Genomic DNA, 212,521 nt, shown 5'->3' with positions numbered 1-212,521 from the left:
CTTCCCTAATGCCTGGAATCTGGCTGTGCGTGGAGAAAGATGAAAGGCTCTGTCTAGTGAGTCCACTGGACTAGAAGCTCCCTGGGACTAGGTTATGTGTTTTGCATCTCCAGTACCTAGCGGTCTGCCTGGCACAGAGTCTATGCTCAGAAAGTGTTTCATTGATGAATGGAGAGACAGGTAGTACATTAGCATGCTGAGTTTGCAAAAAGTCATTAAATGTGTAAATTAGAATGTTCTACCAATTATATGTTATACTACCCTCTGTTCTATATCTCAGTGATCGTCTGTCTGAATTTCCCGCTTTGAACACTAGATGTCCTCTGGGACTGACACCATGACCAGACCCTAGCGATTCAAATCTCTCACCAGCGCTCTCCTGCTGAGGGCTGGGTCCTGTTTCAGAACTTCTGTCAATGGACTGCTCACTGAAACATTACCCTGGCTCCCACGTGACTTATAGCGTTAGCCAGTGCTTGAAACCTACTCCCCCACTGGGTTGGTTCTTCTAGAATTCTGATATTAGCCTCAATCTACTAGGCATTTTACTTTGGACTGCTGACCATCCACCTTGGGAATGAGCTCTTTAGCCAGTTCAGTCAATCCTACCAAGAACTGGCTTCTTCCTTTACTCAGTGACCTATCTCAAGGGTTTCCATGGGACCAAGAGTCATGTGGGAGCATGACAGAGGGAGTGTTGGAAGATGCATTTGTATCTTCAGTATCCTAATGCATCCTCTGGAAATTGGTGGTGTGATGGAATGTTTGATTCTAATTCATACTAATGTATGGCTACGATAGTTACCATGCCTTTACAAAGGGCAATCTGAAAAGTCACTAGGACCTTCTAAGAGAGTTAAAATGGAGCCATTTCTCTCACTTGGTTTGTGCTTCTTTTCCTCTCCTGAATAGTGAATTTCAAAGTTCTTTCATTCCTCTTTACTTTAGAAGACAATGTTGTAGGACCCCTAATCCCGCAAGGTGCTGTAAAGGGGGAGAAAGGGGTCAAGTAAATTTACTGATTAACATTAGTCAATAGTTACCACCTTATGAGGCTTTAAAAAGAATAACCAAAATAGACACTGAAACCATTCTGAGGAGGTAAAAGTAAATAAAGCCGTCTCCCCCGTGACCTTCATTTCATTTCCATTTTGTTCTCCTGATAGTGATTTTTAAGGGTCCCTAATCCTCTTGTATCCTAGAGGGCCAATACTACAGGAACACTGATCCTACTGGATGCTCTGTTGAGGAGAAAGAGTGATTCTTCCATAGGACCCATTCAAATACATTTAGGAAATCTGCTTCCCGTAGTTGGTTCTTAGATATTTACAGTGCCTCTTAGAACATGAAAAGCTCTGTAATAAATTCTATTTATGTCAACTTTTTTCTTTATTTACAAATGTTTAGGCCCTGGAAGACCTTTCCCTATAACTCCTGATAAACTTTGGGAAATGCTCTTGAAATATTTCATGATCCCCTTTGGAGGCTGCAGTTCTTTCCCTCCTCATGTTTGCTGTTCAGTCCAGTGTAATCTTGGTGTCACACTAGGTAGTGAACCTGACATTACACACGATGCCAGTATTTCATAAGAGCCATGACAGCTGAAAGCTTTCAAATGCCAATTGAAAGCTGGTGCCATTTACTTTCACAGCACAAAGATCCACAAAGATAACAGGAAAATTTCTTTTCCTTTTTTTTTTTTTTTTTTTTTGAGACAGGGCCTCACTGTCATCCAGACTGATGCAGTGGCATGATCTTGGCTGACTGCAACCTCCACCTCTTGGGCCCTAGGGATCCTTTCACTTCAGCATCTCAAGTAGCTGGGACTACAGGTGTGCGCCATCACACCTGCTAATTTTTGTATTTTTAGTGGAGATGGGGTTTCCCTATGTTGCCCAGGCTGGTCTTGAACTCCTAGACTCAAGTGATCCTCCCACCTCAGCCTCCCTAAGTGCTGGGATTATAAGCATGAGCCACTGCACCCGGCCAAAAATAACGTGAAAAATTATTTTAGTTCTCTTTCACTCAGATAAAGCATGAAAGCTGATTACTTTTCTTCTTCTGATAAAGGTCTCTATGCTTCTTCCGAGAGAGAGATTTTGGAACAATGGGAAGAGTCTGAATTGAGTCTTTCTGTCCTCGATCATGACCTGAGCAGTCTGTTCACATCAAGAGCACACAGTCTGTCCTCTTGGGGTGCATTGCGCACCGTGTGAAGGCTGCCTAACTGTGTGAGAGCTTGTTCTCCAGATGGGTTAACTGAACCCTCTCAATCTCACAGACTGTGCACATGTCCCTAATTAGTAGCAAGGCTTCCTTCTCCGTTCTCCACCCTTGGAGAACCCTGGAACTGCCCCTACCCCACTCTAACTCCTCTTGTCTACAGCAATGGCTTTAATCTCCTGAGGTCACCCATCACTACCTCCCTTTAATGTACATTCCAGTCACAAATATGGGATAGGGCGAGGTGTGTGGCTCTCATGCAAAAAGCCCACAGGTACAAACAAGGACAGACCTGCAGAAGTCTTTCTTCTGACACCTACATTCTCTCAGTCGTGTACCATATTAGGACCTTGCCAACAGTTCTCTGTCACCTGGTGAATGCCTACTCATATTTCAAGCCTGAATTTAAGTATCAACTACTCCAGAGCCTACCTTGGAAAAATTCCTATTCTTTCTTTTATGTTCCTTGCACATTTAAAACTTGTTATTTATAGTTTGGTTCCCCACATAGAACTGTAAGTCCCTTGAGGACAGGGACCACGTCTTATTTATCTTTGTATACTGACAGTGCGTTGCAGGTGCTTAATAAATAATTGTCAAATAAATGAATTACAGTGAACATCTATCGTAGGAAGGTCTACAAGGTAAAAAGAAGCATAAAGCAACATTCCCTTTACCAGTTTGCTTTCGGTTTAGGTGGAGAGATATGATATGTTTATAGAGAGAGACAACTGAGAGTGCAGGCTGTAAAAGCACAAAGTCAGCAGTGTAGAAACAGATTCTGTGAGTTCAGAGAAGGACTAGCTCACCCAGGGCTGAAATGTTTGGGCAAGTCTTCTGGGTGGTCATGAGTGGTTAGGTGAAATTTGGAGGTGGGTAGGACTTGCATAGGTGGGAAGAGGCACCCCAGGCAGTAGGAATGGCAAATGTGATTCAAAAGGAAAATTCAGACGATAGTAAATAGACAAATTTGGCTAGAGTATTACATTTAACATTGATGTAATAATTTTATCAAATGTACTGTTTGTGTTCAAATTTGTTAGTTGACCCACAATCTTTTTTGAAGTATACTTTCTCCCCCCAGTGCAGGCTCCAGGCTAGCGTCAGGATGCAGTTAACTGCCAAAACTCTTTAGCTACCTTTAACCTGAATCATTTCCACAGCCTTTCCGTGTCTTTTTGGTCTTCAACATTTTTAAAGAAATCACAAAAGAGAAGACCTTTTTATCCCACCTTTTTGAGAGATTTTATCTTTTAGAGTAGTTTCAGGTTCACAGCCCCCCAACAAGCACAGCCTCCCCCATTATCGACATCCCCCCACCAGAGTGATACAGTTGTTACAACCGAGAAGCCTGCATTGATACAGTATTATCACCCAAAGTCTGTAGTTTATATTAGGGTTCACTCTTGGTCATGTACATTCTGTGGGTTTTGGCAAATGTATAATGACATGCATCCACCATTATAATATCATGCAGAATAGTTTCACTGCTCAAAAATTTTCTGTGTTTGCCTATTTGTCTCTCCCTTCCTCCTTAACCCCTGGCAACTACTGATCTATTTACCATTTTCATAGTTTTGCCTTTTCCAGAATGTCATATAGTTGGAATCATACAGTACATAAAGTATGTAGTAGCAGCTACATACAGTAGTAGCCTTTTCAGAATAGCTTCTTTTACTTAATAATATTCATTTAAGGTCCCGCTATGTCTTGTCATGACTTGAGAGCTCATTTCATTTTAGTGCTGAATAATATTCCATTATTTGGATGTACCACAGTAATTTATCTATTCAGCTCCTGAGGGACGCCTTGGTTGCTTCTAAACTTTGACAGTTATGCATAAAGCTGTTATGAACATCCATGTGCAGGTGTTTGTGTGGACATAAGTTTTTAACTCATTTGTGCAAATACCAAGGAGAGTGACAGCTGGATTATGTGTTAAGAGTGTGTTTAGTTATTTTTTTTTTATTTTTTTTGAGATGGAGTTTTGCTCTTGTTGCCCAGGCTGGGGTGTAATGGCACAATCTCGGCTCACTGCAACCTCTACCTCCTGGATTCAAGAGATTCTCCTGCCTCAGCCTCCCAAGTAGCTGGGATTACAGGCATGTGCCACCACACCCAGCTAATTTTTTGTATTTAGTAGAGACGGGGTTACACCATGTTGATCGGGCTGGTCTTAAACTCCCGACCTCAGGTGATCCACCTGCCTCAGGCTCCCAAAGTACTGGGATTACAGGTGTGAGCCACCGTGCCTGGCCTGAGTGTGTTTAGTTTTATAAGACACCTCCTTTTTTAACATTCTTCATTTTGGGTTTGTCTGATGCTTCCTTATGATTAAATTCAGGTTATGCATTCTGTTTCAGAATACTGCATAGGTGATGTTGTGTCCTCAGGGCAATAAGCCTGGAGGCATGAAACATCCATGTGTCCTGCAATGATGATGTCAGTTGTGATCACCCAGGGAAGATGCTGTCAGTTATCTTCATTATATAATTGCTATTTTTTTCTCCATTTCTACTAATAAACAGTTTGTGGAGGGGATACATTAAGGTCTTGTAAACACCCTGTTTCTTTTCAAAATTTCCCCTAGATTGGCTGGGCGCAGTGGTTCATGCCTGTTATCCCCACAGTTTGGGAGGCCGAGGTGGGCAGATCCCTTGAGGTCAGGAGTTTGAGACCAGCCTGGCCAACATAGTGAAACCCCGTCTCTAGTTAAAAATGCAAAAATTACCCAGGTGTGGTGGTGCATGTCTGTAGTCCCAGCTACTCGGGAAGCTTGAGGCAGGAGAATCTCTTGAACCTGGTAGGTGGAGGTTGCAGTGAGCCGAGATTGTGCCACTGCACTCCAGCCTGGGTGACAGAGCAAGACTCCCATCTCAAAAAAAAAAATTCCCCTAGATTTAGCATGCATTGATAATTCTTGCTTAATCCACTTTTTGCTATGGTAGTGACAAAATGATAATTTTTAAGTTTCTGCATGCCACATTTAACAGCTAGCTTTCAGCTTTCTACTGTAAGCAAAACCCTATGTTCTTCACATTGGTTTATTTGTGTTTATATTAATTGCCAGTAGGACTCACAAATTTTTATTTTTTCAATGGCTTATAATTCACTATTGTAGTTAATATTTTGGTGCCCAAATAGTCCCAGTATTGGCCACTGAGATCCGTTTCAAGCTACCTTCCGTGTCTCTGTGATATGCTATCCTTTCTGCTTTCTCAGGACTTCATTTTTTTGCGGCATAGCAATATGTTCCAGCCTCATCTTGCACCTGCTCCACCTCAGTCATTTTCCTAAGGTGCCCTGATTTTTTAGTGGGGGGATGGTGTTAGAGACCAAGATCTTGGTAGGTGTGTTCTTTGCTGCTGGAGTGTCTTTGTTTCAAGGCTTTTTTAGTGAACAGAGTTAAGAAATATATGCCCGCATTTATCCACAAAAGAATGTACACATACATAAATGTGTATGCATATGTACATATACATATTTAAAAAATTATTAGTTTACAGAGATACCTTTAATTCAATCCATCCTCACAGGGTTCTTCCTTGCCTTCCTCCCTTCCATAATTGCATGTCCTTTCTTCCACAGCGTGATTAACAACATTAACCCTTGTACTTATTTGCTCACTCTTATAATAAATCAAAAGTAGTTTAAGAATGCTTTGTTCATACCACTATAGTAAACAAGATTGCTAAAAAAAGGTTCAGGATATGAACTTTTTTTCTACCCCCACTTCACTCACCCTGGTTAAGACTGCAGGTTTATACCTAAATAATAAAATCAGGAGAACTAATAAAAGTATTGCTTAGTAAGGCCAGGTGAGGTGGCTCATGCCTATAGTCTCAGCACTTTGGGAAGCTGGGGCAGTTGGATCACTTGAGGTCAGGAGTTCAAGACCAGCCTAGCTAACATAGCAAAACCCTGTCTCTACTAAAAATACAAAAATTAGCTGGGCATGATGGCTTGCACCTGTAGTCCCAGCTACTCAGGAGGCTGAGGCAGGAGAATAGCTTGAACCCAGGAGGCAGAGGTTGCAGTGAGCTGAGATCATGCCACTGCACTGTAGCCTGGGTGACAGAGGGAGACTCCATCTAAAAAAATAAAATAAAATAAAATAAAAAGTACTGTTTAGTAAGTGTGTTATGCAATAACAGATAACCAAAATGATGTTATTAGCTTTAGGTTATGCAGTGGCACTGGGGCTCAAATTCCTGCCTAAATTGGGGCCAATTTCCCTAAAGCCCATGCCTTTTTTTGTTATATTATGTTCCACAAAGTCACAGTTGACAAGTTAAGTGGGCATAGAATCAGGAGCAGCAAGAAGTGGGTTAGAGACTGAGATGATAACGGACGGACAGCCAGCCAGGCAGGTAGTTTTGGCCATCATGGAGAGAGCACTCTATTTTCTCCCCTTAGGCTGGCCATTGGGCATGATGGACAGATGACAAGGAGCATGCCCTAAGGAGCTGAAAGGTCAGTGAAAGTTCACTGCAAATCCAGGACCTCCCCCACAATAGCCTATTCCACCTACTCTTCGCTCTCAATCCAATTTTAAATACTTTTCTTTGGAAGGGGACATTTTTTGGAACTTGAGCAGCAGCTCAGAAATGTGAAACAAATACCCCACTGTTTGCTGAGAACTTAAGTCAATAATGATTTTATTATTCAGGCAAATAAGAGCTGCAACTCCGGTCATCTGAGCTGGCTGACCAGCTTCCAGCTCTGAAATAGCAATTTCAATGGTCTGCTTTTCTGAGGACAGGGCAAACTGGGGAGATTTGAGGCTGCCCAGTGAGGCTCCTCCAGGAGCCTGACAGGGATTAAGGGTTCAAGAAAGAGTTCAAAAGAAAGGGCACCACAGGGGAGCACAGGCAAGACTGCTGCTGCTCTCTCTTGGTAGTTTCCTTCCTCTCCCCGGCCGCCCTCTGTCTACCACACAGAAGGTTAGTACCCAAAGAACCTTCCAGGGCAAGAAAAGCTGCATTGTTTAAACACTTGTTCCTCCAGCTTTCATCCACCTCCTTCGTTTCCTTTCCACAAATTTCCATGTTCAGTGTTTCCCCTGGAAGACTCAGGCACTGCTGTGGCTCCCACAGTCACCCATGTGGAGAGATGATTAATTGTACACAGTGCCCCAAGTCTCTCAGAAACACCACTTTGAACTTCTCCCTGTCTGCTGCACCTTCCCCCAGTGTGACTCTCAGTGTGTCTGCAGTGACTCATAACCTTTGGAAGATGCCTTAAAGCAGGCTCTGCCCGCCTGGTATTCCTTGACATGTCCCCCTCCTTCTGTGCTGCTCTCCAGTTCTATATAAAGATAGAATGAGGGAACTGTCAGTCTATCTTTCCTGCCCAGTCAAAAACTTCAATCATTGTCACTCCTACTAATTCAGAATGTAAACTTAACTGTTTCTTTTTTGAGACAGTTTTGCTCTGTCACCCAGGCTGGAGTGCAGTGACTCAATCTCGGCTCATCGCAGCCTCTGCCTCCCAGGTTCAAGCGATTCTTCTGCCTCAGCCTCCCGAGTAGCTGGGATTACAGGCGCATGCCACTATACCCGGTTAATTGTCATATTTTTAGTAGAGACAAGGTTTCACCATGTTGGCTAGGCTGGTCTCGAACTCCTGACCTCAGGTGATCCACTTGCCTTGGCCTCCCAAAGTGCTGGGATTACAGGCATGAGCCGCCGTGCCAGCCAAACTTACCTGTTAATTGTGACCTTTTCAGAAGCTATATTAAACTGGTAATAATAACAATATAATGATATCTATGGAGAGCTTACTATGTGCTCTGAATAGGGTGCCCATCTAATTTACTGTCTGAACTGTGATACTTTTGAGAGTGAGAAGGAATACTACTAGTAATTAAGCCAGGACAGCAGCATACATAGAGCAGATCCTGGGCAAACTGGGACATATGGTTTCATAGCTGGGAACTTAAATCAATAATTATTTCATTATTCAGGCAAATAAGGCTGCAACTCTGATCACTGAGCTGGCTGAACTGTTCTAGATGCTTTACCTGGGTTATTTTATTTAGTTCACACAATAACCCTTTGAATAAGGTGCTTTAATTTACAGATAAAGAAACAAATTACAGAAGATCAAAAATCACTTATCTTTAAAATACTAAATCAGGACTTTTGTCTGTAAATCTGTACTCATCCAGAAAAATATCAGTCAGTATTACAGGAAAGATTAAAAAGGTGAACCGACTCTACACCCCTCTTTAAATCCACCCCCAATATACATATACATTTCAGTTATTCTTTATTATTGTTTTGTGAGTTATCCAGCTTGTCTGTTTTACAGATCACGGAGCTGGGGCCAGGTACGGTGGCTCATGCCTTTAATCCCAGAACTTTGGGAGGCCGAGGCGGGCGGATTGCCTGAGCTCAGGAGTTTGAGACCAGCTTGGGCGACACGGTGAAACCCTGTCTCTACTAAAAATACAAAAAAATTAGCCGGGCGTGGCAACGTATGCCTGTAGCCCCAGCTACTCGGGAGGCTGAGGCAGGAGAATTACTTGAAGCCTGGAGGTGGAGGTTGCAGTGAGCCGAGATCACACCACTGGACTGAAGCCTGGGCGACAGAGCGAGACTCCGTCTCAAAAAGAAAAACAAGAAATTACAGTTGTGATATACGTTGAATTACTTAAGAAATATTCTGGCCGGGCACGGTGGCTCACGCCTGTAATCCCAGCACTTTGGGAGGCCGAGGCGGGTGGATCACGAGGTCAGGAGATCGAGACCATCCTGGCTAACACGGTGAAACCCCGTCTCTACTAAAAATACAAAAAAAAATTAGCCGGGTGTGGTGGCGGGCGCCTGTAGTCCCAGCTACTGGGGAGGCTGAGGCAGGAGAATGGCGTGAACCTGGGAGGCGGAGCTTGCAGTGAGCCCAGATCGCGCCACTGCACTCCAGCCTGGGCGACAGAGCGAGACTCCGTCTCAAAAAAAAAAAAAAAAAAAAAGAAATATTCTGAGAGATGAATGTCATATTTTAATATGTGTAATGAATCTGAATACAGTAGCTGTGATTTAATGCACAGGAAGTGAGCCCTCTCAGTGACAGGTCACAGGTCATTCCGTACCAGTTATCTTTCCCCATGATCCAGACAACACAGGTGATGCACACATTCTCCGAACCCTGTTTCAGAACAAGTCTGAGGCAAAGGGGGATAGTGACTTAAGTTCCAGTTGTAGAAGTAGGTTCCATTGCTGAAAGGACCTTCCTCTTCTGTTCATATTCTTGGTCAACTTCCTTGTTTCTTGGCTGCGTCCGTTTCCATTTTGGTACCTACTTCCCTTCCTTTCTACCATTCTTTTTTTTTCTTTCTTTTTGAAGAGACAGAGTCTCACTCTGTCGCCCAGGCTCAAATGCGGGGGCATGATCTCAGCTCACTGCAACCTTCACCTCCCGGGTTCACTCAATTCTCTTGCCTTGCCTCCTGAGTAGCTGGGATTACAGATGCCTGCCACCACACCGGGCTACTTTTTGTATTTTTAGTAGAGATGAGGTTTCACCGTGTTGGCCAGGCTGGTCTCAAACTCCTGACCTCAGGCGATCCATCCACCTTGGCTTCCCAAAATGCTGGGATTATAGGCGTGAGCCACTGTGCCTGGCCTCCAACATTCTTATAGGTAGGACATTCTCCTGTACCTTTGCCTGTGAGCTGGATCCCATCTTTGCCCAGTTCCTGAGACTGTGCTGTATCTGTGCCCTGTATTTCCAGTGTCTTCTGTACTGACTCCTTAGGATATGGACAATCTCATGTCACCTTCTACGCAGCCTTCCGAAACTACTTACCAGTTGGCTCCTTCTCTTCATTGCCAAGCTCCTTGTTGACTCTGTTCCTTTAGCTCTAATATTCTCTTCAGCTGGAAAAAGGACGCTCTGAAACTACTGTAGCAAAGAATCCATGACCTCCTGATTTTCACATCTAATCATCTAATAAAATCTTTACTTCTTAAGCATTTTTTAAAAATTATAAGGTACATTATATAACACACACACACACAGTCACGCACACGTACCAGAGTGCCAAAATCATACATGTAGGCAAAGTTTAAAGAATATCTATGAGGCAGACACCCTTTTGACTTCTGCCAAGGTCAGAAACAGAACAATGGCAGTATTTCTGAAGCTCTCAACCATGTGCTCTTTCCTGACCACGGCACTTTCTTTCCCTCCAGAAAAAAAAAAAATTATGCTTGAGATAACAATTTCCTTTCTTCTTTTTATAATTATATCACTTATGTATCCGTCTCTAACCATTACAGTTTAATTTCACCTGTTCTTGAATGCTATATAAATAGAATCTCATTGTATATATATTTTTTGTGACTGAACTACCTTATGTTTATTCAATCCATTTATGTTGCTACAAGGGATATATTTTGTTCAATTTTATTGCCCTAAAGGATTCTAAAGCATGACTATGCTGCAATTTTTATCATTTCTATCTTTTCATTCTCCAGAGTTCTGAATTCTTACATTTTTGAAGTATTTCTTGTAAACATCATAGAGTTAGATTTTCCTCCATCAGTGTTGTGTTTTAACTGGACCATTTATATTTATTGCAATTATTCATCTCCATCTTCCTCAGTGTACATCTATCATCTATTTAGTCTTTTCTATTTGTCTCGTTTGTTTGGTATTTCTTTTTCGTCTCCTGTTTTCCCTTCTTTTGGATTAGTTGTGTATTTCTATATCACTCCATAAAAGCCATTAAGGCTAATCACAGGTGTTTAGTTCTCTTGTTCCAGGCACTTAGAAGGATCCTACTTCTTTGTCCCTTGTACTTAGATGTGACTACGTGACTTTCTGTGGTCAATTATGTGTGAGTAGAAGTCATGTATGTCCCTTCTTGCAGCAGGATCAAGAGTTGGCCTGCAGGTTACCATGCTTTCTTCCCTTTGCCTCTGTTACTGTGGAATTGTGTGTCAGGATGAAGCCTGTGTCAGCCTGTGTTCCCAAGTGACTATGGTAGGGAGAACCCCTTTGCTGGACCATGATGGACGTGTAGGAGAAATGAGTAATAAATCTTATGCCACTGACATTTTGAGGTTCTTTGTTACTGCAGCACAAGTAAGCCTATTCTAACTGATTCACATTTCACTTATTCTCTCTGCTAGTTTGGAATGTATACACGGTGTCTCTATTCCTTTAATTGTTTATCCTAGAAATTTCAGCATGCATACTAAACATATAAAAATCTATTATATTTTAAAAATCTAATTATTTTAAATATTAATTTTAAATAAAAATCTAATTCATATTTTAAATCATCTCTTGTACTTGACTGAATTTTTTTTCTTTTTTTTTTAGAGACAGGATCTTACTATGTCACCCGGGCTGGAGTGCAATGAAGTGATCATGGCTCACTGCAGCCTCTAACTCCAGGGCTCAAGTGATCCTCCTGCCTTGGCCTCCCAAAGTGCTGGGACTACAGTATGAGCCACTGCACCAGGCCCACTTGACTCAATTTATAACATTCTCAAATTGTTACTGCTGTTGTATATTTAATTTTAATTTTAATTTTATGTTTTTAATTCTATAAGACATTATTGCTTTATAGAGTCAAAAAATTTATATTTGCTCACATATTTATTTGTTTTTTATTTTCATTTATTTATTTATTTTTTTTTAGATGGAGTTTCACTCTGTTGCCCAGGCTGGAGTGCAGTGGCACAATCTGAGTTCACTGCAACCTCTGACTCCTAGGTTCAAGTGATTCTCCTGCCTCAGCCTCCCCAGTAGCTGAGATTACAGGTGTGCACCAGCACGCCTGGCTAATTTTTTGTATTTTTTAGTAAAGATGGGGCTTCACCATGTTGGCCAGGCTGGTCTCAAACTCCTGACCTCAAATGATTCACCCACCTCAGCCTCCCAAAGTGCTGGGATTACAGGCGTGAGCCACTGAGCCCAGCTGCTCACATATTTATTTATCATGCTTTGTTTTTTTTTTGTTTTTGTTTTTGTTTCTTTAGGAGACAGGATCTTGCTAATTTCCCCAGTTGGATTTGAACTCCTGAGCTCAAGTAATCCTCTGACTTTGGCCTCTTGAGAAGCTGGGATTACAGACACATACCACCACGCCCAGCTCTATCATGCTTTCTGTGTTTCATTCTTTCCTGAACTTCAGATTTCCATCGAGTAGCTTTTCTCTTCAGCCTGAAGTATATCCTTTGAAATTTCCTTTAGTGAAGGTCCACTAGTTATAAACTCTATTAGGTTTTTTTTGGTCTGAAAAAGTTTTATTTTACCTTCATTTTAAAGTGACATTTTTGCAGGTTAGATAATTTTAAGTTGGCTGTACTTTTCTCTCAGTCGTTTATTTATTTATTTTTTGAGACAGAGTCTCACTCTGTCTCCCAGGTGGGAGTGCAGTGGTGTGATCTTGGCTCACTGCAACCTCTGCCTCCTGGGTTCAAGCCATTCTCCTGCCTCAGCCTCCCAAGTGGCTGGGACCACAGGCGCCCACCACCACACCTGGCTAATTTTCATATTTTTAGTAGAGACAGTGTTTTACCATGTTGGCCAGGCTGGTCTCAAACTCCTGACCCCAAGTGATCCACCTGCCTTGGCCTCCCAAAGTGCTGGGATTACAGACATGAGCCACTGTACCCAGCCAGTAGTTTAAACATAATAGTTACTGTTTTCTGGTTTACCTGGTCTCTTGAGAAGTCAGAAATCAGTCTGTCATTTAATTGAAAGTAATCTTAAAAACCTTGGAGTTTATCTTTCTGATTATAGTAAATGTTCCTGTTGTGACTCTCATTTTTATAAATGAGTTGCCTAAGCAGAATCCCTAGAGTCATCATTTCTCAGGACTTCTGCACTTCTTCTGCTGTTGGACATTCCATTAGTAACAAAGGAAGATCCTGCAAGTCGCTTTATTGTCCTCTTTGCTATAACCTGGGATTCAAATGTCAACACTTTTGGGTATCCGTGAACATTTACGGACAAAGACTTGAGACTCAGAAAATAGGATACAATCATAAAACTTTTGATGTTAAACAGGAATTGATATTTCAAAAATTATTATTTCTTATGTCTTGTACTTGATATATGAAAATAAAAGCTCAGTCTATATTTTAGTTTGTCTAGGTTTGAATAGCGAATATATACTCCTTTCTAGCCTGAACTTAAACAAGTTAGTGAACTTCTCCAAGCTTGCTCAAGTGTAAAGCAGACATAATACTAGCATCTCTCTCTTACTGTTACTGGGAGTGTTCAAAAAAATTAAATTGCTACACAGGACAATGTAATCCTGTGTTCTATTTGACTTCCTCCTTTCTCTCATTGCCCTAAACCAATCAATCACCAAGTTCTGTAGATTTTTCTCTCTTCCATATCTTTAACTTCCACTGCTTTTCATTCTCACGGCTTATTTAGGGCCATCCACATTTCTCCTAGATCGTTTACTGTAATTGCCTCTTTGATAATCTCTCTGTGCCCAGGCTGGTCCCCACTTTAATCCATTCTCTACTTTACTGCCGGAGTGCTCTTTTTAAATAATAAGTCTGACACCCTATTTAAATGTCTTTATTCCTCAGGATTAAATTCCAGTTCACCCCTCTCCTCGGTCTGGTCCTTCCTTGCTCCCTTCTCCAGCCCCTGTAGACTTCTACTTCAGCCACGCAAGCAATCCAGGGCTTTCAGGGCCCACTGAGCCAGGTCCTCCTCGTTTACAGGCCATTGACGTGCTACTGGATTTGTCAGGAAAGTTCTTTCCCTCAACATTACATAACTCCTACTCATCTTTGGGTATGCACTCAGCTGTGACTTACCATAGGAAAAATTTCCTAAACCTGTCAGAGTGGGGTAAAGTGCTCCTTTGGGATCTTTAGCACCAGGAGTCTTCTCTTCTCCCCTCCCTTTCCTTCCTTCCTTCCTTTCCTTTCCTTTTCTTTCTTTTTTTTTTTTTTTTCAGAGTTTTGCTCTTGTTGCACAGGCTGGAGTGCAATGGCGTGATCTTGGCTCACTGCAACCTCTGCCTCCCGGGTTCAAGCAATTCTCATGCCTCAGCCTCCCGAGTAACTGGGATTATAGGCATGTGCCACCACACCCGGCTAATTTTGTGTTTTTAGTAGAGACAGGGTTTTTCCATGTTGGTCAGGCTGGTCTTGAACTCCCGACCTCAGGTGATCCGCCTGCCTTAGCCCCGCGAAGTGCTGGGATTACAGGTGTGAGCCACCGAGCCTGGCTTAGCTCTAGGAGTCTTTCACGTAACATTATAATTTCCTGTTTATTTGTTTATATTCCTCAACAGACTGCAAAATCACTGAAGGTAGGAACTGTGTCTCACTCACTCTTGTATCCCCAGTTCCTAACACAACCTCAACACTGGGGAAGCCCTCAATTAATGTTGGGTAAGTAAAGGTACTTATGACAAACTATTAGTTAGCATCCAAGTCCTGTCCTGTACTTATGCAACTGATTTTGTTTCAAGGGCACAAAATTTATACTTGTGAAATTTCTTGTTACTGGATATAATCCACTGCTTCAGACTGGTAAGAACTTTGGATCTTGATTCCATCATCCATGTTATTTGCTCTCCCTGACTATCATGTCATCTATTATTGTGATGAGATTTTGCATCTTCATCCAAGTCACCTGAAAATATGATGAATAAGATAGGCCTGTGGAGACAGGTCTGTGTCACATCATCACATGATCTGGTTTAACCAGTTAGGAAGGTAGTCATTGCATTGAGAGACTTTATCAAGTGCTTTGCAGAAGTAAAGATGCAAAATATTCTCCACATTTCCTAATTCTACCTAAGGCAGGAGATTAGATTAGTCTAACATGATTTCCATGTGAATCTGTGCTGTTATTTATTATCATGTTCACTACAAATCCAAGCAGTAAATCATTATTTTTAATACACTTGCCTGGAATGTTTCCTGGAATTAGTGTATTTTTTCTGGTTCCACCTACTTCTCATTTGTTTCTACTTCCTCTGGCCCTTTAACAGGCCAGAGCACCCAGGTATCATATCCAATCCTGTCTTTATCTTAGGGGATCTCTCAAGAATATCCCATTCATGTGCTTTTGTCCCAGTCATTCTTGTGCTCATCCTCATTCTCTGGTTTTGAATATTCTGCAACATACTTGTGAAGTGGCGTCATTTGTCTGGGGTAAATACCCGAGGTTCATCGTCTCCGTCTCGCATCAAGCAAATTGAGAATTCAGACAAAAGAAGTGGGTTTAGGGCCAGGCGCGGTGGCTCATGCCTGTAATCCCAGCACTTTGGGAGGCTGAGGCGGGCGGATCACCTGAGGTCGGGAGTTTGAGACCAGCCTGACCAACATGGTGAAACCCTGTCTCTACTAAAAATACAAAATTAGCCAGGCATGGTGGCGCATGCCCGCAATCCCAGCCTCTCAGGAAGCTGAGGCAGGAGAATCGCTTGAACCCGGGAGGCAGAGGTTGCAGTGAGCCGAGATCGCGCCATTGCACTGCAGCCTGGGTAACTGAATAAGACTGTCTAAACAGCAACAACAACAACAAAACAAACAAACAAAAAACCAAAGCCACCTCAAGAATTACTCATTCCTTGGGTATCTCCCATGTATATAGGAAATAAACAAGTAAATAAATTTAAGTTTGTTTTTCTCTTGTTGATCTGTCTTTGGTTTCAGGGCTCCTCTCCAACTAAGAACTCATAAGATTTCAGTAAAAAAAAAAAAAGTTTCCCCTTCACCACACTGCCTAATTTTAACCTATACATTTTTAAAAACCTTTGTTACATAAATAAAATGTGTGTGAATCAGATGAGGTATGGCAAGGATAGGCAGTAATAAAACATGAAGGCCGGGCGCGGTGGCTCACGCCTGTAATCCCAGCACTTTGGGAGGCTGAGGCGGGCGGATCACGAGGTCAGGAGACCGAGACCATCCTGGCTAACACGGTGAAACCCCGTCTCTACTAAAAATACAAAAAATTAGCCGGGCGTGGTGGCGGGCGCCTGTAGTCCCAGCTACACAGGAGGCTGAGGCAGGAGAATGGCGTGAACCCGGGAGGCGGAGCTTGCAGTGAGCCCAGATCGCGCCACTGCAACAGAGCGTTGACTGGGCAACAGAGCGAGACTCCATCTCAAAAAATAAAAATAAAAATGAAAAATAAAACATGAAAACAAGGAACAAAAGAGGTAGAATTGGCTGTGGGTTCATTGAATGCTGTACCTTCACCTGAATTGCCTGGGGCCAAAAAGCATTTCAACTATTCAGTTATCTCCTTTCCCTTTAATTCTACGCTTACCAAGCAACCTTCTAATTAAAATCTTAGATTGCACTGGTCATGCTGACATCTGTATTTCAGGAAGTGTGACAGTTATCCTTTACATATTAAAAAATATCATTCTAGGTTATATCTGAGTAATCTATGAGTTTCGTTAAGCCCCCCCTTTTTTTTTTTTCTGAAAACAACGTCACAACTTGAGCCAGCAAACCTAAGCACCATGATATGTGATGAATAATTCACCAGGTAAATGCTATATTGTGAATATTATCACACTAAGTCAGAAGGCATTTTGTGTTGCTATCCTTATTTTGTCTGCTTTCAAACATTAACAATTTCCAAATAAAATGTTATTTTTATAACATAGGTCACATTAGTTTTTTTTGTGTGTGTCTTTATCCTCCTTTTCTTCATAACACAATCGTCTAATTGATATATAACTACTTCAAATATAGAACTATTTTCAAAAAGATAATCATATATGGACCTCTGTGTCTGGTCATTTCTATACTCTTGCTATAACTCTAGAAGCTTAAAAATGATCTATGTTTTTTCTCCTACTTAATTACTTACAGAAAATGCTACAGTAGTTTCTTTCTTTTCAGATTCCCTAACCACCATTTTCTCTCATATCTTATTGATTTGGCCAGGACTTCCGAAACAATATCAAATAATAATAAATATTACTGGTATCATTTGCTGATTCTAATTTTAGGAGGATACGTCTAGGTAGATAAATGTTGGTAAGTCCTAGATACTCTTTCTGACTTTTTCGTGGTCAGCTTGGCTAATTGATTACAAAACCCTAAGGGTAACTGCCTGACTGACTAGATTTGGCTCGTCAAATGAAACCCACTAGTCATGCGGATCTAAATACCCTTAGTATAGTAAGGAAACATTTTTTCTATTCCTTTAAAAGATCAACATGCATAGCCGGGTGTGGTGGCTCACGCCTATAATCCCAGCACTTTGGGAGGCCAAGGTGGGCGGATCACCTGAGGTTGAGAGTTCGAGACCAGCCTGACCAACATGAAGAAACCCCATCTCTACTAAAAAAAATACAAAATTAGCCGGGCGTGGTGGTGCATGCCTGTAATCCCAGCTACTTGGAAGGCTGAGGCAGGAGAATAGCTTGAACTCGGGAGGCGGAGGTTGCAGTGAGCTGAGATTGTGCCACTGTACTCCAGCCTGGGCAACAAGAGCAAAACTCCGTCTCAAAAAAAAAAAAAAACAAAAAAAAACAATCAACATACAACATACTTTTTCAATCTTGTCAAGTCATTTGTTTTAAATAAAGTCTCTTGAAGTGATTATGGTTTCCAAGTACTTCTGATTATCAAGACTGTCTGGATTTCTGGGTTTTGCTTTGTTTCTTTTCTTGAGAAGATATAAACCAAAAATAAAATTCTAAGCCCCCCAACAATCTGAATGGACCCTCCCCTCAGGCAAAAGCATTCTAAAGTTAACCTGAAAAACTAGTGCAGGCCATCATGGGAAGGGGGAGTTGGACACACCTCATTATACCCTCCTCCCTTTTGGAATTCAGGCTTAGCTGACCAGCCTTAACATCAACACAGACTTTAAGACTAATACAACAGACTCTTTAAGTCTAATAAGAAACATTTGCAATCTATTGTCTCTGAAGTCTGCTACCGGACACTTTATCTGCATCATAAAACCTTGGTCTCTACAACTCCTTATCATAACCCAGACATTCCTTTGTATTGATTCCAGGTCTTTATTTTATTTATTTATTTTGAGACAGAGTCTCGCTCATTGCTCATTGCCCAAGCTGGAGTGCAGTGGTGTGATCTTGGCTTACTGCAACCTCCACCTCCCAGGTTCAAGCGAGATCCTCCTGCCTTAGCCTCCCAAGTAGATGAGACTACAGGTGTGTGCCACCACACCCAGATAATTTTTGTATTTTTAATAGAGATGGGGGTTTTGCTATATTGGCCAGGCTGGTCTCAAACTCCTGACCTCAGGTAATCCACCCACCTCAGCCTCCCAAAGTGCTGAGATTACAGGCATGAGCCACCATGCCTGGCCAAGGTCTTTAGATAATAATTTTTTTTCTTTGAGACACAGTCTGTGTTACCCAGACTGGAGTGCAGTGGTGTCATCTTGGCTCACTGCAACCTCTGCTTCCCAGGTTCCAGTGATTCTCCCACCTCAGCCTCCCAAGTAGCTGGGATTACAGGCGTACCTCATCATGCCTGGCTAATTTTTGTATTTTTTGGTAGAGACAGGGTTTCACCATGTTTCCCAGGCTGGTTTCCAACTCCTGACCTCAAGTGACCTACCTGCCTCGGCCTCCCAAAGTGCTGGGATTACAGGCATGAGCCACCGTGCCCAGCCAATAATGGCTCTTTCAACCAATTGTCAGTCAGAAAATGTTTGAAACTGCCTATGACCTGGAAGCTGACCGCTTCCAGTTTTCCTGCCTTTCTGAACTGAACCAGTGTACATCTTACATGTACTGACTGATGGCTTATGTTTCCCTAAAATATATAAAACCATGTTGTAGCCTGACCACCTTGGGCACATGTTCTCAGGATCTCTTGAGGGCTGTGTCATGGGCCATTGGTCACTCCCATTTGGCTCAGAACAAACCTTTTCAAATACGTTACAGAGTTTGACTCTTTTCATCAACAAAGGAAAACAACTAAGATGGAGGTGGTGGTGGTTTTAGTCACTGCTGCTGCTATGGGCACCCTCCCACCCACCTCCCAGCAGCGGCTCATTCTCGCAAGGCTCTGCATAAAAACATTCCTCCTCCCCCTACTTTTTGCAGCTTATTGCTTTAGAATTCCTGTGTTATTTGCCAACCTCTTTCTTGTCTCAAAGTATGTGTGGCCCTCTAGTGGAAACTTGGAGCCTCCCGGTATTTGGGAGTTAAGTATCCCCAGGTCTTCCAAGTGAGATGCCAAACTCATTCCAAAACTTGGGGTCTGAATTAGAAACATCTAGATTTCCACCTGTCCATGATAAAAACTGTAAGATTCTCCCTGAGGCCTGAAAGCTTGAAGGGATGAGTAACTCCTCCCTTCTCAGGCCCAGTCCCAAGGCACAAGGCTATTTGTGTCAGCAGCGTGCACCAGCAAGGTAGCCGAAGCAGGAAGACAGCCAGCTGGAAGACCCCTACCCTGGTGGGAAGACACGTACCCCTGAAGATTGAAAAAGAGGCCGTCTGGGTACTGTAGTATGTAGTACATAGCAGTCACGTCAAACTGGGACACTTCCTGTTTACAGGAGACCATAAAACCCCTGCTCTGTTCTCATTTTGGTGCTGACGCCATTTTAGGCCTCAGCCTGCCTGCACCCAGGCGCTCATTAAAACAGCATGTTGCTCCACACCGCGTCGTGTTGTCTGTTGGCTCCCTCTCGGGGTTCAAACGGATACAAGAACCTTACATTTTGGTGCCAAAACCCGGGAGAGGCTCAGGTCTGCATCCCCCGTGGACCTACCCCTCCACCCCGGAGAGCAGGCCACAGCAGCCGGACAAAGGAAGCTCCTCAGCCTCCAGTCAGCTCTCTGTGCGTGCACACCGGTCACTGATCTCGCCTACTGGTGAGTTTCCCCAGGACCCTGGTTAACAGGGAAAAATCCGCATGGTTTCTCTTGGTTTCTCTGGTCCGAAAATCCAACATTGGTCCAAAAAGGCTCTGGAGTGTGCCAAGCACTTGCTGATCATCTGGTCTTAGGGGGACACCTCTAAGCCATTCGATCCCATTCCAGGAATGAAAAAGGCAGCGGTGACGATCGTTCTTTTTATCGTCTCCCTCTGGCCATCCAGGACAGTGTCCTTTTCCCTGTTTTCCCGAGCCAACCCTCCTTTATAAAAAACTCCCAGTCGTCCATTCCAAAAAATAGCCCTCTAGGCTGCCTCATAAAAAAACCTGCAAACCTTAGGCCTCAGCCAAGATATCTGCCCTAAGCACCTTGTCTTTTTTGTAATTCAGTCTGGCCACAATATGAATTGGATAATGGGTCCAAATGGCCTGCAAATGGAGCACTCGACTTCACAGTTTTAACTGATTTAAGCAGTTATTGCCAACGACTGGAGAAATGGGGAGAAATTCCTTATGTCCAGGCCTTTTTGCACTCAGATCACAACCCGAACTCTACAATTCTTGCTTACCTGTTCAAATCCTTCTCCTCCATTCTTGCCGCCCTGATCGCCTTTCTTCTCCTGACCCTACCTCTTTTTCCTCGTTGGGTCCAGCAGACTGCTGTCCACCCCTCCCAGCCCCTACCTTTCCCTCTCAACCGTCTTCTTTAACCTCCCAAGCCTCTTCTTTGTCTTCTCAGCTGCCATCTTCCCAGATGGCATCACCTCCAAACGTACCCACTTCCCTTCCTACACCCCGCCCCCCTTCTCAGGTCAACTCTAGCATTGCCTGTACCCATTCTCTTTCCTCACTGCCCTCTCTTGAGGCCTATAAACCCATCCCATCACCTTAAGCCCCTATCTATCCTCCACTGCCTATCAACTCAACCCCCCTTCCCCCTTCAAACCCTCAGCAGGAACCAACCACTTCTGGCTTCTTCCTTCTCTCCCACCCATACTTGCTTGGGTATCATCTTTGGCCCATGTCCCAACCTTACTTCAGCGCCAGTGCTAGAGTGCCCCCCTCGGGAAGTAGCAGGAGCTAAAGGTATTGTTAAAATTCATGTTCCCTTCTCCCTCACTGATCATTCTCAAATTAACAAAAGACTCATTTCCAGAAGACCCTACCTCTTATATTAGGAAGTTTCAGTACCTTACCCAGTCTTATAAACTAGCTTGGCATGACCTCTACATTACCCTCTCTTCCACCCTCACCCCAGAAAACCAAGACCATATCTGGGCCCTAGCTCAGGCACATGCTGATACACTTAATGACTGGGCTGCCCAACCCACTGGTACAAAGGCAGTCCTCAGCCAGGACCCCCACTAGGATTATCAAGATGGGGCCCCTGGACGCTGCTGTCAAGACCGTATAATTGTGTGTCTCCTTGCAGGACTCAAGACGCAGTCAACTATGAAAAACTTTCAGAAATCACCTAAGGTCCTGACGAAAACCCAGCCCTTTTTCTCTCTCGTTTAACTGAAGCCAGGAGAAAGTATACCAACCTAGATCCAGCCAACCTAGAAGGAACCACTATTTTAAACCTTCACTTCATCTCCCAATCCACCCTGATATTCAGTGCAAGCTTCAGAAGCTTGATGACGGCCCTCAAACCCCACAAGACCTTCTTAATTTAGCCTTCAAAGTCTTTAACAATCATAATGAGGAAAGTAAAAGGCAAAAAACAGGCACAGTTTCAAATGCTTGCCTCCGCCATCAGGGGCCCTGCAGGCCCACGGGGCTGCAGCTCCACATGGAGGCCTCCTAGCAATCCACCTCCACCTCGTGCCTATTTCAAGTGTGGCAATGAAAGCCACCGGTCCAGACAATGCCCAAACCCAGGTAAGCCCACCAGGCCATGCCCCCTCTGCAGAGGACCCCACTGGAAGTTGGACTGTGAGCAGCCCCCGCAAGGACTGCCCCCATCCCTTCCTGAGCCGACCAAAACCTCCTACTGGGATCTCATCGGCCTTGCTGCTGAAGACTGACGGTGCCCTGGAATGGACGCCCTGGCAACTACCATCGCTTCATCTGAGCCAAGGGTAACCCTGATGGTGGCAGGTAGGACAGTATGTTTTTTTTTTTATTAATACCGGGCAACCTACCCTACTTTACCTAAATTTTCAGGACCCACCCAGCCCTCCCAAGTCTCTGTTGTAGGAATTGATGAAGAAGTCTCCAAACCCCGAGCCCCCCTCCACTGTTCCGCTCCCTGAACACCTTTTCCTTCACTCACTCTTTCTTAGTCCTGCCCTCTTGCCCAACTCCACTCCTAGGCAGAGACATCCTTTCAAAACTCCACACTACTCTCCACCTCCACGTTCTCCATGGTACCCAACGCATCAACCCAGACCCCTCCGGAGCTTCTAACTTTCTTCTACTCCTCCAACCTCCCATATTAAAACATGCAACTTTTCCTTATCCCCCAACCGTAGTTAACCCTGCTGTTTAGGATACTTCCACACCCTCAGTCGCAGAACACCACAGCCCCGTCCACGTTACCCTTAAGGAGCCCAGTTCCTATCACAGAAGCAGTATCCCATCCCCCTAACAGCTCTCATAGGCCTAAAGCCTATCATTTCTCACCTCCTTGCCTGTCACCTACTCCGCCCAACAGACCCCCCTTTTAACACACCAGTTCTACCTGTTAAAAAGCCAGATGGAACTTAATCACGCAGTCCAGGACCTCAGGCTCATTAACCAAGCTGTACTCCCAGTATGTCCAGCAGTTCCTAACCCATACACTTTACTTTCCTCAGTTCCCTCCAATACCACCCATTTTTCTCTTCTAAACCTAAAGGTTGCTTTTTTTCACAATTCCTTTACACCCTGATTCCCAAAACCTCTTTGCCTTTATGTGGGAAAACCCCGACACCCACCTTTCACGTCAGCTCACCTGGTGCGTGCTACCTCAAGGTTTCAGAGACAGCCCCCACCTTTTTAGACTGGCCCTTGCTCGCAATCTCTGTACCTTATCCCTAAAACGGGCCACTGTCCTTCAATATGCTAATGATCTGCTCCTGGGTAGCCCCTCTCAAAAAAAAACTGCAACACCCATACTATCTCTCTTTTAAACTTCCTGGCAGAACGAAGGTATCAAGTCTCCCCTAAGAAAGCACAGATATGCACCCCTTCAGTCACCTACCTAAGTTTAGCCCTTGCCCCAGAAACCCGAAGGCTCACAACCAATGGCATATCCCTCCTCCGGTCCCTCCCACCTCCACAAACTAAGCAAGAAATTCTCTCTTTTCTAGGACTAGCAGGATATTTTAGCCTCGAGGTTCCCTCCTTCACTCTACTTGACAAACGGTTATACCAAGCCGCTAAAGGCCCCCTCCGTGAGCCTTTAAACCCTGCACAGCCTATTACCCAACCTTTCTGTCTACTCCAGAAGGCTCTCACCTCAGCCCCCGTCCTCACTTGCCCAGACACAGACCTCACCAAACCTTTTTCCCTCTACACCGATGAATGGCATGGAGTTGCACTGGGTGTTCTAACCCAGCCTAAAGGACCCACCCTCCAGGTTGTTGCCATCTCTCTAAACAGCTTGAAGCCACAGTTCTTGGATGGCCTGCCTGTCTCCAAGCATTGGTGGCAGCTGCTGTCCTCACCCTTAAAAGCCTAAAACTATCTCTCCATGCCAACCTAACAGTTTGTTCAACCCAAAACATCAAAGATATTCTAGCTCAGTGTACTAAGTCTCATCTCTGCCCCACAGCTCCTCCAACTATATGCTCTATTCATAGAAACTCCCCACATCACCGTACTAACCAGCTCCCATCTAAACCCAGCCACGCTCTGTCCCTGTCCTTGTTCTCTCCTCTTTACTCCTCAAAAGAAAAGGAGGACTTCCAGGCCCAAAACCTTCAAAAGCAAGGACCATGGTATGTCAAGGAAGGGCGCTTCATTCTTCCTCACTCTCAAATAATCCCTATCCTCCAAGGTCTCCACAACCCTTTCCATGTCAGTTACAAACTTCTCTTACAACTTCTCCACCCTATTCTCTCTTGTCCTCACCTTTCCAGCCATGTTAAAAAAAATCATCCAGTCCTGCTCTATCTGCCACTCAGTGTCACCCCAGGGCTCCCTCTGGCCACTGCCTTTTCCTACCCACCAAGCCCAGGGCCAGGTACTCGGGCAAGATTGGCAAGTAGACTTCACTCACATCGCCACCCGATAAATGGCTCCGCTATCTCCTAGTCTTTGTCTGTACTTTCTCTGGGTAAGTAGAAGTGTTCCCAACAAGTTCAGAAGGTACAAATGTCATCACACAAACTCTCATCATGCATATAATTCCCCATTTTGGATTCCCAACATCCATCCAGTTCGACAATGGGCCCACTTTAAAGCCAAGTTACTCAAGGCATTTCTACATCCTTAGGAATAAAATGGGTTCTCCACACACCTTACAGGCCTCAATCTTCAGGCAAAGTTTAAAAAGTCAACTCTGTCCTTAAAGCTCAACTCAGCAAGCTAGCTCTTGAAACCCATCAGTCATGGACAAGAAATCTCCCTTTCACCCTCATGAGACTCCACACAACACCAAAAGCACCCTCTTTTTATAGTCCCTTCAAAATCATGTATGGCTGAAATTTTGTCTTAAGGCCTCCATCCTTACCAGACTTGGAGCCACTCAAGAATTACCTCCCTTCCTTAATCCAGACACGGTCTTTCATTCGTAAAGCAGCAAATAAGGCCATGCCTCTCCCTGTCAACAATTCCTTGTCCTCTCAACATAACTGTCTTGCAGGCACAGATGTGTCTCCAGACAATGCAGACAGTGCTCCTGCTACAATGACACAGTAGATACCAACCCATCTTTCAAGAATACCCCCGAAAATTAAAGTTTTCTTTTCTCAGGGTGCTCTCACCACCCACTGTGTCGCGCCTGAAGTAGTTATTGAGAAAGTAATCCCTTTTCCCTTTTTTCTATAACCAAATAGACAGGAATATGAGATTCTCCCTGAGGCCCGAAAGCTTGAAGGGATGAGTAACTCCTCCCTTCTCAGGCCCAGTCCCAAGGCGCAAGGCTGCTTGCTTCAGCAGCGTGTGCCAGCAAGATAGGAGAAGCAGGAAGAGAGCTGGCTGGAAGACACGTACCCTGAAGATCGAGAAAGAGGCCATCCGGGTACTACGTAGCGGTCACATCAAACTGGGACACTTCCTGTTTATAGGAGACCATAAAACCCCTGCCTCTTCCTCAGTTTGGTGCTGACACCATTTTAGGCCTCAGCCCGCCTGCACCCAGGCGCTCATTAAAACAGCATGTTGCTCCACACCACTTCAAGTTGTCTGTTGGCACGTTCTCAGGGTTTGAACTGATACAAGAACCTTACATAAAAAATGGCTATGAAATAAAAGATAAATAGTAAGATAAAGTCCCAGAAAAGGACACGTTAAAAACCTTTCTCCTGTTGCACACTTTGAGAGGAGGGATGTCTACACAAATCAGGACAAATGTAGAACCTTAAGATGAGTTAGCCTTTTTCTGAGGATGATGTGTTCCTGGGACTCCCTAATCACTTTAAAGAACTAGAAAATACACTGGGCATGGTGGCATGTGCCTGGAATCCCAGGTACTTGGGAGGCTGAGGCAGGAGTATCGCTTGAGCCCAGGAGTTTGAGACCAGCCGGGGCTACATACTGAGACCCTGTCTCTTTAAAAAAAAATAGCAATTGGTAAATAAAATCTGTTAATCTGGTGTTACTTGTAGTATTTTTATCAAAGGAGGTACCCCAGAGAATGTAACTCACATGAAGTATCATCACTACAATCTAGTCTGACCCAGAATACAATTTCAGACACCATTACTAAGCTATTATCTCCCCCAAACAGAGAGACAATGAAAATCTAGGCTGATCAAACTATAGCTATCGCCATGTTTAATTGTCTGATTCATCGTTTACCTTGGACTTCAGATCTATACTGTTGTACTAATAGGTAAACTTCAATTTAATTTAAGAAAAATGTGTTTACCCACTCTGTTCCTAGAACTATATTTGATTCATGGGGGGAGTACATAGGTAAGTGTAAGACTCAATGCTTGTGTTCATAGGTAAGTGTAAGACTCAATTCTTGTGTTCATTGCCATACAATTAGTTATATGTCAAGTAAGGGTAAAAGTTTATTTTCAATTCAAGAGATTATGCCCAGTAAGAGCCCCCCACCAAGATAAGAAAGATGCATTAGAATACATCTATATTGTCTTGTTCTCACTGGCCATGAATCATTCATTATGTAAGATCTTTGTGTATCTGAAACCTATTTTCAGTCTTTCTCCCATTAAACATTGCAGCTTCTACTTCTAGTATCACAGAGTCCTGCAAGATTCTGGGAAGACATTCAGAACCTCTTCTGCTGTGAGAGGACACACGAAAGAAATGAGCTCACCTTTCACTCAGTAGAGAACTCTTTGGTAGCTAGAACCTTGGTCAGATCTTTTTCCCCAAACACAGCACACAAGCAGCCCTATGGATTTGGGGGATTTGCTTGTCTTTTTCACTTGAGTTCAGAGAATTATGGAACAAATGAATTTTAAGAGAATTTAGAGATCTATACTAACAGCCTCATTTTAAAATCTTTTTATTCCCTCTTTTGTTTTACACACGAGGTAAAGTAAATTGGTGAAAGTAAATTTCTTTTTTTTTGAGACAGAGTCTCACCCTATTGCCCAGGCTGAAGTGCAGTGGTGCGATTTTGGCTCAATGCAAACTCTGCCTCCCAGGTTCAAGAGATTCTCCAGTCTCAGCCTCCTGAGTAGCTGGGATTACAGGTGCCCACCACCATGTCTGGCTAATTTTTGTAATTTTAGTACAGACGGGGTTTCACCATGTTGGCCAGGCTGGTCTCGAACTCCTAACCTCAGGTGATCCAAAGTGCTGGGATTACAGGCATAAGCCACCATGCCTATGAAAGTAAATTTCAACACTGGCTGAACATCTAGATTACTAGGAGAGATCTGAACATCATGATTAGCAGGTCTACCCCACACTAACTATCTCAGGAAACTCTGGTGGTGGGATCCAGGCATCAGTAGTTTATTTGACTTTTTAAATTTAATTAATTAATTAATTAATTTTTTTCTCGCTCTTGTCACCCAGGCTGGAGTGCAATGGTGCGATCTTGGCTCACTGAAACCTCTGCCTCCTGGGTTCAAGTGATTCTTCTGCCTCAGCCTCCAGAGTAGCTGGGATTACAGGCACCTGCCACCATGCCCGGCTAATGTTTTGTATTTTTAGTAGAGAGGGTGTTAGATATGAGTTCTAAATTTATCTTCAAAAAATCAATATGTCAGTATGTTCAATTGCCTTCTACTTTTAAACTTAACTTCCTCGTAAAGCAACCTTCTTCGATTAACTGCTCCACCCTGACTCATTCCAATTACCTGCTCCACCCTGACTCATTCAGATTACCTGCTCATTCTCCACCCTGACTCATTCAGATTACCTGCTCATTCTCCACCCTGACTCATTCAGATTACCTGCTCATTCTCCACCCTGACTCATTCAGATTACCTGCTCATTCTCCACCCTGACTCATTCCAATTTCCTGCTTTGCCATAACCATTTTTTCCCACCAAACCACTCACCCTGTCACTCTCTTTAAATTAGCCAGTCAGAATTAGTTTAGCCTGTGCCGTCTAACCCTAGCCAATAGGGGAAAGACACAGCAGCAGGGGCCACGTGTGTCTGGGACAAGAACCCCTTCCCCTCCCTTGTCCAAATGTGCACTCACTATTGCTCCATCTGTAAGGGTGCACCCTTCTGTAGAAAGTACATTGCCTTGCTGAGAATTAAAAAAAAAATTTTACATTCGAGTGCTATTTCTTTTGCGGCACCGAAACTTTATTAACAATTTGGGGTTTTGCCAGTGATTACATTCCCCTCCGGGGGGCGGGCTCTGGTTCTCTCTCATGAGAAGGCATGCCCCGCCCCCTTGTGGTGGCCTCAGAGGTGAGAAATCAGGACCCACCCAGTGTGGGACCCACCCAGTGTGAGGAGTAACCGGCGCTCTCAGCAACGCAGAAAGAAACTGGCTAGCAACCTGACTTAAAGGATTCTCACATACTGCAGTGATGACTGTGCGTAGACCAGGGAAGGAGAAGCCGCAGGAGCCGGTAAAGTACTTCCTTGGTGGTCAAATTCTGGAGGGCTAAATGTGTGTGTATGAATGATCACAAACAACCCTACTTGCCGTGTCGTTCGTGTGGATTATGACAAGTCCTACTGCTGGATGGAGTGAGTGGGTCCTCTCCGCGGTTCTGTAAGCCTCCTGTGGCTTAGGGCAGATCCTTCTGTGGGATTTATACCAGTGAGCCAACACTAAGAGGGGCCTAATTCTCCCTTTGGGGAGCAGCCAGAGAGGACAACATGAGTGGGAAGTGTGCAAGGGACCTTCAGAGGGGGAAAGGGAGGAAACAGGTCAACCTTCCAGAGCAGCAAGGCAAGACACCCCTGGTTTAAGGGGTTGAGCCTTCTGCAAATTTCAGGGGGTTGAACCTCATACAAACCTCTGGTAGTAAGAAAAACATTCAGAACTCCCCTTTCCTTTCCCCTCGGGGGAAGAAAGAGTAGTTCCACTCCCGCTGGTCCCTCCCCTAGGGGAAAGGGAAGGGGAAGGAGAGGGGAGAATGGCAGCATAAGCAGCTGGCAGAGGCAGGGAAAGACCAGCAAAGAGGAAAGAGAAACGGGGAGAGGAGGTCAGAGAGAAAGAGACAGAGAGTCAAAGAGAGAGAGAAAGAGAAAGACAAAGAGGGAGTCAAAGAGAAAGAGACAGAGTCAAAGAGAGAGAGAGAGAAGTAGTAAAGAGAAAAGAGTGTATTATATTTGTTTAAAAGCCAGGGTAAATTTAAAACCTATAATTAGTAATTGAAGGTCTTCTCCGTGACCCTATAACGCTCCAATACCACCTTGTTGTCAGTGTAAACAAGGGTATAGCCTGAAAGCACTAAGGCCACTGACAACCCGTAGCCTTCCTAATCAAAAATCCTTAACCCAGTAACCTGTGGATGGCCCAAATGCATTCAATCTGTAGTGGCAACTTCTTTGCTAACAGAAGAAAGTAGAAAAATAACTTCTAGAGAAAACCTCACTGTGAGCAAACCTCATCAGGTCAGAACTATCCTAAGTCCAAAAAAAAAAAAAAAAAAAAAAAAGGCAAAAAGGTAGCTTACTGACTCAAGAACCTTAAAGTGTGAGGCTATTCTGTAGAAAAAGATGACTCAACATTAACCACTGAAAATTCCCTTAACCCAGCAGGTTTCCTAACAGGGGATCTAAATCTTAATTACCATACAAAGGTCTGACCAGACCTAGGAGGAACTCCCTTCAGGACAGGACCATAGATGGTTGCTCCCGGTGATTGAGGGAAAAAGACACAATGGGTATTCACTAAGTGACAAGGAAATTCTTCTAGAAGCAGAGTTAGGAAAATTGCCTAATAATTGGTCTGCTCAAACGTGCAAGCTGTTTGCACTCAGCCAAGCCTTAAAGTACTTACAAATCAGGAAGGAGCCATCTATACAATTCTAAGTTAATATGGACTGAATGAGGTCTTATTAATGGCAAAGAATACTTGAAATCCCAAACTTAAAAGGTTTTCAATAAAAGTAAAGTCTGATAAAAGTTAGCAGTGTATGTATTATCCTAACTTCTAACCTTGTGGCCTTAGACAGTCTAGTCCACAGACAGGAAGGAAGTTCGCTTTGGAAAAGAATGGTTATCATCTTTGAGAAAAAAAAAGGGGGTGGGGAGAATTTATGAAAAGGAATGTTACATGGTAAATTCTTGTCCTAAGATAAATTAACTGATTGTTTAAAGAAAGGGATGTTTGCAACAAGTCAAAAAGTTGAGGCATGTTGAAGAATTGTCTGTGAAAGTCATGAAAAAAAAAGGTGTAAAAGGGAGTTTATGCAAGAAATGTTGTATAATTTAAAAGTAATTAGGCCTCCTGAATGTAAAACTATTGAAGAAACAGTTTATGTGCAAGGTGTGTAAGGAAAGTAAGATATACCTTTGGTAAAAGTATTATAAGGAGGCATAAGAATGTGGATTTTTACCTATATTAAAAGGTTAAAAAAATATATCTGGTTATAAAGGTTTAAGCAAGTTCTGAAACATTAATTGTAAAGGAAATTCTGTGTGTAAGCATATTGGCTAAAGTTAAAGGGGTATAATCTAGTTTTTCTGTGAACTGGACATTAATATAAAAGCACAACAGGTTTTTCTTAAAGCACTAACCTGCTCTTTAACCAAAATTATAGAAGGTTAAAAAGAGTCTATAAAAATCTTACATTACGGTCAGACATTAAGAATTAGATAAATATGTCTACAAGATTTTATTAAAATTAAGTTTAACATTAATAACACACTAATATAAAGGTGAAATTTAGCTTACGTGGTATAAAAGTCATACAGGAAGCATTGTCAAATATAAAATGGTATTTGGCTTTCTTTGGTCTAAAAACTAATAAAAATAGGTGCTAAAGGAAATTTCTCAGTAAGAAGGCACCAAGGACTCTAAAGTCCACTGCTGATGTTCCCACATTTAAAACAAAAGATCGATTTCTTAGAAATTTTATACTTGGTTTATCTTCCACTTTCCTTGCCCTCAAAACTAAAAGTCTTTTAGCACAGGTACCACCCCTAGAATTTCCGGTAAACCAGCACCAGCCTGAGGATCACGTTCTCATCAAAGGGTGGAAAGAAGGAAAACTCGAGCCAGCCTGGGAAGGACCCTACCTTGTGCTGCTAACCACCGAGACTGCTGTTCATACAGCGGAAAGGGGATGGACTCATCACACCCTAGTCAAGAAAGCACCACCCCCTCCAGAGTCGTGGGCCATAGTCCCAGAGGAAAACCCTACCAAACTAAAGCTAAGAAAAATTTAACTCTCTTTCATCTATTCTATTACTCTTTCTTCTTTCCTCACTCTATTGCTGACCATCTAGTTATTAACATAACCAAGTCAATTTCGCCTCAAGCTATTGCATTAGATGCTTGCCTTGTTATACCCTGTGGGGATTGGCCAAGTCAAAGACAGCTCTGTACTTCAGAAAAGTACCTCTGTCCCTCCTGACTCTCCTCAGACTGGGCATTAGTGAACTGGGACCATTTAATCTGGGGAGATTTTGATAAAGACCCCAATGTCAACCAGGAGTCTTGCCCCCCGATGTAGAGCTTTTATGCCGTAGTTGGTCCAACGTTCTGTGGACCACTAAAGAGCAAGGATAGACTGTCCCAACTGGTTTTTGTAATTTCCTAAAACCATACATTCGTTTTACTAGAGGGACAGCCCTGCCACCCAACTGTCAGGTAAACCAGTGCCATCCTCTACAGGTTATTATCTCAAACCCTCAAAGTTCTTCCACTTTTCTAAGCTGGTTCCCTTCTTTAAGTCAGTTTTATGGTATGGGGGCTGAGGTTTCAGGGACAGACCCTACTGGATTCTTTGCAATGTGTTTCTTTGATCCCCCACCACCTGCACCTTCCTCTAAGCCTTCTTCCAAACCCTCTCACAGTGGAACAATTGCTCCTCCTCCATCTAATGACAAGACCAAGATAGCTATCATAGAAGTTAAAGACTTAAAACAAACTGGCAATTAAGACGGGATACCAAGATGCAAATGCCTGGTTGGAATGGATCAAATATTCCATCTGCACGTTAAACAAAAGCAATTGTTATGCTTGTGTGCACGGCAGGCCAGAGGCCCAGATTGTCCCCTTTCCACTAGGGTGGTCCTCCAGTCAACCAGGCATGGGCTGCATGGTAGCTCTTTTCCAGGATTCTACAGCCTGGAGTAACAAGTCATGCCATGCTCTCTCTCTCTGCTATATCCTGAAGTCTGGCACCCTGTGGGTCAGCCCCCGAGGGCCATCCCCTCGGGGATGTTGGGAGTGTTTCATCTCCCAACACTAAGTTCACTTAGTGTCTCTCATGACAGGGAGGAAACTTAGCGTTCCTTGGAGACCTGAAGGGATGCAGTGAGTTTAAGACTTTCCAAGAGCTTACAAATCAGTCAGCCTTTGTTCATCCCTTAGCGGATGTGTGGTGGTATTGTGGACCTTTACCGGAAGCTCTGCCAAATAACTGGAGTGGCACTTGTGCTTTAGTACAATTGGCTATCCTTTTCACCCTGGCATTTCATCAATCGGAGGAAGGAAAAATAAGACATTGTAAAGCAAGAGAAGCCACTTACGGGTCTTTCGACTCACATCTATTTAAATGCAATTGGAATCCCATGGGGAATACCAGATCAATTTAAAACCTGAAATCAAAGAGCTGCAGGATTTGAGTCAATATTTTGGTGGGGGACAATTAATAAAAATGTAGATTGGATAAACTACATCTACTACAACCAACAGCAATTTATTAACTACACTAGAGTTGCTGTTAAAGGAATAGCTGAGCAATTAGAGGCTACTAGCCAGATGGCTTGGGAAAATAGGATAGCCTTAGACATATTAGCAGAATGAAGAGGAATTTGCATCATGATTAAAACTCAATGTTGTACCTTCATCCCAAACAACACCGCCCCTGATGGAAGTACAACAAAGGCATTGCAAGGTCTGACTGCTGTGTCCAATGAGTTAGCCAACAACTCAGGGGTAAATGACCCCTTTATAGGAGGGCTAGAAAAGTGGTTCAGTAAATGGAAAAGGATAATAGCCTCAATTCTTACTTCCCTCACAGCCGTAATGGGTGTACTTATTCTTGTCGGGTGCTGTGTCACACCATGCATCCATGGGTTGGTGCAGAGGCTCATAAAAATGGCACTCACTAAAACCTCCCTTAACTATCCTCCACCTTATCCAGAGAAGCTTCTTCCTTTGGAAAATCAAGCAAAACAACTAAGCCGAGACATGTTAAAGAATTTTGAAGAGAAAAAACTGTAAGGAAATATAAGAGGAGGGGTTGTTAGATATGAGTTCTAAATTTCTCTTCAAAGAATCAGTATGTCAGTATGTTCGTATGTTCAATTCTTTGCCTTCTACTTTTAACTTCCTCGTAAAGCAACCTTTTTCGATTACCTGCTCCACCCTGACTCATTCCAATTACCTGCTCCACCCTGACTCATTCCGATTACTTCCTCTGCCATAACCATTTTCCCCACCAAACCACTCACCCTGTCACTCTCTTTAAATTAGCCAGTCGGAATTAGTTTAGCCTGTGCGTTCTAACCCTAGCCAATAGAGGAACGACACAGCAGCAGGGGCCACATGCGTCAGGGATAAGAACCCCTTTCCCTCCCTTGTCCAAGTGTGTGCTCACCATTGCTCCATCTGTAAGGGTGCACCCTTCTATAGAAGTACATTGCCTTGCTGAGAATTAAAAAGAACATTTTATATTCGAGTGCTATTTCTTTTGTGGCACCAAAACTTTATTTATAACTAGGGGTTTCACCATGTTGGCCAGGCTGGTCTCAAACTCCTGACCTCAAGTGTTCTGCCCGCCTTGGCCTCCCAAAGTGCCGGGATTACACACGTAAGCCACTGTACCTGGCTGGCATTGGTAGTTTTTAAGAGCTTCCAAAAAGATTTATCGAAAAGTCTCATCAAGTTATAAGTAGCAGAGCTGGGGAAAAAACACACTTTTTTTCCCTGACCTTTTATATTACCTGAGCTATATTTATTACACCACTTCTCTGTTTTTGAAAATTCACCTTTCTACAGTAGCAGTCATTAATTGTTGCCTTTTTATTGGAGAGCTAGGCTTCTCATTTATTCTTTTTCAGATGATATTGTACACATCATGACACCTTTCTGAAACCACCTTTGCAAAATTATGACCGAGACAGTGAAACAGATCTAACCTAACTAACTCTATCTTGCTTTTAAGCTTTAAGCTGTCCTTGTTCATTCCCGGGGTAGGCTGAACTAACTTTGGGAGAAACTTGCTTTATGGTTTGTAGTTTAAAACAAAGACAATAACAACCCTTTCCTAAAGCAGACCTCCTTCTTGCCTGGGGACTAGATTCACTTTGTAGGACTAACATTAGCCACAATATTAGAAATTATGGTTTAGGAGTCATGCAGCTGGAGGCTACAAGATTCTGACCCTCCCTAAACTCCTCCTAAGATCAGTGCTTGAGATATTTTGCTGACCCTGCACTTGATGGATCAGCTGGCACCACCCAGATTGATAAACTGGCTCATCTGATCTTGTGTCCCCCACCCAGGAACTGACTCAGTGCAAGAGGACAGCTTCAGTTCCCTATGGTCTTGTTTCCTAACTGACCAGTCAGCACTCCTGGCTCACTGGCTTCCCCCCACCCACCAAGTTGTCAGTAAAAACTCTGCTTCCCTGAATGCTTGGGGAGACTGATTTGAGTAATAATAAAACTCCGGTCTCCCACACAGCCGGCTCTGTGTGAATTACTCTTCCTCCATTGCAATTCCCCTGTCTTGATAAACTGGCTCTGTCTAGGCTGTGGGCAAGGTGAAACCACTGGGTAGTTACATTCCTCCTTCATGAAAAACACATTCCATTTCTTCCACAACCACCTTTTGATTCTGCACCATGTCTAATATTTTTTGTATAGTATTTTCTTTGTTTCTAGTCAGTTAATCTTCTGTGACTCCGTAGCCTTCTACAATGAGACATTAATTTACTTGACATGTATTAATTGGAGACCAACTGTATACATGGCACATGATCAGGAGATATGTGTGAATAAAACACCCTTTCTGTTCTTGAAAACAGTGTAATTTGGGAGACTGAGAAGAAAGAATTCCCACTGAATGTGAGACATGGTATAATAAAGTGTGAAATGCTGTGGAATCACAGATAAAAGAGCAGGCAAGGGCACGCTATTGTTTGACACAGAAGAAAAAATGGTCTCTTGCTCTCCTATTAGAAGTGAAATACCTTTTTTTTTTTTGAGACAGAGTCTTGCTCTTGTTGCCCAGGCTGGAGTGCAACAGCACGATCTCAGCTCACTGCAACCTCCACCTCCCTGTTTCAAGCGATTCTCCTGCCTCAGCCTCCCTGGACCTGGGATTACAGGCTCCCGCCACCATGCCTGGCTAATTTTTGTATTTTTAGTAGAGACGGGGTTTTGCCATATTGGCCGGGCTGGTCTCAAACTCCTGACCTCGTGATCTGCCCGCCTCGGCCTCTCAAAGTGCTGGTATTACAGGCGTGAGCCACCTCGCTGAAATACCACTTTTATAGAAGGCAATTGACATTATCTAAAGCCTTATCAAAAGTCCATGTTCTCTAAACACATCTAGGAATATATGCCAAGGAAGTAATTGGGCAAGGTGTAGTGGATGCGGTGGTGCATGTCCCAGTTCCCCCACTTCAGGAACACGGCACTCATTCCCTCCACTGACTAGTGATGGTGATGAACAGCTAGCTCTCAGCTGAGTCTCTTTCTCTCTGGGAATAGCCCTTTGTGTTGACAGAGGAGAAAAGAAAAAACCCAGTCAGGCAGGCAGTTAGGGTGGGTCCTTGGTTTAATCCTTTCAAACAAAACAACAGCCTGCAGGCACAGATACAGGAATTTGCATAGGGGCTTGCCTAAGACACGCCCACAAACATGAGAAGGGCGACCCAGGTGACTTGCTTAGACATGCCTGCAATGGAAAATTCCGTCCCCTGACACACGTGCAATAAGGGGCCCGCACGCACATTAGGAAGACACGGTGGGGCTACGACACATTCACCCCTTATGCAAAGGAGACTCCCAGCCCTCATGGGTTTTCTATAAAAGCCTTTGCATTCAACTGTAGAAACAACAGTCCTCTTCCAGGTCCCCTCTCTGCAGCGGAGAGCTTTCTTCTTTCGCTTATTAAACTTTCACTCCAACCTCACCCTTGGTGTCCAGGATCCTTAACTTTCTTGGTCATGAGACAAAGAACTTAGGATGATGCCTTGGGCAGCGAGAGACTACTACATTGTGGTGCATTGGCAAGAGTGTAACAGTGGCAGAGAACCATCCTGCTAAAAGTGAAGCCTCCTCCCCAAGGGCAGTCAACATCTAATAAATGGTAACGGGATATAAAGGCTTGGTCCCTTTACCTTAATTCAGAACAACTCTGAAGGTCAATCTAGCTCTAAAGAAAGCTAGAATACCTGTGGGATTGGCCAAGGCCTTTGTTGTGACTGCATCAAAATCCTACCTCTTCTGCCCGATAATGCTTCCTTCACTCCCTCTGCAGATATTGCCCCAAGATTGCTGTGCAGTAAACTTTTTTTTTTTTTTTTTTTTTTTTTGAGACGGAGTCTCGCTCTGTCGCCTAGGCTGGAGTGCAGTGGAGCGATCTCGGCTCACTGCAAGCTCCACCTCTCGGGTTCACGCCATTCTCCCTCCTGTCTCAGCCTCCTGAGTAGCTGGGACTACAGCCACCCGCCACCACGCCCGGCTAATTTTTTTGTATTTTTAGTAGAGATGGGGTTTCACCGTGTTAGCCAGGATGGTCTCCATCTCCTGACCTGGTGATCCGCCCGCCTCAGCCTCCCAAAGTGCTGGGATCACCGGCATGAGCCACCGCGCCCGGCCTGCAGTAAACATCTTAAATGCACATCTTAATCTCAGTGTTTATTTTTGTAGAGAATCTGCCCTATGACACAAGAGTATAAATGCAGACATAGAAGAGTTTTTATTGAAGGCAGTGTACATGTAACAAGTTGTAAATCTTATAAATGTCCCCAAATACAGAATTTGTTTAATGAATTATGATATATCCATAACATGAAATACTATAGAGCCATTTAGAGTAATATAGATATATGTTGACTTGGAATATATAGGATGGAATTTTTTGTGTGTGTGTGTGACAAGGTCTTACTCTCTCGCCCAGGCTGGAATGCAGTGGTTTGATCATGGCTCACTGCAGCTTCACCCTTTTGGGTTCCAGCCATCCTCCCACCTCAGCCTCCTGAGTAGTTGGGACCACTAATTTAATTTTTTTTTTTTTTTAAGTAGAGACAAGGTCTCACTATACTGCGCAGGCAGGTCTTGAGTAGCTGGGACCACAGGTGTGAGCCACCATGCCCGGCTAATTTTTTAAATTTTTAGTAGGGACGAGGTCTCCCTCTATTGGCCAGGCTGGTCTCGAACTCCTGGGCTCCAGCAATCCACTTGCTTCCGTCTCCCAAAATGTTGGGATTACCGGCGTGAGCCACCAAGCCCAGCCTAGGATATGTTTTTAAATAAACTTAAAAAAATTGAAATATACACACAGAAAAAACATAATTACATAGCTCAATAAGTTAGCTCAAAGCAAACAGATCTGTGTTCACCACTATCCAGGTTAAGAAATTACATATTACTAGGACCCCAGATGCATTTGAAGAGAAAAAGCAGAATCTGAAGCAGTGTTACAGTACTTCATATTTTATAAAATCTTACACATAGACAAAAGTGTGGAGAATTACACCCTAAAATGTTAATAATGTTGTAGGTGATGAAAATACAAGTAGTATATTTCTATTAATTTAGCAGGAATTAAAAAAGATACAAAAGATACAAAATTATCTTTTTCAATATTCCATATCTAGGTCACTTGGTAACTTAGAGAAATATATACTGCAACTTCCTAATGAATATTTATTAACTGCTGACTTGTTCCCAAAATTCATTAATTAGCACCCTCTAATTCTGTATTGTAAGCTCCATTACTGGATTTATCTGTAATTTTGGGGTCTCTGTTAATACTATATTCCTGAAGCTTTCTATTTAACTCAGTGAATTGATGATGGAACCACAGACAGACCAAAGTTGCTTTTTCCTACTATAGAAATCAACATAGAATGAATTTATACATTAAATTACAGCACTTACTCTTCATGCTGCCTTAGCTTTACAATAAAAGCTTTAAATTCCTGTAAGTGTGAATACACTGTGGCATTTAGTTTCTTCATAGAAAGATAAAACTTTGTGAATTGTATTTAGTGTGAACATACACAAAATCCATACTGGGGTAAAAATCCATTTTTTTGCTGGTCTTTCACAGGAATTTAGGAGTATGGGGGAAGGGGTATAGGTGAGAACTTTGTCTCTTTCTGTGTATCTGTGTTTCTGCACTAAGGTGTGGGGTTTGTTTTTTCAGTTAGACCAAAGGCAATTGATGAATACACTCACAAAAGTAACTCTGGCTCTGTGAGAAGCATAAAAGTCTTAAGAAACTAGATTTCCTATTAAGATCCAACCTTTCTTCCTTAGAGATATTGAGGGGAAGATCTTTAGAAGGAGATAACATTAAAAAACAGACGGGCCAGGCGTGGTGGCTTACTCCTGTAATCCCACCCAGCACTTTGGGAGGCCAAGACAGGCAGATCACCTGAGGTCAGGAGTTGAAAACCAGCCTGGCCAACATGGTGAAACCCTGTCTCTACCAAAAATACAAAAATTAGCTGGGTGTGATGGCAGGCACTTGTAATCCCAGTTACTTGGGAGGCTGAGGCAGGAGAATCTCTTGAACCTGGGAGGCAGAGGTTGCAGTGAGCTGAGATTGTGGCACTGCACTTCAGCCTGGGCGACAGAGTGAGACTCCGTCTCAAAAGAAAAACAATAACAACAACAAAAAACAAACAAAACTCAATGTTTTAACTGGGAGCCATCTTAGAGATTGTTGTTCTTTACTCTTTAGGGGATAATACTAAGACACAGGGAGGTCACAAGACTTGACCTCAGTCACCAAGTGACCTACTGGCAAAGGCATCAAGACCCAGCTTGTGGAGGGGGCTGGGTTATGTGTGGGGCTTGTAGAAAACAAATCCCACACCTTAGTGCAGAAACACAGATACCCACACTTTTCCTCACATGTGTATGTGCTAAGTAGGATACCCGCTTCTGCTCACATAAAACAACCAGAGCTCTGCTGAGGTCTGCTTTTTAGCATCTGTATGAGAGATATAAATAGGTAAAAGAAAAAGAAAAATAGGAAGTAGAGTTGAGTTTGGGGCAGAACCAGAATGGCAGAGAGAGGTTGAAGATTGGCCCTTCTCCATTTTTTGGGATCTTTCTCTCTCGTCTCTCTCTCCTTCTCTCTCTCTCTCTGTCTCTCTGGGTGTCTCTCTCTGTCTCTCTTTCTGGCTATCTCTCTGTCTGTCTCTCTCTGTCTCTTTCTCTCTCTCTCCTGCAAGGAGCTGCTCTCCTCTCTCCTTTCTTCCGTTTGGACCTCTGTGAGGTGTGTGTGTGTGTGTGTGTGTGTGTTTCTGTCTCTCTCTCTCTCTCTCTCTCTCTCTCTCTCTCTCTCTTGCAAGAAGCTGCTCTCCTCTGTCCTTTCCTCTGTTTGGACCTCTTTCTCTGTGTGTGTGTGTGTCTGTCTGTCTTTCTGTCTCTATCTCTCTGTGTCTCGCTCTTTTTCTCTCTCTCTCAAAAAAAAAAAAAAAAAAAAAAAAAGATTGGCTGTTCTGGAGAAGTGACAACTGTCAGGCCTCTAAGCCCAAGCTAAACCATCATATGCCCTGTGACCTGCACGTATACATCCAGATGGCCTGAAACAACTGAAGATCCACAAAAGAAGTGAAAATAGCCTTAACTGATGACATTCCACCATTGTGATTTGTTTCTGCCCCACCCTAACTGATAGATGTACTTTGTAATCTCCCCCACCCTTAAGAAGGTATTCTTTTCAAGGTCCTGTTTCACTTGCCTCCATAGCCATTGTGGATATTGACGGCCAGGCTGCTAAACCTCTTAAAACTCCCCAACTCTGGTGCCAACTTGGACAACATTCTTTTATGCACTCCTTTTAAGTTATCCCCACCTGCCCACCTCCCTTATTATGTCGAGACTTTTTAACTAAATTATCTGCTTCCCTGACTATTCCTGGGCTACAGCCACACCTCATTGCCACCCTTTTCCCCAGTTCAAAGCCTCCTTCGCATCCTTCCCCTTGTATCTCTCCACCTTAATCCACAAGTATGGGATACCTCTACTCCCTCCTTGGCAACCGATCATGCACCCCTTGTCATCCCATTAAAACCTAATCACCCTTACCCTGCTCAACACCAGTATCCCATCCCACAGCAGGCTTTAAAAGGATTAAAGCCTGTTATCAGTTGCTTGTTACAGCATGGCCTTTTATACAGGTTAGTTCAGGATTTGCACCTTATCAACCAAATTGTCTTGCCTATCCACCCCGTGGTGCCAAACCCATATACTCTCCTACCCTCAATACCTCCCAGCCTCACAGGCCCATTCTATTCTGTCGTTGTTTCATAACCCCTTCCATGTAGGTTACAAGCCACTAGCCCGCCTCTTAGAACCTCTCATTTCCTTTCCATTGTGGAAATCTATCCTCAAGGAAATCACTTCTCAGTGTTCCATCTTCTATTCTACTACTCCTCAGGGATTATTCAGGCCCCCTCCCTTCCCTACACACCAAGCTCGGGGATTTGCCCCTGCCCAGGACTGGCAAATTGACTTTACTCACATGCCCCGAGTCAGGAAACTAGAAAACCTCTTGGTCTGGGTAGACACTTTCACTGGATGGGTAGAGACCTTTCCCACAGGGTCTGAGAAGGCCACCGCAGTCATTTCTTCCCTTCTGTCAGACACAATTCCTCGGTTTGGCCTTCCCACCTCTATACAGTCCGATAACGGACCAGCCTTTATTAGTCAAATCACCCAAGCAGTTTCTCAGGCTCTTGGTATTCAGTGGAAACTTCATAACCCTTACCATCCTCAATCTTCAGGAAAGGTAGAACGGACTAATGGTCTTTTCAAAACACACCTCGCCAAGCTCAGCCTCCAACTTAGCAAAAAGGACTCTGTCAAAAATAGAGCCCAAAAATTCACCAACCAAACAAGTAATTACACTGAACCTCCTTGGACACTCTCTAATTGGACGTCCTGGGTCCTCCCAATTCTTAGTCCTTTAATACCTGTTTTTCTCCTTCTCTTATTCAGACCTTGTGTCTTTTGTTTGGTTTCTCAATTCATACAAAACCGCAACCAGGCCATCACCAATAATTCTATACAACAAATGCTCCTTCTAACAACCCCACAATATCACCCCTTACCCCAAAATCTTTCTTCAGTTAAATCTCTCCCGCTGTAGGTTCCCACACCACCCCTAGTTCCGCTCGACGCAGCCCTGAGAAACATCGCCCATTATCTCTCCATACCACCCCCCAAAATTTTTGCCGCCCCAACACTTCACCACTAGTTTGTTTTGTTTTTCTTATTAATATAAGAAGACAGGAATGTCAGGCCTCTGAGCCCAAGCTAAGCCATCATACCCCCGTGACCTACAGGTATACATCCAGGTGGCCTGAAGCAACTGAAGATCCACAAAAGAAGTGAAAATAGCCTTAACTGATGGCATTCCACCATTGTGATTTGTCTCTGCCCCACCCTGACTGATCAATGTACTTTGTAACCTCCCCACCCTTAAGAAGGTTCTTTGTAATCTCCCCACCCTTGAGAATGTACTTCGTGAGATCCACTCCCTGCCCTCAAAACATCGCTCCTAACTCCACCGCCTATCCCAAAACCTGTAAGAACCGATGATAATCCCATCACCCTTTGCTGACTCCTTTTTCAGACTCAGCCCACCTGCACCCAGGTGAAATAAACAGCCTTGTTGCTCACATAAAGCCTGTTGGTGGACTCCCTTCATACAGACGTGTGTGACACGAACCATGTTCAGTGGGCAGGAATTCAGCCAGATTGGATTGGAGTGATGGAAGCAGGTCAGACAATGGGTCAGAAGGCTGAATTTAGTGACAGATAACAGGCTCCATTTAAGCAAATGTGAGTCTTGTTCTCTAAATGAGATAACACTGGCCTCTCTTCACCTTGATAGACCTGATAGGCTCCCCCATCCATGTGCTTTGTCCCTTGGCAATATGTCCTCCTATGGGAAAAGAGGTACTGTCATGCCATTGTGAGAGTCCTCAAGATTAACAGAAGGAGGAGGCAGGAGATGGCAGATGTGAAAGGAAACATTGCTTTCTTTTTCTTTTTTTTTCTTTTTTTTTTTTTTTGAGATAGAGTCTCACTCTATCACCTAGGCTGGAGTGCAGTGGCATGATCTCAGATCACTGCAACCTCCACCCCCTGGGTTCAAGCAATTCTCCTGCCTCGGCCTCCCTAGAGGCTGGGATTACAGACATGTGCTCCCACGCCCGGCTTATTTTGGTATTTTTAGTAGAGACAGGGTTTCGCCATGTTGGCCAGGCTGGTCTCTAACTCCTGACCTCAAGTGATCTGCCCACCTGGGCCTCCCAAAGTGCTAGGATTACAGGCATGCACCACTGCGCCCAGCCAGAAACATTTCTAAGCAATGATTTTCCTCCAGACCTTGCTTCCTTGATGAAGCCAGCATGTGAGACCTCTTCAAAGAGAGGGAGGCTACTGCTTGGAGCAGGTGTCCTCCTAGAGGCCTCGTCCCCCTAAGAAGGCTTCCCTTCCTCCAGTGTCGCATTGGAATCAACAAATGCCCCCATGGACTGAAGAGCGGGAGGCCTGACCTGCTCACCCACACTCCAGCTGCGCCAGTGAAGGGCCCCTAATGAGACCTCAGTAGGAGTCCCCAATCCTCCAACTCCTCAGAAGGGGTCAGCAGCAAAGCCATCTGTTTTCTCCCACCACAATTCCCAGCAGGAAGAGATGTGGGGGGACTCTAGGGGAAATCCAGACCTAAAAGAAGAGATCAGTTTCACCATAAGTTCAGCCCTTTGAGTGCACATCCTGGAGGCAGTCTCCCCACTTGAAGCATACTTGCCAGCATGGTATAGTGAGAATGCTGCCACAGAGTGGGGAAGCCAGGGACCGAGGATGCTTTCCACCTCTGCTGCCAAGGTGCTGTCTGACCTTGGTCTGCCCCGGCTCTCAGTCTCCTCCAATGGGCGGAAGTTACTTTCCATTGCTTGGGTCTTTTTGTTCCTTGAGTTCAAAGGTAAATGTCCATATTTTCTTTCACGTGGGAGTCCTGGTCAAAAGTTCATACTTTGACGACCTCAGCAATAAGCTCTTAGAGGGGCTGGGGCAGGTGGGCTGTCCCTTAGGGAAGGGATGAGAGGCACTGGTGCCTGATCTAGAGGTGAATGGTGGTGTTGGGTTGAGTCAGGGATAGGAAAAGTTCTCAGAAAATGGATGAAGTCAAGAGACCACTGAACAACCCAGGCTGAAAGGGAATCAGGTCTTCTGTAATCAGGAACCAGAGATAACGAAGTCTCTATCTTTCTATAGACACCCTGGCAACATTTGATTTCCATTTTAAAAGACCAGGGCTGGTCTGTGGGGTGGGAAGGGACCTATGGAGAGTGAGGAAAACTGGTAGTGTCAGGAGGCTGGGATGGTGGCACCAGAGGAGGTGGAGGCCCCCTGTGTGTTCTGGAGACCAGATTGTTGACTGCACCTGGTGTGCTCACAGGCCAGTCAGAGCCACTGTCTGGGAAAGTAGAACCTGTGCTTGGTGGGCCTCAGCCAAGGGCTCAGGCATCAGAACCTCTTTCTCTCCCAGTTCATACTGTGGGGTGGGGGTGGGGTGGGATTGGGGGTGGGAGTGGAAGCCTAATGGACAGAGAGGTGGAGAGTCTTATAAAAGGGGAATAAACACAGGAATGATAGCCAGCACAGCCACGGTTGCCTTTTCCCCTTCAGTAATTGGTTTGTCACATGAGGCAAAACGTTGCAATGTGGACGGGAGACAGAAATTAGGAAAAACTTGCATAATGTTTCACTGGGGAGGGGGTTTCTCAGTTGAGGCCCATAAATGCTTAGTTTTGGATTGGGCTTGAGGGGCTATACTGTCTCCTAAGAGACTCTTTAGCCCATAGGATCATAAAATCTCCCAAGCTCCTGCAGTTCAAATTGACCTTTGCTCCAGTCAGGAAAACTGTGTAGATTGGGACGGGGGCAGATGTGTTTCCTGAGAGAACATGGGAGGGGTGGGCCTTCCCACAGCCTGTCTCTGAGGAGGTTCCTTGGGGCCCTGAGCCCTTGGGTGTGGTGTAGCTCTAACCGTCTAGGGCTGCCTTTGGCTTTAGGAGGATTTCAGGGATTCATTTCCAGGCACTCTGTGAAAAGGGCAAAAATGTACTTCCCTTCATATCCTCACCGAAGCCTGGCAGCAGGCCAGTCACTGGTGCGGTTTCCTGACATGACTGTGGTCTGGGGAGACCACCTTGAACTCTGAAGTTTGTCCTCCCTTCAAAAATTCAAACTTGGGACCTGGATAGCCCAGTCATGCTCAGTGACAGAGAAGTTGGCATTTTGGGAAAAGTACTAAGAAATCTGATGTCTTCACTGCAGAGTCACTTTCTAAGGAGGAGACTCAGGCTCCCAAGAACATGAGGTAGGCCAGTTGCACTCATACCTTCTGGAGCCCACCAGACTCCAGCTCCTTGTTTCTCACCTTCCTGCAATTGGATGTTTCCCCCTCACACCATTCCTTCGCACTCAGGCTTATCACAAGTTTCTGCAAAGAGATTTTGGGGAGCCAGCAGATGCTCTCCCGAAGAAAATGATTCAGCTATATCCACCCTCACTGAGTGAAGTCCTTTTAAATAGGAGCTACATTTTTTTTTTTTTTTGAGACAGTGTCGCTCTGTCACCCAGGCTGGAGTGTAGTGGTGTGATTTCGGCTCACTGCAACTTCTGCCTCCCCAGTTCAAGCGATTCTCCTGCCTCAGCCTCCTGAGTTGCTGGGATTACAGGCATGCACCACTATGCCTGGCTAATTTTTGTATTTTTGGTAGAGACGGGGGTTTCACCATGTTGGCCAGGCTGGTCTTGAACTCCTGACCTCATGATCTGCCCACCTCAGCCTCCCAAAGTGCTGGGATTACAGGCGTGAGCCACCGTGCCTGGCCCTGACTGGGTTCTAAATGATTCTGGATTCTTAAGAATAAAAGACAGACAGACAGACAGTCTCTGTATAGATGTGTGGAAGAAGCCAGACAGGGAAGGAGCTCAGGAAGGAGAGGCTGAGAACTGAAGACGAAGCACAGCTTTTCTGAAGCTGCATTCCTGCCCCTCACATACCTTCAAACGCCCTCAGACTCAGACATACTTCCTCAGACATGGCTGAGAATGAACTCTTAAATGTATCTGTCCCAAATTCTTTAATGTCTGAGGCCACTGAGAGACAGAAGAGAGAAAGAGTCCCCAGACGGAGGGAACTTAAGATGGAGGTCTCTGACTCTGCCACTTCCACTGTAGCCTCTTGCCCAGTTCTGCTCCTTGATCCATCATAGGTCAGCATTAGCCAGTAAGTGGCCTAAGCGCACACGATTCAGGGAAGAGGACTCTGCAGGCCAGAAATGAGCTTCCTACAAAAGAGGAAGAGTTGGTTGGGTGTGATGGCTCACACCTGTAATCCCAGCACTTTGGGAGGCCAAGGCGGGCGGATCGCTTGAGGTCGGGAGTTCAAGACGAGCTGGGCCAACATGGCGAAACCCCATCTCTACTAAAAAGAAAACCCCACAAAAATTAGCCAGGCATGGTGGCAGGTGCCTGTAATCTCAGCTACTCAGGAGGCTGAGGCAGGAGAATTGCTTGAACCCGGGAGGCAGACGTTTCAGTGAGCTGAGATGGGCAACAGCTGTCTCAAAAATAAAAAATAAAAAAATAAAAAATAAAGGGAATGAGTTGAGGGATGTCATCTTGGCTGTTATCCTACTTTATCTTCATGGGCATCTGGGTTGTAGGCAATGGGTGAGAGGCGTGGGACAGCACGGGCTTCGGATCTTTTTTAGCTGGTTCTTGCATTCTTTCCCCTCACTTCCTTCAACTTTCAAACACCACTCCGCTCCCTTTGTCTGCCCCCACTGTTCCGTCTTTTCCTGTTCTAATTTTCCTTTGCCTTCTCACTTTCTGGGGTTCAAAAGGAATCCCGGAATATCATCTATTGTATGTGTGTGTGCATATTGTATGTACGTGCATGCAGGGTGTGTGTGTGCTCGTACATGTGTATTTGGGGGGCTGTGCTGAGCTTTTGTAGCCAGCCTAATGATAGGACATCCTTCAGATTATCTGAGCTTTTCTTGTAAAAACGTCCTTACCCTGTACATACCCACTTCCTTATTCTTCTAAAGAGCTTGTGGAAATGAGCACAGCCACCCAAATGAGAATAAGCAAAGGCTGTTTATTCAGAGTTGGCCACAGATGGCAGGTAACCACCATCACTTGCATTTGGCAGACACTCACAGTAGGCAGGAGAGTGGGAATCTTCACAATGGAAAACAGGAAAGGCTTCAGGGATGCTCTGGTTGCAGGCTGCGGCATGCAGAAGCTGTAAGTGGGCTACTGGAAGCAGGGCATCCTATGTGTTGGATTAGGGATGCATATTGGCTTTCTCTGATTGGTCCTAATTTGGGGAAGCGGAAATAAATATTAGGGAACTTTTCAGTTATTAATCAAGTCCATAAAGAGAGACTTTCAAGCAAGGAAAAAATTAAGAAATAAAATAGGGGTAATCAAGTCCTAGCTGTTTGGGGCCAATTGCTATAGGAGTTGTTTGGCTTCCTGGATTGTTTGCTGTATATAGTGGGTTGGCTTCTCATACTTATTGCTGGAGACTACAGGTCAGAGTTCCATCTTTATATATGGTCTGGTCATTGTTCATTTGTATGGTCAGTCTTTCAGTCCCTCCTTTTGGTCATTCTCTGACTTCTGAGAAGTTGACCAACTCAGAGAAAGTTAGAATTTCACATCTTCACCAATCATAAATTGTTCAGTCATCTTCATAGTGACCTGGATTGTAAGATCTTCTTGATCTTTCTATTGTATCATTATGGCAATCATCTGATGACAGAGTGGCTGCTAGAAGCATTTAAAACTCTGGATAAAACGGAACAGACTAGCATCATGACCACTATCAGAAAAATAAGAAACAATTGATAGTCCCTCTGAGATGCTTTAGAACCAGGAACTCCAATTGCTTAACCTAGGCCAAGAAAACAAATCCCATAAGCCATGAGGACCTTAGAGATCCAAATATTAATAGGTTTTTTTTTGAAGCAATATAGTCTTTTTTTTTTTTAACCTTGCCTGTGTCCTTGACCTAAGTATCACAAGAAGCACTGGCAATGGTGCAGACAAAATCGAAGTGGCCTTCCAACTGTGTGGAATTTTGAATCTCTTCTTCAGTTGTGAAACATGAACCCAAAGGTTGGCTCCTTGGAGTTTCACTGCTGTATCTATTGTTAACAGTATCTGATAAGATCTCTTCCTTTTGAATGAAGTTCAAAAGCAGTTATTCTCTGATTTTTCTTCCAGTAGACAAATCCACTAGTTGAGGATCATGGAGAGGTTGTTTAGGAAGATTTTGTAGGAAGGGGACCTTAACCTGTTGGTGATAGGACCACGTACAATACATGAGTCCCTTGCAGTATCTTGTCATGTCTGCATGGAGTAGGACAGACTCTAGTATTGGAGGTGAAATCTCTAAATGCATGGACCTTCCCGGTATCAACTCATAGGGGGATAACCTATGTGTCTCCAAGAAAGTGGCCTGTATATCCGTAAAGGATAGTGGATATACTCTTGGTCAAGGGAGCTCAAGGGTTTCTGAAATTGTTGCTTATTTTAATGTAAGGATGCCATGGGTCGTTTTTGTGGGTGGTAAGGATGGTGTAGTTTTTGAGTAAGAGTTCTTTTATAAAGGTCGCCTTAAAGTGTGTGCCTCAGTCACTTGATATAAAAGGTGGGATGCCCCAGATTGAAAACATAAAATCAAGCAGCTTGTTCACGGCTGTAAGGGCTGTAGCATTTTGGCAAAGAAATTCTTCAACTCATCCTGAAAACAGACATACAATATCTAAAACATATTCAAATCCCAGGGAGAGTGAAAGCCGGTGAAGTGTCTTGTGAAATAAAATTTAAGCAAGGCCATTGATTTGGACTGGGCTCCTGCACTAAGCCTAACAGATCAAACAGATACGGTGTGTTGTTTGATCTGTTAGGCTTAGTTGTTTACAGGCTTACAATATGTTGCAGCTGAGCTTTAACTAATTGCAGGAGACTCTGTAACCAATTAACCAATTAAGCTGCCTCTGTACCATGCTTCTTTTGTCTCCTATAAATGCTATCAGATTATGTCATTGGTTGGAGTTCTCTGAATTTCCTCTAGTTCCAAATCGTGCCTGATTTTTGAACTGCTTTTTTTTGTTTTGTTTTTGCTTTGTTTGCTTTGTTTTGTTCTGCTTTTCTTTGCTCAAATAAACTCAGCTAAAATGTACACTTGTCTAAGGTTTTATTCCATGTAACAGTCCGAAGGTGTCCAAAGAGGCTTTGGTTTCTGGCCATGTCCCAACTTTACAGTTTTTCCAGAGTTATATTTTTGACAGGTGACACATGACCCAAAAGTAAGCTCAGTTGCCTTTTCAAAGTTTTCCTACCAATGTTTACTTAAGATAGTAACCAATTTGTCTATGCCATAATGGGTGTTTCATGGAGAAATCCAGATAATGTAGGGGAGGAAATATCTTTCTTATTTGTCTTAAGTTCTAAGGCGGGGCTCTGTAACAGAAGGCAGATTAAAAAGTGAAAAGCATACACATTTATTTAATGTAAGTTTTACATGGCATGGAAGCCTTCTGGAAATGAACCAGTCTGAGTGGATGCTTATATACTAAGTTAGACAAAGAACAGTAAATTGTGAAAACAAGTCAAAGGGATATGGGCTAGGGCTGTTAATCGTGGAGAAGTGGCTAGGGAGATAAGGGCTAGTTTAACAAGGTTTATTTGTAGTTTTCTCTCAACCTCAGCTGCCCCCATCTCTGGTAATAAGAATGTCTTCCTTCTTCCACGGAGGGTCCCTGCTACGTGGGAGCATTGTCTCCTGCTTTTAGAAAGATCAGAGTGCCCTTCTTGCATCTGCTGTTTTTCAAGAGCTTTTAATTCAAAATAATCCATATGCCAGAAAGGCATATTTTGGGGTGGTATGTTTTGAACTCCTTTAGAAATATCTACTTGAGATCATCTGGTGTCACCAAGCAGCACCAGGAATTATCTGAGTGAAGAGTACAACTAGATGTTTTCCATTCTTTTTCAAAATCAGGGGCTAAATGTCAATATTTTATAATGGCCTCTTTGAATCCCCCAGAGATTTATCCTTTAAAGGTATAGATAGAGTCATAAGCTTGGTTAAAGTAGCTTCTTTGGCATAATGATCTGCTAGAGAATTTCCTTTAGTTTCCATATTGTCTCTTTTTATATGGACCTCTACCTATATAATAGCCACTTCTCTAGGAAGTGGGGGTGCATCTGAAAGTTCCTTAACTTGCTGTCCATTTCTAATGCCTATTTTCTTTTCTTTTCTTTTCTTTTTGAGACGGAGTTTTTGCTCTTGTTGCCCAGGCTGGAGTACAATGGCACGATCTCGGCTCACCGCAACCTCTGCCTCCTGGGTTCAAGCGATTCTCCTGCCTCAGCCTTCCTGAGTGGCTGGGATTACAGGCATGTGCCACCATGCCCGGCTAATTTTGTATGTTTAATAGAGACAGGGTTTCTCCATGCTGGTCAGGTTGGTCTCGAACTCCCAACCTCAGGTGATCCACCCGCCTCAGCCTCCCAAAGTGCTGGGATTACAGGTACGAGCCACCATGCCTGGTCTTCTAATGCCTATTTTCAAAGCATCTCAAAATCATATGCTATTTCAAAAGCATACCTGCAGTCTGTATATATGTTTGCTCTCTGGTCTTTGTTTAGGTGACAAATTCTAGTAAATGCAATACATTTTGCTATCTGGGCTGATTTTACTGCAGGTAGTAGACTTTTTCTTAAGAAGAGTTTAAAATAGGGGTAGCATAGCCTATTAATAATGTAGGGAACCAGAATATGCCAGCTCAATAATTTTGAGTTGATTATTTTGAAAAACAGTAAATGCAGGAAAAACTCAAAAAACAGGGCTCATCATTTCCACAGCTGCCTCTCCCCTCTTCCTTCCCTGCTGTGAAAGAACTATAAATGTCCTTTTTTTTTTTTTAAACAGTGTCTCTCTCTGTCACCCAGGCTGGAGTACAGTGGTACAATCACGACTCACTGCAGCCTCCATCTCCAGTGTTCTTCCACCTCATCCCCCTGAGTAGCTGAGACTACAGGAGCATGCCACCATGCATGGCTAGTTTTGTATATTTTGTAGAAAAAGGGTTTCGCCACCTTGCCCAGGCTGGTCTCAAACTCCTAAACTCAAGCAATCTGCCTGCCTTGGCCTCCCACAGGGCTGGGATTACAGGAGTGAGCCACTATGCCTAGCCAAGTTTCCCTTTTGTAAGAGAAATTTCCATTTATATTCCCATTTGTATGGATGTCTCCCTTTCCTGTGCCAGGAAGAGGAGGACTTAATCACGGAGGACTTATCAATGGAGAAGACAACCAACTTGAATTTGCTTAACAAACTTTACTAAACAACCCTTATATACTATACATTTCCTAGTCCGCTTGTCGCAACCTCCCCAGAAGCTCAAAATCCCTTTCCTATGTGCAGAGACAAAAGTGACTCCATCTTGAATGCTAATCTACCATGTTGACGTCTGATTAACCATGTCCCGGGAATGCCTCCTGATTTCTACTTTATTTACTGTCTCTAGTGTAGAAACATGTATTCACTATAAATCCTGCCTTTAGATCAAAACAACCTTAACGTTATCATGCAAATTATGGGCTATGACAAACACAGCATTCTTGCCTGTTCTGAAGAGTTGCCTTTCATTGTCTCTATATAGCACGTACCCCTTTTCCCTATGGTATATAAGCTCTGGGTCTGGGGAATAACAGTGCTGAGATTTACATGTCTTGCTGCTGCCCAAGACGACACTTCTGGCTATAAGTTCCCCAATAGAATAAAACACGCTTTACTGACAAACTGAATTTGTCTGCCTTTCTTTAGTTTCTAGGCTCCTTCAGCATTTGGGGCCACTTCACATATGTGGCCCTTTCATGGAACACTGTCTTGTCACTTCTGCACAATTTTCTTTGTCAAAATGGCCTATAAACTCTCAGGTTTAATTGCTTCTTTGAGTCTTCACTTCTTTTTTTATGAAGACTTCCATATTCATGTAGAATATTAATATTAAATTAAATTTTTATGCCTTTTCTCCTGTTAAATCTGTCTTTTGTCATTTTAATTTACAGGGCCCCCAGCCCTCTAGGAGGGTAAAGGAAGAATTGATTTTTCTTTCCTCAGTGTACTAACTTCAAGTTTCAATTCTGGGGTATGTTCCATCAATAAATCATATTAGGTCCGGGTTCTCAATAGGAGTTGCTAATAAATCTGACTGACATGCAGAATGTTTCCTACTGAGGTAAGACAATCAAGAGGCTCCCCTTCTGGTAGGGACAGAGGGTGGCAGAATTCAGTGTGTTGCAGAGATGAGTAGTAATTTATGAGAGGGAGAGAGGGATAGAATCTTATAAGAGGTTAATCGGCTGCCTGAAGTGTGCAGTGAGTTCTCAGTCAGGTGTAATGCCTGTGCTGCGTGAGAAACCAGGAGGTCAAGCAGGGAGTCTAGAACAAGTTCAGCAGAAGCAACAACAAATGTTGCCATGGCATCTACTGCCCTAAGACAAGCGGGGCTATGCCTCTGCAACTGGGTCAAGGATAAGGCTGCAGTAAGGGCTTCTGATGGTTCCCCATTGAAGTGCAATTAAAGCTCCAAGGGCTTGTCTAGATTGCTATGCATAAATAGACAAAATGGCTTCCTGTAGTTTCAGGATTCCTAGGGCCAGGGGCTGTTGAAGAGCCTTATTATAGTTACAGAAGATCTGTTCACATCTGAACTGTGGTTCTGAAATCATCTTGCTGGGTGGAGGCCACTTTTGTGCAGCCACGCCCAGTGCCTTAGTGGGGTCCACCTGACTAACCAAACCATCCCACCAGGCGCCCTTCAGGTGAGTCCTGTGCCTTATTTATGTCTGTATCCCACAGTCTAATGAATGAATGAACACATTCTAACTTGACTATTCAAGAGAATAAAAGTATTATTAAAGACTCAGAAAAATAAAATACAGGTGGGGGCTGGGGGAGTAAGGAAACTGTAGGGGCCAAGGAAAAATTCCCCTTTCACCCTCCAAAGGTTTGCTGAAAATCAACTGACAAAAGACAGATTGATAGGAAAAAACGCATACAAATTGATTTGATCGTAGTTTTACACGACACGGGAGCCTTCAGAAGACCCAAAGATAACAGGGGAAAGTGGGCATTCTTACACTTGGATATCAACAAAGTATGAACAGCTGTGTAGAAATATGACTGGACAACAGGGCGATCTAATGAAAATAGACTGAGTGGGGAAACCCAGCAAGGCCTCCCTGTCTAGATTCTTCTTGGCCTCTCTGAGCATTCGTCCTTTTTTTCTGGGTATGGGGGGCAGGACCCTCTCTGGAATGAGGATCTTACGACCTACAATCACACAAGGTAGGTCAGATAATTTCACTATGGCCACTTTTTACACAGAAAGGCTGAAACAATCTGAATACACAGCACGAAGGGATATTTTGATAATTCTTAGAGGTATCCAAATTGTTACTCAGCAAAAAAACAGGTCTCTTTCTAGGAGGGCATTCTGCTGCTAATAAATATGATATTCTTTGTATTTTTTCCCCAAAAAGAATTTGAGATTTGGGATTTAAGTTTATCTTTAGTTCCTCTACTCAATTCCGACCTACAGGGTCAGTGGTTACTGTAGATAAGAACAGCCCCATCCTCTCGATGCCCCCAGAGCAGGGGTGGAGGGTGGGTGGGAAGTGGCCAGAACTGGGTGAGCGCACCCTAGAGGCCTCCTCCTCCTCCCTATTCAGTTACTCCCCCTTTCTTCTCCAGATCTGGGAAGCCTTCCAGCTGGGGGCAGCAGGACAGCCTCCATTCCCCCCGACCCCGCCTCCCATCCCCGGGAGAGGTAGCGTTGGGAGAATGCCCTCCTAGAAAGAGACTTGGGTTTTGCTCCCTAGGAGCCCTGGAATAGCTTTGGCCAGAATTCCCTATCTCCCATTAGAACCTCTCCTTTGCGTCCTTTGTTAACCTCCAAGTCTACTTGGTGAAAACGCCCACGAAGAAGTAACAAGGACTTTGTTCCTAGTGTGCCAGGTTTGGGCACCAGTGCTGTAGTGGCTTTCTCTGCTGCTCCTTGTGCATCAGCAGACAGATGTGGTTCACATAGGAAGAAAGACTAACGTAGGCAAAGATTTGCTCTTTCTTCAGCAGCCCTAGAAAGACGGCGGCCTGGGTGATTCACCACTCCTTCCTCACGTCCTTGATTTTATTTGAACTGAGCTCCAGATGCTCCTCCCACCCTTTTCCTCTTGGAAGCCAAACCCCTTTGTAATCTGTATAAGGTCCACACCCCGGGAGCTGAGTGATTGCAGAAACTGGCCTTCCATCTCTCTCAGACACCAAGCTGCAGATCCAGGTAAGCAGCCCAAGAGGTGTTCTCAGGTGCCGCTTCTGCTTCAGGGTTGCAGAAGAGGGAGCTAGGGCCAGTCCACAGCACTGAGAAAGATTGGGTGATGCTAGCGCTGAAAAAATGTGGCCCAGGCAAACATCAGCTGGGGGCAGAGGGGTCAGGGTGGAACGTGCAGGCTGCAGAGCATCCATGGGACTGGAGAAGAAGGAGCCTCCAAATTGGGGGAGGCCAGCGTTTCTCTCTGGAATACAATGGAATCTTTTATGATGCCAGTGTCAGGCACTGGCCTGAGTTCCCTTATGCTCCAAGACAACAAGGCTCTGTCACCCATGGCCCTGGATGTCGGGGATACAATTTGGTTCATGATTTATTCAAACTGATGTTTCGATGAGCCATTTGAGCACTGGGTACAAATGTATTTTGGATCAAAGAAACTCCAGTATTCAAAGATAGGAACTGACAGGATTTTAGGTCACTTTGTAGGTCACCACCTAGAGGGGAGGAAGACCTCGCTTTGGAGAGTGGGAATAAAACGCTCGTGGAAAAGGGTACACGTGAGTGTCTCATTACACGAAAAACCTCAGGAAGTAGGATGGACGTCTTTCTGGCTGACCTGAAACAGAAAGTGTAAACCAGGCAAGCCATAGGTGGGAGCTGGAGTTCTTTTTCTAAGAGGGCTCTTTTCCTTCTCTCTCCTTTTCTCAATTAGGCTTTTCTGGGAAAGTGAGGCCACCATGGCTCTGGAGAAGTCTCTTGTCCGGCTCCTTCTGCTTGTCCTGATACTGCTGGTGCTGGGCTGGGTCCAGCCTTCCCTGGGCAAGGAATCCCGGGCCAAGAAATTCCAGCGGCAGCATATGGACTCAGACAGTTCCCCCAGCAGCAGCTCCACCTACTGTAACCAAATGATGAGGCGCCGGAATATGACACAGGGGCGGTGCAAACCAGTGAACACCTTTGTGCACGAGCCCCTGGTAGATGTCCAGAATGTCTGTTTCCAGGAAAAGGTCACCTGCAAGAACGGGCAGGGCAACTGCTACAAGAGCAACTCCAGCATGCACATCACAGACTGCCGCCTGACAAACGGCTCCAGGTACCCCAACTGTGCATACCGGACCAGCCCGAAGGAGAGACACATCATTGTGGCCTGTGAAGGGAGCCCATATGTGCCAGTCCACTTTGATGCTTCTGTGGAGGACTCTACCTAAGGTCAGAGCAGCGAGATACCCCACCTCCCTCAACCTCATCCTCTCCACAGCTGCCTCTTCCCTCTTCCTTCCCTGCTGTGAAAGAAGTAACTACAGTTAGGGCTCCTATTCAACACACACATGCTTCCCTTTCCTGAGTCCCATCCCTGCGTGATTTTGGGGGTGAAGAGTGGGTTGTGAGGTGGGCCCCATGTTAACCCCTCCACTCTTTCTTTCAATAAAACGCAGTTGCAAACACCTGATTTCTGAAGCGGTTCTGTCTAGGTACTGTTTCTGGCATTGCCTTCCAGCAAGGGGTAAGAACTGTAAATCTGATTCACTTTGGAGAACGGTGAATGGAGTAATTAAATGCCTTCCCTTCTGACTTGGATTTTAGTGGCTTGAGAAAATTCCTTTCCTTGTAGATTCCCTGATGCCAAACATAAAACTGTTAAGTGTGGGCTGTTTTAGACAAAAGGGAGCTACAGCCTGGGACACTGCCATGCAGGGTGAACTGACAGAGGGGTGAAGCTCAAATACAATCATTCTCTGGCACAGAAGGAAGGCAAGTGTGACCTCAGGAAGATCCTGCTTAGCCTCAGGGTGGGGAAGAGGACTCAATGAAATTATGATCCTAAATTTCCATTTTCCTTTTTTTTTTTTGAGTGAGCTATTACTAAATCAGAAAAATGGGCACCTCTTAGTTGGAAAGCCAGAACCTTACATTTTAGAGCCAGAAGTGACTTTGGAGAGCACGGAATTGAGGGATAGCAAGTAGATTTCAGTTTGTGTACCAACTCTAATTGGAAGTGCCGGTCGGGCGTGGTGGCTCACACCTATAATTCCAGCACTTTGGGAGGTTGAGGCAGGTGGATCACCTGAGGTCAGGAGTTCAAGACCAGCCTGACCAGTATGGTGAAACCCCCTCTCTACTAAAAATACAAAAAGTAGTGGGGCGTGGTGGCAGGTGCCTGTAATCCAGCTACTAGGGAGGCTGAGGCAGGAGAATCACTTGAACCTGGGAGGCGGAGGTTGCAGTGAGCTGAGATGGTGCCACTTCACTCCAGCCTGGGCAATAAGAGTGAAACTCTGTTTCAAAAAAAAAAAAAAGGAAGTGCCTACCCAAAATGCTGTAGCAAAAAATTCTGGACAGTGGTGTGGTTGAACAACAGCCTCTATCGAAGGCACGAGAGGGGGAAGGGTGTGTGTGCCACACATTTGCCATCCCTGACCAAATGTGACCCCTGCCTTTCCGGTGACTTGCACATGGCTTGTTGCTAGTTAGTGGCACAGCCGGGACTACACCCTAGGTTTCCTGACTTCCAAGCCATTGTTCTAACTCAGGAAGCCATTGCTCTAACTCAGGAAGAAAGCTCCCCTCCTCAGTAAGTGCTGTGGAGCGGTAGCTCTCTCCCAGAGCTTGCTGGTGGGCTCTCACAGGCTCCCAGTGTTCTTAGCCTGTGAGTCCACTCCACTCTTGGCAACCCTTCCTGACAGCCACTGAAAGACTACCTTTGGCATCTGTCAACACTTAACCTGGGAGGCAGAGGTTGCAGTGAGCCGACATCGCGCCACTGCATTCCAGCCTGAGTGACAGAGCAAGATTCCATCTCACAGGGTGGGGGGTGGGGAAGCTTGCCATATAAAGAATACTTTCTGCAGGGCCTGTGCGGAGATCCACTGTCTTGTGGCTGCCTGAGACATGGCTTCTATTTGTAAGTCCCTATTAAATGTTTCTTTCTGAGAAACTGAACTTGTCATGAAGTGGGATTTAAGGAACCAGAGAGACCAGATGGCGTGCAGGAGGGTGTTTATTTTAAGGTGTACACTGGCCCAGCGGACTTGTGTCCTAAAAGGCTGAGCCCAAGAACAAAGAAAATGAGTCCCTTTTAAGCATTTTGAGGCAGGAACTAAGTGAAGCAGGCTTACAGAAGTGAGAACAAAAGGCCGCTGTGACACTTTTGGAACATGTCTTACATCTCTGTGAGAACTTGGTTTGCAGCTTATGCTTATCTGTCTTGTGACCTTGCAGCTGTGCAGGGAAGAAAGAAACAGGAGTTTACAGAGCCTACAAAATATGTGGAGGATAGATATGGTTAACGTTTCTTGGGACAGACAGTTAATATTCTCTTCTAACTTTAACTTCAGGGGGGCTACTTAAATTCTTTTCAGCCTTGGTTAATACAGCAATTCATTCTATGAGCTATTGTTATTTCTCTTATTATTATTACGTATGCTATTATTTGTTATTTTCTTAGTTTCCTACTTCAGTCAAGCCCTTTCTTTGGCCTCTCATCTCCCTCAGCCCTTGGGGGTACATTGGCATAGACCTGCTCACTGCAGAACAAGGAAGGAGGAAGCAGGAGAAACCAAACCTGCCATACCGTGTTCTTGAACTTCTGGCCTCCAGTGAGAAAATGAATTTCTGGCTGGGCATGCTGCCTCACGCCTGTAACCCCAGCACTTTGGGAGGCTGAGGCAGGAGGATTGCTTGAGCTCAGGAGTTCAAGAGCAGCCTGGGCAACATAGTGAGACCCCCGTCTCTACAAAAAAATATTAAAAAATTAGCCAGGCAAGGTTGCAAACACCTATAGTCCCAGCTACTCGGGAGGCTGAGATGGAGGATCACTTGAGCCTTGGGGGTCGAGGCTGCGCTCCAGCCTGGGCAACAATGAGACCCTGTCTCAAAATTTTAAAAAATAAATAAATAAATAAATGCATTTCTATCGTTTGAGCCGCCCATTTTGTTATGGCAGCCCTAGGAAATGAATACACCCTTTAACCAATTCTTCCACTTCTCTTGGATTGCATCCGTAGCTGCCCTGACACATCCCTATGGCGGGCTGGTCTAAATTAGATGCCACGGTGGTGGGGATGGGGTGGCTGTGGGGTGAATAGAAGTGTCTGTGGGGACAAATGAACATCTACTTCTTCCTGGGACAGCTGGATGGAGTGGAGGGACTTTAGAAACCGTTAACAGGTCTTAGGGAACTGGCCCTGCGTCCCTTCTGAGGCTGCTGTAAGGGGAAAAGAAAAAGTAGGGGCATGAAAGCCCTTGGCAAGATGTGAAGCGAGGCAGCCTTCGTGCATGCTTGGTCAGTTGTGTACCTCCAGCTAGTTAGTGTGCAACAGCCCTCACGCTTCCTCTGCAACTTCTCCCCTGCCATCAGCTGAGCTTTCATGTTCTCAGTTCATGTTCTCGGTTCATGAGTGTTCATGTTCTCAGTTACTCTTGGAATATGGTTCAATTCAGAAATTCCCAATGCACTATTAATGAACATAGAGAGACGGATATACTATTCTACCAAAAAAAAAATCTGCCCTTTTAAAATCCAGGGAATGTCTGGACATACACATTCTTAAGTCAAAGGAACATTTTTCTAGCATTTGTGAAAGAAGGAGTGAATGAATGGAGGTTGGAAGGAGTGCAGTAGTTACAAAGATTGGCTTATTTTTTATGGGTCTAGCCTGGATTTTAAAAACCTGAGACAGGATAACAACTCCAAGTGCCTGTGGGACTTCTGTAAAATGGAAATATTCATAACACTTAATTAGAAGTACTGTGGTAAAGATGACATTCAGAGAAAGCGTAGTGTTCAGCGTTCTGTGGACACTCAGAAAGTTAGCCACTATCACCGAGGCATGGGGTATGGTGTTTCAGAGCCTTGGCTCTGGAGTGAAACAGACCTGTTTCACACTCCACTGTGCCTTTTGGGAGTAGTGTGGCCGCAGGCAGGGAACGTAACTTTTTTAACATCAGGTTCCCTATGTAAAATATCATGATAAACATGGTATCAACTTCAGAGATTTGTTGAGGATTAGTTGAGGTCACATATAAAAAATATTTAGGACAATGTCTGTCCATAATAAAAGCTATTACTCTTAGAATCAAGAATCATACATCCTATTCTATCACTTGCATGCAACCAATCAAGACTGGGGACAGAATTGACAATGTCTCACTACAGTTTTCTGTATTTATAATTCAAGGTGCCAACATATGATTTTTGTTTGTTTGAGGGCCTCAGATGAAAGAGGGGCCAGGAACATTAGTACTGGAACTCACAGGAGTATGAATTCTATCATCCCAAGAGAGGGGATAACCAGAGATCTAGAAAGCACAGAAGATCAGGCAGAGACAGTAGAAAGGCCTAAACTTGATTTCAAGAACCGACTCTCAAAAGAGTGAGTATAAAACCAGTGTATACACCAAGTACAGTCATGTGTTGCTGAATGATGGGGATACAATGTGTCATTGAGTGACTTCATCATTGTTGGGAACCTTACAGACTATATTACCTAAAACTAGGCAGTATAGCTTGCTCTACATCTAGGCTATATGGTATAACCTATTGCTCCTAGGTTACAAACCTGTTCAGCAGTTTACTGTACTGAATACTATAGGCAATTGTAACACAATGGTAAATATTTGTGTACATAAACATAGATAAGTTACAGTAAAAATATGGTATAAAAGGTAAGAAATGGTACACCTCTGTAAGACACTTATGTGTGGAGCTTATAGAATTAGAAGCTACGGCCAGGTGCAGTGGCTCACGCCTGTAATCCCAGCACTTTGGGAGGCCGAGGCGGGTGGATCATGAGGTCAGGAGTTCGAAACCAGCCTGGACAACATGGCAAAACCCCGTCTCTACTAAAAATACAAAAATTAGCCAGGCATGGTGGCATGTGCCTGTAATCCCAGCTACTCAGGAGGCTGGGGCAGGAGAATCACTTGAACCTGGGAGGCAGAGGTTGCAGTGAGCCGAGATCGTGCCACTGCACTCCAGCCTGGGTGACAGAGCAAGATTCGGTCTCAAAAAAAAAAAAAAAAATTAAAAGTTGCTCTGGGTGAGTCAGTGGGTGAGTGGTGAGTGATTGTGCAGGCCTAGGACATTGCTGTGCACTACTGTAGACTTTATAAACACTGTATCATTAGGGCACACTGAACTTATGAAAAAATTTTCTTTCTTCAATAATAAATTAACCTTAGCTTACTTTAACTTTTAAACTTTATACATTTTTAAATAAAAAAAATTTTGACTCTTTTATAATAACACGTAGCTTAAAACACATTATACAGCTGTACAAAAATGTTTTCTTTGTATCCTTATTCTATAGCTTTTTTCTTCTTCTTCTTTTTTTTTTTTTTGAGACAGGATCTCGCTCTCTTGCCCAGGCTGGAGAGCAGTGGCACAATCTTGGCTCACGGCAACCTCTGCCTCCCCACCTCAGCCTCCTGAGTAGCTGGAACTACAGGCATGTGTCACCATGCCAGCTAAGTTTTGTATATTTTGTAGAGACAGGGTCTCACCATGTTGCTCAGGCTTATCTGTTTTTTTTTTCTATTTAAAAAAATTTTTAAACTTTTTTGTTAAAACTAAGATACAGGCTGGGTATGGTGGCTCACACCTGTAATCCCAGCACTTTGGGAGGCCGAGGCAGGTGGATCACCTGAGGTCAGGAGCTTGAGACCAGCCTGACCAACATGGCAAAACCCCGTCTTTATTAAAAATACAAAAATTAGCTGGGCGTGGTGGCACATGCCTGTAATCTCAGTTACTTGGGAGGCTGAGGCAGGAGAATTGCTTGAACCCAGGAGGCAGAGGTTGCAGTGAGCTGAGATTGCGCCATTGCCACTATATATATATGTATATATATATTATATATATACACATATATGTATGTATGTGTGTATGTGTGTATATGTGTGTGTATATATATACACACACATATATAAATTATATATATTATATTATATATATTATATTATATATGTGTGTGTATATATACACACGTGTATATATATACACACGTGAGTATATATACACGTGCGTATATATACACATGAAATGTAACATAACATTTTCTTTTTTTTTTTTGAGTTGCTCTGTCTCTCAGGCTGGGGTGCAGTGGCATGATGTTGGCTCACTGTAACCTCCACCTCCTGGATTCAAGAGATTCTCCTGCCTCAGCCTCCTGAGTAGCTGGGACTACAGGCACACACCACTATGCCCAGCTAATTTTTGTGGTTTTAGTAGAGATGGAGTTTCACCAAGTTGGCCAGGCTGGTCTCAAACTCCTGACCTCAGGTGATCCACCCGCCTTAGCCTCCCAAAATGCTGGGATTATAGGTGCGAAGTACTGCGCCCAGCCTAACATAACATTTTCTAAGTAACATTTGGGTCAAAGAAGAAATCAAAAGAAAAAAATTAAAATATATACAATATATAAAAAATTGGGTGATGATAAGAAAGTACAATTAAGAGAAAGTTTTGTGAAAGTTGTCAGAATCAAAACGGAGTCACTAATGTTAAAGAAACCCTGACAAGCCTGGGTGCAGTGGCTCACGCCTGTAATCTAAACACTTTGGGTGGCCAAGGTGGGCGGATCACTTGAGGCCAGGAGTTCCACACCAGCCTAGACAAAATGGTGAAACCCCGTCTCTACTAAAAAAAAAAAAAAAAAAAAAAAAAATTAGCTGGGTTTGGTGGCACAGCTGTAATCCCAGCCACTTGGGAAGCTGAGGCACAAGAATCACTTAAACCCAGGAGGCAGAGATTGCAGTGAGTCAAGATTGCACAGCTGCACTCCAGCCCGGGTGACAGAGTGAGACTCTATCTCAGAAAAACAAACAAACAACAACAACAACAAAAATCCTGACAATAGAGCTGGGGAAAGCTAAGAAGGGAGAATTCTTATGCTTGTATGCCTGATAACTATCACAAAAGACCTCAAAAACCACCATCTTGCATAAAGGCCATTGCAACATCATCTAAAAATATTTCTGCAAGGATTTTTACTCAACAACTGCCTATCCAACCTCAAATTGGTGTCATCCTTGTTAGTGATCTTTGTAGCCAAGGATAATCATTTCAAAACAATTTTGTAATCCTCTTCGTTTTTCTTTTGAAAACCTTTGTCTCCCTTTACCTCCCTGAATATGCACATAGTTTACTATGGCACGTGTATTCCCATTGCAATACTTTATTCCCAAATAAATACCTTTTTCTTTTAAAGACCCTCTCTCTGTTTGTTACTTAGGTTAAAAGGTTTTATCGCTAAATACCTATATTAGAAAAGTGGAAGAATCTCAAATTATGATCTTAGGATCCTCCTTAAGAAAATAGAAAAAGATAAAATTTAACCCAAAGGAAGCAGAAAGAAATCAATAAAGGTCAGGGCAGAAATCAATGAAATAAAAAACAGAAAAATGAGAGAGGAATTTAATAAAACCAAATCCTGTTTCGTTGAGAAGATCAACAACATTGCTAAACCTCTCATTAAGCTGAGGAGGAGAAAAGATGTCACAAACAACCAATATCAGAAATGAGAGATGACTTCCTCAGAGATTACACAGATAGCAAAAAGATAATAGGAGAATATGATGAACAACTTTATGTCAATAAATTTAAAAACTTCAATAAAATGGAAAAGTAATTAAGAGACACAAATTTCCAAAGCTCACTTAAAAAATAGGTAACCTGAATAGCCATAGATCTATTTAAGCAATTAAATTTGCAGTTAAAAACCTTTCCACAAAGAAAACTTTATGCTTGACTGGTGAAGTTTATTAAACATTTAAGAAAGCCATGTTAATTCTATACAAACTACTCCAGAAGAAAAGGTTTTCCAACTAATTCTCCGATGTCATTCAAGACAAATTATCCAGAGACATTTAGAAGAAAACTACAGACCAATAGTTCTCATAAATGTAACTCTAAACAAAATTTTAGCAGTTTGAACCTAACAATGTATAAAAAGAATAATATATCACTACCAAGTGGGGTTTATTCCAGGAACAAATGTTGATGTAATTTTTCATGTCAATCAATATAATTCATCATACTAACAAACTTAAAAAAAAACCATTTGATGTTCTCAGCAGACACATAAAGAGCATTTGACAAAACCCCACATTCATTTCTGATAAAAGCTGTCAGCACACTAATAATGGAAGGGAAATTCTCAACCTTTAGGGTATTTGCTATGGGCTAAATGTTTATATCATTCCAAAGTTTACATATGTAAACTCTGACCCCCAGTGTGTTAATACTTGGAGATGGGGCCTTTGGGCAGTAATTAGGTCATAAGAATAGAGCTCTCCTCATGAGATTAGTGCCCTGATAAAAAGAGACATGAGGGAGAAGACCATTATCCCTCTGAAATGTGAGGAGAGAGCAAGGTGTCCCACTGCAAACCAGGGAGTGGGTCTTCACCAGGAGCCAAACTGGCTGATGTCTTGATCTTGAACTTCATAGCCTTCAGGACTTTGAGAAATAAATGTTTGTTGTCTAAACCACCCAGTCTATGGTATTTTTGTTACAGCAGCCTGAACTGAATAAGACATCATCTACAGAAACCCTACAGTTAACATTATACTCAATCTTTGTTTTCCTATCAGACCCCTAAGGAGCTGTCTTAGTCTAGTTCATGCTACTATAACAGGATGCTGGCCAGGTGCAGTGGCTCACGCCTGTAATCCCAGCACTTTGGGAGGCCGAGGCGGGCGGATCACCTGAGGTTGGGAGTTTGAGACCAGCCTGACCGACATGGAGAAACCCTGTCTCTACTAAAAAACAAAATTAGCCGGGCGAGGTGGTGCATGCCTGTGATCCCAGCTACTGGGGAGGCTGAGACAGGAGAATCGCTTGAACCCAGGAAGTGGAGGTTGCGGTGAGCTGAGATCGTGCCATTGCACTCCAGCCTGGGTAACAAGAGTGAAACTCTGTCTCAAAACAAAACAAAACAAAACAAAACAAAACAAAACAAAACAAAAACAGGAAGCCACAAACTGAGTAATTAATAATAAACAGAACTTTATTGACTCACAGTTCTGGATGCTGGGAAGTCCAACATCAAAGTGCCAGCATCTAGCACGGGCCTTCTTGCTGCATCATCGCATGGTGGAAGGGCAAAGGGAGAGCAAGAGAGAGATAAAAGGGGGCTGAACTTGTCCTTTTGTAAAGAACCCACTCCTGCAATAATAGCATTAATCTATTCAGGGCTGAGCCCTCATGGCCTAATCACCTCTTAAAGATCCCACCTCTTAATACTTTTACACTGGCAATTACCTTTCAACATGAACTGGGGAGTGGACAAATACATAGGAGGAGACCTTTTAGATATTTTTCTTCCTAACCACTCCACCCGTCCTATGAAATTAAATACTATGAAATGAGTTTTGTTGAGTAGGGTTGATTTTGAAGGACGACAAACCATTGTAATATCTATGATTTTTTTACCCCTCAAGAAATAATTTTTTTTTTTAAGACAGATCTCACTCTGTTGCCCAGCTTGGAGGGCAGTGATGCGATCTCCGCTCACTGCAACCTCCGTCTCCTGGATTCAGGCAATTCTCCTATCTCAGCCTTCTGAGTAGCTGGGATTACAGGTGCCCGCCAGCATACTTGGCTCATTTTTGTATTTTTAGTAGAGACGGGGTTTCACAATGTTTGCCAGGCTGGTCTTGAACTCATGACCTCAGATGATCTGCCCGCCTCGGCCTCCCAAAGTGTTGTGATTACAGGCACGAGTCACTGTGCCTGGCCAAAAAATAATTTTTGCCCTCTCAGGGGCACTATCGCTTCCATAGAAAAAGCCTGTACTAAATAATCCTCAAACCCCACCTCCAAGGAGATTTTCTTGTTTATTTTGACTACATATCTTCACCACAAAATAGTCAACTGCTTCCTTTTGCCAACAGGAGAAATTTTGAATGCCTGGGCCTAATAATTAATGATACTGTTTGAAAGAGAAGTCAAGTTAAAAATACATCAGTTACGTTTTGCAAAATACCTCATCAATTCTCCACAAAGTTGTCACGGTCATCAAAAAAAGTTTAGTTTGAGAAACTGTCATAGCCAAAGAAGCCTAAGGAAACATCACAATTAAATGTAATGTGGTGTCCTGAATAGAATTCTGGAGCAGAAAAAAGACATTAGGTAAAAACTAAGGAAATCTGAATAAAGTAAGGACTCTAGTTAATAACAATAATTTAAAGAAACCACCCAAACCCTCCCCCTCCTCACTTTGTCCTTGGTAGTGAACCCTCCGGGACTTTCTCAGGGAGCGCACCTTTGATTAAAATCGTAGCTGGAACACAGCATTAGTGGGATTCCGACACCTTGAGCAAGACCCTGTCCTGAGACCTTGGCTTAACTTATCAACTGCAACTGTTGTTAAGTGCTATAAAACATGACCACGAGAAGAAGAAGAAAAAAGAACATTTCCGCATTTGTGGTGAAAACTGTAAGTGGGACCATAGGCAGTTATGTTGCTGAATGTTTCCCTTCCAAGATTTGTGTGAGAGATTTTTCTTCGTTGGCACTTTTTGTTATAAATGAAGGAAAAGTCTGAGTTTTTAATTCAACTAGATCTGATTTCAAATCACAGGTAGACCCTTTACTAATTTTGTTATTTGGGGAAGATTCTGAACCTCAGTTTCTTCACCTATGAACTGATAATAATAACTGCCTTGAAATGGTATTGATTCTTCACATATCAAATTGAAATGGGAAAAGTTCCCTTATCCCCCTCCCAGGGCTCACTTCTTTGGTACCCTGCTGCTCATACCCTAGGAGGAGCATGCAGACGGGCAGGTTGTGGGGCTCTGACCCCACAGCAGTGTCTAGGGTTCAGTGTTTACAGCTCTTGAGGCCCCAGTGTGCATGTGTTGCAGTGCATTCTTTCAGTTTAGCCATCCACAGGTGGCTTGTGTTAATGAGCTCAATTAGATCCTCTGCCTTATCTCAAGGACAGAAGGCTTTCAGTATCCTGGGGTTCTTGTCTTAGTGTACTGGAAAAATTGGATCACGTGTGGGCTTGGAGGATGGGTGCAAGGTTTTTTGTTGAGTGGTGGTAGCTCTCAGCAGATGAATGGGGAGCCAGAAGAGGGAAGGAGTGGGAAGCTGGTTTTCCCCTGGAGTCAGGCTGCCCAGCACCAAATTCCCCTCGGCGTCCACGTCGTTCCACCGGTGGATGGCATGCCAGCATCTGCTGGTGTTTGTCGGTGTGTTCTCCTGCCAGCATGCTCCTCTCGACATCTAGCAGCTCGTGTGTTCTTCCAGTGGTGTGATCCTCTCGACGTCCAGCCACTTCTGTCTGTGCCCACTAGGGTCTCGAGGTTTTTATAGGCACAGGATGGGGACATGGTGGGCCAGGGTGGTCTTGGAAAATGCAACATTTGGGCACAAAAACAAATGCCTGTCCTCACCTCGGTGGGTGGGCACAGGCCCGGAGGTGGAGCCCTAGCCAGGGACCCACCCTTCTCTACCCAGCACTTCCTTGCCCCCTCCTGTCTCAGAGTCAAGTGGCATCATTTCTTCAGGGAAGTCATTCCAGACCCTCTAAACTTACTCATATTCCTTCTTGATGGTCTCATAACTTTGTATACACTTTCTTTCTAGAATTGACTCAAATTGAGTGATTATTGGGTTAATATCTATTTCCCCTACTAGACCCCAAATTCCATGAAAACAAAGACCATGACTCTTTGTCCATCATTATATCAGTAGCTCTCAATGCAGCCTGGTCACATAGTAAATTTTTGAATGAATAAATGAATAATGATTAAATGATATACAGAGAATCTACAGCTGTCTTAAAAACACTGGGCTGCCTTGAGACATCCTACTGATTAAAGAGAACCAAGTATGTTATGGCTTGTTTCTTGAGAGGGCTGTCAACTAGCTCGGGAACAACTCTGATATAAATTATGTAGTGGCAATCTGAGTGACCCATAAAGGGCAAATATTTGATGAAAGACAAAAATAAAGTAGTAAGTGGAATAAAATATAATTCTTTAAAAAAGTGTTGTTATATAATTTGTAAGCTTCTTTGGGCCTTAATGTAAAAGAGAAAGGGAAAGGGCTTTGTGTCTGAATTCAAGCTCTGCCAATTATAAGTGCCACTTATAAATATGACCTCATTTAAATGCCTTCATCTCCTGAAGACTATTCAATATTTACAAAATGAAGATAAGTATGCTCATTAAAGTTAATGTGTAGATTAAGGAAATCAAGTTACGTAAACCACTTAGAATAGAGTTGAGCAAACAGTGGCACTTACTAATTCCTACATTCAGCAAATATTGCTTAAAAACCTACTAGTGGCAGGCATTGTGCTAGAAACTGAGGATTTGCTGTTGCTGTTGTTTTTGGAACTGAGGATGTAATGACACTGATAACATCTGTGGTCGTTGCTGTTTTTTCCTACAGAACAATAATGGAATAATGGTGGGCTATTTTTTTTCTTTTTAAAAAAACACTGTGCTATTTCATAGCCATCAGATTGGCAAAAATGTAGGAGTATAACCATGTCGTGTTTTGCTACAGATAGAATATAGAAAAAGAAAATCTCATATACCATAGTTTCTGAATATGAAATTGTACAATCAATGCTTCAGTTGCTGTACCGGTGTAACAAATTAATCCAAAACTTGGTAACATAAAACAATCATTTATTATGCTCCCAGTGGGTCAGAAATTCAGATAAATCACAGCGGGGGCAGCTTGACTCTGTTTCAATGACTGGGACCGCAACTGGAAGACTCAAAGGCTGGGAGCTGCAATCATTTGAGGGTTCACTCACCCACATGTTGGGTGGTTGACGCTGGCTGAAACTTTAACTAGGCCTGTTGACTGAAATATCTATAGAAGGCCTCTCCAGGTAGCATAGAAGTTCTCACAGTGTGGAGATTGGGTCCAAGGGTGAGTGTCCCACGACAGAGAGGGTAAGCCAAAGCAGAAGCTGTAGCACCTTTGATGATCTAGTCTTGAAGGTCAGGCAGTGTCACTTTCACTGCATTCTAGTCATTAGAAGTGAGTTCTCAAGACTAACTCATACTCAAGGAATGGGAACATAGAGCCTATTTTAGACAGAGGGGAGCCAATGTTACAATGTAAAAAGAACATGTAGAATGGGATGTGTTGGCATGGACATTTTGTTTTTGTTTTTGAGACAGAATCTTGCTCTATCACCCAGGTTGGAGTGCAGTGGTGCAATCTCGGCTCACTGCAGCCTCCACCTCCCAGGTTCAAGTGATTCTCCTGCCTCAGCCTCCCAAGTAGCAGGGACTACAGGTGTGTGCCAACATGCCCGGTAAATTTTTGTATTTTTAGTAGAGATGGGGTTTCACCATGTTAGCCATGGTCTCAAACTCCTGACCTCAAGTGATCCGCCCACCTCAGCCTCCCAAAGTGCTGGAATTACAGGTGTGAGCCACTGTGCCTGGCTGTGTGGACATTTTGGAAAATACAATTGGCCACAACTAGTTTGAAGAAAATATGGCAATATTTGGTAAAATTGGACATGAATATGGCTTAGCAATTCCACATCTGGGCATATATTAGTGAAAATTTACCACATGTGCACACGGAGAAATGTACAAAGATACTCATTGCAACATTGCTTGTTAGAGTGAAAATTTGGAAACATCCTAAATATCCACCAGAAGACAGATAAATAAATGGTGGTATACTAATACAGAGGGGAAAATAATGAATCAATAAAAATAAAGGAACAACAAATACACATTTTAATATTGATGAGTCTTGGAAACACTGTTGGGTGAAAAAAACTAGTTGCAGAATGATACGTACCTTATGATAGTATTTATACAAATGTATTAAAATTGCACACTGAAACACTATATTTTGCTTATGAATGTATTATACTTAAAGAGTACAAAAAAAGGACTGAATATACCCCAAATGTATGATTTCATCTGAGAAGAGTTTTTTTTTGTTTTATTGTTTTTTTTTTTTTGCGACGGAGTCTCGTTCTGTCGCCCAGGCTGGAGTGCAGTGGCGCGATCTCGGCTCACTGCAAGCTCCGCCTCCCGGGTTCACGCCATTCTCCTGCCTCAGCCTCCCGAGTAGCTGGGAATACAGGCGCCCGCCATCACACCTGGCTTATTTTTTGTATTTTTAGTAGAGACGGGGTTTCACCGTGTTAGCCAGGATGGTCTCGATCTCCTGACCTCATGATCTACCCGCCTCGGCCTCCCAAAGTGCTGGGATTACAGGCGTGAGCCACCGCGCCCGGCTGAGAAGAGTTAAGAAGAATTACCAGAAAGGAATAAAATGGACCCCAATGTTTTTATATTTTATTTATTTTAAAATTTTAAGCAAATGAAACACTTAATATTTATTTCTTTTGCATGCCACTAGTATATTGTATTTATCTGGATTGTTTAATTTTTGAAAAGTAAATAATCCCATTAAAAATGAAGTGAACTCATGAGAGAGAGCAAGGGAAAAACTTGACGAAATCCATCAAGTATGAAGAGCCCCCAAAGACTTCCCATCCCCACGAGCTTCTGCTTCTCCTCCTTGCGAAGCTCTTTGGCTCTGCTATTGCCACCCCTACACCTGGGTTTTTGTGGGGTTTTTTGCAATCTTGACTCAAATGTGGACAAACACTTTCTTGTTTTTATTAGCACTGTCTAGATAAAATGGCATTTTCAAAAATAACTTTACAAATTAAAAAGATGACTTGAAGAAATATTCACAGTATCAAAAGAATCAATAAAATCAGTTTTAGATTGTATAATTTCTTTTCAGACGAAATTAATTAAAATATCCACCTAACTCACTAAGTACAGCTGTAAAAGTGGTTTAATGTTTTTACTGGTCCCACATCCTCCTGTCTTAAAATAAACTTTCCTCTATTCCTCAAGAGTACATTGTTATTCAATTTCTGTTTCCACACTGTGTGGTTAAAGAAAAAGTATTGAATTGTCTATCTAGCCCCTTTTCTCTGGGAACTATGACATCTCTAACCAGGGCTAACTCACCTGGAACCAGTCCTGGCCCCAAGACAACACTACAGACATGAGTCCTGAAGCTCCTTAGGGCTTCCTGTGCTGGAAGGAAGGGTTGAGGGTGGGAGAAAGCCCCAAAGGAGAGAAAGAGAATAGGATCCCATGCGGATCTCAGGCCAGGCACTACCAGCCTGGGCTGACTGCAGCCACTGATGAGAGACTTAGAAAATGTTGAGAAGGGTATTCCAAGATGCAACGGGGTGCCTGAGGAACAGGCGAGGCCAGAGACCCCATTTGGCCAGCCTTAAGGGCAGTTCTCTCTAAGCCTCTCTTCTGCATGGTCCACAAGAAAGGCTCCTGGAAGCTATTTTTTGCAATGTGATTCTGTCCGATGGTCATGTCTGATCTATGGATGGGATCAGTCAGAATCCCTTCAAAAATAAATAATATTTCAGAGAAAATTAGAAAGTGAGATGGAAAGGGATGACTGTCTACTTACTGTGTGAAAAAGAAAAGCAGAGGAAATGAGTACATTGCAGAAAAAGACTGAAACAGGGCACAGAAAGGAATATTAAGAATTCATTACGGTCGGGCGCGGTGGCTCACTCCTGGAATCCCAGCACTTTGGAAGGTCGAGGCGGGCGGATCACGAGGTCAGGAGATCGAGACGATCCTGGCCAACATGGTGAAACCCGGTCCCTACTAAAAATACAAAAAATTAGCCGGGCGTGGTGGCGGGCGCCTGTAGTCCCAGCTACTGGGGAGGCTGAGGCAGGAGAATGGCGGGAACCCGGGAGGCGGAGCTTGCAGTGAGCCCAGATCGCGCCACTGCACTCCAGCCTGGGCGACAGAGCGAGACTCCGTCTCAAAAAAAAAAAAAAAAAAAAAAAAAAAAAAAAAAATCATTACTTTCCTGAGGCCCCAGTTCAAAATTCTCAGCCTGCCAGGTGTCGTCCTTCCTACTGAATTCCAGCCACCTGCCTCAGCCACAGCCAAAGGACAAGATCCATTGAATAGTCTAGAAGACCAGGAATCAACACACTTTGTTCTATAAAGGACCAGACAGTAAATATTTCACTTTTGTGGAACACATAGGGTCTGTGTCACTTCCTCTCCTTCTTCTTCCTCTTCTTCCCCTTCCTTCCCCTCCCTCACGTCTCTACTCCTTCCTTCTTCCTGTTCTTCCCCCCCTCCTCTTCCTCCTCCTTTTTCTTCTCCCCCTAAAAAAGTAAAAATCGGCCAAGCACGGTGGCTCACGCCTGTAATCCCAGCACTTTGGGAGGCCGAGGCGGGTGGATCACGAAGTCAGGAGATCAAGACCACGGTGAAACCCCGTCTCTACTAAAAATACAGAAAATTAGCCGGGCGTGGTGGCGGGCGCCTGTAGTCCCAGATACTCGGGAGGCTGAGGCAGGAGAATGGCGTGAACCCGGCAGGCAGAGCTTGCAGTGAACTGAGATCGCGCCACTGCACTCCAACCTGGGCGACAGAATGAGACTCCGTCTCAAAAAACAAACAAACAAACAAACAAACAAACAAACAAATTAGCTGGGCGTGGTGGCGGGTAATCCCAGCTACTCAGGCGGCTGAGGCAGGAGAATCGCTTGAATCCAGGAGGTGGAGGTTGCAGTGAGCCGAGATCCAGCCATTGCACTCCAGCCTGGGCGGCAGAGCCAAACTCCATCTCAAAAAAAAAAATAAAAGTAAAAACCACACTACTCCAGGCAGTATAAAATAGGCGCGGCAGGCCAGAGGTCTGCAGATGTAGTTTGCTTACCCCTGCATCAACAGTTGTTACCAATATTTGCTGCCCATTACAATTACATGGGGATCTTTAACAAACATCCATTAGAGCCCAGGTCTCACCCCCAGATATTCATTTAATTGTTCATTAAATGTTCATAAAATTTATTTAGTAGATCCCGTCATTGGTATTTTTCTAAAAGCTCCCAGGTGAATCTAATATGAAGCCAGAGTTGAGAGCTGCTAGAACATCTGCTGAATTCACTTCTAAGCTTTGCCTGCTTTGGGATCATTCTGTATATTCTAGGGATATATCTAAGTGAACTTCTTAGCAATTATGTATTGAACTTCTGCAATACATAACTGCATGTAGAAAAGAAAATAAATCTATGAGAGATTCCATCCCAGTCTATTCCACTTGTTTAGAACTAATACCTTCTAAAAGTTTGGGCATAATAGATTGTTGAAAAGTTACCCTCATTGTTGCCTTTTCCTTGATCAGCAACAAAAAGTGACTCTAATTGTTGTTGGGGATAGGTTTGTCATGGGAGGGTGGGGAAGATTAGATATTGTTGCTGCAAATCTCTTCAAAAGATGGCACTCATTATATTTTTGTTTTTAACCATTTGTTACAAAATATTTGCAGTATTTTAGACCTCACAATTTATTTCACTAATTTTAAGTAACATTTCATGTTCCCTAATGTTTCTGACAGTTGAAAAATTTTTGCAGCACAGATGTATTCAATCCATGAGATACCTTTACTATATAAATAACAATAGCATGAGCAATTGAGTTGTTTGGTTTTACTAGATTACCTTTAAGAATCTCTGGCAATTTCCAGGTAATGTTCATATAAATCCATTCAACCCCTTTCCTTTCAGATGCTGCTACTTTCGTATACTTGTTCATACCAAACGTGAGCACAGATTCTCCCTGCCATTCCACCACACTTTACATGAAGACTCTGAGACAATAAAATGTAAATGCAACATGGCTTAAAGCTGAATACAACTGAAAGCTGCTTTGAGTTAGAGCACTCAAGTCCCACTGTAGGATTCCCTCTATAAGGTACCCACCTTCTTAGGTGCCATATTGCCCTGACCTGCTAATCTCTTCCCAATGGGAGGGCCCTTGATCAGTCATCACCCTGGAATCCAGGCTCCTGAAACCTCATATTCCATTCTTTGTTCCTAAGATATGACATAAATGTGTAGCGTAAAGGAAGGTGAGCTGAGTTAGCATATCTATTAAACTAATAGTCTGGCTTGGAAAGAATCATTTGCAGCACAGGTAATGAAGACACTACAATATGTAGCCTTTTCAAAAAAACTTCATTGTCTTTGGCTGCTACTTGAAGACTCATCACTGTACAAAGCACTTGGGATTTACACTGGCCCACTAGCCCAATGACTCTAGAGGTTGACAAGGAAACTGAAGTTCCTTCTGTGAAATGGCTTAGTTCAGGTTCTGTTCCAAAACCCCAATACTTCTGTGGTATTTCAGTATTTACATAGGACTAGAATGTTTTTAGTTTCCTAGTGCTTTTTTCTCTTTCTTTCTTTCCTTTTTTTTTTTTTTTTTTTGAGACGGGAGTTTCGCTCTGTCACCCAGGCTGGAGTGCAGTGGTGCAATCTCGGCTCACTACAGCCTCTGCCTCCCAGGTTCAAGCGATTCTCTTGCCTCAGGCTCCTGATTAGCTGGGATTACAGGCTCCTGCCATCATGTCTGGCTAATTTTTTGTATTTTTAGTAGAGATGGGGTTTCACCACATTGGCCAGGCTGGTCTCAAACTCTTGGCCTCAAGTCGTCTGCCTGCCTCGGCCTCCCAAAGTGCTGGGATTACTGGTGTGAGCCACTGCATTGGGTCTCCTGGTGCTTTTCTCTTTTTCTTTTTTTGTTTTTGAGATGGGAGTCTCACTCTGTTGCCCAGGCTGGAGTGCAGTGACACAATATTTGCTCACTGCAACTTCTACCTCCTGGGTTCAAGCGATTCTCCTGCCTCAGCCTCCCGAGTAGCTGGGATTACAGGCACTGCCACCACGCCCAGCTACTTTTTTTGTATCTTTAGTAGAGATAGCGTTTCACCATGTTGGCCAGGCTGGTCTTGAACTCCTGACCTCAGACGATCCACCTGCCTCAGCCTCCTAAAGTGCTGGGATTACAGGCGTGAGCCACCACGACAAGCCTAGTGCTTTTTTCTTGATCTATGCTTTCTATTTATCCATTTCAATAAATAATGGAGGATTGACCCTAAGGTTACTACAATGGATTATTATCCCTATTACTACTACTATCACCTTATATTTAAAACATTATCTGATTAAAAACGGAAACAAATAGAAAAGACATAGGATCCTTCAGTTGCCAGTGACAGAATCTATGTGTGAGTTATCATCAACTGTCTTTGAGGTATCAGTACTACCTCCAATTAAGCATAGACAATGGTTTCCAGGGGAATATATAAAGTCATGAGCAGAGTTTGAAGAAATGCTCCAAAGTCCCAAACGCTGTCCTTTCTTGTGGGCAAGGAAGTGGGGCCCCAGGGAGGCCTCAAAAGTTTTCTAGGGACTTAAAGTCAAAACAGTGTTCCTCTGAGTACCGGTCAACAATGCTTTGAAAGCGGATCTCAAACACACACTCATTAGAATGCAGCAGGAAGTGGTTTTATTGCTGTGAACACAGGGCAATAAAGCTTGGCAAAAGTTGCAGGGTTAGAAATCTGAATCTTTCTTTGCTGTCTTCCCTATTCCCTTCTCTCGAAAAGTACAGAACTACAAAGCAGAAAATAATCTTATTTCTTTTTGTCTCAACTCTGGTCTGGCATCCTAGGCACTCGAATTCTCCAAACACCTTTCTTCTTTCTTCTACGGGAACAAGAAAATCAACAAAAGAAAAGAAAACATGGATGCAATTGTAACAGAAGCTATGTCAAATGAAAGGAAATGCAGTGGATGCCTTAGAGAATACTATCTAAGTGTACAGGAACCAACTTGTAGGGGGGATCGCTCTTCTGAGGGGGGTCACAGGCAACAATGAAGAATTTGTACTGGGCAGCAGCACTATAGCGGCACTGGGGATACTTTCCTGAAGTGAGTCTGCAGTCAGTCATGTTGACAGGCTTTGAGCTCTGGTGGCAGTTGTGCCGACGATTTTTGCAGACAATGCTGAGCAAATCACAGACAGCAGCCACATTCTGGAAAGAGTCATGCAGAAAGGTATTTTGATGCTTACAGTGCTGGGTATAATTGTTGATGCCACTCATTGCCCTGTTGCATTGGAGAGGACTTGGCTGTATATGCTGAATTTCAAACCAGTGAGCCTTGGTGAGACGCTTAGGCCAAGCATGAAGTGGACACACTGGTCCCCATAGAACCAGCAGCAGTAAAAGAAGAGGAAAGCATAGCACCATCTTTTCTGTGTAGAAAGAGAGAAGATAGTTATAGTAGGAGAAGCAATAAGAGCAAAATTTTTAATCATAACTATTTAGATTTTTATTTTGCCTTTTAAGATTTTACAGCTCCCTTTAAAATCTTCTTTCTCACATAGTCTCACAATTCTATGAAGAACCTGAAGCCCAGGAAACAGAAATATGACCTCTCCTTTGATTGGCATATCCCATTTTCTTTCACAAGTACTCATGCATTTGATGGCTGTCATATCAGAAAGTTTCTTCCCTCTTCCCTCCTGAAATATTTACCCTCTATCTGACCACTACCTCCCAGCCGTCTTTACTGCTCTACTCGCTCCAGCCCTGAGGCTTTCTTTCTTACCTGGTCTCAGTGTTGGGGCTCCTGCTGAGAACAGAGGCTGTGATTAGTCCAAAGCTCAGAAGCTGTTGTCTGCCTTTCTTCTCTAACCCTTCGAGCCCTGTGTGTATAGGGAAGGGGAAGAAATATTCTGAGCTTTCAGAAGGAGAATCCTAGGGTTTGGCAGATTAACTTCTTGTGCAGAGTCTGGATTAAACTCTTAGACTTTCACACCTGTTCTTTAAAACAGTATCATTATCACATGTATACAGGAAGGCTAAACCAACTTAAAGAAACAACATGACTGAAAACTCACAGTTTTGAGGAACTGATCACTTCCTGATATGGAATGAGTGCTTCCTGCCTCATCTGAGGCTTCAGTGTTTTTTTTTGAAGCTTTATGATTCCTGTTTCTTAAGAGAAAATATGTCACATAAATATGATATAATGCCTGCCACATACTTGGTAATGTTGTAAGTTCCTACAACAGAAGTGAATACATTATTCATTTATGCATATACTTATTGGGCCAGGTACTAGGCTACACAAATTCAGGAGCTCATGAGTTTTTTTTTTTTTTTTTTTTGAGACGGAGTCTTGCTCTGTCGCCCAGGCTGGAGTGCAGTGGTGCGATCTTTGCTCACTGCAAGCTCCACCTCCTGGGTTCATGCCATTCTCCTGCCTCAGCCTCCCGAGTAGCTGGGACTACAGGTGCCTGCCATCACGCCCAGCTAATTTTTTTGTATTTTTAGTAGAGACGGGGTTTCACTGTGTTAGCCAGGATGGTCTCTATCTCCTGACCTCGTGATCTGCCAGGAGCTCATGATTTAATGAAAGAGATTAGAGACAGGCAGGTAAGTATATAGACAAGTAGATTATATTAATATAAATAGCACTTACAGTGTGATGGAGGACACTGCAGGAGGCTACGGGAAGATAGTAGAGGGGAAGGATTGTTGGAGGGCACAACACCTGAACTGAATTTTGAGGAATAATTAGAAGTTAGGTGAAGAGAGTGTTAAGCGCCTCCCAAAGACAGAATTGTGTATGAAAAGACCTGTAAGCCTGAAGAAGAAGGCCGAATTTAGGATATTTGCCTCTTGAATCTGTTCTTACCTTTTCACTGGTACTGCAACACCCTTATTCAGAAACTCATTGTCTTATGGAGGGCTCACATAAAAGCCTCCCACATGGACTCCTTGCCTTGTTTTTTTCTCCTTCCAATCCATTCTACATATTACTTCCAGATTAGTCTTTTTTTGAACAAGATATAATAGTACAACACTCTTGCCCCATGCTTTTATGGCTCCAAATGTCTGCAGAATAAACATAATGTCTGTTTATAGCAAGGTTGCAGGATACAAGGTTAATATACAAAAGTCAGTTGCTTTCTTATATACCAGCAATGAACAATTGCAATTTGATATTTAAAACACAATACCATTTATATTGCACCAAAGAAAGTGAAATACTTAGGTGTAAATCTAATACATTATGTAAAAATTGGTATGAGGAAAAATTTAAAACTCTAATGAAAGAAATTGAGGAAGCACAGATATTCCATGTACATGAGTAGGAATACTCAATATGTTAAGATGTCATTTCCTCTCAACTTGATCTATAGATTCAGCACAATCTCAATCAATATCCCAGCACATTATTTTGTGGATAGTGACAAACTGACTCTGAAGTTTATATAAAAGTAAAAGATTCAGGTTGGACACGGTGGCTCACGCCTGTAATCCCAGCACTTTGGGAGGCCGAGGCAGGCTGATCACGAGGTCAAGAGATCAAGACCATCCTGGCTAACACAGTGAAACCCCGTTTCTACTAAAAATACAAAAAATTAGCCAGGCCTGGTGGCGGGCGCCTATAGTACCAGCTACTTGGGAGGCTGAGGCACGAGAATCGCTTGAACCCGGGAGGTGGAGCTTGCAGTGAGCCGAGATCGCACCACTGCACTCCAGCCTGGGTGACAGAGCGAGACTCTGTCTCAAAAAAAAAAAAGATTCAGAATAGTCAACACAATGCAGAAAAAGAAGAACAAAGTCAGAAAACTGACGTGACCCAACTTCAAAACTTACTATAAAGCTACAGCAATTAAGACAGTGTGTTATTGGTGAAAAATAGACAAATAGGTCAATGGAACCAAGTAGAAAGCCCAGAGGTAGACCCACACAAATACAGTGAACTAATCTGTGACAAAGGATCAATTTTCAATTGAGAAAAGTTAGTCTTTTCAACAAATGGTAGTAGAACTGAATGTACACATGCAAAAAATAAATCTTTTCATAGGTTAGACTTCATACATTTTCATAGACCTGTACTTTATATCTTTCACAATTTTTTTTTGAGATGGAGTTTCGCTTTTGTTGCCCAGGCTGGAGTGCAATGGCATGATCTTAGCTCACCACAACCTCTGCCGCTCAGGTTCAAGTGATTCTCCTGCCTCAGCCTCCGGAGTAGTTGGGATTACAGGCATGCACCACTACACCCAGCTAATTTTGTATTTTTAGTAGAGACAGGGTTTCACCATGTTGGTGAGGCTGGCCTCGAACTCCTGACCTCAGGTGATCCGCCCACCTCGGCCTCCCAAAGTGCTGGGATTACAGGCGTGAGCCACCGCGCCTGGCACAAATGTTAATTCAAAATGGACCATAGACCTAATGCAAAATACAAAACTACAAAAATTCTAGAAAATAACATAGAAGAAAATCTAGGCAGCCTTGAGTTTGGCAATGATTTTTTAGATACAATACCAAAAGCACAATCCATGAAAGAAAAATATTGATAAGTGGAACTTCATTAAAATTGAAAACTTCTGCTCTGCAACAGATACTATTAAGAGAATAAAAAGATAAGCCAGAGACTGAGAGAAGATATTTGCAAAAGATATATCTGATAAAAGAACATTATCCAAAATATACAAAGAACTCAAAAAACCTCAACCATAAGAAAACCAACAACCTAGTTGAAAAATGGGCAAAACATCTGAATGGTATGGGGCAAAGACAATTTTTCCTCTCCCTCTGAAGGTTCAAAACTTCTGAAATGAACTGACAATAGACAGATTAACAGGAGAAAAAGGCATACAAATTTATTACTGTGCATAATCATGGGAACCATACAAATTATGAGACTCAAAGAAAGACTAAATAGTTGAAATTCATGTATTCTCTTCATAGGGGAGAGGAACATGGGGAAAATGTAGGCAATTTTGAGGAGTTTTAAATATTTTTTAGGGAACTGGCCCCAAATAGCAGACAATAGTTTGTAAATGAGTCTCTTTGGAAGCTGAATGGAAGGGTGACGAGTTATGGGAAGGTGAAGGGTGGAACTGCACTATGAACAAAGGTTGCCTTATTATACAGATAAAGTCTCTTAGGTACTCTTTTGGAGCTGCTCTTGGAAGAATAGATGAAAGGTCTATCTGAGTGTGGTGTGAAGAGACTTCTAGTCTCTTCTTTTTTTCAGGTGGCTAATATTTCCTGGTTATCTGATGAGATTTTTAGAAAGGGGGGTCTTAAGACAATTGCATTTCTTGGAAGAAGTTTTCCTTATCCAGACAAGGGAACTTCCAGAGAGAGCTCCTCTCTGCATTTGAGAGCTGGGGGAGGAATGAGAGAAGATTAGAACATCTTTGGTCCTGAGGCAGCTTCTAAGAAGTTTTGGTTTCTTTAATTCTTTAATTCTAGTTAAATTTAATTCTTTAATTTAATTTCTTTAATTCAAAAGTGCTCAGAATGCCATGCATCATAGTTTGTAGTATGATTCTCTGTACCCCAACACTTCACCAAACAAGATATACAGATGGCAGATGAGCAATGAAAAGATGTTCAGCATCACATTGTTTGGAGAAAAACTTTTCCTCTATCATTTTAGGTTTTAAAGGTGGTGGTAAAGGAGCTTGTGAATTAGAAAAAGATTAATAGGAGAAAATTCAAAGTTTATTTACACATGCACACAGGAGTATTACATAATGCGTAACTTGCTGAATAGCCAGAGGTAAAGTTATATATCAACTTTAAAAAAAGTGTTTTTGGCCAAGTGCAGTGGCTCATGCCTGTAATCCTAACATTCTGGGAGACTGAGGCAGGAGGATCACTTGAGGCATGGAGTTTGAAACCAACAGCATAGCAAGACCCCCATCTCTATTTTTTAAAAAAAGATTTGGCCGGGCATGGTGGCTCACACCTGTAATCCCAGCACTTTGGGAGGCCAATGTGGGCAGATCACCTGAGGTCAGGAGTTTGAGACCATCCTGGCCAACATGGTAAAACCCCGTCTCTACTAAAAATACAAAATTTAGTCAGGCATGGTGGTGGGCACCTGTAATCCCAGCTACTCGGGAGGCCGAGGCAGGAGAATCTCTTGAACCTGGCAGGCGGAGGTTGCAGTGAGACAAGGTTGCGCCACTGCACTCCAGCCTGGGCAACAAGAGTGAAAGTCTGTCTCAAAAATAAAATAAAATAAAAAATAAAAGATTTTTGTTGGGGCTTCAAAAGGAAAATATGGAAGGTTCTAGTAAGCTTTCTGATGCTAATAGAAATGGGTAGATTGATTTCTTCCTGGCTGGAAGTTTCCCTGTATGGGGGTTTATGGAAGCTAATTTACACATCCCAGTGCTAAGGGGCTGTCTCGTTTCAAACAGGAAAATACCTTTGAAGGGGATCAATGGCAGCTGAATTTTCAAGAGGCTCTGGTTAAGTTTAAATAGTGTTTCTTTCTGCAGCTTCTGTCTGTTCAGACATTTTCAGTTTAAAATAATTTTCATGCCACTATCATCATAACAGATTTGTTACTTGATGCACAACAAATGGATATATTAAGAAAACAGGGATTGAAAAAGAGAGAGTTTAATTTTCATAGGGCAGCCAAATGAGTAGATGGGAGGTAACCTACAATTTGGTTTTGGGTTTGGGGATAGGGTTTTTAAGGAGTCTGGACAAGGGCCAAAATGTGAGCATTTCTGATTCATCAAGAAGTGAGAGGTGAAGTCATGGGACAGGGACATGAAGAAACTCAGCATTCATGTGCCAAGCCAGTTCCTTGGTAGGGGTCTTTAGACTGGTTAGCATTAGCTGTTGCACTGGAATTCAGGATCAGAAAAACACCTTAAGCAATTCTTAAGCAAAAAGATTTCATGATTCTAGTATTGGAGATTCTACCTATAGGAACAATCGGGGAGTAGGTGGTCAGCATGCTACTTGGGAAATTAGAAGCTACAGGGAAGTGGGTTGAAGTGTACCAGCATGCTATGATTAATGTGCAATTCTGCCTAGAGCCTGGCTTGCAACACTCCATAACTCTGCAAGGGCAGTTTTGCCATATTGGTGGGCTGTGAATCCCTTCAATCTGTCATTAGAAAATTGCAAATTAAAACAATGGGATAATACTACACACCTACATGAATGACTAAAATGCAGTGAAAACTGACATCATCAAAGCCAGTAAGGATGCAGAGCAGCAAAAATGCTAATTGACAGGACTTTCAACCTGGAGGCATATTTTGGGGTGACATATTCTTGTTTCCTATGAGACTTCAGTTAGGCTAGCTTGGATCTCATAACCATCGCTTGGCTCAGTAGAGGGGACTGCAGACCTTAGTGGACAGCCTCACCAATACTACACACAAAAGAGGAAGGGTAGATACCTAAGGAGAGTCAATATGCAGCTATCCAAATAAGGGGTGGACCACCGGGAAAGCCAGAGAAACAACACAAAGCTATTACTAATTGCCCTTAAATCTACTTTCCTCCTATACTATTTTGAACAACCATCTGCTAACCCTTTAATAAAAGCAAGTTTTAAAGAGTTACTTAAATGAGGTATTTGTGAGAATCTACTATAGGAGACCAGAATATGCCACCCCAAAATATGCTTCTTTATTATGAATATTATTTTGAACTGCTTATTTTGAGAAGCAGTATACACAAGACAAACTCTGAAAATAGAGTGCACGTTGCTGTTTTGTAAGGGACATTTGCGTTTATAAGGGAAATCTTCATTTGTAAGGATGTCTCCCTTTCTTCACCAGAAAGAGAAAGGTGACTCTAAATCAAAAGAAACCCTTATCAGCGGAGAAGGTACTGACTTAAATCTGCATGAGAAAGCTTTCCCTTGTTTACTGTACTTTTCCTGGTCATCCCCCTGTAAGTTGCTCCCCGACATGCTTCTTCCTTTGCTTTAGCGGAAGGCATTTAAGCCCAAGTTCTAGCCACCTCTTTGAGTTGCTTTCTGAATTTCTCTCATGTATGCATGAGATGCACATGTTACTAAACTTCTATTTTTCTCTTGTTAATCTGACTTTTGTTTCGGTGGCCCCAGCCAAGAACCAAAGGGGTAGAAGGAAAATTTTTTCCTTCCCTACATACATTTTGAAGAGCGTTTGTCAACTGAGAAAAACAAACAGTATTGTTTCTTCTCATATGTATATTGATCCTACATGCAGAGCTACTGGTTTAATACTAGTCTCTTCTGAGTTTGGTTGGTAGAGATTGTCATCCCCAGGTGTCTGCTCCTCCCCAGGTGCACTCAAAAATTGCAAAGCTGAGGAACTGCCTTATACGCTGGCTACTAGAGTTATAGGAAAGTGTGCAGTCACTTAATAAATAATGTTGACACTTTGGTTTTTCTTTAATTGTTTCAAGGCCAGAGTCATTCCACATTGTAGGAGTCTGAAGAACACAAGGTACTTTATTGTTTAGCATTTTCCCTGGCCCATACTGCTCCAGGGAGAATTGTATGAAGTAAACATTTCTTACTTTGCATCTCACTCCTGCAATTAGCAAACAGAATTTCTCGACCTGCTTGTGAACCCTATTTTTTTTTTTTTTTTTTGAGGCTGGCTGGAGTCAGTGGCACAATCCACTTAACCTGCTTGTGAACCAATTTTTTTTTTTTTTTTTGAGGCTGGCTGGAGTGCAGTGGCGCAATCTTAGCTCAATGCAACCTCCACCTCTGGGTTCAAGCGATTCCCCTGCCTCAGCCTCCTGAATAGTTGGGACTACAAGGGCGTGCCACCATACCTGGCTAATGTTTTTCTTTGTATGTTAGTAGAGATGGAGTTTCACCATGTTGGCCAGGATGGTCTCAATCTCCTGACCTCATGATCCACCTGCTTCAGCCTACCAAAGTGCTGGAATTACAGGCATGAGCCACCGCACCTGGCCTTCCCAACACTTTTTTATCCCATTTATTTCCTCTTTCCTACAACAAAATTTAAGTCTTAAGCTCCATTCTTGAGCAGTATTGCAGTTTAAAGTCTTCCAACCACTGTCCTGTCTCTACCACGTAAAAATGGTTATTTTCAGATAAAATTATTTGTGCTAATATATTCTATTTGAGGTGTTGTCCTTAGGAAATGTAATGCTTTAGTCCATGTAATATACATTGATCTTCTTGGAAACATTTTTCTTGTTTTTTGAGATAGAGTCTCACTTTGTTGCCAGGGCTGGAGCGCAGTGGCGTGATCTCAGCTCACTGTAACCTCTGCCTCCTTGGTTCAAGTGATTCTCATGCCTCAGCCTCCCAAGTAGCTGGAATTACGAGCATGGGCCACCACTCCTGGTTAATTTTCTTATTTTTAGTAGAGACAGGGTATCACCATGTTGGCCAGGCTGGTCTCGAACTCCTGACCTCAAGTGATCTGCCTGCCTCAACCTCCCAAAGTGCTGGAATTACAGGCATGAGCCACCTCACCTGGCCCTTAGAAACATTCTTTTTTTTTTTTTTTTTTGAGACGGAGTCTCGCACTGTCACCCAGGCTGGAGTGCAATGGCGTGATCTCGACTCACTGCAACCTCTGCCTTCCGGGTTCAAGCGAGTCTCCTGCCTAAGCCTCCTGAGTAGCTGGGATTACAGGCATACGCCACCACACCCAGCTAATTTTTTGTATTTTTAGTAGAGATGGGTTTTACTATGTTAGCTAGGCTGGTCTCGAACTCCTGACCTCGTGATCTGCCCACCTTGGCCTCCCAAAGTGCTGGGATTACAGGCATGAGCCATTGCGCCTGGCAGAAACATTCTTAATGAATTGAGTCCAGTAGGGACATCTATAGGTCTGTGGTTGATAAAAGAGGAGTTCCTTTTTTTTTAATCCTAGGCAGGTATAGCTTCCGTACAAATGTCAACAAAAAGAGTCAAACTCCATAAAATATTTAAAAAGGTTTACTATGAGCCAAATATGAGTGACCATGGCCCCAAGGCACAGTCTCAGGAGGACCTGAGAACATGTGCCAAAGGTGATTGGTTTACAGTTTGGTTGTATAGTTTTTAGGGAGATATATCAGTCAATACATGTGATGTATACATTAGTTCAGTCCAGAAAGGCAGGACAACTTGAAGCAACGGCTTACAGGAATTAGTTGAATTCAAAGATGTTCTGATTGGCAATTGTTTGAAATAGTTGTTATTATTGAAAAGACCTAGACTCAATAGATAAAGGATGTCTGGGTTAAAATAAAGGGTTGTAGAGACAAGGTTCTTATTATGTAGATGAAGTCTCACAGGTGGCTACCCTTAGGGACAATAGATGGCAAACGTTCCCTATTCAGACCTTTAAAAGGTGCTAGACTCTTAGTTAATCCTTCAGGATTGGGAGGGCCTAGAAGGGGAAAGATCTGGTTATGTTAATAGAGATTCCTTACGGATGCAACTCTTCCCCACAGAAGATGGCTTTGCAGGGCCATTTTTCAAAATAAGGCAAAAAATATTTTGGGATAAAATATTTTGATTTATTTGTCATTTGATGTTATGGCAGAGTTGGGTTGGAAGGTAAGCCACATTAAATTACTTATTTTCACAGTGGTGACGTGCTTTAGTTCCACTCAGATTTTGGGGTATTGGCAGAACTGACTGGGTATAAGACATGAATTGTACAGAGTTAAATAAAACCCACCTAATAATATTTTATGGTTTTCAGAGTGTGATGCTCCAACCCCCTTAGACAGGAATTTGGGCAAGAGAGAAAAAAAGGTCAGAATTCAGTCCTCACAGATGACAGCCTGCTGTATTTTTTGTTTGTTTATTTGTTTTTGTTTTTTGAGATGCCCTGGTTCTGTCACCCAGGCTGGAGTGCAGCAGCACGATCTCAACTTACTGTAGCCTCCACCTCCTGGGTTCAAGTGATTCTCTTGCCTCAACCTCCCGAGTAGCTGAGATTACAGATATGTGCCACCACACTCGGCTCATTTTTTGTATTTTTAGTAGAGACAAGGTTTCACCATGTTGGTCAGGCTGGTCTCAAATTCCTGACCTCAAATGGTGAACTCTTGACCTCAAACTCCTAACCACCCACCTCGGCATCTCAAAGTGCTGGGATTACAAATGTGAGCCAACATGCCCAGCATGTATTTTTATTTTATAAATCCCCATCTCTAGAGTTAGGGAGATCAAATGATTGATGAGCACTTGTTATGTTTGTTTATCAAAGTCAAAATGAAAGTACTAAGCCAAATAATGAGTTGAGAAAAGAAGCAATTTTCACTGAGCACCTACTATGAGCAAGAAACCATGCTACATGTTTTACACCCAGTGAGTTCTGCCAGTGCCCCAAAATCTGAATGGAACTAAAGCATGTCACCACTGTGAAAATAAGCAATCTAACGACCCAGTTGTTGGAACTCTAAATTATTTTTAACCTTAAAGAAATGTGATTTGGGGGCCTGAGTCACATGCCAGGCCACTGTAACCAAGGCAGCTGTAACCGTGGTTTCTATGTTTATAGATTAAACCTTCTTTCTTACCTGCATTGTTCGGTGAAATGTTGTAAATTACTGAAGGGTACAGGGGAAGACTCCTTCCCTCTCCACTGTTGATCTTCATGATAGAGTAACTTCCCTCTCCTCTTAGAAAGACTTCATCGCTATCACATTAAGATGGAATGTTAAATACACTCTTTTAAATTGGAAAGGAAATGAAAAACTATAAAGAAAAGAAAAGAAGACTTGGGGGACAAACTGTAACTAATTAATTTGTTGTAACTCTTAAACCAGCTGTTATAGAAATTGTTGTAATCCTGTTAAATTCTTTTGTCTTTTTCCTACATAAGCAAGAACTTAATTTTCAGCTTTGGAACACTGACTCCATTTCTGTGGAGTCTGTGTGTTACCGAATGGCCACTCCTAGCCTTTTGCTTGAATCAACTCTTTAAAACTGGATTCTGACACTTTTGATTATTTCAAATTGATGCTGCAATCAATGCCTACATCACAACTTGTCTTGAACTAAGCACACAATCATTCATACCCTCATCATATACACAAACATATTACATACATTAGATATGCACCCATAAAATACACCTTCAATCCCTTGCACAGCATCAATCACATGCATAGTCTAGATCACACACACCCATATCAATCACACTATACTCACTCTGTGCACATAACATATATGAATGTCACACACATTGCAGTCATATAATTTATTTAGGGAAGGGAAGATTGTTCAGCTTGGGTATGTATCAAGAGAGTCAATATCAGGAAAGTCTTGGGTTAATCAAGAACAGATGCCATATGAGCTGAATGTCGACAAAAGTATAAGAGTAAATTAGGTAAATGAAGACAAAAGTGTATTCCAGGCAGAGAAACAACACAGGCAAAGTTATGGTATCAAGAAATTATGCTATTCATAACTCTAAGTATTTGGAAAACATTGACAAATAAATGCAAGAGGGGAGTGGTAGGACTATTGATGGAGGCAGGGGCTGCTACTTAGAAAGCACTGAATACTCTACCAATACCTGAGGATGTGCATAGACTTTCTAGTTGCCGATAGGTTCTACCATCTTTAGGTCTTCTATGCTATCAACATACCCGTCCATGCTACAATGGAATTCAATGTAGTTGAAGCTCCTGCTCTCTGTGTAGCTATTTTTGGAATTCTCCTGGTGACACTTGAGTACTTTGAGAGGATTCTGGACCCATACATATGCATTTCGGAAGCGATCCATCCAGTTGTCACTAGTGCATATATGCTCGATTTTGTACCATGAGATATAGATAAACATGTGAGAGCTCTTGTCTTTCAGAGCTTCATTTTCTCTCATGAGGACATCACATTTGTACTCTCTGAATTCTCGACTTGGACTTAAGTAGTGCTGTTTCATGAATTCTCTCCAAGAAACTTCTTTGCTCTGTACAAGCAGTGTGCATAGGATGCAAAGTAGGGCCAAGAGTGTGCCCCAGATCTTTAGAGACGATGCCATCTCAGTCACCGGGGCCGCCTGCGTGTCCACAGAGAAGAGAAAGAAAAGCATTATCCAGACAATGCCCAGAGAGCTGAACTCCACCTTAAAATTCCTTCCCCACCAGGCAGGCACTTGGGTGCAATTTTACTATTTGGTTCCCCGATGAGAAGATGCTAATTCTCATTAGAGAATAGAGTTTCTAAGAACTAAAAACACGCTTCAGCCTGTGTAAGCGAAACACATAATTAGAAAAAATAGATGAAGTTCATTTTGAGAATTCCAACCATCTCCTCTCATCCCTCTCTTACACCCAACCTGAGGAGCCAATCACCCTCCAGCTGGCTCCTTTTTACCAGACCAACTCTCAGGAGATCATGTGTCCAAAAGAGAATGATATTTTAAGGTTTATGTCCTTGAAGTGGAAAGGGTTGTCAGATTTTAGGGAAATGTAGAAAATGAGTAACTACTTGGGAAGTGGTTCCTAGGTAGGAAGGCTTCGATTCGCTAAAATGACAGCCTAGCCTGCAATTACTTCTTGCCTGCTTCTCCAATTACTTAATGATGCTTCTCCAATCTTGACTTCCTTATAACACTTTCTCCAAAGCCTGAGTGGAACGTATGTTCATTACTAACTACCCATATTCCTTCTCAGGGGTCATTCCCCTAATTATCACTATTACAAATGATCTTGGTTTGTCAGAGCTGCTCCTTGAAAATGTCATCATAAAATAACTCCAGTTTTGAGGTTTTTATTTGTTTATTTATTTTTGAGACAGAGTCTCACTGTGTCACCCAGGCTGGAGTGCAGTGGCACAGTCTTGGCTCACTGCAACCTTCACCTCCAGGGTTCAATAGATTCTCTGTCTCAGCCTCCCACGTAGCTGAGATTATAGGTGCCTGCCACCACACACAGCTAATTTTTGTATTTTTTTTAGTAGAGACAATGTTTCGCCATGTTGGCCAGGCTAGTATCAAAATCCTGGCCTCAAGTAATCTACCCACCTCGGTTTCCCAAAGTGCTGGGATTCTCAGGCATGAGCCACTACACCCAACCAGAATTCCAGATTTGAAATATTCCTGTAATCAATCAAGCACCAAGACTAAAAGAGCCCCCACAGTGGCTTCTGTGGTGATAGCATGGAGTGTGGGGATCTTTTTGAAAGAGTCTACCGTTTAAACTAGTGCTCTGTCCTCATTTACCATGAGAAGTGTTCCCGCCCTTACTGAATCTCTAACCTGATTCACAACTCTGAGCATTGGTGTCCTCAGATGGACTTAATAATAGCTCCCTACAGACCTGCAAGTGTCTAATGAGACGCATGTATTTGAGAGCACTTCTAATGATGTCAAATGTCCACATCAGACACAGAACAAAGGGTCGGTACTTCCTATCTGTGGAACCCTGTCCTGATGATAAAGACCTACAGAGGATAGAAGAGCAGGATGTAAGCGGTTTTAATGCATTGTGTTTGAGAAGACTGGGGGTGAAGGAAGGGAGGGGCAGGGAAAGCCTGTATCAGTGGGACTGAGGCTGACCAGAATTCACACCTTTGTTTTCCATGATTTGGATCCTTCTCCATTGTTTGCTATCTAAAAGTTCAATCAGCCTCCTTTCAGTGCTCCTGGCTGTCCCCCAAACATCCTCAGCAGAGCCCTTCTTACCCTACTCAGACTCCAAGTTCAGGTCACTGGTTGTAGTTGGGATCAGTGTGTGGATCTGAAGAGCAGAGTCTGAGTCCTCCTTTCCTCAGGGCCCTGGAAATCTGCAGCAGTGGAGAAAGGAATAGCAGGGGGAGCTGCAAGGCTCCAGCTGATTGGTAGTGGAGGTGGTGATGGGGAATAGCCTTATTATGTGAACTTGTTCCTGTATCTTCTCATCTGGAACACTTGAGTTTATTCAGACAGTGGCCTCAAGCAAAGGCTACAAACATCAAAGGCTGACTCCAGGGCACAGAAGAAGTGCAAGACCCTAGAGTGAGGTGACCCCAGAAAGGGGTTATCTGGTGCTATCAGTAGACAACGAGAGACCTGGCTTCTGCACTCAATTTCTGACAAAGTTCTGGGAAGTCCCTGGAGGGTTATGCTATGTTACACAGAAACTTCTCTGAAGAAAGCCACTTATAACATTGTGAACTGTGGGACTTTCGTTGAGAGGTGAAAGAGTATCTAGTGAAACTGGTGGCCAGATAGTTATGATTAGGTAGCCAGTATCTGAAGTTTTACTAGGCAGTTTGTTATTGTCGATGAAACGAGTCAGCTGGGTGTGGTGGCTCACGCCTGTAATCCCAGCACTTTGGGAGGCCAAGGCGGGAGGATCACCTGAGGTCAGGAGTTCAAGACCTACCTGGCCGAGGTGGTGAAACCCCATCTCTACTAAAAATACAAAAATTAGCTGGGCGTGGTGGTGGGCACCTGTAATCCCAGCTACTTGGGAGGCCGAGGCAGGTGAATCGCTTGAACCTGGGAGGCAGAGGTTGCAGTGAGCCGAGATCACGCCATTGCACTCCAGCCTGGGCAACAGGAGCAAAACACCATTTCAAAACAAAAGAAAAGAAAAAAAAAAGAGTCAAACTCTGTAAAATATTTGAAGAGATTTATTCTGAGCCAAATATGAGTGACCATGGCCTATGACACAGCTCTCAGGAGGTCCTGAGGACATGTGCCCAAGGTGGTTGGAGCACAGCTGGTTTTATACATTTTAGAGAGGCATGAAACATCAATCAAATACATTTAAGAAATACATTGGTTTGGTCCAGCAAGGCGGGACAACTCAAAGCTGATGGGGAGTGGAGGGCCTCCAGGCCATAGGTGTATTTAAACATTTTCTGGTTGACAACTAGTTTTGTCTAAAGACCTGAGATTGATAGAAAGGGAATATTCAGGTTAAAATAAAGATGGTAGAGACCAATTCTTTCGAAGTCTTATAGTGGCTGCCCTTAGAGACAATAGATGACAAATGTTTCCCTTTCAGATCTTAATTAATATCTTTAGGATTGGAAGGTCTGGAAGAAAAATATTTAGCTATGTTAATAGAGATTCTTTACAGATGCAAATTTTCCCCCACAAAGAACAGCTTTGCAGGGCAATTTCAAAATGTGGCAAAGAAACATGTTTTGGGGCAAAATACTTTTTCTTGTTTGTCTGGTAATGTTATGCCAGAGTCAGGTTGGAAAGTAAAACATGATATACAGGGTTAAATAAAACTCATCTGATGAGAATTGATGATTTGTAGGGCATGACTCCCCAGACCCCTTAGATAGGAATTTGGGCAAGATAAAAAAAATCAGAGTTTAGTCCTCATTAACAATAACCTTTGCTGACGCTGTAGTCCTTACTGCCTTAGTAAAATGTCAGGTAGCCTAGCCATAGTTTCCACAATGTTCCTATATATCACATCTGACTCTGAAGTATGCATCACAAGGTGTTGACCTAATTGTTTTTCAGGAACTCAAGACTCAGCCCTAAACTCAGCTCACTCTGGTCAAGACCACCAGCCCTTAAACTGAGTTTGTGTGAGCATCCCATGGGTGACCTTTCCATATCACATCTGGAATTTCCAGCACGTTTCATACCAACTCCCCCTAAATTGGTATATGCAACGAATATTGTTTCAGTAACAGTAACCAAAGGTTTCACTTATGGATAATGTAAGATACTTGAATGTATTTTCTTTTTCTATTTATTTATTTACTTTGGAGACAGAATCTCCCTCTGTCACCCAGGCTGGAGTGCAGTGGAGCAATCTTGGCTCACTGCAACCTCCATTTCCCAGGCTCAAGTGAATCTCCTGCCTCAGCCTCCCAAGCAGCTGGGACTACAGGTGGGCACCCCCACACCCTGGTAGTTTTTTGTATTTTTGGTGGAGGCGAGGTTTCATCATGTTGGCCAGGCTGGTCTCGAACTCCTGACCTTAAGTGATCCGCCCGTTTCGGCCTCACAAAGTGCTGAGATTACAGACGTGAGCCATTGTACCTGGTCTTGAATGTATTTTCTATCAACATCCGCAAGGCCACTCCTACCTGAGCCACCTTGGTTGAGTTTGTCACTGGACCACCTAGCTATTAGAATGTCAGAATATTCCGTTTATATCCAGAACTTTTCTTCATACTTCAGCTCCTGTCAAGCAATCATTGAATAATAGGGAATCATGTGCTGATAGACTCTGTGGGGCACGGGAGAGATATTGTTCCTATGGAACTGAACTGGGGTCTGATCGTCCAGCACAGTAAGATCAAATATCCACACCAAGGTCTGCGGCAGGAGAAAGGAGGGAGTTTATTTGCAAAGCAGCAAGCAAGGAGAACCTTGTGGCTCACACTGAAGACCTGACCTCTCTGATGACTTCAGGTAAGGGTTTTTAAAGGCGGGAAAAGGCCGGGTTCGGTGGCTGACGCCTGTAATCCCAGCACTTTGGGAGGCCGAGGCAGGCGGATCACGAGGTCAGGAGATCGAGACCATCCCGGCTAATACAGTGAAACCCCGTCTCTACTAAAAATACAAAAAAATTAGCCAGGCGTGGTGGCGGGCGCCTGCAGTCCCAGCTACTGGGGAGGCTGAGGCAGGAGAATGGCGTGAACCTGGGGGGTGGAGCTTCCAGTGAGCCGAGATTGCGCCACTGCACTCCAGCCTGGGCGACAAAGCGAAACTCCGTCTCAAAAAAATAAATAAATAATTAAATAAAGGCGGGAATAAATTTCAGGAAAGCAAAAGTTACAGGCAAAATAGTAAATTAAAATGTGGAGATTACACATTAGTTTGGCTGAATAAGGCAAGGTATTGAAGCAGGGGCTCACAGGTCATAGGTAGAGTCAAAGATCATCTGATTTGCAATTGGTTAAGGAGATGAAAGTTTGTTTAAGAATGGGGGTCAGCAGAACAGAATGTTAGCTTTGGATCATGGGTGTGACTTTCTCCAGGCCACTCGAAATAATTTAGATGAACGGTGGTGAGAGTTTAGTCCTCAGTTTCCCCCTTATCTGAGGTCTATGTGCCAGCAGATCTGTTTGTTGGGGGTCTGAGTTTCTGAAGAACTCAGGGATGTATGTTAAGATGCTATTTTTAGTTTCTATAGGGAACCAAACATCCCCTGATTCTAACTTCCCTGGTTATTGTTTTAAGCTAGCATTACCTTCTTGCTTATCTAGTTCCTCTTTTTTCTTTTCAAGGCTAGCTAAGAAATTGAAGATTTTCCTTTATTTCCATGCTGGGTTGGGGAGGGTGCCCTGCTCACCTCTAAGATAGATCCCTGCTCTGTCTTATTGCCTCAGAGCAGGTTCTATGCATCCTCCTACTCTCTAGGTCTTTTGATGATAGAGAAGAGATAAAGGAAACAATTCTGGGCATCTGGATTTGGATGACTTGAGAGGCGATTCTGAGGGAAAATCAGTCGTTTGTCATGTGCCCACACATCCAGAGCTCTTTCCAACAAGTGTGCATTATCTATTGAAGACTTAAATTCAAGTAGTGACTCAAGGAATGTAGAGAGAGGTGGGAGAGAGAAGCTACCTGAGCCAATGTTCGAAGAAGCAAGCTAAGAAAGAGCTCTAGAGCTTTTCAAGGCATCATATCTGATGATATATTCTAGTACATCAGTGAGTAATTTTGAGAATTTTTAGAAGTAATGCATTTGAAAGTAGTTTTAAAACAATAAAATGTAACCAAATGCAGGCTTGGCTGCTTGCAAAACCAATAACAAGGACAAGATGCAGTGAAAAGAAAGAAGCTTTATTCCAGAGCTAGCACTGGAGAAGTGGCCATGGCTTGTGCCTTAAAGGAACCATTTCAAACTTTAGCCTGGGGAGAGGGGCTTACAAAGGGAACTTGCAGTGGGTGGCATGCAAGGAGTGGTGCTGGGTACAGGTCCGTGCGTCTCGTTCTGGTGGCTATCTTGAGTCATGGTCCACCTGGAGCATGGGCTGGCATCATCCCCACAATGGCCGGGTTGTTGACTAACTGCTTTGAGGTAATCTCTGGAATTTTGCAGCTGGGTTTCCATGCCTGTAATCTGTCTCAAAATTAGTCCCTAGAACTTCTAAGTAAGCACATATTTAGATACAAGCCTACAGTCAGATAAATGTATGTGACGTAAGGGAGTGTACGGTGGGAAATGGCGGGGGAACAAAGACTCTTGGTATGTTTCAAAGCTATATATTAAGACTGAGGAGGGGAAAAAATTTCTGCAGTTTGCTTCAAGGTTATATCTTGAGACTAAAAAAAAGAGAGAAAAAAAGAAAAAAGTTTTAAAATGCATTTTCTTTCTTTCTTTTTTTTCTTTTTCTTTTTTTTTTTTTTGAGGCGAGTTTTTGCTCTGTTGCCCAGGTTAGAGTGCAGTGGCACGATCTTGGCTCACTACAACCTCCACCTCCTGGATTCAAGTGATTCTCCTGCCTCAGCCTCCCAAGTAGCTGGGATTACAGGTGCCCTGCCACCACGCCCGGCTAATTTTTGTATTTTTAGTAGAGATGAGGTTTCACATGTTGGTCAAGCGGGCCTTGAACTCTTGACCTCAGGTGATCCACCTGCGTAGGCCTCCCAGAGTGCAAGGATTACAGGCCTGAGCACCGTGCCTGGCCTGAAATGCATTTTTGAAGTTCAGTTACTTGGTTACAGCTCCCTACTGTCAAATCCCATCCATTTCTATGGGAAGTGGTCAATGCAGGCGATCTGGCTACTTCCTGCTGAAAAGAGGCATAATTAGGAGGTAATGGGATGGAATCTGCTTACCTGGAGTTGGAAATATTCTTGAATTCCCAGATTGACAGTGGGAACTTGCTGGAGCATTTTGGTGTGGGGAACTAAGAGCTGCTGAGAAGTCTGTCTTGCATCCCCATACAGACAGCACAATAGCAATAAAATCCATAGCAGCTGAAGAAGACACTGAGTAGAATGCCAATTAAGCGATGTATAAGTCTTCCATGCACTAGGGAGTTGACTAAAGCGTGCCATCACAAGGCCTTAGGATGAGGCATCTATGGTGGAAATATTTAAGGCCTTCATAGCTAGGGTTACACTGTGGGAATAATCTGATACACACACACACACACACACATACACGCAAGACTCAGTCTTAGTTAATGCACATGTGCCACCTTGGGCTGCAGGCAGGATATCTAAGGCCATACAGTTCTTTAAGGCTGTCTAATCTGTGAGGTTTCTTCAGGGAGAAAGGTGATGGCAGAGTGAGTGTTATTAAAGGCAGCAGCCATATGCTTAGCTACGGCCTCTACTTGTAATTTTACATCTATGGCCGCCTCCTGGGGGGTAAAACCACAAGGGTGTCCATTTCTGATGACAATATCTGGCTTTTATGCTTTCCCAATTGGCAGGGAGAGGATCCAGATGGGACAGGATATGTCCCGGTAAGGGTGCCCCCAGTTGCATCTCCTGGTTCCATTATAAGGTAAGTAATGCAACCATGAGTGCCGCAGGCCCATAGCCAACCCCACGTGGAGGGATGGGCCCCAGTATGAAGATGGGCATTATTCTGCTATCCTAGCCACATACCATCAGTTAGCTGGAGAGATTGGCTACATTGTTGAGGATGTAACCATCCCATATGGTGGGCTATGGTGTGCTTGACCCATTACTTGTATTTGTACTGCGGTCAGACATCCCATGCCATCACATACAGCATATCCCAAGGTGGGGGTACTGTTAATCTATTAATAGAATAGGCAAATAAGGTGTCTCTGAGTTTCCTGGTAGGAGGGGAACCCACTGTGGGAGGTGCTATGATCATAGAAGGGGAATGGGTATGAACTCCTATACCAGGTATATAAATGACTCCAATTGCTCAGGTTGGCGGCTTGTAAGCACCATGGCAAGCATGCAGTGCAGGAAAGGAGTAGTTCCCACAGACCCAGCAGTCTGTTTTATTTTGAAGAGAAGCCACCGTTTGTAATGCGCTAGGTCAGCGAGAGCCTCTCTCCCATAGCGTGTCCCTTCGTGCAGATGCTTAAAATTGGGTAAACTAAGGCCTCAGGGAGTAAGATCATCCTGTAACCATTCGTTTCCCAGAGAGAATTAGAATCTGTTTTATCAAACTCCAGGCCCTGGTGCATTTTTTATGTTGTTCAGTGTAATGAGGTTTGAAGTCTGATAAGTTCAAATGGGATATTAAGGCCTCCAGTGTTTTTGCTTCCCAAGCAGCCTGTTTTGCAGTCTTATTGGCTGCCTGATGGCCTTTGGTTGTTTGCAAATTTTTTTTTTAGACAGAGTTTTGCTCTTGTCGCCCAGGCTGGAGTTCAATGGTTCGATCTTGGCTCACTGCAACCTCTGCCTCCCAGGTTCAAGTGATTCTCCTGCCTCAGCCTCCTGAGTAGTTGGGATTACAGGCACCCGCCACCATGCCTGGATAATTTTTTTGGTATTTTTTAGTAGAGATGGGGTTTCACCATGTTAGCCAGGCTCATCTCGAATTCCTGACCTCAGGTGATCCACCCACCTCAGTCTTCCAAAATACTGGGATTACAGGCATGAGCCACCTGCGCCTGACCTGTTGTTTGCAAATTATCTTTCTTGTGTCCGGGGCAGTGCATAACGGAGGTGTGGGCAGGCAAGGCAACTGCTTCTAATAAGGCCAGAATTTCCACTGGGTGCTTAATGTCCTTGTCTCCTGATGTCAAGAGGCCTCTTTCTTCCCAGATGGCTCCATGAGCATGTCCTTTCATGAAAGCGTAGCTGGAATCAGTGTAAATGTTTTCTTGCTTCCCCTGGGACAGTTTAAAGCTCTGGTAAGAGCAATTAACTCAGCCCTTTGTGTGGAGATAAGGGCATGGGCTTGTATTACCCTGTTGGTGGTCACCATGACATACCCAGCTCTGTGTTGTCTATCTTCCATGAAACTGCTCCCCTAGGTTACAGTTCTCAATCTGGGGCATCCAATGGCTGGTCTGACAGGTCCTGCCTGCTGGAATAGACTGCATGAACAATTTCTAAAATGTAATACTCTAACCTGGAATCAGATTCAGTAGCTGGGAGCAGTGAGGAAGAGTTTAGAGCCTGGAGGTTTGCAAGGTGATATCTGAGTCATCCAAGAGGATGGCTTGGTATTTCCCCATTCACCCCACAGTGAGCCAGTAAACTCCCTTTTGTTCTAGCAAAGTCAACACCTGATGGGGCACAAAGAGAGTGACCTGCTGTCCCAGGGTAAACTTTTCTGCTTTCTGTAGGACTTCACAAGTGACTGCCAATGCTTGAAGGCAAGGGTCCACCCTTAGTCATTTGATTCAATTGTTTAGAAAAATAGTGTATTGGCTGTGGGGTGTCTTCAGCTTCTGGATTAGCACACCTAGACTGACCTATGCCTTGTTTCTTATAAATGTAGAGTTTGAATGGCCTTTGGGATTCTGGCAATCCCAACACTGGGGCTGATACTAGCTTTTCCTTGATGATATTAAATCTGTGTTGGCACTTGGCCGTCCAAGGCAGGGGCTCAGAGTCTAATCCCTTTAGGGTTTCATGAAGGGGCTTAGTCATCAGTCCAAAACTAGAACTCCAAATCCAACAGAAGCCAGCCATGCCTAAGAATACTTGAAGTTGTCTCCTATTTTCAGGAGCTTTGATGGCTCCTCTTGCCTTTCTTTAACCTGAATCTGAGATAAGTTTACTTTTTGTTTACAGATTTGTAAACAGACACTTTGTATCCACCCTGGGCCAGGTGGTTTAGAACTAGGATGGTGTTAGACAAACATTTTTCCTGCTTGAGGCTATCTATAAGTAAGTCATCTACATAGTATAGCAGGACTCCATCAAGTTTTGTTTTGAGATGGAGTCTCGCTCTTTCACCCATGCTGGAGTGCAGTGGCGCAATCTCAGCTCACTGCAACCTCCGCCTCCTGGGTTCAAGCGATTCTCCTGTCTCAGCCTCCCGAGTAGCTGGGATTACAGGCACACGTCACCACTCCCAGCTAATTTTTTGTATTTTTAGTAGAGACAGGTTTCACCATGTTGGCCAGGCTGGTCTTGAACTCCTGACCTTCAGTGATCTACCTGTCTTGGCCTCCCAAAGTGCTGGGATTACAGGTGTGAGGCACCGTGCCTGGTTGTTCTTGCTTTTTGAGACAAGGTGTTGCTCTGTCACCCAGGCTGGAGTACAGTGGTGTGATCATGGCTCACTGCAGCTTCAAACTCCTGGGCTCACATGACCCTCCCATCTCAACCTCCCAAGTAGTTGGGACTACAGGCATGTTCCACCATGCCAGGCAAATTTTTTGTTGTTGTTTTGAGAGAGTTTCACTCTTGTTGCCCAGGCTGGAGTGCAATGGCATGATCTCAGCTCACTGCAACCTCCGCCTCCCAGGTTCAAGTGATTCTCTTGCCTCAGCCTCCCGAGTAGCTGGGATTACAGGCACGCACCACCACACCCAGCTAATTTTGTATTTTTAGTAGAGATGGGGTTTCTCCATGTTGGTCAGGCTGGTCTCGAACTCCCAGCCTCAGGTGATCTTCCTGCCTTGGCCTCCCAAAGTGCTGGGATTATAGGCATGAGCCACTGCTCCTGGCCCAAGGCCAATTTTTAAATTATTTGTAGAGACAGGGCCTCACTATGTTGCCCAGACAGGTCTTGAACTCCTGGGCTCAAGCAATCCTAGTGCTTCAGCCTCCTGAAGTGCTGGGATTACAGGCATAAACCGCTATGGCCAGCAAGGAAGGTCACTTCGGTCTTTAGGTCATGCCATTCAAAAGTAAACAATTGTTGGGATGCAGAAAAATGCATCCTTTAGATCCAACACTGAAAACCATCTGTAGTTTCCAGGTATAGCAGTAAAATATATGGGTTAGGTACCATTGGATGAATATCCTGGACTATTTCATTAATAGCGCTCAGGTCTTAAATCGATATTCATTGGAATGTGGCTTTCTTACAGGCAGGATGGGAGTGTTATATAGGAACTTATAACGACAGGTCAGTCCATTTTCCAGAAATTTTTGTAGGATAGATTTTATCTCTTCTGAGGCTTCCTTTTTTAATGGGTGATTTTTTTTTCCAGGGCACTCCAGCCCCCTCTTTTATCTCCATGTGCACTGGCTGCATGTTTCTTGCTTTTCCTGAGACCCCCGTCTGCCCAAATGCAATATTCACTCTTTAGCAGACTTCTGGGGAAAAAGCTTTTTCCTTTTTCATCTCAGGGTGAGTGAGTAGCATCTATAGTCTCAGTGTCTGTTCTGGTGGGACCTGCAGGTATAATTGCTGTTTTTCCGGGGGAAAAAGTTACTTGAGCACTTAATTTGCATAGTATGTCTTGTTCTAGCAGGAGAATCAGCCATTCTGGCATATAGAGAAGGCTGTGCCTTAGTTCCGGGTTTTCCAGTTTGCATTCTGAAGGTTGTAAGAAAGCCTTTTGTTGCCTTCCTCCTGCAACCCCTGTCACAGGCACAGTCATTTTGGTGCTCTTTGCCTCTGGGGTGTTAGGAACTGAGTAGGTCACTCCCTTTTTGACCAATAAATCAATTAGTTTGTTCCCCATTGTCAATTGCACCCAGGGCTTCTGTGAGGAAATTCCTCATTCTCTATCAGAGCTGTAGTCCTGGTTCCACCATCTGCTGGTGGGTCCTTTCCTTCGCGCTTTCCTTTTTTTGTGGCCCTTGGCTTCCTTCATTTTGGGGCAGTTAACCTTCCATTGGCCCTCTTCCTTATGACAGGTGCATTGGTTGTGGCCCAAAGGCTTACCCTGACTTTTCTGGCATGGAGGCTTCCCTGCTTATTCCACATATACGGTGCCTGACTTGTATTTCTTTGCCATTGTACACTGTGAAAGCAATGTCAACTAGCTGAGAAGGGGTAATTCCAGTGCAGCCTCTTTTCTTTTCTAGCTTTCTCTTTATAGCAGGGGCACTCTGCTGAATGAAAGTCTTATATACCAACCTCGAATTCTCAGGGTCTTCTGGTTTCATATCAGTGTATCTGCAGAAGGCTTGGTAAATGCATTCTAAGAATTCAGAGCGGTCCTTATTTGCCTTTTGAATGACTGTCTGAACTTTATTGAAGCTCTTTTGGTTTGGCGCCCCCTCCTGATTCTGACCTGAATGCATGCTTGGTAGTGTTCCAGATGGGTCATGTCCCCATCTCAATTGGGGTCTCAATTAGGGTTTGTACCTGGAATTGCCCCTGCAGGATCGGAGATATTGTTTGTCTCATGGAGGTGATGGGCCTCTTCATTTGCCTTCTCTATTACTAGCCTTCTTTCATCTGTGGTCAGAAGCATAATAAAAAAGACCAAACATCTGCCCAGGGGGGCTGGTGGGTAGCAAAGATGGATTCAAAGAGATTAGTCATTTTCTGGGGGTCTTCTCTATAAGGTTGTTTGGAGCTTTTCCAATTTAGCAAGTTGGATGTTGAAAATAGGCTGTAAGTCCAGTAATGTCTGACAGATGGCACTTCTATGTGTGAACCACCCATAGGCATCTGCCTAAGTGGGAATTGCCCTGCTCCAGTCACAGTATTGCCCTGTCCAAACAGAGTGCCCTGTTGGGTCTTGGAGGGACAGACCATTCCAACTCCCTCATCATATTGAGATGGGGCAGTAGCCCCTTCCTCCAAATTTGGAGCATCATGTGGTGATGGTGAGGCAGCCAACTAGCTGTGGAGAAGGTGGTGAGGCAGCCAAGTAGCTGTGGAGAAGGTGGTGCAGCAGCCATGGCGGCAGGAGCTGCTGGGGCAGCTGGGTTTAAAGCATTTAAAAGAAATCTTTATCCCTTTGTTCCTGCATCTGGCTATCTGGCTTATGAAAGACCCTCTTCTCATCTCTTTGTACAGCCAGCAGAAGCCCCCTGCCCCATCCTGAATCCTGATTTTGCAATAATATGAGAACTTGGAATAAGGCATTTCTTCCCATTTCCCAGATCTCTGACAAAATAATTCTAACTGAATTAAAGTCCAGTACAGGGTACTCCTGTTCAGAGGCCAAATTCATCACCTAATCTGTAAGAAGTCTAAACAGTATTGTAGGCCTGGTGAGGTGGCTCACACCTGTAATCCCAGCACTTTGGGAGGCCAAGGTGGGCAGATCACCTGAGGTCAGGAGTTTGAGACCAGCTTGGCCAACATGGTGAAACCCCCATCTCTACTAAAAGAGATTAAAAAATTAGCCAGACATGGTGCCTCGTGCCTGTAATCCCAGCTACTCGGGAGGCTGAGGCAGGAGAATCTCTTGAACCCTGGAGACAGAGGTTGCAGTGAGCCAAGATTGTGCCACTGCACTTCAGCCTGGGCAACAGAGTGAGACTCTATCTCAAGAAACAAACAAACAAACAAAAAACAATATTGTAATAATAGATCATCTTATTCTTGGTCATGAGCTCCTAGCTATAAGCCCTCCAGTTAGCGAGAATGCGACTCAGGGGCTTCTAGAGGGCATTGAGACCTTGTTGCCCATTCTGGCTTGGTTCCTGTACCTGTACCACTTGACCCTGCTGAAACAGTGGTGACACCTTCTTTTCACAGCCTTGTTTCTTCTGCTCCTGTACTCATCATCTCCCATAACTAGACTTCTAGAAGTTGGATGGATCTTCCTGACCTCACACAACCAATGTGAGTAAAACCACTCACAGTTCCAATAGGCACAATTGTGCAATTCCTGCCACACAGCAAAAACAGTCAGAGAGATCAGAGAATGAACTTCTTGGACAGGTAGGGGGAGACTGGCAATAATATCCGCTACCACATCAACCTTGTCCCACTTTCAGCTGTTGCTGTGCTCAGTGCTCTGATAAAGGATGACTGAATGACAACAAAGGGGGATGGCAAATCAGAGACAAAAAGGGGAACAAGGGTTGGAGTTGGGATTACTTAAGGACTTACCCCAGGTGTTTTCAGCCTTGTTTTCACACAGACAGCATTGAGCACTGTAAGCAGGGTGACAGGCCCACTTAGATAACCCGCAGAAGAGTCCACACACTTCTTTTCCCCCACAAGGTCTGGCACAGCTGTAAGATATACTTTGGGGTCCTAGAAAGATGACTTAGTCAAAGTGGTAGAGATTGTCCCCCTCCAGGGCTAGGTCCCTGGATTGACCGGGGACTTATGCAGGTCACCTTGCAGAGAAAAGAAAGAAAGAGAAAGAAGGCTGGGCCTGGGGGCTCACATTTATAATCCCAGCACTTTGGGAGGCAGAGGTGGGCAGACCACCTGAGTTCAGGAGTTTGAGACCAGCCTGGCCAACATAGTGAAACCCCATCTCTACTAAAAATACAGAAATTAGCCGGATGTGGTGGCACTCACCTATAGTCCCAGCTACTTGGGAGGCTTAGGCAGAAGAATTGCTTGAACCTGGGAGGCAGATGTTGCAGTGAGCCGAGATCACACCACTGCACTCCAGCCTGAGCAGCAGAGTGAGACTCTGGGAAAAAAAAAGAGAGAGAAAGAGAGAGATAGGTATGGGCCCAATGTAGATGCTACACACTCACACAGTCACAGATTCAGACAGTGCACTCCCAGATAGATCCCAACTGAGAGGGGCTACATACAAATCCTGAAGGCTTTTCTCAACCTCAGATGGCCCCACGAAGAGCCAAGTCCAAACAGAACAGAGCTCACATGGTGCCACGGATGGTGTACACACCCAAATGGCATCACAAGCAGCTAGGTCCAAACAGAACAGATCCCAAGTAGCATCACAGAAGAGGCAGAGGGGATCCAGGTGAACTCTGGTTGACTTAGCTAGTTCTGAAGTCCATTGACTTCTTCAGATGTCACTTTCCTTGTACCAGAGAAGGATAGTAGGTAGCAGACACTGTGACAGGGAGAGAAGGGAGGTTTCTCGAGACAAAGGTATCTCAGCAGCTTCAGGGAAATTTCCTAGTGCCCCAGCGATGGAGTCAGATAGCCATGAGCAGCTGGTATTCATTAGTGTTTCTTGTCCCATCTCATAGCATGAACGGTTAAGCCCTGGCACATTTCTGCAGCCAATTGCCTCACTTGTTGGAAACCAGATCAACCGGCTCAGACCACTCAAAACACACAGTGCTTCCCGTATGGGCCACCAAATTTGTAACCAAATTCAGGCTCGGCTGCTTGCTGTTTGCAAAGCCAATAAGAAGGATGAGATGCAGTGAAAATGACCTTATTCCATAGCTGGCAGTTGGGGAATGGCCAAAGCTCATGCCTTAAAGGAACCATTTCAAACTTTAGACTGGAGAGAGGGACCCTAAAAGGAACTTGTAATGGGTGGCATGCAGGGAGTGGTGCTGGGTACAAGGTCTATGTGTCTTGTTCTGGTGGCTATATTGAGTCGTGGTCCACCTGGAGCATGGGCTGGCATCATCTTAACAATGGCCAGGTTGTTGACTAGCTGCCTTAAAGTAGCATCTGGAATTTTGCAACTGGGTTTCCATGCCTAGTTCTGCCTGAAAATTAGCCCCTGGAACTTCTAAGTAAGCACATAATTAGATACCAGCTTACAATTAGATAAATGTGTAAGTATAAGGGAGTGTATGGTGGGAAAGGGAGGGAAACAATCTTAAAGTATGTTTCAAGGCTATATATTAAGACTAAATAGGGAAAAAATAAACTTTTTTTCTTTTTATTCCCTGAACGCTTCAAAAATATATTCCAGAAAACTTGAGGGACTTTCACTGGGCTTATGCCTTACTCCCTGAACTTTGTTAAGGCTCCTGTGCTTTGGCACTCCTTTACAGAGTCCAGCCAGAATGTGATCACAATAATGCTTGAGCTTGGGCCTATGCCCAGTGTTAACATTTTACCTGGGGCAGCTGTGGGCACTGCAACCTAAGATGACCTTACCCGGTTACTGGGGGAGTCAGCATGCAAACACTTGTCTCTGGCTTTTTTAAGACCATTTGTCACTCCTCAGAGAGTAAAAGTGTGTTTAACAAGGTTTGAACATTGGCTCAGGTAGGATTGTGGGATATAGGATACAGAAGAAAACAAATATAGAAAAGAACAAATTTTCCATTGGTTTTGGACCATCTCAACAGGTGACAATACTATTTTTCTTTTTTTTCTTTTTCTTTTTCTTTTTTTTTTTTTGTGATGGAGTCTCGCTCTGTTGCCAGGCTGGAGTGCAGTGGCACCATCTTGGCTCACTGCGACCTCTGCCTCCCGGGTTCAAGTAATTCTCCTGCCTCAGCCTCCCGAGTAGCTGGGACTACAGGCACATGCCGCCATGCCTAATTTTTTTTTTTTTTTTTTTTTTTTGGATTTTAATAGAGATGGGGTTTCACCATGTTGCCCAGGCTGGTCTCAAATTCCTGAGCTCAGGAAATTCGCCCTCCTTGGCCTCCCAAAGTGCTAGGATTAAGGCGTGAGCCACCGTGCCCAGCCGACAATACTATTTTTCAAATTTAACAGATCAGAAATAGAGAATAGAGATTGTACCCAAATGAGCCCCATGGGTTGCCCTGTGTCCTCGTCAATGCCTCCTCTAGGAAATTGTTGAAGGGAAAATTGTCCTGCTGGAGCTGAAGTGGCTCCCTGGCCAAATTGGAACCTCTGACAGGTGTGAGAAGGGGAAATCATTCCTGCATCTCATCATTCGTGGCCTCTTGGTCCCTCGTGGGGACTATGACTCTGGTGCCAGTGGCCTGGCCATAGCTCCTTCACCAGGTGAAGGAGGGAGCACCGACAGCTCATTTAACTGATCTAGCAAAGTATCATCTTCCCTTTCCTATGACTCCAACAGTACAGGCTTAGTAACAGTCTCCTGTACCATAACTTTACATTTTTCTCTATCAGCTTATATTGCCAAAGCAACGCAAAACACTGTCCATAAGGGATTTCTTTCCACTTTTCTTCCTTGTTACAAAAGAGGTCTAGATGCCAGATGACATTATAACTAAGGAACCCATTTTTGGCCACTTTTCCCCCACATTCTGATGGGTGAAGGGGCCAGGTTGTATTACAAAAGTAAATGTTTTTTTCTTTTAATGGGTTCTTAGGCAATGGATGCCCAATTTTGTGAAATGCAGCCTAACAGGCTGCCTGGGAGAACAAAATTAGCATTTTTCATATTAACCAAGGTAAAATTACAATTAACATACAAAAAAGACACAAACACCAGTTGCTCCTCTCAATATCTGAGTGCCTTTGATCCACTCCATGTGGGGAGGGATGACCTCTAGCCAGCAATGCAGTGAATGGTCACTCGTGATGAAGAGGGAGCAGAAGGCCACCCTGAACTAGGCCACCAAGCTGCTGCTGGTTGGTCCGTCAGCACTCACCAAAAGCAACTGCGAGGCAGAGAGGATGGGTTCCCTGAGTCAGGCCTACTGAGCTTCAGCTAGTGATTCCTTTAGAATGCCCCCTGACACACAGGTAAATGGGACAAACAAGAACAATAATGAGACCTCACAAGTCAGAAATCAGATTTCAGAACTGAGACCAAGAGGCCCAGGAGTAGTTCCCCTGGACAGTGCCCTGTGGGCTCCTTCCAAGTGGGAAAGATGCCCTTGAGCAGGGAGGGCCCTTTGTATATGTGGAGGAGGGTCAATGGGACCTCCAAAGAGGTGACAAAACCTCTAAGAAGTCCAGCAGATCAGAAGGAAATGGGGATGTTGCTTGTGCTTGGGAACACACAGCAAAGATGTCTTCCATTTCCAGAAACCATTCCTCCCCTGCAAGCAAGCCTGAGCTGAAGGTTGGCAGTGCCATGCTGGCAAGAAAGATTCCAGAGACTTCGGTGGGTCTCCAGGTTCACCACAGTGGCAAGAAGGCATTAAACCAGAGACAAATGCCCATGAGGAGCCTCCAGGCTAGCTCTTGTTAGAAATTAGAAACAAGATTTGGCGCTGCAAAAGGAATACCACTCAAATGGAAATTTTCTCAGCAAGGCAAATTTACTTCTACAGAAGGATGCAGCTTGTGCCAGTTATGATTGCAAGAGCACACTGAGCGGGGTAGGGCAGGGGTTTTTATTCCTAATGCAATTGGTTCTTACTGCTGTGTCCTTTCTCCATTGGCTGGGGTTGGAACGCACAGTCTAAACTGACCCCACTGGCTAATGTTTGAAATTGACCACAGCTATCTAGGCAGGAAGGGGAAGGCTATCCCTTATGGCACAAGGCATGTCTAGGCTTGTCAGGGCATGTCAGTGTGCGGAAAGGGTTGTTTACAGCATGGGTAACTGTAGAAACTAGAGAAACAAAGAACCAGAAGAACAGAGAATTAAAACCTTTTGAAGAGGAATTTATCATCTCTGACACTCTCCACTAAATTGTAACCACAATAGATTCATTGCCTGGTGCCCAGCAAGTCAACGTACCAAATAATGGCGATAGAGGCAGAGAAATAGTGTAATATTCCTAGGGCAGTCAAACAAGGGGATGGGAAGAAAACTCAAATTTGCCTCCCTCAGAGGTTTAGGGGTTGGGTTTATAAGGGGTTTGGACCCGGCTGAAGTGTGGGGATTTTTGATTCATCAAGAAGTGAGGGGTGCAGTCATGGGGACAGGGGGATGAAGAAACTGTAATCTTTTGCTGAGCCAGTTCCTTGGTGGGGGTCTTTAGACTGGTTGGCATCAGCTGCAACACTGAAATTCAAGATCTGAAACACCTTACAAAATTCTTGGCTGGACATGGTGGCTCTCACCTGTAATCCCAGCACATTGGGAAGCTGAGGCGGGTGGATCACTTGAGATCAGGAGTTCGAGACCAGCTTGACCAATATGGTGAAACTCCATCTCTACTAAAAATACAAAAATTAGCCAGGCATAGTGGCAGACACCTGTAATTCCAGCTACTCGGGAGGCTGAGGCAGGAGAATCCCTCGAATCTGGGAGGCGGAGGTTGCAGTGAGCCGAGATCACACTACTGCACACCAGCCTAAGCAACAGAGGGAGACTCCATCTCTAAATAAATAAATAAATAAATAAAATACTGGGAAAGGCAGAGAAACAACACAAAGCCAATATGCGAATTGCCTTTAAATGTATATCACTTTGTGTAACACATTCAGCTGATATACAAAGCTAATATATTAATTGCCCTTAAATGCACTTTCCTCTTGTACTGTTTTGAACCACTATCTGCTAACCTTTTAGTAAAAGCAACTTTTAAAGAGTTACTTACATGAGGTACTTGTGAGAACCTATTTTAGGAGAATAGAATATGCCACCACAAAGTATGCTCTGTAGCGCAAAGATTATTTTGAACTGCTTATTTTGAGAAACAGGATACACAGGAAAGCTCTGAAAATAGAGTACACGTTACCCTTCTGCAAGGAAAATGTGCATTCATAGGGAAACATCCATTCTTACAGATGTCTCCTTCTCTGTGCCAGAAGGAGAAAGGTGACCCTAAATCACAAGAGACCCTTCTCAGTGGAGAAGGTACTCGACTCAAATCTACATGACAAACCTTTCCCTCATTTACTATACTTTTCCTGGTCATCTCCCCGTGACTTGCTCCCCACGGGCATTTTCCTTAGCTTTAGCTGAAGATGTCATTTAAGCCCAAGTTCTAGCCACTGCTTTGAGTTACTCTCTTTCTCTCATGTATACATGAGATACACATGTTACCACATTTCTGTTTGTTTTTCTCTTCTTAATCTGGCTTTTCTTATGGGGCCCCAGCTAAGATCCTAAAAGGGTAGAAGAAAAAATTTTTTTTCCTCTCCTACACTATATTTTGAAGAGCATTTATCAAATGAGAAAAACAGTATTTTTTCCCCATATGTAAATTGATCATTGATGAAGAGCTACTGGTTTAATACTAGTCTCTTCTGAGTTTGGTTGGTGGAGATTGTCATCCCCAGGTGTCTGCTCCTCCCCAGGTGCACTCAAAAATTGCAAAGTTGAGGAACTGCCTTTGGTATATGATGACCAATCTAGATACACTGACTACTCATTGAGGCCAGAGTTCTAGGAAAGTGTGCAGTCACCTCATGAATAATGTTGATACTTTGGTCTTTTCCCTGATTGTTTCAAGGCCAGAGCCCTATGTTTCTGTGAAGCAAACATGTTTATTATCAGATAAAATCATTTGTGCTAATGTCTTCTACTTGACGTGTCATCCTTAGGAAATGTAATGCCTTGGCCTGTTTAACGTGCATTGACCTTCTTAGAAACATTCTTAAGGAATTAAGTCTAATAGAGACATCTGTAAGTGTGTGGTTGATGGAGGAGGTGTTCTTTTTCATCCTGGATGTGTATAGCTTTTATACAGATGACAGCCTACTCTATTTTTGTATGAGAAATTCCCATCCCTAGAGTCAGGGACAGCAGATAATTGATGGGTTCTTATAATGATTGTTTATCATAATCAAAATTAAAGTACAAAACTGGTGGGTGAATGGGAAAGGAAACAATTTTCGCTGAGTACCTATTATAAGCCAGAAACCATGCCACGTGTTTTATACCCAGTCAGCTCTGCCTATACCCAGAAATCTGAGTGGAACTAAGCGTGTCAGACTGTTAAAATCTACAATTTCAAATCTAAGTTGTTGGAACTCTAAATTATTTGGAACCTTAAAGGAAAGTGATTACGGTGCTTGAGTCATGTACCAGGCAGCTGTAACTAAGGCAAGTGTATCTTGCCTTCTCTGATTAGAGATTAAGCCTGTTTCTTACCTGCATTTGTGAAGGGGTCCAGGGAAGACTCATCCCCTCTCAACTGCTGATGTTCATTATGGATTAACTCCCCTCTTCCCTTTCTCATGCAAAGACTTCATCGCTTTCACATTGTCTTTTTGTTTTGTTGTTGTTGTTTTGTTTTTGTTTGTTTGTTTTCACGACAGGGTCTGGCTTTGTCACCCAGGCTGGAGTGCAGTGGCACAATCTCGGCTCACTGCAACCTCTGCCTTCTGGGCTCAAGCCATCCTCCCACCTCAGCCTCCTCAGTAGCTGGGACTATAGGCACATGCCACCATGCCTGGCTAATTTTTGTTTTTCTTTTGTAGAGACAGGGTTTTGCCATGTTGCCCAGGCTGGTCTCAAACTCCTGAGCTCAAGCGATCCAACCATCTCAGCCTCTGGGCTTTCACACTGTCTTAAGATGGAAAGTTAAACACACTTTTTAGAGTTGGAGAGAATTGAAAAACAACTATAAATAGAACAAGTCATGTGGTGGGGGGACAAAAGTGTAACCAATTAATTTGTTGTAACTCTTGAACCAGTCTGGTATAGAAAATGTAATCCTTTCTCACTTCTTTCTCTTTTTCCTACATAAAAAAGAACTTAACTTTTAACTTTGGAGTACTGACCCCATTTCTCTGGAATCTGTGTGCCACAGAATGTCCATTCCCAGCCTTTCACTTTAGTAAACTCTTTTTTTTTTTTTTTTTTTGAGATGGAGACGGAGTCTTGCTCTGTCATCCAGGCTGGAGTGCAGTGGCGTGATCTCGGCTCACTGCAACTTCTGCCTCCCAGGTTCAGGAGATTCTCCTGCCTCAGCCTCCCATAGCTAGAACTACAGGTATGTGCCACCAAGCCTGGCAAATTTTTGTACTTTTAGTAGAGACAGGGCCTTACCATGTTGGCCAGGCTGGTCTCAAACTCCTGACCTCAGGTGACCCACCTGTTTCAGCCTCCCAAAGTGCTGAAATTATGGGCATGAGTCACAGTGCCCAGCCCACTCCTTAAAACTGGATTTTGACCCTTTTGATTATTTCAAATTGCTACCACGATGAGTGCTTACATCACTACTTGTCTCCAGTTTAGCACACAATCATTTATATCCACATGATATACATAAACATATCACATACATTAGACACAGACACATAAAGTGCACATTAAACCCCTTGCACAGCCATAGGCAAAAATAGCCTAGATCACCGATACCCATACCAATCACACGATACATACTCTGCACACATAACATATATAAGCGTCACATACGTTAGAATAATATATTTTATTTAAGAAAAGGAGGGTCGTTCAGCTTGGGTAGGTATAAAGAGAGTCAATATCAGGAAAGTCTTAGGTTAGTCGAGGACAGATGCCATATGAGCTGAATCTTGGAAAAAATGTGGGTGTAAATTAGGCAAATTAGGACAAAATTGTATTACAGATACAGAAACCACACAAAGATTTGGTATCAAGAAATCACGAGGTACATAAACTCTAAGTAGTTGGAAAACACTGACACATAAATGTAAGCGGGGAGTGGCAGGGGCTATTGATGGAGGCAGGGCCCACCACTTTGGAAGCACTGAATACTCTACCAATATCTGAGGATGTGCATAGACTTTCTAGTTGCTGATAGGTTCTATAATCCTCAGGTCTTCTATGTTATCAACATATCCATCTACGCCACAATGGAATTCAATGTAGCTGAAGCTTCTGCTCTCTGTGTACCTATTGTTGTACTTCTCCCAGTGACACTCGAGTACTTTGAGGGCACCTGGGGCCCATACATATGCATTTCTATATCGGTCGCTCCCCTTCTCATTGATGCATGCACGCTGAATTTTGAACCATAAGCTATAGATGAACATATGAAAGCTCTTGCCTTTCAGAGCCTCTTTTTCTCTCATGAGGACATCACATTTGTACTCTTTGAATTCTCGACTTGGACTTAAGTAATGAAGTTTTATGAATTCTCTCCAGTAAATGTTGTTACTGTATACACACAGCCTGCAAAGGATGCAAAGCAGGGCCAAGAGTATGCCCCAAATCTTTAGAGAGGATGTCATCTCAGTCACCACGTCCACCTGCGTGTCTACAGGGAAGAGAAAGAAAAGCATTAACCAGACTATACTCAGAGAGCTGAGCTCCACCTTAAAATTCCTTTCCCTGCCAAGCAGGTACTTGGGCACTATATTGCTATTTGGTTCCATATTAGAAGATGATGATTCTCATTAAAGAATACAGTTTCTGGGCTGGGCACAGTGGCTTATACCCGTAATCCCAGCAGTTTGGGAGGCCAAGGTGGGTGTATCACCTGAGGTCAGGAGTTCGAGAAACACCGTGGCCAACATGGTGAAACCCCATCTCTACTAAAATACAAAAAGTAGCTGGACATGGTGGCTGTAGACCCAGCTACTCGAGAGGCTGAGGCAGGAGAATCGCTTGAACCTGGGAGGCGGAGGTTGCGGTGAGCCGACATCACACCTCTGCACTCCGGCCTGGGTGACAAAAGCAAAACTCCGTCTCAAAAAAAAAAAAAAAAAAGAATACAGTTTCTAAGAACTAAAAATATGCTTTAGCCTGTGAGAGCTAACACAAATTTGGAAAATATAGATAAAGTACCTTTTGAGAATTTCAAATATCTCCTGTCTACCCTGTCTTCTACCCAATTTGAGGAGCCAATCACTATCGAGCTCTCTTTTACCAAATAAGCTCTCAGGAGATCATGTGTCCAATAGAAAAATGACATTTTAAGCGTATTGTCTGCAAAGTGGAAAAGATTGTTGCATTTTAAGGGAATGTAGAAGATGAGTAACTACTTGGGAGGTGGTTCCTAGGCAGAAGGCATTGATTCTGGAAACCACAGCCCAGGCTGCAATTGCACTTCTCTGAAAAATGATGTTTTTCCAACCTTGACTTCCTTATAACACTTTCCCCAAAGTCTGGGTGAAACATGTGATCATTATTAACTATCGGCATCCCTTCTCAGAGGCCATTTCCCTAATTACTGCTATTACAAATGATCTTCATTTGTTAGAGCTTATTGACAATGCCATCATAAAAGGACATCAGTTTAGAACTGTTGCTGTAATCAATCAGGCACCAAAACTAAAACAGTCCCCCGCAGAGCTACTGTGGTCACAGCATAGGATGTATGGTCGTTTGAAAAAGTTATCTCTTTACCAGCTATCTGTCCTCATTTGCCATGAGGAGTATTCCTGGCCCTACTGAACCTCTAGCCTGATTCATAGCTCTGAGTATCGGTGTCCTCAGATAGGCCTAATCACAGCTCCCTACAGACCTGCAAGAGTCTAATGAGATGCAAGCATGTGAGAGCACTTCTAAAGATGTCAAATGCCCACATCAGGCACAGGGTTCCTCATCTGTGGAACCCTGTCCTGGTGATAAAGGCCTACACAAGATAGAAGAGTAGGATGCAAGCAGCTTTAATGCACTGTGCTTAGGAGGACTGGCGGTGAAGGAAGGGAGGGGCAGGGAAAAGCCTGTATCAGTGGGACTGAGGCTAACCAGAATTCAGACCTTTGTTTTCCATGATTTGGATCCTTCTCCATTGTTTGCTATCTAAAAGTTCAATCAGCCTCCTTCCAGTGTTCCTGGCTGTCCCCCGAGCAACCTCAGCAGAGCCCTTCTTACCCTACTTGGACTCTGAGTTCAGGTCACTGATTGTAGTGGGGATCAGCATGTGGATCTGAAGAGCAGAGTCTGCGTCCTCCTCCTTTTCTCAGAGCCCTGGAAATCTACAGCAGTGGAGAAAGGAATAGTAGGGGGAGCTGCAGGGCTCCAGCTGATTGGTAGCCGAGGTGGTGATGGGGAACAGCCTTATTATGTGAACTTGTCCCTGTATCGTTTCATCTGGAACACTTGGGCTCACTCAAACAGTAGCCTCGAGCAAAGGCTACAAACATCAAAGGCTGAGCCCTGGGTACAAAATGATTGCAAGACCCTAGGTGACCCCAGAAAAGGGTTATCTGGTGCTATCAGGAGACAACCAGAGACTTAGCTCTGCTCTCAATTCTAACAAACTTCTGGGGAAGTCCCTGGAGGGTTATGCTATGTTACATGGGAACTTCACTGAGGAAAGCCACCTTTTTTTTTTTTTTGAGATGGAGTCTCGCTCTGTTGCCCAGGCTGGAGTGCAGTGGCGAGATCTCGGCTCACTGCAAGCTCCGCCTCCCGGGTTCACCCCATTCTCTTGCCTCAACCTCCTGAGTAGCTGGGACTATAGGCGCCTGTCACCACGCCCAGCTAATTTTTTGTATTTTTAGTAGAGACGGGGTTTCACCGTGTTAGCCAGGATGGTCTCGATCTCCTGACCTCATGATCTGCCTGCCTCAGCCTCCCAAAGTGCTGGGATTACAGGTGTGACTCGCTGTGCCTGGTCTTTTGCCTTTTTTTTTTTTTTGACAGGGTCTTGCTCTGTCGCCCAGGCTGGAGTGCAGTCGCACAAACACTGCTCCCTGCAGTCTCAACCTGCCAGGCTCAAGCAATCCTCCCACCTCAGCCTCTTGAGTAGCTGGGACTATAGGCATGCAACACCATGCCTGGCTAGTTTTTTGTATTAATTTTTGTAGAGACAGGGTTTCACCATGTTGGCCAGGTTGGTCTTGAACTCCTGAGCCTAGCTAAGCCTCAACACATCAGCCTCTAAAAGTGCTGGGATTACAGGCATGAGCCACTTGGTCAGGCCAGAAAATCACTTTTAATGTTGTGAATTGTGAGACCTTCATTGAGAGGTGAAAGAATATCTAGTGAACACAGTGGCCAAATAGCTATGAATGATTAGGTAGCCAGTATCTGAAATTTCTCTACTCAGTTTTTTAATTATAACCTTTAGCTGTTTGGTGACACTGTACTGCTTACTATTAAAATGTCACATAGCCTGGCCATAGTTTCTACAATGCTACTATACGTAACATCTGACTGTGAAGTATAGGTCACAAGGTGCTGGCTAAGTTGTTTTTCAGGACCTCAAGATTCAGTCCTGAACTCAGCTCAAACTGACAAGACCACAACTTCTTCAACTGAGTTTGTGCAAGTGTTCAATGGTTACCTTTAACATCACAGCCGGAATTTTCCACCATATTTTCCATGCCAACTCCCCACAAATTGGCAAATGTGACCAATACTGGTTCATCAACACTAGTCAAAGTTACGATTTATGAATAAAGTAAGACTCTTGCAAATCTTTTCTAACAACACTTCCAAAGGCTGCTCCTAGCCAAACCACCTTAGTTGATTTTCTCACTGGGCCACCTTATTGTTGGAATGACAGAAGGTTCAGTTTATATCCAGAACTTATCTTCAAACCCCCACTCCTGTGAAGCAGTCCTTGAGTAATAGAAAATCATGTGCTGATAGACTGGATGGACGGGAGATAGTCTTAGAGCAGGTTCTGTGCATCCTTCTACTCTCTAGGTCTTTGGGGGACAGGGGAGAGCAAAACAGGAACAATTCTGGGCCTCTGAATTTGGATGATTTGAGAGGCGATTCTGAGGGAAAATCAGTTTTTTGTCATGTGCCCACACATCCAGAGCTCTTTCCAACAAATGTGCATTGTCTATTGAAGACAAATTCAAGTAGTGACTCAATGAATGTAGAGAGGTGGGAGAGAGAAGCCACCTGAGCCAATGTATGAGCCAGTGTTTCTCAAATACTTGATATTCCACTTTTAATATGGAAAAAAAATCATGGACTCCAAGCATACATCCATGAACTCTCCTATGAGCTAAGCCCAAAGTCCTAAAGCTTTTTGGATATAAACCCAATTAGGAGGCCATCTAAACTAAACTGGGGAAAAGCATATTGTTATATTTACAGAAATTAGCCACTATGAATGCAGCCCAGGAAGGTAACCCAACCAGTATTTCTGGAAACTACGTAATGGGTCTACTTCCTAGGGTTGTCTACCAGCTTGTGTAACAGAAGCTCCTTGGGCAGTGACTTTTGATTTCGGTTTTTAAGGAGGTATTCCCCTTTAAATATAAATTTTAAATCACTTGAAAATTATGTTCATCCTTTATTGTCTTTGATTTTAATTATTTTCTGTTAATTCCTTGATATGTCCTTTTATTATTATTATTATTATTTTTGGAATGGAGTTTCACTCTTGTCGTCCAGGCATGATCTCAGCTCACTGGAACCTCTGCCTCCTGGGTTCAAGTGATTCTCTTGCCTCAGCCTTCTGCGTAGCTGGGAGTACAGGTGCGCACCAACACATCCGGGTAATTTTTGTATTTTTAGTAGAAACAGGGTTTTGCCATGTTGGCCAGACTGATCTCAAACTCCTGACCTCAGGTGATCCACCCGCCTTGGCCTCTCAAAGTGCTGGGATTAAAAGCGTGAGCCACCGCACCAAGCCAATATTTCTTTTGTTAGCCACTATTCAATTCTTAAATGTTTGTGAACTACTGTTTCACAAAACCATAAAAGTGACTTAGGTTCCTCATTCAGGGGATGACAACGTCTATAGGTGTCTTAATCTGTGATCCACGGACTTCCAAGGGCTCCATGGATGGAATTCATAGGATCAATGCAGTAGTGCAGTGCAGAAAATTACATCTCTATTTTCACTCACCCATATTGAAATGTAGGGGCTGGGCATAGTGGCTCACACCTGTAATCCCAACACTTGAGAAGGTCAAAGTGGGAGGATCACTTGAGCTCACGAGTTTGAGACCAGCCTGGGCAACACAGGGAGAAACCCTATCTCTACAGAAAATTAAAACAATTAGTTGGGTGTGGTGGCACATGCCTGTAGTCCCAGCTACTTAGGAGGCTGAGGTGGGAGGATCACTTGAGGCCAGGAGTTGAAAACCAGCCTGGTCAACATAATGATAACCTGACTCTACCAAAAAAAAAAAAGAAAAATTTTTAAGGCCAGTAGTGGTAGCACGTGCCTGTAACCTCAGCTACTTGGGAAACGGAGGCAGGAAGATTGCTTGAGCTTAGAAGTTTAAGGCTGGACTGAGCTATGATAGCACCAGCCTGGGTGACTGAGTGAGACCCTGTCTCTCAAAAACAAAACAAAACAAACATAACAAAAACTAAAAAAAAACCCAAAACCCTAACCCCATACTCCTTGAGACACAGATGAGAAGATGAATGTAGGCATCAGGCCACACACCTATCGTGGTTACACGAGGATTCCCTTGGAGAGAGATAATGGTGGCTGTATTTTCACAATGCTCTGCTTTAGTCAGTTAAGAGAAGTCCAGATAAGATTTCTTACGCGAGGACCAGCAAGGTCTGTTGAGTACAAAGACTGGAGGAAATCAGACAACAAAAACTGAATACTTCCTCATACCTCTTCTCTCAGGTGGTATTGTTTAAGACTCAGCAGTGTGGTTCCCTCATATACTTTGACTGGTCCTGGGACTGCAGACTTAGCACTATCTGGTTTCCCATCTGCCCAGGATGGGAATCAGTACCCACCTCTTGTAGGAATTCTTCAGGGATGAGAGAGAAATTCTGAGCCAGTTGCTGCAACAATGCAGCTTGCAAGGTACGGGCTTGATCTGGGGACACTGTAATATTCACCCATCCTGGGGAAAAGGTAATATTTGCATTCAGTTCAGTCAAGAGATGATGTCCCAAGAAATCGATAAGGTATTCAGGCATATGTAAGAAGTGACGCTTTAGGCAAGTCTGTCACAGTTGGAAATCTAGGGGTTGCAGGAATGGTTCTTTTAGGGTCTCCTCTAAAACTGCCTTCACTTTCATAGTTTCAGAAGACAATTTGAACAAGTGTGTGTTTACTACTGAGTAGGTGGCACTGGTATCTACTAGAAAGGCTAAAAGTTGATTTCTCAGCATCATAATGACCCAGGGCTCCACATGGGAAATATGGAGGGTACTAGCTGGGTCAGAGGCTGCCCTCGGGCCCCATCATTTTTGATCCTTATTACAGAAGTTCTTAGCCCCAGATCCCTGAGATATTTCAGGCATTTGGTGAATTGGAAATTGATTTTCCCATTATTGGCCCCTTTGTGGTTTGGTCAGTCTTTTTTCCAATGGCCTTCCTGTCTGTAGTTGGCACATGGAGTTCAGTAAGTAGAGTGTTTCTACTTATAGGGAGCCTGGGTCCCAGGGGGTCCTAACTTATGTGGGGCTCCTATGGTGGGTCCGTGCCATGGTCCGAGGGTTCCTTAAGCAGCTGCTAGCAAGGTGGCTTGCTGCTACATGTTTTATAGTTCTCTTTGGTTCAGACCAGGTCTCTGCCGGTGAACACCCTTGTTTCTACCATTTGAGACAAAGATATGTCCAGTGCCCCTTCAACTTGTTGCAAATTTCACTGGATGTCAGGGACACTCTGGCTAATAAATGTCATGTTTATCCTCTTTAAATTTTCTGAGGCCTTCGGACCAATATCAGTGTATTCCTTGAACACTTCCAAATGCAGTCCAGAAAACTTGAAGGGCTTTCATTGGGCTTATGCCTTACTTCCTGAACTTTCTTAAGGCTCATCTGCTTGGGCATGCCCTTTCAGAGTTCAGGTTTGAACATTGGTCCAGGTAGGATTATGGGATATAGGATATAGAAGAAAATAATATAGAAGAGAACAAATTTTCCATTGGCTTTGGATCCTCTCAATAGGTAGCAATACTGTTTTTCAAATTTTATAAATAAGAAATAGAGAATGGAGAGTGTACCCAAATAAGCCCCATGGGTTGCCCTGTGTCAGCGTCAACACCTCCTGTAGGTAATTATTGAAGGGAAAATCGTCCTGCTGGAGCTAAAGTGGTTCCCTGGCCAAATTAGGTCCTCTGACAGGTGTGAGAAGAGGAGGCCATTCCTGCATCTTGTCATTCCTGGCCTCCTGGTCAAGTGCCGGTGGCCTGGCCATAGCTCCTTCACCAGGTGAAGGAGGGAGAGCCAACAGCAGTGAGCCGAGATTGCACCACTGCATTCCAGCCTCAGTGACAGAGCGAGATTCTGTTTAAAAACAAGCAAACAAGCAAACAAACAAAACAAAACAAAAAAACAGATTTCAGAACTGAAACCCAAAGAGCCCAGGAATAGTTCCACTGTACGTCCCTATGTGCTCCTTCCAATTGGTAAAAATGTCCTTGAGCAGGGCCCTTTGTGAAGGAGGGACAACAGGACCTCCAAAGAGGTGACAGGACCTCTAAGAAGGCCAGCAGATCAGGAGAAGGAAAAGAGGATGTTGGAACACTTACCAGAGATGTTTTCCCATTCTGGAAACCCCTTCTCCCCTGCAAGTGAGCCTGAGCTGAAAGTTGGCAGTGCCATGCTGGCAAAAACTCCAGATACTTTGGTGAATCTCCAGGTTTGCTACAGCAGCAAGAGAGTATCGAACCATGGACAAATGCCCATGAGGACCCTCCAGGCTAGCTCTCCACTAAACTTTAACCATAATAGATTCCTTGCCTTATGCCCAGCAAGTCAACATACTGAGATAATGGTGATAGCAGCAGAGAAATAGTGTAATATTTTTATGACAGTCAGACAAGGAGATGGGAGGAAAAGTCAAATCCACCTCTCCAAGAGGTTTAGGGTAGGGTTTGTGAGGGGTCTGGACAGCGGCTGAAGTGTAGGGATTTTTGATTCTTGAGAAGTGAGGAGTGCAGTCTTGGGACAGGGAGATGCCAAAGGTGCATTCTTCTGAGCCAGTTGCATGGTGGGGGTCTTCAGACTGGTTGGTGTCAGTCTTTCCACTAGAGTTCAGAATCTGAAATGCCTGAAGCAATTCTTGAGCAAAAAAGACCCACGATTCTTGTTTGTGAGTTTCTACCTATAGGAACAATGGGGGAGCAGGTGGTCAGCATGCTATGTGACTCTTGGTTAGTTAGCAGCTGCAGGGAAGCTGCTCCAAGTGGACCAGCATGCAATGATTAATGTGTAACTATAATTTTTCCTGCTTTGATGAGCTGTTAATCCTTTCAGTGTATTATTATCATTAGAGAACTGCAAATTAACACAATGGATGTGATAATACTACACATCTATTAGAATGGCTGAAATGCAATACAAACTGACATCACCAAAGCTGGTGAGGATGCAGAGCAACACAAATACTAATTGACAGGACTTTGTATCTGGGGCATATTTTAGGGTGCCATATATTTATGTCCTACAAAAGAAGGTTCAGTTAGCCTAGCTTGGATCTCATGACAATTGCTTGGCTTAGCAGAAGGGACTGCAAGCCTTAGTGGACAGCCTCACCTATAAGGTCCACAAAAGAGGAAGACAGGTCCCTAAGGAAATTAATGTGCAGCTATCCAAATAAGGGATGGATATCAGGAAAGCTAGAGCTTATAAAGCTCTGATATTTATCCCTGATTTGGGTAGCTGCATATTCATTCATTTCTGTATCAGCTTCACATTCCACTGATATACAAACCTAATATACTAATTGCCCTTAAATGCACTTTCCTCCTATACTGTTTTGAATTACCATCTGCTTACCCTTTAGTAAAAGCAACTTTTAAAGAGCTACTTACATGAGAAATTTGTGAGAATCTACTATAGGAGATCAGAATATGCCGCCACAAGGTATGCTCTGTAACGTAAAGATTATTTTGGACTGCTTATTTTGAGAAACAGTATACACAAGACAAGCTCTGAAAATAGAGTATGCATTGGCCTTTTGTAAGGGTAACGTGCATTCATAAGGGAAACCTCCATTCTTATGGATGTCTCCTTCTCTGTGCCAGATAGAGAAAGGTGACTCTAAATCACAAGAGACCCTTCTCAGTGGAGAAGATACTGACTTAAATCTGTATGACCAAACTTTCCCTCATTTACTATACTTTTCCTGGTCATCTCCCTATGACTTGCTCCCCACATGCATTTTCCTTTGCATTAGCTGAAGATGGCATTTAGCCATCTAAATAGCTGAAGATGGCACTCTAGCCACCTCTGTGAGATACTCTCTGAGTTTCTCCCATGTATACGTGAGATACACATGTTACCACATTCTGTTTGTTTTTCTTCCGTTAATCTGACTTTTCTTATAGGGGCCCCAGCTAAGATCCTAAAAGGGTAGAAGGAAAATTTTTTCCTCCCTTACACTATATTTTGAAGAGTATTTATCAAATGAGAAAAATAATTAGTATTTTTCCCCATATGTAAATTGACCATTGAGGAGGAGCTACTGTTTATTTATTTATTTATTTATTTATTTATTTATTTATTTTGAGACAGAGTCTCACTCTGTCACCAGGCTGGAGTGCAATGGCACAATCTCGGCTCACTGCAATCTCTGCCTCCCAAATTCAAGCGATTATTCTGCCTCAGCCCCCCGAGTAGCTGGGACTACAGACACATGTCGCCACGCCCGGCTAATTTTTGTATTTTTGTAGAGATGAGGTTTCACCATGTTGGCCAGCATGGTCTCAATCTCTTGACCTTGTGATCCGCCTGCTTCGGCCTCCCAAAGTGCTAGGATTACAGGCGTGAGCCACCATGCCTGGCCTTGCTACTGGTTTGATACTAATCTCTTCTGACTTTGGTTAGTAGAGATTGTCATCCCCAGGTGTCTGTTCCTCCCCAGGTGCACTCAAAAATTGCAAAGTTGAGGAACTGCATTTGGAACATGATGACCAATGTAGATACACTGACTCCTCATTGAGACCAGAGTTCTAAAAAAGTGCGCAGTCACCTCATAAATAATGTTGATACTTTGGTCTTTTCTCTAATTGTTTCAAGGCCAGAGCCATTCAACATTGCAGGACGCTGAAGAACACAAGTTACTTTAATGTTTAGCACTTTTCCACCCCATACCGGACCTGGACAAAATTATATGAAGCAAGCATTTCTTACTTTGTATCTCTCTCCTACAGTTAGCAAACAGAATTTCACATAGTTCCTACTTGCCTGTGAACCCAACGTGTCTTTCTCCTATTTCCTTTCTCATTCATTCCATGAACAAAATTTAGGTCTTAAGTCCATTGTTGAGGACCATTGTATTTTAAAGTCCTCCAACCTTCTCCCTATGTTTCTGCCAAGCGAACATGATTATTATCAGATAAAATCATTTGTGCTAATATCTTCTACTTGATGTGTCATCCTTAGGAAAGGTAACACCTTAGCCCGGCAAACATGCATTGAACTTCTTAGAAACCTTCTTAAGGAACTGAGTCTAGTGGAGATATCTGTGAGTGTATGGTTGATAGAGGAGGTGTTCTTTCTCATCCCGCGTGTGTATAGCTTACATACAGATGACAGCCTACTGTAGTTTTGTATTAGAAATCCTTGGCATGTACGAGGTCCCCAGTTCACTCTCCGGCACCTCTACCAGTTTTGGGCTGGGTGTGGTGGCTCACACCTGTAACCCCAGGACTTTGGGAAGCCGAGGTGGGCAGATCACTATCACTTGAGGTCAGGAGTTTGAGACCAGCCTGGCCAACATGGCGAAACCCCATCTCTACTAAAAATACAAAAAAATTAGTGGGACGTGGTGTTGCGCACCTGTAATCCTGAGTTACTCGGAGGCTAAGGTAGAAGAATTGCTTGAACCCAGGAGGCAGAGGTTACAGTGAGCCGAGATTGCACCATTGCACTCCAGCCTGGGCAACAAAGGCTAAACTCTGTCTCAAAAAAAAAAAAAAAAGGAAAAAGAAAAGAAAAGAAAAGAAAGAAGTCTGCATCTCTAGGCCAGGCCTGGTGGCTCACGCCTATAATCCTAGCACTTTGAGAGTCCAAGGCAAGCAGATTCCCTGAGCTCAGGAGTTTGAGATCAGCCTCGGCAACATGGCAAAACCCTGTCTCTACTAAAAAATACAAAAAATTAGCCAGGCATGGTGGCTCACGCCTATAATCCCAGCTACTAGAGAGGCTGAAGCAGGAGAATCACTTGAACCCAGCAGGAGGAGATTACAGTGAGCTGAAATCGTGCCACTGCACTCCAGCCTGGGTGACAGAGTGAGACTCTGTCTTAAAAAAATAAATAAATAAAAAATAAAAGAAATCCCCATCTCCAGAGTCAGGGACAGAAATGGTTGATGGGCACTTGTTATGTTTGTTTATCAAAGTCAAAATTAAAGTAGAAAACCAAAGAGTAATATGAGAAAGGAAAGAATTTTTACTGAGCAACTACCATAAGCCAGGAATCATGCCACATGTTTTATACCCAGTCAGCTCTGCCTTTACCCAAGAAACTGAGTGGAACTAAGCATGTTACCACCGTGAAAGTAATTCATTCAAAATATAAGCTGTTGGAACTCTATATTATTTTGAACCTTAAAATGTGATGATGGGCGGAGCGTGGTGGCTCATGCCTGTAATCCCAGCACTTTGGGAGGCCGAGGTGGGAAAATCACCCGAGGTCGGGAGTCTGAGACCAGCCTGGCCAACATGGTGAAACCCAGTCTTCACTAAAAATACAAAAATTAGCTGGGCATGGTGACATGCTCCTGTAATTCCAGCTACTCAGGAAGCTGTGGCAGGATAATCGCTAGAAACCTGGAGGTGGAGGATGCAGTGAGCCAAGATCTGGCCACTGCACTCCAGCCTGGGTGACAGAGTGAGACTCTGTCTCAAAGAAAAAAAAAAAAAAAAGTGATGATGGGGCCTGAGTCACATACTAGGCAGCTGTAACCAAGGCAGGTGTACCTTGGTTTCTCTGATTAGAGATTAAGACACTTTCTTACCTGCATTGTTGTGTGAAATGTAAAATGACTGAAGTGGGCCAGGGAAGACTCATTCCACTCCACTGCTGATCTTCATTATGGATGAACTCCCCTCTTCTGTTTTTGATGTAAAGACTTCATTGCTATCACATCGTCTTGAGATGGAATGTTAAATACACTCTTTTAAAATTGGAACAGAAATGAAGCACAGCTATGAATAAATGAAAACAAGTCATGAGGTTGGGCACAAATCTGTAACTAATTAATTTGTTGTAACTCTTGAACCAGCCTGGCATAGAAAATATTGTAATCCTTTTGAATTTCTTTGTCTTTTTCCTACATTAGCAAAAACTTAACTTTCTCTGGAGTTTGTGTGTCACAGAGTGGCCATTCCCATCTTTTCACTTTAATAAAATCATTAAAACTGGATTATGACCTTTTTGATTATATCAAATTGTCAACACAATCAGTGTCTACATCACAGTTTGTCTCCAGCTTAGCCTATAATCATTTACATCCTCATGATATACACAAACATATCCCATGCACAGACACAGTCACATAAAATGTGACCTTGCACAGCATAAGTCACAGGCAAACATATCCTAGATCTCACACACCCATACCAATTACATGATACTTACTTTACACACATCATATGTAGAATGTCACACATTTTGGCATAATACGATTTATTTAGGGAAAGGAAGATCATCCACCTTGGGTAGGTTTAGAGTGAATATCAGGAAAAATCTTGGTTAGTAAAGATCAGATGCATTACGAGCTGAATCTTGACAAACATGTAGGAGTAAATTAGGTAAATGAAGACAAAAGTGTATTCCAGGCAGAGAAACAACACAGGCGAGGTTATGGTATCAAGAAATCATGCGTTTCATAATTCTAAGTTTTGGAAAACACGGATGCATAAGTGCAAGTGGGGAGTGTCAGGGGCTATTGATGGAGGCAGGGGCCACCACTCGGGAAGCACTGAATACCAATCCCTGAGGATGTGCATGGACCTTCTAGTTACTGATAGGCTCCACCATCCTCAGGTCTCCTATGCTATCAACATACCCATCCTTGCCACAGTGGAATTCAATGTAGTTGAAGATCTCTGTGTAGCTATTGCAGTACTTCTGCCACTGACACTCGAGTACTTTGAGGGCACCCTGGGCCCATACATAGGCATATCTATATCGGTTATTCCCATTTCAATAATGCATATACACTCCATTTTGTGCCATAAGCTATAGATGGACATATGAGAGCTCTTGCGTTTCAGAGCTTCTTTTTCTCTCGTGAGGACATCACATTTGTACTCTTCAAAATCTTGGCTTGGATCTAAATAGTGCAGGGTCATGAATTCTCTCCAGGAAACGTCCTTGCTGTGTACAAGTAGCCTGCAAAGAATGCAAAGCAGGGCCAAGGGACTGCCCCAGATCTTCAGAGAGGATGCCATTTCAGTCACCAGGGACACCTGCGTGTCCACAGGGAAAAGAAAGAAAAGCATCATGTAGACAATGTCCAGAGAGCTGACCTTTATCTTAAAGTTCTGTTTCCTGCCAATGCAAGCACTCAGCACAATTTTACTATTTGGTTCCCTGATTAGAAGATAATTCTCATAAGAGAATAAAGTTTCTAAGAACTAAAAGTATGCTTCATCTTATGTGAGCCAAACACAAAGTTGGAAAAAAATAGATGAAGTTCATTTTGAGAATTTCAAACATCTCCTGTCTACTCTGTCATCCACCCAACCTGCACTGGGTAGAATCACCCAATCACCCTCCAGCTGGCTTCTTTTCATCAGATCAACTCTCAGGAAGTCACGCATGCAATAGAAAATGGCATTTTAAGCTTTTTGTCTGCGAAGTGGAAAGGGCTGTAACTTTTTTTTGCACATTAAATATTAAAGTTTATTAAAAATTGCTCATATTGAAAAACAAAGACATCAATTATACCCACCCCCGCCAACACACAACAAATACACAATCCAGACACAATTATGTTGCTAGTGTCAGCTCAAAATTATTAAGCAAATACTGAAATGTAGATAAGTTCCAGAAAATAGCAAGCAGAGCCTAGAAAACATTTATAAAGCTCTTAGTTGTCATGGTAACAGATAAACTCTGGTATCTGAAATTGTAGAAATCAGAAGTTCAACATTCGTGTGACATTACTTTTCTATGGTTTTTCAAGGGATAAGAGGGAAACTTTTCCAATTAAGTTGTTCCAGGGCCTTCTTGAATTTAACAGATGGCTGTTGCAAAGACATTAATTGAGGTTGTAGGACAAGGGATACGTGGATATTTCCGTTCCCAAAAGAAGTGAGTAGATCTAAAGGCAGAGACTGACTTCCAGGTTAGGCAGCCTGCAGAGCTAGTGCTGATCCATCCTCCTCTATCATGCCCCCCATGAGAGCCATAAACACATGGATGCTGGAGGCAATGCTGTTTTTTGATTCCTGTTTTCATGCATTGCTCACAAGCTGCAGATGCATGCCATGGGCACTGTTGCCTGCCCTCCCCCTCTCCTTGCTCTCCAGGGATGTGCCTTTGCTAATGTACCAGTCAGGATGCTTTTGCTTCCTTTCTTCCTGTCTGGGTCTTCGTCAGCATCTTCTGAGTAATGAGGCTGCTGCTGGGCGGTTCCAGAGACTCCACTTTGGTTCCATCTGGCTGGGGAGGTCTCACAATCATGGCAGATGGCAAAGAGGAGAAAGTTACATCTTATGTGGATGACAGCAGGCAAAAAGAGCAGGGCTGTCACATTTTAGACGAGTGTAGAAGATGAGTGACTACTAGGCAGGTGGTTCTTAGGCAGGAAGGCTTTGATTCTCTGAAATCACAGCCCAGGCTACAATTACACTGACTCTGCAAAATGATGCTTCTCCAATATCTTGACTTCCTTATAACACTTCTCCCAAAGCCTGGGTGGAACATATGGTTACTACTAACTACCCGTATTCCTTCTCAGGGGCCATTCCCCTAATTATCACTATTACAAGTGATCTTCATTTGTCAGAGCTGCTTATTGACGATGCCATCGTAAAAGGACACCAGTTTAGAAATATAGCTGTACTCAATTAGGCATAAAGACTAAAAAAGTCCCCACCGGAGCTACTGTGGTCACAGCCTAGGATGTATGGTTGTTTGAAAAAGTTACCTCTTTAAACAAGCTCTCTGTCCTCATTTGCCATGAGGAGTGTTCCTGGCCCTACTGAACCTCTAACCTGATTCACAGCTCTGAGTATCGGTGTCCTCACCGATGTAGGGCCTAATAACAGCTCCCTACAGACCTGTGAGAGTCTAATGAGATGCATGTATGCGAGAGCACTTCTAACAATGTCAAATGCTCACCTCAGACACAGAACAAAGGGTCGGCGCTTCCTATCTGTGGAACCCTGTCCTGGTGATAAAGACCTACACATGTTAGGAGAGTAGGATGCAAGCAGCTTTAATGCATTGTGGTTGAGGTGACTGGGGGTGAAGGAAGGGAGGGGCAGGGAAAAGCTTGTATCAGTGGGAATGAGGCTGACTGGAATTCAGGCCTTAGTTTTCCATGATTTGGATCCTTCTCCATTCTTTGCTATCTAAAAGCTCAATCAGGCTGGGGGCAGTGGCTCACACCTGTAATCCCTGCACTTTGGGAGGCCGAGGCAGGTGGATCACTTGAGGTCAGGAGTTTGAGACCAGCTTGGCCAACGTAGTGAAACCCCATCTCTACTAAAAATACAAAAAAATTAGCCTGGCACGGTGGCGTGTGCCTGTAACCCCAGCTACTCAGGAGGCTGAGGCAGGAGAGTCACTTGAACTCGGGAGGCGAAGGTTGTAGTGAGCCAAGATAGTGCCACTGCACTCGAGCCTGGGTGACAAAGCAAGACTCCATCTCAAAAAATTAATACTAGGCCGGGCGTGGTGGCTCACGCCTGTAATCCCAGCACTTTGGGAGGCCAAGGTGGGTGGATCACTTGAGGTCAGGAGTTCGAGACCAGCCTGACCAACATGGTGAAACCCCATCTCTACTAAAAATACAAAATTACCTGGGCGTGGTGGCATGCACCTGTAATCCCAGCTACTAGGGAGGGTGAGGCAGGAGAATTGTTTGAACCTGGGAGGCAGCGGTTGCAGTGAGCCAAGATTGTGCCACTGCACTCCAGCCTGGGCAACAAGAGCAAAACTCTGTCTAAAAAAAGAAAAAAAATTAATACTAACAAATAAATAAAAATAAAAGTTCAATCAGCCTCCTGCCAGTGCTCCTAGTCATCCCCCGAGGGTCCTCAGCAAAGCAGTTCTTACCCTACTCAGACTCTGAGTTCAGGTCACTGGTTATAGTGGGGTTCAATGTGTAGATCTGAAGAGCAGAGTCTGCATCCTCCTCCTTTTCTCAGAGCCCAGGAAATCTGCAGCAGTGGAGAAAGGAATGGCAGGGGGAGATTCAGCGCTTGAGTTGATTGGTAGCAGAGGTGGTGATGGGAAACAGCCTTATTATGTGAGCCTGTTCTTCTATAGTGTCATCTGGAACACTTGGGTTCACTCAGACAGTGGCTTTGAGCAAAGGCCACAAACATCAAAGACTGACTTCAGGGCACAAAAGAACTGAAAGACCCTAGGTGACCCCAGAAAGGGGTTATCTGGCACTAACAGGAGACAACAAGAGATGTGCCTCCCGCATTTAATTTCTGACAAGCTTCTGGGAAGTCTCTGGATGACTAGGCTACATTACATGGGAACTTCACTGAGGAAAACCACATTTAACATTGTGAACTGTAGGGCCTTCATTGAGAGTGAAAGAATGTCTAATGAAACCAATAGCCTGGTAGCTATGAATGATTAGGTAGCCAGTATCTGAAGTTTTTCTAGTCAGCTTATAACTATGACCCTTAGCTGTTTGCTGACGCTGTAGTGCTTACCATTAAAATGTCACGTAGCCTAGCCATAGTTTGCACAATGTTCCTATATATAACGTCTGACTGTGAAGTATGGGTCACAAGGTACTGGCTGAGTTGTTTTTCAGGAACTCAAGATTCAGTCCTGAACTGAGCTCAAACCAGACAAGACCACCTGCCCATGTGAGCGTCCAAGGGGTCACCTTTCCGCGTCACAGCCCAGATTTTTCACCATATGTTTTGTAACAACTACCCTAGAATTGGCAAATGTGACCAATAGTGGTTCATTAAAACTAGTCAAAGGTGCAATTTATGAATAAAGTAAGATACTTGCATATGTTTTCTATCAACACCTCCAAGGGCTGCTCCTAGCCAAGCCATCTTGGTTGATTTTCTCACTGGACCACCTCGTTGTTGGAATATCAGAATGTTTACAACCAGAACTTATCTTCAAAGTGCAGCTCTCAAGCAATCCTTGAATAATAGGGAATCATGTGCTGATAGACTGGATGGAAGGAGGATAGTATTAGAGCAGGTTCTGTGCATCTTTCTATTCTCTAGTCTTTGGGGCACAGGGGAGAGCAAAAAGGGAACAATCCTGGGCATCTGAATTTGGATGACTTGAGAGGCAATTCTGTGGGAAAATCAGTTGTTTGTCATGTGCACATACATCCAGAGCTCTTTTCAACAAGTGTGCACTATTTATTGAAGACTTAAATTCAAGTAATGACTCAATGAATGTAGAGAGAGGTAGGAGAGAGAAGCCACCTGAGCCAATGTGTGAAGAAGCAAGCTAAGAAAGAGATCTATGTGAAAGTAGTTTTTAAGCAATATAGCATTATGCTGATCTCTACTGCTGATAACATTATATGGTTATACTACCTCAGCCATGTCAACTAGTTAATCTAGTGTTTCTCAAATAAGTGATATTCCACTTTCCCACTTTCCTTTTTTTTTATTTTTTATTTTTTATTTTTTTTGAGACAAGGTCCAGGATCTCCCTCTCTCATCCAGGCTGGAGTGCAGTACAGTGGCATGATCTCAGCTCACTGCAATCTCTACCTCCTGGGCTCAAGCAATTCTCCCACCTCAGCCTCCCGAGTAGCTGGGACCACAAGCATGCACCGGTCATACCCAGCTAGTTTTTTAATTTTTTGTAGAGATGAGGTTTTGCCCAGTATTGTCTCGAACTCCTGAGCTCAAGCAATCCACCCACCTCAGACTCCCAAAGTGTTGGGATTACAGGAGTGAGCCACTGCACCCGGCCAGATATTCTACTTTCAATGTGGAAAAAAATTTATTGTGGACTCCAAGGGATACGTCCATGAACTCTCCTATGAGCTAAACCAAAAGTCCTAAAGCCTTTTGGATATAAAACCAATTAGGAAGTAAGCTAAACTATGCTAAGGGGAACAGTATTCTATTATATTTGCAGAAATTAGCCACTGCCAATGCAGCCCAGAAAGGTAGGTTAGCCAGTATTTCTGGAAACTGCTTAACGGGTCTACTTCCTAGAGCTGTCTACCAGTTTCTGCAACAGGAGTTCCTTGGGTAGTGACTTCTGATTTGAGTTATTTTTTTTTTATTTTTATTTATTTTTTTTGAGACGAGTCTCGCTCTGTCGCCCAGGCTGGAGTGCAGTGGCGCGATCTCGGCTCACTGCAAGCTCTGCCTCCCGGGTTCACACCATTCTCCTGCCTCAGCCTCCCGAGTAGCTGGGACAACAGGCGCCCGCCACCATGCCCAGCTAATTTTTTGTATTTTTAGTAGAGACGGGGTTTCACTGTGTTAGCCAGGATGGTCTCGATCTCCTGACCTCGTGATCCGCCCGCGTCGGCCTCCCAAAGTGCTGGGATTACAGGCGTGAGCCACCGCGCCCGGCTGATTTGAGTTATTAAGGAGATATTCCTCTTTGAGTATAAATTTCAAATTACTTGTTAATCATATTTGTTCTTTAAACATTGCTTTTGATTTGAACTGCTTTCTATTAATTCCTCGGTATTTTATTTTGTTAACCACTATTCGATTCTTAAATTTAGGTGTACTACTGTTTCACAAAACCATAACAGTGACTTAGGTTTCTTTATGCAGAGGATGAACACGTCTATGGGTGTTTTAACCTGTAAGCCATGAGATTTGAAAGCCTCTATGGGTAGAATTCATGGGATCCATGCCGTGGTGCAGGGCAGAAAATTACATCTTTTCATTCACCCATATTGAAATTTAGCAATTATTTTACCAATGAATGTAGAAAAAATGGAAATCATAGACTTTTTGTAGCCATTTATATTTGTTGCCAATATCTCAAAATATTATTTCACATTGATCACTGCCTCAAAATTATAGTAGTAATTAGACCTAAATTTAGGTCTTAGTACTTAATGCGTTAATAAACACATACAATACTATACTATCTCAAACACTTTAAATGTTTGATATTTGATTTCCTTTGAAATCCCATGTATTTTATTTTTTGCATTTAATGATATTTTTCAGAGAACAAGTATTATTGTTCTCTTTTTCTCAGTTGTTATTGTTCTCAATAACTGTTTGGCTTCATCAGAATGCTGAAGGGGTGCATGACACAGAAAAGGTGAACACCCTTCTCCTAGGGGATGGCAGAGTAACACAATGAAAGAAGTCCGATTCCTAAATAACTTGCACTGCTTAGAGAGGAACTCTCAAGTGACAGGAAAATAAAATATTTTGCTTTTAAACTACGGAGCTGTTTTTGCAGCTCAGCCTTATCCTAAGTAACCCCATTGTGATTATCTTGATAGCAGTGTTAAATATTTTCTTTTACTGTTAATGATATTATAATTCAACTCTGTCTTAACTATTTTAACCAGAAATGGAATATAAATATTTCAAAGAAAAAAAAGACAACACACTAGTTTGTTTTTGTTAGGCTTTGGGTGAATTTCTAAAGTACCAGTAAAGCTGCATTCAGGCAGAAATGCACTTACTCCCTCATAATTCTCTAACCCCCAAGGCCAGCTCTAATATTGTCTCTCCATCTTTCTCTCTCTCTCTCTCTCTTTCTTTCCTTCTCATTCTCTATGTCTCTCCCTTGCTCTGTTTCTCACCCTTGCTCTCAGGAGACCAAACAGTTTGGAGGAACTTAAGGAAAGGACATGACCACAGACCTTCTCTGTAAGTTAGATATTGACAGAATACCAAGAATGATCATGACAGAACAATAGGGAACAACAAAGCTCACCTGATTGGGTCAGGTGTATTAAACACATATGTATCTGAGCAGTTAGCCACCTTATACTAGAACGTGAAGAACCCAGTGAAAATGCTCAAATGTCCTTTTCGGATTCAATCAGGACACTATGTACAAGTCTTGGCTATGTTACAATTAAAAGTAAGAGTGAAAGGAGTGACTTTGAAAAGGAAAAGTGGTGGTGTCTGGGACACAATTGGGGGATAAATGTGACAATAGAATATGGGCAGAGGGCATAGAGACAGGAATAGAAAATAAATTCCACCACAAGTGAAATAATGTGTCCAGCAAGGATTACTTCTTTTAATTACTCTAGGAAAACACATTCTGTTCCTCTATTCTCACACAACGCTTCTGACACCAGATGCATGGGTTTTTTCCACATCAAGCAATTCTCCAACTCTCCAAACATTAGCTTGGTGCCCTAAAATTTAACCCAATCCTGACTTTATCCACTTGGAGTTAGCATTGGATCTCACAAGTTAAGAGCTCAGTCCCATAAGATGCCTCCTACTTTAGATGCCACTGGCAAGTCTGGGCCTCCAGTACTTCTGACCAACCAGCTATAAATTGGAGGTTCCAACCACTCCTTCCTTAGATTTGATAATTTTCTACAATGGCTCATAGAACTCAGCAAATCACTTTATTTACATTTATCAGTTTATTATCATGAGCACAACTCACAAACAGCCAGATGGAAGTGGTTCATAGGGCTAGGTGTGGGAGGGGAAAGGTGTGGAGCTTCTGTGGCCTCTGGGCATGCCACCATCCCAACACCTCTATGTATTCAGCAATCTGGAAGCTCCTCAGATTGTATGTCCGAGAGTTTTTATGGAGCTTGGTCTCCAGTCCCTGCCCCCTTTCTAAATGTCAGTGGGTTGGCTGAAAGTGTCAACCTTCTAATCCCTGGTCTTTCTGTTGCCAGCCCCATCCTGAGGTCATGTAGGGGCCCCACCTTAAGTTACCTCATTAGCATAATCTCAGGCATGATCAAAGGGTCTCATTATGAAAAACAAGGCACTCCTACTTAAGCCAAAATAGCCTGCTTCAAAGATGAATAGCCTCATCCTTTGCTTTGTTCAATATTTAACCATATACTTGCTTAAGAGATCCAGGGGGCAATCTTGAAATAAACCAAGTAAGAAATTGAGATTGTAGAGTCCTCCTTCTCAGAAAAATCACTGAGTAGTTAATCCATAACCTGGTTGCAGTCATGGTGATGCCAGCCAGACCTCCAGGTAGTTGATTACTGAAGATAGTCATCAGAATGAGACACACAGCCCTGCATCGTGCACCACTCCTGCTCATAGTTTCCATGCCTCCTTTTCCTTTAAAATCCCTTTGGCTACCCTAAACATTTGACATAGTCTTTGAGGCACTAGTCCACCACCTCCTCAGGTTGCCATCTCTTGAATAAATCTGCTTTTCCTTCCACCAACCCTTGTCTCTTGAGTTTTGCTTTCAAGTGGTGAGCAGCTGAACCTGAGTTTTGTAGGATACAGTAAATTCCTTTTCAAAGTTTAGCCTGTTAACTTCCTTTAAAATTCAAGAGGGAGAAAAATTGTTAAGTACAATGAGCTCTGTGTTCCTCTTCAAAGAACCAATATGTCAGTATGTTCAGCTTCCCTGTTCTTTGTTCTCCATCTTAAAGTTTAACTTCCTCGTTCTTTACACCTCCTTGCCTCTAGTTTCAGTAAACAACCCCTTCCTAGCCTCTATCACCTGTTCTGTCCTTAGGCATCCTTAGTCACCTGTTCTGTAACTGTCCTTCTTCTGAAACTCATCACCCCGCCACTCCGGCTGGTACCCTCGCTCTCTTTAAAATAGCCAATCGGAATTAGCTTAGACTGTGAGGTCCAACCCTAGCCAATAGGGGAAAGACACAGCAGTAGGGACTAGCTGCGGGGTTAGGAATAAGACCCCCTTCCCTTCCCCTTCCCGTTCCCCTTCCCCTTCCCCTTCCTCTTCCCCTCCCTTGTCCGGTGTGCTCTCACCATTGCTCCATCTGCGAGATGCCCCCTTCTATAGAAGTAAATTGGCTTGCTGTGAAAACTTTTGCCTGAGTGCTATTTTCACCCTGCGGCACCGAGCATTTACTTCCAACAAATTTGGGGGCCCGCCCGGGATCCCATTCTCCTCTGGGGAAAAGTCTCTGATCACCTCTCGTGAGGAGACGCATCCCGCTGCCTCACTGCGGTGGCCTCAGGGGAAAGGAATCGAGACCCACCCAGCGTGAAGAATAAACTTGGACCCTCAGCAAAGTGGGAAGAAAAGGCCTACAAATAAATACCACGGCAACCAGGTAACTCTGTGCACAGACCAAGGTAAGAAAAGCTGCGGGGGCGGTGAAGTATTTCCTTGGTGGTGGTGACCAAGATAAAAAAAGCCATGGAGGTGGTGAAGTATTTCTTGGTTGGGACACACCAAGGTAAGAAATGCTGCAGGGGCGGTGAAGTATTTCCTTGGCGGTGGGGACATCCTGGAGGTTGAAAGTGTGTGGCCGAGACACACAACTGAGTGCAGAGCAAGTGCAGAGTCCAGATCTGGTTCTGCCTTGACCTCATACAGCTTAAAGGTGGCTTGCTCATGTGGGGTTTATACCGACCTGCTCTAGTAGGAGAGATTAAGCCCCACAGACTCGCTAGGGTGCAAGAAATCTCTAGTAAGAGAGATTGAGCCCTGCAGACTCAGGAAAAAACACTTTCTCCAGGATGGCAAATATAGCGAGTAAGACAAAAGATAGGAAAGACCATGATCATGATAATATCCCTGTGGTAGTCCCCTAAGCCTAATGTTAGAATATTGGAAGGGTAATGGAAGGACCCAACACAAGAAAATGATAAAATAGTGCTGTTTTATTTGGACTAAAGTACCTTCCTGTCCCCCAACTAGCTGCCATCCCAGACTCTTCCCTAAACCTAAAAAAGGAGCTTAAACCACTCTTAGATGACCCTTATGGAGTGGCAGATCAAATTGATCAGTTTTAGGACCCCAGTTATATACTTGGGCTGAGTTAATGTCTATCTTAGGCATCTTATTCTCAGGAGAAAAAATGAGCATGATACACAGGGCCGCCATGACCATTTGGGAACATGAACACCCTCCTGGTCAGAATGTCCCAGCAACTGAACAAAATTCCCAGCCCAGGATCCTTAATGGGATAACAACAATACGGCCCACTGAGGAAATATGAAAGACCTTAGGGAGATGGTAATAAAAGGAATTCGAGAATCAGTGCCCTGTGCCCAAAATCTTACCAAGGCCTTTAATATAAAACAGAGAAAAGATGAGGACCAATAGAATTTTTAGAAAGGCTTAAAGAGCAAATGAGAAAATACGCTGGCCTGGAATCAGAAGACGCTCTTGGGCAGGGAATGTTTAGAACTTCATTTCGTCACTAAGAGTTGGCCAGATATTAACAAGAAATTACAAAAGATAGAGAACTGGAAAGATAGACCTATAGAAGAGCTTCTGAGAGAAACCCAGAAAGTATATGTAAGAAGGGATGAAGAAAAACAAAAGCAGAAGGCGAAAATTCTGCTGTCCACCATACAACAAAGTACCCAGGGGGCCAGAACCTATAAAGAACCCACTCTCCAGGCAATATAAAGGGTATGAAAGAGTAAAGCCAGGAGACTCAAAGGTAGAGAGAAAAAAAAAATCTTAGAGGAGACAGAAGTGAAATATAAAAAACAATCAGCTAGTATCAAATTTATGTTAATTCTGGAAACAGGGACAAATCTATTAGAAAGAGATTTAACGCTAAAATTAGGCTTAGGTCTCCAGATCAGTCTTGGAAAATTCCTCCCCTCCCTAAACTTGCTCACCACCACAGACAAAGAACACATTCATCCCGAGGTATGGTCAAAAGACGGGAATTGAAAGTTACAGATTCCTCTGATTCATCTTAAATTAAACACCCCTGGGGAAGTAGTAAAGCGAAAGCAATACCCTATTCCTTCAAAAGCCAGGGTAAATTTGAAACCTCTGATTGAAGGTCTTGTCCGTGATGGGCTTCTTGAACCCTGCATGTCTTCCTATAACACTCCAGTACTGCCTGTAAAAAGGCAGATGGCTCATACCGGTTAGGGCAAGACCTTAGAGCTATTAATCAGATACTCCAAGCTACACACTCTGTTGTTCCCAATCCTAATACTATTATCAGTAGGATCCCATACAGCCACCAGTGGTTTACAGTAGCAGATTTTAAAATGCTGTGGTCGGGGGCGGCCGTGCGGTACGAGCGAGCGGCTCCAGGGCGGGCGCGCTCAGGGATGCTCTAGGGGGCGGCGGCGGCAGCCGTGTGGGCTGAGGCGGCGAGGACAGCGCGGGCCCCTGGGCCTCTCCCCTGAGCCGGCTGCCCCGGCAGCGCAGCCAAGGCCCCGTCAGCCTCCGCCCCTTCAGCCTCCGGGCCGAGCCCGCCGCCACCTCTGCCCGCGGAGGCCGGGGAGCCCCCGCCTGCGCCCGCAGCCTCCCCCGCGCGGGGTTCGGGCCGGGCGGGGGTCCCGAGCTGCTGCCCTCCTCGCCAGCAATCGAGCCCCATTTCCTACTTTTTCAGTTTCCTTGTGGAGGGGCCGGTGGGTCTAGATGACTTGTCTCAGGGGCCCCCGATGAGGCGACCCAGGCAGCCCTGCCCTTTTTAGAGGATCCCCTCGGGGCCCGGGGGGGAAGGGGTTATCTTTGCATGGGTAGGGGACTTCCCTAGTCTGCCGGGACCATGACCTGAACTGGGCGAGTAGGATGTGTCCAAAGCCCAAGAACCAGCTCATCTGAGCCGCCCCCTCCCCGGCCAGCATGGCATCTGAAGAAGCCCCTCTCAGAGCATTGGAAAGGCTGATGACAGAACTTTTTCACGATGGTACGACCAATGAAAGAAAACGTGAGATAGAGGAGCTTCTTAATAACATTGCCCAGCAAATAGGAGCCTGGAGATTCTTCCTGTACTTTCTCTCCAGCACTAGGAATGGCTATGTAATGATGTACAGTTTAACAGTTTTTGAGAATCTGATCAATAAAATGTGGCTTGGGGTCCCATCTCAGGATGAGATGGAAATCCACAGCTGACTGCCCAAACTCCTTTTGGCTCACCATAAAACCTTACCTTACTTTATCCAGAGCAAGTTCTGCAAAGTTATTGTTGATATTGGACGTCAGGATCGGCCCATGTTCTACCATGACTTTTTTACTAACATTTTGCAGTTGAACCAATCCCCTGTGACAACCCCCCTTGGGCCGATCATGTTGAAGACAACTTCAGAGGAGCTGGCTTGTCCCCACGAGGACCTCAGTGTGGCTTGGAAGGAGGAGTTGCAGAAGCTGCCACTGGACCAGGTGCAGACAGTGCTTGGGCTGCTGACCGCTATCTTGGGGACTGTCTGGGACAAACACAGTGTTACTGCTGCCACTCCACCACCCTCCCCGACAGGAGAAAGTGGTGACTTACTGAGTAACCTGTGGCAGAGTCCTAGTTCAGCCAAACTGTTGAATCAGCCAATTCCCATCCTTGATGTGGTGAGTGAGTATATCTGTTCCCTTGCCTTGGAGTGCCTAGCCCATCTCTTCAGTTGTATTCCTCTGTCTGCCGGCATCACCCCATCCCTCCTTACCACCACCTTCCACTTTGCGTGATTTGGCTGTGACATCCGTGCCAGAAAGATGGCGTCAGTTAACGGCAGCAGCCAGAACTGTGTCTCGGTTCAGGAGCGGAGCCGGCCGGGGGTCCTGGCCATGCCCTGCATCAGTGAACTCATTTCCAAGAGCTGTGTGCCGATGGAGTTCGAGGAGTATTTACTGCTTATGTTCCAGCAGACTTTCTACCTCCTGCAGAAGATCACCAAGGATAACAATGCCCACACAGTGAAGAGCAGGCTAGAAGAGCTCGATGAGAGCTTTATTGAGAAGTTTACTGACTTTCTTTGGCTCTTTGTGAGTGTTCACCTAAGAAGAATCGAGTCTTACTCCCAGTTCTCTGTGGTGGAGTTTTTGACACTTTTGTTCAAGTACACATTTCATCAGCCTACTCATGAAGGTTAATTCTCTTGTTTGGATACTGGACACTCTTTTTGGACTATCTGACAAATAAAATTAAAAGTCATCTTGAAGACAAGGAAGCAGTTCTCAACAGGTACGAAGATGCCCTGGTGCTCCTCCCCACAGAGGTGTTGAATCAAATCCAGTTCAGATACAACCAGGCCAGCTGGAGGAGTTGGATGACGAGACTCTGGATGACGATCAGCAGATGGAGTGACAGCGGTACTTACGGCAGAGCTTGGAGGTGGCGGTCAAAGTGATGGAGCTCCTGCCCACGCACACGTTGTCCACACTGTTCCCAGTTCTTCAGGGCAATTTAGAAGTTTATTTGGGATTACAGCAAGTTATAGTTACATCAGGGTCAGGACACAGGTTGAACATCATGGCAGAGAACGACTGCTGGTGGCTGCACTGCTCCCTGAGAGACTTGAGCTCCCTGCTGCAGGCCATGGGCCACCTGGCCGGGTACTTTATTGGGGATGTGTTTGCTGCATGGTTCAATGATGCCCTCACAGTTGTGGAGAGTTTGGTCAAAGTCACTCTGTATGGATCTCAGATAAAGTTGTACAACATTGAGCCAGGTGCGGTGGCTCACGCCTGTAATCCCAGCACTTTGGGAGGCCGAGGTGTGTGGATCACAAGGTCAGGAGACTGAGACCATCCTGGATAACATGGTGAAACCCTGTCTCTACTAAAAACACAAAAAATTAGGTGGGCACGGTGGCACGTGCCTGTAGTCCCAGCTATTCGGGAGGCTGAGGCAGGAGAATCACTTCAACCAGGGAGGGAGAGGTTGCAGTGAGCTGAGAACGTGCCACTGCACTCCAGCCTGGGCAAGAGAGCAAGACTCCGTCTCAAAAAAGAAAAAAAAAAATTGTGCAACATTGAAACTGATGTGCCATCAGTATTGAAACCTGACCTCATTGATGTACGTGCTCAGTCCCTGGCTGTGCTGCAGGCTTACACTCACTGGTTAGTGCAGTATTGCAGTGAAGCTCACCAGCAGAACACACAGCAGTTCGTGACACTCATCCCTATTACCATGAATGCAATCACACCTCTAATCAGCACCAAGTTCTCGAAGCAGCAAAGCCTACCGTCTACACCTTTTATCTAACTCTGTCTCTCCTTCTGTTCCTATACCCATTTATTAGAAAATCTAAATATGACACAGAGTTAGACCCATAAATCTTTCCGCTTTATAAAACTGTTATTTCATCTTCCTTTTTACTTGTAGCCCACATGCATTCAAATACAACTTTACTTTTTTGGTTATATAAGTTCCACATGCTCACTGTGAAAAACCAAAATATTGTTCAGATTTCCAGACTAAAAAGTTGTGATACCTTTGAAACATTTTCCTTCAGGCGGTACACACAGTTGGGCATTGGTTGTGCAGGCACACCTCGTTTTGTTGTGTTTCCCTTTATAGCACTTCGTAGATACTGTGTTTTTTACAAGTTGAAGGCTTATGGCAACCCTGCATTGAGCAAATCTGTCAGCGCCATTTTTTCAACAGCATTTAGTGCTTCCATGTGTCACATTTTGGTAATTATTAGAATATTTCAAACTTCTTCTATGACTATATCTGACAGTAATTTGTGGTTAGTGATCTTTGATGTTACTATTGTAATTATTTTGGGGTGCCACAAACTGAAGATGGCAAACTTGATTGATAAATGTGTGTGTTCTGACTGCTCCACTGATTGGCGGCTTCCCCACCTTCCTGTCTTTAGGACTCCCTATTCCCTGAGCCATTTAGTAACCCTACAATGACCTCTATGTGTTCAAGTGAAAGGAAGAGTCACATGTCTCTTACTTTAAAAATCTAGAAATGATTAAGCTTAGTGAGGAAGGCGTGTCAAAAGCTAGGATAGGCCAAATGCTGTTGAGCCAGTTAGTCAAGTTGCGAATGCAAAGGAAAAGTTCTTGAAGGAGATTAAAAGTTCTGCTCTAGTGAACACACAAGTGATAAGAAAGCAGAACAGCCTTATTGTTGTTGACACGGGGAAAATTTCAGTGGTTCGGATAGACCAAACCAGCCACAACATTCTCTTATGCCAAAGTCAAAACCAGATCAGGCCCTTCAATTCTCTGAAAGCTGAGAGAGGTGAGGAAGCTACAGAAGAAAAGTTGTAAGCCAACACAGGTTGGTTCGTGAGGTTTAAGGAAAGAAGCCATCTCCATAACATAAAAGTGCAGGATGAAGCAGCAAGTCCTGAGGAGAAGCTGCAGCAAGTTCTCCAGAAGCTCTAGATAAGATCATTGATGAAGGTGGCCACACTAAACAACAGATTTTCAGTGTAGATGAGACAGCTTTATAGTGGAAGAAGGTGCCATCTGGGACTCCCATAGCTAGAGAGGAGGAGTCAGTGCCTGGTTTCAGAGCTTCAGAGGGCAGGCCAACTCTCTTGTCAGGGGGCACCTGCCACTGGAGACTTCAGGTTGAAGCCAGTGCTCATGTATCATTTGAAAATCCTAGGGCCCTTAGGAATTATGCTGAATCTACTTTGCCTGTCTCTATAAATGGAACAACAAAGCCTGATTGACAGCACATCTGTTTACATCATGGTTTACTGAATATTTTAAGCTCATTATTGAGACCTGCTCAGAAAAAAAAGATTCCTTTCAAAATACTACTGCTGATTGGCAATGCACTTGGTTACCTAAGGCCTCTGATGGAGATGTTCAAAGATATTAATTTCCATAGTTTCCATGCCTGCTCACACAACATCCGTTCTGCAGTTCTGCAGCCCATGGATCAAGGAGTAATTTTGGCTTTCAAGTCTTATTACTTCAGAAATACATTTCATAAGACTATAGCGGTCATAGATAGTGGTTCCTCCAATGGATCTGGGCAAATAAATTGAAAATATTAATTCAAATAATGGAACTCATTTCACTGCACATATCATTAAGAAATTAGCCCAAGCACTAGACATAACGTGGGAATACCATACTCCTTGGCACCCACCTTCATCGGGAAGAGTAGAAAGAATAAATCAAACCGTGAAGAGTCACTTAACCAAATTAGTCTTAAAGACTCAGTTGCCATGGACTAAATGCCTTCCCATTGCCTTGCTAGGAATCTGAACCACCCCTCAAAAAGATGTTGGCCTATCCCCATATGAGATGCTATATGGGTTGCCCTATTTACACTCCACTGCTGACATTTCCACCTTCGAAACAAAAGATCAGTTTCTCAGACATTATATACTTGGTTTATCTTCCACTTTCTCTTCCCTTAGAACTAAAGGTCTTTTAGCACAGGCACCATCCCTGGAGTTCCCAGTACATCGAAATCAGCCCGGGGATCAAGTCCTCATCAAAAACTAGAAGGAGGAAAAGCTGGAACTGGCCTGGGAAGGACCTTATCTAGTGCTCCTAACTACTGAAAGCGCAGTCCAGACAGCAGAAAAAGGATGGACCTATCACACCCAAGTCAAGAAAGTGCCGCCCCCTCCAGAGTCGTGGGCCATAGTCCCAGGGGAAAACCCTACCAAACTAAAGCTAAGAAATTTTTTTTTTTTTTGAGACAGAGTCTTGCTCTGTTGCCCAGGCTGGAGTGCAGTGGTGCGATCTTCACTCACTGCAACCTCCACCTCCCGGGTTCGAGCAATTCTCCCGCCTCAGCCTTCCGAGTAGCTGGGATTACAGGCGTGTACCACTACGCCTGTATAATTTTTGTACTTTTAGTAGAGATGGGGTTTCACCATGTTGGCCAGGCTGGTCTTGAACTCCTGACCTCAAACGATCCACCTGTCTCGACCTCCCAAAGTGCTGGGATTACAGGCGTGAGCCAAGCTAAGAAAAATTTAACTCTCTTATTACTCCTTCTTCTTTCCTCATTCTATTGCTGACCACCTCATTATTAATGTAACAAAGTCAATTTCACCTCAAACTATTACATTTGATGCTTGCCTTGTTATACCTTGTGGAGACTTGTCAAGTTAAAGACAGCTCTCCAATTCAGAAAAGTACCTCTGTCCTTCCCGGCTCTCCTCAGACTGGACATTAGTGAATGGGGATCATTTAGTCTGGAGAGATTTCAATAAAGACCCCAGTATCAGCTGGGAGTCTTGCTCCTGCAAGACAGAGCTTTTATGCCACAGTTGGTCCAACATTCTGTGGACCACTAAAGAGCAAGGATGAGCTGCCCCAACCAGTGGTTGTAATTTCCTAAAGTCATATATTCACTTTACTAAAGGAACAGCTTCACCTAGCTGTCAGCTGAACCGTGCAATCCAATACAGGTTATTATCTCAAACCCTCAAAGCTCTTCCCCTTCTCTAAGCCGGTTCCCTTCTTTAAGCCGGTTTTATGGTGTGGGGGCTGAGGTTTCAGGAACAGACCCTATCAGATCCTTTGAAACACAATTCATTGATCCTCTGCCGCCTACACCTTCCCTTAAGCCTTCTTCCAGAAGCTCTCACAACAAAACTGTTGTTCTCCTCCATCTAATGACAAGACCAAGGTAGTTATTATAGAAGTTAAAGACCTAAAACAAACTTTGGCAATTGAGACAGAATATCAAGATGCTAATGCCTGGTTGGAGTGGATCAAACATTCCATCCACACTTTAAACAAAAGCATTTGTTATGCTTGTGCGCACGGCAGACCAGAAGCCCAGATTGTCCCCTTTCCATTAGGATAGTCCTTTAGTCTACTAGGCATGGGCTGTATGGTTACTTTTTTCCAGGATTACACAGCCTGGGGTAAAAAGTCGTGTCAAGCTCTCTCTGCTATATCCTGAGGTTCAATACCCTGCAGGTCAGCCCCCAAGGTCCACTCAGCTTCTGTCCCCTGACGCTAAGTTCACTTCATATCTCTCACTACAGGGAGGAAACTTAGCATTCCTTGGAGACCTAAAAAGATGCAGTGAGCTTAAGACTTTCCAAGAGCTTACCAATCAGTCAGCCCTTGTTCATCCCCAAGCATATGTATGGTGGTATTGTGGTGGACCTTTACTGGACTCTCTGCCAAGTAACTGGAGCAGCACTTGTGCTCTAGTTTAATTGGCTATCCCTTCCACCCTAGCATTTCATCAACCAGAGAGAGGAAAAATACAACATCATAAAACAAGGGAAGCTCCTTATGGGTCTTTCAACTCCCACATTTATTTAGATGCAATTGGAGTCCCATGAGGAGTACCAGATAAATTTAAAGATCAAGATTAAATAGCTGCAGGATTTGAGTCAAGATTAAATAGCTGCAGGATTTTGTGGGTGACAATTAATAAAAACATAGATTGGATAAATTACGTCTATTATAATTAGCAGTGGTTTATTAATTACACCAGGGATGCTGTCAAAGGGATAGCAGAACAATTGGGGCCCACTAGCCAGATGGCCTGGGAAAACAGAATGGCCCTAGATGTGATATTAGCTGAAAAAGGCAGTGTTGGTGTTATGATTAAAACTCAGGGCTGTACCTTTATCCCAAGCAACACTGCCCCCACTGGGAGCATAACAAGGGTCTTACAAGGACTTACTGCTTTATCCAATGAATTAGTTAAAGATTCTGGAGTCAATAACCCTTTCTCAGGATGGCTAGAAAGGTGGTTCAGTAGATGGAAAAGATCATAGCCTCGATTCTTACTTCTCTTGCAGCCGTAATAGGTGTACTCATTCTTGTTGGGTATTGTGTCATACCATGCGTCCGTGGGGCAGTGCAAAGAAACAGCACCTACTAAAACCTCCCTTAACTTTCCTCCACCTTATTCAGAAAAGCTTTCTTCTTTTAGAGGATCAAGTCAAGCAGCAAAGCCAAGACATGTTAAAAAGGTTTGAAGAGGAAGGCCTATGAAAATTGAAAGGGGGGAGATTGTAGGATACAGTAAATTCCTCTTCAGAGTTAGCCTGTTAACTTCCTTTAAAATTCAAGATGGTGGCTGGGCGTGGTGGCTCATGCCTGTAATCCCAGCACTTTGGGAGGCCAAGGCAGGCAGAACATGAGGTCAGGAGATTGAGACCATCCTGGCTAACATGGTGAAACCCTGTCTCTACTAAAAAATACAAAAAAATCAGCCGGGCGTGGTGGCGGGTGCCTGTAATCCCAGCTACTCAGGAGGCTGAGGCAGGAGAATGGCGTGAACCCAGGAGGCGGAGCTTGCAGTGAGCCTAGATTGCACCACTGCACTCCAGCCTGGGTGACAGAGCAAGACTCCATCTCAAAAAAAAAAAAAAATTCAAGAGGGAGAAAAAAATCATTTAAGTACAATGAGTTCTGAGTTCCTCTTCAAAGAACAAATACGTCAGTATGTTCAGCTTCCCTGTTCTTTGTTCTCCATTTTGAAGTTTAACTTCCTTGTTCTTTACACCTCCTTGCCTCTAGTTTCAGTAAACAACCCCCTCCTAGCCTCTATCACCTGTTCTGTCCTTAGGCATCCTTACTCTCCTGTTCTGTAACTGTCCTTCCCTGATGAAACTACTCACCCCACCACTCCAGCTCATACACTCACTCTCTTTAAAATTTCCAACTGGAATTAGCTTAGACTGTGTGGTCCAACCCTAGCCAACAGGGGAAAGACACAGCAGTAGGGACTAGCTGCATTAGGAATAAGACGCCCTTCTCCTCCCTTGTCTGGTGTGCTCTCACCATTGCTCCATCTGAGAGATGCACCCTTCTATAGAAGTAAATTGCTTTGCTGAGAAAATTTTTGCCTGAGTGCTATTTTCACTCTGTGGCACCGAGCACTTACTTCCAACAGTTTGGTTACATTTTTTATCACCCAGCATGGGGCTATATGTCTCTACTGGTCTAGCGTGCCTGGTTTCCGATGGATGGAGCAATTGGCTGTGGCATCATGCCAGGGCTTACTCATTCATGCTACCAGGCAGAGCAACAACTTCTCATGAGGATTAGCTGCTCGTGGCTAGCTGACCTCCCAGCTGGGATTCTAGGGTTGTCCCAGCAGCTGCCAAGAACATCTTTTCCCTCCTTCCCCCTCTGTGGCATCAGCTGCCTGCAATGCTTTATTAGTATAAGGAAAATGATAGTTGAGGAAGTTGACAGGATTCAAGACTGGGTAAATCAAACCAGTTTGCATGCTAGAAATCCTCTGTCTCTGCCATTTGGGCTTTATGCCATTTGGACCTGACACAGGTCTTTTGCAGTATCAGTTAGCCTAAGATTTATTAACTTCCCAGTCTCCTTCTACAGGAATTGGTTCAGGAGTACTCTGTGTTGATCTGTGTGTTTGTGTTCTTTTGATCTCTCCCCTGAGAATGGGCAACTTGACTTCCATTCCATCTAAGTGGCCATTGGGCTGTATATTGGCTTATTGGAAAGCTTATAGCTATGAACTCATAACAAAAAAGATAATGATTTTTTTTCATTGTAACACTGTTTGGCCTATGTATGTGTTGGAATCTGAAAAATGGTGGCTACTGAACAGTGATTTACATTAGTACACCTTATTACAGTTGGCGTTATTTTGCCTAAGATCTGGGAAATGAAATGAGATTCCATGTGTTTAAGCATTTATTACATAACAAAGACTCAGCACATGAGGGGTCTATGTGAATGACGTAGAGAAAAGGGAAAAAGAGATTTCTCTTTCCAGATAGTAAGACCCAAAAGGAAGAGGATATTGATGATATGGGCCTCATAAATATCTTAAATTTCCCCTCCCATGTGGTACTGGGGGCACCAGCCCTCCCAGGATTACCAAATGTAGCCCAGGACCCGGAGAGGCCAAGGTGTCAGCTCCTCTCCCCAGGATGGGGAAGGAATAGAAATGGCTGCTCCACTTGCAGATTTTACTTGGGACCCCAACAATGGAGGAATGGCCCTGTCCAGTCATTATAAAAAGCATGTGTTGGCAGGGTTAAAGAGAAGAATGTAAAAGAGCTTAAATAAAGCCAGGGCAGTTCTCCCAAAGGCAGATGAGAACCCCTGTGAATTTCTGGAGTGCATTTACCAGGTTTACCACAAGTGTATGGACTATGATCCAGAAGCTCCTGAGAATATGAGAATGGTAAACGTGACTTTCATCCAATATTAAACGAAAACTGCAGAAACTGGAGGGGGTATTTGGAATAAACCTTTCCCAACTGCTGGACATTGCCTTCAGAGTATATAATGCCAGGAAGGCCAAAAAGCTAAAGCAAGCCATGATATACTTGGAATTAGTGGAAAGAATGTATATCCGAAAAGGAAAAACCAGGCACAGGGAGGTGGCCAGAACAAAACTCTAGGTAATGATCAGTCTGCCCCCTGCAAGGAGGAAGGTCATTGGAAATCTGAGTGCCCCAAATTAAAGAAAAGACAGGGAAACCAGAAGAAGGGAGACACAGTGACAGAGAAGAAACATACTGGCTGATGGTAAAGCAGGACTGTAGCTCAGATAGTGAAGGAGGCCCAAATCTTTTGGAGCAGGTTGTAATTTCCCCACAGGAACCTCAGGTACGATTGACAATGGGGAACAAATTGATTGACTTTTTAATCAATACTGGTGTGACTTATTCAGGTAGAAACACTAAAGAAACTGAAAGTACTAGGAAAACAGTGCCTGTGATGGTTGTCGCTGGCAAGATGCAGCAAACAGCCTTTCTCCAGACCCTGGAGAGTCTGGAGACTGCCGGACACAGAGATCTGGAGCTGAGACACAGTTTCCTCTATATGCTGGAATACCAAATTCCTTTGCTGGAGTGAGATTTGCTTTGTAAACTAAATTGCCATGTGACGTTTTTCTCCAGAAAAACAACAACTTCATCTGCAGGTCCTGCCAGAGCAAGCTTTGCAGCTGCAGATGCTGCTCACACACCCCGAGGAAGAAAAAGAATGCCTCCTGCCAGCAATCTGTGAGCAAGTAAGTAGTCATGAGGGCAGATGGGACCACAGGTAGTGCTGAAAATACACAGCCTGTGTGCACAGAAATAAATGAAGGGGCTAAGGTATTCCCCAAACACAGTGCCCTCTAAAAAGAGAGGCTTTAGAGGGGATACAACCTATATTACAGAAGTTTCTAAAAAATGGACAAATATGTCCTTACAGATCTCCATACAATGCCCCTATCCTGACTGTTAAAAACCCACACTCAAATGAATATTGATTTGTACAAGATTTGGGAACCATTAATGACATTGTTCAAGACATTCACCCAACTATGCCCATCCTTTACACCTTACTAACTGATAAACCAGGGCAGTATGGGTAGTTTTCGGTATTAGACTTAAAAGATACTTTTTTTTTTTTTTTTTTTTTTGCATCCTGATTGAAGAGAGGGACCAGATGCTGTTCACCTTTGAGTGGCAAGACCTGGAAACAAAAAACACCTTCCAATATTGTTAGGCTGTATTTTCTTAAGGTTTTAAAAACTCACCCACCATCTTTGGCAAAATATTGGCAAAGGGCTTCAGAGATTTTCAACTAGATGATGGGGTTCTGCTAAAATACTTGGATGACTTGTTAATCGCAAGCCAAGACTATGAGAGGTGCCTATCTAACACTATCTTAATCTTAAATTATTTGATATAATACGGACGTAACATATCACCTCAGAAAACTCAGATTTGTAAACAAGAAGTGACCTATCTTGGCTTCTGACTAAAAACAAGGAAAGCAGAGCTTGATGTCCAACCAGAAACAGGTGATAGCAGCAATAAAGGCCCCTGGGAATGGAAGACACTGTGGGGGGTTTTAGGTGTGGCAGGTTTCTGCTGAATCTGAATCCCTAATTTTGGACTCATAGTCAAACCTCTCTACAAGGCTCTAAAGGGATTAGATTCAGGAGCCCTAAACTGGATGGCTGAATGCCTTCAGGCATTTGATACCATCAAAAAAAAAAAAAAAAATAGTGTCAGCTCCAGCATTAGGACTGCCCAATTCTTGAAAGCTATTTAGACTCTATATCCATGAAAACCAGGGCACAGGACAGGAAATACTAATTCAACTACGTGGGAATTCCCCACAACCCATAGCCTACTTTCCCAAACAACTGGAGCAGATTACCAGAGGATGGCCACCTTGTCTTCAGGCCGTGGCAGCTACGTGTGATATCTTACAGGAAGCAGAAAAATTCACCCTAGGACAGCCCATTACTGCATTTGTGCCTTATCAAGTGTTAACCTTATTGTAACAAAAGGGAGGTTACTGGATGATAGCGGGGCATATGGGCAAATACCAAGCCAGCCTATTAGATAACAGAAATGTTTTCTCCAAACCACCACAGTCTTGAATCCTGCCACCTTGCTCCCAGCCACTGAGTCCAACTATGAACTGGAGCATAATTGTTTAGAAATTCTTGATGCAGTCTATTCCAGCAGACCAGATCTGTCAGATCATCTGATGGCCACTCCGGACTGGGAGCTATACACTGACTGAAGCAGTTTCACAGAAGGAGGACAACGCCAGGCCAGGTATGCTCCAGTGACCCTAGACAAAGTAGTAGAAGCCTATGTCCCCGCTGCTGGTACTTCAGCACAAAAAGCTGAATGGATTGCTCTCATCAGGGCCTTAAAACAGTCTCAAGAGAAATGGGTAAACATTTACACCTACTCCAAGTATGCCTTCTTGGTAGTGTATGCCCGTGGGGTCATTCAGAAAGAAAGGGGATTCTTAACCTCAAGAAATAAAGACATTAAACACCTGCTGGAAATTTTAGCTTTGTCAGAGGCAGTTGTTCTGCCAACTCAAGTTGCTATTATGCACTGCCAAGGCCACCAAAAGGATGACTCCCCAATAACCAAAGGGAATCAAGTGGCTGATAAAGCTGCAAAGCAGGCCACTCAAGAAACATATTTACTTGGGACCTTAATACTCCATTTAAACTTGTCAGAATTTAAACTCCACTACACTGAATGAAATGAAGAATGCACACATGAGTGGACATTGACCAACACAGACCCTTGTTCCTCATGGAAAGCTAACACTCATGGGATATTACTCTCTGAGGCCCTGGTATACCCAGTCCTGAAAGACCTGCATGAGGGGACACACTATGGCAGAGATGGACTGGCTCACCTGGTGTAGCCATATCTCAAAGGGCCACACCTTCAAAAGATCATTCAAAAGATTATACAAGCATGTTATCTATATACCCCAAATGATTCAAGAACTGCATGCAACTCTTCCCAGAGGAGGATACAATACAAAGGAATATGACCATTCGAGGACTGGCAGGTTGATTTCACCCAGATGCCAAAAACACTGGGATTTATAAGTACCTACTAGTGTTTGTAGACACATTTTCTGGAAAGGTTGAAGCTTACCCGAGCAAGAGATTGAAGCCTATCCGAACAAGTCTGAGAAAGCTGCAGAAGTAGCTAAGGCTCTGCTAAAAGAAATCATTCCTCGATTTGGACTTCCTTACTCCATACCAAGCAACAATAATCCTTCTTTAATTTCTGAGATCACACAAAGGATAAGCCAAGCATTACAGATCAAATGGAAATGACACTCTTGTTGGAGGCCACAATCAACTGGAAAGACTGAAAAGATGATCCACATGCTAAAAAACAAAAACAAAAACAAAAACAAAACAAAACAAACAAACAAAAAAACCAAAAAAAACCCCTGGCAAAACTCTATCGGGAAACAGATTTAAAATGGTAAAGGGTTTTACCTATTGCCCTGCTATGGATTGGGGTAGCACCCTGAAGTGGGCTTAAATTAAGCCTTTTTGAAATTGTGTGTGGGAGACCCTTCTGAAGTTCTTGGCCAGGGACCCCACCCTTGGACTTAATAAATTAATCAAGAATTAAACAATATGTACAACAACTAAGACATAAATCACTAACCCTGCACAAGTTTGTTCTTTTTGTTCTTTCCAGTTTTATGTGTCTTACAAAAAAGCCCCTTCACCCTTTTCATCCAAGGATAAAGTGCCGCTAAAATCTTGGTAAAAACAAGGACTGGACCAACAACAGCCAGCCAAAAAGTGGACAGGTCATTATGATGTTTTATTAACTACTCATTCATCTGTTAAGCTGGCTGGAGTCAAACCACGCATACATCACATTTCGGTAAAAATCGCCCCTCCCCAACCTGACACAGCAGACAATCAACCTGGTTGGACTTGTGAGCCAACTGGAGAACTGAAGCTACTGCTTAAGAAAAATCTTTTTGTACTATAGGATTAAATTTCTGTTATTCTTTATCATAATGAGTAAACTTTTTTGACATCTGCTAAAACTAGTCTATTTCTACAGTGGGCATAACATTATGCAGATAGTCTACACTAAGATGCTTGCTGGGTATGTGGATTGCTACCCATCTCTAGCACTTCTGGGCTACTTTAGTGAGTATCACCCCTGCAGGGGACTGATTAGATACATTTACAAACGTATATGAAAAACTGTTCATGGGAAAATCAGGACCTTGGTAACTTAAGGTAATATTTTTTAAAAATGGCCTGGCATTAATATAACGCTTCAGAATCCAGATCCTGGAAAACTCTTCATTATAACCGGACTATCCAAAGGACCTCTGAGTATGCAATCCCTCTCTTAAAGGAGTTTTCCTAGATGGCCCCCAAGATTTTGGCTACTAATAACCATTACACGGTAGGTGAGTTTTTATCAAATTTGGGACGATTACCTCTGGATGATCTCCACTATTAGTCACTTAACCCAAATTGCCACTTCATGTTGGGAACAAAGGAATCACTCTTAGAATCATTGGCCGAATGTTACTAAAAATGTGGATAGGATGCCTCTACATCAATATGAACATTCTTTAGTGCTATATTAGACAAACCTGTTTACCACTGATTGGACACAGACCCAAAATTTGGTGGCTGGTCCCCAGTGGAACTCAATAGTTATGTGAAACTAATCTTCGGCCATGTCTACCTGATGGATGGATAGGGCAGTGCACGTTAGGACCCCCATAGGTCCGGGGCTGATTAACAAAAACCACCAGGCAGCCTGCACACTTTCCAGATGTGTTACACCAATGGACCAGGCCGGTTTTCCCTTCCTACGACCATCTCCTGTCCCTTGTTTTCCCCCAAGCAGGCTTAGAAAGCATCATCTGGCATATTGAGGCACTTACAAATTATAGCAAGTGCTGAAAGACACATTTAAGGGCATCTCATTAGTAACCTCTGAAATGACTATGATGGGAAAAGTAGTCTTGCAAAACCACATGGCCCTTGATGTACTCACAGCTGCTGGGAGGGACCTTGACCCATAATTGAAACTAAATGTTTTGTGTATATCCTAGGTAATTTGCGAAACATCTCCTTAGCCCTTCAAGACGTGCACAGACAAATCAATGCTATGTCTGACCCCACAATGTTCCTAAACCAGTGGTTATCTTCATGGTTTGGATACGGACCTACTTGGTGGAAAAAACTGCTAGTAGTTCCAGCTATGATTATAGGAATAGGTATATTCTCTATGGGTTATACTCTTGTTGCACCATATGTGTGATATTGCAAGATTGTGTTTTCCTTAATTGGAAAGGCTCCTAACTCCCAGGTCAATGATGCTGTAAAAAATCACTTCCATAAGTCAAGGAATGCATGAATACTTCCAACTCCAGGTAAATAAATTCCATTCTTCAGCTCCCTAGTGATGCCCTCATTCAGCAGGAAGTAGCTAGAAAGAAATTGACACCTGATCTCCCATAGAAATGAAACAGGAATTGGCAGTGGGGAGTTTGTAGCTGGAATAATCAGCCTGCTTCAATAATGAATAGCCTCACCCTTTGATTTATTCAGTATCTAGCCGTATCCTTGCTTAAGAAACCCAGGGGCTAATCTTGAAATAAACCGGGCATGAATTTGAGATTGTGGAATCCTACATTCTCAGAAAAATCACTGAGGGGGGTTAATCCATAAGCTAGTTGCAGTCATGGTGATGCCAGCCAGACCTCCAGGTGATCCGTTACTGAAGATAGCCATCAGAGTAAGACATGCAAACCTGCACCCTGCACCACTCCTGCTCATAGTTTCCATGCCTCCTACTTCTTAAAATCCCTTTAGCTAGCCTAAAATTTTGAAATAGTCTTTGAGGCGCTAGTCCACCATCTCCTCAGGTTGCTAGCTCTTGAATAAACCTGCTTTTCCTGCACCAACTCTTGTCTTGCAAGTCTTGCTTTTGAGCAGTGAGCAGTGATCAGCTGACCCTTAGTTTGGTTACACTATCACTCAGGAAATTCCAAGCATTTTAGAAGGTCTGTGGCAGGAACCAGGAACTAAGTTCAAATTTATTTTTTATTATACCACAGGTCCCAACTCCCATGACTACCTGGATGGTGACAAAGACGAATTATCTCTTCATCCTTCTTTCTCACTCTAAATATACACAGACATGCTATTAGGAGGGAAAACTTTCCCTCTACCAACTTTGGTTCAGTGGGTGGGAGCCTGTGAATTAACTATAGACAGGTTAGCAGGGGGAAAGAAAACAAGTTGTATTCATAACTTGTGGAAGCATTCAGATGAAGAGGCTTGATGAAGAGCTAGAGACAGAAGTTTAGTTATCAACTCATAGGGGAAAAGAAGGAGGGAGAAATGACTTCTATAGGAAAACAAATGACTTTTGGGAAAGACAAATAGAAGCTTTGGATAAAGTTTTACACAATTTTCTTGGAATATCTCCTGTCTGGGTGAAGTAATCCTCACACGGTTAACAAGAATCCTGGACAAAAATATAATTATGAGTAAGTGTTAATCAGGCTACACTTTGACCCACTTCCTTGTAACCAAAACTCACGAACACTAGCTACTGATAATTTGCATTCTCATTGTTCCCATAGATAAGATCTTTGACATTAGAATCATAAGGCTTTTGTTTAAGAATTGTTTATGCAGATCCTGAATTCCGGCAGAACAGCTGACACCACCAACTTTAAAGAGCCCAACTGATGAACTGATCAGCATGAGAATACTGTTTTTTCATCTCTCTGTCCCATGACTTCACTCTGCATTCTTCAACCAATTAGTGATCTCTTATTTCCACCTACTCCAAATCCTTAAAAACAACAGCCTCAAACTCTTTGAGGAAATGGATTTGAGGTTTCCTTCCATCTTTTGGTTCAGCAGCCCTGCAATTAAACCTCTTTCTCTGCTGCAACCCAGTGTCTTGGCATATTGACATGCTGTGCACATCAGGCAAAAGACCTATTACCATTACATGAGGACCCCTCCGGAGGGAGATAATGGTGGGGGCATTTCTGGGAGGCTCTGCTTTAGTCAGGTGAGAGAAGTTCAGGTAAGATTTCTTTCTGTATCTGCTGTAATTCAAATGTTTTCAGTTTTGTCAGTTTTGCCCTTAAACATGTGCACACACACACACACACACACACACACACACACTCACACTTCCCTTCTTAAGCAGCTAGCATCTTCATATATCTCTGCTCCTGTCATGTGCGTCCATGTGAAGAGACCACCAAACAGGCTTTGTGTGAGCTATAAAGCTTTTTAATCACCTGGGTGCAGGCAGACTGAGTCCGAAAAAGGAGTCAGCAAAGGGAGATGGGGTGGGGCAGTTTTATAAGATTTGGGTAGGTAGTGGAAAATTACAGTCAAAGTGGGTTATTCTCTTGCAGGCAGGGGCAGGGGTTACAAGGTGCTCAGTGGGGAGGTTCTGAGACTCATTGTCTAGGAGAAGGAATGTCACAAGGTTAATTGATCAGTTAAGGTGGGGCAGGAACAAATCACAATGGTGGAATGTCATCAGTTAAGGCAGGAACTGGCTATTTTCACTTCTTTTGTGGTTCTTCAGTTGCTTCAGGCCATCTGGATGTATACTTGCAGGCTTGGGCTCAGAGGTCTGACATTTCCTGTCTTCTTATATTAATAAGAAAAACAAAACAAAATAGTGGTGAGGTGTTGGAGCGGCAAAAATTTTGGGGGGTGGTATGGAGAGATAATGGGCAATGTTTCTCAGGGCTGCTTCAAGTGGGATTAGGGGCAGCATGGGAACCTAGGGTGGGAGAGATTAAACTGAAGAAAGATTTGGGCATCAAGGGTGATATTGTGGGGTTGTTAGAAGGAGCATTTGTCATACAGAATGATTGATGATGGCCTGAATGCAGTTTTGTATGAATTGAGAAACTGATCAGAAGACACAAGGTCTAAATAAGAGAAGGAGAAAAGCATGTATTAAAGGACTAAAAATTGGGAGGGCTCAGGACATCCAATTAGAGAGTGCCTAAGGGGGTTCAGCATAATTATTTGCTTGGTTGGTGAGTTTTTGGGCGCTATCCTTGAGTTTTTTTTATGTTGTCATATACTAGGCCAGAGTGATTTTGGTAGAAACAACACTCTTCATTTAAAAATATACAGAGTCCCCCTTTTTCAGCAGTGAGTAAGTCAAGGGCATATTCCTGTCTTCTTATATTAATAATAAGAAAAACAAAACAAAATAGTAGTGAAGTGTTGGTGTCATGAGGGGAACAGGAAGCTCTTGGGTCCCATTTGCAAGTTGATTTTTGGGGGTAAGGAAAACTAGTGTGCATGTGCCTGTCTAATTAACAGGTAGACACATGTAGGGGAGGAGCCACAGGGGAAGAAGAGACCTTGTGTAAGGCGAAACTGGAAATGTAAAGTGAAAAGATGAGAAAGAGAAAAACTGGCCATGAGGGACAGAAGTTGAAACGCCAGCTGCTTGTTTAGCTACCTTATTAGCATAAGCATTGCCCTGAGTGATGGGATCTGATGCCTTTTGTTGGCCTTTACAGTGAATGGCCTCAGTTTTCTTGGAAGTAGAGCAGCTTTAAGAAGAGGTTTTATTAAGGAGGCATTAATGATGGAGGACCCTTGTGTAGTGAGGAAACTTCTTTCTGCCCATATAACAGCATGGTGGTGAAGGATGTGGAAGGCATACCTGGAATTGGTATAGATATTGACACGTAGTTCCTTTGCAAGAATGAGGGCTCGAGTTAAGGCAATGATTTCAGCTTGTTGAGAGGTAGCAGAAGGGGGCAGGCCTGTAGCCTCAATGATAGATGTGGAAGATACTATAGCATAGCCTGCCTTTGCCAGTGATTGGCGATTGGACCTGGAAGAACTACCATCAATAAACCAAGTGTGGTCTGGGTAGGGAACAGGAAAGAGGAAAATATGGGGAAAAGGGGAGAATGCCACGTGGATTAGAGGGATACAGTCATGGGGCTCAGATGCAGTATCAGGAATAAGATGAGAGGCTGGATTGAAGTCTGGACTAGGAACAATGGTAATTGTGGGAGACTCAACAAATAGTGAGTACAGTTGAAGGAGCTGGGGCACAGAAAGTATACGTGTCAAGCGTGAGGAGGAGAATAGATTTGGAAAGTTACAGGAACAGTAGAGAGTAAGTGGAGCATAGCTTGTAATTTTGAGGGCTTCCAGAAGTATTAAAGCTGTGGCTGCTGCTGCATGCACACATGAGGGCCACCCCAGAATTGGGAGGTCAAGTTGTTTTGATAGAAAGGCAGCAGGTCACGGGCCTGGCTCCTGTGTGAGGACTCTGGCAGCACAGCCTTGTATTTCAGCTGTGTGTAAGGAAAAAGAATGGGACGAGTCGGGGAGTGCTAGTGTGGAAGCGGTCTCCAGGGCGTTTTTGAGAGAGTGAAAAGAAGAATGGGGAAAAGACTTAGGGTCCATGGGATCAGTTAAGTTGCCCTTTCTGAGCTTGTAAAGTGGTTTCGTCAGGATAGCGACGCCTGATATCCAGAATCGGAAATATCCAACAGTGCCTAAGAAGGAAAGGAGTTGTTGTTTGGTGGTGGGGACTGGGGTTTGAGAGATCAGCTGGACACAATCAGCAAGGAGAGCACGTGTGTTTTCATGAAGAATTATGCTGAGATAGGTAACAGATGAGGAAGAAATTTGGGCTTTGGAGGGGGATACATGATATCCTTTTGAGAACAGATATTGGAGGAACAGGAGGGTGTCCCGTTGAGAAGATTTGTAGGAGGGGCTATAAAGTAGAAGGTCATCAAAATATTGAATAAGGTGAGAAGCAGATGGACAGAAAGAAAGTAGATCATGAGAAAGGGCTTGACTGAAGTAATGGGGGCTGTCCCTGAAGCCTTGTGGCAGTACAGCCCAGGTAAGTTGCTGAGGCTGATGGGTGTCAGGATCAGTCCAGGTAAAAGCAAAGAGAGGCTGGGATGACAGGTGCAGGGGAATAGTGAAAAAAGCATCTTTAAGATCAAGAACAGAATAGTGAGCTGTGGAGGAATTTATTGAGGACAAAAGGGTGTACGGGTTGGGCACCACAGAGTGGATAGGCAAAACAATTTGGTTGATAAGGTGCAGATCCTGAACTAACCTGTAAGGCTTGTCCAGTTTTTGGACAAGTAAAATGGGAGAATTGTAAGGAGAGCTTGTAGGCTTTAAAAGGCCATGCTGTAACAGGCAAGTGATAACAGGCTTTAGTCCCCTCAAAGCCTGTTGTGGGATGGCATACTGGCATTGAGAGGAGTAAGGGTGATTAGGTTTTAAAGGGATGGTAAGGGGTGCATGATCGGTCACCAAGGAAGGAGCACAGGTATCCTATACTTGTGGATTAAGGTAGGGAGACAGAAGAGGAGTATGTGAACTGGGGAAAAGGGTGGGAATAGGTGTGACTGTAGCCCAGGAATAGTCAGGGAAGCAGATAATTTAGTTAAAATGTCTCAACCTAATAAGGGAGGTGGGCAGGTGGGGATAACTAAAAAGGAGTGCATAAAAAATGTTGTCCAAGTTGGCACCAGAGTTGGGGAGTTTTAAAAGCCTGGCCATCAATATGCACAACAGTTATGGAGGCAAGAGAAACAGGCCCTTGAAAAGAAGGTAATGTGGAGTGGGTGGCCTCCATATTGATCAAGAAGGGGATGGACTTACCCTCCACTGTAAGAGTTACCGAAAGCATCTGTGATGGTCCAGGAGGCTTCTGAGATAATTGAGCCACGTCAGTCTTCAGCCACTAAGCCAAGAAGATCTGGGAAGGAGTCAGTCAGAGAGCCTTGGGCCAGAATTCCAGGGGCTCTGGGAGTGGCTGCTGGGCGAGTTGGACAGTCCGGTTTCCAGTGGGGTCCCGCACAGATGGGACATGGCTTAGGAGGAATCCCGGGCTGCAGGCATTCCTTGGCCCAGTGGCCAGATTTCTAGCACTTGAAGCAAGATCCTGGGGGAGGAGGTCCTGGAGGAACACCTGGCCACTGCAGTTCAGGCATTTTGAAGTTCTTGTGTGCTGGAGATGTGGCTGGGGCTTCTCTCATAGTGGAGGCAAGTAATTGCAACTCAGAAATATGTTGCCACTTGGCTGCCTCTTCTCTATTATTGTACACCTTGAAGGCGAGGTTAATTAAGTCCTGTTGTGGGGTTTGAGGGCCAGAATCTAATTTTTGGAGCTTTGTTAATGTCAGGAGTGGATTGACTAATAAAATGCATATTGAGAATAAGACGGCCTTCTGGCCTCTCTGGGTCTAGGACAGTAAAGTGTCTAAGGGTTGTTGCCAAATGGGCCATGAACTGGGCTGGGTTTTTATATTTGATAAAAAAAAAAAAAAAAAAGCCTAAATGCTAACTCATTTGGGAGAGGTTGGATAAAGAAAAAGGAGCATTAACCTTGACTGTACCTTCAGCTCCAGCCACCTCTTTAAGAGGAAATTTTTGGGCAGGTTGGGGAGAGCTAGTCATGGAATGAAACTGTAAGCTGGACCAGGTGTGAGGAGGGGAGGTGATAAAAGGATTATAGGGTGGGGGAGCAGAGGGTGAGGAAGAATCAGGACCTGGCTTGGCCTGGCTGGTGAGCAGCAGCCTGGGGAGGAGGGAAGAGGTCAGATGGGTCTGTAGAAAAGGAGAATTCAAAGGACTCAGAGCTTGGGGTGGAGACTGAAGAAACAGACAGGAGAGAAAGAAGAAAGATTTGGGACAAGTCACATTGGGAGCAGAGACTAGGGAGGGACTGATGTGTAAAAGAATGCCTGGATGTCAGGCACCTCAGACTATTTCCCCATTTTTCGACAAAAATCATCTAGATCTTGTAAGATGGAGAAATCAAAAGTGCCGTTTTCTGGCCATTTGGAACCATTGTTGGGTTTGTATTAGGGCCAAACGGTATTGCAGAAGAAAATAAGGCATTTAGGTTTTAGGTCAGGTGTGAGTTGAAGAGGTTTTAAGTTCTTGAGAACACAGGCTAAGGGAGAAGAAGGGGGAATGCAGGGTGGAAGGTTGCCCACAGTGAAGAAGTAAGTTTAAAGAGAAAGGTAGAGACACAGCAAAGGGGGTGGTGAGCAGCCCTGGGCTATAACGTGGACGATCAGCCAAAGCAGGCATCCCGCGATTGACTTGCCATCAAGGGAATGTGGGTGAATGACCATGGCAGGTGTCCCCACAGTGATCAGACACCAATGGAATGTGGGTGAATGATCAGGGCAGGCATCCCCACAATGATCAGACGCCAAGGGAAGACTATCTTCCCGAGTCCGTGACTGGTGTCTGAGTTTTGGGTCCATGGATAAAATGCGTCTCCTTTGTCTCTACTAGAGAGGAAAGAGAACTGGAATTGGAAGGACAGGGAGATTGAAGGGTAGCAAGAGAGGCTGGAGAAGACAGTGAAAAGACCGCTTACCCAATTTGAAATGGGTGAGATGTTCCTTGGGCTGGTTGGTCTGAGGACCTGAGGTCATAGGTGGACCTCCTCATGGAGTGAAGGCGAGGACAGGGGACCAGTCTCCTGAAGGAGTCCCCCTGTTCTGGGTCTTCGGCACTAAATGCCACACGCGTCCATGTGAAGAGACCACCAAACAGGCTTTGTGTGAGCAATAAAGCTTTTTAATCACCTGGGTGCAGGCAGACTGAGTCCAAAAAAGGAGTCAGCAAAGGGAGATGGGGTGGGGCAGTTTTATAGGATTTGGGTTGGTAGTGGGAAATTACGGTCAAAGTGGGTTATTCTCTAGCGGGCAGGGGCGGGGGTCACAAGGTGCTCTGGTGGGGAGCTCCTGAGTCTAATTGTCCAGGAGAAGGAATGTCACAAGGCTAATTGATCAGTTAAGGTGGGGCAGGAACAAATCACAGTGGTGGAATGTCATCAGTTAAGGCAGGAATTGGTTATTTTCACTTCTTTTGTGGTTCTTCAGTTGCTTCAGGCCATCTGGATGTATACGTGCAGGCTTGGGCTCAGAGACCTGACAGCTCCCTAATTTGCTTCTAAATATTCTAAGGGAGAAGGAAGAGCTGTGAGAATTGTCTTTGAGAGGAATCATTCTCTCTGGAGTAAATGAGACAAATCTTCTGTGTTGTGGTCATGGATCTGATAGGCATTAGTCTTTGACCAGAGTTTATGAGGTTATTAAGGTGCATGCATGTTTATAAACTAAACAAGAATTTAAAAGTCAGAGAAAAAAAATAATACCATAGCACAGTCTTCTCAGGTACCTTCGGTTTAGGTCCTTTATTACAAGGAAAACATAAAAAATCTTTCAATCAGTAAGAGCACATAAGTCTTAATGATCTAGTACATTTTTTAGTACTTTGACTTACTAGGGTGATTCAAAGTTTCAGGAAAAAGAAAATTCCCAGTATCATTTTCTTAATCTTATTAAACCCAAACATAAGAATGCCAAAAAATACAGAGCTCACATTTTGCTGGCATACATTTCCAAATTTTTAATGCCTCCCTGACAGGTGAATTTTAAGGATAAAAAAAGCAGACACTTTCAAAACATTCCTTGTGATGAAGTAGAAAAAGCCCTGGATAAGTGGCCAGCTACACTGGATTTTTGTCTCAATTCTTCCATTAACTTTACAGTCTTCAGCAAATCCCTTAACTTTGAGCTTCTATATGTAGTGACATCATTATAAGTGCTGTGGTATTAAAATGTGATAAACATAGATGAAAGCATTTTGAAATGTTTGAAATACTACATAAATACACATAATAACTAAATTCCACAGGATAGGATCTGAGAGAGCTAAGCTGACCAGTATTATAAAAGGAAGCTTATTACAGAAAAGCCCAGCCTCATTCATTACAGGTTTATGTCTCCATATCTCTTTGGTGCAATGTATTTAATAGAATGAGTTATATAGAGAAAAAGAGTAGGAAATGAGCTGAGGAGACAGAGCCTGGGACAGCTCAAATGCATTACTCACTGCTATTTAAGGAGTAAGTGTAAGGTCAACCACTCGCGATAATCCCTACATGGTGGCATCTAACCGTCAAAGTGCACAGGCACCTGTGGGTTACCCTCACAGGCAATGACAACACGTCTAGTGCTCGCTATGGCCCGATATCTGCAGTTGGGTGCCCTGGAACTTCCTGTGTCCCTGCAATCTGTGACCTTCACTACACCCTCATGGCAGTTCATCTTGCCGTTCTTGCATTGGATATTGGTGGTGCTGCAGATACTACGAATGTTCCAGATATCTTCATGGATGAAGGTGTTGAAGCGCTTGCAGTGATACAAAGTCATCTTCCGTCTTTGCATCATCAAGTTGCAGTAGCGATCACTGCCACCTGTCTCCTCAGGGTGCACGTGTTGCCGCAGGAATCGCTGGTACATGCCATCCTGGCCATAGGAGGGCTGGACCAGCCCCAGCCCCAGCAGGGTCAGCAGCAAAAGCAGAAGCAATGAATGGGTCCTCTGCAGAGCCATCAGTATCTTAGAGGTGCCTAGAAAAGAAAGCAAGGGGCAGGAGAAATAAGGTAAGAACTGGGCACTGGAAAAAGGTGTTGAGAATAGCAAGCCGGCATCCTGACTCCATAGTCTCCTCTTTCCTCCTTCTTATATGCACCATCTCCCCACTCATCTCTGCTACTTTTCCCACCCTTCTTCCTCAAGAGTGAGTAGTTTGCAAACATGATCTTTTCTGAAAGCAAGACCTTTCTCATTTACAGAGAGAAGTTGCTGTGGCCAGTACAATGACACAGGGCAGGGACTGACTGCGTGGCTGCCAGGTTTGTGTGGACAGAGTATAAAAAGAGAGAAAAGGTGAACCTACATGAAACTGCAGTTGTGTGTCTCTTGGGGGAACTCCGTAGGTGTATGATCTTTGGGGAGTGTTTGGTTCCCGGGAGGCTCCAATTCCCGACAGTTTGGATAGACTCAGCATACGTCACAGAAAGTTTACAAACTACTTTTAATACCTTACATCTGGGAATCTAGGTGGAGGAAGAGGACAGAGGAATATTTAGGCTTTGCCTTTCCTCTCACATGACTATTGTTTTTCTTTGTCATTAATTTTATTATTTTTCTTTTCTTTTTTGTCATGTGGCTATTATTCTAATGTGATTTAAAATCTATTCTAATTCTAGAATAATATATGTTATACATTAATTTAAAATGTATTATTCTAATTCTAATGTAAAATCAGGTCCTTTTGGAAATCCTTTTAATTCTATTTTTTAAAAAAAAGCAAAACCAGAATACCCAGTTACAGTTCTTAGAAGACAGTTGATAATAGCTACTGTTTGAATGAACTAATAAGTGAAATGAGTAAGCTAATGAACAAATGCAATTAAATGGATAGAGTAAAGATGTTTCCCAGGCTTATGAAATTGACTAATAAGAAAAGCTAAGAAATGTTTAAAAAATAAATTTAAACAGCACAATATTCTCAAAAGAAAACTTGGATTGTGTCTTCTTCTCCTTGCTGTTTCTATGCATAACCTAAAAAATCTAGGCCATGGAGATACATTGCTTTGTCTTGCATCTATTCTTGATGTTCCTTCTGTCTTGTCAATAGTTGTTGGTAGCTGTCTGTCTTCTCTGGTTGCAGCATCATTGTGTTGTCACCTCTTGGCAGTGAAAAATAGGCATATATTTTATAGCATTAAAAAAAAAAGCCAGAGTGGCAACAAAAAAAGCATTGCCATGTAGTTTCAGAACATTCATTGCTTTCATTGACAGATTAAAGAAAGGAATCCAGGCCTATCTTAGTCTACACCCTGTGCTCTTTCCACTATCTACTGCCTCTCTCATCCCACACCCAAAATATTCAGGATATCAAAGACATTTATGCTCAGAATTGCTACTTCCCAGCAGCAGAGTTTAATCAAGACTGGAGGTGGACTCACTCACCAACTGACTAGCCAGATGCTGCCATCTGGCCGTCACTCCTGGAATTGATGTGAATTGTGAATCGGCTTGATTCTTGCAGTGTAGCAGGGCTGATTCACTACAGCAAAGAAAAATCATCCCTGATTCAATAGGAAGTGAGCAACGCAAATTAGCAAGGGCAATGTTTTGAGAGTCAGGCAGCCCAACTCTGTATGTGCAGTCCAAGGACTGACCCCAGTTGAACTCCTAGTTTGATGTATATGGGTACTATTGTCTTTTGATTTCAAATTCTGCTTCGTAATGGTGGATCACACTGTGTGAATGACTGAAATGGCTTCCAAACGACCTGTACCTTACTTTGTTCTGCTGAAAGGCTACCTTTTCATTATTGATAATGAAAGCAGTATCAAACATGGATATTGTTCTTTTAAATGCCACCTCCTATATCCATAGCCATCTTTTGCCTTTGCACATAAAGATATCAAGCTGTATGTCATATCTGTGTGCCTGCAGCTGTAGATGTGAGATACAGTGTTAGGAAGAGAGGGAAGTAAAGAGGTTGTGGGAGGAAGGGCAGATGTTTGATTTCCTTTTTGCCCCAAGAACAATGCATACAACTTCTGAAGGTATACTTAGTACTTGGATTATAGCTTCAGCAGATCAATATACTTTGGTTTGCTCTTCCGGTGGCACCTCGAGTTTCCATGGTTTTATCTACTTTCTCTCATCCTGATTCTTTGTGACCAAAAATATGGTTTAGCAAGATGACTAGCTACAGAGAAAACCTCACCTATGCATGCGAGAGCAGACCCAGGACGTCAGCTTTTCTGCACTACTCAAGTAAACAAGACATAGAGAAATATTTGAGGACAGCAGGCCAGTGTGGATACCAATGGGTGCATCTCAAAGCTGTAGCTACAAGAGAAAATTGAATGATCTCCACATCATCCCAACGCACACTTTTGGGTCAGGATTTTCCCCAAACGCTTTCTCCACTGCACCACCCTGACTCACAGTAAGAACTTCTTTTGACACCGTGGTCTAAAAGACTGAGGCTGTGACCATGAGAAAATTACTTAATCTCTCTCAGCAGATTTCCTCATAAGCAAAATGAGCATGTAATACCTACCTCTTAGGGATGTTATGAAAAGAAAATCAATCTAAGCGCCTATAACAAGGCCTAGCACAGGGTAAATGCTCAGTAAATATTGGCAATTACTGCATTTTTTTTTTTTTACCACTTCCATTTTTCTTGGTTTCCTCTGCTTCTGTCAATCTGGATAAAATAATGAATGACTACAGAGTTGCATATATTATTGACTCCTCTTTATTTCGTAGAGCTAACTGTATTCTCAAGATATTGGAAGTCTGTTTTTAAACTATAAAATATCTCAGCTACTAGATTCCTAGAAAAATGTTTCTTCTCCAAATTGCATGGAATTTTCTTCCTTGCATGTCACTATTCTTCAAAGCATTTAGCATTTTGGAGTGTTCCTTCTTTTTCCTTGCAAAGCCAACAATCACAGCTGACCAGGACTTCAATTCTTCAATTGATTCACGCAGGATAAAATGACCTGCCTGTGACTTGACGTTTTATTTTAAACAGCTTGTGGTTGTGATAGAACAAGAGGCCCAGACCAAAAAGGACTAGGAATGCTTGCTCAGGTGCCAGTACCATCGGCAGGTCAGGAAACACTCCCATCCCACTGCCATGTGATTTCCTATGAAACAGCGATTTCCCTGAACACCAGAGCAAACTATGCGATGATAATGCTCCAAGCAGATGTTTGGAGAAGATGTGGGTTTTCACAGCTTATGCTGTGATCAATATAATAATGGTCCATGCCTTTCACTTGCCCTATCAAGGCCTTGAGTGGCAGCGATGATCTTGAGTAACTTTGCCTCACCTCAAGGAAATAGCACTGGTTGGAGAACTTGAGAAAAGGGCCCAAATAGTTTACCAGAAACTGGGACTTTCTCATTTCCTGAGAGGTTTTTGAGATTTGGTAATATGGCAAATTTTCTAGTGACAGAGGTTTGGAATACTTTTTCCTATTTTCTTAAGGAATGACAGTGTTTTCAGTTTTGAAACAGACTAACCCAAGGAAGAGAGATTCTTGTGCTAAGCACATACCAGCTACCTACTTCTCAAACCCATTCCTAAATTTGAATACTTTCAGTGAGGCTGGGCTCTCCTAGGTGGTACCTGGACAATGTTCTATAACCTGAGTATTGGGGAGCCACGGCTTTTGGCCCATTTCAGGGCAATACCAGGAGCAGGAGAAGCCACCATAGGGAATACTGAGACCACAATAATTATGTGTTCACAAGGCAGTGAAACTGGCGACTTATAACTAATTTATTGGCAACCACTTTCTAAATAAAATATCCAAGTACCTGTCAACAGAAATTAGTTAACAGGAAGCTAACCACTGAGTCTGTAGATTGAACAGTGTATTTTACAAAGAGTGTGTTAACCTAAGTTATGTTAACTTAAAAACAAATCTTGAGAATTGAGGAAGAATAAGGGATAAACTGGGATAAACTGGGATCTTTCTTTTTTTTTTTTTTTTGAGATGGAGTCTCGCTCTGTCGCCCAGGCTGGAGTGCAGTGGCGTGATCTCGGCTCAGTGCAACCTCCGCCTCCTAGGTTCAAGCGATTCTCCTGCCTCAGCCTCCCGAGTAGCTGGGACTATAGGTGTGTGCCACCACGCCCAGCTAATTTTCACATTTTTAGTAGAGACAAGGTTTCACCATGTTGTCCAGGATGGTCTTGATCTCTTGACCTCGTGATCTGTCCGCCTCAGCTTCCCAAAGTGCTGGATTACAGGCGTGAGCCACAGCGCCTGGCCGGAATCTTCTATAACTTCCCCAAAACATCACACTTGCCAGACATTAGTTGATAAAGTAAAAGATTACAGAGGAAATAATGTAATTGGTTTTTGAATTTTATATAAAATAACCATGACAAGAGAATATCCTGGGAGCATTCCATTCAAACATCAAAATTATCTCTCGCTTAAGACAAAAGGTGGCTACCCTGAATGAATTTTGGTATTCATGCTGGATTACATATGTGTATATGTGTGTGTGTGTGTGTAAGAGTGAGAGAAACTATAATAATCTGTTGGTATGTTGGTACTTGGTCCTTGGAAACTTCTCTCCAAGGTCTCATATTTGTAGAAGTAATATTAGCTTATTATTTGACAGAAAAAACAATTTGCCTATCTTGGAAATTCTGCTTAGTAGCTACGAGCCCTGGAATTTTTCCATCTCTCTCTGTAGATCAACATACCATACTTTCCTTCACAGAGAGGTAAAGTCTACCTCCCTAATGACTTGTAAAAACTGACTGATAAGGAAAAAGTGGCCCGGCTCAGTGGCTCATGCCTGTAATCCCAGCACTTTGAGAGGCCAAGGTGGGCGGATCTCCCGAGGTCAGGAGTTCAAGACCAACCTGGCCAAAACGGTGAAACCCTGTCTCTACTAAAAACACAAAAATTAGCCAGGTGTGGTGGTGCATGCCTGTAATCTCAGCTATTTGGGAGGCTGAGGCAGGAGAATCACTTGAACCCAGGAGAGAGAGGTTGCAGTGAGCCGAGATTGTGCCATTGCACTTAAGCCTGGGCGACAGAGTGAGACTCCATCTCAAAAAAAAAAAAAAAAAAAACGAAAAGAAAAGAAAAAGGCATTTCTATCCTATGCAGTCCTCTCAGGGAGCAGCCAAGTAGAGAAAATGGGGGAAAGATCAATATGCCCAGAATCAGTGAGAAGACTCTGATTCTTACTGATATCAAGACATTTTTATTTATTAAACATGTTGTCAAACAGAAAACAAAAGGTCCAGGTAGCTCTTTCTTTGGGCCCTTGGCAATGAATGTTGCCACCACTGTTCTGGGTGCAGAGGGGAAATGGAAGGCAAGGACAGCAGAGCCAGCACTTGACCAGGGGCCCGCTGGTTACGGACGACGGAAAATTGACTGATCCAAGTGGACAGGTAAGCCATTTTCACAAGCAACAACAACGTTTCTGAACCCCGCTGTGGCTCGGTACTGGCATGGAGGCCAGGGGGAACCTCCATGTAGCTTGCAAGTGGTGACCTGGAAAGAAGACTTGCTTATTCTTAGGTTTTCTCTGTGAGGGTTTCCATTCTTGTTTTCACAGATGGCCTTGATGCTGCGCTTGTTGCCATGAATAAATGTGTTGATGTCTTTGCAGGGTGAGGTCAGGCCCCGTCTCCTCATGATGCTTTCACAGTATCTGTCATCCCGGCCCTGTGGTTTGGCATCATAGTGCTGGGTCAGGAAGTGTGTGTACCTGGAGTTATCCTGAGCCAGGGTCGGTGGGGTCAGACCCAGACCCAGCACGAAGACCAACAACAAAACGCCCAGGCCCATCACCATCTCTTCCAACACAGGCTCCTGCGGAGGGCAAAAGGAGGTGTGGTAGACCCAAGAACAGCATCACCAAATTAGGCCAAAAGGACAGGAGCTTTGCTCTCTGACACGGCATCATGAATCAGATCTTTTCCACCACCAAATTTTATATTCTATTTTCCCTTCCTCATTAACCTCACACTTCGTCAATCCCTTCCTGCGGAACGTCTATTTAATAGTTTCCTGAGCACAACCTCTAGCTCCAACCGTTCTTCCCCATCCCTTAGAATCACTGAGTATTTCTCTATCAGTCGTAACATTACAAAATCCACTCTCACTCTTTAATTCATGTATTTATTAATTGAATAATGAACATTACATAGGTCTCTACTGGGTACCAGGGACTGTGCTAGGTCCTGAGGCACATTAAGACATACCAAATGACGGCCGGGCGCGGTGGCTCACGCCTGTAATCCCAGCACTTTGGGAGGCCAAGGCGGGCGGATCACGAGGTCAGGAGATCGAGACCATCCTGGCTACCACGGTGAAACCCCGTCTCTACTAAAAATACAAAAAATTAGCCGGGCGTAGTGGCGGGCGCCTGTAGTCCCAGCTACTCGGGAGGCTGAGGCAGGAGAATGGCGTGAACCCGGGAGGCGGAGCTTGCAGTGAGCCGAGATCGCGCCACTGCACTCCAGCCTTGGCGACAGAGCGAGACTCCGTCTCGGAAAAAAATAAAAACAAAAAATAAAAAAATGCCTCCCTAATAGGAAATGAGGCATCCATGGGGAAAAGATGGGGGCTTCAATGTACTGAGATGAGATAGTAATACAGGAGGTGAGAGCTAAGAAGAGAGTTTTAGGGGAGTGGTCTCTAACATTTTTGGCACCAGGGATCATTTTTGTGGAAGACAGTATTTCTATGGATTGGTGGGGGATGGTTTCAGGATGAAATTGTTCTGGTTCAGATAGATCATCAAGCATTAGTTAGATTCTCATAAAGAGTGCACAATCTGGATCCCGCACATGCGCAGTTCACAATAGGCGTCCAGCTCCTATGAGAATCTAATGCTGCCTGCTGATCTGGCAGGAGGCAGAGCTTAGGCGGACAGGCCACAGACCGGGATTTGGGGACCTCTGTTCTAGGGAACCCTGAGCCCAGGGAAGGAGTCAACCATAAAATTGTTTACGACAGGCTTCTAGCTAATTAGTCAGCTAATGTGAAGAAAGCAGTTGAAAGCAGTTGTATCCTGAGTTGAAGGGAAGCAGACCTACCTCCCCAAGAAGTAGGTGGTTCTTGTTCGTTTATGAGTAACTCACTGAATTTATGACTGGCTATGATTTCTTGGTAGTCATCACACATACTGAGAAATTCTCACAAAGGGAGAAAAATCTGATCTTCAAATTGTATTGCATTCTTAAGTGTAATACAATTCTTATGACCCCAAATGTAAAAATAAATGGTACATTTTCAAAGACATTAAATTAATTATTAATTTTTTATTTTGTGCTTCTCTTGTGTGTAAGTCAATGAACATTTTCGTATCAAATAGTTCTGTAGCCCTTGCAGGAAGCACCAATGTTGTACAAGTTGTGGGGATATTGCTGTTCACAGAAGGGAGTCTGAGCTTAAAAAAAGGCCATGGGTCCTGGCACTAGGCCTGTGGTGTGGCTAGCCTGTTCTGAGAGCAAGACTGTGGATCTAGAAAGACACAGGACCCCAATGTTCTATGGTTACATGGGAAGACGTGACTGGGTGAGCAAAGTGGGCTCTCTTTCTAATTTGCATTTGGTGTTGATTCCATTACAAATTATAATCTATGAACTTAATGCAAACATTTCCAGCTGCTATTTACTCCATTATTGTGGAATGAAAAAATTCCTTAGCATATTATTTGGTATTCTTCAGCAGTGCATCAAATTTGTCCGCACCGACATTTGTCCATACTTGAGAGAGTTGCTATCTCTAAAAGTCTGAAATTCCATGCTGAAAGTGTGTTCTTGGGAGTTTATCAAGAAAGAGGTACATGATTGTAGAATGGAGAGCCAGCCCTAAAGGAGTAACAAGTATTCACTCATGCAGCTGCTCCAGTATAGCTGCTGGGCTGCCAAGCCACCCACTTGCCACGTTCTTCACATTTACATCATGCTTTTCAGTCTCCTGGGTGTGTTTCCTGTTTCTAGTTTTTTGGAAGATCTTATTAAAGTTTTATTGATTTGTAATCAATTAAGTCTCTTGCTCTGTAATGAACAAATACTGACTTCTAATGTCAAAGGTCTGCCTTACACAGTCAACATTCTTCTGCCTGGTGCCAGAATCCCAGAAATCAGAAATCAGGAAACGGAACCAGAGCTGCTAGTACCTAAAAGAGTCGTTAGGTGGCAGTGGTGGATAGGAATGTTACTAATGTCTTCTCTAGGAAATACCGTACTTGCAGGAGGTGCCAATGCTGTATAACTTGTGGGGATATTGCTGTTCACAGAAGGGAGTATGAGCTGGTGAACCTGTTTAGAATCTCTGTCCAAACTCGCTCTGCATTAGATATTAAGACCAAGGACACCTCATTAGATATAAGTGCCAAAGTAAAAGCCACAAAGTTCAGAATCTACCCATAAGGATATCACAAAATAAAGACCGACCTGTTGTCAGGTTTCACGGGTGCCATTTCCAAACATGCCATTACCCACGTGATCGTGGATGAACAATGAAGTATTTACTTGTTAGTGTTTCTTACTGGTGTATATTCCACAGAACTCATATTATTCACCTTGAATCAACATGCTTGCCTTATTATAACCCTTAATATTTTTTAAGTAATTGACTTCATTTTTCTCTCCAGGCCTAGGTTTGTTCATCAAGAAAATAAAAGAGTTGCTAGCTCTAAAAATCTGAAGTTTCATGGTTCTCATTAAACATAATAGAGGCTTTGCTAGTTTCAATAGCAAAGGTCCAGTGACCCTCAGTTACAGAGACAAATTTTGTATAAGTTTAGTTGGGGGCCTGTAATCTTGATTCCCTAAGACATCCAGGAACCAAATCTCAGCAAGCGTACACCAAAACCACCAATATCTAACATCTGCTCCCTCACTCAAAACTTTCTCAATATATTCAACTCTAAATTCCTCAAAAAGCAAGGTAAAATGGAATTGGGAGAAAACCAGTAAGAGACAGATCGTTTGTGGTGTAAAAGTGAATCTGCCTAAGCCAAGGGTGCAAAGCCTCACATCTGGTGGCAAAAGTCCTATAGATATATCCTTCTGTACCCAAACACGTAACTGTCTGTCAGCTTTTTGTCAGTGGAATTAGTCCCAGCTGTTCTCTGTCCTTTTTTTCTTTTCTTTTCTTTTTTTTTTTTTTTTTTTTTTTTTTTGAGACGGAGTCTCGCTCTGTCGCCCAGGCCGGACTGCGGACTGCAGTGGCGCAATCTCGGCTCACTGCAAGCTCCGCCTCCCGGGTTCACGCCATTCTCCTGCCTCAGCCTCCCGAGTAGCTGGGACTACAGGCGCCCGCCACCGCGCCCGGCTAATTTTTTGTATTTTTAGTAGAGACGGGGTTTCACCTTGTTAGCCAGGATGGTCTCGATCTCCTGACCTCATGATCCACCCGCCTCGGCCTCCCAAAGTGCTGGGATTACAGGCGTGAGCCACCGCGCCCGGCCTGTTTTTTTTTTTTTTTTGAGACAGAGTCTTGTTCTATCGCCCAGGCTAGATCGCAGTGGTGCTATCTTGGCTCACTGCAACCTCCACCTCCCAGGTTCAGGCAATTCTCCTGCCTCAGCCTCCCAAGTAGCTGGGATTACAGGCGGCCACCACCACGCTTGGCTAATTTTGTGTATTTGGTAGAGACGGGGTTTCGCCATGTCGGCCAGGCTGGTCTCGAACTCCTGACCTCAGTTGATCCGGCTACCTCGGCTTCCCAAAGTGCGGGGATTACAGGTGTGAGCCACCACACCTGGCCCCAACTGTTCTTTAGAGTAACTTTATCTTCTGTATCAAATGAATCTGTTAGTATTCACAAGAATTATTCTCTCCCTCTCCCCACAGGCAATGTTCAGTATTCAAAAGATTCATCAAATTTTACACACCAGGGAGTTAACTTGACAGTTTATGATGAGTAACTATAGTTATCATTTTCATCAATGTGGCTTCACACTTTTATACATCCTAGGGCAAAATCCCCCAAAGTAAGAGCCTAACACCCAAGGCATATTCATCCCTTTATTGCTTTTCCTTCCTTCTTCCCTTCAACCTGCCAGTGAGCCTTCTTTTGATCTTGGGATGTGTTCCACTTTGTTTGAAAGAGCATCCAAAACTTTTCTAAGAAGAGAAATTAGCAGGGAAGGTTAGAAGGAAACAATGCTAAAAACATACTGTTTCTTTCCTTGTTAAGCCACGTGTAATGCCTGTAACAGGGGTGGACGACGGGGGAGGACTCCCGATGGCCTTCAGCAAATGGCTCCCCCAGGCCTTTGGGGATTTTATCACAATTTAGAAATCCCTCCTAAACTTCCACTTCCTCCCAGTCTCACTAATTTCTCTTTATCCACACATAGGCCATCCCAAAAGAAACCTGTTTTCATTTTAAACTTTAGAATCTGATCCATTTTCTTTTTAATTCATGAGCTTGAGCCTGGAGGCTTTAAAGGGAGGAAAATGGTTTCATTAAAATGGATGGATGGCTAGAAATAATATATAAAACAAATTGAACAATAGTTTACCCAGGAGGAAGAATCTTACAAAAATCTGGCAGTTTCCCTTCAACGGGAGATGGGTTCCAGCTGTTTGTTCCTGGAGATGGGTTCCAGTTGTGTGAACCTGGAGGCCTCTCCAGGTTCTGATTATATAGTGTTCCTAATATATAGTGTCCCAGTCCTGGCAGGGACATGAAAACCAAGGACACTGCTCTTGAACAAACGAGGAGGGTCATTCACCTTTTCGCTGGGCATGATTGGGTTAGATATTAACCCACCTGAATGGATTAGAGATTTGTTCTGGAAGACAAAGTTTGAGAAACATGGCCTTCTGTCCAAAAGTTGCCCTTTTCTGCTGTCTGTGGTGCTTACTCTTGTTCATGGCAGGACTGAGGTTTCCCTATTCACACATAATAGTCTGGATCCATAAGATAGCATCTCTGATCTCCCTGGGCCAACTCCAAGAACTGCCTTGGAAGATGTCACAGAGTAAGATATGGTCTTCCAGTAGGATGCTTTTCCACTGTACTATTTATCATTTATCATATCACATCCTATTTATCGTATCACATCATTTGGTTTCATGAACGGATGCTAAGCACGTTATTCCATCGATTTCATACAGCCAGGAAAGCACTTCCAGAGAAGGTTGTGTGACAGCTATTAGTACACTGCCCCTCCCCCTACACTCAACTTCTCAGCTTCTAACCCCCAGAAGCAGGCTTGCCATGTTTCCTGGGTTTCTCCTTCTTCCATCTTTACCTGTCCACAAGAGACTAACCCTGAACATTCAATCTTCTGATCCTTGTAATGTAGTTGCAAAATTGCTTATCTCCATCATCAAAGCAGGGCTGTAGATCCATTGCTTGCGTAAAAACAGTGGGCCAAAGGTCACCAGGATCACCTTATAGATCTCATAGTTTCCAATATCAGACAGCAGCAGGGTACCAACTGTTTCACAGACCCCCAGCATTTGCCCACAGTGGTGTTGGATCTAGGACAGTGTTATCTTTTTAAAAATCCTCAATCCTCTGTTGTCACCCACCTAGCTGCCAAGTATTCAGTCTGGCTGCACTTGAGAAGGTGTCAAGAAAAGACAGGCTGCCTGCTAGTAAAACAAATGCACTTGAAATCACAATAATTATAATATTCAGTGCAATCTTTCATTTTGTGAAGCTCTCACATACATGACTACATTCAACCAACACCAGGACTGTGTGAGGTAGGCATTATGTAAATATGCTCTGCTCATGAGGAAACTCCAAGAACAAACAGCAGATGAATGGTGGAGTCAGACTTTGAACCCTTCATAAGCAAGGAGAAAACTGACCTGTCTTTCCAGGCTTAGCTCAAGCAACACCACCTCTGAGTCCCGAAAAGCGGTACCCTGCCACAGCATACAACCCATATGCGCCTGCACACACACAGCCCCATGGCCTGAAGCACCAATTCAAGCACCGACTCACACAAACAGAGCAGCCTCTGATTTTAGAGTTCTGCAGTAGTGCTGAGGTGGGGCAACCAGCAGCCTCTGAATATAGTTAGGTCCCTTCTCTGCCTCTGGGCCTTCACTGGACAACCTTTGGAGGATACACAATCTGCCCACAATGCAAAAAGACAGTTTTATGTTTTTCTTTTAAACTTGGCACAAGGAAGTTTTGTTGAAATGAAAAGTAGGGTTTGGGGGAAAAATTACTATTTCATTAGAATGCATCTAAGCACTTAGTCATTTGTGTTTAAAATACAACAAGGAATTATATTCTATGATTAAGGAACATCACATCTTTGTCAGTAATTTTAATACAAATGAAGGAATCGCCAATTGCAAAAAACCTCATATATTTTTTAAATGTTCAGACAGCTTTAACTTGAAAGTCATTCCCCTTTCCTGGAGATTTTTTTCTCTCTCTCCCTCAAGCCAATAATGTCCCTGCACACAGACACGGGATGCACGGGTCCTGTTTCCAAGGACCCTAGTGTTAGAGCACTTTCCTCCTTCATACAGAGTATATATGTATCATTCTGTCTTAGGACTAATTATAAAATTAGATGATGGGAAGAATGGACTAAATAATTTCTATATTTCTTTATTATTCTAACACTTTAGGTCTATAAGCATGAACTTATTCAATAACGGAAGTAACAGGTAAAGAAGGAAAAGCACACGTGGCAAGAAGAACCACGTCTCCAGGAAGAGGCAACACTACTGATTGAAGGACAGTGGGGACAAAGTCCTGCTGACATGCCTGTATTTCCAAACAAAGACAAAAATTAAACATTTGCTTTTCAACCAACTCTGGGCTTTGTGCCCACTCACTCTTTGTTCCCATTCCCTCTTTCCCAAGTATTTCATGGCATTCTTCCGGGAATAACTGTTTACAGAGAATTACAGAGAATCTGCTTAAATACAGATTCAATAAAAACTCCTAAAGAAAGGTTTCACTGACCTTCATTGGTCCACTTTTTTATCCAGCTACTTTAATTTGAGTCACAGTGACCAATGCTTCCAACAATAACTTGACAAACCTCTTACTCTTGCCTGCTTATAACCTGATTATCTGTTTTCAACAATAGCTAAAGCCATTCCTCTTTTCCTGGAATGATTTTTTCCATCCTCTCTGCCAAACGATAGTTCATCTCCACATTACTAGAGTGCCTCATGTCCTGTTACTAACATCGTACCACTCCATGGAGTCATAGAACAAGAGTGGGAGGGGCCTCTGAGACTCTGTCCACCCCTCATATTAAAGAAGAGCCAACTGAGGAACAGAGAAAGAGACATGTATTGCCCAAGGAACTCATTGCATTCGCCGGCCTGGAAGCTTTCCAATGCACCACACAATTTTTTTTTTTTTTTTTTTTAAGACGGAGTCTTGCTCTGTCACCCAGGCTAGAGTGCAGTGACGCAATCTCTGTTCACTGTAACCTCCGCCTCCCAGGTTCAAGAGAGTCTCCTGTCTCAGCCTCCCGAGTAGCTGGGGTTACAGGTGCTCACCACCGTGCCCGGCTAATTTTTGTATTTTTAGTAGAGACGAGGTTTCACCATCTTGGCCAGGCTGGTCTCGAACTCCTGATCTTGTGATGCACCCACCTCGGCCTCCCAAAGTGCTGGGATTACAGGCATGAGCCACCGTGCCGGGCCCACACAACTTTTATATTCCATACTAGTACTTTCTAGACAATCAGAGCTAACTTTAAAGGGGCCACTGAAAGTTGCTGTTCGAAGGAAACCTACATTGACTATTACCATAAATTCAAAAATTATTTTACTCTGCTTGTCATCAGTAAAAGAATTGCTTGAATTGAAGCGTATGTAATAAACCTATCCTCTTGCAAAACTTGTTAGTGGCTCTGTGGTTAAGTAAGTCTTGAATACCTGAGGCTGCTTCTGGGAAGGTGGTCCTGTGCCACAGATAATGATGTCCCTTGGGTTTCTACTGATTACATTATGACTTGATTATAAGATTTTTACTGTCACGAGGGAGGGTCTTGGCTCATCTGAGATTTCCCTAGCCCCCTGAGTGGTGCTGAAATTGTTTTAATAAAGATGTTGCGCTTTACTCATGTGCTGCTATTAGCATTTGACGTGCTGTCTCAGAGCGAGAAAACGGAGGATCCCAACCTTCCAGTAGGAAGGCTTAGAGAAGAGGCTGTTGGCAAGTGTCTCTAAGAATTGCACAACACTGGCTGAGGGTGGGTTAAGGGTGAGGAGGCAGAGGAGAGTAAACAGAAAACACCGATCCCCAAATGTTAGTTACGCTTGCAAAAAACTAAGGCCTGCTTCAAAAAGCTGGTGATTAGCCTGAATAACTAGCAAAGCTTTCTTAGTTGTGGGCAAGTGCAGGCCTCCTAGGGCTTCCCTTAGGTTCGGCGATTCTGTGGTCCCCCTCCAAGCCTACTAATCAATAGAAGCTGGCATCTGTGCCCAGCTGCGCAAAGTAAACCTGAGTGGGAATGTAAAGTCGTTAACTCATACAAATACGGGACTTTCACGTCCCTCCCCATTCCTCCCTCTCCAGCCCCGTCCCGCAAACTCCTCCCCAAGGAGTCCCAAGCTGCCTCTACTAGGAAAGGACTCCCCGGCCTAAACGCCCCTTATGAAGCTACCAGAGAGGAGGAGGAGGAGCAGGAGTGTGAACCTACCTCGGCCTCAGAACAAGTCCGCAGAAACGGGCAGGACAATGGAAAGAAGTTTTGTTTCTCACCCGCTTCTTCCTCCCTAGTACGATGATGGGGAGCCGGTAGAAAACGCAAAGATGTTCTTTTGAATCCTGCTTTGCATCTAGGTGGGGTTGGCGTCCTTGTGTGAGTGTGTGTACACGGACGGAGATGGGGGCGTGGTGAGGTGTGGAGGGTCGGCGTGCCAGCCTCTGCGTAGTTGGGACCGCGCCCCGCTTCTCCGAGGAGGCCCCTCCCGCCTGGATCCGCCCTTGGAGCTGGCGCCGCAGCAGCACCCGCCCCAGGGGCCGCAGGGGCAGCCCAGGCAAAGAACGAGCCTGGGATCCGCGCTCCTTCCTCAGCTGGACCCCAACGGGCAGCAGCCGCGAGAGCACTGCCTCCACGGAGAGCAGATGGCGGGAAACTGGCTTCTGCTCCCAATTGCCAGGCGGCCCTTCAGAGACTACCCCTGGCTGAGCGTCCAGGAACCCATGAAACTTGGTCTTGACACTGGTCGACAGCACCATCTGCCACGTACTTATTCGCTGCTGCTTTCTTTGGCAGGACAGCCCATCGCGAGACAGTTTGTGTTTCAAATTTAACGGAGACTTTTTTTCAGTAGTTGACAAAAGGGGGTGGAAAAACAGTAGCCACGAGGGCTCGTCCGGGATTTGAACCCGGGACCTCTCGCACCCAAAGCGAGAATCATACCCCTAGACCAACGAGCCACTGTAGCTGAGTGGTGCTTCCTATCACTCTGAATTTCTCTTTTCCGCCTGCTGTTCTGAAGGTTTTTTGTTTTGTTTCTTTTCCTCTGTTGTGACATTTCCCTTAGGCCTTATTTAGTTATTCCTTCCATCTTCACCAAGTTTCAAGTGTGGCTTATTCTCTGGCTTATTCTCCTCGATCCAGATGCAGGATGGGGTGAAGGAAGGCAGCTTTTTAGACTTTAGGTCACATGCTTGTGTCTCACTGAGCCCGGGGAGCGATTTAAGCCCGCTAGGGCCTGGAGGGAACCTGGAGGGGGCTGAAATAGAGATCGAGGGCCAGAGCTGAGCTCGGTTGCAAGGCTGTAGGGTACTGAGCCCCAGGACAGACGCGCGATACGTATATATCTGCCGGCCTTTGGACTTAACGTAGAAGCCAAAATATAACACACTTCGGTAAGACAACAGTGCCTTCCCCCAACGGTGGGACGATTCGGGTCTACTATCTTTCAGAAAGGTAACCAACTTTTCAAGACGCGATTAACGCAGCCCACCTCGCGGCTAAGCTGTTTCCTTCGGACAAGGGTGAGAGACAGAAACAGATTTGATCACGTCAAGATACAGAGATTTTTTGCACAAACGAAGAGCAACCGTAAACCCCAAAACAGCAGCGTCTCCTTCGAGCCGGAATCGAACCAGCGACCTAAGGATGACCACACATTAAGTACTACAGTCCTCCGCTCTACCAGCTGAGCTATCGAAGGAAGCACGGAAACAACTCTCCTAAAAATCCCTACTCGAGACATCCTTAACCAGAGACGGGAAAGAAAGAAATCTCTTTATACCCGGAAAGTAATTACTGCAGAGTCACAAAGCCAGCTTGTAAGACAGTCCTGCGTCCGAGGTTCTGAGGACAACCTTTCTAAATCTGGATTCCCCTGCCTCACTGAGGGGCTCCCAAGCAGAGCAGGCGCCCCTGAAACTCGGGCATACCGAGGCTGCTCATCCTCTGGGCGCCCGAGGGCTGTTGGCCTCACTGGGCGCGGACCCAGGGGCCTCGCGAGCGTGGATGCGTGTGTTTGTGTGTAGGGTGGGGACCGGCACCTGGGCGTCGGAGAACTGGGGGCTGAGGCGGTGGGACGCACACAATTCTGACTGCGCAACTGTGAACGCCGGAGAGGGCGGGCCTCCAGGCTTAGGCCCGGGCTCCCTGATGTCCTCACTTCCTGCGCTTCCCTCCCAATCTCGGCTCTTCCGCTTACACGTCCACAGACACGGGAGGGAGAGGGTGTGGAATGGAGCAGTGGTCCCCAACATTTTTGGCACTAGGGACCGGTTTCGTGGAAGACAGTTTTTCCACGGACCGCGGGGGCGGGGGGAAGAGTTGGGGGATGGTTTCGGGATGAAACTGTTCCACCTCAGATCATCAGGCATCACTTAGATTCTCATAAGGAGTGCAGTTTAGATCCCTGGCATGCGCAGTTCCCAATAGGGTTCGCGCTCCTGTGAGATTCTAATGCCACCACTGATCTCACAGGAGGCGGAGCTCAGGCGGTACTGGTAGCTAGCCCGGAGTTCACCTCCTGCTGTACAGCCGGGTCCCTAACAGGCCATGGACAGGTGCGCGGCCCAAGGGTTGGGAACCCCTGAAATAGAGGACATCTGGGCAAACCCAATGTTTCTGTGTGAATTCGCTTTTGGAGATAATATTTGCAGCTCATTCAAAAGGAAGGCCACATTTCTCTGCGTTAAAATCAAATTTAGTGACCCAAGTCTCGCCCCTAAAGTCGGGCCCTTAATTTCCCAAAACCCCACTGGCACATGAAACCTTGCCTCACAACGTGCATCTCTCTTCTGGACGCCTGGCCGGAGCGGCCATTGCTGGCTCTTCCCGTTTCAGAAGTGGAACCTTGATCTCTACTCCAAATATGCCCAGACCCGGGGCTTGAGAATAGCTTAAAGGGCTATTGTCTCGCCTAGCTGTCCCCATTTCCCGCCCGGCAGTCAGCAGGGCTCTCGCCGCCAGTCCGCAAGCCAGGGCGTGGGCAGAGGCTGACGGTGATTTCCACCGCCTGTGTAATGGATTCCGCCGCATTCCAGGAGCTAAAGCAGCATTACTACTGGAACCTAAAGGAAACGTTCTGCTGAGCTAGTGTTTGGAAGCTCTGAACAGAGGAAAGAAGCTCTAATTTGCCACATTTTCTGTGACTTAGTTCAGAAAGACTAGAAGGGGAGTTTTTCAAAAAACACCTGAATCAAGAAAGTAGTTTCGCAAGGCCCCAGCGAGATTTGAACTCGCGACCCCTGGTTTACAAGACCAGTGCTCTAACCCCTGAGCTATAGGGCCTCACGCAGAAACCGCCTCTTCCTTTCACAGAAAAGGAAAAGATTTGCAGGGCTTCTGCCAGCATCTGAGCATAGAAACTAAGTAAAACCTGGATGTCCTTTCAATCCATTTCCCGACTACTAGAATTCGGTTCACAGACTCAGTGTTCTTGCTGGGGATGGTACAAAGTGAAGGCCAGTGAGAGGGACCACTACTATCCTAAGATTGGAGAAATCTGCCCAACGCGACACAGTCTAACACAGAAAGATTCTCCACTCCCTCACTTCAGACTGAAAATTAAGAAGGGAAAACCGGCAGAGGAAGGAGCTCACCACAGGTCTCACTTGAAACTGCTGACATCCGCATTTTGTTTCCTGCTTGACTCAGGACTTCGTACCAGCAACTGTCTGCCTCCAGAGACCTTTCTCACAGCTGCGAGTCTCAGTGCCAGAGCAGGCATTCGTTAATTTGCAGTTTAATTCATTCCTTCATTCAACAAACACTGCATTCCAGTTCTGTACTAGGCTCTGCACTAAGAATTAGGGATCCAGATATGATCTTTATCCTGAAGTCACTGTCACAGTTTTGTGGAACAAAAGAACTTTAGTTTTCATGAAGGAAAACAATGAAAAGTAGCTGTGCCAGGTGTGAAGGGGCGTTGGCCATGCCAAGGTCCACACATTTACAAAGTGAACCATCCGGGGGTGTCTTCAAGAGGGCATTGGCCTGAGCTGCACTATGAAGGGAGGTTAAGACTTAGACAAAAATGGGAGCAGGGTGGTCCCTGGTAGAATAAAATTACGAGCAAAGTCCGAGAGAAAGACTGAGACATTCAAGGGAACACTGGCTGGGGCAGCAGGTGAGAAGATTAGTAGAAGAAAATAGAAATTCACCAAACATTGATGAGTTTGCGGAATTAATTGAAGGGACGAGCAACCAGAGTCAGAAACACCAGTGACTGGCCATGGTGAAGATGCTCAAACATAAAGCTGCAAAAAGGTAATCGTTATGGGACTGGAAAGGAAGGGATGAGTGAGAGCGTTACAGGGCAGGGCGATTCTGCTGAACCTAGGTATGAAGTGAAATCAAGAGGAAAGAGAGGGGACTCTCAAAGGTGTCTTGAAGAGGCAAGATAACACCTGCAGAAAAAAGGAAGCCTACTTCTTCAGCGTATCTGGAGAGGGCGGAGGGGTGACGCTAGGATTTAGGTAAGCTGAATATGAAGTGAAGGTGGAGCAGTTCATGGGAATTGCATGATAGCCAGAATAGTCTCGTGTCTAGAGTTTCATGAATTGATAAATGAATTAATCAAATTACATAAGTCATCCATTGAGTTAGAGACTCTACGAGTTATGCACTCTTGAAGGAAAAGAATACAGAGAAAACAGCTGAGACTAGAACATAAGTTTTGAATAGCCCTGTTATAGGCATATGTTATGTTAGTGTGTGTCCAACATCTTTTAAAAATTCTCCTTACATGTGGATATTTCACATATTATAAGTAAGTCTGTCCTAGAACACTTGCTTTCCCAGCTTACAGCTGAGAATGGGCATGTGACCTGGGCTCCACCAATCAGATGCATCGCCCAGGAAGCTTTCCATTTAGAAACATAAAACAGGAGTACAGGATACCATAAGGAAAACCCATGTTTTTCCAAATATGGTATCAGTGTCAAGTTTTTGGGTATGGGTTTTCTTAAATCCATATACTGCTGTCTTTCTTTAGTTCTGGAAAACTCTCAGTCATTGTGTTAGTTTGCTAGGGCTTCCATAATAAAATACCACAGACTGGGTGACTTAAACAACTGAAATTCATTTTCTCACAGTCCTGGAGGTCAAAAATCCAAGACCAAGGTGTTGGCAGGTTTGGTTCCTTCTGAGGCCTCTCTCCTTCACTTAGAGATGGCTGGCCTCTTGCTGCCGCCTCACATAGCTGTCCTTCTGTGGGTCCACACCCTTAGCTCCTCTCTTTGTGTCTAAATTTACTCCCCTTACAGGGACACCAGGTTGGATTAGGGCCCACCTTAATGGCCTCATTTTAACTTAATCATCTCTTTAAACGCCCTATCTCCAAATACAGTTACATTCTGGGATACTAGGGATTAGGGCTTCAACATATAAATTTGGGGGAGATACATTTTAACTAATAGTAGCCATTATCTTCTCCTATTTTTTTATATATTTTTTTAATTTTTTTTTTTAGGCTAGTCAAGTGAAGCAGTGGGAGTGGAGAAGGAACAAAGAGACCTGTAACTGCTTGTGATCAATTAGTTGTAAACACCACTGCACTCAGACCAGCCAGCCTCCTATATTGTTTTTACTCTATTTTTTTCTCTCTTTTTGGAACTGAAATTAAACATCTATTAGAGCTTCCTACCTTGTTTTCCATTTATTTTAACCTCTCTTCCATATACATATACATATATATACACATATATATACATATATATACACACATATATACACATATATATACATATATACACACATATATACATATATATACACACATATATATACATATATATATATTTGGTCTTTTTTTCTATGTTGCATTCTGGATAACATTTTCTTACCTTTAATACTAATCAGTAATTCTCTCTATAGCTCTGTTTAATCAGCTGTTAGATATGCCCATTAAGTCATTTATTTTGGTTAAAATGTAATTTCCCATTCTAGAAGTTCTAGTTGATTGTTTTTCAAAACTACTAGGCCGAATTTTTTTATTTCCTGTTTTTTGCAGATATTTTCCAGCTTGTTTCTTATTTCCTTAAGCACAGTAATTACAGTTGTTTTAATATATATAACTGATAATCCTAATATCTGAATTTTATGCCGTTGTTTTGTCAACTCATGTTGTTTTGTTTTCTTGTAAAACTTGGTCATCTTTGAATGTGTACTGCTCAGTGTCTTTGCAAAATTACATGCAGTGAGTTTTTGAGGACAAGATGAAGGTTATCTTCTTTTAAAAATATATATATGACTTTTTTTTCTCCCAGGCACTTGGCACTCTATCAGCCCAAGAAGATCCTAAACAAAGTTAATGGCCAGGCATTCTCTGGATCTCCAAGATACGTAAACCCAAGGTGCAAATCAGAATGCTGACCTGTGGTCCCAGCTTCTCAGAAAAACTCCTCACACTTTCTATTTTCCTTTGCTAAGCTCAATTTTTTTCTGCTGAGCTCCACAACAATTACTAGAAGTAGGAGAACAGACATAGGTGTACTTCTTATTTGCCCTTACCTTAGGGGAATAGATCTTTGGAGTCCCAACTTAATATTGGGAGGGTGTCTTACTAGTCTTCCTACCTCTGGTGGGTGCTGTGTCTTGATGTCTGATCCTCTTGTTTCTCCCACCCAAACAGGCTACCAAAATTATATAGCCCAGCATTTCAGGAATTAACAAATGACTTTTTTTTTTTTTTTTTTGAGATACAGTCTCACTCTGTTGCCCAGGCTGAAGTGCAGTGGTGCAATCTCAGCTCACTGCAACCTCCACCTCCCAGATTCAAGCAATTCTCCTGCCTCAGCCTCCCGAGTAGCTGGGATTACAAGTGCGTGCCACTACACCCGGCTGATTTTTGTATTTTTAGTAGAGACGGGGTTTCACCATGTTGGCCAGGCTGGTCTCAAACTCCTGACCTCACGTGATCCAACCCGCCTGGACCTCCCAAAGTTCTGGGATTACAGGAGTGAGCCACCGCGCCTGGCCTATCACAAATGCCTTTAGGGCTACAAAGGTCAATGCAGAGATAACTTACCTTAACTCTCTGAATTCCACCTTTCCCTTGGTTTCTGGCCTATTAGTTGCTTACTACCATATCAGCACTTTAATGCTTCTAAGGAGATTTGATAAAAGTATTTATTTATCACTTTGGGAGGCCGAGGCGGGCGGATCAAGAGGTCCGAAGATCCAGACGATCCTGGCTAACACGGTGAAACCCCGTCTCTACTAAAAAATACAAAAACTTAGCCAGGCGTGGTGGCGGGGGCGTGTAGTCCCAGCTACTCGGGAGGCTGAGGCAGGAGAATGGCGTGAACCCGGGAGGCGGAGCTTGCAGTGAGCCGAGATTGCGCCACTGCACTCCAGCCTGGGCGACAGAGCGAGACTCCGTCTCAAAAAAAAAACAACAACAAAAAAACTATTTATTTATTTTATTTATTTCTGTTTAGAGATGGGATTTCACCATGCCGCCCAGGCTAGTCTTGAACTGGACTCAAGTAGTCCTCCTGCCTCGGCTTCCCAACGTGCTGGGATAACAGGCGTGAGCTACTGCACCCAGCTGAGATTTGGTAAAAATCTTATGCAATATTTTTAATAATTTTTATTTCAAGAAGGATTGGTCTAAATTAATTAGCCTGCCAATACTAGAAAGGAAATGGCAGTTGTGGGAGCTATAACATCAATCATAGTCCACCACACGGACTGAGAAGCAGAGAAAACAGTACTCCAGAGAAAGCTTAAGGGGGAGAATGCCAAAGCACAAAATGAAAGAGCGGTGACGGCTGGAATAGGAACCTGCTCTTTCTAGTTATATCATCCTTTCCAGAAGACATCACTGGAAAAGGACAAGATGGTTTGGTGGTGCCGCCAATTAGTCTTAGCAGTTTGGTAGTGTGGTTGAATGGTCTAAGGCACTGAATTTAGGCTCCAGTCTCTTTGGGGACGTGGGTTTAAATCCCACTGCTGCAAGGGTCTTTTGTTCCTACATCAGTAATAATTATTCAGTGTGTCTTCACTAGGGGATTGACCTAATGTCAAACCCAACATGTGATTTTTCTCACTGCCTAGCACTGGGCTGGGGGAATGGAGGCACTGAATGAATGACTCACAGCCTACCTGCAGGGAGCTCTTAATTCAATTGAACACCCAGACCACTAAGAGATGTACTCCCAGCTTCTGTTTGAAAGGGAGCTGGTAAGACCTTGCCAAATAAATGACATTTGAGCTGGAATCTTGAAATAATTTTGAAGGTGCAGTATGTGTTCTGTGAAAGGGAAGGATAAGGTAGGGTAGAGAATAGAGGGGAGCAGGGAGTGAGGTGAGCCTTTGTTTCATTTGCTCCTAAGTGTTAACCAGAAGAAATCTGAGCAGTTGCACACAGAATGTAAAATATCCCTACGTCCCTGCTGCTGACTGCCTCTGGGAACACCCTGCGTTTCCTACAGGATGTTGTCTCTGGTTTCTTTACCTACTGGTGATCTCCTGCTACAACCCCTTCCCTCACCCACCATTTTTCCTTCAGTGTCTGTCCCTCTAGGTCTGTCACTAGGACAGTAAAAAAGATGGGTTAAGCAGGACACAAATCACCAAGGGAGGCAACTAGTCACCAGCTCAGGGAGGTGATATTTCAGAAGATTCAATGCTCAGGCTTGAGCCAACCACAGAAGACCACCCTCGCTGCCACCTAGACCACAAAAAGTCCAAATATGAGTTTGAAGTCAGAATTTGAGCTCTTTAAGGAGCAACCTTACTTTCTAGCCTTTGAGTGCAGTGCCCTTCCTGCCCCATGTGATACCTTTGGTACCCAGGAGGAGCACTGGGCAGGATTTGGGGTCTATCACATCCAAGTTTGAATCCAGGCATTGTCCCTACCTCAAGGCTTTGGGAAGGAGGCGACAGCTCATGTTAGCAGGTGGTGATGGAATCTGACTGGCCGGTGCCTTAAGTAGGCAAGTGATAAGTTTATCCATGTGGCTCTTTACTGTAGTCATCCCTGCTGTAGAGGGCTGTCCTGGGTATTGCAGGATGCTTAGCGGAACCCCTGGCCTTTCCTCACTACATGTCAGTAGTAATATGCCCTCCCTACCCAGCTGTGACATCAAAATTGTCTCTAGCCACTGCCAAAAGTCCCCTAGGAGGCCAAGCCATCTCTGGAGATGACTATCTCCCAGTGTGTAGCTTGTCTCTTACAGTGTCTTTACCAAGGCAGAGGTTTCTTAATTTTAATGAAGTTCATTTAATTGTGTTTTTCTTTTGTGAGTCATACTTTCAGTGTTGTATCTAAGAAAACTTTCCCCAGCACAAGTTGACAAAGATTTTATTATAAAAATTTTAAAGTTGTGGGTTTTATTGGTAGGTCTGTGATCTACTTGAGGTTCATTTTTATATGTAGAGCAATGTAGGGATCAAGAATCTTTTCTTAATTAGCCGGGCATGGTGGCACGCAACAGTAGTCCCAGCTACTTGGGAGGCTGAGGCAGGAGAATCGCTTGAACCCAGGAGGGGGAAGTTGCAGTGAACCAAGATTACACCACTGCACTTTAGCCTGGGCAACAGAGTGAGACTCCGTCTCAAAAAAAAAAAATTTGTTGTTGTGATTTTTCTAAAGTTTGCTGAGAAAACTACCTTTCTCCACTGAATTGCCCTTGAAGCTTTGGCAACAGTCAATTAACAATATGTATGTGGTTTTATCTCCGTACTCCTGATCTATTGTTCTGTTGTTTTAAATTTCTTAATGCCAGTATGACACTGTCTTAATTATAGCAGTTTTATAATAAATACAATAAAATATAAATAAGTCGGGCAGAGTGAGTCTTCCAACTTTGCTTTTTCCAAAGATGTTTTGGGCATGCTGTCTTTGAATTTGCAAATGAATTTTGGAATTAGCATGTCAATTTCTTTAAAAAAAAAAAAACCCTGTTGGGATTTTTATTGTAATTAGATTAAATCTATAAATAAATTTAGGGATAACAAATATCTTAACAATATTGAGTCTGTTCATGCACAAATATGAAATGTCTCTTGATGTATTTAGGTTTCCTTTCATTTCTCTTAGCATTTTTTTCAGTGTACAAGTCTTGGACATATTTTATTCCTAAGTATTTTATATTTAATTACTCTGTTGTAAATTGTACTGCTTTTTAAAATGTCAATTTTCACTATTACTAGTACACACAATTATACATATGTATATACAATTTATAAAATAATTATGCCAAGCCTGGCCAACATAGCAAAGCTCCATTTCTACAAAAAATGTTTTTAAAAAAATTATCCAGGTGAGGCTGGGCGTGGTGGCTCACACCTTTAATCCCAGGAGTCCATTCAGTCGGTTGTGGGTGCTTAAAATTAGTTTGGCTTAAAAATCATTCATTTTCAACCCTCAGAGGCTAACTTGAGGTACATATTCTAAAAGTATTAGCTTCTTTGTGACAGAGCTTATAGAAAAGATGGGACAGAGATGCTGCTCCCAGCACCAGCATAATTGCCTAATGGGTTCATCTTGCCCCTGCCCAGAAAAGCTGATTTACTGAGACAGTGTTATTGCAATGAAGAGTTTAGTAAATGCAGAGCCAACTAAATGGAAGAATGGAAGACTGGAGCTTTGTTATTACTCCTATCAGCCTCCCCGAAAATTCAGAGGCTAGGGTTTTTCTTTTTTTGAGACGGAGTCTCGCTCTGTCACCCAGGCTGGAGTGCAGTGGCGCGATCTCGGCTCACTGCAAGCTCCGCCTCCCGGGCTCATGCCATTCTCCTGCCTCAGCCTCCCGAGTAGCTGGGACTACAGATCCCTGCCACCACGCCCGGCACATTTTTTGTATTTTTAGTAGAGACGGGGTTTCACTGTTTTAGCCAGGATGGTCTCGAACTCCTGACCTCGTGATCCGCCTGCCTCTGCCTCCCAAAGTGCTGGGATTACAGGCGTGAGCCACCGCGTCCGGTCGAGGCTAGGGTTTTTCAAGGATAGTTGTGAGACAGCCAGGTGGAAGGGGGTCCCCGCAGACTCCCCGACCAGCCTGCGCACTGGGACGAATGCGCACTGGGGTGGAACCTCGGGAAGTTAGTGCCATTCGCAGCGAGGAGGAGCCTGGCCCCATCTCTTCCTGGGAGGAGCCTGGGATTTGAAAGCCTGGGCGGCAAGTGCTCTAGCAGGGACTCTGGCCTAGCAGAGTCCCCCTTTTCTTCCTTTTTCACCCAATAAAACCCTGTCTTACTCACCATTCCAATTGTCTGCGAGCCTGAATTTTCGTGGCCGTGGGACAAAGAACTCTGTCTTGAGCTGAACTAAAGAAAAGTCCCGCAACATTTGGGCAGGCAGGGGAATGCTGATTAGTTAGGTCAGAGATAAAATCACAGGGAGTCGGAGCTTGCCTTCTTTCACTGAGTCAGTTCCTGAGAGGGGGCCAGTTTATCGATCTCGGTGACGCCAGCTGATCCATTCAGAATGCAGAGTCTGAAAAATACCTAGAACAGCAATCTTAGATTTTTACAATAATAATGTTATCTATAGGAGCAATTGAGGAGGTTAGGATCTTGTGGCCTCTGGCTATATGACTCCTGAGCCATAATTTCTAATACTGTGGGCTAAGTTGTTGCTTTTACAAAGGAGGTCTGACCCCCAAGCAAGGAGGGGGTTTGCTTCATGAAGGGGCTGTTGTCATGTTTGTCTGAAAGTTAAACTACAAACTAAATTCCTCCCGTGGTTTGCTTGGCATACGCCCAGAAATGAGCAAAGGAAGCTTGGAGGTTAGAAGCAAGATCGAGTTGGTAGCCGGGTGCGGTGGCTCACGCCTGTAATCCCAGCACTTTGGGAGGCCAAGGCGGGCAGATCACTTGAGGTCAATAGGTGGAGACCAGCCTGGCCAACATGGTGAACACCCATCTCTATTAAAAAATACAAAAATTAGCCGAGCGTAGTGGTGCACGCCTGTAATCCTAGATACTCGGGAGGCTGAGGCAGGAGAATCGCTTGAACCCGGGAGGCGGAGGTTGCAGCGAGCCGAGGTTGCGCCACTGCACTCCAGCCTGGGCAACAGAGCAAGACTCCGTCTCGGAAAAAAAAAAAAAAAAAGATGGAGTTGGTTACATCAGACTTCTTTCACTGTTATAATTTTTGTAAAGGTGGTTTCACCAGCTGCACTCTTCTCATAGCTTCTACTGAGAAACTGGGGAGATTGCTGGCGGTGGGGAATCTGGGTCTAGCGAAGGTCTCAGGCAGTCTGCACTGATACTAATTTTCCAGGTCAGGAGAGACAAAGTAGTCATAGTGGGCCCATGTTTCCCCAGTGTGTCAAGCCAAAAGGTTAAAATAATAGGCACTATGGACTTAAAGAAATCAAAATTAATTTTGTCCCAAACCAAGTTGAGAACCGTAGCCTGGAACACAAACAGTGCAAACTGAGAATGTGTCCCAGAGTGGGTTACATGAGGCACGGTATTTACATGTTTTTTCTAAATAAAAAATCAAAGAAGGGGGCAGTGAAGCAAAGGTGACATTTTTACAGTTTTGACTGATGTTTAGTGATGGTATTCACAGACAAACCAAAAGTGTGGTTAACATATATAGGGATAGGGTAACAAGTAAAGGAGTATGTACGCATCTTAGGGTTTGGAGGGGAATGACTGATGTTATCTTGCTGTTAGAAAAAGGAAAATTCAAATAAAATGTTAATATGGGCCCACAATGGCTGCAGTTGGGCATATGGGTAATAAAACCCAGGCCTATAAACTAAAGCTGATCTCTTGCCTGTGTAACTGGAGTTTGTTGACAGGGGCTGGCCATGAACCTGTTTATCAGATGTAGAACAAAGACAGAATGGAATTAGTCACCCTTCCTCCACCAGACTCTAAGATGCTTAGCCTTTCTCCCTACTCACTCAACTGTATATTTACCTTATGTATGGCATCACTGAGCACTCATCAGAATCACAACAATGTAACCACTGTTTCATTAACCACTTCTCCCTCCTGTGCCACACACATCCCCGTTAGAAAATTTAAGTATACTGTGCCTCATGTAAACTACTTTGGGACCTATTGTAGGTCTATTCTAAGTCTGTGTTCTCAGGCATAACTCCTCAAACTTGGCTGAGAATAAATCTAACCATGACTTCTTTAAGTTCAAGTGCCTGTTATGTCACTTTTCAGTTGACACTGCCTTTGTGCTTCATCTGCTAGGCAAGGTTACAATCAGTAGACATCAGTGAAAACATTTGACATGGCTGGGTGTGGTGGCTCGCGGCTGTAATCCCAGAACTTTGGGAAGCAGACGTAGGTGGTTACCTGAGGTCAGGAGTTTGAGACCAGCTTGCCCAACATGGCAAAACCCTGACTCTGCTAAAAAAAAAAAAAAAAATACAAAAAGTAGCCAGACATGGTGGTGTGTGCCTATAGTCCCAGCTACTTGGGAGGCTGAGGCAGGAGGATCACTTGAACCTAGGAGGCAGCAGGTTGCAGTGAGCCGAAATCATGCCACTGCACTCCAGCCTGGGCAACAGAGCAAGACTCTGTCTCAAAAAAAAAAAAAAAGACAAAAAAAGACAAACTTTAGCCTTTCAGGCTAGAGTTCAGCTTTAGTTCATAGGTCTAGTTTCTATTACCTATATGCTCAACCTGCAGCCATCTTGGGCCACTTTTAAACATTGTTCTTTCAGATTTTCCTTTTTCTGACAAGTGCCATGCAGGAAAAATCAGGAGGGGGATGGGGGCAAGGGCTTTGTCCAGACAACATTTATGCAGATTGTATTCCTGGTCTGGCCTGGGGCCTTGTCTTCTTGTATGATGACTTTGGGAGGAGGGTTGCAATTGCTTGAGCCTAGAGACAAATATCTATTCCTTTTTCCTTCTGTTAGTTTTCTTGGTTGTGGATCAACAAAATGAAGATGTCTCCTAGAAGAGTAAAATAGTAAGGTCAGCAAGTCAAGGGTTAATGCGCCAGGCTGTAACAAAGGTGTGAGTTCTAGCCTCACTGGGGCTCCAGTTGCTTCAGTTTTTATGCTCTGGGATGTATTTACCAAGCTCAGATAACTTCACTGGTGAATTTTAATAAATGTTTCAGGAATAATGACAATTCTACACAACTTCTTGCAGCAAAACTGGAGAGGAGATAATAATTCTCAACTCTTTACATGAGGACAGTGTATTCTGATATTAAAAGCAAAGATACTTCAAAAGAAAGAAAACTACAGGTCAGTGTCTCTTAAGAACATGGAAGCCAAAAAGTTTAACATAACTTCGGCGAGTTGAATCCAACAGTATATAAAATAATGATACATCAGAATCAAGGGGGATTTATCCCAGAAAAGCAAATTTGGTTTGATATTCAAAATTAATCAATGTAATTTATTATATTAACAAACTATATTATATTAAAAAGAAAAACATGATTATATCAAAAGATGTAGACAAAACATTTGTCACAATTTCACATTTGTTTATTTATTGCTTACTTATATTTTTAGAGATGAGGGTTTCCCTCTGTCCCCCAAGCTGAAGGGCAGTGGCACAACCATAGCTCACTACAGCCTCAACTTCTTAGGCTCAAGTGATCTTCCTGCCTCAGCCTCCTGAGTAGCTGGGACTACCAGTGTGTGCCACCATGCCCTGATAATATCTTTTTCTTTATTTTCGTTTTTTTTTTTCTTTGAGATGGAGTTTCGCTCTTTGTTGCCCAGGCTGGAGTGCAGAGGTGCGATCTCACTGCAACCTCCGCCTCCCAAATTCAAGTGATTCTCCTGCCTCAGCCTCCCGAGTAGCTGGGATTACAGGCTCCCACCACCACACCTGGCTAATTTTTTTGTATTTTTAGTAGAGATGGGGTTTCACCATGTTGGCCAGGCTGGTCTGGAACTCCTGACCTCAGGTGATCCTCCCGCCTCAGCCTCCCAAAGTGCTGGGATTACAGGCGTGAGCCACTGCGCCTGGCGCCCTGATAATGTTTTAAAATTTTTCATAAAGGCGGGTTCTCACTTTGTTGCCCACGTTGGTCTTGCACTCCTGGGCTAAAGTGATCCTCTCATCTTGGCTTTCCAAAGCGCTTAGATTATAGACATGAGCCACCAATGCCCGCTACACATTCGCTTCTCATATAAACTCAGCGAATTAGAAATAGAAGGGCCTTTTCTCAATCTGATAAAGGGCACGTATGAAAAACTTTCAGCTAACAATACACTTAATGATGAAAGACTGAATGATTTCCCTGTGAGATTAGGACAAGCAAGGACATCTGCTTTCATCACTATCATCAGCAATGTGTGGAGATTCTTGAACAGTAATGCAAAAAAATAAAAATGGAAGCCATCCATGTTTAAAGGAAGAAGTAAAACTGTTTTATTCCGGGCTGGGCACAGTAGCTCACGCCTGTAATCCCAGCACTTTGGGAGGCCGAGGCAGGCAGATCACTTGAGGTCAGGAGTTCGAGATCAGCCTGACCAACATGGAGAAACCCCAAGTCTCTACTAAAAATACAAAATTAGCCAGGCATGGCAGCACATGCCTGTAATCCCAGCTACTCGGGAGGCTGAGGCAGGCGAATTGCTTGAACCTGGGAGGTGGAGGTTGCAGTAAGCCAAGATTGTGCCATTGCACTCCATCCTGGGCAACAAGAGCGCAGGGTTCTCTTCCAAGGCAGGTTCCAACCAACCCAACACATATTGGACCTCTGGCATTCCAGGGACTTGGTGTCCTCCATTTGCAGAAAGTCCAGTGACCCAGCTCTAACTTTGTGTGCTCTTTGAGAGATCAGCTGATAGAGTGGAGGACTGTACACATCTGTGGACATCCTTAGGTTGCTGGTTCAATTCCTGCTTGAGGGAAGTGTCTGAGTCTTTTGTACACACACCAGTGCTCCCTGGCTGCACCTCTGCCTGGTCAAACGCCCTGCTGTCGCCACACTCTCCCAGGCAAAACCCAGCAAAGCCTTATCCAGATTACCTAGCTTGCCATGCCTGTGCTGTTGCCAGTACACTTCAGTGCAAAGTGCCCCTTACTTCTGCTTTGTGACCCAGCCAATCCCCCATCCGAACCCTTACCATCTCAGGGCTGCTTCATTTTTATTCACAGGGTGCTTTTGGACCTAAGCACTGCTGGGGAATCTGGCAACACAGCTGGATTCATCTGTGACCAAGCTCTCCTGACCAGGTTGGCAAACCCTGGAAAGCCAAGCTCCCAGGAGACCATCAAGCATTCAGGACAACAGTGTAGGGTCGAGGACAACCATGATACCATCCGTGAACTCACCCTCTCCCCCTCATTTCCTTCCTGAGCTATTACTACCTCACCTCTGTCTGTATCTCATTCTCTCTCTCTCTTTCACAATTTCTCTCTCTGTCTGTGTATATTTCTCTCTGTCTGTCTCTGCCCCTTCTCCCTAGCACTCTGTGTCTCTCTCATTCTCCTTTGCCGGAAATGTATAGACTCATACAGACAGAAAATGCTCATCCTTGCTATGTTGTGTCTACTTGGGGAGACAGCAGCCACCCTGAGAATTTTCTAAGGCAAAGAACCTCCATTGGCAAGGTCAGGTTGCCCCATGGGATGAGGACATGGTGTGTCTACCCACTCACCCCTGTCCTAAATCCCTCAAGCCTCACCTTTCCTGAGTCTTCACATCTTTTTATTTTGCTACAGCTGGGCTTGGCTCCTGCTGGAAGAGTAAGAATACCTAACACTCACCGCTTAGTTCAAAGATGTCAAAAACACCTGCCACTTAGGAGGCTGTGAGAGCAGGAAGGAAGTACAAAATGGCAGGCCTGAAAAGAGCTTCAGTGACTTGGGAGAGTTGGGGATTGTTGGTCTATGACAGGAAACAGAAGTGAAACTTGAGTGACATCTGTCATCATACAGCGGCACACAAATTCACCTCCTTAGAAAGGCCACTGCCTGGTGGGTCTGAGCAGTTTGGACCTTTTGCACTAGGATCTAGCAGCACAGTTGGGCTCTCCTACCTCTGAGAAAAATATGTTGAAGCCCAGTCAGAGAGGATGGAGCAGAAAATGGACTGGGCTTTCACCAACCAGTGGAGCTTCATATCTGTGGAGATGCAGTGGGTTTTGTGGGTATGGGGCAGAGAAGAAAGCCAATGAGTGTCCCTTGGTCTCATCCCAAGATCTCAGAAAAATGTGCATCAGACACTTGGTGTACAGATGCAACCTATCACAGAGAGCACTCTAAGCCCAGTGGTCCATGGGAGCATGGCCCTCTGAAGCCCTTTGAGGACTGGGTCCCTGCCCTCCCCTACCCTCTGTGGCCACAAGAACTGCTTCATTGTGGGTCTCAATCTGGAGACTGTATGTGTCTTCTTCTCCTGGAAAGCAGCAGACGGTCTCCCCCAACACTGCCTATTCCCCTCACGTTCCCCCGGCTGTGTCAATCTTTCCCACTTCTCACTGCTAGTGGAAAGGAGCCAAGCTGTGGATTCACCAGTGCTCTGAGACGATTGTATGGCTGTGGAGCTGCAGAGAGACCCCAGTCTCCAGTGACACCAAAAACAGAGACCAGTGAACAGGGACCAAAGGTAGCACCTTAGGTCTTCATTAGATATGTTCCTGATGGGACATGGAGGTACAGGTCCTCTGAAACCTCAGTTTGGTGTTTTGAGGGCAAAAGCAGAAGGGGGCCAGGTAGTGGGCTTTGGTGACCAGCACAAGCGAGGGTGAACCCCAGATGCCCACTTTTCCAGTCTGGGACATGACAGAGTAGCAAGGGGTGTTCATGCATCTGACTCTCACCTTTGGCCATTCAGACCCACTTAGCATAAGACAGGGAGTGGACTTAAACTCAATGGATGCTAGGTCCCTTGGGGTGGCTTGCTGTACCCCCACTAGGTGTTCAGCAGGGGGGTGGGTGTCTCCGTGGTCTTGGGGTGGTGGGCATACAGCAGATGGGATCTGAAACCTTTGCCAAAGATGTGGTGTCAGGAGAAACTCACACCTCTGTACTCTGCCACCATTTTTTTGTTTGTTTATTTTGTTTTTTTTTTTTTTTTTCCAAGAAACCCACAGAACCTTGCTGATATGGCTTGGCTGTGTCCCCACCCAAATCTCAACTTGAATTGTATCTCCCAAAATTCCAACGTGTTGTGGGAGGGACCCAGGCGGAGGTAATTGAATCATGGGGGCCAGTCTTTCCTGTGCTATTCTTGTGAATAAGTCTCACGAGATCTGATGGGTTTATCAGGGGTTTCTGCTCTGCTTCTCTTTCATTTTCTCCTGCCACTGTCATGTAAGAAGTGCCTTTTGCCTCCCACCATGATTCTGAGGCCTCCCCAGCCATGTGAAATTGTAAGTCCAATTAAACCTCTTTTTCATCCCACTCTGGGGTATGTCTTTATCAGCAGCGTGAAAATGGACTAATACAGTAAATTGGTACCAGTAGAGTGCGGCATTGCTGAAAAGATACCCAAAAATGCGGAAGTGACTTTGGAACTGGGTAACAGGCATAGATTGGAACAGTTTGGAGGGTTCAGAAGAAGACACGGAAATGTGGGAAAGTTTGGAACTTCTTAGAGACTTGTTGAATGACTTTACCCAAAATGCTGATAGTGATATGGATAATAAAATGCAGGCTGAGGTGGTCTCAGATGGAGATAAGGAACTTGTTGGGAACTGGAGCAAAGATTATTCTTGTTATGTTTTAGCAAAGAAATTAACAGCATTTTGCCTCTGCCCTAAAGATTTGTGGAACTTTGAACTTGAGTAAGATGATTTAGGGTACCTGGCAGAAGAAATTTCTAAGCAGCAAAGCATTCAAGAGGTGACTTGGGTATGTTAAAGGCATTCAGTTTTGGTTTTTTTTTTTTTTTGAGATGGAGTCTTGCTCTGTCGCCCAGGCTGGAGTGCAGTGGCGCGATATCGGCTCACTGCAAGTTCTGCCTCCTGGGTTCACACCATTCTCCTGTCTCAGCCTTCCGAGTAGCTGGAACTACAGGTGACCGCCACCACGCCCGGCTAATTTTTTTTTGGTATTTTTAGTAGAGACGGGGTTTCACCATGTTAGCCTTGATCTCCTGACCTTGTGATCCGCCCGCCTCGGCCTCCTAAAGTGCTGGGATTACAGGCGTGAGCCAACACGCCCGGCGGCGTTCAGTTTTATATAGGAAGCAGAACATAAAAGTTTGGAAAATTTGCAGCCTGACTATGTGATAGAAAAGAAAAACCCAAACCCATTTTCTGGTGAGAAATTCAAACTGGCTACAGAAATTTGCACAAGTAGCAAGAAGCCTAATGTTAATCCCCAAGACCATGGGGAAAATGTCTCCAGGCCATGTCAGAGACCACCACGGCAGCCCCTCCCATCCATCACAGGCCCAGAAGCCCAGGAGGAAAAAGTGGTTTCGTGGGCCGGGCCCAGGGTCCTAGTGCTGTGTGCAGCCTAGGAACTCCGTGCTCTGTGTCCCAGCTGCTCCCCCTGTGGCTGAAAGGGGCTAACATACAGCTTGGGCGGTAGCTTCAGAGGGTGGAAGCCCCAAGCCTTGGCAGCTTCCATGTGGTGTTGAGCCTGCGGGTGCACAGAAGTCAAGAATTGAGGTTTGGGAACCTCCTCCTAGATTTCAGAAGAGTATGGAAACGCTTGGATGCCCAGGCAAAAGCTTGCTGCAGGGGTGGGGCCCTTATGGAGAACCTCTGCTAGGACAATGTGAAAGGGAAATGTGTGGTCAGAGCCCCCACACAGAGTCCCTACTGGGGCATTGCCTAGTGGAGCTGTGAGAAGAGGGCCACTATCCTCCAGACCCCAGAATGGTAGATCCACTGACAGCTTGCACCGTGCACCTGGAAAAGCTGCAGACCCTCAAGGCCAGCCCAGGAAAGCAGCTTGGAGAGAGGCTGTATCCTTCAAAGACACAGGGGTGGAGCTGCCTAAGACCATGGGAATCCACCTCTTGCATCAGTGTGACCTGGATGTGAGACCTGAAGTCAAAGGAGATCATTTTGAAGCTTTAAAATTTGACAGCCCTGCTGGATTTCGGACTTGCATGGGCTCTGTAACTCCTTCGTTTTGGCAAATTTCTCCCATTTGGAATGGCTGTATTTATCCAATACCTGTACCCCCATTGTGTCTAGGAAGTAACGAGCTTGCTTTTGATTTTACAGGCTCATAGGCAGAAGGGACTTTCCTTGTCTTAGATAAGACTTTGGACTGTGGACTTTTGGGTTAACGCTGAAATGAGTTAAGACTTTGGGGGACTGTTGGGAAGGCATAATTGGTGTTCAAATGTGAGGACATGAGATTTAGAGAGGCCAGGGGCGGAATGATACTGTTTGGCTGTGTCCCTACCCAAATCTCAACTTGAATTGTATCTCCCAAAATTCCCACGTGTTGTGAGAGGGACCAGGGGGAGATAATTGAATCACGGGGGCCAGTTTTTCCAGTGCTATTCTCAGGATAGTGAATAAGTCTCACAAGATCTGATGGGTTTACCAGGGGTTTCCGCTTTTGCTTCTCTCTTATTTTCTCCTGCCTCTGCCATGTAAGAAGTGCCTTGGACAGGAGGGGTGGCTCACGCCTGTAATCCCAGCACTTTGGGAGGCCGAGGAGGGTGGATCACCTAAGGTCGGGAGTTCAAGACCAGCCTGGCCAACATGGAGAAACCCCAAGTCTTTACTAAAAATGCAAAATTAGCCGGGCGTGGCGGCGCATACCTGTAATCCCAGCTACTCCGGAGGCTGAGGCGGCAGAATCGCTTGAACCTGGGAGGCGGAGGTGGCGGTGAGCTGAGATCGCGCCATTTCACTCCAGCCTGGGCAACGAGAGTGAAACTCCATCTCAAAAAAAAAAAAAAAAAAAGAAGAAGAAGAAGAAGAAGAAGAAGAAGTGCCTTTCACCTCCAGCCATGATTCTGAGGCCCCCTAGGCATGTGGAACTGTGAGTCCAATTAAACCTCTTTTTCATCCCAGTCTCGGGTATGTCTTTATCCGCAGCATGAAAACGGACTAATATACTTGCCCTACTTCAGAAAGAGGAAGCCTCTGGGGGAGAAAAAAAAAAGAGTTCTTGGTCAGTTTGCAGAGGAGGGAAGCCAAGCCCCAGTTGGGCGCTGGGGAGGAAGGAGGGTATCACAGTGCATCTGCAAGCCCTGGGCGAGTTCTTCTCACCTAGTCCCATTTGTTCTCTCTCTCACTTCTAGCACACTTGAATGCGCCAAAAAGCAAGCATAGGACACTGTAGGGAAAAGGGCGGAGGCACATCGGGAGAAGGGGCATGTGTGTGTTGGCCGGGAAGGGAGTAGGAAGGCCAGAGTTTTAGGAAAGGGCTGCTTAAGGACTTTCAGCAGACCCTGCAGCTGGTCTGCGGATAGCGGCCGCCCACCCAGAAGCTTTCCGAGTTCTTCTTTCCTCCTCCTGCAACCCCTGTCCCACAGGATCCACCCATCCACCTAGCCCATCCCTCTGACCGAGCCCTCTCACCCTCTTGTTTTCTTTCGCTGAGGGCTGTCATCCTCACTTGTAAAAACAGAGATGCACAGGTGGAGGAAGGCCACAGGCGAGAGCCTCCCGTCCTGGATTGTGGCTATCAGCGCTCTGGGACGCGAGGAAACCACACTCGGAGGATTTGCTCCACCCTGAGAGGTGCGCGGTGGCAACCAGCGCAAGGTTCTCTTCTAAGGCGGGTTCCAATCAACTCTAAGTGTGTTGACTCCAGCGTTCCAAGGACTTGGCTTCCTCCATTTGCGGAAAGTCCAGTGATCCAGCTCTTGCAGCGTGCACCCTTCGATAGCTCAGCTGGTAGAGCGGAGGACTGTAGATTGTACAGACATTTGCGGACATCCTTAGGTCGCTGGTTCGATTCCGGCTCGAAGGAAGTGCCCGATGCTTTTGCATGCAATGCCACCTGGTGCCTGGTCAAACGCCCTGCAGCCTCCAACTAGTATCCACCCACACCCTCCCAGTCAAAACCCAGAGAAACCTTTCCTGATCACCTGGTTTCCACACCTGTGCTGTGGCCAGGAAACACGCCCGTAAGCCCACTCATTCTTCCCACAGTCCAGGGACAGGTACTCTTCAACGCAAAGGGCCCCTTGCTTCTGCTTTGTGACCCAGTCAGCCCCTCTCCCCAACCCCCTTCGCACCCCCACCATCCAGAGCTCTTTCACTTTTATCCACAGACTGCTCTGGGTGCTGAGGGCCATGGACTCTAGCAACATTGTGTGCTCACCATTGATAGATCTCTCGATCTATTAAACCAGTGGGCCCACCATCAACTCCTAGAAGATCAAGCCTGCTGGAAGAGAAAAGGGTCAGAGACAACTGTGACATCCTCAGGAAAAAAAAAAAATGCTCTCTATGCTGTCTCTCTCTCATCTCCTTCTCCAGGTCTCTAGCAAATGCTTTTCTATCTGAGCATTCTCTCTCTCTCTCTCTGTTTTTCTCTGACTCTAGTTCTCTCATTATCTTTTGCTTGTAATGTATAGATGTATACAGACAGAAAATGTTCATTTCTGTTTTGTTTTGTCTATTTGTGGGAGAGAGTTGCCGCCCTGAGATTTTCTTAATAAATAGGGCTTCCACTGGCTCCATAATATTTTCCTTCAGGTTGAGAACAAAAATGTGCCCCCTTCCCACATACACCAAGCCTCACATTTCCCGAGCCTTCGCACCTTTTAATGTTGCTACAGTAAACTTTGGGCTCCTGCTGGAAGAAGAAAGATACCTTCCACTCAGTTCAAAGTCTGCAAAAACACCTATACCAAGTGTCTTACTGGTTGTGAAGGTGTGAGAGAGGGAAAGAGAGTATAAAAGGGCAGACTTGGAAAGAACTTCAGTGACCCGGGAGGGTTGGGGGCTGTTGGGTCCCTGGCAGGGAGCAGAATTGAAGCTTGGGTGGCAGCTGCCACCTTGCAGAGGTACACAAGTTCACCTCCTTAGGCCACTGGCTTGTTGCATCTGAGCAGCATGCTCACTTTTATGTGGGGGCTCTGCAGGCACAGCTGGAAGGTTGCGCCTTCTACAAGAGGAAGATGGCTGGCACAATCTGAGAGCATGAAGCAGGAAATGGGCTTGGCTTTCACCAACTGGGCTTCACCTCTGGGAAGATGAAGTGGGTTCATCAAAGTATGAGCCAGAGAGGAACCACAATGAGTGTCCCCTGGTCCCATCCTATGCTCTGGGGAAAAAAAAAAAAATCTTCAGACGCTTGATATACAGATGAAAATTATCACAGAGAGCACTGCAAGCAAAACAGTGATGGAAATTTGGTTCTCAGAGGCCTTCTGGGAACCCGGTGACCACTCTCCCCTACCCGATGGGCATAACTGCTTTTTCACTCTGCGTCTCAAACTAGAGAGTACACATGTCTTCCCCTCCTAGAAAGCAGATCCTGTTCTCCCCCTACGGCCTATTCCCTACCTCTTCTCTGTTGTATCAGCCTTTCCTGCTTCCCACTGCTGATGGAAAGGGGCAGAGCTGTGGACTCACCAGTGCCCCAGCAACATTCTGTAGCTCTGCAGCCCCAGAGAGATCCCAGCCTCGAATGACATTGCTGCAGAGATCAGCAAACAGAAACCAAAGTAGAACCTTTGGTCTATACTGGATATGTCCTTGATAAGATGTGGCGGTACCAGGTTTTTTGGAACCTAGGCTTGGTGCTTTGAGGGAAAAAACAGAGGTGGGCCATTGAGTGGTGTTTGGTCATCAGCAAAAGTGTGGGTGATCCCTGACCATGACTTTTCCCCTATAAACTCAATAAAGGGTGGGTCTTTTGGGTTCAGCTTGCTGTGCCACCAGTAACTGTCTCACTGTTTGTGTGGGTGATGAGTGGTCTTGGGATAGTGGACACACACCATATGGGATATGAACCCTTTGTAACAATTTGTGGCCTAGGTAAGGGGTCCAAAGCTCACCTGGTTTCCTCTATCAGCCCCCTTTTCTTTCCAGGGGCCCCTACTTTAGAAAGCAGCAGCCTCTGGGAAAGGATTCTTGGTCAGTAGCAGAGGACTGGATCGAAGCTTTTATGCTGGCCTTTGGGGTTAGAGGTAATGGGTATCACATGGTGATCTGCGAGCCCCTGGCCCTACTCTCTCCCCACATATCTTTTTTTTTTTTTTTTTAAATTGTCTCTGTCGCCCAGGCTGGAGTGCAGTGGCAAGATCACAGCTTACTGTAGCCTCGAACACCCGGGCTCAGATGATCCTCCCACCTCAGCCTGCTGAGTGGCCAGGACCACAGGTGCAGGCCACCACACCCGGATACTTTTTAGAAGTTTTTCTGTAGAGATGGCTTCTCCCTATGTTGCCCAGGCTGATCTCGAACTCCTGCGCTCAAGCGCCCCTTTCGCCTCGGCCCGCTAAATTGTTGGAATTGCGGTGCGAGCCACCATACCTGGCCTCCACCTATCCTCCTGCATTTCCTCCCTCTCTTCCCATTATGCCTCAATACTCCAAAAAGTGAGCATAGGACACTGGGTAGAAGGGCCGCGCACATCGAGAGGAGTGTGTTTGAGGTGGTGGGAAGTAGAGGACAGGCTGTTAGGGCAGTGCCCCCTTATGGTCTTCCATCAGACCCTGACGCTAGGCTGGGGTTGGAAGCTGCTTACACCACGCCCATGCTGGTTCTCCTCTTTTCCTCCTCCAGTGTCCTCTCCTCCACTGGACCCACCCATCAGTCTCACCAAGCCCTCTGCCCTCGCCGTCTTACCTCATTTTCCCTCTGGCCACTAAGGGCTGTCATCTTCACAAGCAGAAAGAGCGATGCAGAGGGAGAGGAAGGCCACAGGTGAGAGCTCCTCCTCGTGGATCGTGGCTATCGGCGCCCCAGAGACGCCAGGCACCCCCCCGGGCCCAGAGGATTTGCTCTGTCCGGAAAGGGGCGCAGTGGAGACCGGCGCAGAGTTCTCTTCCAAGTCGGGTTCCAATTAACTCAACGAGTATTGGATCTCCGGTGGTCCAGGGACTTGGCTTCCTCCATTTGCAGAAAGTCCAGTGACCCAGCCTTAACAGTGTGCATCCTTCGATAGCTCAGCTGGTAGAGCGGAGGACTGTAGACTGCGGAAACGTTTGTGGACATCCTTAGGTCGCTGGTTCAATTCCGGCTCGAAGGAAGCGCCTGACTCTTTTGCGCACAATGCTGCCTGGCTGCACCTGTTCCTCGTCAAAGACCTTGCAGCCTTCCAGTCATAACTACACTTTCCCCAGGAAAACCCAGCAAAATCCTGCCTTTCCTGATCACAGGCCTGGGAGCCTATTCATTCTTCCCGAATCCTCATAGTCTTCAGCTCAAAACAGTGCCCCTTGCCTTGTGACCCAGCCAGACCCCAATTCGTGCCCCCACCATCCTACGCCTTTCCACTTGTATTTACAAACTGCCCACCCATCCCCCTGTCCCAGACCCGTCAAGCTTCATCTTTCCTGAGCTTTCACAAGTTTTTATGTTGCTACAGCCAAGTTTGGCTACTGCTGGAAAAGTAAGGATATCTAATACTCAGTTCAAAGTCTGCAAAAACACCTGCACCAAGTGCCCTGCCTACTTGGGAGGGTAAGGGAAAGGGAAAGCGAGTACCAAAGAAGTGCAGACTTCAAAACAGCTTCAGTGATCCTGGAGAGTTAGGGGCTATTGGGTCCATGGCAGGGAGCAGACGTAAAGCTTGAGTGACAGCTGCCTTTATACAGAGGCACGTGGATTTGCCTCCTTAGACAGGCCACTGCCTCGTGGGTCTAAGCAGTTCGGAGCGTTTGCTCTGGGACCTAGAGGCACAGTTGGGTTCTCCTACTCCCAAGAAAAATGTGCTGAGGCCCAGTCAGAGAGAATGGAGTCAGAAATGGACTGGGCTTTATCAATCAAGTGAAGCTTCAACTCTGGGGAGTTGGAGTGGGTTTGGTGGATATGTGGCAGAGAAGAAAGCCAATGAGCATCCTTTGGTCTCATCACATAATCTTGGAAAAAGCTTCCCGATGTTTGATGTAAAGATGCAACCTATCAGAGAGTACTCCAAACTGAATGGCCCAGGAAAGCATGGCCTTCTGAAGCCTGCTTAGGACTGGCTTGCCCCATCTACTACCTGCTGGGTCCACATGAACTGTTTAATTGTGCCTCTCAAACTGGATACTGCACATATTACTGCACATATCTTTTTCACATGGAAAGCAGCTCCTGGTATCCCGCCACCGCCTATTCTCCCCCACGTCACCCCGACTGTGTCAACCTTTCTTCTTTGGTGTCACCAGTGCTCTGGGATGCTTCTATGGCTCTGGAGGCACAGAGAGACCCCAGCTCCAATGACACCAAAGGCAAAGACCAGCTAACAAAGAGGGACCAAAGGTAGCACCTCAGGCCTTCATTGGATATATTCCTGATGGGGCGTGGAGTCACCAGAGCCCTTGGAACCTTTGCTCAGTGCTTTGGGGAAAAACCAGAGGTGAGCCAACAAATGGGTTTGGTGGCTGGCACAAGTGAAGGTGAGCCCAGGTGCCCACTCTTCCCAGCTGTGCCATGGCAGAGAGTAGCAGGATGTCTGTGAGGATCTGATCCTCACTCTCGGAGATCCACACCCACTTGCCATAAGACAGGAAGTGGACATAAACTCAATGGAGGCTAGGTCCCGTGGGTGTGGCTTCCTGTCCTCCTCTAGGTGTTCTGCTGCAGAGAGGGTGCCTCAGTGGTCTCGGAGTGGTGGGCACACACCAGATGGGATCTGAAACTTTTGTCAAAGATGTGGGTTCAGGATAAGGAGTCCAAAGCTCACACTTCTGTCCTCTACCTGGCTTCTTGTTTTTCAAAGAAACCCACAGAACTTTGCCCTACTTCAGAAATCAGCAGCTTCTGATTGGAATTCTCAGCCTGTTTGCAGAAGAGGGTATCTCACATGTGCCTCTGCAAGCCTGGGAGAGATTTCCTCACCTCACTTCCCAGTGCACCTCAATGCACCAAAATGTGAGCATAGACTACTATGAGGAGAAGGGCGGGGCACCTGGGGAGGAGGGCCCTGTGTGTGTGGTAGGGGAGGGAGTAGAGAGGCCAGACTATTATGGAAGCGCCCATTAGAGACCTGCACCAGACTCTGAGGTTGGGTTGGAGTTGTCAGCTGCCTATCCAGCGCCCATTAGGGTTCTCCTCTTTTCCTCCTCCAGCGTTCTCTCCCCGACTAGACCCACCCAACCACCTCGCCAATCCCTGTGCCCTCGCTGACTCACCTTCTCATTTTCTCTCAGGCCACTGGGGGCTGTCATCCTCACCTGTAGAAAGGTGGATGCTCAGGGAGAGGAAGGCTGTCACAGATGAGAGCTCCTCCTCGTGGATGGTGGCTATCAGAGCCCGAGAGACACCAGGCATCCTCGCCCAGAGGATTTGCTCCGCCCTGAAAGGGGTGTGGTGTCAAGCGGCGCAGGGTTCTCTTCCAAGGTGGGTGCCAACCAACCCAACGCGTATTGGACCTCAAGCATTCCAGGGATGTGGCTCCCTCTGTTTGCAGAAAGTCCAATGAACCAGCTTTGATAGCATGCATCCTTCGATAGCTCAGCTGGTAGAGCGGAGGACTGTAGATTGTATAGACATTTGCGGACATCCTTAGGTCGCTGGTTCGATTCCAGCTCGAAGGAAGTGCGTGATGCTTTTGGTTAAAAGCCCTGCAGCTTCCAAGTAGTAACCACACTCTCCCGGGCAAAACACCCACGAAGTCTTTCCTGATCACCTAGCTTCCCACGCCTTGCTTCTACTTTGTGACCCCACTAATCCCTCTATTCATGCTGACCACTACTTCCCCACCCTGTGCTCCTTCGCTTTTCTTCACAGACTGCTCTCGAGCTTGAGCATCTCCACTGGCTGTGACAAAACCGCTGTGCTCACCTTTGACAGAGCTCTCCTGACCAGGTGGGCAAAGCCTGGAAGGTCAAGTTCCCTGGAGAACGTCAAGCTTACTTGACAAGGGTGTAAAGTGGGGATAACCGTGGTATCTTCCGTGAAAACTCACCCTCTCACTCTCATCCATCTCAGGCTCTTTATCACTGCATTGAGATCTGACAGTCTCATGTTTGTCTCTGTCTCATTCTCTTTCTCTCTTTCACCGTTTCTCTGTCTCTGTATATTTCTCTTTGTCTCTGTGTCTCTGCCTCCCTATCTCTCTTCCCTGAGCCCTCAGCCTGCCCCTCTCATTCTCCTTGGCTGGAAATGTATAGACCTATACAGGCGTAAAGAAAATGTTCATTCCCACTTTGCTGTGTCTACTTTGGGGAGACAGCTGTCACCCTGAGAATTTCCTAATCCTAAGAACTTCCATTAGCAAGGTCAGGTTGCCCTTTAGGTTGAGGACAAGGTGAGTCTATCCCCTATCCCCATAGCTTTTCCCAAATCCCTCAAGCCTCACTTTTTCTGAGCCTTCACAACTTTTCATGCTGCTACAGCGGAGTTTGGCCCCTGCTAGAAAAGAAAGGACCTAATATTCAGTTCAAAGCCAGCAAAAACACCTGTGTTGAGTGCCCTGCTACTTGAGAGGGTAAGGGAGATGGAAGGGGAGTACAAAAGTGCAGGCTGGAAAAGAGCTTCAGTGATCCTGGAGAGTTAGAGGCTGTTGGGTCCATGGCAGGGAGCAGAAGTAAAGCTTGAGTGACAGCTGTCATTATACAGAGGCACACGAATTCGCTGCCTTAGGCCACTGCCTGGTGGGTCTGAGCAGTTTGGAGCTTTGGGACTAGAGGCACAGTTGGACTCTACCCTCACCCCAAAGGAAAAAGTGCTGAGGCCTAATCAGAGAGAATGAAGTAGGAAATGGACTTAGGTTTTCTCCAACGAACAGGGGTTACACCTCCAGGGAGATGGAGTGGGTTCTGTGGGTATGGGGCAGAGAAGAAAGCCAACAAGCGTTCCTTGGTCTCATCTCACCATCTCAGAAAAAATCTCCAGAGATTTGATGCGCACATGCAACCTATCACAGAGAGCACTCCAAGCCAAATGGCCCATGGGAACGTGGCCCTCTGAAACCCTCTGGGGACTGGGACACCTGCCTCCACTACCTGCTGTGGCCACAAGAGCTGTTTCATTGCAGGTCTCAAACTGAAGACTACACAGGTCTTTCTTGGGAAGCAGCTCCTGATCTCCCTCCACCTCCCTATTTCCCCCAATGTTCCCCTGGCTTTGTCAGCCTTTCCTGCTTCTCATTGCTAACAGAAGGAGGCCAAGCTGTGGCATCGCCAGTGCCCAGGATGATTCTATGGCTTTGGAGCCACAGAGAGATCCCTGCCTCCAATGACACCAAAGGCAGAGGCTAGCGAACACAGACGAAATGTAGTACCTTTGTCCCTTATTGGATAAGTTCATGATGGGATATAGAGACCCCCAGGTTCTTCGGAACCTCTGTTTAGTGTTTTGGTGGGAAAATCAGAGGTGAGCCAGTGAATGGGCTTTGGTGGCCAGCACAAGCAAGGTTGAAACCTGGGTACCAACTCTTCCTGTTTGAGCCATGACAGAGTAGCTGGGTTCTGTGAGCATCTGACCCTTGCCCTCAGAGATCCAGACCCACTTGCCATAAGACAGGGAGTGGACTTAAACTCAATGGTGGCCAGGTTCCTTGGATGTGGCTTGCTGCACCTCCAGTAGGTGTTCAGCTGGGGGGTGGGTGTCCCAGTGGTCTTGGGGTAGTGGTGTTGCGGGAAGTCAGGGACCCCAAACAGAGGGACCGGCTGAAGCCATGAGAGAAGAATGTGGATTGTGAAGATTTTATGGACATTTATTAGTTCCCCAAATTAATACTTTTGTAATTTCTTGTGCCTGTCTTTACTGCAATCTCTAAACATAAATTGTAAAGATTTCATGGACACTTATCACTTCCCCAATCAATACCCTTGTGATTTCCTATGCCTCTCTTTACTTTAATCTCTTAATCCTGTCAGTTGAGGAGGATGTATATTGTCTCAGGACCCTGTAATAATTGCGTTAAGTACACAAATTGTACAGCATGTGTGTTTGAGCAATATGAAATGTGGGCACCCTGAAAAAAGAACAGTATAACAGCAATGTTCAGGGAATAAGAGAGATAACCTTAAACTCTGACCGCCGGTGAGCCGGGGGGAACAGAGCCATATTTCTCTTCTTTCAAAAGCAAACGGGAGAAATATCGCTGAATTCCTTTTCTCAGCATGGAACGTCCCTGAGAAAGAGAATGCGCACCTAGGGGTAGGTCTCTGAACTGGCCCCCCCCGGGGCGTACCTGTCTCTTATGGTCGAGATTGCAGAGGTGAAATAAACTCCAGTCTCCCATAGCACTCCCAGGCTTATTAGGAAGAGGAAATTCCCGCCTAATAAACTTTGGTCAGACCGGTTGATCTCAAAACCCTGTCTCCTGATAAGATGTTATCAATGACAATGGTGCCAAAACTTCATTAGCAATTTTAATTTCACTTCGGTCCTGTGGTCCTGTGATCTCGCCCTGTCTCCACTTGCCTTGTGATATTCTATTACCCTGTTAAGTACTTGATGTCTGTCACCGACACCTATTCGTATCTCCCTCCCCTTTTGAAACTCCCTAATAAAAACTTGCTGGTTTTTGTGGCTTGTGGGGCATCACGGATCCTACCAATGTGTGATGTCTCCCCCGGATGCCCAGCTTTAAAATTTCTCTCTTTTGTACTCTGTCCTTTTATTTCTCAAGCCAGTCGATGCTTAGGAAAATAGAAAAGAACCTACATGATTATCGGGGCAGGTCCCCCGATATAGTGACACACACCAGATAAGATCTGAAACATTGTCAAACACATGGGGTCAGGGTAAGCAGTCCAACACTGACACTTCTGTCTTCTACTTCACCCATCCCCTATTTTTTTTTTTTTTTTTTAGACAGGGTCTCTTCTGTCACCCAGGCTAGAATTCAGGGGCATAATCATAGCTCACTGTAGCCTTGAACTCCTGGCCTCAAGCAATCCTCCCACCTCAGCCTCCCAAGTAGCTGGGACTACAAGCTTGTGCTACCACACCCAGCTAATTTTTGTAATTTTTGTAAAGATAAGGTTTTGCCGTGTTGCTCAGGCTGGTCCTTGCCCCTTTGCTTTTTCAGAGCCCACAGAGCCTTGTCCTACTTCTAGAAGTTGCAAGTGGCAAAATATTTCTGATTGGTTTGCAGAGGAGGGAAGCCAACCACCAGATTGGCCCCGAGGGAGGAGGGGTATTACATGTGCCTCTGCAATCCCTGGGAGGGGTCTCCTCACCTAATTCTATTTGTTCTTTCCCTCACTTCCCAGTACACCTCAACGGGCCAATACGTGAACTTAGGATACTGTAGGTAGAAGGCAGAAAGCGCATCGGGAGGAAGAACGGGGGTGGGGGATGAGGGGGTGGGAGAGCAGTGGAAGGTGTAGGGAGGTCAGAGTGTTAGGGAAGGGCCTCATTACCGGCCACCACCAGACCCTGCGGCTCGGCTGGGGTTGGAAGCCTTCTACCAGTGTCCATTCCAGGTCTCCTCCTTTCTCCTCCAGCAACCCTTCCCTCACCGGACCCCCGCACCCTGCATCCACCTCGCCAACCCCTCTGCCTCTCACCCTCTCACTTTTTTTTTTTTTTGCCACTGAGGTCTGTCATCCTCACCTGTAGAAAGGGGGATGCACAGGAGGAAGAAGATAGCAAGTGAGAGCACACTCCCACCACTACCCCCACGCCCCCTACCCGGCTCGCCCCTCATGGGTCGTTGTTATCGATGCCGGGGAAAGCCAGTCAACCACAGCCAGAGGATTTTGTTCCGCCGCAAAAGGAGCGCGGTGGCGATCGGCGCAGGATTATCTCTCTAAGGCGAGTTCCAACCAACTTAAAGCTTATTGGACGACTAGAGTTGCAAGGAGTCTTGCATTTGCTGAAAGATCAATGACCCAACCCCAGAAACGTGCGCCCTTCGATAGCTCAGCTGGTAGAGCGGAGGACTGTAGCCTGTAGAAACATTTGTGGACATCCTTAGGTCGCTGGTTCGATTCCGGCTCGAAGGAGCTGCCGTATTCTTTTGCACACGCACGCACCAAAACTACGTGGCTGCATCTCTGCCTGGTCAAAGGCTTTGCCAGCCAGCATCCACACTCTCCCAGGAGAAACCTAGCAAGGCCTTTCCGGATTACCCAGCTTCCCACAGCCTATGCTGTGGCCTTGGGAGTCTGCTCATTCTTCAAGTCATTGCTTTCTCTACTATCTTCAAATTTTTTATATAATCTGGGATTTTTATCTCCAAGTCATTGATTTTTATGGCCATTAGGTGACACTATAACTGATATTCTTATGAAACTAGATGAAATATTTGAATAACATGTTAGAAAATTGAATTCATGTATATTAAAACAATGTCTTAACAATTATTTACATTTACATATAAGTTCTATTTCTTTCCTTGCTCATAAATTTTTTGCATCTCACTGTTTTGTGATTTTATTTTTTATTTTCAGGAGTTCAACCTTGAGCAATTCCTTTAGAATGCATCCATGGATCTTAATGAAGATATAAGTTCTAGAACACCCCCCAACCAAGTGCCCTCAATGTAAACTCTCTTTTGACTGCTATTTATGCTGAAAATAGAATTGGAGGTATTATGGGCTGAACTGTGTCTTTACAAAATTTAATATGCTAAAGCCCCAATCACCATACACCAGAATGTGACTATAGGATAGCACCTTTAACATGGTGATTAAGTTAGAGGCTGTTAGGGTGTGCCATAATCCAATCTGACTAATACCCTTATAAGAAGAAAAAAATCTGGACACAGAGAGACACCAGAGATGTATGCAAATAAAGGATGAACTGTGTAAGGACAGAGAGAGAAGGTAGCCATCTGCAAGCCAAAGAGAGGTCTCAGAAACCAGTAGCTTGATCTTGGGCTTCAAACCTCTAGAATTGTAAGAAAATGAATTCCTGTTGTTAAAGCTACCCTGTCTGTGGTATTTTATGATGTTAGCCCTAGAAAACCAATATACTAGGCTCAAAATCATTTTCCCTCTTACTCCTGAAGATAACTGACATTGTTCTTGTTACACAGAGTTTTCATTGATGATGAAACTGATTTTTCTTATTTTATAGATAATTTTTTTTCTTTTACATTTCAGGAAGCATTTAAGCTTTTGTCTTTATTCTTGGACTTTGGAGACATCACCAAGGTGTATATAGTTGTGGGTATTTTTATGTTTAATACTGTTCACTGCATGGTCTCCCAAATTTCAGAAGTGTCTTTCTTTAGTTCAGAAAACTTATTTATTCTTTCTTTATTTTATCTCCTCCATTTTTGTTATTTTCTGAAGTTCCTTTTAGATATATGTTGAGCATCCTGGATTTAACTTCCATGTCTCTTAATATTTCTCTCATATATTTCATCTCTTAGTTCTATATTCTAGAAGATTGTCTTCAGCCAAGCCTCTTATATACGGTTATGTGTCACTTAACAACAAGGATATGGTTTAAGAAATGCATCATCAGGCGATTTCATTATTGTGCAAACATAGTGGAGTATACTTACACAAACTAAGGTGGTATAGTCTACTACACAGCTAGTCTATATGGTGTAGCTTATTACTTCTAGGCTATAAACCCATACAGCATGTTACTATACTGAATATTATAGGCAATTGTAAAACGATGTTAAGTATTTGTGTGTATCTAAACATAGAAAAGCCACAGATAAAAAATGGGGCCGGGCGCAGTGGCTTACACCTGTAATCCCAGCACTTTGGGAGGTCAAGGCAGGCAGATAAGCTGAGGTCAGAAGTTGGAGACCAGCCTGACCAACATGGAGAAACCCTGTCTCTACTAAAAACACAAAAATTAGTCAGGCATGGTGGTGCATGCCTGTAATCCCAGCTACTCGAGGGGCTGAGGCAGGAGAATCACTTGAACCCAGAGGCAGAGGTTGTGGTGAGCTGAGATCATGCCGTTGCACTCCAGCCTGGGCAACGAGCAAAACTCTGTCTCAAAAAAAAAAAAAGTTTATTTAATTTTTTTCTTCAATAATAAATTGCCTTGGTTTATTATAACTTTTTCTTTATAAACTTTTTAATTTTTAAAGCTTTTTTACTCTTTTGTAATAGCACTTAGCTTAAAACACACACTGTATATTTATACAAAAATATTTTCTTTATGTCCTTATTCTATAAACTTTTTTATTTAAAATTTTTTTATTTTATTTTACTTTTTAAGCTTTTTTGTTAAAAAACTAAGACACACACGTTAGCCTAGACCCTCACAGGGTCAAGATTGTCAATATCACTATATCACTGTCTTTCACCTCCATATCTTGCCCCACTGGTAGGTTTTTTGTTTGTTTGTTTGTTTTGGTTTTTTTTTTTTTTTTTTTTTTGAGACCAAGTTTTGCTCTTGTTGCCCAGGCTGGAGTGCAATGGCATGATCTCAGCTCACTGCAACCTCAGCCTCCCGAGTTCAAGTGATTCTCCTGCCTCAGCCTCCCGAGTAGCTGGGATTACAGGTATGCGCCATCAAGCCAGGCTAATTTTGTATTTTTAGTAGAGATGGGGTTTCTCTATGTTGGTCAGGCTGGTCTCGAACTCCTGACCTCAGGTGATCTGCCCACCTTGGCCACCCAAAGTTCTGGGATTACAGGGGTGAGCCACCGTGCCTGGCCACCACTGGTAGGTCTTTGGGGGCAATAAGACGCATGGAAGTGTTATCTCCTATGAGAACAATGCTTTCTGAAATACCTCCTGAAGGACCTGCCTGAGACTATTTTACAGTTAACATTTTAAAAATATATAAGTAGAAAAAGTGCACTCTAAAATAAACAAAAAATATGGTATAGTAAATACTAGGCAATAGGAATTTTTCAACTCCATTATAATCTTATGGGACCACTGTTGTAAACGCAGTTTGTCATTGATGGAAACATTGTTACGCAGGGCATGACTATGATTGATATGTGTGTATATATTATTTTAATTTTGATGATATCATTATTAATTTAAAGAACTCTTTGGTTCTTAGAAGTTCCTTTTTCATAACATCTATTCCTGGTTTGCTCATATTTACATTATTTTATTAATATAAATTTGGAAATGTAAAGATTGTTTCCATCATTTAAGTATCTGTTTCCTCTAAGGTCACTCATTCTATTTGTTCATTTTTATCCTTCTCATTAACACTATGGTTATACTCAAGGACTGGTAGTATTTGCATGTCAATTCAAATAGATGGATTGAGGACTGTGGAGCAGATTTCTCCTGTTTGTATTTTAGACTTGTGTTTGTTTCTCTCTTTTTAAAAACTCAATTCCCGCCGGGCGCGGTGGCTCACGCCTGTAATCCCAGCACTTTGGAAGGCCGAGGCGGGCGGATCACAAGGTCAGCAGATCGAGACCATCCTGGCTAACACGGTGAAACCCCGTCTCTACTAAAAATACAAAAAATTAGCTGGGTGTGGTGGCGGGCGCCTGTGGTCCCAGCTACTTGGGAGGCTGAGGCAGGAGAATGGCGTGAAGCCGGGAGGCGGAGGTTGCAGTGAGCCAAGATTGCGCCACTGCACTCCAGCCTGGGTGACAGAGTGAGACTCCGTCTAAAAAACAAAAAAAATTCGATTCCCTCTGCTATTTTTTCCTCCTAATAGTTCCTTTGCAATAGACTGAATGGCCACGTCCCCTTAAATTCATATAATGAATTTAACCCCAATGTGATGGTATTTGGAAATGGGACCTTTGGAAAATCATTAGCATGTAAGGCTGGAGCCCTCATGAACGAAATTAGTCTTCTTATAAGAAGAGGCCACAGAGCTAGCTAGCTTTTTTTCCTCCATGTGAGGGCACAGAAAGAAGACTGCCCTCTATAAACCAGAAAGAGCCCCACCAAGAACCCCATCATGCTGGCTCTGGGATATCAAATTTCCAGCCTCTAGAATGGTGAGAAACAAATGTTTGTTGTTTACCTATTTATGGTAATTTGTTATAGCAGCCTGAACAAAGACATCCTCTTACTACGAGACTTGGTAATAGCACTCTGTCTTGTTTTCCTATGTGTTAAAAAAGAAAAAGAAAAAGGAAGAAAAGGAAAAAAGGTTAAGTTTTATATTAAAGAATTTGTCATAATGAAAAAGATAGGTTCTGAAATCTGTTAACTCAATCAAATCTCCATAGGCCCAGCACGGTAGCTCATGTCTGTGGTACCAGCATTTTGGGAGGCTGAGGCAGTGGATCACTTGAGGTCAGGAGATTGAGACCAGCCTGGCCAACATGGTGAAACCCCCTCTCTACTAAAAATACAAAAATTAGCCGGTCCTGGTGGCTCATGCCTGTAATCCCAGCTACTCACGAGGCTGAGGCAAGAGAATCGCTTGAACCCGGGAGGCGAAGGCTGCAGTGAGCCGAGATAGCGCCGCTGCACTCCAGCCTGGGTGACAGAGGGAGACTCAACCTCAAAGAAAAACAAAAAAAACAAAAACAAAAAAACTTATTCTAGACTGTGATTCTGTGTTTATGTGTGTTTCTATATTGCCTCCACTCCTTTTGAACCAGAAGGCAGGTTGTTGCTGAGAAAGTTAAGTTCCTCTTGGAATTGGTAGTTCATTATAGTTTTACATTTTCTGGCTCTGAGTAGCCCACATGGTATTTGACATTCTCCAGTGGCTGGCTGGTTAATTTTGTGGAACTAGAGTTTCCATATTCAGGGAAGTATTTCACACCTTTATTAATTTTTAACTGGGAAAATCGTATTCTAAAAATTTAGAGTTTTCTTGAAATAGATGCTTGATTTTCACTACATATTTCTGAGGCTTTTTATTATGAAACATTTCAAACATATTAAAAATAGAGAGAATAGTATAATGAACCACAGTTATAGCTGACATATAGCTCCATGAATTCCCAGTTCATGGCCAAGAAAGTTTTATCTATAGCCCTCACTTTATTTTGAAGAAAATTCCAGATATCATTTCATTTTACTTTAGCTCATTTTTATTTACAAAGTGTCAATTAGATTTTTTGATACAGTTTCCATTACAATATGATTTTTACTTGTAAGGAAAATTGAAGCTAAAGAGATATCAAACAATGATTAAAGCAGACATGTAATTCAAGAATGTTGCAACTCATTCATTCAATAGATGTGTCATTCTAGTAGTCTTCTTGGTTTATACATTTTTCTTTTGTTCTTTATTTTCTGACAGGGAAGGTTTTCCAGGGGAAAAGAAGAAACAAGGTGCAGAACTGTGTAAGAAAGTGTCAAGTAAATAAGTAAACATTTAGTTATTTCCTTGTTTATACACAAAAAACACTGGAAGGAGGCCAATGAACTAATGAAAATGGTTAATTAGGCGAGGGGGATGGGGTGAATAGGAATGTGGGGGACTAGAACTTTTCAATTTATACATTTTTATTTTTGAACCATGTGAGTATGCTTTAAAAATAAATACAATTTTTTCTTCTAACATGGTTTACTTTCATTAAAAAAAACTAGGAAATTCCTATGATCAAGTTAGTTTGAAAGTATTATAAGTGGTCGGTTGCGGTGGCTGATGCCTGTAATCCCAGCACTTTGGGAGGCCGAGGCGGACGGATCACTTGAGGCCAGGAGTTGAGACTGGCCTGGTCAACATGGTGAAACCCTGTCTCTACTAAAACTCCAAAAATTAGCTGGGCGTGGTGGCAGACACCTATAATCCCAGCAACTCGGGAGGTTGAGGCAGGAGAATCACTTGAACCCGGAAGACGGAGGTAGCAGTGAGCCGAAAGTGTTCCACTGCACTCTAGCCTGGGCGGCAACAGAGCAAAAACACTGTATCAAAAAAAAGAAAAAGTATTATAAGCTAAATACCAAAGCCAATGTCAACTGGTCAAATAGCGTTTTTTGTTTTGTTTTGTTTTGTTTTGTTTTGTTTTGTTTTTGATACAGAGTCTTGCTCTGGAGTGTAGTGGCACTATCTTGGCTCACTGCAACCTCCACCTTCCAGGCTCAAGCCATCCTCCTACCTCAGTCTCCCTAGTACTTGGGAATACAGGTGGGCACCACCAGGCCCAGCTAATTTTTGTATTTTTAGTAGAGATGAGGTTTCGCCATATTGGCCAGGCTAGTCTCAAACTCCTGGCCTCTGGTGATCCACCAGCCTTGGCCTCCCAAAGTGCTGGGATTACAGGCCTGAGCCACTGAGCCCAGCCTGTGTGCTTGTTTGTTTTAAACAAATTGTCTGTCTTTGATCTCATCTATTTCTGCAGTTTCCTTAGTCCTTAAGATTTGATTAAGGTTTAAAAACACGTGTGGCTTGGCCGGGCGTAGTGGCTCATGCCTGTAATCCCAGCGCTTTGGGAGGCCGAGGCAGTGGATCACCTGAGATCAGGAGTTCAAGACCAGCCTGGCCACCATGGTGAAACCCCGTCTCTACTAAAAATACAAAAATTAGCCGCGTGTGGTGGCAGGCGCCTGTAGTCCCAGCTACTCAGGAGGCTGAGGCAGGAGAATTGCTTGAACCCGGGAGGTGAAGGTTGTGGTGAACCGAGATCGCACCACTGCACTCCAGCCTGGGTGACAGGGCAAGACTCTGTCTCAAAAAAACAAAACAAAACAAAAAAAAAGTGTGGCTTAAATGTGCTTTACTAGTTCTTAGACTTCATGGGTCTCTTTTTCAGACCTCTCCTTCCCTCAGCTTAACAAACAGGAGTTGCAGTTTCTAGTTTAGTTTGTTGTTGTTTGGCTTAGCTCAGCCAGTTTCTCCCTGTCTTTGCTCTCACTCCTTTAGAGTCTAGTGATGACACTTCTCATGCTTCATTCCCTTTAGATATTTTCTTTTTTCTAGAAAGGAGTATGTCTAGAAAGGATGTAATTTAGCTAAACTAGTTCCCAGGAGCCCTGTGCACTCCTCCTCTAGTTCAAAACTTAATTGGTGCTCATCTGACAAGGGCAGCTGCTCCTCAAGTCTGGGGTTCAGAGCAGTCTAGTTCACATGCCATTTGTCAAGCACCTAGTATGTGCCAGGCACTGTGATTGGTGCTAGAAATACAGAGATGAAAATATTCCTGCCGTAGGAATTTAAAGTCTAGCAGGGGATACAGACAGAAAAGCAACGTTATAATACAACGGACTACATATTAAGATTGAGATCAACAGAACCTGCCATACCTCAGGTGGGAGAGTGAGTAGGGTGGTAAGACTAAGGATGGGGGGTAGGGGAAGCTGTCTCAGAAGACCGGATGTGCACTAGACTCAACTGAGTCTTAGGACATGAATAGGAACAGTCAAGATTTTAGTCAGGGCCATAGAATGGACACAAATGGGAAAAATGTGATCAATGGCCCAGAATTCTGAATAATGCTTTGGGTATGTGGAACATATATATTATATTACCACTAGGAGATAAGCAGCAAGGCTGGGAGAAGCAGTGGAATTAGCTAGAGATGAAACTGGGAAATTTCCCTTATCTTGTCAAGCTCATGGGACTCCCATCATTTCCTAACCCCAAAGCCAGGGGAGGGATTCCCAATATCATTTTAAGTCATCAGGGAGAAAACACAGTGTCTGTGTTACTTGGGATGTAAACATCTCCCCTGGGTGTCATGCAGGAGAAGGGTGGATGATGGTCATAGCCTTCTGTGGTTGATCAAGCTCTATCCTCTTCTTCATTCTCATCGTTAATGCTCCTAAATTTTTGCAGTGACCTGGTTTGATGTAGTTGACAGACAAATGCAGAAATATTCCCAATCACCCTTTCTTGAACAAAGGGTAAGCTTTTTTTTTTTTTTTTTAACAGAGTCTAGGAAATTTCCATTGAATGGCAAATCTCCCCTGGGTCTTTTAGGATTTTTTTTTTCTTTCTCTACGGTCTTACTTTCTCGCCACCTGGTTAACCTCTCTCCAAAAAGCACTGCTGCTAGCTGGGCTCCTGATGTCCAGATTAATTCTGATGCCCAGATTAGTTCTCATCTGAAGATATCTCCATTGGAAACTAAAGTTATGCATGAAGGATCCCACCCTTCAGTAGAGAGATTAGTTAGAAACCAGAGACTTCAGCCTTCTCCCTCCCTGCCCTCAGGCTAATACCAGGAGTCAGGGAAGGTAGGGATCTAAAAGAAGAAAACTGATGCTTTGTACAAAAGTTCTATTAGCAGAAAAAAGTGAAGACATGGCTTTAAGTGGAACATTTTTCCACAACTAGAGATGAAACGAACTACATAAGTGGGCTAAGTCTTTTCAAAAATAGGAGGTAAATGGTGTAACCCCTCCATATGTACCCCTTGCCTTCTAGCCCCATGTTGTTTTTGTAGTAACATTTCTTGTGAGATAATTGTCTTTCACTTGTGAGATAATTGAGATAATTGTCTTTCACTTGAATTACGCCTGTGGAAATCTAAGACAGTGGTCACATTGCGGAAGGCATTCTTTCTACAGGGAGGGAAGGGTGGGTCCTGATGGCTTGCTCATGGCCATAAGAAAGGCAGCATGACACATCCTCCTCAGGATTAGAAAGCCCCCTTGTTCACAAGGCAGAATGACAACATGAGAGGAAAGCCCAGGAGAAGAAGGAGATTATCCAATTTCTCCTTGTTTTCCCAAGTGCTTTTCCCATCCTCCCCAACTCCAAGGATGTGAGCCTATTGTCAGCCTTACGGTACAGGGTGTGGCAAGGACTCTCAGATGGAACAGGACCTTGAATCATAAAAAGGGGAAAAATTTTTTTTCAGGGTGACCCCCACCCTCGTGGAAACAACAAGTACATTCAGGAGGAGGTAGGAGGAATCCCTTCCATATTCAGAGTTGGTAACTCATCTTCCTGTCACTTAAGATATAGTTTAGGTTCAGCTCAATGGTGGATTTTCACAGGGAGCAACAGAGTGCCAGACGGAGTCCCCTTTGGGGTGACCAGTCTCATCTGTTTATATTCCACCCATTATGTTCTGTGCTGTAGCCCAAAGGTACTGTGTTCACACACTGCTCTTTTCCACTGAAGATGCCTCCTTCTCTCTATCAAATGCATACTCATTTTCTAGTACTTATTTCAGGCATTGCCTGTCTCCAGAATACCGCCTGTCTCTCTGATTTTCAGTTTGGTCCCTTTTCTGTTTCCCTTTGGTATCCTATACTTCCCTGCAACATTCTACCTGTCACACATCTTAATTTTTCTGTCATTCTTAGTGGGCAGTGAGCTACATGAGGGTAGTGACAATGTCTTCTATCTCTAAATCTCCAAGTACAGCAGCATCTGGTACATAATGAATATGAAGCAAAAGTCGAATGACTTTACCGACAACAAGCAATTTCTATAGAAGCTGGAGGGAGGGGAGACTGAATGAATCCTCAGGGAGAAAGATCACAGAACTGCTTTATCCTAGAAAAAAGCTCCAGATATTTTCCTGTCTGGACCTGCGGGACCCACAGGAGAGAAATTGTAAGTAAAGAGTCTAATGCTTGCTGAGAATAAAGACTGTCGGGGTATGCTGGAGAACAATAAGGTTGG

At 44.1% G+C, this 212,521-nt stretch overlaps 6 protein-coding genes, 5 long non-coding RNA genes, 7 other non-coding genes and 3 pseudogenes across 35 annotated transcripts, besides 28 other annotated features; 10 read left to right on the top strand and 11 right to left on the bottom strand.

Moving 5' to 3' along the window:
• Positions 15,533-16,033: an enhancer, noted in NCBI's record as "H3K4me1 hESC enhancer chr14:21308316-21308816 (GRCh37/hg19 assembly coordinates)". NCBI's record gives its function as "activates a minimal SCP1, AML or CMV promoter by ChIP-STARR-seq in naive H9 embryonic stem cells {active_cell/tissue: H9 hESC(naive)}" and the evidence as "EXISTENCE:reporter gene assay evidence [ECO:0000049][PMID:30033119]".
• Positions 26,931-28,130: an enhancer, noted in NCBI's record as "BRD4-independent group 4 enhancer chr14:21296219-21297418 (GRCh37/hg19 assembly coordinates)". NCBI's record gives its function as "activates an origin of replication core promoter dependent on BRD2, P300/CBP, MED14 and CDK7 cofactors, and independent of BRD4, by STARR-seq in HCT116 cells {active_cell/tissue: HCT116}" and the evidence as "EXISTENCE:reporter gene assay evidence [ECO:0000049][PMID:35650434]".
• Positions 29,354-29,554: a silencer, noted in NCBI's record as "peak2113 fragment used in MPRA reporter construct". NCBI's record gives its function as "represses an SCP1 promoter by STARR-seq MPRAs in K562 erythroleukemia cells {active_cell/tissue: K562}" and the evidence as "EXISTENCE:reporter gene assay evidence [ECO:0000049][PMID:32103011]".
• Positions 34,166-34,460: an enhancer, noted in NCBI's record as "tiled region #4676; K562 Activating DNase matched - State 5:Enh". NCBI's record gives its function as "activates a minimal TATA promoter and a strong SV40 promoter by Sharpr-MPRA in K562 cells {active_cell/tissue: K562}" and the evidence as "EXISTENCE:reporter gene assay evidence [ECO:0000049][PMID:27701403]".
• Positions 35,271-35,854: a transcriptional cis regulatory region, noted in NCBI's record as "candidate enhancer chr14.61 targeted for multiplex CRISPR interference". NCBI's record gives its function as "positively regulates RNASE1 gene expression with high confidence in K562 cells {active_cell/tissue: K562}" and the evidence as "EXISTENCE:mutant phenotype evidence [ECO:0000015][PMID:30612741]".
• Positions 35,406-35,700: an enhancer, noted in NCBI's record as "tiled region #8185; HepG2 Activating non-DNase unmatched - State 22:ReprW, and K562 Activating DNase unmatched - State 5:Enh". NCBI's record gives its function as "activates a minimal TATA promoter and a strong SV40 promoter by Sharpr-MPRA in HepG2 and K562 cells {active_cell/tissue: HepG2 | K562}" and the evidence as "EXISTENCE:reporter gene assay evidence [ECO:0000049][PMID:27701403]".
• Positions 41,921-42,421: an enhancer, noted in NCBI's record as "H3K27ac hESC enhancer chr14:21281928-21282428 (GRCh37/hg19 assembly coordinates)". NCBI's record gives its function as "activates a minimal SCP1, AML or CMV promoter by ChIP-STARR-seq in naive H9 embryonic stem cells {active_cell/tissue: H9 hESC(naive)}" and the evidence as "EXISTENCE:reporter gene assay evidence [ECO:0000049][PMID:30033119]".
• LOC105370397 (uncharacterized) lies at positions 46,289-64,742 on the bottom strand. 2 transcript variants are annotated; one of them, XR_007064063.1, is made up of 4 exons: positions 64,649-64,742; positions 64,370-64,492; positions 63,404-63,462; positions 46,289-46,351 (listed from the first exon to the last, which is right to left on the bottom strand). It is a non-coding gene; the product is annotated as an uncharacterized LOC105370397 (long non-coding RNA). The 2 variants fall into 2 exon arrangements; XR_007064062.1 differs by lacking the exon at positions 46,289-46,351 and adding an exon at positions 56,528-56,603.
• On the top strand, positions 53,346-54,962 carry RNASE1 (ribonuclease A family member 1, pancreatic). Of its 4 annotated transcripts, none has more exons than NM_198234.3 (3): positions 53,346-53,393; positions 53,871-53,941; positions 54,097-54,962. In NM_198234.3, the coding sequence occupies exon 3, from the start codon at positions 54,122-54,124 to the stop codon at positions 54,590-54,592; it is 471 nt and encodes a 156-aa protein (NP_937877.1). In that variant the 5' UTR covers positions 53,346-53,393; positions 53,871-53,941; positions 54,097-54,121; the 3' UTR covers positions 54,593-54,962. The 4 variants fall into 4 exon arrangements, with proteins under 4 accessions (NP_937877.1, NP_937878.1, NP_002924.1 ...); NM_198235.3 differs by having other exon boundaries at positions 53,859-53,941; NM_002933.5 differs by lacking the exon at positions 53,871-53,941.
• Positions 55,661-130,238, top strand: LOC107984671 (uncharacterized). 3 transcript variants are annotated; one of them, XR_001750623.2, is made up of 4 exons: positions 55,661-56,286; positions 93,347-93,420; positions 99,466-99,552; positions 103,579-103,657. It is a non-coding gene; the product is annotated as an uncharacterized LOC107984671 (long non-coding RNA). The 3 variants fall into 3 exon arrangements; XR_001750624.2 differs by lacking the exons at positions 99,466-99,552; positions 103,579-103,657 and adding an exon at positions 128,137-130,238; XR_001750622.2 differs by lacking the exon at positions 103,579-103,657 and having other exon boundaries at positions 99,466-100,082.
• RNASE6 (ribonuclease A family member 6) lies at positions 73,723-75,120 on the bottom strand. Of its 2 annotated transcripts, XM_017021566.2 has the most exons (3): positions 75,062-75,120; positions 74,852-74,948; positions 73,723-74,495 (listed from the first exon to the last, which is right to left on the bottom strand). In XM_017021566.2, the coding sequence occupies exon 3, from the start codon at positions 74,488-74,490 to the stop codon at positions 74,038-74,040; it is 453 nt and encodes a 150-aa protein (XP_016877055.1). In that variant the 5' UTR covers positions 74,491-74,495; positions 74,852-74,948; positions 75,062-75,120; the 3' UTR covers positions 73,723-74,037. The 2 variants fall into 2 exon arrangements, with proteins under 2 accessions (XP_016877055.1, NP_005606.1); NM_005615.5 differs by lacking the exon at positions 75,062-75,120 and having other exon boundaries at positions 74,852-74,922.
• Positions 73,778-73,847: an enhancer, noted in NCBI's record as "active region_8095". NCBI's record gives its function as "activates an Ori minimal core promoter by ATAC-STARR-seq in GM12878 lymphoblastoid cells {active_cell/tissue: GM12878}" and the evidence as "EXISTENCE:reporter gene assay evidence [ECO:0000049][PMID:35858748]".
• Positions 80,652-81,255: an enhancer, noted in NCBI's record as "NANOG hESC enhancer chr14:21243094-21243697 (GRCh37/hg19 assembly coordinates)". NCBI's record gives its function as "activates a minimal SCP1, AML or CMV promoter by ChIP-STARR-seq in naive H9 embryonic stem cells {active_cell/tissue: H9 hESC(naive)}" and the evidence as "EXISTENCE:reporter gene assay evidence [ECO:0000049][PMID:30033119]".
• Positions 82,973-83,735: an enhancer, noted in NCBI's record as "OCT4-NANOG-H3K27ac hESC enhancer chr14:21240614-21241376 (GRCh37/hg19 assembly coordinates)". NCBI's record gives its function as "activates a minimal SCP1, AML or CMV promoter by ChIP-STARR-seq in naive and primed H9 embryonic stem cells {active_cell/tissue: H9 hESC(naive and primed)}" and the evidence as "EXISTENCE:reporter gene assay evidence [ECO:0000049][PMID:30033119]".
• EDDM3B (epididymal protein 3B) lies at positions 85,242-87,786 on the bottom strand. The gene is made up of 2 exons (NM_022360.5): positions 87,684-87,786; positions 85,242-86,057 (listed from the first exon to the last, which is right to left on the bottom strand). The coding sequence occupies exon 2, from the start codon at positions 86,037-86,039 to the stop codon at positions 85,596-85,598; it is 444 nt and encodes a 147-aa protein (NP_071755.1). The 5' UTR covers positions 86,040-86,057; positions 87,684-87,786; the 3' UTR covers positions 85,242-85,595.
• Positions 87,799-88,078: an enhancer, noted in NCBI's record as "active region_8094". NCBI's record gives its function as "activates an Ori minimal core promoter by ATAC-STARR-seq in GM12878 lymphoblastoid cells {active_cell/tissue: GM12878}" and the evidence as "EXISTENCE:reporter gene assay evidence [ECO:0000049][PMID:35858748]".
• Positions 103,708-104,907: an enhancer, noted in NCBI's record as "MED14-independent group 3 enhancer chr14:21219442-21220641 (GRCh37/hg19 assembly coordinates)". NCBI's record gives its function as "activates an origin of replication core promoter dependent on BRD2, BRD4, P300/CBP and CDK7 cofactors, and independent of MED14, by STARR-seq in HCT116 cells {active_cell/tissue: HCT116}" and the evidence as "EXISTENCE:reporter gene assay evidence [ECO:0000049][PMID:35650434]".
• Positions 104,096-104,596: an enhancer, noted in NCBI's record as "H3K27ac hESC enhancer chr14:21219753-21220253 (GRCh37/hg19 assembly coordinates)". NCBI's record gives its function as "activates a minimal SCP1, AML or CMV promoter by ChIP-STARR-seq in naive and primed H9 embryonic stem cells {active_cell/tissue: H9 hESC(naive and primed)}" and the evidence as "EXISTENCE:reporter gene assay evidence [ECO:0000049][PMID:30033119]".
• Positions 107,810-120,244, bottom strand: EDDM3A (epididymal protein 3A). Of its 2 annotated transcripts, none has more exons than XM_017020934.3 (2): positions 120,175-120,244; positions 107,810-108,635 (listed from the first exon to the last, which is right to left on the bottom strand). In XM_017020934.3, exon 2 carries the CDS (start codon positions 108,607-108,609, stop codon positions 108,166-108,168), a length of 444 nt encoding a protein of 147 aa, XP_016876423.1. In that variant the 5' UTR covers positions 108,610-108,635; positions 120,175-120,244; the 3' UTR covers positions 107,810-108,165. The 2 variants fall into 2 exon arrangements, with proteins under 2 accessions (XP_016876423.1, NP_006674.2); NM_006683.5 differs by lacking the exon at positions 120,175-120,244 and adding an exon at positions 110,198-110,303.
• EDDM3DP (epididymal protein 3D, pseudogene) lies at positions 120,839-121,631 on the bottom strand (annotated as a pseudogene).
• A 2,610-nt stretch (positions 130,239-132,848) lies between the features above and the next one.
• On the top strand, positions 132,849-135,375 carry RANBP20P (RAN binding protein 20 pseudogene; annotated as a pseudogene).
• LOC124903282 (uncharacterized) lies at positions 140,467-146,397 on the top strand. Its single transcript, XR_007064061.1, has 2 exons — positions 140,467-143,109; positions 144,472-146,397. It is a non-coding gene; the product is annotated as an uncharacterized LOC124903282 (long non-coding RNA).
• A 2,851-nt stretch (positions 146,398-149,248) lies between these two features.
• On the top strand, positions 149,249-162,710 carry EGILA (EGFR interacting lncRNA). The gene is made up of 4 exons (NR_174964.1): positions 149,249-149,443; positions 156,692-156,868; positions 157,061-157,154; positions 162,441-162,710. It is a non-coding gene; the product is annotated as an EGFR interacting lncRNA (long non-coding RNA).
• RNASE4 (ribonuclease A family member 4) lies at positions 154,974-171,630 on the bottom strand. Of its 4 annotated transcripts, NM_001282192.2 has the most exons (3): positions 171,432-171,630; positions 162,540-162,643; positions 154,974-156,835 (listed from the first exon to the last, which is right to left on the bottom strand). In NM_001282192.2, exon 3 carries the CDS (start codon positions 156,816-156,818, stop codon positions 156,375-156,377), a length of 444 nt encoding a protein of 147 aa, NP_001269121.1. In that variant the 5' UTR covers positions 156,819-156,835; positions 162,540-162,643; positions 171,432-171,630; the 3' UTR covers positions 154,974-156,374. The 4 variants fall into 4 exon arrangements, with proteins under 4 accessions (NP_001269121.1, NP_002928.1, NP_001269122.1 ...); NM_002937.5 differs by lacking the exon at positions 162,540-162,643; NM_001282193.2 differs by lacking the exon at positions 162,540-162,643 and having other exon boundaries at positions 171,494-171,630.
• Positions 156,374-156,539: a silencer, noted in NCBI's record as "fragment chr14:21167810-21167975 (GRCh37/hg19 assembly coordinates)". NCBI's record gives its function as "represses an EF-1alpha promoter that drives an FKBP-Casp9 reporter gene in an ReSE screen in phorbol 12-myristate 13-acetate-treated (for megakaryocytic differentiation) K562 erythroleukemia cells {active_cell/tissue: K562(+PMA)}" and the evidence as "EXISTENCE:reporter gene assay evidence [ECO:0000049][PMID:32094911]".
• On the bottom strand, positions 162,004-172,013 carry ANG (angiogenin). 6 transcript variants are annotated; one of them, NM_001385271.1, is made up of 3 exons: positions 171,432-171,630; positions 163,036-163,159; positions 162,007-162,643 (listed from the first exon to the last, which is right to left on the bottom strand). In NM_001385271.1, the coding sequence occupies exon 3, from the start codon at positions 162,623-162,625 to the stop codon at positions 162,182-162,184; it is 444 nt and encodes a 147-aa protein (NP_001372200.1). In that variant the 5' UTR covers positions 162,626-162,643; positions 163,036-163,159; positions 171,432-171,630; the 3' UTR covers positions 162,007-162,181. The 6 variants fall into 6 exon arrangements, with proteins under 6 accessions (NP_001136.1, NP_001372200.1, NP_001372201.1 ...); NM_001385272.1 differs by lacking the exon at positions 171,432-171,630 and adding an exon at positions 167,316-167,426 and having other exon boundaries at positions 163,036-163,156; NM_001145.4 differs by lacking the exon at positions 163,036-163,159 and having other exon boundaries at positions 162,004-162,643; positions 171,432-172,013.
• Positions 171,339-171,478: an enhancer, noted in NCBI's record as "active region_8093". NCBI's record gives its function as "activates an Ori minimal core promoter by ATAC-STARR-seq in GM12878 lymphoblastoid cells {active_cell/tissue: GM12878}" and the evidence as "EXISTENCE:reporter gene assay evidence [ECO:0000049][PMID:35858748]".
• Positions 171,709-171,828: a silencer, noted in NCBI's record as "silent region_5574". NCBI's record gives its function as "represses an Ori minimal core promoter by ATAC-STARR-seq in GM12878 lymphoblastoid cells {active_cell/tissue: GM12878}" and the evidence as "EXISTENCE:reporter gene assay evidence [ECO:0000049][PMID:35858748]".
• Positions 172,099-172,148: a silencer, noted in NCBI's record as "silent region_5573". NCBI's record gives its function as "represses an Ori minimal core promoter by ATAC-STARR-seq in GM12878 lymphoblastoid cells {active_cell/tissue: GM12878}" and the evidence as "EXISTENCE:reporter gene assay evidence [ECO:0000049][PMID:35858748]".
• On the bottom strand, positions 172,103-172,174 carry TRP-TGG3-2 (tRNA-Pro (anticodon TGG) 3-2). The gene has a single exon. It is a non-coding gene; the product is annotated as a tRNA-Pro (tRNA).
• Positions 172,279-172,408: an enhancer, noted in NCBI's record as "active region_8092". NCBI's record gives its function as "activates an Ori minimal core promoter by ATAC-STARR-seq in GM12878 lymphoblastoid cells {active_cell/tissue: GM12878}" and the evidence as "EXISTENCE:reporter gene assay evidence [ECO:0000049][PMID:35858748]".
• Positions 172,549-172,738: an enhancer, noted in NCBI's record as "active region_8091". NCBI's record gives its function as "activates an Ori minimal core promoter by ATAC-STARR-seq in GM12878 lymphoblastoid cells {active_cell/tissue: GM12878}" and the evidence as "EXISTENCE:reporter gene assay evidence [ECO:0000049][PMID:35858748]".
• On the bottom strand, positions 172,829-172,917 carry TRY-GTA5-5 (tRNA-Tyr (anticodon GTA) 5-5). Its single transcript is given in 2 exon segments — positions 172,829-172,864; positions 172,881-172,917. It is a non-coding gene; the product is annotated as a tRNA-Tyr (tRNA).
• Positions 172,939-173,248: an enhancer, noted in NCBI's record as "active region_8090". NCBI's record gives its function as "activates an Ori minimal core promoter by ATAC-STARR-seq in GM12878 lymphoblastoid cells {active_cell/tissue: GM12878}" and the evidence as "EXISTENCE:reporter gene assay evidence [ECO:0000049][PMID:35858748]".
• Positions 173,969-174,018: an enhancer, noted in NCBI's record as "active region_8089". NCBI's record gives its function as "activates an Ori minimal core promoter by ATAC-STARR-seq in GM12878 lymphoblastoid cells {active_cell/tissue: GM12878}" and the evidence as "EXISTENCE:reporter gene assay evidence [ECO:0000049][PMID:35858748]".
• TRT-TGT5-1 (tRNA-Thr (anticodon TGT) 5-1) lies at positions 174,428-174,500 on the bottom strand. Its single transcript has one exon. It is a non-coding gene; the product is annotated as a tRNA-Thr (tRNA).
• Positions 174,669-174,928: an enhancer, noted in NCBI's record as "active region_8088". NCBI's record gives its function as "activates an Ori minimal core promoter by ATAC-STARR-seq in GM12878 lymphoblastoid cells {active_cell/tissue: GM12878}" and the evidence as "EXISTENCE:reporter gene assay evidence [ECO:0000049][PMID:35858748]".
• On the top strand, positions 179,090-179,171 carry TRL-TAG4-1 (tRNA-Leu (anticodon TAG) 4-1; annotated as a pseudogene).
• Positions 187,042-187,231: an enhancer, noted in NCBI's record as "active region_8087". NCBI's record gives its function as "activates an Ori minimal core promoter by ATAC-STARR-seq in GM12878 lymphoblastoid cells {active_cell/tissue: GM12878}" and the evidence as "EXISTENCE:reporter gene assay evidence [ECO:0000049][PMID:35858748]".
• Positions 187,882-188,221: an enhancer, noted in NCBI's record as "active region_8086". NCBI's record gives its function as "activates an Ori minimal core promoter by ATAC-STARR-seq in GM12878 lymphoblastoid cells {active_cell/tissue: GM12878}" and the evidence as "EXISTENCE:reporter gene assay evidence [ECO:0000049][PMID:35858748]".
• Positions 189,360-189,469: an enhancer, noted in NCBI's record as "active region_8085". NCBI's record gives its function as "activates an Ori minimal core promoter by ATAC-STARR-seq in GM12878 lymphoblastoid cells {active_cell/tissue: GM12878}" and the evidence as "EXISTENCE:reporter gene assay evidence [ECO:0000049][PMID:35858748]".
• Positions 192,531-192,600: a silencer, noted in NCBI's record as "silent region_5572". NCBI's record gives its function as "represses an Ori minimal core promoter by ATAC-STARR-seq in GM12878 lymphoblastoid cells {active_cell/tissue: GM12878}" and the evidence as "EXISTENCE:reporter gene assay evidence [ECO:0000049][PMID:35858748]".
• Positions 192,711-192,990: an enhancer, noted in NCBI's record as "active region_8084". NCBI's record gives its function as "activates an Ori minimal core promoter by ATAC-STARR-seq in GM12878 lymphoblastoid cells {active_cell/tissue: GM12878}" and the evidence as "EXISTENCE:reporter gene assay evidence [ECO:0000049][PMID:35858748]".
• On the top strand, positions 192,905-192,998 carry TRY-GTA5-4 (tRNA-Tyr (anticodon GTA) 5-4). The gene is made up of 2 exons: positions 192,905-192,941; positions 192,963-192,998. It is a non-coding gene; the product is annotated as a tRNA-Tyr (tRNA).
• On the bottom strand, positions 193,777-202,878 carry LOC124903281 (uncharacterized). 2 transcript variants are annotated; one of them, XR_007064060.1, is made up of 3 exons: positions 202,700-202,768; positions 198,322-198,485; positions 197,461-197,828 (listed from the first exon to the last, which is right to left on the bottom strand). It is a non-coding gene; the product is annotated as an uncharacterized LOC124903281 (long non-coding RNA). The 2 variants fall into 2 exon arrangements; XR_007064059.1 differs by having other exon boundaries at positions 193,777-198,485; positions 202,700-202,878.
• Positions 194,549-194,768: a silencer, noted in NCBI's record as "fragment chr14:21129581-21129800 (GRCh37/hg19 assembly coordinates)". NCBI's record gives its function as "represses an EF-1alpha promoter that drives an FKBP-Casp9 reporter gene in an ReSE screen in both phorbol 12-myristate 13-acetate-treated (for megakaryocytic differentiation) and untreated K562 erythroleukemia cells {active_cell/tissue: K562 | K562(+PMA)}" and the evidence as "EXISTENCE:reporter gene assay evidence [ECO:0000049][PMID:32094911]".
• TRY-GTA7-1 (tRNA-Tyr (anticodon GTA) 7-1) lies at positions 196,139-196,232 on the top strand. The gene is made up of 2 exons: positions 196,139-196,175; positions 196,197-196,232. It is a non-coding gene; the product is annotated as a tRNA-Tyr (tRNA).
• TRY-GTA4-1 (tRNA-Tyr (anticodon GTA) 4-1) lies at positions 198,633-198,726 on the top strand. The gene is made up of 2 exons: positions 198,633-198,669; positions 198,691-198,726. It is a non-coding gene; the product is annotated as a tRNA-Tyr (tRNA).
• A 119-nt stretch (positions 202,879-202,997) lies between the features above and the next one.
• TRY-GTA5-3 (tRNA-Tyr (anticodon GTA) 5-3) lies at positions 202,998-203,091 on the top strand. The gene is made up of 2 exons: positions 202,998-203,034; positions 203,056-203,091. It is a non-coding gene; the product is annotated as a tRNA-Tyr (tRNA).
• Positions 203,092-212,521: the final 9,430 nt, after the last annotated feature.

Source organism: Homo sapiens, chromosome 14, assembly GCF_000001405.40.
Source record: "Homo sapiens chromosome 14, GRCh38.p14 Primary Assembly".
Classification (NCBI taxonomy): Eukaryota; Metazoa; Chordata; class Mammalia; order Primates; family Hominidae; genus Homo; species Homo sapiens.
This window is presented reverse-complemented; position numbering and strand designations above follow the sequence as displayed.

Bases quoted from the DNA above. Each gene is read 5' to 3' on its own strand.
- EDDM3B (NM_022360.5), bottom strand. From the start codon at position 86,039: ATGGCATCGTCTCTAAAGATCTGGGGCACACTCTTGGCCCTACTTTGC.
- RNASE6 (XM_017021566.2), bottom strand. From the start codon at position 74,490: ATGGTGCTATGCTTTCCTCTTCTTTTACTGCTGCTGGTTCTATGGGGA.
- RNASE4 (NM_001282192.2), bottom strand. From the start codon at position 156,818: ATGGCTCTGCAGAGGACCCATTCATTGCTTCTGCTTTTGCTGCTGACC.
- ANG (NM_001145.4), bottom strand. From the start codon at position 162,625: ATGGTGATGGGCCTGGGCGTTTTGTTGTTGGTCTTCGTGCTGGGTCTG.
- EDDM3A (XM_017020934.3), bottom strand. From the start codon at position 108,609: ATGACATCCTCTCTAAAGATTTGGGGCATACTCTTGGCCCTGCTTTGC.
- RNASE1 (NM_002933.5), top strand. From the start codon at position 54,122: ATGGCTCTGGAGAAGTCTCTTGTCCGGCTCCTTCTGCTTGTCCTGATA.